The sequence below is a fragment of the Haliotis asinina genome, chromosome 7 (genome assembly GCF_037392515.1).
Source record: "Haliotis asinina isolate JCU_RB_2024 chromosome 7, JCU_Hal_asi_v2, whole genome shotgun sequence".
Lineage (NCBI taxonomy): Eukaryota > Metazoa > Mollusca > Gastropoda > Lepetellida > Haliotidae > Haliotis > Haliotis asinina.
The window spans coordinates 38,253,429-38,531,916 of NC_090286.1; the positions used below are offsets into that span (position 1 = coordinate 38,253,429).

General features: G+C 39.0%; 12 protein-coding genes and 1 pseudogene across 14 annotated transcripts; 4 read left to right on the forward strand and 9 right to left on the reverse strand.

The window, feature by feature from the left end:
- Positions 1–6,940: 6,940 nt before the first annotated feature.
- Positions 6,941–13,038, reverse strand: LOC137291977 (scavenger receptor class F member 2-like). Its single transcript, XM_067823528.1, has 6 exons — positions 12,996–13,038; positions 11,432–11,653; positions 10,886–11,153; positions 9,018–9,084; positions 8,466–8,586; positions 6,941–6,972 (listed from the first exon to the last, which is right to left on the reverse strand). Exons 1-6 carry the CDS (start codon positions 13,036–13,038, stop codon positions 6,941–6,943), a joined length of 753 nt encoding a protein of 250 aa, XP_067679629.1.
- Positions 13,039–16,386: 3,348 nt separating this feature from the next.
- LOC137291978 (multiple epidermal growth factor-like domains protein 6) lies at positions 16,387–18,615 on the reverse strand. The gene is made up of 3 exons (XM_067823529.1): positions 17,688–18,615; positions 17,317–17,428; positions 16,387–16,699 (listed from the first exon to the last, which is right to left on the reverse strand). The coding sequence occupies exons 1-3, from the start codon at positions 18,613–18,615 to the stop codon at positions 16,387–16,389; spliced, it is 1,353 nt and encodes a 450-aa protein (XP_067679630.1).
- Positions 18,616–20,781: 2,166 nt separating this feature from the next.
- Positions 20,782–21,850, forward strand: LOC137291979 (scavenger receptor class F member 1-like; annotated as a pseudogene).
- Positions 21,851–28,460: 6,610 nt separating this feature from the next.
- LOC137291804 (uncharacterized) lies at positions 28,461–31,683 on the forward strand. Its single transcript, XM_067823335.1, has 3 exons — positions 28,461–28,596; positions 30,470–30,569; positions 31,363–31,683. Exons 1-3 carry the CDS (start codon positions 28,509–28,511, stop codon positions 31,562–31,564), a joined length of 390 nt encoding a protein of 129 aa, XP_067679436.1. The 5' UTR covers positions 28,461–28,508; the 3' UTR covers positions 31,565–31,683.
- A 13,886-nt stretch (positions 31,684–45,569) lies between these two features.
- LOC137290915 (uncharacterized) lies at positions 45,570–64,921 on the reverse strand. Of its 2 annotated transcripts, none has more exons than XM_067822118.1 (11): positions 64,823–64,921; positions 64,029–64,143; positions 63,495–63,709; positions 60,011–60,127; positions 58,226–58,355; positions 56,334–56,470; positions 52,355–52,441; positions 51,788–51,842; positions 49,465–49,566; positions 49,200–49,262; positions 45,570–47,826 (listed from the first exon to the last, which is right to left on the reverse strand). In XM_067822118.1, exons 2-11 carry the CDS (start codon positions 64,141–64,143, stop codon positions 47,717–47,719), a joined length of 1,131 nt encoding a protein of 376 aa, XP_067678219.1. In that variant the 5' UTR covers positions 64,823–64,921; the 3' UTR covers positions 45,570–47,716. The 2 variants fall into 2 exon arrangements, with proteins under 2 accessions (XP_067678219.1, XP_067678220.1); XM_067822119.1 differs by having other exon boundaries at positions 49,200–49,259; positions 64,823–64,914.
- A 209-nt stretch (positions 64,922–65,130) lies between these two features.
- On the forward strand, positions 65,131–76,265 carry LOC137290531 (putative RNA polymerase II subunit B1 CTD phosphatase RPAP2). Its single transcript, XM_067821547.1, has 10 exons — positions 65,131–65,499; positions 66,260–66,397; positions 67,490–67,588; positions 68,945–69,010; positions 69,670–69,797; positions 70,506–71,640; positions 72,133–72,236; positions 72,828–72,908; positions 73,606–73,674; positions 74,907–76,265. The coding sequence occupies exons 2-10, from the start codon at positions 66,281–66,283 to the stop codon at positions 75,055–75,057; spliced, it is 1,950 nt and encodes a 649-aa protein (XP_067677648.1). The 5' UTR covers positions 65,131–65,499; positions 66,260–66,280; the 3' UTR covers positions 75,058–76,265.
- Positions 76,266–76,627: 362 nt separating this feature from the next.
- Positions 76,628–169,707, reverse strand: LOC137291372 (pyrethroid hydrolase Ces2e-like). Of its 2 annotated transcripts, none has more exons than XM_067822690.1 (11): positions 169,119–169,707; positions 123,814–123,972; positions 96,505–96,661; positions 94,570–94,755; positions 93,970–94,172; positions 88,035–88,179; positions 87,216–87,323; positions 84,997–85,070; positions 82,706–82,826; positions 80,722–80,857; positions 76,628–80,013 (listed from the first exon to the last, which is right to left on the reverse strand). In XM_067822690.1, exons 1-11 carry the CDS (start codon positions 169,329–169,331, stop codon positions 79,626–79,628), a joined length of 1,890 nt encoding a protein of 629 aa, XP_067678791.1. In that variant the 5' UTR covers positions 169,332–169,707; the 3' UTR covers positions 76,628–79,625. The 2 variants fall into 2 exon arrangements, with proteins under 2 accessions (XP_067678791.1, XP_067678790.1); XM_067822689.1 differs by having other exon boundaries at positions 78,536–80,013; positions 80,722–80,872; positions 169,119–169,574.
- Positions 141,916–153,774, forward strand: LOC137291101 (putative protein FAM47C). The gene is made up of 4 exons (XM_067822382.1): positions 141,916–141,933; positions 151,254–151,703; positions 152,228–152,317; positions 153,766–153,774. The coding sequence occupies exons 1-4, from the start codon at positions 141,916–141,918 to the stop codon at positions 153,772–153,774; spliced, it is 567 nt and encodes a 188-aa protein (XP_067678483.1).
- Positions 169,708–201,551: 31,844 nt separating the features above from the next.
- Positions 201,552–213,566, reverse strand: LOC137291382 (acetylcholinesterase-like). Its single transcript, XM_067822704.1, has 11 exons — positions 213,354–213,566; positions 212,628–212,783; positions 211,148–211,298; positions 207,309–207,491; positions 206,818–207,011; positions 206,236–206,365; positions 204,828–204,911; positions 204,405–204,487; positions 203,926–204,055; positions 203,618–203,753; positions 201,552–202,764 (listed from the first exon to the last, which is right to left on the reverse strand). Exons 1-11 carry the CDS (start codon positions 213,564–213,566, stop codon positions 202,467–202,469), a joined length of 1,758 nt encoding a protein of 585 aa, XP_067678805.1. The 3' UTR covers positions 201,552–202,466.
- Positions 213,567–223,140: 9,574 nt separating this feature from the next.
- LOC137291980 (pyrethroid hydrolase Ces2a-like) lies at positions 223,141–232,398 on the reverse strand. Its single transcript, XM_067823532.1, has 11 exons — positions 232,141–232,398; positions 230,772–231,005; positions 230,029–230,190; positions 228,561–228,711; positions 228,027–228,212; positions 227,720–227,913; positions 227,457–227,586; positions 225,532–225,614; positions 224,613–224,733; positions 224,196–224,331; positions 223,141–223,465 (listed from the first exon to the last, which is right to left on the reverse strand). The coding sequence occupies exons 1-11, from the start codon at positions 232,396–232,398 to the stop codon at positions 223,141–223,143; spliced, it is 1,980 nt and encodes a 659-aa protein (XP_067679633.1).
- Positions 232,399–233,530: 1,132 nt separating this feature from the next.
- On the reverse strand, positions 233,531–246,272 carry LOC137291981 (neuroligin-4, Y-linked-like). Its single transcript, XM_067823533.1, has 12 exons — positions 246,257–246,272; positions 245,688–245,905; positions 245,092–245,253; positions 241,557–241,707; positions 241,219–241,404; positions 240,942–241,128; positions 238,636–238,781; positions 237,450–237,533; positions 237,120–237,202; positions 235,946–236,066; positions 234,922–235,057; positions 233,531–234,160 (listed from the first exon to the last, which is right to left on the reverse strand). The coding sequence occupies exons 1-12, from the start codon at positions 246,270–246,272 to the stop codon at positions 233,836–233,838; spliced, it is 1,815 nt and encodes a 604-aa protein (XP_067679634.1). The 3' UTR covers positions 233,531–233,835.
- A 2,675-nt stretch (positions 246,273–248,947) lies between these two features.
- LOC137291982 (neuroligin-4, X-linked-like) lies at positions 248,948–257,906 on the reverse strand. The gene is made up of 12 exons (XM_067823534.1): positions 257,894–257,906; positions 257,472–257,731; positions 257,016–257,177; positions 254,400–254,550; positions 254,060–254,245; positions 253,776–253,969; positions 253,475–253,604; positions 252,996–253,079; positions 252,637–252,719; positions 251,327–251,447; positions 250,296–250,431; positions 248,948–249,272 (listed from the first exon to the last, which is right to left on the reverse strand). Exons 1-12 carry the CDS (start codon positions 257,904–257,906, stop codon positions 248,948–248,950), a joined length of 1,845 nt encoding a protein of 614 aa, XP_067679635.1.
- A 3,275-nt stretch (positions 257,907–261,181) lies between these two features.
- LOC137291983 (neuroligin-4, Y-linked-like) lies at positions 261,182–271,561 on the reverse strand. The gene is made up of 11 exons (XM_067823535.1): positions 271,358–271,561; positions 269,473–269,634; positions 268,856–269,006; positions 268,176–268,361; positions 267,884–268,083; positions 265,606–265,735; positions 264,563–264,634; positions 263,602–263,684; positions 262,518–262,638; positions 262,027–262,162; positions 261,182–261,503 (listed from the first exon to the last, which is right to left on the reverse strand). The coding sequence occupies exons 1-11, from the start codon at positions 271,559–271,561 to the stop codon at positions 261,182–261,184; spliced, it is 1,767 nt and encodes a 588-aa protein (XP_067679636.1).
- Between the last annotated feature and the right edge of the window lie 6,927 nt (positions 271,562–278,488).

The following is a 278,488-nucleotide window of genomic DNA, read 5'->3' on the forward strand; positions in this document are numbered from 1 at the left end:
CACGTTGATAGGAAGACTACTCGTTTGTGTGATGATTTATAGTGTAGGAATACGAGATCGGTCAGACAAACTATACTCTTTAAGAGCTCAATTACATGTACATTGTTATGAGATTGACCGTAAGAGTCTCCCTTTGGTCGATGGCGACCTGTTTTCAACAAAGCTCTATTTACGGACTTATTCGGTCTCTTAATTCCTATGTAAGACTCACCAAATTGATAGCTATTGGTAACCTATGTTTGTGGCTTACTTTTCAGGTGTGTTTTAACATCCATTAATCTCTAATTGTAACACAGTTATTTTCTGAACTGGTAGTTCATCATTTTCGTGTAGGTCAGTCACGCATTAAGTTGTCTAGTTTATTGTTTAATGTATTACTGTTGAATTTCCTTACACGATAGGATTCCTCAAGTCGTGAACTCAGTAATGATATTAAGAATTACTTATTACGGCTTGTTATTGTTTCATAATAGTAATTTTTATCGTTTTGGACAAAGCACACTTGAAAGGTTGCAAAGCAAAACCACCTTAGTCACAATTTCAAACTTTCCAGGAGAACGAAAAACAACGAGTTTTGAAATCTCTTGCCGTTTCTCTACACATTTCACTATTAAACCTTAGCTATGCTTGAAGCAATGGCAGTTAGGTGTCTGACCACCTGATTCTCCCCTAAATGTAACAGAAAATGAAGAAAATTATTATTATGCATGTGCGTTACAAAGCAGAATCACCTTAATCAGATCAAAATTACACAGCAAAATGACCTTAGTCAGCGAAGTTTCATACCAAAATAGCCCAGGTTAAGCTTGATCTGTAATGCTTAAAATGCAATCTGTTTTGTCAAAATGTGACTTACAATGTACCTAGTAACTGTCACATTCATTATCATTGACATGTTTTGATACTTTTACCACCTCAGATTTCATGACTTATTGTGGTTGAATCACAATGTTCAACTCGCACAAAAAAAACTCTTAAGAACAGCTTTGTTCCCGTCTATTCACAACATTACGCAACGTGAAATTCAAGTGAAACATTTGACTGAAAGAAAAAATGTCCATGTGACGTTGATAAAAAATACAAAGATGTAATGGAAAACATTCAAATAAGAAATTCGCTTGAAGTTCTGCAAACACATAACATTACATCAACGTTTTTGTAAGTGAAACTTCAAGAACACGACTTGGTTACTGGAGTACCATGAAACTCAGTAAAGATTGTCATTAGTGAATTTAAGTCTTTGCACTCCTTTGAAGGTCAACATGGCTGATTAGTTCAACTCTTCACGTAACTGTAACTGTTTTCTTTCTTTGAAAGCAGAAATATCAAATATAACTCTTGAACAGATGAACATTTTAAAAGAGAATACCAAAGCAAAGCAACAGTTAGAAGATATGTGGTACTTGACCACTTTGTACTTTAATCTGTAACATAACATCAAGTCAGTTCATTTCGAAATATATGAAGACAATACCATCACAGGCAATAGCAGACGCCCGGCCATCAGATATCTAATAAGATGTCCTGCTGTACATAAGCTTGACTACACAAACTTCATCTTGTTTTGCTTTGAAAGACATGAACATCTAGTCACTATCGTCACAGTACTGCTCTGCAATATTGAGACTCGTAGAACTCTCGCTTTGCTGCATCAGAAATGTAGGTACTTGTTTTTTTAATGTCCTTCAATTTTGGTTTCTTCATTTTGATCATCTCTGTGTACTTCTTTTTGAGATCCTGTGCACATGCATTACTCCTAAGCAGACTAACGTTCTTCCATGTTTCACTGTAGTCATGTGTATATCTACACCACACGTGGGTTGTGTGAGGGATTCGTTTCACTTCTCCCGTGACCCAGTCCATCTCCTCACTGGATCCGTAGATGAACCATCTGACTTATGAAAATGCCACCTTCTCGCCATTTTGATCCATGAACGCTGTTCTGATACTTGTTTGGCTGAGCTTGCGAAAATCCATAACATCATTTTGGTTCATTTCGGTTGTGACAAATGGGCGAGGGAATCGTCTGGATGATTCAACAACATTGGTCAAGTCAGCTGGAATGATAATGCTTTCAGATTTAACTCGTTGTTGGATCAACCCAAAATCTCGATCGTTTGCAATGCGGGTGTGTCCTCTCAAGAGGATCTTATGGTCAACACTTTCGAAGTAATCATTGTGAATCAAGCCTTGAAAAAAACACACAACATCATGGTTGCGATTCTGTCCTCCACAGCCATCAGAGAAAAATATGATATGTTTGGCACCAGTTCTGCGACCATTTAGGACCTTTTTCAAGCACGATGCTACTTCTGATCCACCCCTTTTTGCAACTGTTTCTGAATACATGCACATGATACCATCACCATTCACGTGGTCATGGATGCCGAACGTTCAGTTGTCTACTATAGTACATTTCTGTGTGACTAAAGTTGGGAATCAGTATGTTTTGTTGGTATTCAAATGAATAGAGATCTACTGTGTTTTTTGAACAAGGTACGGTATCATTGTTTGGTTCTCTTTGTAGATTCTCCCATGAGAGTTTAGCCTTTAGAGCATCAGCTTTCATTTCGCTGTACGACTGGTTAGCCAGTGTTAAATGGGCAGCTTTTTCCTCCTCCAGTTTTGATTTTTCTTGTTCATTTTCTTCCCCTTTCAGTTTTGCTTCTGACAAGTCACATGTACCACAGGTATCAGTTCTTGGGTATCCAAATGAAAGAGAATACTGATTGAAGATTTTGCTGTGTTGTCTTTCTTTAACTTTTCCTTTGTACTGCTCGCCATCTTGCATACGCTTGAATTCTGCTGGTTCATTTTCTTTGACGTACAATCTCCACATTCTGCTAATGTTCAAGTTCATTGGCAGATATCGCTTGTTGGGATTGTCCTTTGGCGAGTAATGCGAATTAAGAGGATGGCAAAGCTGGCAATGTGTTTAAGAATTGTTTCACTAACTTCCTCTGATGTTTTGTTTTGTTTGTTTTTTTGGATTGTGTTGTCCACGCTTATCTGGATTAGGTGACAGAGGATTATCTGTGTCCATTAAGTGTCGTGAGATTCTCTGTGTCCATTTCGAGATCGATCTATTGCATGAACGTGAAGAAAGCAGCCAGAGCAAATCTCAAATCTTTGATCATTTGCCAGTTTTACATGGTATTTGTAAGGGTTAGTTCGCTTTCTGGTTTGTTTCACTTGTGATGTACTGATCCAGAACAATGTCTACTAGAATACCAAATAACAGCTCTATATTTACTGCAGAAGCAAACGCCATATTCACAGCTCTTAAATATATTCAAAGACACTCTAAATATAAACAATATATCATATTTTCAGATTCCCTTTCTTGTCTTCAGGCTATTAAGAATATTTCTTGTAAACATCCACTTTTAATAGAAATTATAGAATTGTATAATGATCTTGCTACTGGCCAATACGACATCGTCTTTTGCTGGTTACCAAGCCACGTAGGCATTTCTGGTAACGCAATGGCTGATCTTGCTGCCAAGGCAGCACTCAACAAGTCTTTGACACCTCTTCTGATTCCATACTCTGATTATAAAGCTACAATCAGATCGTATATCCGTGATCTGAAGCAAAAGAAGTGGGACACCCAAGTGGGTGTAAATAAATTACAAGTAATAAAACCTTATATTGTGTATACCCACTTGGGTTGTCAGTCCAGATTTGAAGAGGTCATTTTGCGGCGATGTCGTATTGGCCATACGAGATATACTCATGAATACCTATTGAAAGGTGAAGATCCTCCGTTCTGCATCCCTTGTGATGAAAGAATCACAGTCAAGCATATTCTGCTTGACTGTGTTGAGTATTCCATCACAGGGGATCAGTATTTTAATTCTCAAACTATGAAGCAACTTTTTAGCAATGTTAGTCCTCGTTTAATTATTGCATTTTTAAAGGAATTAGATTTGTTGAATGAATTATAAATAGATAAATATTTTATGATTGGAAGATTAAAACAGTAACTCAAATCGTTAGTGGCTGTACCCTCAAAGGGGGTTGAAGTACTGTAAAATAATTGTCCTCCTGAGAGGGTACTTAAGTCCAAAATACATTTGACGTAAATTTCAGTTTTCCAGCTTTTTAATCGTAGAATAAGTGTTCTTTTACTGTATGGCTAGATTTGTCTAAATTGCTAACAGCTGAAGGGATGTTGTAAATCCAGCTAGGGTCCATGCAGGAAGCAAATGTACTGTAAGTCCCCATGGTCCTTAGTACGGTGATCTACCGTCAGTTGTTGTCAACCTATAGCCCATTTTTATATTGTTTTGTCCTCTGTGGATACATTGTTTTAGATCTCATCACTAGTTTTACATTATATTCTGTGATATTCTAGTTAGTTTTACTGTCCATCGTTGACAGGTTTTTACAACGTGTGTGTTAATAATTCATTTGTATTTCTGTAATTAATTCTCGTCACGATATGGCTGCAATATTGCCGATGTGACGTTAAATACAAACTCACTCACTCACTCAATGTGATTTACTTCTACTTCTGTGTTGTTTTTTGGAAGATTCATGATCTATCAATCCAAAAAAGGGGTTACACCTACTTGGGTTGTCAGTCCAGATTTGAAGAGGTTATTATACGACGATGTCGTATTGGCCACACCAGGTATAAGCATGAATATCTTTTGAAATGTGAGGATCCTCCGTACTGTGTCCCTTGTGATGAGATAATCACGGTCAAGCATGTCTTGCTTGACTGTGTTGAATATTCCATCACAAGGGACAATTATTTCAAGTCAAGAACTATGAAGGACCTTTTTAGTAACGTAAGTTCTCATTTAATTATTGCATTTTTAAAAGAATTGGATTTATTGACTGACATGTAAATAAATATTTTTTATGATTGGAAGTTGAATTAGTAACTGAGATTGTTAGTGGCTGTATCCTCGAGGGGGAGTTGAAGTACCGTAAAATTATTGTCCTCCTGAGAGGGTACGTAAGTCCAAAAACATTTGAAGTCAAATTTAGTCTTCCATTTGTTTTTAGCCGTAGTATTTCTGTCATTGTGGCTAATCTTGCATACAATCGCCAGCAGCTGATGGGATGGTGTAAATCAGCTAGGGACCATGCAGGTAGCAGAAGTACTGTAAGTCCCCATGGCCCCTAGTATGGTGATCTACCTTCAGCTGTTGGCAATCTATAGCCTGTTTTTATATTGTATTGTCTGAATAGTGATATTAGGTTTAATTTTTGACGCTAGTTTTAATTCTTATTGTGATATTCTAGTTGTTTTACTGTCCATCGTTGTCGGGTTTTTTACCATATACATAAATTCCTTCTTCCAAGAATCTTTTTTTCACGATATGGCTGCAATATTGCCGATGTGACGTCAAATATTAACTCACTCACTCACTCACTCAACAGGTTGTCTGCTCTCTCATGCTGCGATCTAAAACAGGCATATATATGTCGCTGCAGTTTATATTTATTGCTTCTGAAATCATAAGCTAACACACTCGGCCGTATTTAAGGTACAGTTCCTTTGCTTGTAAATTATCTCGATCCTCTCCTCTGGGGTCAAAGGTGTCACAGTCGTCTAAAGTACCGCATGACAGAAAATATTGGTCGAAGGTTAGATCTCAGGTTAGCTATGTGTGACAGTGGGTTTCGCCAACGTTGTAAACATCTAAAAACCTTAATTGCTGCGGACTCTCCTCCCACACTGAGCAGCAGACAGCAGACAGCAGACAGCAGACAGCAGTGGTAAACCCACTGGATGCCACAGATTATGAAAATGTGCGCCTGAGAAAAACCTCGGCATTCAGGGGGTGAACGCATTCATTTTCTGACTTCTTATACGCAAACAAGACTTATACACTTTGTCATCTTGTCTTTCTGTGCACGAAATGATCATATCAAAGTATGGACTAATAAGTTGTAAAATGATATGACAGATGAACTGGTTCAGATGTAATACTGATGAATGCAAATTCAAACTACAGAATTTATTCTCAATTTGTCGTTTTGAACTGCCTTTAATCTAAAAGAGGCCATAAAAATTAAGACTTACTCAATAATATCTTTTAGAAATAAGTAACTGTTGATTCTACTACGATCCGGACCACATCGTTAGTTTCTGTGTATGAATCGCAAGAAAACAGATATTATGCCAGATCTCTTATTCCATAACAGCTGCCCGCAATATCTAATCGTTAGTTCACTTGAAAACACAAAGACAGCAAACTGGAACACATACCTCAAGACAGAATATGGAACTCTATCCCACATTTCTCGCCATGATGTATTAGCCGTAATGAAACAACTAAACTGAGCTCGAGTATGGCTCTTTAAAATGTTGGTGAACATGTTCGAGTGTAGCTCAAACGTTTTGAAATGTCTGAAACATGGCCGATGTGACGTTAAATATTAAGTCACTCACTTCTCACAGGACTTACTTGAAGAAGTTACTTGCCCCTAATCCAGTGAGAATTTGTGTATTTTCGTATTACGTGTACTGGAAATTCTCAGTATAACTGTCGGAGCTATGTACCATCTTTGGCACAGGGAGGGAGGACTTATTCATTATTTTTTGCTGGGTAGGGCAATGTGACCTACATGTTTGCTATCCTGTTGATTAATTTGGTCGAGACAAACACTCTGGCAAACTGTTTGAAGCTAATGAATGCAAGATTTGTGTAGTTTGAGTCGTGTGAACAAGTGTGTTTTGCTGTCATAAACGTGATCTAAGCTTTTTGTTGCCAATATTTCACATATAAACAAAGTTGCAATGGCAATATGTTATATTACTATATGAGGACTTACATAGCGATATAGTTCATCCCATGCACGCGGATGGTCAAAACGCTTTTCTTTTCCCTCCATCATTTGATACCAACCTCAAAGGCACATCGTATTTTTTTCAATCTCAATTCCCTTCAGCCATATGAGCATCAAGTATGTGGCTTTTCCATCATTTCGGGGTACCCTTCACAGCCGGCTGAACTGAAACACACAGTCACAGGACTTTGTACAACTTTTGCTGCACGTTGCTGTAACTGCAACTAGGTTTGCCACTATTTGGTCATCTACCAACGGATTTGTGGGTACTTTGCAGTGCATAATAGTAGTAGGACATAGTCAGGTGGAGACGATAAAGACAGACTTAAGCAATAAGCTTTATTGACTGTTGCTGGACATTTACATATCACGACTACACTGAAATCACAAACTAAGATTGTCTTGGACCGGTTGCCATAACAACATCACTCGCATCCCCTTTGCAGAAGGTAGAGGATTCTCTCACAAGTGTGTATGCTTTGTTATTTTAAGCCAAGCTCTATAACTTTCTGTGACCTAGCCGAGTAATAGAACACAAATATATTCCACATGTGTAGTATCCATGCATATTCGTGCTTGTGAGTATTACAGAAGGAAACCGACAAGCTCATTCTCTATTTTCGGATGGGTATATAGTGTATGGAAATGAATACTGCAACGCTAAACTTTATGTGTCAAACATAAGTTACATGAGTTTGATTGGAATTACAATGATTGCACCAATTGCTTCTAATCACAAACTGGTTTTCAGAGAAATGTAACTGTTAATATGTACTGGAAAATGAAATATGTTATAATAATGGCAAAAGTGACATGTATATCATGTAAATTGTCTGACTCGGTATTCACAACTACACAAAGCATTTAGTACTTTAGCAAGCAAAATATGCATACATTAAAACGCACCGAAACCTAAACATTGGTTTGTATATCGTGGATTAGATCGTTTGTCATGAAAATATCAAATTCTGAATCTGTGTTTCCCACACCAGATAGCAAGATGATTAGACTAGCATAAGTGAAAATGTACAAGTAAGCCTAAGCCTGTATCAGATAGGACTCTTCCCATATTACCAAACTCAACTTTCCTTTCAGAAGATGGTAATGTGTTTCACAATTTTGGAAGTGCTGTTTGTCACTAACATAAGTGACTCATTCCCACAAGCTTTACTAATTATGTTATGATATTCTTGACGTGTTTTGGCCTTTGAGAACATAAAGGCAAGTGATTGAATCTGGTAATAGCTCAAATTTAGTTTGTATGTCGACACAGAATGTGCAAATCCTTACACTCAAAATACGCGACTGCATGGAAAATCTCCCTCGTAAATCGTTTTCTTTCCGTGAACGTGACCAGCCATGTGTCATATTTGATTTAAAGTAACCAACATGACTTCCATGTAAATATTCAGTTACTCACATACCGAAATACCTCCTCGAATAGTATGGATCACAACTGACAAATGATTGCTGTTTTCTTAAAAGTTATATTCATTAGATTTTTCAGACGTGGGTTCTTGCACCACACGTGCAAACCATGCTGGTATGATCAGGGAGTCATTGTCAGCCGAAGTCATGCTACTCATTGAAATGCTGTTTACAGTTAAGTCGCTTTCCATGTCGTACATGTGGACTGTAATATGCTTGTGGTCGCTGACCTGCAGGAGGGTCCGTGTGTTTCTCGTTGATTTCATTGTAAGTGTTCCTACTGTACGGGGGTTGAACTGTGTCTTCCGATCGCTGTGAATTCCCCCTTGCTCTTGCCGACAGTTGCGGAGTCTAAAGAAAATATATGCAGTTGCTTACAATAGATGGCTAATGGATGTAGCTCTAATTAGCATACTTCGTTGAAGCAGTAATTAAACAAATGTACAAACGAATCAAAAAAGTTTATTATATATTAAAATAACACGATATTTATACATATACATGTCATATACCCTCAAAGAAATTTTGAACAATTCTGTATCCTAATAGTAACGTCATTTGACTCAGCTGTCTTACTTGTAGACCCTTTAATGGTAACTTCACTATCGTTCGATAGTGAAACTAAAACTTGCCTTGTTTAGAGGAAATCACACTTGAAACTTTCTTTTCAGTGATAAGACAGATTAATTTTTTACACGAATTTCAAACTTTAAAAGGTATTATCATTTTCAAGTGCAGTGATAAATTCATTCAAGTAAGAATAAGCACTACTGCGCACTCACCTTCGATTGTTGTAAAAGTCCTGACAGTCTCTGTCCTGAAGTTGTTATACCTGAAACGTGGCTCAGTCTACTCATTGACAAGTAAACAAACATAAACATGTTGTATACTAAAAGCTATTTGTGAAGATGCATTTTCCTCTTTGAACAGTCACAGATAATGCCACATGTAATTATATCATTGATACTACTTCATGAAAAGATATAAAAACGTTATTTAACTGACAAACAGTAAGCAATGTCGTATTCTTATGCAAAACTTAGGCACGCGTTAATGGATGCACGCCTTGAGGAACTTAGTGTGTCAAGGTACATGTATGAAGATTATAATTATCCTTGTCATGACTGACCAATGTGTTCAAGAACCATATGGATATGAAGAAGCTACGTTATACGTGACATTGTAAGTACAGTTTGCCATACAGGTTCCTTCTTTGATAGTAGATTCTGTAGCAAACAGCTATTGACCTGCTTGATTGCTATTTTAGAGGATGCTATTTGATGAACATAGAGAGTATTCTGGGTTCATCTTAACTTTTCTACGTAAATTTTAAACTTTAAAAGATTTCATCATTATCAAATATAATGATAGATCATCCGAGTTAGAAAAAGCACCACTGCGTACTTCCCCTCCATTGTCAGTTAAAGTGTGAATGAACATATAACGAAACGCAGAAAATTATTTTCTATTGTCTATCAAGAACAACAAATTATGAACCCATCATTAGTGTCTTCATTAATCTCTTCATTAATTAATTATGTTTTTTGACAACATTACTTCTCTGATGTTTGCTGATGATATTTCAAATGCGAGTGACAGTGTTGGAAGATTACAGAAAACCATTGACACTGGTGTGGAATTTTGTGACCGATACGGAATGAAGATTAACTTAAGTAAAACCAAAATGTTTGTTTTCAGAAGAGGTGGAGTGAAAATGAATGAGAAATGGTATATCAAGTCGCAAGAGATCGAAGTAGTCAGTTCTTATAAGTATCTGGGAATCTGTCTCACATCCAAACTGTCATGGAGTTTAGCTAGAAAGACTCTTGAACAGCATGCGGATAAAGCCATGTATACTTTTTTAATTTTATAAACAAATTAAACTCAAAACCAAAGATGCGCTCTTTCTGTTCGACAGAATGGTTGTACCAGTACTTAACTATGCTTCGGAAATTTTGGGCGTCGAAGAATCTTACTGTGGTGAAAGCATTTATATGAAATTTTGCTAAAGTATTCTGTCAGTTAAATCTAGTACAAACAACTCAGTCATTTATGGAGAACTTGGGAGATCTCCGCTATTCATTGGTCAGATGTGCAGATTGCTGAACTTTGGGTTTAAACTTGTAAGTATGTCCAGTCAACGTTATCCTAAAGCATGTTATTCAATGCTGTGTGCTCTGGACAGCACAGGAAGAAAAACATGGGCCTCTTCAGTAAGATACTTACTCCTTTCCTATGGGTTCGGCATTGTGTGGGAAAATCAAGGAGTTGAAGATAAAATACTCTTCTTAAATCTCTTCAAACAAAGAGTTATTGATTATTGGAAACAGAACTGGCTGGCTAATATAAAAGAAAGCAGAAAGTTATCTCTCTATCACAAATATAAATCTTCACTTGAAATGGAATCCTATTTCAGTGTGGTGCAAACAACAAGATATAGAACTACGCTTATAAGATTTAGGTGTATTAATCATAATCTTGCAATTGAAGCAGGGAGATGGACAGGAATTGCAATAGAAGAGAGAGTTTGTAAATTATGTGAGTCTGTATTCAACAGTATTATCCTTGAGGATGAAATCCATTTTCTTATAACTTGCCCCCAGTATCTTGATCTTCGTCTGCATCCCAGTCTGTGTGACTTTAACCTTACCTATAGCTAAGTATGCACATCAGAAGAACAGTTATAGCTCCGAATACGACCAATCCGAATACAAGCGGGTTCATGGTTGACTGAGGGATGGAAAGTGAGAGATACATACCAAAGGTTGTCATTTGTGGAATGTCAATACAGTGTCCGCCATTCCCTCCACAACGGCCTGACTGGCTGGTCTGTTTGCAGTCTACTCCATGGTACCCGACCTTACATTCAATATAAAGGAAAGTTTTCATCTCGCAAACATCATATCTACAGTGACTGACTGACTGACTGAGTTTAGTTTTACGCCGCACCCAGCAATATTCCAGCTATATGGCGGCGGTCTGTAAATAATCGAGTCTGGACCAGACAATCCAGTGATCAACAACATGAGCATCGATCTGCGCAATTGGGAACCGATGACATGTGTCAACCAAGTCAGCAAGCCTGACCACCCGATCCCGTTAGTCGCCTCTTACGACAAGCTGAGTCGCCTTTTATGGCAAGCATGGGTTGCTGAAGGCCTATTCTACCCCGGGACCTTCACGGGTCCATATCTACAGTTGTAACATCTCTGATGACATGTTTCCTTAAAGTAACCTTTAACGCACTTCATGCAATGGCCTGTAGTTTGATTACATCTTAAGTCCCGGCATCTGGAGCTACAGCCATCTCTACATTTTTTACCACTAAAGCCATCCTTACAACCAATGGAACACCTGTTTGTGTGTCGATCGCATACAAGTGAACGTGTTGCTCTTGATTTAGGCTGACAAAATGGAAAACAAGGAATTTTAGGCAGACATTGTCACTACTCACGTGGTTATCAGGGCGCCTTTTCCTGCAGGCACCATTTCTAAAACGTCCTTCAGGGCGGGTAATCGGACATTGCTTCTCACAAAATTCATCTACATGGCATTCCTTGCATTTTGTACAATCATTTGCTCTTCATTAGCCATATTTGGTGCACATAGAATGTTGCATAGATTGGCCGAAAACCCATCTTACCGCAAAACATCTTACAAAAGGAAGTTATTGCCTGGTGAACACGCATACGCTGAATTCGTCAAAGTCGTTGTATGCCAGTAAGCTGGTTTCCTGCACGTCTCACTCATGTCTAAGTCTAAAACGGGACGAATGGGATAATGAGTATGTTGCACTGTTAAAACAAAAATGTCTAGCGTGCCCATGGCAATATGTCTATAGCATAGCAAGAATTCGAAACTTCAGAAAGAGTTAAACTCACACGTTCATTTACGATGACGTCACCACTAGGACATTAACACGTGCATGTTTGAAGTTGAGTTTCAAAACAGTACGCTCAAAGGAACTTTTTTGTTCCATTTGCAAGCTGTTTCGAAGATACTGATGTCTAAAATATTGATAACTATCTATCCGGTATCTTTATATCGATGTTGGCACTGATGTAGTAGAGAGCTTAGGTGTGCATTTATTCATTTTATGACCAGTATGGACATATTTATTTTTCATGTAGTTTGATCAACGAATAGTATTTAGGCAGAGGCGATTTCACACCTTTATGACATCTTCACACGTTTTCAGCGTGTTAGAAATTTCCTGTGTATCTGGTATCGTTATTATACATTTGTAAAAATAGACCCATAATATAGTTTCACATTCCCACTTACAAGAAGTTTCATATACGTGTTACACATAACTGCGAGGGAAATATATCTCTCGAGGAGCACAAGAAATAGAAGATTTGTCTACATATTATGGCAACTTATGACCACATTGCTCTCATCCCAGTTACATATCTAAAGTAGAGTATTAGTGCCTCTGTACTATATGAACGTTTGAACATTTCCAGTTAGAACTGAAATAAATGCTGAATATAGCACTATTCCCACAGTTTACTGATGAATTCATGAAGAACACATTCAAATGCATCCGCTCATTGTCTTGATACTAAATTCAATTTTCTTACAAATCAAAACAGCGGTAAGCAGATTCATGTGCTTGTTCCTTGAAAATGTAGTTTAAAAATCCTCAAGAGCGACGGCAGTTCCATTTATCTTCAAAAATAGGTATTTATGAGTGTTCATTGAACAAGACGTAGCATATGTCTCTGACGGGTGCCACCGGTGGGGCGGGATGCGCTCACCTCGTGAACACCGAGAATCATCACTACTTCGTAGCTCTGTCATCGTATCGCATGGTTACAATCACCTGATTTTCTGCTTTAGACTCGATTTCTTTACAAATAACATCGTACAGCTGTAATACTTCTGAAACAAATTTAGACTCTTGATTTCGTAACAGTTTTACAATCGACTCTGATTTAGCAGAGATTTCTTATTACTATGGACAGGGTTTTGACTTTTCTATTTACGATTCCTTTCACACGGGTACTTATGAGCTTACACAGGTATGAAAGCCTTGATATATGGCAATTTGCTGATCATGTCAAATGGCAATGCTCACTCAAAGATGTACTGTTCCAAGTATCATCATGCTGACTGACAATAAAATATGAACATGTACATTACATGTCCACAGATGCTGACTTCTTGCAATAATCGTTGGACAACGTAAGTATGAACGTTATGTATTAGAAAATAACTGGTTGGCACTACCCAGAAATATGTCTAGAGAACACACAGATAGCGTGTAGAGGATGAATAAATCCCTTACAAACTTCACTCCTTCTTCCCTCAGATATATCATGTAATTAGTTCAAAATTATGCTGGATGCAAATGTGGGATTATCCAAATTATGTCAAGGATGTGTTTCATAAACATCTTTTTTTCTAAAAAAAAAAACAACAGATTTTCGTTTAAGGCCGAATGACAAAATAAGACGCGCATCATATCTACTACTAAGTTTACTACAGGGCTTTACACGACAACACTTTTTCTTTAATTTCAGATCAAAAGAATTTCACTGTTTTGGGAACATTTTAATCTAATTTGTTGGATATTTCCTTCATGACATGTCATAAAAAGGTAAGCATATACCTCTCTTAAATGGTTAATGGTTACCTATTGCCGGTTTGACATACAAGTGGTAGATGAAATTGTGTGGTGTCGACAGAATATTCCTACAGACGAAGGTTCACGTATAACCGACCAGTTTAAAAACAAATGATACTTCACCTGTTGCATCCAAATTTGGCCATAGAGAATCCACTCTATATTGCAAATGAGCACGATCAGGTTATCATTCATGGCTTCGTATGTCATAGCTGTAAAAGTGAAAATATTGGAGTTCTGTAGATCTGTGTATTCACGCTGTCATTCTCACCTTCATATCGCCTTGGGATCTTCATTGTCGGTGGTTCCGACAACAACTACTGTCTGTCGTTATCGTAGTCGGTGTAGTCATGTCTTATCACCGTGTGTAGTCATGCATTATCACCATGTGTAGTCATGTATTATCACCATGTGTAGTCATGTATTATCACCATGTGTAGTTATGCATTATCACCATGTGTAGTTATGCATTATCATCATGTGTAGTCATGCACTATCAACATGTGTAGTCATGTATTATCACCATGTGTAGGGGGGGGGGGAATTTTGGAAACGGTGCAAGTATTTATAGACATTATCGCGTTTTAGACTAAATGGTCAATGCTGTTTAAAAGACGAACATTCGTTTCATAACTTGGACATTCGCAAAACTACATATTACTTGCAAATGAAATGTGTGTGTGTGTGTGTGTGTGTGTGTGTGTGTGTGTGTGTGTGTGTGTGTGTGTGTGTGTGTGTACGTGTGTTAAAAATAGTGTCCATCCCACCTATAGACCGAACTTAACATCCTCTGACATATTTCACTATTGAATGATCCCCGACCTTTACCCTTTGGAGCATATCTGGGACATGATTGGTTGAAGTGTCCAACGAAGGCATGCTCCTCGGCTGGACCTGGCCCAGTTGGAAGCTACTTCACTTTTTCCTGCAGTTTTCATTCACATTCATTACGACAAGTCAAGCGTGACAAGTCAAGCGTGTACAACTCGTGTACATGACATCTACTCACGTCATATATTGTTATGTGACACTATTTGTATGTTAAACATTCGAGTGTTTTCGGTAACTTAGCCTAGTTCTCCATATTATTCACAATAACACGGAGTGCATAAGCCCGATTAGGTTACATTGACTGAGCATGTGTAAACTCCGCCATGTGCGTGATATAGTCCAACACAACAACGCGGTTGACCCATGCACCCTCAACTTTGTCGGTAACGTTGACCTGATGAATCTTTGTGCCCGATCAGTGATGTGTCTTGTGTCATTTACTTATACAGAACGTACAGAACGTTCTGTGATTTATTAGATATCAAATACGGACATCGTCATATAAAGTTATGTGTAATGTTTGTTAAGATATATGTTACATGTATGGTGAAGAGTCTATGCAAAGTTTGTGTGAGTTGTCGATGTCTGTGAAGTAATCATAGTTGTGACAATTACAAAGTTGATAATACTGTGGCACATTTGAATTTTGAACAATTGAAGGTTAAAGTTTTCTAAAGCTACGAACTGAGCGACTTTATGAACATGGCATCATATTGAAAATGATTGGTTAGTATTGTACCAATTGCTTCTCACCAAAAACTGATTTTAGGAGAATTAGAGATGACGTGTTAATATTGGATAGAAATGTTTATAAACAGACAGAAAATTAAGTCTTTGAATGTCATTTAGAAGTGAAAATACATAAGAAAGAAGATTTTTATGGATATCAACTTCTTTATGAGAGAACACAACGTTTCGGAGTTAATGCTTACTCCTTCACCTGAAACATAAGCATATAGTTCACATATAATGGATTAAAAGACTTAATGACATCGATTTGTCATGAAATTATCAAATTCCGAAATTTTCTGCGTCAGCCCGAGAGTTCATGCAAATGCGCATAACTGAGAACATACAGTGAAACAAGACTGTACCTGTACCAAACAGAACACTTGGCACATAACCGAACACAACGTTCAGTTCCGAAAGTGATAATGTGGCATTTGACAATCAGGGGGCTACTGGTTGTCGCTGAAACAACTGATACCTTGATCACTAATAAGTGACAGCAATCTTATTGTATATGATTAGTATATGATTACTAGTATATGATTACAACATTCCCTGCTAAGTACAACTGACGGATATCTCAAACTTGGCTTAAGGTGTTTAGGTGCCAGGCGCATGGACGTGTGCCACATGTAAATTGAATCAGGCAATAACTCACCGATGAATGTCAGTTTGTACGTCGACATTCACATTACGGATTTTAATACAATGGTGAAGTTTTGTCATTCACGTTTACTGGAACATGGCCAACATCTCTTTTATACAACCTAGATTCAACTATCGCAAAAGTTGTTGTCGAGAAAGTTCCATGGGAATGTTATAGTTAAAAAAATATCCGGATGTTGACACCTATACACGTGAATGAAAACAGAATTAGAACTTGACGTTAAGGTTTCATGTAAAAGTTCAATCAGTCACACAGCCTGTTCCATCAGTATTGCCGACAGATGATTGCCGATTTCTTAAATGTTGTTCTGTTCATGTAATGACTCAGAGGTGGTGGCGTCATCCGCACGTGCAAACCATGCTGGTATGATCAGGGAGTCATTGTCAGACGAAGGCACGCTGCTTAGTGAAAGGTTGTTCACAGTTATGTCGCTTTCCTGTCGTACAAGTGGACTGTAATATGCTTGTGGTCGATGAGATCGCTGACCTGAAGGAGAGTCCATCTGTTCCTCGTAGATTTCATTGTAAGTGTTTCTACTGTACATAGCTTGAACAGTGTCTTCCGATCGCCATGGAATTTCCCTTGTTCTCTCCGACAGTTTGTGCAGCCTAAAGAAAATACACGCAGTTGCGTACAATAGATGGCTAATGGATGGAGCTATTATAAGCATACTTTGATGAAGCAACGTTTAAACAAATGTACAAATTAATCAAGGTTAATAATAACTAAAATAACACGATATTTATACATATACATGTCATGTACCCTCAAAGGATTTTTTTATTAATTCTGTATCCTAACAGTCGTGCCATTTGACTCAGCTGTCATTCTCCTAGACGCTCTTACTCGTAACCTCAGTATCGTTCGATAGTGAAACCAATACTCACCTTGTTTAGAGGAAATCACACTTGAAACAAACTTTCATTTCCGTGATAAGACAGATTATTTTTTACATGAATTCTAAACTTTAAAAGGCATTATCATTTTCATATGTAATGATAGGTCATTCAAGTTAGAATAAGCACCACTGCGTATTTCCCTTCCACTGTCACTTCAAGTGTGAATAAAAAGAAAATCAAACAGAAAAAATACCTATGTTCATCTACTGAGCTATTTGAAAATAGTATGTGAACAAATGTACATGATATTGCCTATTATTGAATATTATCAAGAACAGCAAATCATGAATCTCCAGGAAACCCAATCTGTGTGACTATAACCTTACCTACAGCTAAGTATACAGATCAGAAGAACAGTTATAGCTCCGAAGACGACTAATCCGAATACAAGTGGGTTCATGGTTGACTGAGGGGATGGAACCTTGGAAGTTGTCGCATCTGAAACATTACCGTACTGGTGCTAATAACGATAAACTCCGGCCTGAATAGGTTAAAAAGTAACTTTACATAATGCCTTGTTTTATTTTTGAAAATTTTCTTTACATTTTAAACCGATTCTTTGTCTTAAATGAACAGAAATTCACGTGCAACCTTCTAAAGCCATTTTATGTATTCCTCTGTTACGTTTTGTGCAGGATAACATCACATCATGCAGTTAATATACACAGCCGATCAGTCTGCAGTGAAAGATACATACCAAAGGTTGTCATTTGTGGAATGTCAATACAGTGTCCACCGTTCCGTTCACAAAGGCCTGACTGGCAGTTAGTGCAGGTCTGTTTGCAATCTACTCCAAAGTACCCGTCTTTACATTCAAAACAGAAGCCGGCTTTCATCTCGCAAACATCGTCTTTACAGTTGTAGCATCTCAAATGACACGTTTCCTTATAGTACCCCTTAACACACTTCATGCAATGGCCTGTGGTTTGATTGCATCTCAAGTCTTGGCATCTGGAGCTACATCCGTCTCTACATTGTTGACCACTGAAGCCAACCTTACACCCATTCAAACACCTACCTGTGTGTTGGTTGCACGCAGGTGAACATTTTCCGGTTGCACCCAGTTTAGGTTGGCAAAATGGAAAACAGTTTTCCGAACAAGGAATATTACATTTCTCGCCATGAAACCCAGCAGTGCATCCTTCAAGACAACCTGTATTGGAACACTTTCCCAAACAGTTGGTGCAGTCAGTGTCACAGTTGTCTCCAGTGTAATGGGTGTCACATGCTTGACATATGCCAGACGTGAAGTTACAAAGTTTACATCTAGGCAGGCATTTGTCACCACACACGTGGTTTTCCGGGCACTGTTCCCTGCAGACACCATTCCTGTAACATCCTACAGGGCAGGTAATCGGACATTCATGCTGACAATATTCACCAACATGGCGTTCCTTGCATATTATACAATCATCTGCACTTCGTCGGCTACATTTTAAACAGTTTGGTAAACATGGAATGTTGCATAGTTTTCCTGAAAAGCCATCTTTGCATCCATCTTCACAGACAATGAGTCCTCCAGCAGTCACTCTACAGCTTCCCAAAAGGCAGTTGTTATCTGGTGGACAAGCATGAGATGAACTCGCAGTCGTTGCACAAACTAGTTCCCTACACGTTTTACTCATGCGAATGACTGAAACAGGACAAATGGATTGTTAACGTAAACGGTTTTGGATTGTAATGGTGAAACAGAAAGAATCCGAAACTTCATAAAGAGCTACTCTCATACATTAATTTTAATGACGTCACCACTCAGACGTTGACAGAAAGAATAAATGCTTGCAGTCGAGTTTTAAAAAATACGCTCCAAGGTCCAAAATTACTTTAGACACGCAAGCTATTTCAAAGATTGCTGTAAAAAATTGATGGCTATCTTAACCGGTTTGAGCACTGGTCGAGTAGATAATTTAGGTGTGAATGTTTCACCTGGATGGGTAAATTGTGTATGCTTGATTTTCGTGTATTCTGATAGATTAATATCAGTTGGACGGTTGCTAGTGCGTTGTGGAGATTATCCCCTTACATCTACACTATCACTTACCTTTTAGAATTTGATATACGTTTATTGCATGTTAGATATTATTTCCTGTAAAATATACCCATGTTGCAGTTTCACGCTCTCATTTATATGACGATACATACCAGTGGTGCAAAGAACTGCGAGCGCAATGCATCTCCATATCCCTGAAACGTACCTGAAATAGTAATATTGTCTATAAATTATAACAACTCATGATCATATTGTTCTATATGCACACACAATTGCACACCTGAAGCAAGGTATGAGAGCCACTGTACAATCTTACAACAGTTACACGGCTACTTTCAGGTTAGAATTGATATAAATGCCAAATATAACAGGTACATTATTTCCACAACAGGTGGAGTAACTGGAAACGCTTACATCCCATACATCTAGATCTACTCCTTCGTTTGGACGAATACGATCTGATGTTAAACAGGAAACATTCTCTCAAGGGTTAGTTTCCTTACACGAAAAGAGAATCCGTGTTTTTGTTGGTTGCTTGTTCTTTTCCCCTTCGGCGGTTTTGTACCCGTGAAGGTCCGAGTTAGTATACTTGGCTTCAGTAACCTATGCTTGTCGTAAGAGGCGACTAACGGGATCAGGTGGTCAGTCTCGCTGATGTGGTTGGCACATCATGTCACCATTTGCGCAGATCGATGTTCATGTTGTTGATCACTAAATTTTCGATTACAGACCGCGGCCATATAGCTGGAATATTGCTGAGAGTGACGTGAAACTAAACTCACTCGACGGTTTTGTGCTTGTTTTTAAATTGTATCAAAAATGGTCAAGACTGAAAGCAAATTGTGACAGCGTTATCTAAATGTTCGTTGAACTAGCAATTTATTTCACACGACAACTTGAAGATACAAAAGTATTACAAATTACTGACATTTCAAATAACATCCAGTTCTATTGCTATCTATACGACCTACTGTTCTAAATATCTCCATGGTGGTTGGTTATATGATATGATAAATGCACATTTCTAACCTTACAGATGCTGACATGGCAGTTTGGAATCTACTGAATGCGATAATGGTTGGACAACTATGTAAGTATGTCGGAACGTTTTGTAGCTTTGGGAAAACGGTCTCATTTCCTTTGTAATTCAGACTGATGTGAGATGGACTTTCAGGGTTTTGCTGCAGAGTTGCATTATTGAAGGCTCCAGCATTACAGTTAGGGATGTATGGAAGCGGAAATAATATAGCTCAGGGTCTGTGAGATATTCTAGTTTACACGGTAATACTCGCTCATTGCATGGACAGTTTTCCATTCAAAGAATATTCAATATGTATATATCGTGCGTGTTCAGTAATTGTTCGTTGTTGGATTGAAACGAACGTCCAAGTCATGTCACTACATTGGACATAATTCTCTAAATTTGATAATTACTATAAAAACATAATTTTCCGCTGGATGAGAGTTCAAGCTGCGTGGTAGGTACTCAGTCATATACTTATAAAAAAAAACAGTTACTAAATGAGTGGCGGCCCGTGAAAATCCGGGGTAGAATAGGTCTTCAGCAACCCACAAAAGGCATCAATGCTTGTCGTAAGAGGCGACTAACGGGATCGGGTGGTCAGGCACGAATGACATGTCATCGACTCCCAATTGCGCAGATCGATGCTCATGCTGCTGACCACTGGGTTGTCGGGTCCAGACTCGATTATTTACAGACTGCCGCCATATAGATGGAATTTTGCTGAGTGTGGTGTAACCTCACTCAAATCATATATAACACCACGTGCATTTAAGAACAATGGCGCTTCACATATTAAATGAAAACTTGCTTAATATGCTTAACTACTTGTGTGTAAGAGTGATTCTGGCTATTGCTTTGAATGCCATACTTGCACAAGGAAAATATCAAAGTGTAGTGGAATGGTGTATTCTTGCTGTATCTAATACTTCTTTCATATTCCATGTTTCGGTGCCTTCAGTGTTGGTGGATCTGAGAACAATTGCCAGTCGTTGTCGAAGTCCTTGACGTGTGAGGATTGTCGTACTGGTTGGTATGGTGATGACTGTGACAAGACTGTAGTCTGGCAGGATGTAACAAAGAGACAGGTGTTTGTCTCCAGTGTCAAGCCGGTTATTACTCCACAAACTGTTCATTGACTTGTCCATCGCAGTGCAGAGAGACCTATGGTGACCGTGTCTTCTGTGACCGTGCAACGGGAAACTGCCTGGAAGGCTGTAAACAGACATGGTAGGGGGATAGATGTGAACACAAGTGTGGAAAAGAATGTAGGGATTCAGTTTGCTTCTTCTATGATGGTGCTTGTGCTTTTGGTTGCAAGGACGGTCTTACAGGAACTTACTGTAAAAAATCCTGTCCCATTGCATGTTTGGGCGACAGGTGCGGTAGGTTGAGTGGCGACTGCTCGAGAGAATGTAAGACTGGCTTCTATGGGCGCACTTGTGACAGAAGGTGTACCGATAAATGCCTCGATAAAGAATGCAATACGCGGATTGAAGGAGACAAGCCAACCTGTACTCACGGCTGTATACCTGGCTGGAAGCCTCCTTTCTGTGATATCCCGTGCCCAGCCAACTGTTTATCATGCACTGAAGCAGGGGTGTGTACAGCATGCAAGAGAGGGTTCTCAGGAGCCAGTTGTGAGAAGAGATGCAACTGTCGTTCTGGTTGGTGCGATGACAAAATCTGTGATGTCTGCACTGATGGGTGGCGGGGAGAGACCTGTGACTTGCCTTGCTCTGAAAACTGTCTCAGATGTCAACAGAAAAGTGGAATCTGCACGGCCTGCCTCCAAGGGTTTGAGTATGATGGACAATATCAATGTATCCCTGTGATGCACGGTAAATGAATGTTTATGTTATAGTTCGACTGTTCATGAATGCATAACTCCCTGAACAGTTAATCCTTTTTTCAAATAATGGGCAAGTGTAACAACCGTTGTACATAAAGTGTCTCCTTTACGTTTAGAATTGACTGTTCGTGTTATTTTGGAATATTTTCGAAGTAATGATAGGATATGATGATCGAAACTTTCTTTCTTTTTCTGTTCTGTTCCATTATCAATGGGCTAGGCCTGCTTATAACCGTTTGCATTTAACTGCTTAACCCGAACCACTGAATTTGATTATTGTGGTGGGATGTCTAGTATGTTTTTGTCAGTATATTTGTTTAAGTATTTGCAAAATGAGGCAATCATGAGTACCATGAAAGAATTATTTTGAAATATGTGAAATATCAAGGAAATTCCTATTTCATCTAAAAATGTCCAATACAATTTACCTTTCTCCATAGATAAATGCGTTTTACTTTCGCTGAAACTGCGTCAGGAATACAACACCCACGATGTATATCTGTCCGTGAAAGAAAAGCATGATGCGTTAGGGATTGTATAACTATAAACCTATGTACTAAAATGTACTAGTAGCATAGAGGACGCTTAACCGAGGCATATTTCCTGAAATGTTATCCTTTTTCATATAGACACAGCCAGCGTGGTCCCGATTACTGCCGTGATAATTGTCCTCATCGTAGTTTTAGTAGTCAGTATTGTGATCTATATCAGGTACGTTTATCAATATTTAAAATCTACAGCGTTTTAATATACTGAGCGCTACGTGCCTAGAAATTTCCTTTGAAAGCAACAGGTGAGACAAGAACCGTATACGTCATGTTCTGGCTCTTAGGATGCAATCCACGAATGAATAGTTTGTATGTGAAGGATGCTCAAAATTATTAAGTAATTAATCATCTTGACAGATTTGCTTCTTTCAGTTTTAAACCACATACATACCCGTGAAGATACGGGTTAGAATGTGTCTTCAGCAACCATGCTTGTCATTAAAACGTGGCCAGGTTTGTTTAAACGGTTGACATCTGTCAATGCATTGCGTAGATCGATGCTCCTGATGAACACTGGGCGGTGGGATGGCCTAGCGGTTGAAGTGTTAGCTCGGGACGCTGAAGACGTGGGTTCGATTCTCTACATGGGCACAATGTGTGAAGCCCATTTCTGGTGTCCCCCGTCGTGATATTGCTGGAATATTGCTGAAAGCGGCGTAAAACATAGTCACTCACTCACTCATGATGACCAATGGATTGTCCAGTGAACGAAAAACCTAGACATGAGCCATAATCAATACTCCATTTGTTCAATCGTTGTAGGAGACGAAGACGTCATCAGGCCACCTGCTGGGGAAAGTGGATGGATAAAGGGGTAAAGTGCTCAATACTATCAGAAATATGCCTAGTCGGGCTATACATAGCTTAAGGTTTAGTTTGACCATTTGTGGTCATTCATGCAAACCATAGGTTTAGCAATACATGATCCCAGAAACATTCTAATTTTTATAGCTATGTTTATGTTATAGTTCTAGTCAGTCTCCTCTATTCACTGGTACTAACTATGTTTGTGAGGTTACTCCCTTATTAATCATCGAGACAGTGAATATATTGTTCACTTAGTTTTGGTGACTATCAAATAACATAGCCAAGATTTTAGTCTATGAGTCTTGACGACAGGCTTACCAGTCTTGATTTTTCCATTACCAGGGACAAATATTTCAGTGTTAATACTTTCAGGGTTTTTTTCAATTAATGTGAATTATAATTTTATTATCGATTTTTAAATGAAATCAAATTGATTGATAAACATTGAGTCCAAGGTTTTATTTATTTATTTATTTATTTATTTATTTATTTATTTATTTATTTATTTATTTATTAAAATTGGAATTAAAAGTCAGTTACTGACATTGCTGGTGACTGTATATCCTCAAAGGGGTTTGAAGTAGCGTAAAATTAGTGTACTGCTGGGAGAATACGTAAGTCCCAAAACATTCAAAGTCAAATAACTTCTCCACTCTTTTAATCGTGGAATATGTGTCATGTTCATGTATAGCCTGATTGCTCCGAATTGCTAACAGCTGAATGAATGATCCAAATCCACCTAAGGTCCAAGCAGGAAGCAGATGTATTGTAAGTTTCCATGGTCGTTAGTTCGGTGATCCTCCTTCAGTTGTTCACAATCTATAGCCTGTCTTTATATTGTACTGTTCTCATTGAAATGCTTGAATGATGACATGCTACCTTTACTTTACTAATACCTGTAACGCACATGCAGTCACTGATCTTTGTCAACAGGTTTTTAGTTTCTATTTTTGTTGTTCTGTAACACAAAATGTATTATTGTTCTCGTAACGATGTGGCTGAAATATTGCCGTTGTGAAAATATATATTAACTCACTCACTCTTGGAGACAGGAGTATTGGCGTTATGTTTATTTCAAATATAAACATCCGTGCGTAAAATAAGCACCACCCCGTATTTTTGTCAGTTATTTTGTCTGAAATGAAATTCTAAACCCTTTCCGAAAAATATTTATCATGATAGAGCGAACATTTAACGTTTCAAAAACGAAAACATCACTGAAATTACCATTTGCAATTAGGATAATTGACTATATTTAAAACAATTCTTTTCATGTCCTAAAACAAGTTATCTTATACTGAAAAGTGAAAGTAATAATTGACTGTTTTGTGGCTTACATTCGTTATTTATTGTTTGAATGGATGAAAGTTTGATACCTAAGATTAGGAAAAGTTAAAGTCAAACTTCAAAAAGTAAAATTTCAAAATGCAGTACAAGCTGCTTTTACAAACAAAACAAACTAATAAATTTTAGCTGTAATCAACCGGCAATGAGAATACAATAAACTCAAAATCATAAAAGATTTATACCAAAATATTATTAATTGTTGAATTTTTTCAGTTTTTGTCAATGGTCTGAATTTTTTACATTCGGGTTCTTCTTGATTATGCATAATTAAAGCTTACTTTAGGTGTAAATGTCATTTTGGTATGCAATAGAATAATTGTTACTTAAACCATTACTATAGTATGTAGTTTCACAGAAGAGGAATAGTTTTGGATACAAAAATCAGTCCCATCACATTTTTATTAACTGATTCTATCATAATGAATAGAAAAGGTTATGGTATTTGCAAATATGTCAGTGGATAAAGCTTCTTTCACTATTGGTTCATTGTATTGAGGGCTATACCCTAAATTTTGTAGCATCCTATTTTCAAAATAGGGTGGTTCTAATTAATGCACGGGTAAAATAATTACAAACAACTGTCAGTTGCTTAGTGAATGAAGAACAATGCTAGAAGCCAACTTACAACAATCCTTTTCTCTCTTATTTGTAGGAGAAGCCATGGGGCGACTTGCTGGGATAGGAGGATGCACTGAAGAGTAAACTAAAATAGTTACAGAAATGATATTCTAGTGGTGTTGTATTAAAAATAAGTTGAAGAGGTCCCTGCTGAGTAGGGTAATCCATTTTGTTCAAGGTTTTCCAGTCATCAACACAAAGTGGGTATTCTGTACGTTAACCACGCGCGGCTTACTTACTCGTAACAACTCCTAACTGCACTGCACACAATACGTCCCAGAAACGTTTTTAGTATCCATACACTTATATTTTATTCAGTTAGGCTCTTTATCATTGACACAAACTTCTCTCTTGAGAACTGTGATTGCAGAGCAGGAAATACTTAGAATAATTTAACCATAGGTTCAGTTTAGCATCATCCCAGAAACGTTTTAAATTTATGCATAAATTTATATTTTATTCAGTATCAACTTTGATTCCGATATATCACCCAATTTTGTTCAATCGTGAATTAAGAATGGAGTTCCCCTACGCTTTTGAAGAGTAGGCATAATGTATGCATGCTGTGGAAGGTAGGAAAGCGGGTACCCGGAAGGTATCATGGACACACACTACTCTCGTGAGAACTGTGATTGTAGAGCAGGAAATGTTTAGATAGTGTTACGTTTATAGCCATCATATGTTGTGTTCACTAATATCCCCTCATGTATTCACATAGCGTTAGTCACTAGTTTCCCTTTTAGGCTGATATCGAAATATTTGAGACGGATTTACAACTAGTCTGTTTTCTTGTTGACACCAAAACCTTAATTTCCTCATGCCACATACATACATACATACATACATACATACATACATACATACATACATACATACATACATACATACATACATACATACATACATAGACAGATATATAGATAAATAGATAGATACAAAGATGTATAGATAGATGTATAGATAGATAGATACATGCAAAGATGCACACATAGATACATACATATACACATGATATATGATACATACATACATACATAGGTACATGATACATACATACATACATACATACAATGTACATACATACATACATACATACATACATACATACATACATACATACATACATACATACATACATACATACATACATACATACATACATACATACATACATACATACATACATACGTAGTATTGAGAGCCCTCATCGTCCCTAGTATGAGTGACCTACCTTTAGTTGTTGCAGGGAGACTATATAGAGATTGTTGCAGATAATCCCTGGTTGTTGGTGATCTGAAGCCTCTTGTATATTGTTTTGTTCTGTAAGAAATATTGTCGTACGATTACCCGGTAGTGTTAAGTTTACATTTTTGATAATCAGATATTTCATTGTCCTTGGTTGACCCCAGTTTGCATACTTGGGAACGCCCCACAGAACGATCCACTTGAAACAAGAAGGAGATATGTTGTCTGATAAATATCCAGAAGTTCATTTTCCCCGTGCGTATCACGCATGAATTGTTATAGCACACTCGATTTGGGAACAGGTATAGTCCCAGCGAATTCAAATCAACACAATATACTGAGCAAATATGTTTAGGACCACCGATCCATTTCACGAAGCAAATGACATTTTCCTGGTTTTTTTTTAACAAAATTGTTGAATATCTAAAATGCTTGCCAATGCCCCAATCATCTATTTGTCTTCGTCCTAACTAAAGGTTAGCGTGGAATATCAGTATCTTATGCCTGAAATTGCAGTCTTATCATTCGAAGGGATATGCGGTGTTGATTTCATGTCACGGTTAGCATGTATTGCACGTGCATAATCGTCAAGCTACCTGTATCGGCCAAGTGTACTCGCCCAATTTGTTGTATCGCCTCTCTTGTCACAAATGCGTTTAGTGCGCAGGATCATCTAATATGTGTCTGGCAGTATATTGCCTGAGTTTAATATGAAACACTCATAATCACGATATGGCTAAAATACTCCCGATTGTTTATATGATTTTTTAATAACTGGTAGCAAAATCTTGTAGTCTTATTGTTCGCATTAAGTTGTATTCTGCTTAGTTACAAATCCCTTGTTCTTCATTTATTATACAGGATTATTATAAGTATTATACAGGATTATGTCCGTAATTCATAGCACAGATAGTGCGTTTCTTACTGGAGATTAAATATGTTTTCAAAGTAACGTCTTGAGTTGCTCTGTGTCAAAAGTAACATACAGGTAATTTTGCTGACATTTTATTATTTTAGATCCATCGAATAAAGTCTGACCAATAATAGATGCTTATCTTGGTTGTTTTAACGTATGTGTTCCGAGGCTTAATCCCCGAATCGCTGTGCTCATTATAATCAGTGATATCTACAGCGTGTCCAATGGTCAATGACCTGTCACATTCTGCTGCTATGAATCTCACAGGGACAGCCCCAGTATATGTATATAAATCGTGAATACTGTAGATCACACAGTGTGTGATATGCGATCACTCTAACAGCATTTTCAGAAGACACGCAATGCAGTTTTAATTTGAAAACGTTTCATCTCATGTAAATTGACATGTAAGTCCTGGGCGATCATGGGGGAATATGTACGGTATCAGCTTGTAGCAAGTGTGGAGTCATCCCATAGATGACATTCTTTCTTTGTCAGTTTGCTGGCGGAATTGACCTCTTTTTGGCCATGTGGGTGGCGGTTGTTTCGAACCCCAGAACGAGACTCGGTAATTTTGTGGCCGCTCCAAGCTGAAAGGGAGTCAACTCTTGAATTGTAATTTCAATCTATGTTTTCATTCATTTTATGCATCGTTGGTTACGGTGGTTTCATATGAAAGCCTAGGTATCAAAAACAATAGATGTCTGGTAAACATTTAGGCTGCACATAAGCAAAATACAATGTTATGTTATAAATATATTATTATCAGCCATGTCAAGTTTACACCGCGAATAAGGGGCGGCAAGTGCTTACATTTAAGCATACAGGAGTTACCCCCCTTTCCCGCGTGCAAGTGCCATGATTCACACATAGAGGTTAACGGGTGTTACTTCATAAGATAGAAGTTGCTGTTCATTATAAAGCAGTGTTCACACATAGAGCATTGTTTTACCTCAGTCGAAAACTCGGAGATTCCTGCCATCATGTATAATATCGAAATATATCGATATGTATTGAGTTTACCTGCCAACATAAAGCCACCCATTCAGACGGCCTCATTACATTCATTGATGTGTAAGAATACACGCGGACGTCAGAGGAAACAGCTGCGAACGAAAGTATGGATAAACGATCTCCCTGAAGTACAGGGACCTTCCCGCAGGATTGCATCTACATGTGTATCACGATGAGGTGGCTTGTCTTGGTGGTTTCTCTAGCAACATTAACCGTCCTTGTTTACGGAAATACCTCAACAGACAAAGGTAAGAATCCTACAAAGTACACCATGGATATGAGCCATCGGATAAATCATGTTTAGACGGTCATGCAAAGAAGTCATAACTAAACCTTAAGATGTGCGCGTCCATTACTCACCAAACAAATAGTTGTTCATCAAAATTCCTTTATTTCTTAGTATATGTCTGATGTCTTTTGTATCTTAACAGTATTACCTCGACGTTTTCATTTCGTGAAATATGCCTACAGTGTCTGTTATTGTGAGATTCCGTCTGTTTGAATGTTTGTAGCTGATAATAACAATGCTATTAAAACAACAAATGTTTGATCATTATAATGTTAACGCTTTCTTTCACGTTTGTCTTCAAATCAGGAATTCCGATCCTTAACATATTCGCAATATTATACACAGACCTACTTTTCCTGTATTGATTGGTTATAATCAAATTTCTCTGTTCACTCCATTCCTTTATTGTACTTCTTAACTCAGGACGTCTCTATTCGAAGTGTGTAAACAACAGCTGGAGTGAACGACTGCATGTTAAGATCTCTCGAAAATGAACAAGCCTATAACATTATCTCATTTGCTCATAAATTAACTTCGCATTGTACATGTAATCTGAAATGTGTTTGAATAATTGTTGCAATTGTTTACATGGCATGTTCTCAAACTGTGTGAACAATCCTGTTGGATAATCTTTAGAATTTTTATAACACCTTACTTAATGAGGCATTACGTACGCACGTATGTATGTATGTATGTATGTATGTATGTATGTATGTATGTATGTATGTATGTATGTATGTATGTATGTATGTATGTATGTATGTATGTATGTATGTATGTATTTAAATATCTTCTGTGTTGAAAAATGGGTACTAAAATACTGACTTAAGAAGTTAACTGGCCAATTTGCGCAGTGCCCACTCTGTGACGGCGTTAGTGCTCTGCATTAGAAAGTGGATGAGTGAGTTTTACACCAGTCACAGCAATATTCAAGCTAAATGATGACGGTCTGTAAGTTATAGAGTCTGAACCAGACAGTCCAGGGATCATGAACATCGATTTACGTGAGTGGGATACGATGACATGTATCAACTAAATCAGTGAGCAAGACCACCCGATCCCGTCAGTCGCCTTTTACGACAAGACCACCCGATCCCGTCAGTCGCCTTTTACGACAAGGCACTCGATCCCGTAAGTCGCCTTTTACGACAAGATCACCCGATCCCGTCAGTCGCCTTTTACGACAAGACCACCCGATCCCGTAAGTCGCCTGTTACGACAAGACCACCCGATCCCGTCAGTCGCCTTTTACGACAAGACCACCCGATCCCGTCAGTCGCCTTTTACGACAAGACCACCCGATCCCGTAAGTCGCCTTTTACGACAAGCATGGGTGACTGAAGATAAATACTAACGCGGATCTTCAAGGGATTCTGATGCAGAAAAAAATAGGAGATGTAAAGATGTGTTCAAGCAATAAAATACCGTATTATTCCTGAACCTGTGGTGTCTGTTTACAGTATTTATAACAGCTAAGACTCAAAACGGATCACAGTGAAAATGTATTCTACGATTCAAACCTGATGATAGCACAGTGAAGGATGAGGACTATTTTATGGATATACATCTTTATTTTGTATAAGCGACGTTTGGACATAGGTTCTAATGTCGTTGTCAAGCAAGTGAGTATGACACTAGAATCTATGTCGAAATAAATAGTCGTTATCCTTCATACACCCCACTCCTAGGATGCCAGTCAAAGAACATATCATACCATTGTTAATTGATTTTCTTGAGGAATAGTAACTTTTCATGTGTTAAATATAAATATATAACAGTAAGCGATAACACCATAATGCATTTGATTGTTACATTGATTCTGTTGTCATCAGGTTGTCCTGAAGGTAAAAAAGAAGGTGATATATGGACAAAGCATGGCGAAACGGAATGTGAGACCTGCAGGTGTGAAGAAGCCATCACGGTTTGCAAAGAGTAAGGTCATGCATGTACATCAATTATCATCATTAAGATCCCAGCGATCGCAGTAAGATGATTATCCTATCAAGTCACGCTATCCCGTTTCGTCATCACAATAACAAACGAAATAATAACGACACGATCCCGTTTAATAGTCACCACAGTAACAAATGAAGTGATGACACAATTCCGTTTAGTCTTTGCAGTAACAAACGAACTGATAACGAAAATATTTGCTCTTCCCTGTCTGCATTATAGGACCCATGAAGGTCCGGGGTAGAATAGGCCTTCAGCAACCCATACTTGCATAACAGGCGACTAACGGGGTCGGGTGGTCGGGCGACTTGGTTAACACTTGTCATTGGTTCCCAGCTGCGCAGATCGATGCTCATGCTGTTGATCACTGGATTGTCTGGTCCAGACTTGATTATTTACAGACCGCAGCCATATAGCTGGAATCTTGTTGAGTGCGGCGTAAAACTAAACTCACTCTGGATCTATCAAATGTATGGTTTCATTTGTATATGTTTATGACAGATGCCCCGGTGGAGCAAGATACGATCACCTTTCCGCGAACACCTGGTGTCATCACTTGTTCAGAGTAGTCATAAACACATATCCAGGATGTAGTCGGAAAAGAAAATTGTCTCTGCTTTGGTCAGAGATTTCATGTGGATAATCACACTAGATATGGAAATGGTTTGTACTTATAAATTTATAAATTCCCTTCATGAGGAACTATTGTTACCACCGAAAGGTCTCAAACGACTCAACCCGAAAGTCTTCCAATTCCTGTATTTCTCTGCAGTTGTCTGGAAATGCAAGACCCTTTCATGGTGATACCCGGCTGCTACCCCAAAGAGACCCAAGTCAAAGATGGTGAATACCCTTCCTGCTGTAAGATGGACCGAAACATCTGTCCCAATGACAAGGACTTCAAGACGTCTGAACTGGAGGCGTTTCAGAGTCAGCAGATGGTGGACATTACCCACAGGAGGAGGAAGAAGTAGACTGTGACTTGCTGCGTACAAGGGCAGCGTGACTTATGACTGATGCCTTCCAGAAATTTAACTTGATTGAAGTCATGTATTTTTATAGGGGTGAAATATTAAAAAGCACTTGCAATGTACTCTCTTGGTAGTTTATCTTGATAATGTTACCTATATAAGCTCTAGTATAATATCTGTTCGCCGCTTACTCCCAACTTACTCTAAAAATAAGAATAAATGAATCGGAGAGTCAGATTAGCTGACACGGTGGCTAAATGTCACATCCAAATTGTGTAAACTGATGCCCACGATATCAGTCACTGGAACCTCAAGACTCGATATTTACAGTCTCTGATATGTCACAGATGAAAAACTGTTAAAAAGCATGTATCATAGCTTTTAGGTTCGATATTTCGAAGATCTTTAAATACCTTAATTTGGAATCTACAATGGGTGTCACAGTTACATCTATACGTATGTGTAACATCAACATCAACATTTCCCCCCACATGACCTTAATATTAACAAACCACTGTGGTGCATAGTAACTAGTCCTCTTTTGTTTTCGTGGTACGAATGACATCTTCATCTGCTGGTGGTCTGGAAAGGATCAGACATTTTGAAAAGGATGACACAAAGGCAACAATAATGGCTTCTCTTAGATGCACGTTGTACCGAGAAATGGTCTTTTTCCGTGGACAAACTGAAGTACGGACAGACCTCTACATCAATGTATACGGACGAACAATCTTATGGGAGGTTAGCAGCTAGAGCTAGCATCAAATCTATACTTTGTCGTACTAAGTAAGACGGCAACATTTTCAAATGTCTGCCTCTGTCAACCCACGCCCTGCCCCTGTCTTTCAGGATTTCCTGCAAGAGGGATGATTTAAGTCCCTATGGTTCCCAGTAAAGTTATCTCTATTTCGTTGCTGGCGAACTATAGCCCGGCTTTATGTTGTATTGTTGAACATGAATGTGCATATGGTTATTGTTATGGTTACGCAGACAATTCCTTCAAATCTAAACGATTGTTGCATCTTTTAAAAACCTGTTTTCACCGTTAAGAGGAGAAGAGTTTTCACTGTACACCCGCCGGGAGGTCGCGTTTAAGCAAATGAAGTTTAATTCGAGACTTGACCGTAGACAAAACATGGGAACAATACCCTAGCGATGAGCTTACTGTCGTAAATGTTTTTCTCACTACACGGGGAAGAATGAAACCCCGGAAGGGCCATCACTGCCAAAGTTCCCATACGACATATAGCCTGGACAGAACTGTAACAAGAACATCTACCTTGTCCCCAGTGGGCGAAGTGCATATGGAAAATGTGACTCGTGAGTGAGTGAGCTTTTAGCAATATTAGTAATATCACGGAGGAGGACACCAGAAGTGGGCTTAACATTTTGTATCCATGTAAGGAATCGAATCCGGGTCTTCGGTGTGACGAATGAACACTTTAACCACTAAGCTACTTTCTTATCTTTTTTCTGTCAAAAGATGCTAAATGTTATTCCGTTGCTTTCAGCTAGGAACAAAATAAAAAATGATTTGAGCAGAGATGTACATTCAATGTGGAATGAATTTTGTAGCATTGGTGTGAATTTCTACGGAAACGCTGAAGGGACTTGATGAAATATTATATATTTTGTGCGCACGAGTTAGTATGTTGAGTGCACGAGTTAATATACTGCGCGCTCAAGTTAGTTATCTTGAGCGCGCGAGTTAATATGTTGAGCGCTCAACTTAATATCTTGAGATACACTGATGAATATTAAGCACTTCATGTCGAAGCGAGTCATGCGAGTTTTTCAAGCTTATTTCAGTCTTTGGTTCCAATACAAAGATGTACCACATCTTCTTGTCAAAAATCAGGCTATAGTATTGTTAGTATGACACTTGAAACGTATTCTGAGGTGCATGTCCCTCTTTCGCACCAGATAAATGATTTGCTCTAAGACTGTACTGCGGACCAAATGGTCATTGTTGTATGCATAAAAAATGTATCCAGTGTGGTATAAACGTAAAACAGAATACTGCACGGTCGTTGCTAAAGGTGTTAAACCTGGATAGTGTTGAATGTGGTATCTTAGTAAGACATATAGTCTGCATGCGTGCTATACATGCACATACTAATGGATCAAATAAATCAAGACGGTTTTACATGATACTGTACAGAGTTAAACTGCCATTGTTAGCAAAACTGATACTGCTACCACCAAATCCAGACTACAGACTATAGTTCCCTGAAAGAGGTCGACTTTACTTCCAACACACCAGACATCAGTTTTATAATATGGTATAACACTCAATGTTTACATTTTTCATGTAATACTATATATACATAATAAAGCCCCAGCACAAAACAAGTAATAAAATCTTTTTGCTAGTGTTCATAACACTTCGTACCAATATTAGACATTGCTACTATTCATGACCGCATTAAACTCCTACTCATATTTATGTTTCATTCTTATTATGACACTACAAATAGCTCCACCTGCCTTATCTGAAAAAGCAAAAAAGTGGTAAAATCGGTAACAAAGAATGGTATTGCTAGGCAAAAAGGTCCCTTCAGCGCTTCCGTAAATTTCAAATCTCCTCGATTACGATTCTTGCTATTTCTAAAGTCTTCTGAAGACGCTACAACTCGCTGTGCACACCGGGGATCTAAGATCATTTATTCGAATCAAGATTCGTTATAAATATGGTTCAATGTTTGACAGCACTCACCCATTCACTGGCTCACTCACTCACTAACATACAGCCGATTAACGTTTCTGGCGTGATTCTCGCTGGATCTCGCTTTTGTTTGACCAGGGTTTTAAGGTTAAAGCGTTCGCTGGTCACATCGGAGACGTGGTTTCCATTTTTCAAATGGTTACAATGTGTGAATTCCATTTCTGGTGTCCCCCGCCGTGATATTACTGGAAAAACACTCACTCACCCACTGTGCATAAATCTCACAACTAAATATAAAGTGTGGTAGAAGGAACATCACTCATGCATCACGTCATAGTTCAATTCAGACATCGTGAAGTCATAATGTACAAACATCGTGAAGTCATAATGTACAAACAACGTGAAGTCATAATGTACAAACAACGTGAAGTCATAATGTACAAACAACGTGAAGTCATAATGTACAAACATCGTGAAGTCATAATGTACAAACAACGTGAAGTCATAATGTACAAACAACGTGAAGTCATAATGTACAAACATCGTGAAGGCATAATGTACAAACAACGTGAAGGCATAATGTACAAACAACGTGAAGTCATAATGTACAAACAACGTGAAGGCATAATGTACAAACAACGTGAAGGCATAATGTACAAACAACGTGAAGTCATAATGTACAAACAACGTGAAGGCATAATGTACAAACAACGTGAAGGCATAATGTACAAACATCGTGAAGGCATAATGTACAAACAACGTGAAGTCATAATGTACAAACAACGTGAAGGCATAATGTACAAACAACGTGAAGTCGGTATGGCACACTCCCAAGTATTTATGTGCATTAATGCATGTTAGTCTGCCATCCGATACGCATTCTTTGTCATTTATGAATTATGTGCATGTGGCATTGAAATGGCGATGAACAGCAGTGAAACACCGTGCTGTATACACTGTATAACACACTGTACAAGAAACATGACCTTGTAGCGTACAACTGTGTTTAGTGTTCACAGTATCAAGTTGATGTATCGGACCCCCTATATAGAGGATGAAATAATATTTCCATATGAATATACACTCTCACTTCCACCAGTTACTGTTACAGCCAAACCACCTCACCATGTCGTAAATATTGTACACAAACAAGCCTGAGTACTTGGGTAAAACGGTAGGTCAAAGGTGACGTGTTCTCCACGATTTCACCTGTCATACAAGTGGAAGGAATGCTGAAAGCTGATGTTTGTACCTCTCAGCAGCTGATCATATCATCTGAAGCATCAACATCGTTGCTGTGAGGGATATACTATCGGTAGGTGTTGAAAGTCGTAAGGGGTGAGTATGTATATGTATATCTTATTATATATCTAAATTCGTTGTTACGATTTTCACGACTTTCTAGCATCTTTGTCAGTGTCAGTAGCATGAATTTCAGTGTCAATAGCATGAATGTCAGTTGATCCACGGTTGAACAACGGTTGATCCACGCAACAGTCGGTACACTCTGTGACGTGTCAAAATATTACAACCTGGCTAGCTATTCTCGAAACGTTCGTAGCCCTACGAACTTCTTAAGCCCATTCTTAACACACTGGCTACGATCAAGGTTAAGAATTCTTAGGACTAGGAACGTTTCGAGAATAAGGGCCATGTTTCTGTTCACTGCATTGTAACTGCGTTCATGAGTACGTATGTGTTCAGAGACTCTGTCGGTGGTTTCATCTAGTGCAGAAAGGGATGTCACTAAATATTATTTTCAATATTTTAACACGAACAATACTTGATTTTTGTTTAAATTAATACATTTGTATTGCATGATACGTTTCAGATAATCAAAAACAATAAGGTTTTATATGTCTCGTTATTGTTTGAATACATTGGCCAGAAGACGTCATATATGTATTGAATGCACGAAATGCATGACGGATGACGCGATGACACTGTCACTGATAACGCCTTACAACACACAACACGCTGTAACATGTTACATGTTACACGGGCAACACCCCAGCGACACTGCAACGAATAAAATGCATACATGACACAGCAAAACCATTATATCTTCAGTGCAACTATGACCAAACGTCTGTTTGACTCAAAAGAATGTTAATTACACCGTGACGATTGTCAGTTTCAGGTTAACAAAGGCCAAGATGTATCATTCTGACCTACAAAAACACGGGACAAATGTCGCGATCAGAGCGGGGATAATTCGTTGCCTGTTACCTGTATGTTAAGTCCCCAATCAACTGTGTTCCCCTGTGATCAAGAATGTACAATCAAGGACAGTTGAAGTCAATTTTCATGTGTCAGCATTTATGATCCCCTGAGTCATCACAATCAAGCCTGACTGCATCAAACAATGCAAGTCACTTTCACACGCTTTGTATCAGATATCATTGTATAATCGAGCGAGGAAACACCGTTTATAAGCATGTAATTGATTTCTACTTCCATCATGCGTATACATTCATGTCTTGCATACGTACACCGTTTATTCAAATACTTTTGATAGTCACATGGTCCAATCAGCACTGACGTATCTGTCAAGGTGTATGATACTGACAATCTGTATTGTCTGCGCTCAAAACAATGTAAAAATAATGTCTGCACTTGTACTGCCACCAGTAACTGATCAGCACAGTTCGTTTTCTCTCGTGGGTGTTCTTTATATCATCTGGTAGAATAAACAGAGTAGCATCTCATGCATGCTGTCACTATCTCACGTGTGTGCGCGTTTCACTGAAGGTCCATACAAGCAAGGCCTCATGCCGCTTTTATAAACGAACCATGTTCGCTCGTTCGTTACGGGTCGTGAAGATCATGGTTAGAACTGATCTTCAGTAACCCATGCTTGTACGGGATCGGGTTGTCAGACTCGCTGACTCGGTTGATATATGTTATCGTATCCCAATTGCGTAGATCGATACTCACGCTGTTAGTCACTGGACTTGATTATTTACAGACCACCACCATATAGCTGGACTGTTGCTGAGTGCGGCGTAAAACTAAACTAAAATTATAAGGGAGAAGAAACCTTACAGGCAAGTGAGTGAGTGAGTGATTATGGTTTTACTCCGCTTTTAGCAATGTTCCAGCAACATCACAGCAAGGGAAACCGGAAATGGGCTTCACAAATTACTAGTATATCCATTTGGGGATTTAAACCCAGTTCTAGGGCGTGACCAGCGAACGCTTCAACTGTTAGTCCAAAATACCGCCTAGGGGAAATGTAGATATTGACGTGAAACCATGATGAAACATAGACCTTGGTGACTTTGGATAGAAATCGTGAAACGATTCCATTAAAATAATACTAGTCCAAAAGAGTATAATCTATGTTGCTTTCAGAAATAGTTATATGCATAAGGGCGGGCTTCGTCTGAAGTGGTCTAACCAGTTAAATATATTCATTTTTTTCTTCGTTATAGCTTTATCTATGGAGGTCGTTGTACTCGGCATACTCCTCGGTGTGGTCGCTCTGGCTCTGATTGTATTGTTGAGCAGGAAATCAAGGAGCAAGAACCAGGTAAACGCCCCAGACGGTGTTTTTCCGGTTCACTAAAGGCCAATAATGGCAATACTCTAATCGCCTTAGTAAAGAGTATATGAGGTAACAGGGTTTGGTAACAGGTTTACAGGTAACATTTATTGAAGAGGTTTCAGTATACAATCTAAACCCACAAATATTCTGGCCATGTGTTGTCACTAAATAGCTCACAGCATGTATACAGATTTTGAGATCAACAATACTCTAACAGTATCTGAACCACATTATTTACCCTTCTGTCCTTCAACAGTGCTGAAGATGACCTAGATTTCCCCAGATTCGGGGCTATTCCATCTCACTGGGGCTCCTTTTCAATTTGAAAGGAATTGTGTGTTTTAATCATATTACATATTATGAGACTATGCGTCAGTCTAGATCAGCTGCTGTATGTGTACGAGTTGCTGGCTGTGATGATTTGCGTTGTGATTATTTATTACTTGTCTTGGTTTATTTCAAATTTGATTCGGTTATATTTTTCACAACGACGTGTCCCCTTGAGTTCCTCAAACTGAAAAGATAACCCTTTCGTCTTGTCTCTTAAAACCTTTTCAGTAATTACTCTTTGATCTTCTGGAAATCTTCAGAACATTCCTTGGACCATGTACGGTATGCATAAGGGCCGTGCTAAAAACAACTCTACGTTTTCTCTATATTTATGTGTTACGTCTACGAACAGATGTGACGTGCAACAAGTCCAGGGACGTTGAAGATAAATGACCATCTTGTTAGATGAAAGACTAAATATAAACGCGACTTCCTAGTTTATAGGGTTACTAGTCCATGTCATATGTCACCATTAACTTGTGGTCCTGGTTATAGCACTCTTTCATGTTTCTGAAATAGGCAAATACATTCTTGCGGGAGGATATATTTCTTCCTTCTACTTTCATATGATTTACTTACTCTGTAAGCAGATGTGTTTTAACTTGTGTTCTAGGATGTACAATCACCCAAAAGACAAGGCTCCATCATGGTGAAGAAAGGGTCAGTATCGGAGATGGCCAAAGCGTTTGACCAGGCCTGTGGAGGCAGCTCTCCGATCATCACAGGCCGACAACAGGTCAAGCAGCGGATCAGAGACGAGGTCTTTGAATAAATATCCTGCTTTAGCTCAGTTAGTGTAAGGGTATGAGTTCCAGTTACGTTGTGTATGACTGCCTCAGCTTGAATAAATGTATATTTTGTATTTATACCTTTTTGGTTTATTTCTGAAGTGTTCAGGAATGGGATGTGTAAATAGAGACCGAATGATCGGACACTGCACATGAAATGCAAAAACAAAAGCCCGTGAATCTCCGGGTATTAACGAGTCTTTAAGCAGAGTCAAGTCGGATTTGAGTGAGTGTGTGAGTGAAGTTCAAGACTGCTTTTAGACCTACAGCCGCAATAACACGGCTGGGGACACCAGAAGTTGGTATTACATATTGTAATTATGTTCATGGGGAATCGAACCCTGTCTTCCGCGTGACGAGCGAACAAGGCTACCGACCCGTCCCAAACCGGATCTGTTTGGGGTTCGAAGTCTTTTACCGCTGTCCACCAAGTAGGGTGAATGGGTCAATAGATATTTATTTGTTACGTCTACGAAAAAATGTGACGTGCAACAATATAGAGAAAAAGGTTCGGGTTAAAAAACTCTTTGAAAAGAGGTAGTTAACCGATCTATAAAATCTAGTACACATCCGATGTTTGGGGATTATTTTCCAAAAGACGTCAATATTTTGAAAGGGCTTTTAATTGTTACTTATAATCGCAAACATTGTTTATGAGTTGCTAAAACACCACGGGTATCGTAACCAGATTCAACGCTGGCAGTTTCTTACATTCTTCGACAGTCCTAGACCATTCATCACATGCCCGTAAACAGTCGATAGGTCCTGATGCTCTCATCTGACTGGGTACCTGCTGGTGCGGTCATCTAACGCTAATCTTGATGCTGATGACGTCACTGTGAGCATCCGGTTGCCCAAATGGAAAATGTCCAAATTATGATGATCTTGTATGGTGGTCACTCTCGGTCCTCCAGTTCTGGAACTGTGAGATGTTTGTCCATCCTGTACAGCCGTACGTTCTGGCAATGTGACTGTTCAAAACCTCAGCCTGCGACATTTCAGTGGCTCGTTCTCGCTCCGCTGCCGATAATCTTGGCGATTTTATACCTTTAGCAAGTTTACCATAACTTAGTCGTGTTTAATACTGTTGCCGCATAACATAAACTAGCATTTGAACAAACTCATGATTTTCACGACACCTACGCGAAACACTGAAAAGTATACTGCTCTGGGAACACGAACGCAGTCTTTGTGATTTGTATTTTTAACAAAATACATTCACTCTTCTTAGTTTCATCACTCCAATGCTTACACTGCCACTTAGTTAAGATTCGTCTTTGAATAGCTGATGGTACTTCAGATCAAAAATGTCCACGCTCTAACTGAAAATTTAATAAACGAGTCAAATGTAACAGAATCACAGCCTAGGCGTTCATGCTACATTTGAGTTGAGGTATCTAATAAACGTACGTTGTTTGAGAATGTTCATGTATTGTATTTATAACTTGGCATTTCCCATATTCTGGATATCGATCGCCACTAAGTTATACGTTAAATGGATGGCTAAATTGACCTTAATAAGGTCCACTCAAGAAATCACCCACGAAATGGTCTAAGGGAGGTAACTCTCATTTGCACCATTAAGGTCAAGGTCATTGGACGTTTTGGACGGCCATGTTCTGAGATTTTAAGATGGTAATATCTCAATTGTTATATTTCGGTCTTCGCTTAACGAAAAAAAAACGTTCAAAAGATGATGTATGCCTATATCACAGGCCTCACAATGTCGCAAATGAGTTTCAATCTCTGTATTTAAAGGCTAAACGTGTCGTTTCCATAGTTCCATCATGCATGAATGCGTATACGGTTTATTCGATACCTGCAAATTAACATTCGAAACCAATCGCAAATCTTGAATTTTATTGTATTTTGACAAATCCATGACTATCATTCTTGACTGTCTTGTTAAGCAAGTTATCATACGATGCGTGTCCGAACCATTATCCCATGTACAACAGATCATGCCTCAGCTCATTAAATACTTTATACTACCAGACAGTACTGGTTTGAAAAAGCATCATGAATATTTCAGCTTCACCAATGGAGAAGATTGTTCAGCAGTACGCTGTGCCTGTTGGTGTATTTACACTTGTAATGGCTGTCACTTTACTTGCTGCTATAATCAGGAAGAGACGCACATGGGTAAGAATAGAATCATGTCTGTTCACAGGCATAGGTTGGCTGTTATGTTTGACTGTGAAAATAGGGACTTGCTTCACATCTATTTCAAACTAAGTCTTAACACAAAAAAAGCTGCAAACCCTCGATATGTAATAAATACTAATAGATTAAATGCACTAATTTGCCTCTGTTAACGGGGAGGAGCGGTGTGGTAGCCTTGTGGTTAAAGTGTCCACGATTATGCAAAAGACAAGACGTACCGGGTTCGATTCCCCACATGGGTACAATGTGTGAAGCCCATTTCTGGAGTCAACCACCCTGATATTCCAGGAATATTGCTAAAACGGTGTAAAGCCAAACACACTTGTTCATTCACTCACTCAGTGTTAAAACTACGGGGTTAACCCCAACTGTATACAGGAGAATTACTGTAAACTGGAAATCTGTTGCACCTTGAAAAAGTATCCTATGGCCAAACAGGTAGATCTAGCATATGGTTAAACCCCAGAGACCTGAGTGAGTGAGTTCTGTTTTTACAGGCTTTCAGCAATATTTCAGCAATGTCATGGAATGGATTCAAACAGTGGTGCAGAACCTGGTGACCACAAATGCTTCAACAACTAGCCTATCCCCTGGGAACTGAGAACTGACCAAATTGATCAACTGATCTAGTATATAATAATATGGTACTTGAACATGCCAAATGGTGTGACCCATGTAGAAACTGGTTAGAATTGGTCTTCACTATTCCTATGCTGTTATGCCAGTTAGTTTGATTGATGCTCATGATACTGATCACTAAATTGTCTGGTCTTGACACACCACCTGGATATTGCTGGAATATTGCTGATTGCTGCATTAAACATCAACCAACCAAGCAAAGGCTGTGGATTTCCCATGTTACGCAAATACTCTATTATTTTGATATGTCATTGTAACAGCAGTACTGTTAAAATAAATAGTCCATGAATATATGTTCTCGGTGCCCTTGGTTTGGTACCTCCTGATCTCTTGGCGCAGATGAGGAGAGTGCCCGGGTTCTCCACCGGGAGCACAGCCCTTCTGACAATCTGGGTAATGCAGAAGGCTGCAGTGTTGGGGAGCCTCCATATTCTCCGAAAAGTTCTTGGTGGGTTCGACTAGGCAGTGTTTCCTGGGAGAAGTCCCATTCGCTGTCTGGGCTGCGTGTAGAGGGGGTGAGGGCCCTGAGCTGATGATGAGCTTGACCAGCCTGACTGTGCCAGGATCACCCAAACCCTCTCTGCTGCATTTCTGTCTCAATCTGTAAAAAAATAATAATAATAATACATCTCTTCGGGGGGGCCTTATGATGTACGCCTCTTCGTGGGGGCCTGATGATGTACGCCTCTTCGTGGTGGGCCTAGATAGGGGAATTTTATTCCCTGAACCAAACGTACATCACCCAGTTAGGGCTGACCCCCCGAAGCTGGTATTTTACTGGGTTACAGACAGCCAAGGAAAACTCCATCTTTCATTTCCGCAGCCCAGTCAGCCTTCCTCCGGTAGTAACACAAACCATACTGGAGATGGGACTTACCCCAGGGGAAGGCACAGAACCCGACCAAGAATATCTTGGTCAAACCATCTACTTTAATGAGTTGCTGGTCGACTCAACTTGAGATGTACTCGCAAGGAGAGGTGCAGACTTCGGAATCTACTCCAATCAGAAGGGGAATTTTCCAGGGGGACTCCTTCAGTCCTTTGCTTTTTTGTCTGTCTCTAAATCCTTTGAGTTTTCTGCTCAACAGGGAGGAAGGGTACCATCCCGGACCTCCTCAGCACAGATCCCCAACACCTCTTACTCATCTCCTCTATATGGATGACATCGAGCTCCTTGCCAAAGGAGAGACCAATTTGAAAGAACAGGTTCTCCTTGTCGAGTCCTTCTCTAGTGATATTGGCATGACATTTGGGCTCGACAAATGTAATACTCTTCATTTGAAACGTGGCAAGGTAACTAATGATGGATCGGTCAAGTTACAAGGGGGAGGGGTTATTGAGCATCTTGTGGAAGATCAGGCCTACAAATATCTTGGAATGCAAGTTCGAGACAAGCTCCAGATTCAAGATAAACTTCGGCCGAGTATAAATCTCGTTTAAAGAAAATCTGGAGTTCAGAGCTAAATGCTCGAAACAAGGTCAAAGCCACCAATACTTTTGCTGTGCCAGTCCTCTCCTATTCCTTTGGAGTAGTTGATTGGACAAAACAAGACATCCAGAGTCTTGACCGCCTGACCAGAAGGATCATGTCTGATAACAGAGCACACCACCCTCGTTCCTCTCTCAATCGTTTATATATGCCAATCAATTCAGGAGGTCGGGGTTTGATTAATGTGGAAGCTCTTCATGACAGAATTTTATTGTGTACTTTTGCACATATTTATTTGTCAGATGATCCTCTGGTGATGCACGTTAAAATTCATGATGAAAGCAAGGAATTCCACAGCTACTTTAAGCGTGCCAAGGTTGTTGGACACAATTTGAAATTTGAAGTTGATTTTGTTGATGGTGATCTACTGCTGGACGGTACAGTGATGGGAGTAAACCAGGTGAAGTCTTTCACCAAGTCTGCCCAGAGTCGGTCCTTTGTGGAGAAGCTGTCTGAGAAGCCACTGCATCGTGTGCATATGCAGTGTGTGGAACAGAACAGCAATCCAACCGACTCCTTCGCCTGGATGAAGTCGGCTGGTCTCAAATGTGAAACTGAGGCCTTCCTTTTTGCTGCTCAGGACCAGTCACTTCCCACTCGCAATCGCCAGAATGTGATTCTTAAAGAAAACATCAATATGAAATGTCGTCTTTGCAATCAATTTACAGAGACTGTCCAACACCTTGTGAGTGGATGCCCTTCCTTTGCACAAACAGCATATCTTTAAAGACATGATGGCATGGCTCGCTGCTTTTATTATCGTCTCCGCCATGCCTGTGGCTTTGACTCCGAGGTCCATCCATGGTACGACCCTGAACATGTCCAGGGTGTCCTGGAAAATGATGCTTTCAAACTTCTCTGGAATAGGCCAATATACAGCCTGAGACGAATTCCAGCTAACAAACCTGATCTTGTCCTTTTTGATAAAACCAATGAAATTATTTATATCATAGAATTTTCTGTCCCTTTTGACAGCAATGTGATTGGTAAGATTCAGGAAAAGCATGATAAATATGCGGACCTTGCCTTTGAAATGTCTCACTTGTATCCAAAGTACACTGTCGTTAGGCTCCCCATTGTTCTCGGTGCCCTTGGTTTGGTACCTCCTGATCTCTTGGCGCAGATCAGGAGAGTGCCCGGGTTGTCCACCGGGAGCACAGCCCTTCTGACAATCTGGGTAATGCAGAAGGCTGCAGTGTTGGGGAGCCTCCATATTCTCCGAAAAGTTCTTGGTGGGTTCGACTAGGCAGTGTTTCCTGGGAGAAGTCCCATTCGCTGTCTGGGCTGCATGTAGAGGGAGCGAGGGCCCTGAGCTGATGATGAGCTTGACCAGCCTGACTGTGCCAGGATCACCCAAACCCTCTCTGCTGCATTTCATTTCTAATCTGTAAAACATAATAATAATATTAATTCCCTTATTGCTAAAGATGTCATTTCTTAAGTGTTTCCCATTATTTTGTCTAAAGACATGTAACTAAATATGGTTCTTCTCTTTGCATTTGATTTGGATTAATGTAATTTGTGTATATTATTTGGCTTTTCTGAAAATGCAATGTTTCCGAAATATGTCTTCACATTATGTGACAAAATGTAGTTTTACAGAATGTTGTCATTTTAGATTTTAAAGAAAATGGAGAAGAAACCCCTACAAGTGAAGATAGGACCAGTGTTAGAGATGGCTAAAGCATTTGACCAGGCAAGCAAGGATAAATCACCAGTTATCACAGGAAGAATACAGGGGATGAAACAGCGCATACCGAACAAGAACCTGATGTAAAACCTAATTTTATTTGACTGGATATGTCATGTGTATAGGACACAGACTGCATCGGGAAATAGATTGCATCAGGAAGTCATTGGAAAAGGTCCTAGTTGCCTTTCCAGCCATCATCTCTGCTGTTTAGTTATTTCATGATCATCACTATCCAAATTACATGATTTGAAAATTTCAGAAAATAAGAAATCTCTCCTCACTTTCTAGGAACGTAATCGACATTTGACTGATCTGAGATAACAATCCATACCAATATTGGCTGCAATTTTTAAACAATTTGTAAACTGATAGAGGCATCCTTTGGTAAGGGTCACATGACAATGACATGAAATTTCCTAGAACCATTCTGCAGATGACAAAAACTGATGGGGTTAAAGGACAATCACTGAACAGAGAGGTTATACTAAGTAGGTCAGAAACAACACTTACTCAATTCTCCATTTAGGACTGATTTCAGTTTGGAGAATCAGTTTACAGTCTTAGTATGTGTTCAGGGCACATTTTCAATTTTGAAAAATGTTGCAAGAAAGAATGCCAGTCAAAGCAGAGAAGAGTGTTGGCATAGAAATAGTCACCTCAAAACATTTGAAAGACATCATAATTCAAGACTGAATTCATGGCAGGCATTTACTTATGAATTCAAGACATTAAAATACATATTTGTAAAACATAACAACAATTTTCTCAAAACGATAAGATTTTTTAGCAAATTCAAAATGGACTCTCATGTTGCAGCTTTGTACAAACAATATAATCATATAATAAATACACATGTACATTGCATCCTACTGATTGCCTTAGTGACCATTCATAATTCATGATTAGGCGGAGTGATGATGATTTTAAGGTGGGTAGTAGGCCCATTTTGTTTGGGGGGTTGTCAGCAATTTTATACACAAGTACTAGGGGTAGTCAGCAATTCTGTGCATGAATGATAGTATTGTTTGAGTCCCTGATTGCTCTCACTGATGACTATTGACAAAGAGAGACAGTATAAGTCCCCAAAAATAAATAAATAAATAAATAAATATTAATTGTTTCATCAGCAATCTAGAAGTTGCTGAGTCTGTAACAAGGAACATAACTTTATGGATAACAACTTCTTCTTTATTGCACTGAGAGATGCTTTGGTGTAGACTCTTAAACGCTTATCAAGTTCTTAGCTTTCTTAACTTGACAACAGTGCTAGATTCTACTCTATGTAATTAAACAAGAAGATGTTATTCATAAAGTCATATTCTTTATTAATTATAAATATTTGATAACATTTAGGGAAAAAATAAATGTCCAACAACTGAGTAACAACGAAAACATTTGAGAATTGCACATACATGATGCTTGGAATATCCACCAAAGGCAAGAATATAAGTAATAGTGGAAAAGGTCTTGATATGCCACTGAACATTTAGGAGCTTCATAAGCTTGATACCACTAAAAAGCTTCAGAAATTCTGTCAGCATTGAGACTCATTTGGAATGTTACAAAACATAATAATCAAATCAATATTACCAGTCATGTTTGAACAAATCCTCTGATATGATTCATACGCCCAGAAAGATCCAGGTTAGAACTGGTCTTCATCAACCTATACTTGATATAAGAGGTGACTAGTGACATCAAATACCCAGCTTGAAATGGTTGATGAATGAAGCAATGGATCAATACCCTTAAGGTCAAGCAGGGGATTGTCGGGAGCCATGGATAGAGTAGTGAATGCAGCAACAAAGAATATATCAAACATAATGTACAGTATTTTTAGAAGACAGCAGTATTACAGGGATGAGAAATTTCCGCGGATCCGCGGAAATCCGCGTTTTTTTACATCCCAAGGGTCATTTTTCTGAAACGTCTAAATATATATACAGTGTTAATATTGATTTTAGAAGCCATATTTAGTGTGTAAAATGCCAAAATCCCCCAGACCCCCGACTAGTTTTCAGCTGTAAATGAAAATTTCCATTCTCATCCCTGGTATTAATGTACCTATTAGATTTGCTTAACCGTCAGTCTGTTCCTGAGCCTTACAAAACATTATATTGCCAAGGCAATACATAGGCAACACATCCTCTATGTATGTACAGCATATCATGAGCCTCCATGTATAAATCATCATCATGCCAGACCATCAGGTCTTGACACGGTGGTGGGGTAGCTACGTGGTTAAGGCATCTGCTTATCATGCTAAAGACCTGGGTTTAATTCCCCTCATAGCTGCAACGTATGAAGTCCATTTCTGGTGTTTCCTGCTATGACATTCCAGGGATATTACTAAAGGTGGCATAAAACTTGATTCACTCAGTCACTAGAAAATCTGAGCTTATTCTACATCTTGGTGGCACCAATTACACATGCAATGGCAAGCTAGTTGCTCACATGAAAACACAGCTTTTCAAGTCCAATTCGTAATTTATGTCTTTTGGCATAATGATGATTTTATGGAGAATCATGTACAATGTCAAAAATCCCCCCTAAAACTTGTGTACAAAGTAAGTGCCCCCCTTCATGTCATGTACAAAATCAATGACCTGCCTCCACAGTCCCATAATTTTTAAGAATTTGTTTTTACTATTGTGATGAAGAAACTTGATGACCCTCCCCAATGGTCAATGTGTCAATGACCCCACCACCACCCACCTCCCTAGAATAAGATAAGTGACACCTTCATCATCATCCCCCTAGCCATAAATTATGAACAGTTCCTAACATACATTTTGTCCGTCAGATCTACACATCATTCAGATCTAATCTGCAGAAGGACAGTTAATTACAGTTGATACTTCCATGTACATCACGGACTGTCTGCTCATCCCTGGTGGTCTCAGGTTCACCAGATTTCTTTTTACTTTGATTCAGGGATTGCTCACGTGTGACTGAAACATGAAAATATGTGCAAGGATAGATGTAGATAGTGGCCAGGGACAAACTGTTTTATACATATTACATGTATTACATACAACATAATAACATAAGTTCACAGACATATCTGTGACCTGTGTTATATTATGTACCAAAAATATTCTTTACAAAAACAATGGGTTCGGAAGAGGCAAAAGAATTTTGATGTTGATGAAGTTATAGGTAAATGAGAACCATGATTCATGGAGTGTTTCACTGAGTTATACATTTTTATAACAGAGATTTTCTCTATGTAACTGCAATTTGTTGACCTTCGTCACAAAAGGCAAAAGTGAATTGTAAGTTTAATTTTATTACACTTAAGCAAACAAAATTGGCCAAAATAAAGTGTCAAAATGTCATACCAATCCATTAATATAACCTCCAAGAACTGCACGTGCCTGCTATGATGAATGATCATTGTCAGATCAAAGTGTGTTGGGGTGGGGTTTCAATGGGTTCGAACCTGCTGCGAGTGCACATGCGCACACACACACACACACACACACACACACACACACACACACACACACACACACACACACACACACACACACACACACACACACACACACACACACACACACACACACACACACACACACACACACACACACACACACACACACACACACACACACACACACACACACACACACACACACACACACACACACACACACACACACACACACACACACACACACACACACACACACACACACACACACACACACACACACACACACACACACACACACACACACACACACACACACACACACACACACACACACACACACACACACACACACACACACACACACACACACACACACACACACACACACACACACACACACACACACACACACACACACACACACACACACACACACACACACACACACACACACACACACACACACACACATATTCCTGAATATACCAATGATGATGATTATTATTCCTGCATGAAATGATTTGTGGAATTGCAAGGTTAGGATTTAGGGTAAGATTTGGTTTTCAGCGATCCATGCTTGTCTAAGAGACAATTATTGGGATTGGGTGCCCAGGATCAGTACGTTGGTTGATTCTGGATTGTCTGGTCCAGACTCAATATTTACACACTGCTGCCACATAACTGGAATATTGCAGGGCACGATGTTAAACAACAAAAAAACATTCATCTGAAGACAATGTGAAAATTCAATTCAACACAACACGTTTTCATTCCACTGAATTCTATGATATAATAGTTCATAATTATCTAAAAGCTTTGTTCACTAGCATCTTCTCCTTTGAAAATATATCAGTACATGCATTTGGAAAAATAAATCATATTTACCTTCATCCTCCATGAGATGTACTCTACGCTCTAGCTGTACATGTGAATCTATAGGCGCTTCTGCTACAACAAATTAAATCATATTAGCAATTATATGAGTCAAAATTTACATATGCAAATAATCAAGAGATATGCTTTCCAGTTAAGACATGCTTTCATGATCATAACTTATTCAAACCTTTTACTAACTGCGTTTACTTGGTATCTGGATTAAAAATTACATGTGATCGTGTAATACTTGATATCAGTTGTATCAGCTGCTCACCATTTGGTTGGGATGTTTGTTGGGGTTGCAGCTGCTGTGGCTGCTGTGGTTGCTGCCATTGGTCACGTAGTGGTTGTTGCTGTTGTTCCAGCTGTGAATTTCCTGACAAAGAGAAAACAAATGTTACAAGACCAAATGAATATTGTGTATTTGATTTCTTATTTGAGCCCAAAATGAACATTTACATTGTTGATCTAATTAATGTCACTTTTGTCAAAGTTATCATGTAAATATGCTTTATTTATGTCTTTTCAGACTGACTCGCTGTAACCTGCAATCTCATCACACTGCATGCATGTAAATGTCTAGCAGCAAACATGGGAGGAGACTACATGAACTAATGAAATATAAAGCAAATATGAAGACTCCCCACTAAAACATGCCACACTTCCATGTACTAAACTATGCTGTAACGCAACTGAAAGACTATGAAGGGCACTTTTCAGTTTTGTCGCAACTGAGTTGTCACTTTCACTAGTACTGCTTGAACATTTTTTATCTCCTTAAACATGTATTTCTTCAGCCATGTTTCATGTAACCAGCAATGACCTTGATCTTGGACTGATGCATGCAAGACCCCATCTTACAGGTCTTGCATGTAATTCTAACCAAACTACTGAAGACTGTTTGCATGACATTTGTGTGCCTTGTTCACACTTGTGGACACTGCTTAATTATTGGTTGTCACACTGTTCATGTCAATGACAAAAGTAAATATTAAATTCTTCAGTCAATAAAGGTTATAAACATCTATCAGTGATATTAAATCTACCCAAGTAATATGACAGCCTGTAAATATCAGCAGTCCGCAGCATTCCAGAGGCTACAGCTCTTGGTAAGCCAATACTTGAAACAATAATTCCTTGTTTTTCTTTAACTCAGCATTTTCCCAGCTACTTGGTGTCTTTAAATATTCATGCCTGGACCAGACAATTCAGTGATTGACATCATAAGCATCACTACATTACTTGAATATGATGACAAATTGCATCAATAAAGTCAGCAAGCCTAACTGCATGATGACATTAGTTGACTCTAACCACAGGTAGCATTTGAATCAAAGGCCCTGCACCTGTTGTTTTGTTGAGCCTGCAGTTTCAAATAGTTGCAGGTCCTTCACTTCTGCCCTTCAGTAAATCATCAGTCAATTTCTTTCTTCAACTGGAATCTTTCCCATAATTTTTTTCTTCATTAATGTTCATCAATCATCCATGATCCACTGGGTTGCGATAACTTACTGTTTCACTTTCTGGTATTTCAGCGCTTTGCACATGGGGATGTCAGATGAAACGAGTCATCAGAAGATGACATAGCCCCCCAGCCCCCACATATTTGTAAGGACAAATCATCTGACAGTTACTTATTGTGTTTTTAGACCAAGTCAGAATTGTTTCCAAGCAATTCATGAAAAATATAAATGCCATATATCGGTAATCAGAAAAAGTCACTATTTCAAGATCTGTCTCGTATATCTGCCAAGATCTTTTGAAAGATATGAAATGGTTTTCGAGTTGTGCTCCACAGACAAAGTCAGCAATGTGTTCATGGAAAAGAGAAAATAGTACATCATAAAAACCTGTAAATAGCAAAAGGCACCACTTTGGGGTTTGCCACACATATCTACCAAGCAACACTGACAGATATTAAGAAGTTTTTGAGTTCTGCTCCGGAAATGGAACACACCTATCACTTTTGAGAGTAAGTCTGAAATGTTTCCATGGAAACCGCTAACATAATAAATCTCAAAAACCTGTAAGCAGCAAAAGGCACCACGTAAGGTTCCAATTGATATATGTACCAAGTTTTGCCGAAAAATATTGAACGGTTTTTGAGTTCTGCTCTGGAAACGAAACACACCTCTCACTTTTGAGACAATGTCTGAAATATTTCCATGGAAACCGAGAAAATAATAAATCACAAAAACCTGCACATAGCAAATGCACCACTTTAGGTTCTGATTGATATATCTACCAAGTTTTGCAGAAAAATATTGAACGGTTTTTGAGTTCTGCTCCAGAAACGAAGCCCATCTCTCCACCCCACCATAAGACTAACACCAACATGTTCCATGGAAAAACAAAAAAAATATCAATGCCAAAAATCTGTAAATAGCAAAAGGCACAACCATAGGCTGACATTACTATATCTATAAAGTTTGGTCTAAAAATATTAAACAGTTTCTTAGTTATGCTCCGGAAATAAAATGATTATGAACGGACAGAGGTATGATTTTATGATTTCTCATAAAATATTGCAACCAATGTCTTCAATTTTGTCAACAACCTACATGGGGTCATTATGGGGAGACAAAGACATGACATACCATCTGTGATGCTCAGCCTTTCAGATTGACCAGGTGGACATTCATACTGCTTCATCTGTAAAGTTTACAAGAGTTTCACAAACTTTTGTACCACAGTAAAAAGGAAATGATTGAAGCATAAAGTTTGGAACAATTAGTAGTGACACACGCAGCTCCAAAGATGAGTGCTGTGAAGACACGAACTAGTCAGATTGTGAATAGAATTACCATGAGATGGCTGGAGGCCTCTTAAGATGCAGTTATGTATCGTGAGTGTTTGAACTGTTCCTCCAACAGTTGTACCCCCATCTCATGTTAAATATGTCAACTTGGATGTTTAGCAGCATAACAGATTATTCAACAATTTCTTTTCTGTTTTTTTCAACCAAAACCATACTTGTATGTTTGTTGCCGGACAACAAATTGCAAAAGTTGAAAGTCTGAATTGTTTATGTTGTTAACTTTCCAAACTGACATCTTAAACAAGTAGAGAGGATGTCTACTGAAGTGTATACATACAAAATGAGTTGTTCTATGATTCATCATCTCATTTTATGACAAACAGACTGTAACTTGACAGATACACACCTGATTCATTTCCATGGCAAGACGTTTCCTTATCTCGACATCCCTCCGCATTGCTTCTGTTGCATTTGCATTGAGAGCTTTTAATATCTGAAACAACAACAAAAAAATAAAAGTAAAATTTGGTAAGTCAGAACCCTTGCACAAATCAGAATTTATTAAACTTCAATCAAAACAAATCTTCTACAAAGAACATAAGTACAGAGATCCCTGCCATGGCATGATACACATGTTGTACATGGACCTGCAGAGCAAAGTGTTTGATCAAAAGGATATGATTGTAATTTTGACCAAGAGATAGATAACCTGAAAGGGATGTTAAGGTTGTTTTTCTAATGTCTGAAATTTGGTGGGAAGATACGTTTGTGCTACCTGTCAAAAACTATTTGTCACCCTGTCAAAATTTAGAGATGTACGATATGTTTGGAATAGATTGGATTTTTGGAATAGATATTTTAGTTTAGAATTTTAAGTTTGACACTTACTTTTTCTCCTTGGGATGATTTCTGTTTTTGATTTCACTTTCAGATAATGATATGCTCAAGTTAACTAAATCAGGGAGTGCAGCTTTGGGAACACTGTCAGCATATTCTTTACCAAACACGCAAACATTGGCAGGGATCCATATGATCCATACCTTTTAATGAATGTATCTAGATCCTGAATGCTTTTAATTATTCCATCAAGTAGATTAGGGTGGTTTTGAGTTATTATTGCTTTGAGCCTCTCAGAGTGAGTCTGTTAGAATTAAGATGTTGTGTTTTTTTACAATGGTCAATGAGTGCTGTTACTAATAATGCCCATTAGTTAACCATAACATCTATGTCTTTGACTAAATTGTTTACTATAAAGAAATGGTATGGGGTATGTCTTCTATAAATGAAATCAGCAGAAATAAGTGAGTTCTTCGTCCCTCTAAGTGAACTAATCTTATTGAGACATTTACTGGATGCTTGGAAGAAAATTATGATATTACAATAAACACACAGGCATAAAGCTAAATCTTATTGAAGCAAAATTGAAATATTAGTTTCATGTTAACCTAATATAGGCGATTTTTTTTCATAAAATAGATTTAGGCAAGTTTTTAGAAGGCATTTAGATGTTGGACAAACATGAATACCTGACACATGAAAAACAACTTCTTTTTCCTTCTTTATCACAACATTCCAGAACTAATTCTCTGTAGACATAACTTATGCCTTACTGTAAAGTGTGTCTAGGAGTTGAATCCTTGTCACCTTAGGCCAAGATTTATGTAGAAGCATCAATTAAACTTTGTAACTTACACGTTTGTGAATACTATGTCTGTGAGATGGGGCTATTTATCAACATTGACTTGGGTCTTTCTCTAAACTATTACATATCCTGATCCCACTAATATACTATCCCAAAAAAGAAATGCATAGACGAGAAATCTGTTGTGAAAATGTTGTATTTTCAAACATGTATAACTCGTCCACAAATAGACTTTAGTGCATGAAATTTCATACCAGTTTAGAAGAAGATAATGTCTGTACAATGAAGTGGATACTTTTAGATAACGGAGCCACTGAGTGCAATGGTGACGATGTACGTCGGGTTTCCTTGCTCTCAGACTAGTCTCTTTCAACCTGTTCTGTACAGTTTGACGTGATATCCTCTGAAGTCCATGCACCCTGGCTGCTGGGCTCTCACCCCTGGCAGTTCGATCACGCATCTGTAATACCCAGATGTACCGATCTTGGGCTGCAGTGGTAACTCAAGGTCTGCCTGTATGGGGACGGTCAAATGTTATACCTGTTTGGTTCCAACAAGCTGCAAGCCATGATATCTTGCTCAGACTAACATTCAAACACCTAACAACAGAGGATTGGTTATCTCCAGTATGCATTTAACTCCTTCAAAACGAATGCTCATTTCTCTTTGCTGCACAATTTCAACTGGAAGGTGATTTCCGTTACATTGTGGCAATCCCTTTCTAATCCTTGTAAGAAATCTCATCAAAAGCAACATTTTCAGGTAAAATCGATTTTTTTTACTTGTGCAATTGTGTAAAATCATGTTATCAACACTTTTGTACAATATCGACAATTGTTTGAGCACAGTAGGTAATTAATAGATTTTTAAAAATACAAATTGCTAGTGTGTTTCTTTTTGGGGATAGTATATTTTACATTCATATATTCCTAATTCCTGAGTAGTAAAATATGAATTCTTAATTAAATATAAAATCTGCTATGAATTATTACTCCATGATAGTAGTTTGGGTGAGAGCACTTACAAATACTATTATTTGCTGTCTGAACAAACTGAACTTTTACTGTTTGATGATATTAAATGAAAAGCAACAGATTAAACAGTTAACTGACCTAGACGGTACTTTAATCCCAAAAGGTCACAACCCGAACGCAAATGACACTGTGACCAAGAAGGTTTTCACTCACCATGTAAGTGACCAGTCATCATGTATTAATAAGTCAGTAGATTATCTGACAAGTTTTAAGACATGTTGATTGCACCTTATGCAGAATTTGCTTTGAAGGCGGAACTCATTTGCAATCTTTGACAGTGAATGTCACTTTGACAGTGAATGTCATTGTTTCTGCCATGTTCAGTAAAACTGACACCAGTATATTAGCAATTTCCACACAAAAATGCCTTATTTCATTTTTGAGTACAGTGGACACTCTCATCTTTGTATGTTAAATGTCACTCATATTATTTCCTGATTTGCAGTATGTCATAGCAGATCAGTTACTGCAGAACAAGAGTCATCAGAGGATGACATCTCCCACTACCCGGTACCAACATATTTGAAAGGACAAATCATATGACACTTCCTTGATGTTTTCTTAGATTAAGTTTGAATCATTTCCATGGAAGTCATGAAAAATATAAATGCCATATATCTGTAAACAGCAAAAGGCACCACTTCAAGATCTGTCTCATATATCTGCCAAGATCTGTTGAAAGATGTCAAATGGTTTTCATGTTGTGATCTGGAAATGCAGCCTATCCCTTCATTTTGAGACTAGGTCAGAATTGTTTCCATATACCCAGTCTCCGAGATGGCTAAAGGTGGAACTCTTGATCATGAGTGCCCCCTAACAACTTATTTCTGAATTGGACTTAGAGAATGGCTTTAGTTTTACACCACACTCCACAATATTTCTGAATAGCCTTACATTCATATGGTTTGAAGGCAGGTTTTACGAAAAAACATCAACGTTTTTTCAACCTTATTTTTTGTATGCATGAGCTATATGGCAGCAGTCTGTAAATAGTTGAGTCTGGACCAGACAATCCAGTGCTCAACAGCATGAGCTTCAGTCTGCGCAATTAGGAACCAATGACATGGTATCACCCAAGTCAGCGAACATGACTATCCGATTCCAGTAGTCACTGGATTGGAAAGAACTGTTGGCCATCTATTATGAAAGCTTTTTAAACACTCAAGCCCTCTGGCATATTGTGAAGTTTGTGTGCATGGTAGTTGGAATATGATGCTTCATTACATTACGAATAAACAAGAATGTGAAGGAAAAAAGTGTATAGTTTGTTCTTGTATCATCAGTTTGAAGCCACATTTAATATTGTGATATCCACAGAATGATGCGTCAACAATTTACAATCTTGTTCATCTAAGCAAAGCACCAAATCTACTATTCCTTCCCCAGGCACATTCAGATGGATAGTGAATGGACACCAAGTGGATGTCAGGATGGTAAACAATTACACATTTTATGTTACTTAGTTCAAAACAGCGCAATGGAAACCAGCATGAAACTACATTTTCTACTTTTATGTTGGTTTCCATTTAGTGAGATCTGAGAGTTGCAAATTCCAGGTATGGAAACCAACAAGAAACCCCCGAACTTAGTTTCATTTTGGTTTCCATTTACAGACATACCAAAATCACATTTCCAAAATGGAATCTAGTTGGAAACTCAGTTAGTGAGTTTCAGAGAATGGAAACCAAATGGATTCCGCAATTACCCACATTACAGATGGTTTCCAGCTTTCTGGAAACCAAGTCATTTTTGCAGTGTGTTATTGCTGAATTGTACACTCGTCCATAGATGCAGAGGATGATGTTATATACTGTTGTGCGTATTTCTTGTCTCCACTCAGTTGAATCTGTGAACAGGAGAGATCATAATTTTTCTCTGGAAAAAGAAATGCATGTCGTATATTTACAGGAAGAATAAAAATTATTTTGGGTTTTTTTTCTGCTTTAAAGCACACTTTGCAGATATGCTGAAGTAGCATTCAGCCATGATATAAACCCGAAGGATGCTTCTTACTATATACATGTATCAGACTTGGCTTCTATTCCACATTTGATGTTTTCGTTTGCTCACAGGTTTTACTTTCTGTAAGACCTATTTCCTGGTTTTTCTTTTAGTAAGTAAGACGTATTTCACGGTTTTACTTTTTGTAAGTAAGGCCTCTTCCCAGGTTTCACTTTTTCCTAATTCTATATCATCAACAACATTTACTTTCAGATGATCTGTGAGTGTTCGAAATCAGTTGGAAAATATCGTCAAAGATCAAGTTTAAAGTGCATATGCTTTCCCTAGCAGGAATGAAACCACATCTGTCACCTTAATAAACAGATGCTCTCCCTCATGGCCACTGAGCTAACAAACATGGTAGTGTTAAATTCTCTATTTATAGTTACTGTTATTACATTGATTTTACTAGCGCTTCAGTTACTGTCATGTAGCTGTATTACATGATCATCCAATTATCCATCACTGACGGTTTATATGCATAATAATGCAATCCTCCCAGGTTATGGTTGGGAAAGTCCTCGACCATCAGGTCTCAGGTCTTACATTCCCAACCATAGCCAGAGTCGTGCTTTATCCTACTTTTACATAAAAAAATCCCTGAAGGCTACAAATAAAACATTTCTGTACTAAGATTTATACACACATTCACACATATGGTACACAGACTAATAATACAATGACTAACACACATGCAATGATACACAGACACATATCCACACAGTGACACACATGGTGCACTGACACAAATCCACACAATGACAAACAGTACACTGAAACATCCATATGACACACCTGGCACAGAGACACCTATCCACACGACACACATGGTACACTGACATATCCACAAAATGACACAAAATACATTCGCTGTCACACATATGGTCCTACAAACAATGGTACAGATAGATACACATCTACACAATGACACATACATAAGTACAACAAAACATATGGGTGCAGTAACACACTGGAGTATTGACACATTTAAGTACAATGACACACATAGGCCGAATGACACACATAGGTACAATGACACACAGGAGTACTGAAACACATACATACGTTCATTGACACACGACACACATAGGTTCAATGGTACACATAGGCCCAATGACACACATCTGTACAATGACAAACATAGATACAATGTGTGGCATTGTGTGGCATTGTTTCAAAGTGTCTCACCATTGTTTGGCATTGTTTAAACATGTGTCACCACTGTGTGGCATTGTTTCATGGTGTCTCGCCATTGTGTGGCATTGTTTCAATGTGTGTCACCATTTTGTAGCATTGTTTCATGGTGTCTCACCATTGTGTGGCATTGTTTCAAAGTGTCTCACCATTGTGTGGCATTGTTTCAATGTGTGTCACCACTGTGTGGCATTTTTTCAAAGTGTCTCATCATTGTGTGGCATTGTTTCAGAGTGTGTCACCATTGTGTGGCATTGTTTCATGGTGTATCACTGAAGATCAATGTCACTACTGCACACAATTGGCCATAAAACAGCAATACTGACAGAGCACTGACATTGTCTACAATAATTATTTTAGGGATCCAGATTTCACATGACATTCAACATGAAATAATTTTACTTACCCTGAATTTCCCCATAGAGCACCAAGACAAATCTTTTATTTGTTGCATCATATATGACTGCAAGAACTGTGTTGTGCCCATCAACTGATGCAGCAAAACCTTCATCGTCTGGAGAACTCTCAACAAGTATCTGAAATAAGAAACATTCAATTGTTAATGTCACATTCATCAAGGTTGAAACATTCTGACAACGACAAGTGAGGTGAAATGAATTCACCATCATGTCTATTTTATTTCATATCTGTGTACTTAATACTGTATAATGCATGGATGGCTATTTGCACTATTCCAGGTAAGCAGACTTTGAGTAGCCCATTCCCAGTTTTATCCGCTTAATATTGAGTGCTAACTATTGTAACAACCTAATAGCTTCTTGCAGCTCAGTCTGCCCTATCCACTGAGCCATGGAGGTGTCCAGGATTTTGATGGATAATATTGATAATGGAAACTTGTTCCTGGTGAATGCACAACTTTCTGTGCATTTTTGTGTTGTATGTTTCTAATGTTGCTCAGTATACTTGAATAATGCTTTGCTCTGCATTGAAACAGAGCTTTAATAAGGTAACATAGCCATGCCCAATTTGTGCATAGGTTTCAACCCCAGCCTCTTCGTAGCAAACTTGAAATGATAATTACGACTCATTTTGCATCATCTGATTGACAAAAACACTGTGGTCGTGAGTCTCTGAAAACAAGTAGGAATTATTTCAACAAGAGTTATCAAAAGATGACAAATTTTTCCGGCCCCCATGAATTTGAAAGAACAAATCATCTGACAGTCCAAATTGATCTTTTTTAATTAATTTCAAATTTTTTTGCTACATCCAAATCGTTTCAAGGAAATCATTAAAAATATTGATGCCAAATATCTGCAAACAGCAAAGGTACTACTTCAAGATCTCTTTAAGGTATCTGTCAAGTCTTGTAGAAAGACATTGAACGTTTTTCAAGTTGCAATATGAAAACGAAACCCAACCCTGCCCTTTTGAGACTAAGTCAAAATCGTTTCCACTTAAACCTAAAAAAATGGAATACCAAGTCTTGTTGATAGATACTGAACGGTTTCTGAGGTGTTTTCCAGAAATGAAGGTCACCCCTCACTCTTGAGGCTAAGTCCAAAAGTTTCCCATGGAAACTAAGAAACATAAAAGTGACAAAATCCTGAAAAGAGCATAAGGTATGACTTAAGCTTCTGTTTGAGATATATATATCATATCTTGTAGACAGATATTGAATGGTTTCCGAGTTGTGATCTGGAAACTAAGGCCATTCCTCCCTTTTCAGACTAAGTTAAGATCATTTCCATAGAAACCAAGAAAAATAAAAATGACAAACATCTGTGAATAGCAAAAGGCACCACTTTAGGTTCTGTTTGATATATCTGCCAAAGTTTGTCAAAAATTATTGAACTATTGAACTTGTTTTTAGTTATGCTCGGAAACAAAATGATTATGGACAGATGGGGAGATACCAGCATAACAAGTGTATTATCTTTTCCTGATACAACAACAAAAATATGTTCGAAAACTCACAATAGCAACAAGAATCTAAATATAAAACCTACTCTTTCCGCAAACACTGAGGTGTTCTGAATGTTAAAGAAACAAACTATATCAGCAGTCATATTGAGATCATCCTTTAAATATCACCAATATCACCTAAAACAAGAACATAAACTTGTCATTAATGATTATTCAAAAACATTGTTTTTTAGAAGAACAAGTGGACTGTGCGAGAATGTGCACTCGATGAGCTAAATGTCAGACACCAGGTATCAATACTCACAAACACATATGTCACATTGATGACACGGAAAACAGAGCAAACACTTTTAGGATCAGTAACTATTTTCTGGAAAATCCTGAGAGTTTCTTCCCTAGTAGAGGGTGAATTGTTCACATTCTGAAATTGATACAAACCAAGATATTAATTATGCAAAACAGATACATATCTTTTCACACCTAAATATTTTTTACAACATATTTGAGTTGACAGACACCCATCCCACCTGGTTATTGATAATAACATATTTTATAACTGGGCCCAAAATGTCAAAAAAATATCAAGTCATGAAATATGTCATTGGCTTAAATTTTTGTCATGGTTCCTTAGAGGAGATAAGCTTTTAGTGAGAAGAAAGGAATTTGAGTAAATTTGGGAGCATGGTCAAAATGGCAGTTTCAATCTGCAGCTTTCTTACTGAACACCAATTTGAACGTCTTGTACAATAAGAGTGCATCTTGGGTGAGGTAACTAGTGGTGTTCCTACTAACTGAAATAATCAATGATTGATTTCAGTGACCAAACAACCAAGCAATCAATCATATTTTCTCATAATCGAACCCAAATGATTTTGGGGACTACTGTTTTAGTATTCGAAACACTTGACGATGGAACATATGTTACAGGTTAGTAGAGACCATATAATATATGTTCTCTGTTGTTAGGGATTGTATTAAAGTGTTTAATTTTTAGAAAACTCACTTCTTGAACTACTGTTTTAGTATTTGAGACACTTGACGATGGAACATATGTTACAAGTTGTTAGCAGAGACCATATAATAAAGTATGTTCTCTGTTGTTAGGCATTATATAAAAGTGTTTAATTTTTGGAAAACTCACTTCTTGAACTACTGTTTTAGTGTTTGAAACACTTGACGATGCAGCATATCTTACAGATTGTCAGGGGTTGTATAAAAGTGTTTAATTCTTAGAAAACTCAGATTACTGGCTGAATAGTCATGACTGAATATTTCTTGCAAACACTGGAAACTTTATGTTCTGAACTTCATGATATAACAGTCATCACTTAAAAGTAGCAAGTTGCATCATTTTACACGGGATGTGAAATTCACAAATGGAATTTGCACAGCAGTCTGTCTCACAGTCCTTGAACCACATTACCTTGCTTACTGCCATGCCCTCTCTGCAATGATAAAGCCTTAAATGAAGCAAGTCTTAGATTTCCTCAAGTTCAGAATCTCTGGTCTTCCTTGGGCTCCTTGTCAATTTACATGGGTTAGTTTGTAACTATCAAAATTATATATATTCAGAGACTAAGAAGTGTATTTGCAGATGATACTACACTAACTATAGACAGATCAGAAAAATAGCCTCTACGTAACAATGAATACATTATCTTCTTTCTGGACTAAAGCTTAATGGTGAAAAAACTAAACTGACGTTGACTTAGATAATATGACACAAATGAACTAAAACAAAGACTCTGAGAAAATTGAAAAAGGAATGGCAATGTGGAGGAAAAGAACCCTAACACCAATGGGAAGAAATGTTATATTGAAATCACTTCTACTTCCACAACTTAACCATTTGCTTAGTAGTATTCACAGTCTCTTTAACAAAAAGTGGACGATTTTCAAAAGAAATGCTACCAATTTATTTGGAAAGGTAAAATTGATAAATCCAAAGAAATATTATGCAAATACCACCTAAATGTGGTGGTATCAGTGTTCCTGATCTAAAGACTGTTACTGCAGCATAAAAACTGTGTTGGATTAGGAGATTGATCTATAGCAATGCCATCTGGACAAAGCTGGTCTCAGAATATATCCCAGATTTAAATGTACTTTATTTAGCAGATTACATTTGTATTAAAAGGAACATTATTCCCTACATTTATAATAGGTTCTTGAAGGAGGTACTCTCCTCCTGGTCAACATACTTGCACAACTGTGACAGTGTTGGAAACACAAGTGGTGAAGGTCATAATCCATTTGGTATAACAATGCTATTAGAATTGCTAGTGAAACTATTTATTTACAGCAATGGCATAAAAAGGGTGTAACATATTTTAGAGATAGATTTGATGATGATGGAAATTATGACTATACAAACTTTGTAAGAGGATATAATATCAAAACAGACTTTCTGAGTTATGAGGAAGTCAGGAAATCAGTGTCATCCCTTTTATGCAACACCATTCCTTGTGCTGAACTCAGCTCAAGACCCATTCTGCCTTAGAACATGTCAATAATGTCCAATAAACAAGGCTGCTCGACTTTGTACATGAGTATATCAGTTCCAACATTTACAAAGTTTAAAACACTGTTGAAATGGGAAAATCATTTACAGAAAGGATATACTGATATTGAGTGGAAGAATGTTCATCTTATGGCAAAACGATGTACACAAAGTAGTGAATTAAGATGATTTCAGTTTAAACTCATTCATAATATACTGAGTACCAATAAGTTGTTATTTAAGATGGGATACGTTGAAGCACCAGCATGTTCTTTTATATATAATGTAATGACTCACTTGAAACCATTGTACATGTTTATATACCTGTCAGTATGCTGAAATCATACGGAGTAAACTTTCAGAGTGTCTTGCAAAATATACGGAAGGAAATATCAAATTCAATGAAGAGAAAGTATTTTGGTGGTTTGCGGGGATGCATAATAATCCTTTGAATGCAATTATTCTTATAACAAACTCTGTGCTTTACAGATGTACAATTAGGAAAACCAAACCAAATTTCAATGTTTTACAACAAGAAATATATAGATATTACCAGGCAACAAAATATACAGCATTTTCAAACTGTGTACAAGCAAGCTTTCATGCCTTTTGGTCATCTTTCCATATACTTTTCAGAACTCAGTGCAATGATCAATATGACATTTAATGTGATCACAATCCTGTAAACAACTATGACGTCCTTGGTCGTCTATCTATATATGTCTTTTGCTACAAACACTTCTAGTATCCCTGCGTAAAATCTTTGACATGAATGACAATGCTGTGTACATCTTTGGCATTGTTCTCTACATACTAGTATGCTTTCCTGTAATCTGATTATGTCATATTTACATCAGTCATAACCTTCTGTACATTTATGATGTCCTTGTATATATCTTTTTCAGTATATCTAAATGAGACACAATCCTCTGTAATTGTTTGAAATCTCACAATTGATGAGCCATATGTTTTTCTTTGTACTTATCAGCAATAACAACCTGAAAAGAAAAATCTGGAAAATGATGATGATTTATCCAATTTTGTCATGACTGTTAACTGGGAAGGAACATGTCATCTATTGTGAGATTTCAAACAATTACCAACACTAGGGGGAACATGTGTAGGTTTCCAGCTTTATTGTTTGAGTGGTGTCTGAGGAGAAAATAATATAAAATGTCAATGAACAATGAAAAATATGTCATGTTGCAGGCTCACTAGACCTTTTTCTGCCAAGGTATGACTTCTCTAACAGTTAGTACAACAATCCCTGAATTATTCAAATACTTGCCTGTATTTCTTTAAGAAATTGTTCCATACTAGTAGGTATCCTTTTGCTAGGCTCAATCTCATACCGTTGTCTGTCAGATATGCCTTGTATTTTGATACCAATAGGTTTGAACAGATGTAGGAAACTCTTTGTATCTTGAATGTCCTGTCCACTGACCACATCTTTTTCATGTGCAGGATGTGTTTCACCTTCTTCTTGTACTCCTCTATCAGATCCTAACAAAACACACAATATACCGGTACAAAACAACAAGGCATACTACGCTGCAAAATGTACTGATGAAAAGGCAAATAAATATACATTTGAAACAATCAACTGATTTTAAATGGTGTGAAAGTTAGTCGATCATTTGTCCATGCCAAATTATCACTATAATTTCAGACATGAAGAAAGGGAACAGTTGTTTAACAAACGACTGAAGACAAACACATTTTTCAGACAAACATAATATACGGTACTCTGTGATAAATATGTTTTGGGATTTTTTTTTATTTCAGTCTCAAAGAAAGATAGAGCAGTTCTTTGTATGCATACCTTGTCCATCCTGTCTCTTTGGCTTGGACAGAGGGATGCCATGCTCTTTGGGAAGAGCATACTCTTTGTCTGTTCGTTTTCCTTGTGCTCCATGGTCATCTTCCTCTGTGGGCATCTAAAATTTATAGCAGATAGCAAGGTGATGTGAAGAAATGTGATCAATTATCAACAAATGGTTTTGTTAGTTACATTGCAAAAACTTAAAGTTACATATTCATAAGCAGGGCTGCACAATATAACCAGTTTTCCAGGTTCATGCATGAAAAGGATACACGTCGCGATGTGCTGGTCAAAAACTGGTATTTTGACATGTATTTAGAAAACTTCGAAACACTTGCAAATCTTCGGATATTTCTGTTTTTTCCACCAGAAGTCAAGTTAAGTTTGGTTTTAAGTTTTGCTCTTCACTTTTGTTTAAGTGTTTCACAATGTTTGGATCTGAATGTTTTAGATATTTACTCATAAATGACCAGTGATCTCTGATATGTTCTGATCTCTGATATGTTGCTGTTTAAAATTTCTTGAGGGGAAGTCGGGGGAGGACGCAATGGAAGTGGGGAGAGTGGCCATTTGTCATGATCAAACGTTTCTGTTAAAGCTCAGACAAGCATAGCATCATAATCATCCTGTCTTCTAACTTTTCTCCCTTCCACTGGCAATAATGGGAGTCTATAATATATATATTTTTTAAGTCACATTAGATACAATTTCAATATTAATTCACTGTGGATAATGGTTTTGTTTGGATCTAGAGAAAATGCTGCGTGTGTTGTAGTATTTAATGATACACAAACCTCGAATTCGATGTGATTACACTAGAAATACGACGCAATAATGTTGATTGTTACGTATGATCAACACCTTGTGCAATACTGCTTTCAGAAGTGGGGATTCCCCTAAAGATGCAAACTCGGTGTCGCTGTCCCCGTGTTCGACAGTAAACTAGTTCTCTGACGTTCTTTTAAATTGCTTTAAGGAAATAAGCAGCGTAGCGCAGCGGATGCCAGGACCAAGTTTGACCGCAAACCAATCGTGAGTTTGAGCTGGGTCCCGTCTCGCATATCGCAATATTCCAGTAAGCGCGCAAAGAAAGACGGGAACCAGCTTACCCGATAATCGCTGGAGGGAGCTTGGGTGACGTTGTGGTTCTAGTTTTCGTTTATGATGGTGAAACTCTATGTTGCTTTAGGTTGAGTTGTCGATTATATTTCCCGTTACGGCTCGTTATTTTTTAAGCTCAAGCTTGTAATTTCTCCCTAGGTAGACCTTTTAGAACCTCTTTCCACTGGTGCCGAGGCTGGCTCAGTTCTTCCCTATCTGCTGAATTTGCAGAAACCGTTCCAGGAACGTACTTAGTGTTACCAGAGACCATATAATATGGTCTCTGGTGTTACATTTCGCTCTTATTTCTGAAAATACATTCCCACGTGCGATTTGACAACTTAAACTTTGATCTGCCAGTGGAATACAGGTAAGTTCAATGTGTTTATCCCGCATGTGTGGCGTCCGGCCCCATATACAAATGACAGAGCAGGTTGGCATTCGCATGTTACAAACTTCAGTATCTCACTTCCCAGACGGGGTGCACCTTGAAAATAAAGTTGTAGTTTAATGATGACGTTTGTATCATTAGATTTATGCAAGTAGTTTTTATACTACAAGATATACAGACAAGCAGTTTGTATTTAGCTTTCATACGCTGAACATATCAAAACTACGTAAAATTCGTCTATAGACATGTCTAGCTTAAAGTTACACACTTTACACAGTCACAGTGATCTTATTTCTCTATAATAATATCACCCATATAGAGATGATACTGGCAAATGGTTAGCTTTGTATGTTACAAACTTTGAGTCTGACTTCTCTGACGTGCACAGTGAACATACAGTTGCAGCTGTGGTATACATGGACGAGTCGTTCACGTATCGACACTGAGTTGAACTATTTTTGATGATTAAATTGTTCAAAGTATTTACACACCTCTGATCATGCTAATTATTCAATATGTAATTATAGGCACACACATGGTCCTTGTTAGACCACAAAATGAAATCCTGTTAGTTAACTGAAGCAGCTAGGGTCAGCATTTATGACATATTTAGTGATATACATTTTGCAAAATGACAGTTTGTCTCTAGCAGAAATGTGCCATTTATTTTTTTGTTACAAAAGAATGCTATACACAAGAAGTGGTTGTACCTGCTAATGTCCTTGTTCTCTACTCACAGATTAAGGAGTGAGTCTCTGTAATGGCTGCCCAACAGGAGAAGCAGATACGTCACCGGGTGGCGAGTGAAGAGAAGGCATTCCATGTTGTGTTGCGCCTCCTGGAAAACCCCATTTCAGAGGACTACCTCAAGGATGCTGTACGTAGTTAGTGATGTTTGTAAGAAGAAACATGTTATCATCTCAGTCATCAGACATGAAGATCTCCAAGTTAGAATTGGACTTGTGCAACCCATGCTTGTCATAAGAGGCAACCTGCCTCGTTTCCAAACTAACCATGTTCGTTCATTCATTCTTTCAATTGATCCATCATGTGTTCGTTATAACCTGTGAAGTTCCAGGTTAGAATGACCTTCAGTAACCCATGCTTGTCATGATATTGTGTGGTTAGGCATGCTGACTCGGTTGACACATATCATCATATCGTAGTAAACATTAATGAGTAGAATGTGTTTAGTTTAAGCACTGTTTATCCACACTCACCCTGGAGTCATCCCCTCGCTTAGGGTCTATTAAATTTACTCAGACAAGACAAGATTTAGCAAATGCTCATTGTTGGATAAGACTGTCTTATTTAATTTCCTGAATACAGTGTGTCTTTGAAAATACACTTGATGTTTCCCATAAATATATACTCCGTATACAGTATATTCATATCCAGAAATGTTAATGAACAAACTGACAATGCATGTATGTACCCATAATTCCACAGCACAAAATTCCATTCAACGCCAAAAACAAGTGTCTCTCACTTCAGGCAGCTTGAGATTTGGAATGATTATTTAAGGATAGACAACTTCTTTATTGCAATGGGTGCAACGTTTCATTGTCTGTCCATAAAAAAAGTGTTCATGTTCATCATACCGGCTTCTAAATGCCACTCAAAGAAGCAGGAGAATTATACTTGACTTGAGTCTCCCCAAATTTGGGAACATCTCAACCTATTTGTATAAGAATACATACCTTATTGTCATTAAGTCATTCCCTGTTGTGTCATTAAGTCATACCATGGTGATGTTGTGAGCATGAGCCTTGAATTGCTTGTGATGTTCATATTTATTGTTATACTGTGTATAATCCTTTCCATATAAGTGATAGGTATATTATAACTCCTGTGTTGAATTATGGGAGGCGGGGTAGCCGAGGGGTTGAAACTTTCATTTGTCATGATAAAGACCTGGGTTTGATTTCACTCGCTCACTCACTCACTCACTCTGATTGTGGTGTTTCAGGGCCAGCTGATCTCTCCCAGTCACTATGCCGATGTGGTTGAGGAACGGTCCATTGCCAAGGACTGCGGCTACCCTCTATGTAGCAACAAACTGTCTAGAGTAGGTAAATCTATTGTACACATAGGTTAATTTACTCCTATTGTTTGTATAAAATTTTGATGGAACTGTTTTGTTGAATTTGATGAAATTTTACCTCCATGTTTGTTTTCGAAAATGCAGGTTGGTAAGGCATCTTATGTGGTATAAGATCATATATCATTCTTTATTGTGCTTTGCATTAATCAACTAAACATGAAATCCCAGGGCCCTTTTTAATCAACTTAACATGAAATCCCAGGGCCCTTTTAATCAAGTAAACATGACGTCCTCTTTTAATCAACTAACCATGAAATTTTATGATGAGAAATATACTAATAAATAATTAAGTTTAAACTTAATTGTTGATATGAAGAAGCTGTTTATCTAGCAATGTTCAGTGTCCATGGATAATTCTCTCAACTGTTTTTACTTGGTCTGTGCTGTTCTATTTGAATTTCCATCACTTGGACAGTTATCCATTAACAACCTGTCACTGGTGCCTAATTCTGAAAACTCTAATTTCTGTTCATCATGTAATCCAACACAGACCAGAGTCTCATGCAGAATGAAACTTTTGCCCTTTCCTCAAACCAGTTGTATTTGTGCTATGAAACACTATCTGAGAACATAGCATAAAGGTATGTCTTTTCAGCCTTTATTACTTTCTTCCTGCAGATATGTGGAAACCATTCATGCCAGTCTTAATAAAACAAGGTTCTTTACTCCAGTGGTGTATCTGTCTGTATCAAGATTTAAGGACACCTCCTTAGAAGTTTATGTCAGTAGATTAAAGCATTCACCTGTCATGCCAAATACTCAGATTCAATTCCAAACATGTGTACAATGTGTGAGGCCCATTTCTGATGTCCCCTGCCTTGATATTGCTGGGATATTGCTGAAACTGACATAAAACCATGCTCACTCTTTCATGTCAGGAACGAGAACTAATGATACATCCAAGTTGATGAATCATAAATTCATGTCTTTTGTAATATAGGACTCCACAATCAAAAAGAAGCATGTGTGAACCAATCAGATGCTAGCTTTGAAAAATATTGTTCTTTTCTTTACAACCTCTGGATATTTCAATCTTAGTCTCTGAAAACTGAAACAAATGATTTGATTGTGCACCATTTTGGACGTCAGTACAACAGAAAAGTTAATAATTACCTAATTCTATTCATTTTTGAGCTGCTAGAATTAGATGTTTAAGTGAGTTGTATGCTTGCCATCCAGCTGATTGGCTGGATGGAAAGTTCAGCTTCGGCCAGCAGGTATTGTATCAGACTAGAACATCAGATTTTTGTAGGATTAATTTCTTTAAGTAAATGGATCATTAACTTACTTAAATGGATCATTTTGCTGGTGATTTTTCAGGTTCCTAAACAGCAGTACAAAATATGCACCAAGTCCAACATGGTGTACGATATTACAGAGAGAAAGGTAGGTATTAAGAAGCATTGGTTACCTCCCTTTAGTAGCATGTTGAACAGTCACTTATGTGCAAGATGGTACATGTTTCAAGGAAGGTAAATGTGGTGGCAAACAGGTGATCATTGGTATGATGCTGAATTGCATTTTCTCTACAATGGATTAGCTTTGAACAGTAGAAATTTAAAGTTTCTGAAAATGCACTAGGGAAGAAATGTCAAAAGCAGAATGGTAGTTTTCAGTCCTGCACAACTTAGACTGTAGAGTACAGATTGATATTATTCATAAAAGTTCTTAAAAATCTGAAGTGCTTTCAGTGTTTTCATTGTCTCTGACAAGCCTGGTTCTATTAGCATCATGTGTAGAAACATAGAATGTGTGAACCCATTCCTGGTAACCACTCGTAAATCTGTTGCTGAAATATTTTAAAGTAGTATGGAAACATAAAACAACAACTAATACTGATCGGTCATGTTCTGATCCAGTGATCCAATAATATAGTAATACAGCAACCATTGCTCAGAGTTTGTGTTTGACAAACATCCTAACACAACTCTGTGCCAGTGATATCACATCTGTAATATTCCAGGTATTCCTTCTTTGGCTTGTGCCATTTCTGAGAGAGTATCCAAGGTAGCATTGCATACTAGCAAGTTCCTCATTTTTTTCAGAAATTTTGCAGTAACTTCTGCTTGAAAGCCTCCCAGTTCTTTGAGAAGCAGATATCAACATCTCCTGTGTGGTCAAGGGAACTAGAACCCAAGGTGGACTTTGAGTTCCTGGCAGTAAAAGCCAAGAGGTTTGTAGTCTTCCGTTATATCATGTGCCTCATGCACAAAGAGAATGTGACTCTTTTTACTGGGAGTCCCTATATTGATGAGACATCATTTATAATTTATGGCAAGAAGGGTTGATGGTGATAAGATTGGATCACACATTTTCATCTAGTGGGACAGTGGGTGTCATCAAGTTTGTACATGTGTACTAGGGGAAGTCAATAATTTTGTACATAAATACTGTTACGTATTATGGAAAGGGGAAGGATGGTCATTCATTTGTACATGACATGCAGGAGGGGTAACTGACTGTGTACATAAATTTTAGGGAGGTCATTCACATTGTACATGCTTCACCATGAAAATCATCATCAAGCCCTGAACCATATATTATGAATGGTCCCTAAGGCAAGAAATAGATATTCAAACAATATTTCCCTAGCAATGGTTCCAGGTTTGTGTCAGGTTAATCACACACAGAGTACTGCAATAATATATTGGAGTCATCATAGTGTTGCTGTCTGTTCTTTGCTTTTGTGGAACAAATACATAAGTGTAAATACTGACAGGCAAGCTGCTCAATTCTCTTACAAATGTATGAAGCCTGTGGATATGAGTCATTTCGAGTACAATAGTGCGTCAAAATCCTTTGAAATCACTCTTCCCTTATATTAGCAATTGTTATTCCAGTTTTTAATTACATACTCTAACAATTTGTCCATCTTATCCAGGTGCACTGTTGGGGATGAGGTATTGCTCAGCCTGCCTCGGACAGACTTGAAGAAGGAGGTGATGAAACTAGAAAAACAGGATCAGATCAGCTCTTCTAAACAGCAGCAAGCTGAAAGTCCTAAGTCACACACAGTACCTACTCTGTCCCAAACAGATGATTCAAATATTATCTCCAACATTGTAGAAAACATGGCTGACATGACTGTTGCTGATGTCCATCAGGTCCACGGAATTAATGTGGACTTCTCAGAGCCAAGGTCTGAAGGAGAGGCAGCTCTTGGGAAAAATATTGTAGAAGAAGAAGAGAGGGTTAGTAATGTTGAAGGTGCCAAAGGTTTAAACCCTGTAAGTGAAAAAGGTCAAGGTGAATCAGAAGGTGTAGAAAGGTCAGAGATCAAAGGTCAGCGTAAAGGAGAGTCAAAGGAAGACTATGTGATGAGGTTGTTGAGTAGGAAGAAACACCTGCTAGGTCAGCTGGCTGATATTCAGGATTCAGAAGGAGGTAAGAAAATTGATTCGGTTGAATCCAAATCCATTGTCAAAGAGAGTGGTTGTGATGTGGTTGACTCTGATGAAGAGGATGATGCTTCTATTGACAGTGTTCATAATGGACAGAAAAGCATTACTACAGATCAGTCAGAAAAAATAGCTTTTGAAAAGGAAACAAAAGATGTTCATCATGCCACTGCACTGATCACAGACCTGTCAGCCTCTGCTACCGTATCACCATCACAAGTACAGACTCCAACTAAAAGAACAAGTCCAGCTTCCAAATCGCCAGTTTCCACATTATGGCCTCTCGATGCAGTTTCCAAGGTGATGGAAGAGTGGGTTACAAGAGACTCTCTGAAGTTTCTGGGAACTGGTGGGAAAGAGTCCGCATCTGTAAACCAACCTGAGTTAGACAAGAAATATGGTGAACTGTGCAAAATGGTTGCTGATCAGGAAAAAGATTTTGACCACCTGCTTGGGGAGGTGCAAATGGAGGGTGATAAGCAGGCATCAAGTCCATTGCCAGACTTCAAGCAGATACAAGCTGAGACCAGAGACTATGAGCTGAGAGTGAGGGAGTTCTACAGAGGCTCTTTTGGGGGACAGAAGAAAAGGATGAATGACATAGATGATATCATACAGGTGGGTTTTCTGTCAGCTCTTGGGATAGGGAGCGGTGGTTAAGTTTAGTGGTTAAAGTGTTTGCCCATCACAACTATGTTCAGTTCCTAACATGGGTGCAATATGTGAAGCCCATTTGTAGTGCCCCATGCTAAAAGTGACATAAAACTGAAATCATTTACTGTGGCAGATGGTGTTTGGATTGTTACACCTTCAGCAATATTTCAGCTTTAGGGCAGCAGTCTGTAAGAAATCAAGACTGGACCAGGCAATCCAGTGATCAATCGCATCAATCTATGCAACTGGGATATGATTGCAGGTAGACATGGAGAGTAAATATATATGCTTGCAAGTCTGCCGGAGTGTAATTTAAGGCTTTCCCTGAATCTTAACTTTTGACTACTTGACAAAGGTTTTGGACATTCTTGTTCAAACACTCAGTTTGTTTTTTCTGATTTATTCCTTTGTATGTATTTATGTCCTTGTGTTGAGCTGCTGAACTTCTGTGTACAGCCATCTGCCGAGAGTCCACGTCAGAAGGTGCAGCTTCCCACTGTGGACTCCCATGACCAGATGGTGATACGGAGGAAGATAGTGCTGGACAGACTTGACAAAGTGTATGTGCCCTTTACTAGGGATGCAATAGCGATAATCTGTTGCAACCCACTATTGCAATTGTAGTTGTTTTTTTCTCCTTGAATTGTCTTATATGAAATCATTTCCCAAATAAATGTATAATTAATATGAAATAAAAACAAGTTAAAATGAATAACTGAAAAGAAACTTGAAACACAGATCACATAAACAGTCATGTTTTTTTAAGAGGTAACAGGGGCGGATAACTCTAAATCAAATTAATTGAATCAAGTACTTCCTATTACTTATGCTGCACATTTATCACTGGAAGTCAGTTTCTAGCCTGTTGATAGTCACACATACTATCAATACATCAGTCATTTTCTATTCCTAACATCACTTCAATGTCATCGGAAACTCATCAAATACAATCCATCAATAGTTCAAGGTATCGTTACAGCACTACCTTTTACACCCACCTGCCAAATAAGGCCTGTAGGTTACATATGTAGGACAGACTTGATGTGGCTCTAACCCTAATGCTTCTGATTCACAATGTAGTTGTCTCATGACATATTTATTCCTGGGGGACACAAATGACAAAGAATTTGAAAGCCTCGCATCTGTTTCAGAATTCCTGATCTGCTGCCTCCACTGTGTCTCACCCTGGAAGATGTGGCACAGCACCTACGAGAACTTGTCTACACATTCAGGTAAAACTTGGGGTGACTGTATCTGTTTTATCATTTTACCAAAGTGGCAGTGCCTTGCTCCTTGTACATGTTGGTGATAGGATGTACGGTATACCATAACTATAACAAACTGTAAAGGACCTCTAGCTTGTTATGCTTGTAGTTATACAGCATGTGGTCTTGACCAAACAGCAGTTCACAATCCAATAGTTTGTTCATTATAAACATGGTTCACTGATCCAGATGTTGTTTGGCACTGTCTACATTACGGAGATGTAGATCCATTATGCCACAGTACCTTTCAGGATTTCAAATAATGCTCCTGCTCCAAATTGAACAAATCAATACCATAGTATGAAATGCATTTTGAAAGTAGGTCCACTGTGTGACAGTATTTTTAAAGTCCATGTTCAGTCTGATCTTAGAATTTGTTTGAAGTTGGGGTGACCGCCAGCATGTATCATTTACTAAACATGTGAATATGCCATATTGCATGAACTGTTATGAAACTCATGCAATGTTTTGGCTGTGTAGTACTTGTAGGATCAAGGTCAGATATACTTCATGCATGTACAATGTAGTCGTAATAATGTTGTTGATTATGAACTTTCTTTGAAGGAAGAGGATCAGTCAGTTTAGTGATCAAGAAAAATGAGTTTGATTTAAGCAAGAACACTTGATGGTTGAATGCATCAAATATGGGCTCTTTTAATTGCAGCTTTACAAGTCACAACATTCTCTTCAAGCCTGGACAGTGGAGTCTGGTAGCATTCATCCTGATGAAAATGTAAGTCCAGTGTAGGCAGTAAGCTATGGTTTGAAAAATGTACAACTTTATACATATCTTCTGGTTCATTGCTTGCTGCAATGATTTATGTAGATTCTTTCCTCTCAGTTGTAATGACTGCAAGCAAGTTTACCTGTGAAGATCCATGATGGAATTGGTTGTCAGCAACCCTTGTTTGTCGTAAGAGTCAACTAACAAGGTTGGGGGATCAGGCTCGTTAACTTGGTTGACTCGTCATTACATTCCAGTTGGGTAGATCAGCCCTCATGCTGTTGATCACTGGATTGTCTAGTTTAGACTCGATTATTTGCCGACCTTTGTTATACAGCTATAATATTGCTGAACAAACAAACAAGCAAGTGATGAGAGGTGTATATTCATGATACATGTATTATCATTTGTTGATGTTATGATATGTTGTGACATATGGCACAAAAAACATTGCCACAACATATCTTCTATCGCTAGGTTGTAGTCACTCCAGCTTGAGAACTGAGAAAGAAGCTGCATGGTCACATCACTCTAGGTAATCGATCAGATGTTCTGAAAAGACAAAATGGAAAAATACCCCATAATTTATTGTAAACTGTCATTTTGTACATGGATTGTGTGTATTATTACTTATGACGATATCCTAGAAACTTGTGTTTTTTTTTGTTTGCAGTGGGGTAGCCTAGTGGTAAATGCATTGGCTCATTATGCCGAAGATCAGGTCGAATTCCCCACATGGGCACAATGTGTGAGGCCCATCTCTGGTGTCCCCGTAGTTTGATATTGCTGGGATATTGCTAAAAGCAGCATAAAGCCAAACTCACTCACTCACTCATACTCAATCCAGACCAATTTTATTGCTTGTTTTACAGATTTTTTGTCCTTAGAAAACCTAAATGCAGGAGGAAAAAAATTAAAATAAAGTCACCAATATAAGTAATATTGCTTCCAAATACTCAAAGTATTTAACTTTTGACAATTTTTTAAGTGTATATGAGGTAGGGGAAACAGATTTCTTGTAAGTTTACATTCGTGGCCAAAAAAACATTAGGATTGTATTTTTTGAGCGTGGGAGGGGAGGGCAATTACTTTTATTTTTTTGCATTCTTCAAAAAATATGACAAGCAGATCCGTAAAACAAGCAATAATATTGGTCTGGCTTAACATGACAACAACCCAATCACAGACTGACATGTACTGTTACAATGCAAATATGCTTGTTATCACTATTCTTTCTGTAGGCTGACCTTGAAGTCACAGAAGATCCAGGCATCGTTTAAGGAACAGTCTGCCATGAAGTACTTCAGCATTATTCTTGCTGGCATTGGCCACACACTCTCAGATCTGGATCAAGTTGTGGAATGGCTAGCATGCCTGAACATGGACACTTGACAACTCACTCACAGACCTTAGTCCTCACTTCAGAGATTACACACAAGATCATGGTTGATCATGTACATGTACATGCCTGACCTATAGGGAAGCAACACCATTACAAAGCAGATCAAGAAACTGATAGGGATATGATTTTCAGTCTGATGTGCAATATGGTGTTTCATCTAAATCTTGAGTGAGGTGACATGTGATAACTTTCTTTGCAAGTTGTCAAGACATGAATTAGGTTATCACAGTGCAGGGTTATGTCCCTTTAGAGCCAGGATCTGCCTATCAGTGGTTGGAATCCAGCTTTCGACCAAATTATGATACTGTACTCATATTATCTGCTTTACCAGTGTTGTTTATGACCAACCTTTGTCATTATTAGACTTTCCACCCATTCCATCTGACAATATGGATTTAACTCACAGACTGTTTCGTACAGTTTAAACTCCAGCTGACTTATTCCATATTAGGACTGTGGATGTATTTGCTTTTATGTGTAGGATCAGTAATGTTACTGAGAGAATAAAATGCTGGTTCAGGACATTATAATAAGGACATGACAACATAACAGTATACTTAGCCCAAGGGTTCCATTTCACCTGATCAAAATCCTAATCATACTTGGCTGGTGAAAGCCAAAATTGTCATTTTGCACTGTGGTCAAATTTCATCATAGTGTTGCGTTGGTAAAATCAACGCAAATGTGGACCGATTGGTCACAAACGGTGACATACCATCAGTTCCCATCTCAAGCACTAGTTCCTCTTTTATGGTAGTGACTGCTGTCTCGTTGGTGATCTGGTGACAATCAGTTGTTGATTCCTATTGATCATTGTTCCATATTACATCATATTCCATCACATGATCATATGAAAATACTGTTTACCTGCCTCTGTTTTGCTTGATGAAGTACAACCATAATATTGTGTAAGCAACTATGAACTAAAACATCTGTCTGCACTGTTACTGTGGGTAGGGTGACTTCCTGTTGATTAATATGAGTCCAAGGATTGCCTCCCTTTGAGTGTTGGAATCTGAAGTGTGTTTCCGTTTTACAAAGGCGTGTTGTATAAGAGGTTGAATTGTACGAAAATTACATGGTTTAAGTCTGATTCCTGCTGTGAGAGAAAATATATGTACATACTAGTATGTAGTTATGGAATGATGTCGTAATTGTACAGCATTTTGTGGAATGAATGAAAATTATGAAATATTAATGTTGATTTTTTCATATGGACCTTCGTAGAGAGACACACATATCCTCTGGATACAGGTGGCATATTATCAGTAAATTGTGCGACCAGACTAGGGAACTTTGCTACCTATGAACAAACACCATGCTTCATAGCATCCACATTTGTCATCAGTCTTCTGCACCATGAAAACCAGTCCAGTAATAGCTGACATGGTGTCTCATAACAACTTGAGATTGCAGGGGTTAGAAATTTTGTTTTCCAAACTATCTCTTCAACATCAACTCTTGTACCATGTGCAGTAATAATAATTGTGTCGTTGATAGCCATACATCTTGATGTGGTTTATCAATATTTTGAAGAAAGGCACGAGAAAAACAAGGCTATATTTTTCAACGATTTAATCACAATATATTCAACATCAGACATTATACATACTCAAAAAATTAAATAACAAATCGAATGCAACACAATTCATACCTTTAGCTCACCTGACCAATGTCTTAGACTCAGCTCCAATTGTCTGATAGAGTCTGACATTCTTTGCTTAGTGCTAATCCGTGAACATCTGTGGCAGTTAGACATAATTTCCTTGGCTAACACAGTGTTTTTTATGTTCAAAAACAAACGTTAGCGCGCGTAACAATTTGTAAAAATTTCGTCATCTTTTACAGTCTGCAAAGTGAAGTTAATATTTCAGGTTCATTTGATATAACATATGGCCCTGTTTCACCGTTGTTACACGTTTTGTAATTTTTATGATTTCAGTATATTGACGTCAGGTGAGCTACAGTACTATTTCACTGCCTTCTCTAACACAAAGGTAATATCTCTGGCGCGGATGCTTCACACAAGGATGTCACACAGATAAGTGGAAGTCTAATGATGGTACTGTAACCTGACTCACAGCTTAATCTTCATCTTAAATTCACCGAAAGCTTTCATGTATTAGAGCAATAGACGAAAGTTTGATTCCTGGGGACATTGCTAAGGCTTGTGTATTGTTCTTCATTAATTCGGATAAACCGAACTGGGAGTCGTGTTGTATTTTAGTCTTTCGACACAAGTGTACCGTCCGAATAACTGGCACCTCGAAATAGGCGTCCCTGTTACATTACGGGGTGGGAGGACTGTAACGTAATATGTACTTCGAGACACGTGTACCCGTCACGTATTGAATCCACTTCAAGATAAAGGGAACCCGTCACCTATTGAATCTATTTATTTCAAGATAAGGGCACTCGTCACGTATTGAATGTACTTCAAGATGAAGGTACCCGTCACGTATTGAATCTACTTCGAGATAAGGCTACCCGTCACGTTTTGAATCTACGTCAAAATAAGGGTCCCGTCATATATTTAATCTGCTTTCAGATCAGGGTACCCGTCACGTATTGAATCTACTTCGAGATATAGGTACCCGTCACGTACTTTGAGATAGGGATAGGGATAGGAATGCGCTTCCTGAAACAGTAACATTTATCTCTGCTGAATTATCAGGTCGCGAGCATCCACTAGATTATTTTTTTCAGTTCGGGCACCTAGCCTCGATACCATGAGTCACTAATGCTATATAACGTAAGCAAACAAATGGTCCATACTCACTCTTAGATGATTAGCAGGGTGCTAACAAGTAGAGAAGCATGGTCCGGGCGAACCGGGATTCGAACCCACAGGTTTCTGTGATACATCTTGCGACGATGATCGCATCGCCCCGAATACAGACGTGGAAAGATACAAATATGTCCTTCGCTGTTGCACAGAACCGCTTGAAGTTATTCTATTTCTAAGCCCCGTGCCCTGACTGGTCCAAGAATCGAATGATTACCGTTTTCATTTTCATAATCATGGGCTGAACATGATTTTCACATGAATATTTACTACAGATGTCTCTATTCATTTCCTCTATGGCTTTCACTAAGCTTTACGTAATGCCGTTTTACCAACCCAACGTCCACATTTGAACTGACCGTTATAATTAAGAGCACAAAAATTGATATAACACAAACTGTCACATCTGAACGAAATGGATCCATATGATATGCAGTATATAAAAGTATAAATATTTAACTTACAAAACCTTGGATTACAGCTGTACACATACATCTAGAAGAAATATAGACACTCTGAAATATACAACACCTACCATATACAATAACGTTGTGTCGCCTACATGGGCCTTTTGTTCATTGCTGCTTATTTCCACTATTTCCTTGTTGTTTTCAGTCACAATCATTGTAAGCCACTGCAAAAATATTTACTTTAGCTGATTCTTAATATTTATTGCTCACCTATTTTTGTTTGAATTTTTCTTTTTATTTAACGCAAATGTCATGGAGGCCGTTTGAAATATTGATCTTTACCCAAAAAATATTTAGGAACACATTGTTTCTCTACAGCTGACAGCTTTTAAGTGAAAAAATATACCTTGATCCCACACATTTTTTATTCACTAGGGCCCATATTTATATTCAAATATACAACCCAGTTCTTTCAAGAACGTCTTCCATGCAACCTTTCTTCAATGAAAATAAATACACGTATATTTTACTTCATTATATCGAACCGAATTTCACAAACAATGCACATAAAATGTATCTGAAATATACTTGATATTGACAAGGTAATGATATGTACATTCCTTAACAACAATCAACAAACAATGTGCTATGTACATATGTCCATATCCAATCTGTATCATCTTTCGCACCCACATACCGCTCGTCGATGAACACATCGGAAATATCACCCTGGAATGAACCATGTGCGAACACACGTGTGGATATGTATGTGTATCAAATGGGGAATGGATACAGAGATCCGAAATTAACATCACAGACTCCAGAAGATTGGACTCCGGGGGTAATTAGGTCCGAATAAAAAACTTCATCACGCAGGTCAAACGTCAACTCCTTCTGACAATAGGCGTTGCACTGCATCTCCTGTCAATAGCGTTGTACATTTCATGTCAATATCAAGGCGGTATATATAGATACTTATATCCCTGTTCAGATGTTAACACAGTTTCCTACGACCAAAATACACATGATTACGTCATGCGTTTGGCAGCGTTTTTTGTCACCGAAGTAAAAATATAATTATCTTCATGGGTGACGGTAACCGGAATTATGTATATGTGGACAACTACAGCCTTTCTCGCCAAAAATATTTTCATGGACATTTCTTCTCAGACCTTGTCATTACGTATTGGGATGAGGATAACTGAAGTCTCTGCGACATAATGATGTTGGTCACTGCCCTGAAATGCAGTCCTGCAGCCGTGATGCTGTAGAACATGTTGAACTTAAACTCTGTTCTCGACTAATATTCCTCTTTCCTCTTTGTCCACGTTCCCCCGGAGTCCTTCATCAAAGTATAGTCTCACTACAGCATCCTCTCTCCACTGGAGACACTGTTCTGTCTTATGAGGATGCTGACTTGACGTCTCATCTGACAGTAGCACACGGACAACAGGACGGTGAGAACGGACAGTCCAATACAAGCAGCTATCAGAATCCAGCTATTGGAGGTATGGGTAATGATGTAGTCCCCGGGACGAACGAGGTTCTCGCCGTCCACGTGGTAGTTTCTGTACTGCTGTCTGTACAGTTCTTGCACGCCATTGTTCCAGAAGGACAGCTTCTCTGTCTTGAAGTGATGGTCGACGATGACTGTGGGACCGTCGTCGTATGACACGAAGCGGGTGAAGAGTGGTTGGTCTTCTGTGAAGCGGGCCATGTGGAATTCCTTCAGTGGGACCAGGGATGGTAGACTGTAAACACAGGAACGAAGAAGGGTTAGGAGACTACAAACTGGTTATTTGTAAACCGACAATAAGGCAAAACCTGGATGTCACCTTGTTTATGTCAATGTATTTCTTTCTCATAATATTCAGTCACATTTTCCTGCAGCCATGGAAAGGAGAGTTTTTCCGTCTGTGAGTCTTAATGCGACAGAATCATTGTATAGAACATTCTCTTTCTCATGATGTCAAATATATACTTAGTCAAGTTTTCTTACCGCCTTTGAAAAGAAAGTTGTGTTTATAGGACTGTAATTTTTATTCAGCTACAAGGGTAAAGGAGATTGTTGTTTACAACGGACTACAAACGGGCGGGCTGCTGTTGTAATTTCCTCAACATTTCCGTTCGCATGATTCCCACATACAGTAGCCTACTTTAAAATAAGCGCATATATTTCATCTGCTCGGTGTAATGTCTGCATGGAATTTTCTCCGAAGAAAGGCACCAAATAAACTAAAGAAATACCATGAGGACGACTCATGCTAGAAAGTGATAAGAACCAAAACACATGTCGGTGAGTCGAGCAGTTATAGTATGTTCGTAGTAAGCCGGGATTAGAGCAGACGATCATCTATTCTTGGCAAAGAAGGCAAAGATGTGTGGCAAAAGGTCTTCTAAGACAGGGTAATCGTACAAATATACCGATAACGTGTTGCCACTAAGAGCTTAGGTCTTACCCATTTTTGACAAAGTTGGCCCAGAACATCAGAAGCATTCTCGCCATTGTCTTGTCGGACTCGTCATAACGGAAGTTCGGGTGCTTTACGAGGGGGTACCCTGACAGGTAGAACAGCTCAGCGCCATGGATCACACCTGTTGAATAAGGAGCTATGACAATATTGGAGATTAAGAAAACGTGAAACTCAAAGGTCATAAAATGGCAACGAAACAAAGCACAATTACAAAAACAAAAGATTACAAAATAAATATGCATATTGAAAGAACCATATTAATAAGGAAAAACATAACAAAAGATGTTAACAAATGTTAATATCATAAACAGATTATATGTTACAAGGTAAAATTAGTAATCACTACGCAATAAGATATTACCATAATGAAAATAATAAAAATAAAAATAATAGCATATACAACGAGTTGATATGCGATAAATGCGTTATCAGAAGATATCATTATACATTTATAACCAGGAACACGTGGATCTACGCTACATTCTCTGCTTATACCAGGTGTACACTTACACCACATGCAAGAAGGTCTATGCTATGGGCTTATACCAGATGTGCATCTACGCTTACACCACATACGAGAAGGTCTGCGCCATGGGCTTATACCAGATGTGCATCTATGCTTACACCACATATGAGAAGGTCTACGCCATGGGCTTATACCAGATGTGCATCTATGCTTACACCACATACGAGAAGGTCTGCGCCATGGGCTTATACCAGATGTGCATCTATGCTTACACCACATATGAGAAGGTCTACGCTATGGGCTTATACCAGATGTGCATCTACGCTTACACCACATATGAGAAGGTCTGCGCTATGGGCTTATACCAGATGTGCATCTACGTTTACACCTGTCCACATACGAGAAGGTCTATGCCATGGGCTTATACCAGGTATGCATCTACACTTACACTACTTACATGTAGGTCTGTGCCACGGAGATACACCTGGTGTTAATCTACGCCAACATATATCACCAGCAAGTGAATCCGTTATTAATCGGACTGGAAGGTGTTGATCTGCGCTTACATCTGTATACCTAACCTAATACCACAAGCTGTGGACCTATCCGTAAATTAGAGGATGTCGAACTACGGTATCAGATGGTACGAACCTACCCCTATACGGCACGGTGTCAATCGACCCTTATACCACCCGGGGCAAATGTCATCTAATACCAAAGGATGTAAATCTATATCAAATAGTGTACCCTTTACGATTAAACTACACACTCTTCTCCTAGGAGATGTAAATCTTCGCTTATGCCACAAGTTGTAAATTTTATATATCTACGCTTATGACATATGGTGTAAATTTACGCTCATACCAGACGGTGAAAATCTACGACTATACTACAAGGTTTATAACTACGCCTATATCACATGGTGTAAATCTACGCTTATACTACAAATCTTGGCTTGTTCAAGAAAGTGTTGATTTACGATAATAACACAAATGTTTATCTCTCTTCTACCAGAAAGCGAGTAGATACTGACTGTTTCACAATGCTCCTTATACAGAACATGGAATCATGGACAATGTCTGGTGCCCTGCTCTTTTTCCTGCCTAGATGCTGAAAACAGCACACGACCCGCATGAACCCCTCCGTGTAACTGTTTCAACATCACTTCAAATGAGACTATGCCTACAAGAAAGTCATGGCTTACCCTCCAGGCAATCCAACAAAAGACGGGTCTGAACCCTCCGGCTTATTTGTGTTACGATTCTCAAAGCAGTTTCCATATGTTCCTGGATTTGCATTGGTGTAAACATACTCAGAGTGGTTTTAAAATATCCGTATGCAGTTTTACACAGGCAAATGACCGACCGATATACTTGCTGAATATAGAATGGATAAGTCCCCTTATGTACACAGATCGTGTAACCACATGGCAGCAGATAGAAATACATATCAAACATGCAAGATAGACAGGAACAACTGCTGTTGTTCTGTATCGGTTTGTACCTTGCCACTTGTCGAAGACGGATTTGTACTCGTAGTTGTAGACGAAGACGGTGAGGTTGTGTCGAGAGAGGACGCTAGCTGCTTTGTGTATCGGCGCCACGATGAAATAGTCGCCAACAATCTGAAGGGAAAATACAACGAAATTTGATGCTTAAAAATATTAAAACTTTAAGTTTTGTTTCAAAATTGCTGTCTTGAAGCATGTTTCCTCGAAAACGACTGGAATATCGATTATGATTAACACCTACACAATTTATATACAGTGGAACCTGTCTAATCCGGCACTCACTGGGACTGAAGAAATCATCCGTTTTAGACAATGTGCTGGATTGTAAAGCTGACGAAAAATGTACACACCGCGGAAGGGACTTAGATTTTATGCCGGTGTTGACAACTTGCTGGATTAGACCAATGCCGGTTAAGACAGCTTCCATTGTATCTTGATGGAACCGTAGGCAAGTAATGTGGTTAGCAATCCATGTCATGGTAATATATCCCAGAAGACATCTACACACTTTCTACTCCATTCAGGGAGGATTCCGACCACGTCGGAGTCCACCATGATATTTGTGCAACATTGCCAAAAGCGGCTTAAAACTACATCCATTCACTCACGTAAAAGGGACTTTAACAGGTAGTCTACATCCCATAAAAAAAACCCGGATTCGTTTCCCCATTTGGGTACAATGTGACTCAGACTGACTCTAAACAATGGTTAGAGTGTTCAGGTGTTCAGGTTATCGATCATTACTTTGTAAGGAGCAGCCACGTGTCGAAACATTTGTAGACGTGCTGTAACAACTACCGCCTGAGGTACATTCACGCGCTCGCTTATTGCTTACTTACACTTTAATCGATGCAATAACACGGTGATGTTGGGAGGTAGACTCACCCACCACACACGTGGACTTTATCAATGGAAGTCGTATGTGTTTGATAACACACAGACTGAGTCCAGATGGAGCGACAAGTCAGCTCTTTCCTATGCATTAACTACATCATTAATTAAACATCTCTGGAGGTAGATGTCTGCCAAAGCAAATTTAGATAGAACATCCCGGTAATGCGCAGATACCCTAAACATTTGGTATTTTCGTTCCATGTTTCCCTGCTATTTCCAGACGAAAGGAATAGTGAAAAAAATAGTAAATGATGTTTCGTAAATGGCGAAAGGTCATCTGAGATATTTAGTGTTTCGGTACTACTCCCACACAGATATATTATGGAGCGCTGGGGTAGCCTAATGGTTAATTAAAGCGTTCGCTACTAGCGCTAAAAACATAGGTTCGAGTCTCTGCATGGGAGCAACGTATGAAACCTATGTGTCCCCATTCGTGATATTGCAAAATATTGCTAAGAGCGATGTAAAACCATACTGCTCACTCACATAGAGATATGCCAGTATATACAAATGGAGGACCATGTCTTGGTCCTTCATTAAACACATTCCAGTTTAATGCCGCAATTACGTTCAACGCGGTCATAAACAGGATCCTCCACGATTTAGACCACATTACCCTAACGTGATGGTTTTATTCCAAATTCCTTAGGAATTTATCAAGATTAACATCGCGAAAAAAATCAGAACGAACGAATGGCACGTGAAAGTGATAAAGCCAAAACAGGGAGATCGTGCTCAAGCCTGAGTAGTGAGACTCACACGTGATTCTGACTGGCTTGCAATCAATATTCATGTGCAAGACATATGATAACTGCTTCATCGTTGACGGCAAAGTGCTGGTTCACAAGAGGAGAAGAGGTCGATATCGTCGTTTGTGACAGGTGTTTTGGAAACGGTGAGTGGAATGCATGACAACGTAAGTCATGGTGGTCATAGAGATATTGCACGAATGTTTGCGAGATCCCATTTATCTTACAGGGCTTTTTTAATTTCAAAGCGTAACTAACGACCGAGAAGATAAATTTCAAGGTAAACAGAGATCGTATGACCCCAGTGCAATGGTTTGTTTTTCACACGTCGTAAAAGCGAGTTTTAGCATCTCAAGGACAAATGGTTGAGCTATTCTTAAGGTTACAAACGCACATTAATACATAACGCAGTTGTCATTTGTGTACTGCTTACAACTCATTGCCACCGTGAACCTAGACACAAAAGTTTCCGTCAAACCCGTGGAATATGCAAATGCTAATGAAAACTTAATGTGACTTACGAACATGTATTCACATTCTAAAATCTAAAATTGTCGACATAGACATAACTGCGTTGGACCGAAGCAAGGAATAAGAGTCTGTCAAAAATGTGGCCATGATGTAAGAAATATTAAACATACCTCTGCAAATCGTTGTCTGATGTACTCTTCTCCCCTGTCAAATGGCCACTGAGTGTAATGCTCCATTACGGAATCTAGCAAACAACAATCAAAAATGTACTTTCTAGGTCACACATTGCAGACCGTTGTGTCGAAATTTGGTGTGTCTAACATACGGTTATCTCAGGGTAAAAGTTTGGTGTCTACGTATGTCTTATCTAGTCATTTTACGGTTGTGGAGAACCTCGGATAAATCGAACTATTTACGAAGGTTCCTTTAACTTCAAGATAACAGTAACTGTTGTATTAACTATATTTCAAATACAAGTAATTCAAACTGCAAGATCAGGTACGCAAAGAAAAGGCGTAAAATAATTTCCACAATGAAAAGGATTATTCTGGACATTTAATTGGTAACGTACCACAATAAATACAAATTCAGATTTTAAGATCACGTTTTTATACATAAAAGCGACAATGACAATTCCTACAATGATAAGAAATCTGTGAGCCCATGGCACGAATCAGACTATATCGTGTTTGATTTCTGCTCAACGCCGCACGACAACGCTGTCTTTAGATAACCGAGTCAAATCGAGTGACTTGTATCATATCATAGGCATCGATCAACGTTCTTGGGATACGATGACATGCTTTAACCGAGTCACTCAACCTGACCGCCCGATCCCGTTAATCGTCTTTTACGACAAGCATTGTTTGCTGAAGCCCAGTTACTAACCATTATCAGTGTTGAAGGTCGATGATAGTGATCATTTCTATCCAACATCTTTGACGATATATGTTGTAGCTGTATCGATATTTAATCGTGGGAGAGTACAACGATAGAATCATATTTGCTCTTTGTAGCGTCCATAGTACAGTGGATTTTTGTGAATTAAACTGACGAAGACATCTTTGTGGTCCTGACTCCATTATTGACAGACCTAGGCCACATAGCTGGATTATTGCTGAGTGCAGCGTAAAACTAAACCCACTCACTGAGATCACGACGCGATATCGTAACATGCCCGAAATCGCATCGGTGCTCAACAATTGTAACAGATAGATAAGGTGTACTAAGAGAAAACTGGAATGAAAACTTGAAACAAGGAGATATGAAGATAATTGCCATTGGTGAGAAAAACAATCACGTTAACAATCATGTAGCCTATATTTTAGCAAGTCATTCACATGGGCGTACAAACTTATTTTCTTCCATAATAACACTTCAACCTACACCTGATGAACTATGGTCGCTTAATCATAACATAACCAAAATCAATATCCAATAAAACCAACATTTTTCCATTACTTTGACATTTAACAGATCAGATATAATTATTTCTCGTTGAAAATGGGAAAATAAAGACCCCACGCCAAGACTCTTAAAGAAAACATAATTCAGAATTTATGCTTCAGTGGATTTTCAGTGGAACTTGACTTCACGTATTGGCCCATATCGTAATATAATGCACATTCACACTTTTTGAAAACCCAGGACCCCCCGTGGTCTTCCTCTTTGCGTAATCTTTCTACAATAACTACTGTTGACGTCGTCTTTGTTGACGACATGGACTTCCGGCTTTGTCACTTTCATGACCTTTACCACAGAGAGAATCTTAAGCTTCTAGTAGATCAAGACCCATTTACGACTGAATCTTGCTTGATTTCTAAATAGTAATCGATGCCACTGAAGAGATATCGATCTGTGAGATCAATGGTGCTGAGAGGAAGGGATCTGAAGGTTAGAGGCCTCGGGTGACAGGGCAAAGACAGGGTTATACTCTTACGCCGTATTTATTAGCGTCGGCCGTTTTGAACTTTATACTAATGACTTTAAAGTTTGGATATGTCTCCGCTATAGACGAAATGTATATACTTGTAACGTTTCAATATCTTCCTTTAGGTTAAAACAAATCTATTTAGTCTGGATTAAGTGTGGTTATTTTCGTTTGACGAGGTCATCCGTATTGTGTCAAGGCTTGAAATGTTGAATAGTGGATTGGATTACCTTTGGACATTCAGCTCGTCTATCCCAAAGCTTCCACTGTCTATTACAGAAAGACATACATAAGAAAACCTTGCCCTACATAATTCTATTGTGTGAATTCTCTCGCGTTTACTTCTGTGTAATATATTTAAGGAATACATATACATATACATATACATATACATGATATTTCAAACATGACAGCTTGGGGAAGATGACCTAGAATACATGTTTTCAAAAAGCTACATACCCACAATTCCCTCTACTTCCGGTAGATCACCCCGGAAGCAGTTCATGACTGCCAGTAACTTTTGAGAGCCATGTTTGCCTGTCCCGTGTTCCTCTACGAACGGTATTGCTGTAACAAAGCCAGGTTGTTTCTTATAGATTTTCAAAACGAATAAAGGTAAAAACATTAAAGACGCGATAATCAATACTGATCTTCTGAAAGTAAATACCTGTTTATAACATCGTTTGCTTGTTATTATAAGCACTAAGTATACGTAATTAAGGAGTATATCCTTAAAGTCACAGCAATAAGTACCTTTTCACATTTCTTTCTACGAGATGTCACAGTAGTGTCATTTTATATATTCCTAATATGTCGATTTACAAATGAGTCGTTCATCTTTCATACTTTCATCCTCTTTAGAATGTGACCACAAAGCTATACATAACATCAAAGTTAAAAAGAAATACGCCTGGATGAAATGCAAATATGTACATAAAATGGATGAGGATGTTATTTAAATCAAACCAATTTCATACCATGTTCAAACTTTTCATAATTAATAATGCATAAAAAGCATGAATGTATTTGACATGATTTCCTTCTTACCTGATGATTAGTTTTTTTTCCTGAAATGCCTACAAAATCAGTGTTATGTTTTACAGTTACGACAGATGCTACCTTTCATGAAATTATTTGAATGAACCATGAGACTGTGTGGTGACACTGCGTGTAGGTATGTTCTACCATAACTACCATAAATTAAGGTGTTCGTATTACTTAAATATAATATTTCATATTCACTGTGTGATTTAAAGCTGTATAGTGTTGCAAACCTACCCGCAATGACACCTTCATCTTGTGTCGCGCCCGTCAGGAAGTACTTAGCGTTCACTGGACCTTTGACCGCTAGTCTTTCTGGCGTGTCTGGCAGGAAGTAGCCATCGACCACCGGGCGGAACGGGGGCACAAGAGACAGGGGCATCTGCAACACAAATAAATATACTGATTTGTTTTTACTGTATATCGCATAGTAGTAGGGAAAGGAGGAAATGACAGGTAAATGAACTATCAAACATGGCGGGGTATTTGGAATGTAACTATCGGATATGGTGATGCAAGAGGCACCAGTAATAATTACATGGAGTCCATGGGCCACGCACCTCAACCACAAACAGGGTACAGTCGTATCTATTGTACTGATCAAATAAACCATGTTCCCTTCTATCTGGAGTCCTACTGTATTAGGAAGTCTGTTGTTTAAAGCATCTCTCAGCAATATTCCAGCAATATGAAGGCGTTCTGTCAATACTCAAGTCTGGACCAAGACAATCCAGTGATAAAAGTCATGATGAAACCATAGCAAATAAACTGGCTTTAATCGGTATAATCTATCACGGATATTCATGTATCATAGTCTGGATTTGCGAGGTAAATAAAATTCAAATAAACGAATATTTCCCAAGCACTATTTTGCGTTTCTTGCTTGGTTTGGCATTGTAAAAGTTGAGGAAATGAAGAATGAGTGCAAGGTTTATGGATGGCCTTTTTTCTGTATATGTTTCGACATATATTGTCGTTGTCAAGCAAGTGATACAGTCGACATTGAAATCTATTTCGAAACGTCGCTATACAGAATGAAGAAGCTGTATATCCATAAAAGCTGTCCTTATATTTCACGATTTTGTGGTTCTTAAGAAACATGTCAGCATCTTGTTAGTTTAGGAAAATCCACTTTCAGTTCGTAAACCAACGAGTGGATACTTAGGTAAGCAACTTGGCGTTGCGAAATGACCCACGTTTACAAATCCACATAATGGATATTACCGATTCCATATAATCGCACACTGGTAGTATTATGGTTTTTGTGTTTATTTAATGTTGTGTAATGTCCAACTCACAGCTTGTCTTAAATATTGATCTTATAGTAGTGCAAAAAAGTCATATTGCAATCGACCATCGAGGCGCCAAAGTCAACTGTCACGTGATTCTTGCTAAAGAGGTTGGGCAAGTCATCAATACTATCAAAATATAATATCTTGCTACTTATCGAGTTCACATGAAACAACTGGCTTAATACGCGCCTCATGTCAAAACATTGACTAGAGAACAGTCTCGTTTCCTGTTCACTTGGTTCCGTCCTATTGCGCAACTTAGTGCGATAGCCAGTCCAGAATGTTTAAACTATGTCAGCTAACTGGATGCATAAATATTAATCATTATGATTTGATAGGTCTATCCACGTGAATACTGCAACACTAAACTCCTTCTAATCATAGCAAACACGTCGTACGGCGTGCTCTGTCGTAAAGCGAGCTCTGACAAACGGAAACCTAGAAATCAATGAAATCTCAAAACGAGGCTCTGTCACTAGAAAAGTTTGGCGGTCTCTGACGGAACTGATATTCCGTCAACCTCGTTGTGCGTCACAGGACTACGGTGAATAAGCGCAAAAAATACCTAACAGGTTTAACCAGTGAGCCAGATGCATTGTGACGTATTTTACGACCTCATCAAACAGGGACAGGGAAACCTAGAAATCAATGAAATCTCAAAACGAGGCTCTGTCACTAGAAAAGTTTGGCGGTCTCTGACGGAACTGATATTCCGTCAACCTCGTTGTGCGTCACAGGACTACGGTGAATAAGCGCAAAAAATACCTAACAGGTTTAACCAGTGAGCCAGATGCATTGTGACGTATTTTACGACCTCATCAAACAGGGACAGTATGCAATTCCATAGTTAAGATATGCTGTCTGAACTTCGACATAAAGTATAGAAAGACGGTGTTGTTAAAGTTTATAATTACAATTCATTTATAAATATCATTTTCTTATGAAACAAGGAATTGAAATTCAGTTTAACTAGAATTGTTTGAAGTGTCGATTTACACTTTCACACGAGAAAATTCGGATCGGCTGAAAAGTAGGTCAGTGTTTGAATAGGTTAATGAGACTTATGTTTTGGTATGTTGTTCTAGAAATTTAACTGCCAATGCACAGACTGGCGGAAGGACCTCATTTCCTAATGGCCGCGGGTTCTCACGTATGGACGATAAGTTATAACAATACCCCCTATCAAGACTGCAAGGTAAGCGGCTAGGTATGAATACGGTTGGCTAAGATTATATCACGCAGTGCTTTAAATCGGCACCAACTGTTTTGTTGCCTCGGCCAGGAACGTCGCCGTGTTTCTTTGATATTTGATAAAGAACCACAGTTTAGAACCATCCACGCCTGTCATTGTTCATCAGACGCCCAGGTAATGTACCCGTGCAAATATCAATGCAGCTTTTTTCACATCTCTGTATGCGGTCGTGCCGTCGATGGAAGATCTAGACCCAATCTGATGGGAATGTTCGCTGGATGTAAGTGTAAATCAAGGGAGATAACTCTCACACCGAACCCCTTTCTCACCATTTATCATGGTTGATCTAGCAAATAAATCCCAACTATCTTGTTGGTTGTCTTGACAACGCATCATAACAGCCACAGGCGTGGACGTATATTTCTGCATACATGTGATAAAACTTTGTGCGTATGAAACACAAGTTACCTCCCCTGCAGAGGAGAGTCGCTCGATGAGAGGCCCGCAGTGAATTTGATCATATATCACAATGGCGAAGGAAAACGGTTGGTCGTGAAAAGTCTAAGTAGAGTTATAGAAGCCCTTGATATATCAATGCTGACGTAAACGTAGGAGATAACAAACCGCATCAAACCGTGGCTTAAGTATGGACCCATACAGAGACAATGGCGATAGCTGATATGAAGCATGTGATTTATTACGTTGTGTCAAAACGTAATGTCATTTATGTTGCACAAGTTGCATAAAGTTATATTTTCGCCTCTTGTGTTCTACCTAAACGCAACGTGTCAAAACGTAAATTTGAGACTTCACAGTATCGCCTTGCTTAACTAAAAGAACATAAATCCATAGTCACAATGGAACATAGACTCGGCAATGAAAGAAATAGAAAACTTTTCAGACAGCTTTGATCACAAACTATGCATTTACCACAACAGTCCTCACTACAAAGCCCTTTCCGTCCCGTAAACCGAAAATCGACATTCAAGGTTCAAGAAAAATTAGAACGCTAGTACACCTAATCTAAAATCTATTGAAGCCTATCGTGTTTTATCGTGTCCCCATCTTGAAAATATCCGTCGGTCTACGATGAGCTGTTGATCAGTCTGTGATGCTTTTATTTGGGTCAGTGTGCCAAATACGTTAGGTAAGAGTACGATCATTCAGTCAGTAGGACCTCAGTGATGGTACCCTCAAGCACACAATTCCAGTCTTCATGAAATTATGATATCAAAAATACAGATTTCATACTGCATTGTTGTGGATGGTCCTTCTGAAGTGAGTGAGTAAGGTTTAATTCCAAAAAGCATTGGCATCATACCATTTATTCACTCTGAAAATCTAACAGATACTTCGACGTGTTAAACCAATGTGTGAACAAGTTTGCTAGCCTCCTACCCTGTTTTTCGAAAGATTAGAAGTACATGTACATAGTAAAAGGTAGTTAAGGGTGTTGGACACGACGGGAATCTGTAATCGAACCAAGATCATGACAAGCGCAGTTGGTTGTAAGCGCCGTTGCAAAACCCGTTCTAAACGCAAACTTTGATTGTGTTACGCGATAAAAAGCATTGATCTGAAATTAGCTAAAAGGAATAGGTGATGTTGGACGGAAAATATTGATAAAAGCATTGCATAGTGTTTATGATGCAATTATCGATGATCCAAGTTTGAATAATTTATGAAAATAATGACACACTAAACAAATGAAAATCCAAGAGAGAAAAAATGAATGGAAAGTAACGGATAAACGAATGAGAATATCAATGAATGGTATAAATAACGTCAAACAGCATTAGAGAAGGCCATTTCTGGTGTCCCCCGCCGTGATATTGCAGGAATGTTGCAAAAAGCCGAGTAATACTCAACTCACTCACTCACTCACTCACTCACTCACTCACTCACTCACTCACTCACTCACTCACTCACTCACTCAAATGGAGTACTTTTGTACCGGAGTTCTTTAAATCGTTAAGCTCAGATGAAAACCGCTTCACTTAAACGGTATTAAAGACAAAATCATTATATCAAGCTGTAGAACTTAACAGTAGAACTGGGTCTGTAGTTCTCTATTGACGAACGAGAAATATGTGTCAGTATGCTAGCCGACCCTGGCCCAGGCCGACATTCTATACTAAGTAAAGTTTGGTGCAAATCTCCTGGCATTGATTGTTCCCGACGGCGTGATTCGGAATAAGAGAAATCCTGCCGAGTATTTGACACATTTCAAAGGTGTCTGTCTTCAGTGTGGACTGGGTTTGTTATAAATGCTAAAGCTCATCGATCTATTGCAGTTGTCGGCAAGTGTATCAGTAGCATGTGTGAGTGAGTGCATGGATGTTGTTTTCTCGCCACAGTCATACTTCAGATAGTTGTAGAATTTAAGTGATCGGATTGGGTAAGAAAACCAGTGATTGAAAACATGAGCAACGATCCAGTCCGTTATTACAATCGCAAACCCCGGAGGCCCGACCCGCAGCCCTGGCAGGCGGCTCTTACAACACGCAACGGTCGGCTGGGTATTGCTTGGCACTGACGTAGCGTAACGTATATCATTCAAATACAGTGTACCATTTATTGCACGGACCTGTTAATCCATACTGCTGATACGCTATTATTCCAGGGCTGTGGATTAGCCCAGTGGTTACAGCGTCCACTAATTACACTGAGCAGCTGGGTTCGATTCCCCACATGGATACAATATCTGAAGCACAATTATGGTGTCCCTCGTCGCGATATTGCTGGTATATTGCTAAAAGCGACACAAAACCATACTCACTCACTCACTCACTTACTTACTCGCTATTATTCCTCTCCCAGTTTTGTAAATAGTAAACCCATTATTTCGATTTCTCTTTCTCAGAATGCCTAGGTTTAATTACACTGAGGAGAAATGTTATGGATACCTTTGGCAGCATTGAAGTATACCCGTATGCCCAGAAGAATAGAATCGATATATTTATGTAATATGCCATTTTCAGAGTTTCGCGTGATCAGGCATTGAAAAACATTATACATGTGTCACGTTGTAAAACCCTCTGATCAGGAATCTACAGAGCATGTCTATATGTACTGGCTAGGCTATTAACCCGCATAATAATGTGAGACAGAGTCAAACAGCGTATTCTACATACCCTGCAAACTGTCGGTGATTCTTGTCTTATGTTTCCATTACTTATATTCATTAATCTCGTTGTTGTGGGAGACAGCCCGTAACAATTCAACGTTGGGGGCGGTAGAGTGGATTCGGCGTTGGGGGCGGTAGAGTGGCCTTGTGGTTAAAGCGTTAAGCTCGTCACGCCAAAGGCCAAAGTTCAATCACTCATAAGGGTACAGCCCATTTCTGGTGTCCCACGCCGTGGTATGGATGGAGTATTGCTAAAGCTCCTCTCACTCACTTTTTCATGACATTCATTGCACTGTTTCCCTATAACATTCTACCTGTCCGGAACTGGTGATAACATTCAAGAGGACAATATGAAATATAACGTCGGTGCAAAAGAATACCCAGTTTTGATGACCTCACATATGCAATCTGTTTGATGTAGGCGGCAAAAAAAGGTCATATGAATGGACTGCTGAAAGTCAGTGCTGACACCCGATGTTTGCACAAAAAGATTACAAAGGTATGAGAACAAGGAAAACAACCACGATTTTTAAAAAGGCATGCGAAAAATTCTGTACTTGCCTCAATCTTTTCGTATATCATTCTCTCTATCTCTTCGGACGGTAGGCTTTTGAGGCACTTTTTGATCACTTTCGTGCTATTCGCTGCACACCCTAATGCAGCTGAAAAAAACTTGAAGTAAAAGTCAGGTCCTCTCCTGTGTCTCGTCAAAGCCCAATGGGCAAAGGGGGAACCGCTTTGTTGAATTACTCCTTGAAACAGACCTGCAAGAAGGTAAAGGAAAAATGGTGGAATATTATTATGAGTAAATATGACGCATTTACAGACGTCAGAAAGTATAAGATGGAAACGTTGTGGAGCAGATATACTGAAGAACTACTATAACATGCATCATCCAATTGTTTTACTGAACAACATCAGTAAAATCTTAATGGCATAGACAATACGTTTACAATTTAGATCAATTTCTGGTCAAATGAAATTACTTCAATAATTCATAAGGACAGTGTACAAGCATCCCAATTCAACACCAATTTATGCTCACTCAGATACAGGCTACACTGTATTCCGAAACATATATTTCATAGGAATCATTTAGTTAAAGTGACCTTCAGGTTAGATATGTTGACTACGATGGTTTTCAGAATCACGTCAGTGTACCTCTCGCTAAAGGAGAAAACATCAGTAGACCGACGCTGCAGCCTCCGGCACTGTGACCATCTATAGTAATGCGCTCTGGATCGCCACCAAACGCAGCTATATTTCCCTTTATCCACTTTAAAGCTTGTATTTGATCAAGCATTCCAAAATTCCCTGGTATTTCAGAATCCGCAGCAGACAGGAAACCTTCATAGCAAAATTGGAAGTACAAGTCAAATGTTCATAATATGTTAATATTTCATAAACACAGACACACAGACACACAGACACACACATACGAACACCTAGACACATATATCTTATACTTGGCGTATATTAATTATCAATTAAGGATATATATTATATTTAATAAGGACAGAAATTTTCTCCTTTGGATGTTGCAGATGTATCACTAGTACTGCATTGCATAATTGGAACAAGGTCCTTGGGTGCTCATTCGGCGTCAAGAAATAAACGGTAACGTGCTGTGACGACTAGGGTCGGTAAATGAAGACGTATGCTGATGCTAATAATACTCATATAATTCATATAATTATATTGACGTATGCATGTGTATGTACAAGAATGAATTGTGTCCATTTGTAACTTCTACAAACCAAGGAACATGCGTCTCCTATGAATAGGTGAATACGTGGACTATATAGCTGTTTACTTAGATCATCAGATATATACACGAGTGTGTGTGTGTGTGTATGTCTCTCTCTCTCTCTCTCTCTCTCTCTCTGTGTGTGTGTGTGTGTGTGTGTGTGTGTGTGTGTGTGTGTGTGTGTGTGTGTGTGTGTGTGTGTGTAAGGGATAGAAATAAAGGAATACGGAGAAATTGAAGTTTTCATCACCAGCTTAGAATAGAACTGTGGACGGAACTCTGAGAGTAGATAAAGGAACAGTGCCATGAAGTGGTGTTCCCTTGTTTGTCTCCCTCATTTTTTATTAAAAGTAAAACCAATTTCATAGTATATCTTGACCATACAGTCAAGAAAGAAGGATTAAGTAAGGCACCTTGCCAAGGTCAACCTCTGATAAAATAAATGCTGAACGAAAAACACTTCCCCACATATTTGTCCTAAGGCAAACATTAGAAGGGAGGCCACCTGACCAAACCAGCACATGTGACATTGCTAATTCAACCCTGCAATCTACATCTGGATCCTATAGCGTAGTTTGTACGTATCAACACTTGGTAATTGGGGAATGTGAAACATTCGACGTTGTCTTGACAACACGGTAAACACATTCCGAGACGGTTTGAAGAATAAACAATTGAGGTCATCAGGGTACTAAGACAATCATACCCTTTGTTATCATTTCAATTTGTTTAAATTGAAACAAACGTTCACAGGCGTGTTTTTGAGTAAACGTGTGAATGGCATTTCTCGTCCAGGATTGCGTACCTGCATATTCACCATTCACATATCCATTTGATCGCAAAAATGCTAAATCATGTTTTTGTATACCAAAACTGTGTACAGTGTGTTGTCATGAACAATGACATTTCTGACAAATGTTTTGGGATTCGTTTTACATTCTGCTGTAAAACCAGGGCAATGTTGACAAGAACAGGCTAGATATTCTCGAAACATTCGTAGCCTTCGTAGAGCTACGACATTCGTAAGCCTATGATTAAACTATAGAGTTACGACATGTCGCAATGCTTTATGGATCATGACCCAGGATACTGTCCTGGGGCGTCCACAGAACGTTCGTAGAACTACGCCATTCGTAATCCCATGATAAACTATATTCTTAGGATTGCTCGTAACACTAGGAACGCTTTGTGAGACACCTCGTTCATTCCAAAAACCCATGTCCTACACACAATGACGCTTTGTCAATATATGCGTCTCGTGAACAAATCCAATTTTCTTTGATAATGTGAAAATAAATTACATTGGACAAAGGATCCCGACCTATGACCAATGAAGGTTGAACATTTACCGAGTGGTCCCAGTCTGTAGTTTATCGTGACGACGATGACTTCATGTGTGGCCAACGGTGCACCGTCTAGCATTGACCCCATGCCGGTCTGGTAGGACCCTCCGTGGATGTACACCATGGTAGGGTAGGGCTTCCTGTTCTTCTGGTGGTGGCTGTGCTGTAAGAGAAAGGAATGTCACGTCAGAAATTGACACATCCGTTGTAAATTAAACAGGTGGTTTTTAAAGGTCCTGTTCGCATTCGTTCTTGAGCCACCGCTGCATGAAATGAAATCAAAATATGTTAGACAGGTGTCTCCATACAAATCAGTTTCAGACATGTTTCAAATTCTCAAGGACCTTTCGTTGAACGTATCTGATAAAATGCTTCATACTGAACTATGCAAAAAGTAAACAGGTAGTTTTATAGGTCCTGTTCGCATGGAGCCACCGCTGTGTGAAGTGAAATCAAAATAAGTTAGACAGGTTCCTCCATACAAATCAGTTTCAGATATGTTTCAAATTCTCACGGACCTTTCGTTGAAGGTAGTAAAAATACTTCATATTGAACTAACAGTAAAAGCTACGAAATTCATTTGAATAATCAAAAGAAATTTGTACTTAAAGCAAAATCCATTGTGCGATTACATTTCTATCATAAACATGCATCATTCTAAAACATGCCTGATACCATAAATTCCGGAAAAGATGAATGGAGTGCAACCTGCCTTGCCACGGATCACCCCCAGGTTGCGTACCCTTTCACTTAAGAAGAGTTAATGTTCAAATCATCTCTATTATTCCCTGTTGGCGATGGTGTTGTAGCCTGGTGGTTAAATTGTTCGCACGTCACGCCGAAGACCTGGGTTTGATTCCATACTTGGGAACCTGTGAAGGTCATGTATGGTGTATCCCGAAGTGGTAATGTTGCAATATTGCTTAAAATGGCGAAGAACTAAACCCAGTCTCTTCTGGTTGAATTTAAGCTGTATATTTTAGAATTAAAATGTCTAATGATTCTGAAAAAGTCTCTCAATCAAAAACAATGTATTTGTAAGTAGTCGTGCCGTCCTTTATGTCAAAATGCAGATAACGACAAATAGAACAGTTTGTCAACGAATTATTTGGCGATGACACTTTAAACATAGACAGAGAATATTGACACAAAGTCAGGGCTTTTCATAATATGGGTTCATCAATTTAAGAAGCAAATACAATACTTTAACTGACAAATACCTAGGGCGTACCGGCCAACATGTAGATTCAAACAATACAGTACGGATTTAGAAGTAATCCTAAAATAGGTACTTATACGTCTTGAAGGGCGAGGGGTTGATTTCCAGTTTAGTGACAAAAATAATATCTCGCCTCTGATCCGTGTTAGAGGGATTACCTAACTCGGCTGAGAGTTTAATGTTACAGTGCAGGTCTTGTACGAGTACGTCTAGTTGTCAGGATGCTCGTATATCATCTTACGCGCTTTAATCCATTTGGAGACACAACATCTTATTATAGGCGGATTTGTCAGGTGCCATCGTGATAGGATAATCCAAGCAAATGGTAATGTTTCTCACCATAGTGTGTGATAGAAAATTTGCATAAATATGTCAAAGAACCTACAACCAGAGAAGTTTGGTTCAACAAATGACATTGGCAGATATTGTACTCTACATGTCATTTTGTTTTGTCATGCACGTTTTCACATAATTTGATATGTGTATAGTATTCGTATCATGTGAAGCGAGGGAACGGCTGGTACTTGGGGCCCATTTGAACTAATGTATTTCCTAATCAAAGTAATGATACTAAAACTAGGTTATACGTCTGTGTATGTTGTTAAGGATATGGTGTTGCACAACAAACGAATAGTATTAGTTTCATATGGGGCAAAACGTTTGTTTGTCTGAACATTAGTATTTGAAACAAATCACAAAAAATAAGTATGTTCTTCCTCGTTCTCCTTGCAAACATATTTTGAAAAGTTATGAAATCTTTTTCTAATACTTTTCGTTTGTCATTCCACGGTCACCTAATTTGCTCTACTCAAATATGAAGTCTGGTCGTAGTAAATATTTAGGTCTCAGAAAAAACATACAATACACAATTTTTAGAAATCGTAAATTGTCCTTTTCGGACACTAAAAGCAGACTGAGCGTTTAACTCATTAAATCGATAGCCAAGTTTCTTTATCGTGTCAGTCTGGTTCCTTCAGAGAAGCAGATATTGAGAATATACTAATCTAATTTAAAACATTCAGCTTTAGTGTAGGTTTATTTACTTATCTCGCACATTGTGTACACGTTGCAAAGTCGTATCTCACGGATGAGTCAAATGTTTTTTAATAAATCAAACAGAAGATTCAAATTTTCGGAAATCAGTTGATTACATACATGGAAAGTGTTTTACGCTACTTTGCCTTTTATCGTGTCAGAACCTTTACAGAACTCACTTTGCGATAAGCTACCAACATTCTGACATTCATGATTTTACGATATTGTTATCTTTGAAGGCAAGTCGGTGGCATTATCTAACCATTCTCTACACGACACCGGGTCGGTTCTGCCACCGCCAAGATACGGAATGGCATGGCTTAGATTTATGATTATTCGAATAACCATTATAATTCTTGATTGTGCCGTAATCTTGAAGAAAATGTCAACGGAATAAGACAAAATGTTCCTCATTTCAGTACAAGCAGCGGTATCTGATATGTTCAAGTCAGACACAGTAAAGTATGATTCGAAGTGAAGGAAGCTTTAAACTTTTTTTGCAAACATGCCAACCATCACAGATGCTAATGGTCCAAATTTCATCACATGTAATGCATGTATTGTATTATTTCAATGCGTAAACAACCTAATTCATACCTCAGGTGAGCCCAGGGAGTTGGAGGTGCTTATATCTGTTCTATTTTCCTGCTTATATGCAAATATATATAGTCGGGCTTTACAAGGTGGCGTCACACTCCCGTTCATGCGTCATACTGTCTTCAGATCTTAACTGTTTTATTTATTTTGTTCTTCTCAACTTGATCAAAATTGGCTGTTAAAGTTCGAGTGTTCAATGAGCAGTGTGGACGCCCCATGGATTTTATAGCAGTGTTATTTGATGACGACGGACAACCATCTGAGAAACATGTTAACATTTAACGGTTAAGACATCGCGATTATGTTGTTCTAGTAACTAGCAAGTAGGTGCATTCTTTTGTATTAGAAAACATATTGAATTTGTATTAAACCTCCTGTTTCCGTAAATCTGTCATCAAACAGATGTTAAATGCAATTAATGCGTGTATGATTTTTTGGAAGCCCAGATCAGCAAGATCGTGCCAACAGACACATTCTCCCATCATGTTCGCACCAGGAATATACCCTGCCATGCTGTCTCAATATCCCGCCAAGCTCAAACCCTATACAAATACTTTAATCCTGTTTGAGAGTGATATGCGCCTGGCTACATTTAAAGACCTATTGGAAGTACTAGAAGCACGAATTTAACGTTGCGTGAAATTCATGTCTTTGAAAGGTGTGAAAGGATAAAGAGTACAAATTTAATGTTATCAGATCACTGAATCATTCAATGGACACCAGATACCTTGTTAGTCTAAATGGCTGGGTAAGCAGAGACGATATATATAAATAAATATATATATTTCTCTTTGTCGCAATTACCGTTTCCAATTGGCACCCGTGTTTAAGTTCACAGATATTCCTCCCTAACATCTCAAAAAGTGCATTACTATCTGATTCCACTCCCCTATTATTTGTTTGGATGTAGGGGTGGTGGGGGAGCCAAGTGCTTAAAGCGTTAGTTCCTTACGCCTAAGACCCGGGTTCGATTCCCTACACAGGTATAATGAGTAAAGCCTATTCACGGTGTCCCCTGGCGTGATATTGCTGGAACATTGCTGGAATATTGCAAAAGGCGGCATAAACCATACTCACTGACTGTTTGGATTTAAGCTTTATGCCTTTTGAGTGAATATGATTGAAAGCCGCTTTTGTCCTCTCACTGAGAACTCCAACGCCAGTCTTGTGGTTGAACAAGAAAAGAACACATTCAGATCGAATATGCAATTTGAACCCACCCCAGGCAACTGGCCCAGCAGTTTTATCCTTTTGATTTAAATGTCTTGGAACACATTCACCGTCTACACTGAAACGCGGTAGCATATTTTCGAGATTCAAAATTTGCACATGGTACTATAATTAATACCATCATTAGTTGGTACCAAGATGACAAAATATCTGGGAAATAGAATTATTGTGATAGAAATCATTTGTTTCTATAAAGTAATATATAAATAAGAGAAAACAAGTACTGTTACAGGAAGATATTTGAGACACGTATGTATTCGAGATGACTAAAATCATATAATGATATCAAGTTCGTTGATTGACAAGGACATGGTGTCTATTTATCAAAATTCACTATTAAATGAAAATGCGATTTTTATAGACAACATGTCGAACAACAGAAGAAAAACAGTAACTGACTGTGTGTATGTTGGTTACACAAAACGTTGTCACCTAATCTGTCATATCGGTAGATGTCTGTATAAGCATACTGGCGTGCCGACTAGTTCAAGAGTATTCCATATCCAAATATTTTAGACGCTGTATAACATAGAAATATAGGAATACCCAATCTTGACTATCAAAAGAAACATTTCCGTTCGGTACAAACGGAAAAATAGCTGTGACAAATGTATGGATGGATAACTGAAAATCAGTGATGACACCAGGTGTTCGCGACTGGTATGTGGTGACTACCGGCAGCATCCGCCATTCACAAAACTTGCCTAAAAATGGAAGTATATTTTGACTGGCGCTCTGCAGTTATTCGAATGAACCATGATACGTAACTATTGCATTGAAAAAAATATCACACACATGTCTGTAAAACTTCTTAATTACCTGAATATTGCACATTCCAGACATGCACGTACGACACCAAAGAATTAATTTCTGGGACTACACATGTCGTTTGCACGCTGCAGTGAAATATAATACGGAAGTATACCTTGAAACTCGCAGGAAAACATTGCAAAAACATGTGTAGTTCCAAATCAATTTCAGGAATGGGGCACGTGGACACAGTGATATGTGAAAGCCCATATTGTACAGGCACTTGTGAAAACAGGAGTTTAGATTCAACCGGAGGCTATGTAGAAGCGAGAATGTGGAACATGCATACTCAGTGTGGTTGAGTTACAATCTTCGTGGCTTATGGTTTAACTTCATAATCAAACAATAGCAGCAAACAATAGAAGATATGCTCTCTTAACAAAAATTGATCAAGACAATGGTGTCAAAATATATCGTGGCATGTCCTAAAGCCCATTACAGTATGACGCTCCATTGTGTTCTTTTTATGTATTCGGAACAGGATATTCACATTTACAGACTGAAGACCTTTGTAAGTATCATAACGCCAGTTTGTCTGTCTTAAATAAAGTAAATGCATGTGCAATATATTATACGTATCAAATGAGATTTCATAAGTCTCTAATTCACGCATTGGACTAAATGACTAATCCAGTACACACAAATTATTATAGTGGGCATTTTTTAAAAACCATTAATGTTTATTTCATAAAATCCAATTCTTTTTTTCAGCTTTAATCTCAGAGAAATTATATATAAATCTAATTAAACACAGTCAACAATTATGTCGATTGAAGCGAATGGTAGTTATATATCACAGCAGAAGCGACAAACCTTTTCCGCGTCCATAAGAAATCGATGTTTAAAACAGAGTCGATTGTACAATTGTGACTATATCATGGATTTATATTTGTTTCGACAGTATTGCAGATCTATGATGTTGCCTGAACATTTTGAAATTCATCGAGAGAAGATTATTCCATCGAAGAAGAAGAAGAAGAAGAATGTGTATTCATCTGGACTGATGTGAAACAAAGTTTTGACATGCTGGCAGTTGCACTCCATGAACAACCTAGAAAAGATCAAGACTGTTTCGTTTCATTGACACATTCCCCCACAGATCAGACACCCATGTCGAGTGACTGCACACGTGTTCAGCAGCGCAGTTTCAACTCTGTGCATATTAACAACAAACATAACACGTGTGTTTATATCAACAATGATATACAAAGTGTGACACTTACACATGCTCACGGAAGACCCCGGATGGAAACCGTGCCCTGTTGCATTCGGGTAAATATCATCGGAAATATTACCATAAACACTCGAAAAGTGTGCGTATACATAACACATTAGGAGGGGTAGAAACGTTCTTGTAAAGATGTAGGATAGGACGGGATAAAGGATATTAAAAATCAAATATTCTCTTGTTTCGGAAAACAGCAAGATGGGATGGAGTTAAGTTTAGGAATACACCGGCATTTACATATGTTGAAATGTCTGTCAATAAAGGACGCCATATGATATCAATGTTGAGGAATTCGGTTTAAATGTCATCGGAAATAGCACATAAACACCTGCCAATGATGCTTATCCTGTTTCGGCGATCCAAGATGAGGCAATATTAGATGGTTTGGGGAAAAAAACGTATTACGTCATTTTTCCTTCTTGTGGGAAAACTTCAGCAAAGAGACCTTGTGCGTTTTGCGTTTACTTTAATCATAACATGTTAGTCTACGGCAACGTTTGAATCAAATATGGTATTCTTCCATTGTTGTGTGGCATTGCTTCCATTTCACACGGAAACAATATACCACCGTCCGTTTGTAATGCAGTTCGGTTTTTTTAATGCACATGAAAATTCATGACATGCTTGACATTACTACCTAAATAACTCAAACGTACATCTAATGTATACCAGTATGACACCAGGACTAAATACCATGCTACCTTATTTTGAGTCTTTCTTTAAACTAAGTTTCGCGGTCATAACGATATATCGACTAAACGGCTTTTAGCAATATTCCTGCAAAACCCCGGCAGGAATCGAACCGGGGTCTTCGGCGTGACCCCGTTTTAACGCTTTAACCAATACGCTATTCCACCTCCACTCGAGTTAATGAGGTTTTGTGGTATTTACAAATGGTTTGGTTCCGTATATTCGCAATATGCGTGAAGACTCTTTCCGGTGTTCCCCGGTATTGCTGAAGTATTACAAAAGTCGGCTAGACCGCTAGAAATCCGAGGTTTGGTTCTTTGTATGAACACAAAGTGGCATGTTGTTACGGGGACTTCATGTCGTTCCTAAAACGTCTATTGGCCATATAACACATAACTAAGAACATAAACTAGTCATGATCATCTTACGTGAGTAACATATTTTCTTCACCTGTATAATACAAAAGCGATATAGTATTATACTTGTGTTCACATACCTCCCGTGTGCAAATAATAGTCTTCACATTACCGAGAGTGAGTGAGTGAGTGAGTTTAGTTTTACGCCGCACTCAGCAATATTACAGCTATATGGCGGCGGTCTGTAAATAATCGAGCCTGGACCAGACAATCCAGTGATCAACAACATGAGCATCGATCTGCGCAATTGGGAACCGATGACACGCGTCAACCAAGTCAGCGAGCCTGACCACCCGATCCCGTTAGTCGCCTCTTACGACAAGCTGAGTCGCCTTTTATGGCAAGCATGGGTTGCTGAAGGCCTATTCTACCCCGGGACCTTCACGGGTCACATTACCGAGACTATACTCCACTGCCGTTGATATGGCCTCATAACAAATATTTTCTTTCAAAAGAAATAATATTTCCAGAGGGTATTACTTTATTCGCGGAAATATAAATAGTTATCACAACAACCCTGCATGGTGTGTTAATCTTTGAATGTTATAGCGTTTCCCTCTCGTTACAAAGTATTATGTAAGCACTCACTGCTCTTGAATCAAAATCAAAACCGTCGCATTCGATTGCAAAACGGCAGGAAATATTCAGCGTCTGAAATTGACATCTATTTCCTTGAGATACAAACACACAAGTCAATATATACCAGATTTCTCACACTTTGAAATAAATACAGAATGGCCTTTCATCGGGGAACACCCCCCATGCGGTAGCCAGATTTAGAAAACACCAGGCCCTGTGTAGGATCCGGTGGCACGAGAAATGGTACAGATATATACTGTATGTTTGTAGTATGTGTGAAATGCACATTGTTTTAATTACGCCAATAGCTTTCTGATGACTGCTGATTGCTCACGTGTTGGGAATACTGCCGTCTTTGATAGACTAAAGCTGAAGTCACACTCAAATGGAACATGCGGTCTGCATGCGGGATTCTACTTCCCAGGCTATTCAGCTATTTACTGAAGAATGAAATGCGTATATATGTGTGTTTAATACCAGTGCATGTGAATAAATAATACGTGTGAAGGCCACACTCATTGAACACTTTTTAATACACAAAACCGGTGGCATTCTCAGTCCGGTGTCAGTCCACATGAAGTAATACTAACCTTAAACTTTTCATATCGAATATCAGAATATTTGTATCTTTAAATTTTCATAACGCAGACATTTAACAGTCAGTCAATGCTCTAATGTGTTCTTTGGTAAAGTTGAAGATTTCATGTTAAAAATGGTGTAAAACAAAATTCACATATTTTGTTTCAAGTAATGGCAGATTACTGATTTAAGCTTCGGGGCTTTAAAGAAGTTGTTATCCATAGAACTTTGGTTTCCTACATAAAGGGATGCTTAAATTGTTTCTCGAAATTTAAAAAGTATAAGAAATGCTAATAATTAGTGATGATCGTACGATAATAATGAAAGAACTGGTATATATTTCAACCGGAAGTGCAGTTTGACAGCAGAGGTTTATGACCTCCAGAGACATTGCAGGACAATGTGGGTGTGATGGGAAAATTCGAAGTTTGCATTTTGCGACCAGCAGTGCATACTACATATATTAAAAACATGCATTCACTTGATGAGAATTACTGCTCATTGGTCGCATAGTGGCGATTTCAGGGAGTCAGTCCAATTCCTCTTACAGCCCACAAGTACAGCCAACGTTGCCTGAGGCCTAAGTCGTTGACGCACACTTTCCACCTGTCATGTCACAGACGGGTTCAGTGATGAGGGTGGGGACGTTCTAGGGTAATTACTGGTCAGGCTCGTTACTGGTGACGAGCATTGGCGATGCTCCTGGAACACGTCGACCAACACGCCTCGCCAACGGGACATAGGGGACCAGAGAGTTGTCCAAGAGTTTCACGCCGAACTCGGCAATTGTCCGGTCTGTAACCAATCGTGTCTGGGCCAGACAATCCGGAGATCAAGAGCATGAGCAGCGATCTGCGCAATAGGGAACAGATGATATGTGTCAACCAAGTCAGCAAGCCTGACCACTCGATCCCGTTAGTCGCCTCTTACGATAAGCATATGGGTTACTGAAGATCAATATTCTAAACCGGACCTTCACGTGTGCTTCGCCATATGAAGTTACTTTCGCTCAGTAATGATGACGCAGGTCTCCGCCATAACTACCCCTGAAGATCCGGATTAGAACTGGCCATCAGCTACCCATATTTGTCGTAAGAAGGGACTATCATGATCGAGTGGTCAACCTTGCTGACCTGTTTTGACACGTCATTGTGTTCCATTTGCGTAGAACGATGATCGCGATGTTGATCACTGGATTGTCTGGTGCAGAGCCCATTATTTACAGACCGCTATATAACTGGAATATTGCTGAGTGCGGCGTTTAGAACAAACCAACCAACTCTACCATAAACCATCCATTGCCAAATATGCCATGAGGTTTCAGGCTTAACGTTCATCATAACAAGAAAGTGCAAACTGAATAGGGGGACACGTGACTAGCGACGATTACCCTAGTTTCAACGTTAAGTACGCCACTGACGTCTGTTTGCAATATGAAGATCTGCATGTGGAGGCACAACATGTTTTTGTCACGAATGGCAATGAGTTGCAAGTACACAGTTTCTCCAGTAGACCGATGAACGTTTGCATCAATTTGATTCGCCGTTTGAGCTCGATCGAGCATGTAGAAAGCCTGGTTTCGGGTCGATCGAACATGTACTTTTCTCGTTGACCTGGGATGCCTGCTGGGTCGATCGTCGTGGTTTTGGCCTGTTGGTACATGCTCCATAATATGCTAAGAACAGACTGTAATCCACTGTACGTTATGGGTACTGCCTTGGATGACTTCATCCAGATTTCAACATCCCAATGGCCCTGGGACGTTTCGATTGCTTCAAGCATATGTTTCAAGCATATTCATTCACAATAATGAATGGAATATGGTCAGTTACAGCTATATGTTTAGCAAATTCAATGAAATGGACAGAAATAATTAGCTTAATTGAATATGACAAACGCTGGAATGAAACACGGCCCTGGTATGTTCACGCCAGTACGTGCGACACGTGCAAACTATTGGATGTGTTTTGGTGTTTTACAAACATGAACGTTCTTGCATATGATGTCAGTCAACACTTATATTTGTTCTCATACTTGGCATCAACATCCATGTTTCATGATATATGTCATAGACTTCCATGTGATACGATAACTTGGACATCCTTTTAACGTTTTAACCATTAAGACAAAGAGACACTGAGTTATTCATTTAGAATTCTGTTTTTGCATTCTTGCGTTTTATTATGGATTTGGCTCAAATCACAACCATTTGAATAGGGTGCAGTTGGGGTATACAAAATAACTCCCTTCTGTCGAACTTTCTTCAATAAATGAATTCCATGTATAAAAGTGATTTTCATTCAATCATTAAATAACCAGTGCATAACTAATGTGTTCACGTTTGCCTTACTACAACACAAGGGTGAAACAAGGGACAAAGGCTCCATGGCCTCATGGAATTATACATCAGGAGATTCTACTGTAAGCTGACCGGTATACACCGGTGATAATATTGGTGTGGGTCCATCATGTGTGTGGGTCGGTTGTTTTAACCGAGTCAACAGAAATATACATTGTTAAGAACTTGATTGCGATCTCGTTGTTTATATTCATAATGTTGTTTGTTGAAACAAATGATCACGTACTGCTACAATTTGTCAGTCCTTGTTTGTGCACAGGGTTGGTATGTGTTTGCCTGTAACCTGCCCCTGGTCTCTGTAGGTCCAGTATCGTGTTTCTGCATGCTGAATATCATTTAATGGATACTAGGCTGTCTCACAGTCCCTGAGCCATATTATTTTCCCATAGCTCTCCTAGTCCGTCGTACAAACCTTGAAGCAAATATTTCCAAGAAAGCGCACGCAAGTCTAGAAAATGTGACAAGTCTCCATTTGCCAAGTTTCAGGAAGAAAGTCTCAGTCTCCATTTCATTATATTATTTTTTAATATGAAGTTGTTTTCAGTAGAATATGTTCATTTCAGAGACTAGTTGTTAGTCTATAGTTCTCCCTGCAATGTTAAGCCCTAAATGTCACAAGTCTAGATTTCCCCCGATGCTGAAACCCTGGTCTCCCTCGTGCTCCTTTTCAGTTTAACTTGGTTTATATTTTACAATCAAAATCATATTTATTCAGAGACTATGCGTCAGTTTAAATGGATACATGTACTGACAGTTTGTATCTTACTGTTCAGTGTCAACGTACATATGAGGGTATGGCATCTCTTGCCGTTATCTGTTTTTGTTTCTCATCAACACGAAACTACACATTTTTACAAACATGATTAATGTTTTGCTAACGTTTAATAAAATGTAAAGTATTTGATGGAAAGTAAACAGGTTTTTGGTCAAAATATATTCTACCTTTAGAAATTAAAAATTGCTAGGTTGTTTAGTTGACTGGTTGGTTAGTGAGTTGTTTAACTGGTTGGTGAGTTGGTTGGTGAATTGACTGGCTGATTTGTTGTTTGCTTGGTTAGTTTTCACGCAGCTGCTTGAAATATGAAAGCTATATCATGACGGTTTGAACATAATCGAATCTGAACAAGGACTATACTTAACTAACATGGAGAACGTTCAGTGAGGCCAATGATGACAACATGCCACTGACTCACCTAGACTGTCGTACAGACCCTGAAGCAAATGTATCCAATAAAGCTAATGCAAGTCTAGAAAATGAGGCAAGTCTAGATTCCCTTAGCTTCAGAAAATGAAGAAAGTCTCAGGCCTCCATTTCATCATATTACTGTTTTTGATATGAACTTTTTTCAACACAATACTACTATGTTCATTTCAGAGACTAGTTGTTAGTCTGTGGCTCCCCTAACATACTCACAAGTGAGTGTATAGGGTTGATGAGGTTACAAAGGATGGTTGAAATTTCAGAGGTATGCCAGCAATGACGGTGGCTAAGTGACCCATTGTGCGAATAACTGCATGATTACATGGGCAGAGACACTTTCATAATTCAATAAGACCAAAGCAAACAATATCAAAATAAACACGTGGAAATATTTTAACCCCCTTTTTACCAAATTATTCGTGCGTTCAAATTCACGAGGCTTGCAAAAGTATTAAACACGCCTCCACACAAAATTCAATAAAGCTTGAATCATATTTCGACCCGCCCATGGCTGAGTTATCATTTTAACATAAACCATCTCCCAGAAGCTAAACAAAATGTCCGTATGGTCTCGGTTCAGTCGTACCTTCCGGCGAACAAATATTTTTGTTTTCAGTCTAGCGGAGATTTGGGAGGTAAACCGATCCCTCAGTTGTGAAGATTTTCGCAGACTGGTCGTCTCTCTCCTTCATTCGATACCCCGTCAAGTGTCTGTTTAATTAACGATCGTGGCTTGTGCATCGTGATTTGAAGCTGATGCGCTCTCCCTTTGTTCCCGTGGGTAGACCCATCTAAACCCACAGCCAATTAGTGCCGCTTGGCTGTCAGAGCACGAGCTTATACTGTGACAACGAAAAATAGAATTGTCAGGTGAACACTGATTTTAACATGCCTTTGTACCAAGTCATTCTTATGAATATATTTCAAAAGACAGTCACATGGTAGAGTCATGTCTGACATATGTGTGACTGTAAATCATATAACGTATGTGTGTCTGTGAATCGTGTACAAAGCCTTCTGTGAATATGCTCTTTAAGATGGTTAGAGAACATGTAATTTGCAACATCTCCAAGAATTATTGCATTTTGAAAATTCTCAATGTAGTTCAAGCGAATAAGGCTAATAAACGATATGAAGGTTTTACAATATTAAGAGCATTAACCAGAGCTAAGCAGTGGAAACCGTTACAAAACGAGATACACAGAGATTGCTAGCAAGGAATGAACACAATATAACATTGTCACATCACCGTAATTCACATGGAAGCCACAAATCATATAACGAATGTGAGAATAAAGTACAATACTGTCAAATTCCAAATATACTATAGGTATAATCTAGATTGTTTCCAAAATTTATTAATGATGTCGCTTAAGACATTTCTTCAAAATTCTGCTTTCTGACCTTTGTCTGGTAACTATGACGACAAGACAGAACGTTCGCCTTGTCTTTATAGGGCCAAGACAAAGACCACAGGAGGCACGTACGCTGCCCCGGGGTAGACAGTGAGCATGGCGAGGCTATGAACACTGTATGTGTGAACGTCAGACTAACAAGGAACAACAAAGTCCTTTACTTTCATCTCAGTCTTCGCCTGAAGCAAGCTGTAGAAGTGTGTCTTTGAGTGTTTGCCAATGGGAAGACGCTTGGTAGCTGGAAATAATGCTACCGCAATGATCATAGAGCATAACTTTGTCAATGGTGTCTTGACAATCTCTGAATCAGGAAATGCGTACTATAATACATGAATTCAGTGCGTGACGAATTTAATGCGATTGCGAGGGTCTAGTCTGAAATACGTCACGAAATTAATGCAAACTCAGGAATCTGTGTGAATGATAAAATGTGACTCTATGAATCTTTGATGGTGTTCATTTTCTATTTGAACTAGGTATTTACCAAATAACCGGAATTGAACTTGTTAAGCAATGGAATATTAGGCAAATGATTTTTTTAATCGAACGCTTTCTTGCATGTTTCAAAATTGCAAATTGCGCACGTTTGGCATGTTTGTATGGCGTGCATGCGGATTAGATAGATAATTTACATGGAGATGGGAGGGTGAATCTATGTTCTATTCGTGTAATGTAATTTGTCACCGAGGACAGTCAAAGAAGCTATTCGTGTTCACTGTCTACATAATACATGATGTTCGGCTCTTTTCTTTCTTTTTCTTTTTTTTTTTTTGTCCACCACAGCAGACAAGCCATAAAACTATATTCATTCATTTCTATTCATGATGATACAGTTTTCAAACAAATATCACCGCTATACCCACCACTATAGATATGAAATGATTGCTTTACTCAAGTCCCGCTATCTTCATACGGGATACCCATATCAAGCTATCCATCACAAGATCCTTGTGGTTGTTACAACCGTTGACCGTTGTGGGTGTGTACTCTCTCTCTCTCTCGCCTTCTCTCTCTCTCTCTCTCTCTCTCTCTCGCCTTCTCTCTCTCTCTCTCTCTCTGTTATGTCAGTTTTGATTTATATATTTATATTGCATTCGGAGTATATTTGCTGTTTCACACACTCACTCACTCACTCTGTTAGGTATAGAAATGTGTGTGTAGCGTCTTTCTAGTTTGTTATGGCCTTAGTACTACATCCCTCTCCCTCCTGCTGAATTATTGCTGACATTGCTCATTTTGATAGGAGCAAGGCTTTACGGAATATGAGTACGACTTGTTAATGATGCAGATACGTCGTTTTATGCTTTCAAAAAAGCCTTTAATCTCTGTAAGTGTTTCCTAATCTTTAAGTGGACATAAATTTGTAGATATGCGTTTGTGTGACATTCATGTTCGCTGTGGCGTTGAACTAACGAAGGATTTTGGTCGTATAACCGCTAGATTTCTTATCTGGAATTTATCAAGGCCAAGTGTTCGCTTTATTCAATTAACAGTTAAAGGTCGTTTTGCGTTTAACTGCCACTGTGGCGACAAAATCATAGACATCATTTGACTTTATGTGAATAGAGCGAAAAATATGTTTAGCGGGCATTTTCATAATACTGGTTTCCTGTATACGTTTCGCTCGCGCAGACGATAAACTCAGAGCCAGTCTGCAATGTTCACAGTCTTTGCATGTAGTCTCAGGTCTCGCGGTAGACAACGGGATTTGGGACAGAGACGATTTCCTTTATTATTTGTAACTCCTGTCAACCAAAACACGCCACATGTTTCAGTGGTGCGGTGTGGTCTCTTGGTATATTAAAGTATTGAGACTTCGCGACCCGCCCAGTGACAACGAACAGGGCCCAGTTCCACAAAGCTCTCGTAAGCCTAAGATCTCGAAACGTTTCTCGTAGCATTTGCACCTCCTGTGTTAAAGCATACGAGATCTTAGCCTTACGCGAGTTTTGTGAAACGGGCCCCAGATCCACAGAAACCCGGAGCCTATCTTTAAAGGACCATGAACTTGGAACTTGTTGCTTTCAAAGCAAATCAAAACATTGGCGTGTCTTGGAAGGGTTTTCTTTTCGTGTGCATAATCTAATCATCTTAGTCAGTCTGGCAATAATAATTACCAACCTAACCTGGAAACATTTTTTCAGTTCCACACACATGAAGCTGTTTCCAAAGTCGTGTCTTGGTTTTGCGGGTCATTTATCACAAAGTCGTCGATCGTTTTATCAATATATGACCATTAACCAAAAGCCCACGTGATGTACCTATAGAATGTAGCTCGTGTAAATAATACGAGTTGGTATTACTGAGAATGTTCATATTGCCATATTTTTGCAATATAATGCAAGATGTTTATTTGAACAAAAAACTACTTATAATCTAGTTAATACTTCATTAACAAAACACGACAAAACACTATGTTTGAGTTTTGATAAAAAACTTTTAATCATTACGAAACAAATTACAGCGGTTACTAGTTTGAACTAGTTTTTCCACTCTCTTAAAAAAAACCTGAGATTTTAGAAAGCAACTTCAGTACGTATCAAAGATCACTGGTCATTAATGAGTAAATACTTAAAACATTCTGGTCAAAAGCATTGCGAAACACTTGACCAAAAATTAAAAACTGAACTTAACAATCCAATTACATGTAATTTTCACCACGATCACCCCACACTTTTATCACAATCATCAAGATTTCCTGTGTTACGAAGTTTTCCGAATGCCAAAATATCGGATCAGCGTATCGCAAAATGTATCGTTTTCATATATGAAACGGTAAATACCGGCTTGTACTGCGCAAATAAACATTGACTGCTGCGGGCTTCTAGCTATATATAGTGAGATCTTGCATGATGACGAATGATGAATTTAAATTAACGTGATAACTCAGACAATTCAATTTAGTAACTGTAAATTATATAATTTATAAATTCAGGATGATGATCCCTAAATTCTATCAAATGTTTACGTGCTAGACAAAACATGTTCATTACCCAGCGCCAACTATTACAATATTACAGGTATCATGCTGGTAAAAGCAACACGCCTCACGCCAACCCCCTTTAAAGCAGTGATAATTACACAAACATATTACAATCAACAAGATACACGTTGCGTTTCCAGGTAGTTATCACAGCAATAGAGATACGCGGCACTTTGATGTCTTCAGGTGTTACCTCCGACACTTAAATAAGACTCAGGTGAGACAGGTAAATGAGCGATCTCTCGGGGGTAGGTAATTGTGTTTGACAACGTTATTAACACTCTAAGTACTGAGGGTGGCGGGTGTAAGAAATTCAACTGTCTCTTTGTGTTGATGGAGAGATAAAAAGAATCTATTATATACTACATAGGCAGATAGCATAGACCGACCCTACAGCTAGTACCTAGGGATACAAGGTGGGGTTTCAACTTGAGCTCTGAACTTTTAACCTCAGATAGATCAAACTGAAGAGTTTTGTCTTCAACAACCAGCATTTGACTGTTCTGTAACGTACAACAAATCACTAGATGTTTAAGTCATTATTAATTGTGTCATTGAACTCATAACGATTGCATTAGCTAATAAAACATTTAATTTGGGTTACTAAATGTCTTCTGAAATATTCTGTAAATCTAAATATATTCTACTAATTAACATTGAATATACAATTATAAATGAGAGTATCGTGGGTTCCGGAATCAATTCCACGGCACGCAAGGTGCAAAAGAGCCCGTAGGTGTACTGAAAGAGTTCCTGCTGGGACTGCGGACATTAGAAAGATTAAACCTCCACATATGAATTAATTACCCCAACTCCACCTTTGAGCTGCGGGCATTGTTTCGAAAGCTAAGTTCGTTTTTACACCAGCAAAGCCATCAAAGGTCTCTTCCAACCACACCTATATTTTACGGAGCAAGTTGAAAGCGTTCCAAACAGGAGAGATAGTATGGCAGTCACCGACTTCTCGGAAGACAATTATAGCGTATCCTATTCTACCTGGGACCACATGAGGAGATTTCAGCCACTGTCGGTAAGTGAGGGCTAAAGAAACCAGATCCTTGGCTTCCCCCATTGACGTAAGAGGAGCTCGCGACTGGTGATAAATACCCATACCGTGTACTTAAAGCGAAACCAGTGGTTATTTTGTTGTGGTTAAGCGGTCCCGCATCATCCCTCTTTGTGCTCACATTAAGGGAAAATTACATGAAAACAAATAACGTGGAAATCTTGTGGATTTGCGGTTAGAGTTTCCGTATTGTATATTTACGAATGGGATTCGAAGTCGGTACCAATTTCGTCTGACCCCAGCACGTCTTGTTTTCCTTCTGGCTTGACAAGATAACGATAAATCTCGGGCGAGAATTGATGTCATTTGGATATTTTGAATATTTTTCCAGTGACTAGATTTTTCTCCTTTGTTCAGACACATTCGTCATGCATATAATCAACGTGAACGTCAGCACGACTTGATATGTCTGGCCATGTACATCGCCACCGTTATAATATTAATATGTTTCCAAATATATCGTGACATTTTCCATTATTTCATATTAAAAAGTTTCGCGATTAGATCATATGACTTTAGACGTTATAAACAGAGTGGCAACAAGTATACTGACCCCTCGTAACTGGAAGGGCGGTCAGAGAAAATCGAGATGTGCCAATGAAGTATTGCAGACCACGAGAAAACTGTTTATTGTATTTTTGGCTGGATTTTTGGATGGATGCCATTAATCTCGTGAAGTCCAAAGAGCGTATCACAATTAGCAGAGTAAGAATATTTTAAAAGTAACTGTACAATGTCAGCAATTTATTTTATTTTCAGTACTGTGCCAGAAATAATGTCACGTAGCAGTAGCAGTAGCAGTAGCAGTAGCAGCAGCAGCAGTAGTAGCAGTAGCAGTAGCAGTAGCAGTAGCAGTAGCAGTAGCAGTAGCAGTAGCAGTAGCAGTACCAGTAGCAGTAGCAGTAGTAGCAGTAGCAGTACCAGTAGCAGTACCAGTAGCAGTACCAGTAGCAGTAGTGGCAGCAGCAGCTAAATGCGAGGTAGCGATCCTATGGATTAAGTAACGATCGATATTTTTTTCTCTCAAAACAACCATGTCAAGAAACAATCGATTTTCAATCACTTTAACTTGAAGACAGGAGAACATAATATATATCCAAATTCATCAATCAATGTCTCGGCAAATATGGCTGCCAAGGCCTTCCGGTCGAAGCTCATAACAGTCCCTTGGAACATTGCTGATGCCGCTTACAACAATGATAATCGCCTCGTTCATCCAGCTAATCTCTTTAATCCAGTGCGCCCCAGATGCTACACGAACTTCGCGAAAAGACAGCGAGATTGATCTCAGTTTGACAAATTACATAAATTAATTAAGAGTGATGGGGAGGCTTCATCCCATCTGCTTTAGCGGACATATCGAGTGAATGACTGATGGACGGAGAGGGTTGACTGGGTCCCTAAATCGCTTTGTTTACAGAGAGGGATTGTGGAGGTATTCGCACGTCAGCTGGTCGTCGGACACCTCTGAGAAATGTGGAAAAAATGACCTGGGAATTGACCGTCTTTTCACTTTGGGAAAGAGGGGAGGGGAGGGGCTCGGGCGTTCAATGTTAGATAGTAGGGGGCCGTATATAAAGGGTGTGCATGCGTTGTCTGAGACACTAATTGTTATGTCTGGGGGCTGATTCATTACCGAAGATTCGTGTCACCGATAAGTTTCCTGTTGGCTTATTATGTAATGGAGACTTTCTCCCATCTGTGTGAAGCGACGAAAAACAGACCAGATTCGCCATCTCCCTATTAATAAAATTTTGTGTAAGAAAACAACATATAATTCTTTTTGGGATAAATCACTCAAAACTTAAGCAGGAAATTAAGTAAGAAATTGTTTTCTTCTTGTGTTAACCGGGGGTGGTTTTCACGCCTCGAAAGAAGCTCAACATTTCTCACTTATTAGGAGTGACTGAATATTGTTTAACGCCACTTTGAATGGTGTCGGCTTAATGATGGAGAAAACTCACAAGTGATGCAGTCCTCAGATCTTCTCCAGTTTTTTTAAACGACCTTGAGCATGGTGCTGACAGATCTTAGAAACGCATCTCATAGAGTGAGTTTAGTTTTACACCGCTTTTTAGCAACATTCCAGCAATGTCACGACAGAGGACAGACGAATGGACTTCAGATATAGTGCCCATTCACCGGGCCTTTGGTGTGACGAGCGAACGCTTTAACCACTATGCTACCACACCAGAACTACGCAATCAGGTCGAAAAGGGATAAGAAAAAGAAATCATCATGAATGTCCGGTGCACCCAACGAATGCGCATTGTTGGCCTGTTGTTTGGTTGTTGCTTTATGACACACTCAACAGTATTCCTACAATATGGCGGCGTTCTGTAAATAATATAGTGATCAACAGCATGAGCATCGACCACAGTTGGGGTATGATGACAAGTGTCAACCAAGCCAGCGAGCCTGACCTTCCCGATTCCTATAGTCGTCTATTAAAACAGGCATGGGCTACTGAAGATCAGTTTTAACCTGGGCCTTCATGGGTTTAACTGGCGTATTCGACTTTGTAACACGTGGACATTACACGGGTGTCATCTCGGTTGTCGGCAATGTTATGGAGTTATCAGCAATGCTGTGGAGTTATATGTATGATTAATAAGTGCAATACTAAGCCAACCATGTCAGAGTGAACAAAGGACTGACTTATGTATTTCAACCGCTGTATTCTTTCAAAGCTTGAGTTCCTGTTTATGGAGATGCTAGTATCGTTATCAACCAAGTGATGAAGGTACTGGCGTGCGTACTGCATCTAGTTCCTTTATCAGGTTAATTAATCAAGTTAGTGATAACAATAGGAGGATCGACACCGAAACATCTCTTTGAAAACACACTTTGTAATCCATAAGTCTTCAGAGACACTACAGCTTCAAAATGCCACTGATACTACACTTGCACAATAAGTGAACTCACAAGAAGACAATTCTCTGTGTGGAGGGTAGGATGACGAAGGTGGCTTTGAACACGTGACTAATTCAATTTCCGCAGGAGTGGTTCTAGATGAAAGACAATCCCACAAAAACTAACCACGTTCCACAGTGATATCTCGGGCATGAAATGAGATAGGCACCCCTTTCAAATGATTTAATTACAATTTGACGAGTATTTAAACAACTCGATGGGAGGACCTGCCCGTTACATGTCAAACAATGGACATTGAAATACACGTAAGCAGGTTTTCGTCCAATAACACTGCCATGGGACCAACGCTACAAGAATCACTGGTCACATCTCACGGCTAGTTTCATCCGTTATTTATGCTGATGTGATTTCAAACACAGGTCACAAATGAAATGAAGCGATCCCATTTTTGACTGACAGCTGTCACAATCAAAGAGTGCTAACAAAGATTACAGAAGCGATATAACAAACTATTTTATTTCTGTGGCCACCTGAATAATTTGAGTGAAAAGGGTCATCAGATGGGAACACTGACACTTCTAGGGGCAGTGACGATAGTAATTGTAATAGAATAGTATTCTAAATACAAGTAGATTGCATATTGTTCGTGTTAGCCATGAAATTCACTCATGTACATATCGTGTTCATTTCATGTTCATTTCATTGTCATCACATGCTGCCGTGTTATTGTTCATCAACATTGTAGAAATCACTTTGTGAATATAATTTCGAACATGTCAATTTCCGTGTTTTCCTGCACCCTTGAATACTAATATTTATTCAGTAAACATCGACACAAGAGGCATGAAGAGGCACTTCCATGTCAATTTCCTCCCCGTTGAGAGCAGATAACGATACATTTCATATAAAAGGAGACATATACCATTCTTTACTAGCGCCGGTACAGATTACCTACCGATGTGCCATGCGGAAAATGCCCATATTTAATATAAACCAAGGGGCAACCACGTGCTTTTCGGTTGAATGTTTATGTGTGTCTCATGGGGTGGTTTTGTTGAAATCAACACGAACAGGCGCAGAAATATTATTTTCTTGAATTAAACAAGGAGAAGGAAACTGTTTGCTTTTACCATTATGCCTTAAAACTGGGAACATGATTTTTGAAGAGGTATTTTTGTTTTCAACGTAAAGATGGCTTGGTTACTTTATAAAATATGAATAATTCCCTTGTAAGGTAAAGTACAGTAATGCTTCACATATATATGAAAAGATACGACAGAAAACATTGTTTGCGGTCTTCATCCATGAAATTGTTCAGTCGATTTTGTAAGTTGCTTTTGAAGATATACGCTAAAAAAATAATGCTTGGTAGCTTTACCACCGTCCCACGTTTGGAAAATAACCACACTTACAACCCAGAGGCAAAATATATGTAAACGAACAACAATTTATCTCTTGTGATCTAAGATAAAAATTATTTATGGTGTTCTTCCGCACGTCCCCCTGACTTTGTTTCATCTTGTCCATATCCTCACGCGAAACCAACAAACCAACCAATTCAAACGTCTTTTCACCTTTTCCGTCAAGATATAGGTCCCACCTGAGACCTTAGATTCACACGACAGTATTACAGTTCTATATGTGAAAATAATCGAATCTGGACCAGACAATCCAGTGATTGAAACCTCAAGCATCGATCTTGGCATTTAGGGTACGATGACATGCGTCAACGAGCCTGACCACTCATCCCGTTAGACGTCTGTTGATATAAGCATGGGTTCTAAGTCCAATCCCATTAGCAGAAACAAATCTCACAACATAGGAGTCATATAATTATGCATCAATCGGTCACATCCCGATATGATTAGCCATCAAATGAGTTTATTTAACATTTAAACTATAAATTTATTTAACATTTAAAACTACAAGTTTATTTAACATCAAAACACTTGGTATATTTTTGTTACATAAAGAAAAGCCATAATACCCCATTTGATCATGAATCAACCATTAACATACAACATGCCACCGAAACCATATGCAAAAGTTCCACCTCCAAGCCAAATAACCCTACATATGGCCTGTCAGCGCGACTCCACTAAACACTCTTAATTCTATTCCTTGAACCCTTTCAAACCCTCCTCTCTAAACACGAACCGCGATCGTCTAAGCAACAAATGATAACCTCTCTTCCTTTCTCGATGCCAAGTGCTTACGAGACAAAGTATATCCACGTGTATAGCCGATAGCATGTGGATACAGACACAACTCTCGGCAGCAAGTTTAGGAAACCAGAAGACATTCTCGGAACCCTATTGATTATATCAGAAGCAGGCGATGCAATGATAACCAGGTTTGTCAATACTACAAATAAACTTTAAAATGCCAGATCTAATCACGAACTCACATTAAAGTTCATTCTTTTACACAAGTAAGCCGTGTCATCTCCAGAACAGGAACACCTGGTTTATGATATTTAAAAATAAAAATGAAATATTGATGAGCATTAATGCACCTAAGGTAACATATTGGAGATAACTTAAATTAGACACTTCTCTGTGAACTTTACCGTCACATGGACAAATGGATGTTTAAGTACATGAACAAAACACTAATACCTGTACTTGTAATGAGAGATTAGACATTTCTCAGTGAACCATGCAGCCACATGGACAAATGGATGTTTAAGTACATGAACAAAACACTTGTAATGAAAATACACTCATGTAAAAGGTAATAACATGGTCTGAAATTTAACAATGAAGCAGTTGTTTAATGAATCTCGAGTTCAACACTAATCACTAAGCTAGACGCTAGACGTTTTCAAAAGGGTTGGGTATGTTTCAGGACCACTAACAAAGAAGGCTTTCTACTGGTTGTTTTCATTTTTTAATTTGGAGAAAACAAAGACAATAAACCTGCGTTATTTGGAAACACTGGATAAGAAGATATGGCCGATGGCATGCTTGGTATGTTGTGAGTGGTGAGTCGAGCTGGAAACAATACTACCTGCCGTCACATGACCAAGCAGTCACTCTTTTTGTATCACGTGAGTCCAGACTTCCATACCCCACGTAATCCCAAACAGTGAAATGAAACCAAAGGACATTGTAAAACGCCAGAGACCACAAATTGTTACCTTTACCAGTTCAAGGATAAACCTTGATGATGAAATGCACCCCAAACAGATGTACACCTGTAACGTTTTCAACGATTACAATGAGTCAATGTAGAGTGCCAATAGTTTACAAAGAGTCAAAGTAGAGTGCCAATTGTTTACAAAGAGTCACCGTAGAGTGACAATTGTTTTACGAAGAGTCAAAGGAGAGTGCCAATTGTTTATATAAATTCACTGTAGAGTGACAATTCTTTTACGAAGAGTCAAAGTAGAGTGCCAATTGTTTACAAACAGACGTTGTAGGGTGACAATTGTTTACGAAGAGTGAATGTGATGTTTCCAAAGAACAGTGTCACTGCCAAATGCTGACAAGACAGTATCCTTCTAATGTGTCAATTGTGTACCAAAAGAATAAACCGAATGACTAATAATATGCCCTCAGACAAACATTGTCATTGTATTGTGCCCTAAAATACTCAACATAACTGTAAATAATACATCTGTACTATACACACTAGAATAAACAACGCCATCGTAATACTTCCAAAAATATTCATATATTACTGTATTGTGCCCATAGAATACACTTTACTAAAATGTGCCCCAAAACAGACTTTACTATAATGTGTCCAAAGAGTAAATATTACTGTAATGGGACCAAAGAATAAACGTTGCTAAATAATGTGCCCAAAATAAACGTTACTGCAGTGTGCACATAAAATATACGTTTCTGTAAAGTGCACAAAGAAAAGGCGTTATTGTAATGTACACAACGGATAAACTTTAAACTTTTCTCTGTGTGGATAAAGAATAAACGTTATGCTATATAATGCGCACGAGGAATAAACGTTATGCTATAATACGCACAAAGAATAAACGTTATGCTATAATGTGCACGAGGAATAAACGTTATGCTGTAATGTGCACAAAGAATAAACGTTATGCTATAATGTGCACGAGGAATAAACGTTATCCTGTAATGTGCCCAAAAAATAAACGTTATGCTATGATGGGAACTAAGGATAAACGTTATACTGTGATGTGCACAAAGAATAAACGTTATGCTATGATGAGAACTAAGGATAAAAGTTATGCTGTAATGTGCACGAGGAATAAACGTTATGCTATAATGTGCACGAGGAATAAACGTTATGCTGTAATGTGCACAAAGAATAAACGTTATGCTATGATGGGAACTAAGGATAAACGTTATACTGTGATGTGCACAAAGAATAAACGTTATGCTATAATGTACACGAGGAATAAACGTTATGCTGTAATGTGCACGAGGAATAAACGTTATGCTATAATGTGCACGAGGAATAAACGTTATGCTATGATGGGAACTAAGGATAAACGTTATACTGTAATGTGCACAAAGAATAAACGTTATATTGTAATATACACAAAGAATAAAGTTTAACGTTATACTGTAATGTGCACAAAGAATAAACGTTATATTGTAATATACACAAAGAATAAAGTTTAACGTTATACTGTAATGTGCACAAAGGATAAACTGAAGTTAGTACATTGTGTTCCTTGTATGGTACTCTTCACTCTGCTGAAATCCGTTACATGTATAGAAGAACACAATCTTGTTATAGTGTATGACTATCAACCTGGTATGTACACAATACGAAACCTGAAGATGATGTAAGCCGAGAAACAGATTGGTGATGTTTGCGGCCCCTTACATTACATAACGCCAGTGGTGGTTCCAACATTCCCTCACGATATGGTGGGGACGGGTGCTATCTGGATGATAATAATAATCATCATCTTCTTGAATAAGATCATAATGACTAGGCGATACATGGCTTTGCATAAAAATACAAATTCATACGGTTGCTTTGTTTTGATACACAGGTACTATAGTGTAACAATACAGAGATTACAACGTTGTTTTGTTTTGATACATAGGTACTATAGTATGATAGTAACATACTATAGTATGATACTGAGATTACAACTATTACGGAACCAATAAGCGGGCAACAAGTACTATATATGCATTTTATCACAAATGGGCATGCATGCAGATATACTGCATGTTAAAAATATGCCAGAACTCCGAATGGCGTAAGATCCTCTTTTGTTAGTTATTTTTCAAGATTATTGACACAATATATTTAATCCGACACCCTCCGACATGATCATTTAACAAGACATAACAACTGACCTGCTATCGTCTCTTGCCATATTAGCCGTACACGAGACCAAATGTGTTTAGGTAAGTAAAAAATCGAACCTAGATCAAAGATTAAATAACTTCGTCAGAATGGGATTTTGTTCCAATCCGACGTCAAGCTTATTTCTTTTAATATAAAAACCACAGTCACATTCAGCTTGGGAAACCAATATCACGACTAATTATCATTCCTCAGAGGCGCTTTTGCCGAACAGCGAGACTATGTATACATACAAAGCGTGTTCCTTTCAGCTTCTGGGGAACACTGTTTCATATTAATTTACCGATGTAAGAACTCGTTTCTTTCAAGTCGAAGAGATCAAAACTCACACTCGGGTATAAGTTCCCAAACAATAACACAACTAGCCTTGCAACCGTATCATCTAAGAACTGCGCATGTACGGAAGTACCAGCTAGGATCGCCATAATCACACAAGGCGAAAAAAGGGGAATTAATTTTCTGTTGGGTTGAAATAGTTTTAACAAGGGCGGCTTTGAAATGAAAACTCTTGCTGTGTTCTAAAACATTTCGTTAAGATGTGGATCTGAGTATGTGATATCACACATATGGATTCTATCTTCGGAGAAAAGATAGCGCCGGTTATGCAGAGCAATTAATTGCCCCTAGAGATGTTACACTCACGAGCACTGAGGGAACGCATCTCCCTGCCTTAAAGCTAATATTATCGAGAAAATGGGATAACCCTCCACGAATGTGTTTTAAAACCACAAATCAGTTTGTAATCAAAAGATTACTTTTCAAAGACGCTTTTGCTCTTCTTGAGATTTATATCACAAGTTTGATTACAGTTAAGATATCGAAGAGGCATTTTAAAGTTAGTTTCTTTGAACATATTATGCTATATTTGATATGTTGAATGCACCAGTGAAATATTTCAGTGATCTCCGTTCATGTGTAGGTTGGCTTTGATCTTTTAATGAGCATGAAGATTTGAAAACAGTGCAAAAACATTAAGGTGTAAATTATCATATCCGCATTTTAAAATAGTAAGTCTTCATGAGAAAATTATCCAAGACTTATCGTTTCAAATAGAGCTGAAATATATCTTGATCAATAACAGAAAATAAAATAGCAAAACAGAAATAATAATTGTAATAATTCAAAGACATTCTGTATGCATCCATAATCATTGAAAAACATTTTATATTAAACGTCTTGTAATAGAGCGCAATTGTCTAAATTCTGATGTTATCTCGACATTTACAAGTTTAATGTTTAATGTAATACTGAAGTCATTAGTGCAAGCTTGGAGCATACTGAGGTTATGTGCATGTATTGGGTGTTCAGTGCAAAAAACCTACTGAGATGTACCTCTTTAATCCAAGGAAGTGTATACCTGTATTGGGTGTTTAGTTCAAGGAACATATCGAGATCATGTACCTGTATTTGGTGTTCAGTGAACGGAACATACAGAAATGTACCTCTTTAATCCATGGACGTGTAATGAAACAACCTAAATCTGCAGGGAATTTCCTCCTTCAGTGCATGTTAAAAGATAACTGCATGTTACATGTCCATGCGAAAATGACAAATAACATTAAAATTCATTGGTTTTACACGAAACAGAGGACAATACCCGTCCTTTTACCGTTAACTGTAATCTCCTATTATTCGTATTGTTGCTATATACTACTGTAATTTAAGCAAACCCCATTAGATGTAAACATAGAGTGTGGAGCAGACCTGGACAAAAGTACGCTTACCTTAGGTACATAAATGTTAAGATATAAGCAGTCCTCGCTTGTCCTGTTGAAACCAGGGACGAGGTACTCGATGTAGCTAACTCCGACCTTTGGTTGAGGACAAGCCGGGGGAAACTCCAGTGCGTTGATTTCTCCCCAGTATGGAGGGGGTATCGGAAACTGAAAAAATACAATGCACTTTGACACACACTATAAAACAATTGAGTGAGTGAGTGAGTGAATGAATTTAGTTTTGCCCCGCTTTTAGGATTATTTATGTTCCAGCATTATCACGGCGGGGCACACGAGAAATGGACTTCACACATGGTACCCATGTGCTGAATCGAACCCGGTCTGACGAGCGAACGCCTTAACCATAAAATCTACCCCTCCACCAACCATATCAGAAGATGTTTTCATGAATCACTAACCTATTTGGCTACATTGTATCATGTCCCAACTGCGGCAGTCGATTTGTTTTTATGTAAACAAATACATGGGTAGCTATGGAAACACAGACAGACTGATGTGTTTCCTTTAAATTTTTTCCGAAAGTGTCTTTTTGATAATAAGGACAGACTCGAACAAACTGGTTAGCTGAGTGTATACACGGATGAGACTAAATTAAAATTGGGTAGAAAACATCAGCTTTCAGATTTCATTCCAGTGTCTGTGCTGCTGCTACCACGACTACTACTCCTGCTACAAATACCACTACTACTAATACTACTACTGTTGCTGCTACTACTACCAGAAATACTACTGCTACTACTAGAAATACTACTACTACAAATACTACTACCACTACAAATACTACTACTACTGCTGCTACTACTACTATAAATACTACTACTACTACTGCTGCTGCTGCTGCTACTACTACTACTTCTCCTATATATAATGGAGAAGTGTTTTGGTGTTTCGGCAATGTTCGTGTATTTCCGTCAGATAATTCTCGTCAGACATGGTTGCTTGATAATCAGGTATCAGTATTTATTGGGGGTTTATGTAAGCAATAAAATACGGGTTAAACATTCAAATGTTTTGTTTATTTTAATCACCTGCTTCAGATCTGTATCAATGGTTTTAAGTGTTTACATGCATGTACCTAAATCTATCCCTTGTTATTTTATTTCGCCCCGAGATCCCTGCCTTTTATTCGTCTTAACATTTATCACAGCTGAACAAATCCACCAATGTTAAGAGAGCAATAAAGAGTCGTTTTTCACATTGTAATTGGGATCAAACAGCCAACATAACAAGTTGCATCGCTATCTTCATGTATGGCCCTTACGGTGAACCATACTTTTCACAGCCTTATGCTCAAAGGCCGATAACGTAAGGAAGTGGATAAAATGCTTAATTACAACAAGTTTATGTATGTATTTGCGTCACTCAAAGCCTTGTTATTGCTCTTTTATGCTCTCGTTCGCGTTGTTTTATGGGTCCTGTAACAGATTACAGCAATCAGATAGGCAGAAGTTGAGCTACAATCCCGGGGGAAAGGATTATAAATGCCATTTTTCTTGAAACCTGCGGCCCGGTCTTCTTTACCAGCTTTTGGGGACAAACTTATTGAGAGACAGGCAGACATTTTGACCTAAGCCCCATCAGAACAATGATATTATATGGAATTCCCCTCCATTGTTCTTGCAGTAGTTAATGAGGTGCATGTGCATGTCGGTAAGCGGTAATGAGTTATGGCCCTTCTTATCTGAATATGTCGGGTTTTTACTTGACTGGTATCGCTGTTGGAATGCGCGACCCTCTATAGGAGCATTTAGCTCTAATGTATGAGCGGGAAACCAGTCAATGCTTAAGTTAGTTCAGCAACTGGTTCAGTTAAGCCTTCCTCAAAGTATTTACTTATTCGAGATAAAAAATTACTTCTTTGACTGTTGACAAAAAAGATTCTCACTGAAGTGGACAATTGTTTAACAGTGATAAGAAATATCTGTGTATGCCGTTCCTTAAAAATGAAATATCAGAAATGGGGAGGTATTTTATCATATATCTGCAAACTGAGACAGAATAATATCGCATGATCTGACCCACTGACACGCTTAATGAATATCATGGTAACTAAAGTTGACCAGATCGATGTTCATGGTATTAGTCACTGGACTGTCCAGCTGGTACACTGGTTGGTTGTGCAACTCCGCTCTCAGCAGTATTCCAGTCTGGACCAGATACCCCAATGGTCAACAGCATGAGCACCGATCTATGTAATTAGGATACGATGGCATGTGTCAGCCAAGTTTGCAAGCCTAGCTCCAGATAATTTTTCAACATGACGAGTACGTACTCCTTATAGTTTTAATGTAAGATTACAGGGAAAAGTTAGAGTACCGAATGGAATTTAATGGCGTTTAAGTAATCTCGTGTTTCGTTTCATAAATGCACAACATTGCTACTCTTGTGTAAACAGGTCAATAAACAACAAAGCAATATTTTTTCAGGAAGTACATCCATAAATGATTCTAAGATCGTACACCATTGCTGCAATGCGTATCTGCTACGTTTTCTGATTTTTTTTCCTACCATTAGTGCATATCGTTTATCCGTACATACGCCGATACGGAGTCCTGCCGTTTGTAGTCTTTTATGACAAACATGCTGGAGGCCAATTTTTACCTGGATCCCATCGGAGGGGACTGTCTGGTCCAGTCTCGAATATTCACTGACCAACCTAGGAAGGAATGCGGCGCAGGACAACAAGCAAACATCAGAGCAGGCTCGAAAAGAATATTTCTTAAACAATCACCTTTTCCACGATGACATACAGTATTGTTGTCTAGAAGAGCTACTATATCAAGCGTTAAACATCCGGCTGCGATCCGACAAGACACGATATGCTACAAGATGGTTGGGAAAGAATGTGCAAAACAAATTTGAAATGGCTGTTAGTGTCTGATTTTAATGAACGATAATGTCATTGAAAGAACTGAATTCACTACACAGAGTACTTTTTTCTAGGTGCCAAACAAAGTGGCAAAATTGTAGGAGAAAATATTAACCAGCAAACTTTCGTGTGGATTGCAGCAGTTTCACGCACTGTGCCCATAGACCCAACGGGTGCTGTAAAGTAGATTGCTTCGGAATGAATCATTGTATTTTGGGAACGTGCATGCATCATGTCATTCGGGTACCTCGTTACATGTTTAACGTACACGCGAACTTGGCCTTACATCATACTGTCAGATGAAAGCCAGACTAACAAGACCGTTATGGTTCGACTTAAAAAAATCACTAACCCCTGATGCCCAAAAGAAAAGCATGTGGGCAGGTTTGCTATGTGGGACTTGATACACAGAGGCTATGTTTACATTCATGTGTCTCTTTTCGATAACAATCTTGAAATGTACCTCCTAGGAACAAAGTGAAAATTGTTTGAAGTTTTTTTAAGTCGTGTTTTTAATGTAGATGTTTTAAATGGGTGTTTAAACAGTGAAACTATTTTGGCCAATCTGGAAAACCACATGACAAATTATCTACCATATACGTGTGTGGATCACAAAAGTCATGCACGAATTACTACTCATATATGACAATGTATCTCTCGCAGTGCTGGTGATGATAAGACCACACAAACAGAGTCCTTCCTTCTGGAACCGCCCAACACGAATGCCACTTTTTTTAAAAAAAAATTTGCAACATATTTCATACCCTTGAACAATTCGCAGTAAATTCCCCGTGGGTATAAGATTACAAGACAAAACAGAAACGAAAGAGTACACATAACGGAACGGTTTTATAAATATAAACTGTTATAGAGAGATTAAATGGTTTCACACACTTCAAAACACAACATTACGAAATAACGTTTTGTGTGACACATGATATATTTTTCGGATTTGACGCATCGGTGAGATAAATTATTTGCTGTAAACTTCCATTTGTACCTTACGATCTTGTTTTTCAGTCGAATAATTCACCTGTACTGATACGGTGCAGGATACACTCAACCTTTCGACACTTTCATAAAAACATGGTAAAGTTGGAATGGTTCAATGAACTTTGTCTCGTAAATATTACATGCGTTTAGTATTTCTTTTATGCTTTTATGCTTGCAATGGATATCTGGGCAATTTGAAAGAATATTGCTGTATCGTCGGCGGAAAGAAATATATTTCACAGGTGTCAAATATTGCATAGAGAACAGAACTGTTGTTTCAAAATTCGAATTGATGTTAATAACTTGACGTACGTATATACTTGTAAGAAAATAGTATCATACTTTCTAGACCGTATTAAATTATTTTCCTTGTCAGCGGAATGAACACAGTTCTTCAACTATAACGTTGTCATGGTGATGTGGCAACTTACTCACAGGACAGCTTTAAACATGTCGCTGTCATGTAAACAAGGCCGCTGACTGATACGGGTTTACACCAAAACATGACACACGTCTTAAGGAATCGCTCTTTCTCTGTTACTCGTCGTACCCATGGCTGCCTACGCGCATAACAAAGCGTTGAAGATAATTCCGAAGAAGTCCGTATTTATAACGTGATTCATACTTTTAACAAATTACCTAGTTGGACATATTTACAAACAGCTTCCTCCTTCCATTCCCACGAGAATTTTTTTACAATCCCATTAGAATTGTTTTATAAATAATCGGAAATGTCTATTTCAGTTTTCAGTTTTCAAGGAAGGGTTACAACGTATGGCACAGTGTTCACATGTCTTTATTTTTCAATAAAACACGAAGTATGAAAATTCTGATTTCGCTTTCAGGAAAAAACAGAAACAGAATAGATGGATATATTGTTTTGAAAATTATTCCATATGCTCAAATGACGGACAGGAAATATTTTGTTTTCAAACACTTAAATAATGACGTTTGCATTATAAGACTTATGTGTTTGGGTCAGTGGTAAAAAAGAGAGTGAGTGAGTGAGTTTAGTTTTACGCCGCTTTTAGCAATATTCCAGCAATATCACGGCGAGGGACACCAGAATATGGGCTTCACACGTGGGGACGTAAAAAAGAGAACCAAGAAATGTCTGAAAAATTGCAAATGAATAGAAACAAGAATTTTGTTATATAATCGAAAGAATTTGCTGCTCATTACACGACTTTGATTATGTCATGAATGTTTATGAGTCATTATGAGCTAGAGATGATTCTAGTATATAAATGTCATAAACACATGCAAGTACACATCAGTTGCTAGCTAGATAATGTGTGACGTGTGACATAATAACGTGTGACGTAAGTCAGACTAGGGAACCGACAGTGTACTAAAGTCAGATTCATTTTTCAGAAGATTTTTCCACAACCTTTTGAGACCCCCTTCACAAAATGTGCCCCAGTACCTTAATAATTGTGCCCCAACCGTGTAAAGTGGTGGTCAGGTGGTTTTCAAATGTGGCCTTACTGACAACGTGTCAGGAACACTGAAGGATTCTGTCATTGTAAGGAGCGAAACACGAGTATCATGATGTGATTTAGGAATACCGGATATGAGTTAGAAATGCCATTAACAAATGAAAATATCCAGTAAAAAGTATTAAAAAAACCGTATTAATGAAGAGTGATGAAAATTTAAATACTAAAAATATATAATTATATAATAAAATTAATCATCATCACTATATTCCAGAGCTGAGACTAACTATGAAAGCACACAGAAAATTGCGTTGTATGACGTCTTGGTGACAAGCAGGTTGAAAACATTAAGGCTGAATATATATATAGAACCAAATGGCCATCGACAAATCGACTCTTCTAGGCTTCACATATCATCTTGATCCCTGTATGTGGCCAAACATGTTTGGTACATGGAATATAAAACATAAAACATTTCTATTCCGTCCCGGTCCGTTAATGTAATATGTCAGTTTTCTGTTGATGTTCTTTCGTCTGAATATATGTTCCTTGAAGAACACTTGTATTATCTTTGCCCTGATGACCACAAACCGCCTTGGTAGAAAACCTTTATTACATCTTATGAACCTGGAAAGCTCTTTCTTATCCCTGCTGCAGAATCTAACTCTCTGCTAGAGGTTGTAAAAGGCCAATATTGATTTGTCCCTTAGCGGAAGTGGAACTCTCTAATCCACAAGGCGATAATAGCCTGCTAGTTTTGATTATCCTATCATATCGACTGTCATTTGATCGGCACTTGGGGCGACGGCGGAAGAGACAGGCTCGTGATCATTGTCATTATCAATCGATCTCTGACTGTCTGATTGATTGGACAGCCCCATCGATACTTGTCAGAGTGACTGCGTGTATGTTATTGTTCGACATAGTGTGTATGTCCTACCCACGTGGTTTGTTGTAGCCATGGCTATACTACAACAACCGCTCCTACAACCGCAACAACATAGCAATATTTATAAAACCACCACGACTACTGCTGCAGTAAATACTACGATCGTAGCTCCCTTTCGGTACTACTACTACTGCTGCTGCTGTTACTACTACTACCACTAATACTACTGATGCTGCTACTACTACCACTACTGCTGCTGCTGTTGCTGCTGCTACTACAACTACTGCAGCTGCTGCTACTACTACCACAACTACTGCTACTTTTCAAATATTATATGTACTACTTCGTTGACTAATACCACCGCTAGAAATACTACTAGTATCGCTACTATCGACACCATAATCACTAGTAGTAGTAGTAGCAGTAGTAGTAATAACAACAGTAGCGGTAGTAGTATTAGTAATTGTGGTTGTAGCCGCACTACCAGCTTTCGTAGTAGCAGTAGTAATAATAGTAATATAATAATAACAATAGTATAGTAGTAACAACAGTGTCCTCATCATCAGTAGTAGTAGTAGTAGTAGTAGTAGTAGTAGTAGTAGTAGTAGTAGTAGTAGTAGTAGTAGTAGTAGTAGTAGTAGTAGTAGTAGTAGTAGTAGTAGTAGTAGTAGTAGTAGTAGTAGTAGTAGTCCTTTATGCACACCTTACCGAACGTCGACCTAAAGCAGGTCACATGTCCGCATTAAAACCACTTACTTTACACAATACCACCTTTCCACAACAATATCATATAATCTACTTCTCTAATCCAGGTTACTTACTAATAGGCTGGAAAAGGCAACATTGGGGATCCTGTTCCCCAGATCACCTTACCATTTTCAAAGTAAATTTACATTTAAACATACATGCTTATATTACATATGTTTACATCACGTGACTAGATAGTTCACGGGTATACTTGGCATTTTCTATAGAATCATTTGACCTTTGATGTTACTCTGAGGAAATAAATAACCACTCGGCTCTGACGTAACCTTGGATCTTCATCCTCATCAGACAAAATTATTATCCAACATAATAGAGCTGTCTAGTTTCAAGGTTGTTTGTCACATACTTCTGTCAACAAAGCAAAACATAATAGCTTCTTGCGAAATGACCCAGAAAAACAATGAAACCATTATTGAAATAAACATCTCCAAATCAGCTCTGGACATCGAGAGATCAGCGAGACTGTCATTAAAGGGCCTTAATGCGTGTTTATAAAGCAACAATGTATGTCATCCAGGACAGCAGGTATCCGTATGACATATAAATCATCGATGTCGATTATTTCTTTCCGAAGCAGTCTTAAAATCGATGATCATTAGGAATTTGATCCGAACTTCGGGTCTAGACACTGAACCTTGAAACAAGCGATTATACCGTTATCATATTTTGGGTGTTTACCTGAGAAGGTATGTAATTATTGCCAAATATATAAAACCTAATTAGCACGATGTGGATGACACAGTGAACTTACTCAAAAACTTGATAGTTCAGTGTACAATACATGAGATATTCATAGTAAAAGAACATGTGTAACCCAAGCAGGTTGCGTTTAGCTTGAAGGCATCTTTCTTCGAAGCATTGTATACTAAAGTTATAACGAACTCAAGGGACGACTAATTTCAGTTCCGAAATATTCAGCATGTGTGCGGAACCGAAAGGAAGAGTTCGACATATCCATGGATTCGTTATAAGCGTAGCTCATTCACTAAAGTTTGCTACCGTGATGTCTGAGGGCTAATACGTTCACTTTAAACCGAGATCAAATCAATTGTTCACCTTCGTGATCAAAATAAGAAGCAATTGTTCGGTTGAACAGATTTTATGTTATCTATTTCCTTAGTTGATCTTATCCTGTATTAGTTACTGGTTATTGCTATGAAATCACAGTTTCATATAGAAAGTGTTCAACCCAACAATAGTTCGAGAATCTGTACTTATCTGAGGAAGTGTAATCCCAAAGATAATATAAGCTAGATTTTTATACTTACAATGGTTCTTCCTATATGTATGTACAACAAATTACTGGCTTAGAACCGTCTTGCATTGATATTACACAAGTCATTCTGTACGTTTCATGTCAGTTTCTTTTGCCATAGAAACTACTAAAATGTAGATCAGCAACTATTTTCATCCTGTTAAATTGTTCATTATCCAGAACATTTCTACATGTGCTATTATACGTTCACATTGTGTAAAGTAATTATGTTTAACTTAGCTTTTGTAAATATCACGTGTGCAGAAATGAAAACGTGTCTGTTTTTATTACCATTCTCGGTTATCATCATGTACATTTGGCTCTTGAAAACACAACTTACTATACTGATACTGCAATATGACGTTAACTTGAATCATTCCAGCAACGGAAATCTGATGTGCAGTATTGTTTGGTCTGACTTTGCATATTTGCAAACGAATGACCACTTCAGGTAAGTCCTATAACTCTTGGGCGCTTACAAGTATCAGAAGGTGTATAGGGGTAAAAATGTTTAATCATGCATTTTCTTAGTTTGGATAAGTACAAATGTCTTTATTGAAACAAGCGCATAACAAATATACTTTCTGCTTTCTAAATCTATTGCAAATGACCCGTTTGGAATGAGGGTTCGGGGCATCAGATATTTACAACCCGTTACTTCTGCAGCAAAATGAAAATGACATTTCCACGCTATATTAGATACCCGAGTTTTTAGCCTGAAATCAAATAACCAGTACAAATACAACCTGACACCATGTAGAAGGAACAAAGATCTAATACAGAGCAAGAACTAATCATCCCCGGATAAAGCAACAAGCTGATTTGAAGTGGAATACCTCTTGCAACATGGATTGGCGTTTTAACAGTGTCAATTTCATTATTTGATTGACGAGGCCGCGTGCAGAGCTCGCGCAGAGCAATTTACAACGTAAATAAACTTTGTGCCTGCACATTCTGTGTGATCGCTGAGCGAATCTATGTAGAATCACCTCTTAAACTTTTAACCTTTCAGTTTTTTTGTGTCTACTTTCCTAAACGTTTGGGGCTAAGGTATATGCAACTGTGCTTGCTTCATTGACCTGTATGTCCCTCGCCAAGGTAATGCAGCAATAACGTGTTTGACGGTGCTATGATTCGGTCAAGCTGTTTGTTTGTGTAAGACAAAGAAATAGACGCACATGGACCATACAAGTATAGCAACGTAGTTTTAAAAACCTATAGCCTGTGACAATTAAAAACCATTAAACATATTTTGTGTCATTCGTAATCCATTTAAGAAGCATTATACACGTATTGATCGTGATCAGTAAGTCGTTTCATGAATTAGACATTTCTAAAAAACTAACATCAGATCATTCAGTAAGTTTTCATTTGTAAACGACTGCCACACTACCCAGGTAATGAAGGACAATATCATGGCGTTGATGTGTAACACGGTGCTAAACAAATATCTAGTGTCAGAAAATACCTTAAAGAAAAAAGGACCTGTGAGGCTTTTTTTCATTTTCAAATTATTAATTTTTTTTTATTTATTTTTTAACAACTGTTGCTATCTGGACTTGTCAGCTGTTATAAACTTACTAACGTTTTATCGCAAATATTTGTTTCAGGATCTGCATGACAAAGGGAGTCCTTGCTGGCTGCTATACTCTCCATACTTTGTCATATCAAGTTGTTATTACTGACAGCAATCGTTCTCCGTGGACAAATATATCACCTTTCACGTTGTCTCCAACCACGTAGTAATTAACGTGACTTGCACACGCTCTCATTTATTTAATTTGTTAATGAGTCTCTGCACTCGTGACGTGTTGGGGTGCACACACAAAAATTCAATTAATTTCATATTTCCCAACACAAGGAAACGATTATGAATATGCCCCATATACATCCTTTTCGCGGTGTTACAGCACTGTATTTTTCCCTGCACTGTGGTAACTAATTAGTTTCCGGGATTTTTTCTCTGATGAATCTGTTTTAACGCCCCGCGTGCTGTAATGCCTGTCATATTATCAACAAAAATAACGTGTATTAAAGAGAGGCTAAGCTCCGAAGTGTTCTCTGTCTAGTAAAATATTCTGAAGACTGCGCTCTTTTTTGAAATCGTAACACCTAAACTCGGAAACTGACAGCCATAGACAGTGACATTTCGGGTATAATGCAGTATGACTTAACAAAGACATGTCTTATTTGCCAGCACGAACATTTTGCCTGTAGCCGCGCCTCCCTCAAACGTACATACTACTCGGCTCATGAAACTTTGACACAAGAGGTATGGCTCAATTTCCCCTTGATTAGGCATTTAGGATGAAATGTGACCATCATGTGATGTTTTAAACTGTCTGTCGATGTTGTAGGCAAAGAAGAATAACAATGAGGCCATTTTCTCGTGGACTTTAGGTTAACGATTGAACAACTTGTAAGCTTGTGTTAACGTCATACGTTTAACGTTGAGTTCCCTCTTCATCTACTGTTGCACATGGGCCAAAGTCGTGACCCTTATGAAGTATGTAAAGGTAATGGACACTGATATGATATGGTATCCAGTCCGATGGCATTTTGTCGTAAAATTGTGTCAACTTCCCCGTTGTCTGTTAATATCACAATGATCGTGTTATACTTAGGCAAATTCATTTACCATAACACGATTCCGGCCCAGCTTGTAAATTATACATACTGATTCTCCTAAACCTGACAATGCCTGAATTGCAAAATCAGGACCAATCGGTTTTTCTGTCATTTCTACGGTTTCTCGTTAATTCAGTTCCATATCATATTGCGTTGTCAGAAACATAGTTCTATGCATTTCTCGTCTCGGACCAAAATTAGTGATATACTCGTAAGTAAATGCCCCATATTGCAGCTATCAAAACTGCAAGGTAAGATGGTCCTATCAAATACTTTGAGACTACATTTCATGGTCTGATGCCCATTTCCAATCTTGGTCTAGACGTTGTAATCAACCCGCTCTGTGAAACTAAGACGTTGAGTTGTGTAATTAGGTGCTCATTAAATGCTATATTGATACCTATGATTTGAGCTCGAAACCAAAGTGATGCTTGCCGGTCTTGAATGAGGACTTTAGTCTGTCTTACAGCCCCTGAACCTCATTATTTGAACCTCTGCCTAGCCTCCCTGCAATTCTTATATCCTAAATGAGCAAGTCTAGATATATTCAGGTCCTGAATCTCCCAGCTCAGCGAGACTCCTTTTCAATTTAAATGGGTTTTTTGTTACCGTCAAAATGATATATATTTAGGGACTTGCATATGTGAATATGATAGCTTTTGTCTAAAATAATTAAAGATAGCCATCAGATTCGTTCTGAAGTGAAAAGTATAGAAAGCACCACATTTCTAAACTAACCAAACCGACAAACCTGGAAATTCAGATATTGTCTTGTGGAAAAAGCCACAAATTGTGACAGGAATCATGTTGTCTCTGGATGAAAACAAGTTACTGTGTATTACATCAGCATTAGGATTTGTCTTAACATGCAGCAATAGTGCCGTCACATTTAACGAAGTGAGCCCCAAGACACCAATATCTAATTTTCCATATCGCGTCCCACTTCTCGCTACCTTCAGAGTCTTAACAGGGACTCCGACGTTGGCTCCCATGGGAAGGTTACACAAAATAAATCAATTCACAAGTGTTGCTGATGTATACGTGCAGCGGGAAATTAACGTTAAACGTATGACGTTAACACAGTCATACAAGTGGTTCAATCATTCGCCTTAAGCCCACGAGAAAATGGCCTCTTTGTTAATCTTTTTCTTTGCCTACAACATCGACAGACAGCCTAAAACAGCAGCGTATGGTAATATTTCATCCTTAAATGCCTAATCAGGGGGAAATGGAGGCATAGCCCCGTTATGCCACCGATAAAGCGAAGGTCTTCATAACTGTCTGGCGAAAGAATGAATTGTTTTATCATCTTGTCGCTTTCCTAATCGAATTTTCTTGTACAGCCACTTTGTTTGATAATATTTAACGGGTTTAATAGCATGTAAGTAAACAGCAGATGAACCTGCCGACATTTCTGTTCTAACAATAGAAAAAAGTGTTATTTTAAAAAAATATCAACAAGATTAGATTATATTGGCAAACGAGCTTAATAATATGTTCTTATTCTACTTTTACACAGTATAATGACGCCGTGCAATCCTACAATCCTATCCAGGTTTGGTTTACGTGGAAGTGTTATCTAAATAATTTTGAAAATAACGGTGTATCGTGGGATCACCGTTACGAGTACAATCAATACTCTCTCTTTCTCTCTCTCTCCATTTTACCCGCTCAAAGTACCACTTTTTGAATTCGCGCTTAATCTCCTCACTTCCTCTTTCATTCCTTTGCTGACATCCTCAGTGTTAGATATAACACGGCAACGGCAGTCTATTTAATTTGCAACAACCAGATACTAGGCATATTACCCACAAAAATTGCCCAGTAGGAATCAACACAATCCCCACCTAGCCCGTAGTATTCCGAAAATCATTGCCACCTCTCATAACTTATACATACTTAAACCCTAAACACTTAACGAGAGGAATTCAGACAAGTAACCCATGGTCTAACTACCGCACTACCGGGGAACGATAGATCACCTGCCTCCCCCAACCATCGGGCATGTGGCTTTGGGGGGACGGGGGGAAGTGTGAAATCGTGTTTTCCATACCACTAGTCATGGTTAATTTGTGATGTCGAGGAAAGTTAGTAAATTGAGTTAACGGGCCATGTTGGTAAAGGAAACGTCCTTCGACTGAATTTCCATGACCAGTGAAGCTGTGGTATCAATGTTAGTACTGTGTACTCGGTGACCCTCCGTTTATAAAGTTTTTCGAGAGACTGCAGGATCTTTCGAAATTCTATCTTAAAAGCGTATGATATAATTTCATAGGTCGCGATGAGCTGTGGGTTTTTTCTGAATAGATGTATCTCGCCATTCATGAAAGCTGGAACCAAGGATCAGGAGGACCAATGCCGGTGTCAATTTCAATTTGCGAGGGTATCCACAATTTGACGCACCGATAAACCATTTTAACGTGAAAAATGTTTCAAGAATAAATCAGCTAGAACTCTTTGGAGTCTGTACTAATTTTGTGTGAGTCGTTTTGTATGAGACAGGTGAAATGGGTTCTTTGCCGCTGACCTCATCCTAGGGGACTCGCTTAAAAAACATTTATTTTATAAGCTCGACTCTTACAGATCTTGAAAATATGCGACCTGGTCAGAACACGTTTCATGCACTTACATGAATGAATGTATGTTCCGTCTAAGTGTAAACTGACTGAAAATTTGAAGAAAAGCTGTCCATTCACAGACCGTTAAACACTGAACCTCGCATATGCGCTTTATAATTCTAAAGATAACCGCCGTCATTGTTCGCGTTGCGCTTTATCATATCTGGATGAATGTTGTTATGTGCTTTACCTGAACACCTAATTTCATGACATCCAAGAGCTATCTGATGCAACAGTTCCATTTGATACTTATCGCTAGATATGCTGCTTAAGACAAGATCAATGGCGTGCAACAAGACAATAAACACATTCTTCACATTTCACGGGAGACGAAGGTCCTCTGTATCCTAATTCCATACAAGTACTTGATGATAATAAATACATAATCTCAAAATCGCGAAAATCAAAAATACCTACAACTGAGAATCGTCTACATCGTACAGCAGATCTAGACAACCTTGATCTTCTCTGAACCTATTTCCGGACCCACTAGATATTATCAGATATTTTGAAAGATTGAACCTCCCAGTCATTGGGAAAGGAGATGGGTCTCATTTTAAATCTCAGTCAGAAGAAACAGTGTTCCCAGGATCATACCATCGAGATGCGAAGACTAGCCTCAGACAACTATTCCCATATGACTTGGCTAACGCTCATGTTTTTCTTATCAACTAAGTGAGTTCCTTGACCTTCGACCCACAGCGTGTCGTCTGCTCCCTCCCATGGAGGTCAGACACCGTCTGGACCTAGGTCAATAGTTGGGCATACTTTCAAGATCGCCTTCTATTACATTGTATATATCCCATGTCTGTTTCACTTGTGATGGAAATTCGATAACTCGGTGTTTCTCTACAAGCCAACCAGAATATAACACGAATGTTTCCCATAGCTTATTTCCCATCACAAACGAGTTATCCTTTAATCAATGAGAAAGAGTGAAAGTACATCCTACATAGAGCGTGATGACTACCCGACGAAGTAGACATGTCCACTGCAGTAAATGAAATTTCATGTTCATTTCGGAGCCAGAATGTACACCTCTCAAGCATGTGATCTGACGACAGTCCAGCCATACATAGTCACGAACATTTAATGGGTGTTAATGACCCCTGTAATCAAACAGCAGCCACTTAGAGATGCAATTAATGCCACTGGATAGGAACGCCTTGCTTCAAACGTACTAGGTTTTGGTTAATTATAAGTGTCTATCTGGTCCATGCTGCACCAAAAGCCGTACTTTGACTTCTGACGCTCTAACGGTTCAAAGATGGCGAATGTTATCCGGTATTCTGTAGTTCTTTCCTGCAGCGAAGACACAGGGTGTTCGAGAAAAGGATGATTACCTTTCTGGTATCCCACATCGTTATTAAACATCACGGTCACAAAGGCTATTCCTTCAGAAAACACGATAATCATCAAAGTACCAGAAACATGCCGGCGAGATTATGGTCAATTACTGAAATGATATTCCGTTGACACCACGCCCTGGTCAGTTATGTATAACACTTTGGACAAACCCTTTGTTTCTGTGGGACATTAATCGCATCCGGGGATTAATTTGAGACATCGGAACATTGTTGGTCCTTTATTATGTTTTGAAAATTAATACATTTATCTTAAAATCCTGTTGTACTTCTTTGGTTGTAGAGCTGTAACAACTAATGGATGAAATCAGTAATGATCTACCAACTTAAATCCATGTTTCAGGGGCTTACATGAGTCTTCCGCCCCTTTCAGCAATATTCCAGTAATAGCGCAGCGGGGGACACCAGGAATGGGTTTCCCGCATCGTACTCATATGAGTATTAGAACCCGTATTGACGAGCGAACGCTGTGACCTCGAGGCTACCCCACCAACCATAGGTACAGATGAACACATACATATTGTTCCACAGAGGCTCGTGGACCACTGAGACAAATTAAAGCAAACATAAATGTACAAGCCTTGTGAAGTATTCGGCATTTAGAAATGAAGTTGAATCGAGATGGTGGCGATGTCTCGACATGTCCTTGTCTGCAGCTTTTAACTACATTGACATTTTTTCACGTTTGCCTATCACATTCCTATCAGTAAAAAATCTTAAATTGATCAAAGCATCCATGTGTTATCTGAAACGAGGCAAATAGGTGATAAACTAGCTCGGCAATCGCTTAATAGTACTTTGCTCTCCAGATTCCGGTTTCCAGATGGTCCTGACAGTGGTCAAGGAATTGGAAAAGGGGTTGTAAGTTTATCATCTAAGAAAGACATGTTAGGGTGAAAGAAAAGGTGGTCCATATGTGTTCCCCCATGTGTAAGCGGCTACCAATGCCACAATGAAGATGCTTCTGAACAGAACATGAACAAGTCATAAACATGGTAGTAACTTAACGGTGAAAAGGTATCTCAAACATTTTGTGACGATTTTGCTTTCATCCAGCCACATTTCTGGTGGTGGAGTAGCCAAGAGGATGAGGCTGAATGGCTCTCACTCGACAAAGGTACATCTTTGAGACTTTTTTTTTCACTCACTCACTCGCGAGGGTATTTTAAATGTCTGCCAAAAGCAAAAGGTTTTCGCAAAATATATAGTATTACAAAAAGTGAAAATCATCTGTGATGACACAAAGTGTTCGAGAAAAATGTGAGCGTGCTGAAGCGTTAAGAACAAATTTAGGTAAATTGTCTCCTGAAGTAAAATTAGGAGGATAAGTCTAATTAGACTTTACAAACACACTCCTTCTACTAACAACATGTTTTATATTAAACATAATTTTTCAAAAACGATTTAATGCGGTGTCTACCTAGGATCTAGACCTAGTATAAATAAAACGTATAACGGTCTGTTATTATTACATGAAATATGGTTATATCAATTACGTGTTGAATCAGACCTATAATTCAGGTAATTGGGGAAGGGGGTCTCTTCTTATGATGTGTAACACACAACAGCTGTGGGACACATCTTAACACCTTAAGGTAATCTGTCAACAAAAGAAAGTGTGATTTATAACGTCTTTTCTGGACCCTTAATATATTTTTATCGCTCAGCGTTACATTCTCCCATGTTTTCCATGGCAACGCGTCTAAGTTCATTAAGAGAAACCTCTGAGTTCATTCCGACAGTTTTTTAATGTCCAATTTCGAGCATGTGCTTTATCAGTTGTTCTTAGGATAAACAGAAAATGCGAAAAGAAGTGGCCATTATCGTACAAAATGCCTCCTCACGGTAGGTACAATATACTTTGTAATTCTTCCGTCATTTCAATTTGTAATGTGTAACTGCAACGCGTGAGGCATATGGTTTTACCGGAATTCCTTCGTTTTTTGGACATGATTGTTAACTCGTGGTAAATCTTTATTGTCGTGAGCAAATTATATCTACACATATGAATCAGTGGAGCTGATTCTGTTTTAGAATCACATATGTGAATAAAAAACTACCACTCTGGACACTTTTGCCATCAGACATATTGCATAAGAAAATACCACGGACACAAAGCATAATCATTCTCAGCAAAAGCTTAGTGTATGTTGTTTCAAAGAGCATTGTTCTTACTGTACATATTCATGCACAATACGGCTTGCACGCATGGATTTCTGCTGGCACACATGTGCTTGGATTCTCTCTGAGCGTGTCCTTTTGTTAAAGGTGATTAAAGACAATTGGCGTTTGAAGCCACCCTCCAATTAGAATTCAAACAATGAACAAAAACAAAAACCATTTGTTGTATTGGTGATATCCAACAACTCGTCCCATTGGTGAAGGTTTGATTGCAAGTTAAAACGGACTGAATGTAAAAATATACACTCCAAATTGCGTTTCTTTGCTTTTTCAAATCAAAAGACGTGAGAATAGCCGAATAGATGTTATCACAAACTTGCTAAAGGATTACACAATTAGCCAAATCGGGCTAATTCCCCTTAGATCCTATTCCGCTTCCAAGCTGTTCTGTAATGTAGAAGAACCAACTACTATACGTCATCAAAATGGCCACCCACACGGCAGATGTTATCAACCCATTTTAAGCATCGGATAGGCCGAAAGATTCCCTTCTTCTGCAACGAGAGCAAGCCGATGCCACCTCTTGGACCCGTATTTATTTATCAGTGAGCGTTTTGCCAGATTTATTGGGTGATAATCGGAAAATCGCCCATTTTCACTTCAATGGTGAGCCATATCTCCCACGCTTGGAAATTCCGAATGAAATGTACATTTGAGGCATGAATCTGCAGAAACAAAACGTCAGTATTTTTGTGACAGTGGATTGCTTCTCTTCTTCAAGCACTCGGGTGGTCCGCGACGTAATCAGCTTACGCTGTCACCTGTGCATTATTTGTACACACAAACGTCACAACTGAACGTGCAGAATTCGGTATCATGATATATACTTGCACTACGCCGTTTCAGCTTGTTAGACAACCTACGGAGGTCACTGAAACATCCCACAGAGCGCTGAGATGTGTGGACGATTTGGATGTTTTTAGTGGTGGCATGTGGTCTTGTGTATAGGGCTCTGGTTACAAATCAGTCGAAATGAACAAGCGCTGGGCGCGGAGAGTCTTCTAATGGGTGACCGTGTTCGGCAAACATATGTGATACATGTGGTCTCATTTTAGGCAAGTGAATTTGTTCAAACATGTCTCAAACATGTCCACCCAGCAGAAAGTGGGTACCTGGTGGGATACGTCATGTGACTCTAGCTTTCTCGCGCCTCACGTGCAGCTTTGGTTATCCGGGATAATAATGTGCCGTGCAAGCGCTTGGAGCAGACACTTAGTGCCTGGAGTATTTAGCGCTGTAAACACACTCATTATTATTGTTATTTTAACTCTGGATCCAAATTCAGACATAAAGTGTTTAAGGGCTGAAATGTAAACTCACAACTAGGTTTATATCACCATTACAGCTTCCAGGCATCAGTCACAACCCCGGAAACATTATCCTAATGAAACGCGATTTAGTGCACGTTGCATTAGTGCACATAACAAAGGATCTTCGAATAAATGGAACGTTCCATCTGGAGGCTGTATGGAGTGATACATAACGCCTTCTTACAAACGCTGGCTGTTCTTAATGGCGTATAATTGTCCTGGTATTGTTGGGTAGCAGTTGGGGGCTCATAAATCTCAAGCTATGTCTATCAGGAGATAATTTATTTCAATTATCACCAGAACATTTAGATTAGGCGTTCAACAATCAACACTCTCAAGCATAAATCCTAAGGGTGTGTTATCTTGAAAATAGGTCTGAGTTGGGAACGCCGATCTTCCTCGACGGCGAGGATAATCCCTCTGTGTGTGTGTTCAAAAGCCCCTTGGCCGACTACCGACCCCTGCCTTGTTGTCGAACCTGCGGTCAAGTCAAGATTTTAACGATTGATACAATTCCGAGTCCCTAAATGTGACCAAACGATCAGATCGGGGTTATCAGTTTAGAAACATTTAGATCTAGAAATACAGACAACTTGCATCATTCATGTATTCATTCATTCATTCATTCTGCCGCCTTTATATTCATTCATTCCGCCTCTGTCGTCATTCCCTCATTCCGTCTCTCTATTCATTATTTCAATCTGGCTTCATATTCCTTCATTCCGTCCCTATATTCGTTTTATTTATCTGCCTTTATGTTCATTCATTGCTATTTCATATTCACTCATTCGCACATTCATTCAAAACTTGTCACCCCGCCTTTATATTTTTATTATTTGATAAACCTATCACCAATCCAAGCGATCAATCATGATATAAATCACGTGTTTTTGTCGAAGTACATGTGCTCCGTAGCAGTGCTTCCGTAGACTGAAGCCTAAAAATCCTACCAATATTCCAACTAAAGCTATCGGAAGTGTTGATGTGCCCGTATTCCCAGTTAAAGACATGCCGATTCTAAGAAAACGAGGAAACGTGTTGACTTTCTTCTGATCCAGAAAAACATTAAAATGGCAATGTACTTTGAATTCTGATTTGTTGGATACACCGTTAAAAGACCAATCAGTTTTTAAAGTCATACAGATATACTGTCCAACTGTCAATTACTTCCTCACGTCATAGATACTTTTTTAGAAAAGATGACAACATAACATGAGTATTTAAAACCCTTTCTGGAAATATGTGTTTGGGGACAAGGTATTGACCCAACTGTTAATAATAAGCAAATTGAAGTATCAAGGAGGCCTCACCGAAAACAGAAATAAGAGTGAATGAATAACTCAGGTCTGAAATCACCACTTTGACGTTTTCCCAAATTTTAATTTACCGCGGAGCAATATTTTGTCTGGGGCAAACAACGCGTTGAGGTCGTTCATGCTGCTGTATACCTGTGATGTAAGACAGCAACATTTTACATATTTAGCCTCCAAGGTATTTATCTTCATTTAGATGCGTCCGTTGTTGGAATGCCGTTGCCGCCGAAGTTCATTAGTAACGTGTAAAACGCGCTAACCAACGCGGGCGTTAGATTCTCCACGTACCGCTGTGTTTATTTTGTTTTGAAATATTTCGAGGGCTTGACCGCTAGCTGGTGCTTGATGTTGATGCAACACCTCCTATCTAAATGGATGCATTAGGTCTCCGTTATCGCTTTATTTATTGACCACGGTGACCACAGGTCAAGCTGGATACATACTGAAGTAGCATCTATCTGACAAAACCCTGAGTGATGGGCTGAAACATTCTCACCACGCGAGGGTTCATGGTTATTGTGATGACATTATTAATGACGTTAGTTATCTCATAACTCATCAACACAGGGTGTTATATCTTCAGATATCATGAAGGATATGCTAAACGTGATGAAAATGGCCTCCGATATAGTCTTCTAAACGTCAAGATAGTTTCTCATGGCGGGTGCTAGTTATATATTTATAGCTATTTTATATGTAGGTGTTGAACTGATTAAGTAGGTGTTGCTCACCTACACTCTTCTGTGTTAAGACACAGGTGTGCCTGTCTTTTTCACGTGGTCGGCGACAAGAAAAAGAAATTTGAAACCTATTCTGAATGTATTAACTCTTTACTAATACGTGTGATTTAAAACATGACTACCTCGTCATTTTCTTGTACATATGTTTGATGCTAACTACCCTGTCGCTCCTAGTTGAATCGCTTACTGTTTCCGCGTGCCGTGTGTTCTTCAATATTACTCTGTCGGCTTATTCAGCGGCCAATTATGGAACAGGTACACGAGATAACGTAGGTTCGTAATTACTATTTGTTAGCTAATACAACTTCTGATTGTGGAAAGACATTACGGCAGTGTGTCATACAGACCCTGAAACAAATATATCCCAAACCATGCAAGGCCTAAATATGTGACAAGTCTAGATTGCCGCTGAAAATGAAGAAAGTCTGTGGGATAAGTTTCAGTGGACATCATCAGGAACCGTTCCTTCAGAGACTAGATGTTAGTGAGTATATGGTCTCTCATTTAGCCCTAACCCTTCACCTCGTTTAAGCTACTATTCCTCAAAATGAAACTGACATCTTACAAATTTGTCCTTTGGTCATTTTGATATGTGTTAAGCAAAACTCAAGGCCTAACCAACGCAGATTCTTATATGTGCTCTATATGTTTATAAGTACGTTTGTTCCAATGACGTTTCATAGGCTGGGGTCCTACTGTTATATACTTATTTATCTCCTACCTGTTGTGTAATTCTGTACACTGTTATTATATTGTATGTGATACAAATATTACCAATGCACGTTTTCTCCGAAATAAATATGTATTGCGAATGCAACAAAGCACAATCATGTTAGACTCTCATTCAGAAATTCAGAAAGAAAACCCCAAAACTAAATCTTCAAATCTACAGCGCAATTAGAGTGCACAAACCTCATACTGTTATCATCAAATACCCGACCTTTGCGATTCAACAAAATGCTAAGTGTTACGAATACGAATCCAACCTTAAGGCGTCTAAAAACCACATAAATCAAAATAAATATCCCAACAACATCACACAGCCGTGCCCGCCAGCAACGTGTATCGGACAACGCCGAGACGCGCTTAACGTCAAAATGACGTTACACCAGACCTCGCCGTATAGATGTTACTGAATGATCAGGCGCTCCACGTGGTAGAGATAGTTTACATAAGCTAAGTACATGTCGAGGGGTTTTCGATAGCCACTGCTTAGGTATATAGACAAGGTTTTGACATTTGGAACGAAGCACATGAGAGCTGTATGCGAAATATAAACAGCCCAGCGTTAGGGAATGGCGTAAGCCGTGATATGTGTTGTGAATGCATACTGTATACTTTGTAAGATAAGCATTAAATCATTCTGATTTTGACATTTGCAAGTTTGGTCCTAAGTGGGTGATTACAAAACGAACGAGGGTTGTGTATACGAATGGGGAACGTTTAAACACATGGTCGACTAGGTTCTGGTTGTGGCAATTTCCCCTCGTATGTTTGAGAAGAACGCAGGATGCTTCAGTTCATAGAATTATCCTAACCCCTTATAAATCGCTTTCTGTTTATATACACTATCTATATATAGATGTATTCGCGGCAGTTTAGCTTGGTACGGATGACTACAAAACATGCAAACGTAACAACAAAAACGGATTGTGAGGAAGAAGAGTTTATTTAAGTCGATTGCTTTAAATGCAGTTGCTACCTCTAACTTAAGTGGAAAACAGTTATTCCGGAAAAAGTAATTTTGCGTAATAGACCGTTTTACGCTGAAATGCCTATTAATTGTGTAAAGGTGCATAACAGAACGTTAATGAGAACGTTCTGTGGTTATCTGTCTAAGTTTTCTCATAAATTAAGAAACAAAGTGCCCTATCGGTATTATTTAAAATATTATTCTATTATTAATATCCATGGCAACAAGGGCAAAAGATACTTTGAACTTCACTTTCAAACTCTCTGCCATCTTATATACGTGCAGCTAATGAATACGTTTTCCAAACAAACATTTTCAGTCAAAATACGTTTCGTCGGAAATGCATGTTTGCTTATGGATCTCGAGGTTTTTTCATTAAGAATCAGGATGAGGTGTATAATATGTAATCAATGACGGTACGCTATTTATAAAAATCAAAGGAACTTTCACACGGTTACCTGACAATGGTCAGCAATAGCAATATTTTATATTTAAATAAAGCCCACATATATTGGAAACCAGTCTAAACAGTCTGGAATAAAGCCTACACCGACATAGTTCTTGAATCAAAGCATAAAAGACATCGTTAGAAATACAGAACAAAGTATGAGCGGAAATTGTCAGTGTGGTACGCCAAGGTCAAAGCTGGCACAGAAAATTCGCATCATGTAATCTGCACTAAAAGTTAAATTGACCATGCTATGATTGATTCGAAAAAGCATTTCTGTCTAATGTCACTTCGACATGATTGATCAGCTGTTTCACGGTTGATTCGATTTAAATATGCACTTATTTCATTCCCTAAGAAAAAATCGTAAAGCTCAAGAGGATTGTCGATGTAAGGTGAAGGGGGCTTCAACGTCAAGGTTCAAGGGCATGTAGTGACGAGGTACTTTTAACACCAAAGTAGTAATATAGGGATCGCCGACCGCTATATTACTACTCATTAAGTAACTGAGTGAATGTTGTTTTATAACCCAGTCATTAGTCTGTCTCACAGTCCCCGAACCTCATTATTTTCCTTCTGAATTCCCTACTACAATGATAACGCCCTAAATGAAGCAAGTATAGATTTTCTCAGGAGGTTTTGTCTCCCACCTCACTGCGGCGGGAGCATCCCACAGCCCCGTATCTAACAATGAGGCATCAGACACTGCACAAAAACTTAAATGCTTCTCGGACGCATTTCTTTTCAAAAGTGACGAGGGCGATAGGGAGGAGCACATATTTTTCTCTCAGATATACACCTTGGGCAGTTTAACACGTGTTAATGGGTTCTATAGATTCAGTCACATTCGTTCTTAGAGACACTCATTCTTATAGTGGACAAATGATTGGTCGGGACGCGGCCAAGTCAAAATTATTTTTTTAAATGGCACTGAAAATTTGTTACGCACACAAACAAAAGTGACGCGCAGATGGCCGAGAAAAAATTCAATTTCTTATCTAGCCTATGTTGTTCAGCGCTGGTCTCCACACATTGTTTTACGAAAGTGTCAAATCTTAGTTCGCATGCCTTTGTTATGTGTATTCTAAATAGAATTCATAATGCATTTACCCTACGGTATTGTTATTGTTAAACAAGCGTATTTCACGTTCATTTTCAGGGTTCATCTCAACGACCTTGAGTCAGGCAATCCCTGTACGACCCTCACCTTTGATGAAGAACATGTTCATCACAGTAACAGTCTCCTCAAAATATTAACTCCGGACCACGATTCCAGTCAGTCAGAGAAAATAATGACTTTTATCATGGCGAACTTCCTAAAATAATGCTTTCTGAAAATCTATACTCCCTATGATTTCAACATACGATACAATAGTCTAGACACTTGTCATCCCTCAGAAGGTGGCGTATGTTCTGGGAGAACCCTATTAGTAATAATTGTACATATTATATCGAGACGCCACGTTCAAACTCGCTCACGTTTCTTATAGAATGACAAATTCAACCGGGCTATCGCTGTAACTCACATCGAAGTTGCCAAGAAGGAGTCATTAATCTTTTCATTGTGAACTATATACTGAGAGATCTCGTTAGTCCTCTCTTGCCAAACCGGGTTATCCTGGAAGCCATACATTTAGACTGAACCCAGCTGATTTACTTAGAAAGGTGTCATGCTTTATGGATGAACTTCTTTATATTATTACCATGAAACGTTAATGTATAGATTCCTATACAGCAAGTATCCTTCCGTTGCTACTGCGTTATTGAGATTGTCCTCCGTTGTTTCCACATCACACGGTGGCTGAGTGGGTTAGACGGTCGTATGCCGGCAATTACGTGCCTGCCTCTGAGGAGATGGGTTCAAATCCTGGCTGAAGGTGTAATCCTTATTATAACCATGTGTTATATTATATCGATGTATATAAGTCGGTGTTGAAGTGCTTCACTCAAGGCTTGCATGCCAACGGTGCCTAAATGTCGCCTCATAAGAAAACGCTATCAGACATAATGTATAATACCTTTCTTATTTTAAGCTTCTAAAATGCCAATGAAACAGATGTTTTACTTACTACGTTTTTTGTAACCGGAAACAGTTACTCCGTCGATTTATACAAGACAAAAAGACTCCAGATTAAACTCACATTACACGCTTGAGTTAAAGTTCGAAGAGTTCAGGCAGTGTCTGTATGCATGTAAATATCACAAAAATGAGGAATCGTGAACGGAAGTTCCATTAGGAATGGCCTTCAGTACAACTAAGGCATTAAACATATGTAAGGAAAGTAACGTTATTCCTCTCTGAGGACTATATTTCGGTATGCCGATTGATAGTTTTTAATGGGCAAAAAGATCAAAAGGTTGGAATTTCTGTTTGTAGTATGTTATTTAGATTTTCAGTTGTATAAAGAAGGTGTGTATGTACCGTGTATTCTGAATACTGAAATATTTTACCTTTCGTGCACTGAAAATGGTACTGAACTAAAACCGCTGTCTGATATATCGAGAGGTAGAAGAAAGCCGAAGCCAGGGAAGCATCTGAAGGCTGATAAGAACACACACGTGTTGGTCTCTTTTCATTTTTAGACGTCAGTCTATGGTTCTATCTGATGCCGCCCTCCAACAACAACAATATCGAAAGGCGCACAATAACTGATGCAATTAACGAGTGACTTAACACAAAGTGTTTGCTGAGAGAGACACTTAAAGTGAGTCAGTGTCATCTTATCGACAGAGCACTTCAGCTTTAAATGCCAATCTTGCTGACAAGTACACTACAGGCACACCAGCATCGCATGGCGTCAGATTGTACTTGGAACCAAAGGGGAAAGACACATCTGAAACAGGAGGACGGTTTTCGATGGTTCTCTGCTTGTCCTATCCTAGCGATTGCATCCAATGGTTCACCCTTGTCCTAAGTCCCCGCACATCAAAGAGTACGGCAGCTCATGGGTTCCTTACTAGATAGATTTTTATTTGTTTTATTCCGTAAAATCAATTTCGCTTGAATAACCAGGCGCAAGAAGCTAAATATTGTCGCAGGTCCTTTCCTTTATTGAAAATGGAGACTAGGTAAATACACCTTGGGTGCAAATTAATCAGACAACATGCATTGTAATACCAGGCTCAAACAGGAGAAATCGGTTAGCTTTTGGCAAAAAGAAACACGTGAAAGTAGGTCGCACTGCTCCCTGTTCTTTGGATCTTTTCCATCTTCGCAATGTTTCATGTTTATCCAGACACGCGCTATAATGAAAACGGTTTAACGGTATTTTTAATTTGTCACTATATACACTACTGAACAGGAGCTAGAGGATATTCCATTTCTTGCACATTATTCTTGATATTTCGTCATCATCATGGCTTCTTTATATAGCGGACCCGTGAAGGTCTGGGGTAGAATGGGTCTTCAGCATGCCATATGCTTGCCATAAAAGGCAACTATGCTTTTCGTATGAAGCGACTAACGGGATCGGGTGGTCAGGCTCGCTGACTTGGTTGACACATGCCATGGGTTCCCAACCGCGCAGATCAATGCTCATGCTGTTGATCACTGGGTTGTCTGGTCGAGACTGGATTATTTACAGAACGCCGCCATATAGCTGGAATATTGCTGAATGCGACGTAAAACTATACCCACCCACTCACCCATTTACATAGCGCACATATCCACGCAAACAGTACATGCTCAAGGTGGTCCTTTTTTCTCGTCGACCATGTTGGATGTCAATCTCAACGACACATCGTATTAACAATCCCGACTCCTCACAACTCCTGCAGCCACTAGGCGCACCAAGTTATTACGGTTTGCCCATCCTTACGACGCATTCTGTCACACCATAACTTTTGAATGAATCCAGTTTCATTTAATCTCTCTTGAGTAGCGTGCTATTGCTTAAACATTTCAAATACATATTAAGCAAATGAAATGAATGGAAACTGACCAAAAATGTTGGAACAACTTGCACACAATCTGTTGCTTAATATTCTAGTGAACGTTTAAGTTTAAAATTAGTTGACGCAACCTGCACACAGTCTGTTACTTGAAATATTCTAGTGAATGTTTAAGTTTAAAATTAGTTGAGAGAACTTGCACACAATTCATTGTTTGAAAGATTTTAGTCACCTTTTTAGGTTCCAACTTAGTGAGAACTACTTGCGCACAATTTACTGCTTGAAATGTTTTAGTAACTGCTTATGTTCAAGCTGGCAATGTGTGTTTCTCTCGGTCAGTTTTAAGGTAATATTCTTGTCGAACTGCAAATTATAGAAAAGGTGAAAATCTCTGAAAACCTGAGCTTAGTTTTATTTGAAAAATTGCCAGATTTTATCAACTGTAGATGAAAAGTGTCTTCACCGGTATTTATTAATGATATTTTTTACCGTGTTGGAAATCCTCCGTTATCTGTTTAAGACAAGCGCCAAAATTAGATCAAACTTTTTATGCCACCATTTCCACTACCCGAGAGCAGGAATGTGGTTAGGAAGTTTGAAATAAAAGCAATCACAACTAAAACACGAGGCTCTATAGGTAGAACAGGGGTGGAAGCATAGCCTGTGTTCATTTGCAAACGTTAAGATACAGGTACGAACATATAGTGTTAAATTAGGACAAGGGTTCCATTTCACAAAACGATCTTAGCCGTTACAACGTTCGTTAGACCTTGATGAAGTACAAGTGTTTCTGTCATCTTAGTACTAAGATTGTTTGATACTGGAGGTTGGAAATTCAACAAAATCAAATTGGCTTGATTTCTACACCTTATCGATCACAGACTCTTATTTCTACAGGGAACTGACCACAGACTAATTTCTACACAGCACCGGCCACAGACTGTCATTTTTATAGTGAACTGACCACACACTGTAATTGCTATATTGCACCGTCCAAAGACTCTCATTTCTATATTGCACCGACCACAGACTCTCGTTTCTACATTGCGCCGCCCATGCACTCTCATTTCTACACTGCACCCACCACAGGCTCTCATTTCTACACTGCACCCACCACAGGCTCTCATTTCTTCACTGCACCCACCACAGGCTCTCATTTCTTCACTGCACAGACCACAGGCTCTCATTTCCATACTGCACCGACCACAGACTCTCGTTTCTACACTGCACCCACCACAGGCTCTCATTTCTTCACTGCATCCACCACATGCTCTCATTTCTACACTGCACTCACCGCAGGTTCTCATTTCTTCACTGCACCCACCACAGGCTCTTATTTCTTCACTGCATCCACCACAGGCTCTCATTTCCACATTGCACCTACCACAGACTCTCGTTTCTACACTACAACCACCACAGGCTCTCATTTCTTCACTGCATCCACCACAGGCTCTCATTTCTACACTGCACTCACCGCAGGTTCTCATTTCTTCACTGCACCCAATACAGGCTCTTATTTCTTCATTGCACAGACCACAGGCTCTCATTTCCATATTGCACCTACCACAGACTCTCGTTTCTACACCACAACCACCACAGGCTCTCATTTCTTCACTGCATGGACCACAAAGACCTCAACCTCATGAACAAAGTCGACATTGCGCCGCCCATGCACTCTCATTTCTACACTGCACCCACCACAGGCTCTCATTTCTACACTGCACCCACCACAGGCTCTCATTTCTTCACTGCACCCACCACAGGCTCTCATTTCTTCACTGCACAGACCACAGGCTCTCATTTCCATACTGCACCGACCACAGACTCTCGTTTCTACACTGCACCCACCACAGGCTCTCATTTCTTCACTGCATCCACCACAGGCTCTCATTTCTACACTGCACTCACCGCAGGTTCTCATTTCTTCACTGCACCCACCACAGGCTCTTATTTCTTCACTGCACAGACCACAGGCTCTCATTTCCACATTGCACCTACCACAGACTCTCGTTTCTACACTACAACCACCACAGGCTCTCATTTCTTCACTGCATCCACCACAGGCTCTCATTTCTACACTGCACTCACCGCAGGTTCTCATTTCTTCACTGCACCCAATACAGGCTCTTATTTCTTCATTGCACAGACCACAGGCTCTCATTTCCATATTGCACCTACCACAGACTCTCGTTTCTACACTACAACCACCACAGGCTCTTATTTCTTCACTGCATGGACCACAAAGACCTCAACCTCATGAACAAAGTCGACGGTGAATACGTTGGCTTTCTGACGTGGACACGACAGCTGCCTAAGTGAGCAGCCTTCTTTGCATGTGTTTTTGATATATTTCAACTGTGAAAATTGATGTAGAATCTGGAAAACGGAGAAGGGCGTGTTCTTGTAAAGTACCGAGTAGTCAGTTTCCTATCCATGCCAACTCTCCATACGAATCTCACGAGATAACGGGCTACCAAGATACATCACCCACGGTTATTAATTGGAACAACCTGGCCACGTGTAGTATGAACATCTAGATGATCAGTGAATGAGGTTTCTTACTGAGGTCTGACTAGGATAGTGTGGGTGTGAGATCTCCCTGGCTGCATTGTACGTTTACAGTTGATAGATGAGACTGATAATGTTTAGATTTTACTGAACGACCCTAAATCACTGAAACCTGGTAGACAGGCATGTCTGTTTCAAAGCAGTGATTGATTCATATACCTTTCGTCCGTCGCACTTACGTTTGTCTCGAAGTAAAAGCTTAGTCCCTTTGTATGCTTTCTTTAATAAATATTTTTCGGTTAAATAGAACCTTGATTAACTCGAATCATTTCCGTCGATCTCTTCACCATCGACACAATTATGTTTGTATTTATTAAGTCAGAATGTTTATCATGTTACTTGTGTATTCAAACTAGCGGTCCAGTGTTACAGTGGCCTTTCATACAGACCCTGGAACAAATATATCCAAGACAGCCCATGCAAGTCTAGAAAATGTGGAAAGTCTAGATTTCCACAAGAAAGTTTCAGGGCTCTTTTTCAATATATTCTATTTTCATTGTGAACTGTAAAATATATTCATGTCAAAGACTAGTTGTTAGCCCAATGTCACAGGTATGTGAGTCATTTCGAAACAGGGCATCACTGTGACAAACTGTTTAAATGCAAGTGCTCTTTATGGTTGATAAAACCATTTAGCTCATAATTACACATACCAATAACCGAATTATGAAATGCTGAAAATTAAAAACAAACACATATCTATAAATGTAAAATTTAACGCACTCCATTTAATTTGAAACGACGTATATAAAGTGTTACACACATGTACTCTATTTCAGTTTAAACACATAATAATTCGTTTCATCATATACTTGTGTTAAATGCGCTTTTAGAAAGAAGCCACGTGGGCCGTGTATCGTATCGAAGATTTCTTACCGCGTTAAATGGAGCTCATGCCCTATCATCTCAGCTATTTATTGAAACTAAACTGTGCTATATTTCATCTAATCTATCTTCACTCCTCGTTCCCCAGGTTGTCTAGACCTAAAAAAAACTGACTCAGCTTGTTAAATAAACACATCATGCTCCCACCTGTCCGTATCTCCGTTGCTGCGTAGCCCCCCTATTTGTTATTTACACACCTTCGGTGCAACCGACACGACTTTGCTTCATGTGTGATGGTTGACAGGTAGAAGGAGCTTATATGACTTCACAACACAATGGAAATCGACATGCAATTGACAAACGCTGGATGAAATCGACACAGGAGGAGGGATAGGTCTTATCAACAAGTTAATATCTTTTCGAATTGTGTTTCAAGGTGTAAAAGAGCTTGTTGTGGGATCTTCTCTATGACGATGTGGACATGATCCTTACAATTTCAGAGAGGGTTTAAGCTAATCTCCTTCCTCTTATCAATGGATGTTAACATAGCCAAGAAGTTAATAAACATTTACATTCAAGTTTGAAAAAAATAATCCGGATATTTACATTGGATTGTTCTTTTGCAAGAGCAACATCCTCTCTGTACAAATATTTATGTACAAGAAGACGAAGTGTACATTAAGGAGCATACAAGGAGCAATTTACCCACACGCAGTTGATAATGAAACCATTTAATCATGATTTAAAATTTAAAGTGTCTATATTAATATGAAAGCCTCGTGTAAGAAGCAACCAAAGTCGAGGATAGGAATCTAGAATTTGAAGACATGAAAAAAATAGATGGACCATTTATTTCCTGAAAGGTCAATGATCAAACACGTTTCAATCCAAATACGTCAGTTTCCATGTGTTTTAGGGGATTCTTTATGAATCTGATACCAGTGGACACATGAAAACTCATTTTCCATTTTACGACATACTTAATCCGTATGCACTATCATCCTCTGACTGTGGTACAGAGGATTGGAAAAAAGATGAAAGCGTGATTCATATATTCCCATGGTACTCGTCCACAGTCTTTGATTCGTCTCCCCTCGGTGTGTAATAGCAGTCACGGGTCATTCCATGGAAACCACTCATATTTTCCGGTATGTGCCACCTGAGTAGTATGTCTTTCGCTCGTACAGCTTAACCAACTTAACACGACCTTGTCCTCGTCCAGGGCTCGTATGTCCAAAAGTGTAGTTATAAAGGTGGATATGGTAATAGTGTTCGTGAAAGATCTCCAGATTATTAAAGGTTACAAAAGGCCTAGGAGATGATTTGAGCCCGGAAATACGGCCACTCATGTTTGTAATTACACAATGAACCCTGTTGATATGCACCCGTTGTCTATATGGTGGAACTTTGCATGTGTGAAATTTGCTTATGTGGCACATCGCAAGCTCCGAAAATATCAATGCATATACTACCTACACAGATGTTGCAATGTTTGGGTTATAATAGCAAAATATCATCTGATATCAATATATTCTTAGTTGATATGTTCCTATGCAATAAAATTAAAATAAATTAAACTGTGTAACAATATTTTGCGACAGCGATCGTTTTAATATTCCGTGATGCAGGTATTGCTATAAAATCAAAATGAATCAGGTGTACACACACACACACAAAACTTTAAAGTAGTAGTAGTAGTAGTAGTAGTAGTAGTAGTAGTAGTAGTAGTAGTAGTAGTAGTAGTAGTAGTAGTAGTAGTCCTTAATGCACACCTACAGACATCACAAGCATCGAGCTACGCAATCGAGATACGATGACACGCACCGATTAATTGGGCACAACGTCAAATATCTAGAAAGACGAATTACGTCCTATTGACAGCATATTGCTACTCGGACCAAATCTCTGTGAGCAATTATTCTCCCACGCGTTAAATGTGCATCCTGTTACCCCAAGCTATCAACACTAAAGAGAGATAGATGACACCAAATACAAAACTATACACACCAGACTGAAAGAACAGTCCACGAATATGGCGACCACTGGAGGAAACTTTCGAAGTTTGAAGTCCGCGTAATGAAGTTGTATCCCGATTCACATTAACCGTTATTTCATTATTTCAGGGATAATGATCTAGAATTTCACACATGAAGCCAGGAGCCTAAGAAGAACAAAAAATGATTCTAAGAGCAGTCAAAAACATCTCCTTTGAGTGCACAGGATCATCGTAAACGCTACACCAACAGACCATTAACAAGGCATAAAACAAACACTAAAATACGTGTCAAATCAATTAATTCCAACTAGATGGATCTAATGACCCGGGCTATGAACCGAGGCTTTGGTCCTAACCATAGAAGCCATCACGTCTTTCGTGAAGGAAACGAGAACTCTCTGAGTGGAATAAGTTCATCACTGTGGAAACACTTTATCCCGTGCCATGACCAACCATTATATAATACACGAAGTCCCCTGGGCAAAATTTGTTCGAGCTGAAAATAGCCGTCACGTAGGTATTACTTGTAACATGGTGGCCGGATGACGGGGAACCAATTAAGACGGTACTGACAGGTATGGTGAAGAACTCACTAGCACTAAATGACTGGTGATCGTGTAAGATTATCGGGATGTTTGCGCGTAATAATGATTATCATTTACATGACACCAAGCATACAGCGTTAGGCAGAAAGAAAAATCATTAAGAACAGGTTTGCTGCACGCTTAGTTTCATTTACAACTTTCTGCGTTGTCATGCGAACAATTTGTTCATGGTTTAACGAGATCATATAGGCAAGATAACTTGCACGAAATATCTATCCATTGTTAGAAGGCTCTGAACGTAATTCAAGGTTTTCAAGGATACACATGGATTGTCATTAAATTGATGATATTACACTCACGCACACTAACACACACACACACACACACACACACACATACACACACACAAACACACACACACAAACACACACACTGGCTTCACTTATTTGATGATGTCCGTCACTATATGATCGAGACTTGATCTCTGGAATATTTCTGACTGCTGCGTAAAAATTTAAACCTGCAAATTGTCTAAATATATAGAAATGTATCTCGTATTATATGTACTAAGAATGAATTATGAAAAATTTGCCGAAATCCAAATGACCTGATTATCTTTATTCTTATCAACAGTGGGGTATATATCAGCGCTATTTTATTCCAGTAAGTCGTATATATTTCAAATTGAATGCATGGCATGCCCAAATGACTATTGCTCATCCACGAAGTATATAAAAGGTTTCAGAATATGAATCGAATGGTGAGCGCTTGTTTTGTACATGAAGCCACTGCATGTCCCAGTCCCTTGTCTGGCGCTGAAACAATTAACTACAACCAAAATGATCCGTTTTCCCCATCTAGCCACTTTAAGTCCTCTTGATCCATACGTGTGATTGTCCATTGTGAGGTGAGAATCCAAGACGCCCCCATGCATGTACTTGACGTGTATCTCTGTGCTAGTACCAACAGTGCGTATCACCTGCTTACTGCACAATAGAATACATGAAGTATTAAAGATAGATCGTTCCTAATCGCCTCAGTGACTGAATACATGGTCTTGTTGGACAGACAGTGTGCGCCAGGCACTTTTCCTGTCAAGGTGATGTCATTTCTTATATTCCCCGCAAGCGACAACAGACTATTAAAGGATTACCTGACAACCTTTGACCTTGTGATACAGGTGACACATATTTACTTACAACCTGTTGTCTGGCAAAGATAGATATTTGGTTACGTTGTTTGGGTGATACCCTATATCAGAAAACGTGGGAGAGCCGAAGACCGACACATATTACACTTAAAGCTTTAGTAATGCGAATACAAACAAACTAAGCATAGATCAGTAATTACCAAATTCCGCAAAGAATGTGATATTGCAGTATAACATGTCTCACCCACTCACTTACACTCAGAGGTATAATTCACTGTGACACAGACATGTATCGAATTCGATCGGTAGCTATCGTCGTATAATATTCAAGTGAATATACTAAAAGAAATAAATACTACATACAACAGTACTGGTTTTTTTCATGAATGAGTGAACATAAACTAGCGTCCAAAGGAAACGCCATCAAATATTTTTCTGGCCTAAGACCAAACAAAAAGCAAATATGCTACCATTAACTGTTTTATTGTAAAATGCAATTATTCAGCAGCAGTATTTAATGGATAACAAGAAGAAAGACGCCGCAGTCCGTGACCTAATGACACATGAATGACTTTAGGGTGCACAATTCAGTATTCTGTCACCAGTGCAGAATCGACTGGGAGTTGGTGCAACTTTCTTGGCAGCATATTTTGTTCAATATAAGGTGTGGCACACGCCAGGAGTGAAGCAGGCCTGAACCCGGTGTAGAACTGAGTACGTGAGTCACCTTCCGTCTTAGGAAACCGACGCTAGCTGCCAAAGCGTTCCTCGTCAATGGTTGATTTTGGCGTTTTCGAATACGACGTCCCAGTTCTCATTTAGGGGCAGATCTTGAAGACCTGGAACCTGAATTCGCCACTAAAGAGCACTCTGCAAAAGTGCTGCAAGTGAGGCACGGTCCCGGTCCATCTCAGTCTGGCACCTCAGTGTTGACACGTCAACGTCATGCCCTTGGAAGGTCGATAGGCACCGATGGCATGATGCTGGAGTTGTCTGGCCTCGATGACCTACTTTTGCGCAGCTTTTGGCACTTTTTGGTAATGTCTGAGGACACCAGAAATTGCCCTCACACATGTACCCATTTGGGGAAATTGTACCCTGGTCTTTCTTGAAGCTACGCGTATTCGCTTTTCGTATGTCTGTCACAAATTATGAAGAGTTTTTATCGTTTATTTTCGAAGTCCAAACTCATTCCACCTAAATATACGGTGGCGGTTGGATCCATTAGACAGTCAAGTGATCTATAAATTCAAGATCTATAAATAGTTTAATGGTAGAGATGATGAGGCCATCTTTAAATTTGATGTTTCTGTGGCTAAAATGATAACAGATGTAATTCGCCATATTGTTTGTTCATATGTTATAGGTTTTATAATAGACCTGCCTTTGAATGTGTTGGGCGACGAGTTCCGCTGATGGGGTGGGATGCGCCGACCTCGCCAATACAAGAATCTTCTATGATCATTAACTGATAGTGAGAACTGATCAAGTCTGAATCATACAAAAGCCTAAAAATGGAAATGGTTTTGTTGCTTTTATTTACCCGTGTAACATTGTTATTGCTGATTATTCGCTCTAATTGAGTTTTCTAAAAATACTTTTAACGAGCAAATTACAAAACAATTAGTCATTTATACTCCTTTTTGTTCAAGAAGGTGTATATGCTGTACATTACTCATCAGTTTCCAAGGACGGCAATAAACTGACCTCAGTGCTTCTTTAAACAACAGACACAATGTGAACTATTCACATTCAGCTCATTTCTAGTGGCCGAGTTTTTGTAAGATGCAAACTGTCCGCCTATAAAATTACATCAGGGCCAAGGACCTTAAGCTAATATGTTGGACGTTGGGGATTAACAGAAAACACATATTGATTGAAATCTCTGTCACATCTGTATCGGTATACATTGAACAAAGACACTGATGAGATTCCATCATGAAGTAATCAGCACATCTCGTAAGAGATTTACCCAAATACGCATGGCACCTTTCCCTTAATTCTTAAAAAATGATGACCTCGCATTACAAGACACCTCTAATTTCGCCCAGCTGGGGCCTATTGGTACCCGTTAAAAGACGTTAACATAATATTAGAGGTATAGCAAGAAGAAGGATATTTTTGTGAATATCATTATTAATATACAGATGTTAATTTACTATTTTTGGACAAGATGATACCATATAACAAAAGCCTAAAGATAATATTTCTTTTCTGCATTCGCAAGGTACATGTTTAGCTGATTGAGGTCTTAACCATGCAGGTTATGAGAGGTTAACTCGATAGTGAAGGCATAGAGAGAAGGCATCGGTTGTAAATATCACAATTATTCATATAATTAACTTGTTTTGTACAAGTTGATGCTATATAATTGGAGTACAAACACTTCCTGCCCCACATTGTCATGGTACACGTGTTACTTCTTTCATGTGTATGGCAACCTGTTATGTCTTAATCATGGAACCTGCTGATGCTTCGCGGACTGCCAACCGTAATGTGAAGATGAGAGCTGATGGGCGACAATGTAGAATAACCTATTGCAGACCAGTACAGACAATATGACCCATTCTCATAGTTTTCAGGGAGAAAAGATGGATTAAAGATGGCCTTGATTACATTTATCGATTCTAATTATTGGCGACGTACATTATAAACAGACCCATTTATCGGCTATGATGAACGTCTTCAGGTTTTCGACAACACTGCTTTGTAATATATATTCTTGAACTTTGTTTCATGTCTCCTGTCACATATATGAGGTTAATATGTGAAAACAGATCGCATTCATATGTATTTTCTCACATATTTTGACAAATTAGTTTTTTCTTTATCGTAAGTTAGGTAAACATCATACAAGTTTCCAAATCAGAATGCATATATTTGGAAATCTGTTAAATACGTCAACGATAAATATTTTCAGTAAGGGAATAATGTTCATATACTTAGTTACGTAATAACCTAAGAAACTGACTTAAATTACCCAAATACATTCAAATCTATTTGGTCAACTTTAAATAGAAGTTTTATCATCAAATCAGATTTGTTTGTTTGATAGACATTTAGACGTTGGCAGGGTAATACAAGACACCTGGATGTGCAACTTGTGAGTTAAAATTGGGTTACATAATGTTTGTACAACATGTTTACACAGAGTCACTGACAATAGATGAAGCTGGTGAAGTTTAGTGATCTGAATAAGGAGCAGGGTGTCTTCCTTCCCAATGCCTGGTGCATTAACTGATTTTCTTGGACAATGGCGTTTATGTAAACATGTTGTGCATCACATTCGCCCATTATTGTACATTCTAGTTTCTATCACTGTATACGTTACTGACTTCATCTACCAATAACGTATCCTTTCATCAATGTTATATATTTTGAATTATATTACAAAGGACCACCCAATTATCCATTGTCACGGCATGACACAGAAATGCATTTCGTGAAACATGCAAGTGTTTTTGTAATATCAGGCAGAAGTAATAAACTTGAGATAAAGATTTATGAATGAACACGTAAATGCCTGCAATGGACAAGACATCATTTTGTCACTGAAACTGTTCACGGGGGAGAGACCAGGTGATTAATTTACAACACGATGATACAGAACACTTAAACCGAAGAGCATTTGAGTGCAGAGGACCTTCTGAGATCACCACAGTCACATTTCATAAGATGTGGCGCTGGACTGATTATGCGTAATTATCAGTCCAATAACAAACATTACAATCTTGCTTTTTTCTAGAATGTCACTACAGGATAAAATGAATATCATTCCAGGCCAGTCGGCAAAGTTGTCACATACATTATGCAAGTTATGCAATCTCAAAGAGCAGGTGCTTCACGCCTGAAGGACAATCGTAACATAACATACAACATCATTTGGTACTGTGTGATGGCATGGCCGTTCCTGTCATCGCTTTTATGATACCCACAACATTGTTAAAAGATGATTAAACATAAACTCACACTGGGATTTATCGGAGCCTACGCTTGCCGTTAATTTCAGTGGCTAGCAATGGAAGGAAAGTATTTAAAGACAACATTGTTAGGAAGTTAAATATTTGTCAGGTGTGATTGAATTTCGGTTTTGCATACCGTAACGACGGATGTCCTTGATAAACTTTGCTCTGCGTGTTCCAAACAAATAAACGTGCTTTGTAAGTGACTTGATTCTGAGTGGACGGATCATAGCAAGGTGACACATATATTATCATTATTATAACATTTCATTATAAGGTGAAGCAGTTTGGGATATAAAGCTACTAAGGGACTCGTGATAATCTAATATTCAAATCTGTAATATAGTTTTAACTTGGTGGCAACAAGACCAAGGTAGGCAACTTGAAGCTCGATCCTTAAAACCAGTTCGACAGGGAGTGCATCAGTCATGTTAATGAAAGTCTACTAAAGCGTTTCGCAATTTGAACATTTTCGACATAACCCTGTTAAAGTCCATGACTTCTGATTTTATTGATTATAGAATCTGTTCTAAAATGGAAGTTAGTTACACAGGGATCTTTCCGTGAGCGCATTTATCGAGAAGTTAAAACTACATCCTTAATCCCGGCATATTGTAACAGACCCACGATTATGCTACAGTGTCGGGTTCAGGGTATCCATTTCCAAAGGAAATGAGGCATTAAATTTGTACCATTCCGTTTTTAAACATTCATAATAAAACATCCTTACTTTAATAGAATCTAACCGTTATTGCTTAACATCTTTTAATTTTTCATAAAAAACGCATGTGATTATTTTCCATTGTCGAAGATTATCTGAAATTATGACCAAAATGTTGTCGGAAATGGTTCAGACATCACAAACACTACGCAGCTAACTTGGCTACTATAATCAGCATCTCTTAGGATAATTTCAAGATATCTTCTCAAATCGTTTTTATCTACCAGTAAGTATAGAGTCATTCAAAACACAAAAGAACAAAATATTCTCCTTGTCACATGGAAGCGATTTCGGGAACAGACAAATCTGAGTGCTTGTCTCTGCCTTGTTCATTAAATAATGAGCACTATTTCGTAACACTTAGTCTTGCATCAAAGCCCTCGACTGGAACGCTATATGACGTGTAAATTACATAATTACAGAAATCAGAAGCCAGATGGCTCGAAACCATCCGCAAATTACGCCTGTTAATCAGATGCTTTTTCCCTAAACCTCTTTCCGCTTGCTCCAGCCCAGACTCCGTGATGAAGGAAAGCGTGGGTTGGGGCGTGGGAGGATATTTCATTTAATATCAAAGCCAGCACTGCGCATCTGCCGGGATTGCTGCAGTCTTGAGGTACCCCTCGGGCTTGTGCCAAGCAGGTGGCTCTCACAGGGAAAAGACGTACAATTTTGACAAGTGATTGACAGCAATCTACAGAGATTTTTTGGATGCAGATTTCCCTGCAGTTTCATCCGAAATGATGAGGAAGTAACACTAAATAACGGATAGACACATATATTCAAGTGATAGCTGGACTGCCATGCCCTGAGGGTATTCTTAGGCAATAGAGGGGGCGATTTAGGTGAAGGTGTCATCCATTCCTGTGTATAGCCGGTGGTATGTAGTTCTTTTATTGCCTAATGGCTTCGGACTTAAAAGCTAAAGGTGAAGAATGACAAGAGATGGTGCCAGTTGTGCCAGTTTGGAAGACATCTCGGAATTGTGTTCTTTAAATGAAGGTGATTGCATTTTGTGTGATCCATCGCCTTAATAAGTGGCTCGTCGTTTTAAAGGTTACCGAGGAATAACGCAAATGTGAAAGTTGTCCAGATGACTGTTTGGTCTGTGCTAAATCACTGCAGTAATTACGGCTTAAAGGTTATGTTTTTAAGAGACACATCATGGATGCCTCAGTATTTGACATTCCTGGAGACACGTAGTTTTGTGTTATTTAACACGCCCCCGCAAGCAGGAAATATGGATCATATAGAATTCGAGGCATTTAATTTCTATAATAAGAAAATGCTAAAACGGCAAAAGTTTTGCTTTTTATTGACACTTTAGTGCTTTGATATTTTCACGTTCGTGTTATGTGTCAGGTGAATGTTTTTCAGCAACATGGAGCATGAAAAAAATGTGTCCCTGATGCAACCCGCTGTCAGTGATTCGTGTGCTTAGTCAGAGGACGTCAGAGTACGTCATTGCGATTTCTACTTCTTCAAAAAGAAACACTTTAGTGTGTAGGATCTAAGAGCGCTAACTAACGTAATCCTTTTTAATTAGATTGTTCGTCAGCACCTCTATGCCAATTCTGCATTTGTAAGGTATGTCATGTGTGTATGTTATATGTTCATATGATCCTTGTTGTTATGTCCATTTTTATGTATATATGTGTATCTCTGAAAGTGTAAGAGGGAGATGTATCAGTAGAAAGATATACATGTATATGAATGCTATAGAAGGACAGGTACATACTTCATGTAGGTAGGATTAATAAGAAAACTGATATATTTATGAATTCATTCCTTAAAACTCAGTAGTATGTAAGCGGATGAGAACACACACACACACATATAGATAGATAGATAGATAGACAGACAGACAGACAGACAGACAGACAGACAGACAGACAGACAGATAGATAGATAGATAGATAGATAGATAGATAGATAGATAGATGTAGTTTTTCTGAACTAAAGGTAATGTCGTGTTATAGAAAGATAGGTACATGCTTGATATTAGGATATGTAGGTTTAATAAGAAAACTAAGTTAAAGTAACAGGTAAAATGGAATCGATAAGAAAATAGAAAGATCCATAGTATACTGCACTAAAGGTGTGCAAATGGGAAAAAGTATATGACCAGTCCAGATATGAAATGAAACACTAGGGAAAGCATTCAGTGTAGAACTAACTCAGTAGGAAAATACCCAGGTACAAATTACAGAAGACAGAGGAAGAGGTACAAATCATAGAAGGATAGAGGTACAAGTACAAACTATAGAAGGATTGAGATATAGGTACCTCAGGTAATTCCTCAGGATTAATACGAAAACTGATAAGTTGATAAATGTATTAAGGTAAGGTAAACTGTAAGCTGACAAGTAAATATCTAAATTAATAGTATAATGTGCTGTAGGTGTATACGTGGGTAGAACTGTATTGCCAATCTAGGTATGACGGTAAACACATAGGAAAGCATTCAGTGGATGTACTGGGAGGTAAGCCAACAGGAAAGCACCCAGAAGGGTAGACAGGAATGTGAAGGACGTCTCGATCTGTAATTAATTCTGAGCAAGCTTCAAAAATCGTTATTGAAATAATTCAGGCATTATGCACCTGACCGTGGGTTCACTGATCAGACCTCATAAATCACTACAGATATGCATCGACGTGTCAGGATGTCATCTTGGCGTGTTGAGGACAATCAGTTTCAGAAAGACAAAGTATTAAAGGATCACTCATATAAAGAACAGCTTGTCAATATACGTGACAAAAGCTTTCACGTTTTCCTTTTGATCCCTGCAAGGTTTTTTGACGAAAATAGAACAGATTCTCTATTCATTTCAAAACTGAATTATTATCCTAAGAATAATTCGATTAATTCGTGAAAGGATCGAAGCCAGGTCGGATTTTCACATTCACTAAGGGCTTTAACTAAAACGACATTTCCTAGTAAATACACTCCAATTCTATCCTAGCTAATCATGCACGTAAATATGATAAAACGCACGTCGCTTTGACTAAAGGCTATATCATTCACGACACCCCGGCCTATGGTCAATAAAGGCGTATTCATTTTTGAACAGTTGCCTGGAAATATGGGCCATCTTTACTATCCACTTCGATTTTTTGTCGCAAGTATCTATGAATTACTTCTAACACGCAACTGCCTGTGTTGTGTCTCGCCCCAGGGAAAGAGTAACATTTAACACCATGTTTATCAAACGTGACGACTCAGAACTCTGATGATCTAGTTCTCAATGTCAAATGTCATACGTCAAATATCAAAAATGAAGCTCCGCGTGTAACCGGATTTGACATTATTTTTGAGGAATTATCTGATGAATACCAGAGGCGCCACATTATTTGACTGTCTGGCTACAATACGAGATTGTTTTAATCAAAAATAGTAAATCCTATTTGCAATCATACTTATTTCTAAAAGTGATGCGAACACATCAAACCATTGTAATCTCTGAAAATTAAACCCCTTTTCTGTAACTTGGCACATACATGTATTTACCGTGGGTTGTGCTCCTTTCACATGTTTATATTGAGTGAGTATAATTTTACACCGCTTTTAGCACTATGCTGGCATAGTGAGACACGAGAGCATAACGAGTGACACCGCAAATGGGCGTGACAAGTGACAGCTTTAACCGCCGGGCTAACTCACCATTCCTCCATGTTTAGAACCAAAATTATGCCAATGCAAACGGTTTCAACCATTCTGATGAAGAAGAGTGGGTTTTTTTCCAGTATACCATTAGCTTCATATCTGACAATGGTTTTACAATAGCCAGTAAACAATCACTGAATGCATTTTCAAAATTACACTTGACAGAAGAAACTCTAAAATGACTTTTTGTTCGTGTGTTCAGGAACAAAGGAAGCAGAGTTTGAGCAGATGAATCAGGCATTTGTAGCATGTGTGAGTAACCTTATATAAACTTTAAATTTAGATATTGGGTGTAAACCTTTTGCTTCCACTAAAAATCAAATTCATAAACGAAACAGCCAGACAAAGAAAGCGTGGAAGCGAAGACAGAAGGCACGACAGTGTTTTAAATGAAATGTAATGTACACTTTTAACTTCTACTTCACCTGCTGAAAACATGTGAAGATATGTCAAAAAAATGACAACAAACCTATTAGATTCTGATAGTCACTTACATATCTAATGCATGTGTTTAGACTTCATGCAACTGTGCTTCATTTGGCATGTTTGTTGTATTCACGTTTTGTTTAGATAAAGGAAAAACTCTGGCAAAAGTCGTGCCCCGTGATTAAACGTAATGGGTTTATCATACCAGTTTAAGATAAGACTGAGAAAAAGGTAACTGAAGCTAAGGTAACTGTTGGCAAAGTACCACATCAGTACAGTCACACAAGCTGTTACATACATCAAAGTATTTTCTATAATACTAACAACCTATTATAATCATATTTATTGTAGAGAATTTAATAATCTCTAAGGCGTTTAATGATCTCTAAAATAAAATTTCAAACATGTCATTGTAGTCGCCAAGTTATCTTATTTCAGTGCAGCATCTTTGTGTAGATATCATTTGGTTGTACTGTTTATGAAATTTCCTTTTCGGAAATAGCATTAGGATGACAGCTATGAATAAGCATTAGACTCAGTGTATGACTACTTTGTTATTTAACTTCCTTTATTGAAGTGTGATGCTTCATAATGAAGACTTTCAGTGTTTTTGTGTCCGTGTTTGTATTGAGTGAATCAAAGTGTACAGTCATAAACCGTGTTTGTATGTGTGTCTGTGTGTGTATGTGTTTTGAGGGTGGGTGAGAGAGAATGTGTGTGTGCGTGCGTGTGTGAGATATATCTGTCCCTGCGTGGACGTATCTCTGTGAATTATCCAGTATGTGTCATGATGTATTTGGATGGTTATGTGTAGAAGTAGTTAAAGGTACATATCGGAAATGCATGTTTCGGTTGCATTGTATAATATACTTTGAATATACTAGTATGATTTTAAGCACTGGCAAGCATAAATCAAACAAATATCCAAAGACAGAATATTAAGAGCAGGTGAAAAATCAAAAATTATCCACAATGATATGTGGGTGTGAGCAAATGAACGTCGGCATTGATTCTGGAACTAGAACAAGAGATAATTGCAGATCATAGCAGATTTACTGGGAGATGTCCCACAGCAGATATAAGCCCCTTATAAAACTGATCATGGCGTTCATTAATGATTCGCAATCATACATTGGCCTCAATATATAAATAAGGTAAGATTGCTGTTATATCACAAGGCCCGGACTCGTGTTATGTAGTCTTTTTTCTGAATTTGAAGGAAATGACTGCTGGGCCAGTACTGAACATGATCACATTCGTCACGCCATGATATAAGTGTGTCATATACAATAGCTAATCCATGAAGTTAATCGTAGCTTGATGTAAACAAAACTGATACATCCAAAAGGATATCACTGTGCTCCAATTGGTTTCAAGTCACTACAACACCGCATTACTTCTATACCAACCATAATCTAGTCAGGGCATAGATGACAGTACTTTTATGACAATGACAACTATATGTGGTCATAACTCGCATGACATTACTGTTACACCAACCATATCTAGCCACAACATACATGACTTAATTTTTATGACAACTATGTCTGGTCACAACACATATGACATTACTGTCAAACCAACAATAAACGAGCTACAACACACGTAACTAGACTGTTATGCCTACAAATATCTAGCCACAGCACATATGGCATTACTATCACACCAACCATGATCGAGCTACAGCACATATGACTTTTAGGGTTGCACATATCTAGCCACAGCACATATGGCATTACTATCACACCAACCATGATCGAGCTACAGCACATATGCCTTTTAGTGTTGCAAATATCTAGCCACAACATAACTGATATTATTATTACTGTCACACCATCCGTAATCTACCCACAACATGCATGATATTACTTTTGTGGCAACATGATATCCAACCACGACAAAGGGACATTACTGCTACACCAACCATTATGTAAAAACAACATACATGATATTACCTTCATGGTAACATAATCTAGTCACAATGTTTGACGTCACTGTTACATCAACAATTGTCTAGCCATGATATATATCTAGTCACATCATGCATTACATTACTGTCATACCAACCATTATCTAACCACTATAAATAAGGTGTAAGGTACAACTGATTTATCACACCTGACAAATCTAAGAAAGGCATATTTTACATTTTGTCTATGCTTGGCATAATTACACGTTACTCTCAGAATTATTAGTTTTGTTCCTTGCTACCAGCCTCAACATGGCCTAAATGTGGCTAGTTAGTCTCCAGCCCATTCAGTTACCAACCTTTCATTGGTACCTGCATAATCCGTTCACATGATATTATGAGTGCTAGTTTCATAACATTATAACTGGTAATGGTTAAATGGCTACACAATGTACGTGTAACGTTACCGTTATGTTGTGTCTGTTCGGGGCTATTAATGTAAAATACCACACACTGTTATCACTTTGATAACAGCTTGCAAGAGGTTACAACATGGACTGATAACAATCATTGTAAGACACAACTGTCTGTATAATATCATTAATGTATTGTCCTGCGCTAGGGCTTAAAAGATTAAGTTATACCGACGGAATAACACTGAAGCCATTTAACGTTCAACAACAACACAGTACACAGACCTAATGAAAAATATAGCATATACATGTAGTAAATCATCATCAATGGAACAGTGTAAACACATCTAGATTGAAACGTTGCTCGATGCAATAAACACGAAGTTGTTATCCATAAAGTTGTTAGCTTCGTTAAACTTTTCATTAACGCCTTAGCAAACATGTAGCTGGTTTTGTGAAGAAAAATGAGTTTCACAATTCTACAACATATATTCTTACAACATTTGTATACATGAATAGTTTTATAAACTAACGTCACAAAACCCATCTTCATAGACGTTCATATAAGTTCATATTAAGCATGTTACTTTGTCGGCTGTGCAAAACAAGATAAGTCCTATAATGAGATTCTATACTTTCGTTTCTATATGGATATATCATGGCATGCAAAGTCGACATATCGACTGGGCATTGTGGAAGAGACAAAATAACTTACCTCAAATCTAAGCTTTCCAACCGGAGGAGATGCATAGGGAATCCCGAGATATTTTTCAACTTTGTGGTTTGAGTGTACATGATCAACAAAACCACGAACTGTTCCATATTTTGTCTCCCTGACAACAAATTGTCTACTTTGGCGACCACATTTCACACACGCTAAAACAGTAGCGTAAACCAAAAAGTTTAAAATCCTTGAAAAATCGGACATTTCGGCCTTACGCTTGAGTGCAACTTCACAAAAAGCCAACTTGAAAAGTTTGATGTTCCGGCTCACGAAACAGGAGCTCTGAGCAAAACCCGTGTAATTGATGTGATTAGAGCCAATCTTGACTCATCCGGGGAGCTCTCAGTAACCCTGGAATCGAAAACAAATCCTTTATATACAAGCAGCATAAAGATTAGAGTCGATTCGCTTCATGTCTTCTCTCACTCCCACTATCTCTCTATCTGCCTGACCAGGGGTGCTAGGCTCGCTATGACCCCTGAGCAGGGATTCGCTCTAATTTAGCGAGTGATATCACCTCAAGACGAGGGGTAGCGCACCGACAAGCATATGGGCCGAGGGGTCCTAGGTTGGCAGTATCGCTCTCAGTAACAGATGCCGAGAGTAATGTACTAGACAATGCATCAATCGGGGCGGGACTTGTATTTAATGGGTGGAGCTCTCTGTGACAGAAAAGTGTAAGTTTTGCTGCCGAGCAAGTGACTAAAACTTTGCCTAACTGTCCCCTTTACGTGCCATAGTAATACGCTATTAACGAGACTCCAGCGTAGTGTTAACCGGCCCTACGCGAGCCCGAGTTGTAAAGCAAGCCTCGGCACGTAGTATGATAGTAAGACGAATATCGACATGGGGAGTTCTGTCCTCGACGTATATGATTTCTCATGCTGTATAGATCTGTCTCTTCATCGTCATGTCTTATAGGCCTACTACAGGAAGCTAAATTTTGCCACTCTCACTAGTTTATTATGACTTGGACTGAATCGATAAAGACTATGCAGTCTCTGGACAGAAAGTCGACAACACAACATAGAAGCAGTGGATTATTGCACTACTCACGGCTCCAGTTAATTGGTGTTATCTAAAGGTCATTTTCCAGTATTGACTTCATACTCATAACATTCGATCCGTGGAATTATCTGTATTATAGCTGGTAAAGTTATCCAGTGCTCTACCAACTCAATACATTGATGTTTAGATAGTTTCTCACAACTCGTGTCCATGGCGTCTTTTGAGTGACTGGGCATCCATAAAATGTAACCTTTAATGGATGCCTTGATTTACTCCTCATAAACCATATTGTAAACCACGAAATAGCGTGAGTACATTTTACCTCAGTGTGAACCATCAATTCAGTTCTTTATTGAAAACCATCAAGCAGCGTGTGTAAAGATCAAGAGTGTGACAATGTGTTGAATTGTGTGTCTGTATGTGCAGTGACTGCAAAAGTGTGGCACAACAATTATACTGAAGCATATATGGCCACAGCGCGGAGAATTAATGCGTGTATTCTGTGTCTGTAAATATCTCTCTCTCTCTCTCTCTCTCTCTCACACACACACACACTCTCTCTCTCTCTCTCTCTCTCTCTCTCTCTCTCTGATGCTTTTCCTATGTTCCTATGATAGGTCCTAGAAATAAGGAATTGACGGAACAACGTAAAGTTGATTGATTGATGGATTGGTGGAAGAAGGTAAGATGTACCGATAATTAATAGACTGATATAGCCGTCGATGGTTCACGGATGACAAGAGGGAAGAAGGCAAGGTGGACTGATTCATGTGTAGATTGCAGAAGGTTAGTGTACATGCAGGTGGAATTATAGATACATGTATATCTTACATAGATATGTTATATACCCATGTATGTGTAAGCACAGATGGTCGATGGACGGGTACATAGAGACATAGAACACACAGATTGATGAGTACGTATTTGCGCTGAACCAAACTCACTGACTGACCCATCAGTCGTATCTAACAGTTCATCTCTGTCCAATTCAGATCGCATACGTATCCTTCTGTTCCTCTTTATGTAAAGCGGCTGGGTAGCCTAGGGGTTAAAGCATTCGCTCGTCACGCCGAAGACACGGGTTCGATTCCGCACATTTGTACAATGTGTAAAGTCCGTTTCTGGTCTTCCCCGCCGTGATTTGCAAAAAAGCGGCTTAAGACAGAACTCACCCGCTTGACGGAAATGTTACTTTTACAGTGTAATTGTTCCTGTAGCTACTCGCGTCACTAGTCTCTTCACATGCTGCTACTGCTGCTACTGCTGCTACTGCTGCTGCTACTGCTGCTGCTACTACTGCTGCTACTGCTGCTGCTGCTACTACTGCTACTGCTGCTGCTGCTGCTGCTGCTGCTGATGATGATGATAACATTGGAGATGCTGTTACAAACGTGCAAATAGTAATAAGCAGGAACGATCTTATGAAGGAAATGTAGAATATATGGTGTTATTATGTCCCTCTAGTAATAAATAAGTACATAGACTCTGCATCTCAGAAAGTTTTATCTTTACCAGGGGCTATCAAAAATAATATTGCCACTCATTTTCATGGCATTTATCACATACATGGCCGCTCAAAAATCCACAAGGACAACGATACTGATCATCTAGAATACTCTGATCATGGTAATGATTATCTTCACTGTTCACGTTATTATAACAACCATCTCAATCAGATTAAAGTCTGTTATTCATATTATCATTTGTATGTTACAGGTGAGTGTTGTTTCAGTCCCAATGCTCAGCACTACGTTTATGACAAGTAAGAGAGCAGCCGTTGTACTTTTTGGGCCAGGGAGAGTTTTCTCCTCAGAATAATGCCCAATATGTATTATTTGTGGGTAGCGTTTAAAACAATGAATTCAAGAAAACACCAAAACGTCCAAAACTGTGGATATTTATACTAAAACTGAGTGATGGATTTGTAATGTGTTCGCAGTTTCCTTTTGCCCAGTGGAAGTGACGTTAACTAGCAGCAAACCGGTTGAAGCGCTCATACAATCGAGTTCTAGTCACCGCCTTAAGGTTAGAGTTACCTCCCCATCTCACTTCTTGCGAATATTTTATGATTCACGTCGCTTTTTGGAACACTTATTCAACACGTGACTTCAACACGTTTTCCTGGATTCACAAAATCAAGAGTCTCCTACAAGATATTACACTGTTACAGGTCCAGGACATTCTCGAGTGCAGCGGCTTGCGTAAGGAACATCTTAATTACTGTTCGAGCCTGCCAATGTATTTGAACAACTGCATTGCCTATTGAAATTGTAAACATATAGGTCAGAGTTTTAATATAACTTTTCATTATTTATGGCGTTATGTTGTTCTTTTTACTCCTTTGATATTGGTACAATATTTTGGGATAATCTTATCTTTTCAGCTTAGTGACAAACATTAAATATACATTCATTTCAATGCTGCAAGGGATGCAATTGGACGAGAACACAATCAGGGTATAACATCTCCATTGTGTTATGACTCTTATCACGATTTACCTCATGAAAGCAACATTCTTAATACAAGGTCCTGTAATTACACAAGACTTCAGCATGATGTACAATCGGTCACTGGCTCTGTGTAGATGAAGGTACGATGTGATCTGCAGCAACCTAGGCTCGTCGTAACTTCTGAGGTTCGCTGACCGTGCATGTCATCGTCGCCCACTTGTGTATATCGATGCTCATTGTTTCACCCAGTGGAATGGCGATACTCGATCACTTACAGACCGTCGTGATTTAAGTGGAATATCGCTTGGTGCGATGTTATTATCATTTAAATGACACTGATACATATCGGACAATGCTAATAATGACGGCAATAATACATATCTGACAATGCTACTTGTGAAAGCAATAATACATATCTGACAATGTTAATTGTGAAAGCAATAATACATATCTGACAATGTTAATTGTGACAATGCTACTTGTGGAAACAATAAATACATCTGACAATGTTAATTGTGACAGCAATAATACATCTCTGACAATGCTAATTGTGACAGCAATAATACATCTCTGACAATGCTAATTGTGACAACAATAATACTTGTCTGACAACGCTATTTGGGACAGCAATAATACATGCCTAACAATGCTGTATCAGCAATAATACATGTCTGACAAAGCTAATTGTGACAGCAGTACTTCTAAGGCATATTAAAATTACTGCTTGCACTTTTCATCTGCAATATGGACCCATATATGTCGTGAGAGGACGAACAGGATCAGGTGGTCAGGCTCGCTGACTTGACACATGTCATAGTATACCGAATATCATGATGTTGTTCACTGGATTGACCCCATTATGCGGAGACCGCAATCATAAAACTGGAATACTGTTAAGTACAGAGTAAACAAAATAACACGTGTGCACGGGCTTCTGTACACTTTAGGTACGAATAGAGATGATTGTGCGTTTGAGTGGTTTGCTTGACACGCTGCTTTGAACGTTATTTCACATAACGTGTGCAAGCAAAGCATTGAGGCCAAGGAGTAGAGGTCACAGCGCCTATCTATAAACGTGATGTACCCAAAACACCACTAAAAGCGTCATAAGGTCTGTAATCGCGAAAACATTGCTGAAGCTACTTTTAGTCCAATACCGCGACATAATCGATACATCTCTAAAGCGACATGTACTCCAAAACCACGATATAATTGATTCATCACTAAAGCGACGTGTTCTCCAAACCATGATATATTCGATACATCACTAAAGCGACGTGTTCTCCAAACCACGATATAATCGATACATCACTAAAGCGACGTGTTCTCCAAAACCACGATATAATCGATACATCACTAAAGCGACGTGTTCTCCAAACCACGATATAATCGATACATCACTAAAGCGACGTGTTCTCCAAACCACGATATAATCAATACATCACTAAAGCGACGTGTTGTCCAAAACCGATAATCACTGACGTATAGTCAGGGATACTCCCGAAACCGCATTCCAAACACTGCTCACTAAGGAAACAGCTATTTGTGGCGTTGTGTGTGCACGTGGTAATATGCGCAGCTTGTTTGAAAGTGATAAAGATGATAATGATGATGATAATCATCACAACCATTATGATAATGGCAGGAGAAATGAGAACTTTAAAGTTAATTGGAATCAGTAGCAGAGATACACTCTCGCTTCCCGCCATTTTGATAGTTACTCTTGTTAATATGAGTTCCGGTTATTTCCAAATTCCTTGCCCTGCGTGTGTGGCGCCAGCGCTGATCTACGTCAGTGCTTTACAGGATACAGGCAACAGTCAGGGGATCGCAATTAGTCCAATCACTCAAGGGAGAAAGACTGGACGCCAATTTCTATTGATCTGTGTAATTACCGTAAGACCTCACTTACTAGCCATCATGCAATACCGTCGTCTTGCAGCTCGTTAGTATAAAGCGTGTTCCATTTAACATGTTATATGCTTCGTCCATAAGGCAATGGACATCTTCTATCTAACATCGACTGATTTAACATGGCAGAATATGGATTTTGGCATGGCTATTAGGCGAAGTACGCTGGGTTTACGTCAGTACTAAAGGGACATCACCTATATCGTGACATGTTAGCTTAGCACCGAACGAAATCATAATTGGCGCATGTCAAAGACATTTCAAACTTTTTAAGCCGTGGTGGAGAATCATTATCAGGACACAACCCGTGCCCGTGCTAATGTAGGAACAGAAGATCATGTCAGGTCCAAGGGACACAACTCTGCACATGGCAGCGTTATAGGTTCTTTTACAACTGTCTTAAGTTTAAAGCTATTGCTGTTGCATCCACCAAGAAGGTAACGTGAGAAATAAATCAGAACGTAAAAGGTAGAAATTACTATAATTTGAAAATGACCGAATGTTTCATAATACTTTCCTGGTCTGATAGATACCAAAAGAAGAAATCTTAATACAATCATTATAAGTCTTGATAGTGCGATAAATGATGGTGCTGTCCACATTTAAACTATTTAGCACTACTACTACCAATCATCAACATCATGTGACATTTACAACATGAAGCATCTCTTTAACAGTTAATTCAAGCAAAGACGTTTGAAATTACGCATGTTTCGAAACATGAAGTGATCAATATTATCGAGTGGGTTTACGGAATTTTTGTAACAATTACCAATTACTGTTCACACATTTTTCACATAACGTACGGTACTTTTTCATGCACTGTGTTGAAAAAAATCTACCAGCTCTTGTTTTGAAGCTAATTCAGTGAGACATATCCGGGATCCCAAACAGTAGTTCAAGGGACCATTCTTCCAAGATACAATAATATACTTAAACACAGTTATATGCTAATTTCGTTTGCAACAAGATACCTAAACACGGTTATATCTTAATTTCTCTGTATGCATCACTTACTGTAGCCGGTGTTATGATAAGCAAGCTTGCTGCCCCTTCACTTGAATGTATGACACACAATCTAGGTTACCAATATTATGATAGCTTAGAAAATAGGAAATGATGCAAAATGAAGTCGATTATTGGAAAAATCTGACCTCAGAATTGCGTCTGGATTATCCCAGTGCTGATGACCTTACATCGAGATATTGTTTGACACAACGTCGCATTCGAAGTAACCGTAACTTTTAAGTATTCCGTAATTTTACATAACGTGATAAAAGATGCCAACATACAGTATTCCAAAAAGATATGACATCTCCGAGAATCCGCCTCGTTTGTTTTGCCCAATATCTTCATGGAGCGCAGGCAGATCTTCCCGTATATGACACTCACAAACTTTCCCGTAATACTTCATATTAACTTTGGAGAGAATGTCATCTTTGACATTGCAAATACCACGCCTTGATAATCTTCAACACAATCTACATAAAGAAAGCCTCCTTTTTACTAGAACGCAAGAATACCCTGTTGTGGTCTTTGGCCAAAGACAGTCTAGTAATGGTTTGAATTACAGTTCCTTGTGTGTAATCGTTGTCATGTGATATTCAGCGAATTCTTTTATTAGTTTTAATCAGCCGGGGATTTGTCGGATTCATATTTTGAGTAGAAACGGATAAAAATAATTTTATGCAAACTCTGTTGGTGGCATTTGGTACTGGTAGAGTAGAACATTCCTTCGGTCATCTGGTGTCATCGCCAGTTCATATACTTCCAACGACCATTTCGCCCTTTTACTCCCCTTCAAGTTTTCAAATGTCATTTATTTGATTTTACACAACTTAAATATATTCTTGAATCGTATTTCATATCTATTCTAAATTCAACAAATTGCAGAAATCCATACTTGCCAAGTCGTCACAATCCTCCAATTTCTACTGACCGCGTGTGTTCAAATCCCTACACGAATGCATTCCTTGTTATCAATATATCATACAGATTAAGTTAGGACATTGTATACTGAACAGCAAAATAAATGCATCTAGCTTTTGCCACGTTTACAAACAGAAGACATAAAACGAACGCCTACCTATATGAGATTTTATTTTTTCGAAAACTGCGTTTCTTTCGTTTTTCAGTATGTCAGTGTATTACACAGCAGACACTTCCGAGTAAAGTGGTTCTTGATTTATATAAACTTAACGAAACAGGACTGCCATTTAGACTGATGCCGTCCCTCCTTTAAGATATCATCGGAGGCTAAGGAAACGTTACTCTCTGCAACAGCAACGTGGCTTCTCGAACTATTTCCGTGTGATTGAAACAACACTTCCCCAGATTTTTGCCCTTTCTGATTCCCGTATTTCCCTGATGACCGTCAGAGCGTTCCGAACCACATGAGTTACGTAAACACAAGCCTCTACGGTGGGAGGGACAACACCCTAGTTTTGTTGCATGTTGGTTTAACCTCCAGAATACACATTTACAGCCCAACCAAGCAGACATGGGTAATGTATGTGAAAGGAAAATACTTTGGTCAACTGAGATAGCAAAATAGGATGTTGTAAGCTTCATATTTCAACACGGCCACACTCTTCTGAGCTCTGGTCTGCGTCGAAGACCCTTTGAAAGAGAATTACCGGGATGTTGTTTATCTTGAATAATTGGCTAACACGCTTAATGCGGTCTGGTTAGTAATGGAACTTATGGTATTGGTCGACATCTATACACAGAAGTGAGAAACAGATTTTCACCTACCACCGAGGAAAATTAAGTGCAAAATTGTTTATGTCCTTAATGCTTAAGGATGCAATTTGTTCAGACACGTTTTAAATGAAGGAATGTTTCGTTAACCTTCCGCACAAGCGCAAATGCTTTAGTTTACATAGCTGTTTCTAACATTAGCTTACACGCTGAGAGCTTGCAGCTATCTATACATCGATATTTATGTGGTATTTGAAATAACTTGGCATCCGGTCGGAAGATGTCCACTTGTTACAAGGAACCCAACGATGTTAAGAGTTTGAGCTTCGACCTTCACCTTCAGCTGGGCAAATCAGTAACACTGCTATTTTACTACGCCTGTGAAGTATCGGGCGTAGTAACCTCCAACAACCTAATAATAGGCACGTCTCGGGTAGCAGAGGAAATCGACGATATCAAATTAAGGCTAAATAAAGTCTGAACTCGAGAGAAATGTCGCTAAATTGAAGAGCGTGGTCGAGCAAGTGAGCTTCCTATTATGCTTTGAGCGTTCCTAGAGTGTTTGTTGATTCAGAGTCCTGATGCCATCGGAAGTTACCGGAGAGCGATTTGGACACGATTTATGCGTGTAAAGTATCATTTACTGTTGTTGATCTCAGGTTTTCAGCCTGCCTAAGCAAAGAATGACCAAACTATTAACTGCTCCTGACGGGAAATCCAGAGAGAACATTTCCCGGCCTTGAAGGTCAGAGTTGACAACCTATGCAAGATAATACCAATTCCGACAGGAAAATCACTAGTTTCCAATAGTCCTTGAAACGTTCACTCTGTATATATTATGTCCGGTATAGCCCTTTGACCTATCTAAAGCAAAATCAAAGTTATTAAGTCCCATGAGAATTTCTCTCATTTTACGGAAACGGTAATTACAGTGGAACTTTAACCATTTCAAGGATGTTTTACTTGAATTCATGTGTCAATTCAATATGAATTTGTCTATGTAGCCAGAGTACATATGTGCTACTGGGAACTGAATCACGTTGGGTCAGTTTCCTACTGTGAGTGAGTGGTTTTACACCGCTGTAAATCCAGCAATTTCACGGCGGGGGACTGCAGACACAGGCTTCACACACTGTATCCATGGCTAATTGAATTCGGATCTTCAGTATGTAAATGGTAAATATCGTTATATAAAAGTACTGATTGCATTCTGAGTTACTTGTATAAGGAATGTTGTTGTAATCGATTCTTCTCAACTATTTCACATTTCATTCTTTAAAACTGCGTGTGCCTCTGATCAACAAGAACGACCCGTGAAGATCCGGGTTAGAGTTTATCGTCAGTATCCCATGGTTGTCGTAACAGACAACAAACGGGATCAAGTAGTCAGGCTAGCTGACTAGTACATGGTCGACACGTCCCAGTTGCGTAGCTCGATTATTTACAGAGCATTGCCATATAGCTGTAAAATGGCGGAGTGCGGCCTAAAACTAAGCTTACTCATACATCTACACCATCATTCTTCTGCCCAGTGGGGGAACAGACGCAAGACATTCCTTCCCGTTTAATCTGTACGTACATTGTTTTGTCAATGTGTATATTCAATTAGATTTGTAAAAAGTAAATCATAGTTTTTTATTTATTTTTTTCCATCTCTGGAGAGGCTTAGCATTCTAAACAAAATGAAGATTTCACAAGCAGGTGCTAACGGCACTATGATTAGTTGTGTGAGGATGTCGTGTGAAAAACGCCAAAGAAGAATCACTGTTTACGTATACAATTACTGTCCTTCCATACGAATTTAAAAGCCATTTTATCAAAATATTTTACTTCCTAAATTTAAACTCCCGGCGCCGATATCGCACAGTGAATCTAATAGAAACGGAAGTGAGAGAGAAGTGCTGACAATCCCACTTGAGTTTAATTTCTTATCATTAGTGATAAAATCGAGTTTTTTCACAAGTATAATTAAATCTATCATTAATTAATTACGATATATCTTCAGCATATGCTTTAAGTCTCTCAACCTTGTACTCAGACACAAAACTACATCTGTAATTTTCCCAATAGATAAGCTCAATATTTTCTGTTTGAATAGCATATAACGTTCTACGCAATACGTTCTACACAAGGCTTTAAAAGTATGAAGTGAGCGAGTGTGTAAGGTTTTACCCCGCTTCTAGCAATATCATTTCGGGGTTATCAAAACTGGACTTCACACTGTGCCCTGTGTGGAACAGACGTGACGAGCGAACGCTTTAACCACTAGGCTAAAACGTCGCCCCGAGTATGAATGGTGATTACGGCGTGAAAGAAACATGTTACGTTTTTCATTTTATCCTACGAGTACACTTACACGAATTTAAGAGTTAGTGCATCGTGTACATATAAACGCATATATGAGTGAGTGAATTTAGTTTTACGCCAATATTCCAGCTATATGGCGGCGGCCTGTAAATAATCCAGTAATCTGTAGACAATCCAGTGATCAACAGTATGAACATCGATCTGCGCATTTCGGAGCCGATGACATATGTCAACCACGTCAGCGATCCTGACCACCCGATGCTGTCAGTCGCCTCTTACGACGACTATAGTTGCTTTTTATGGAAGCATGGGTTGCTGAAGGCATATTCTACCCTGGAATTGCACAGCTCAAACGCATATGTACGCATCTAGGTCATACCATCACTATCAAAGTGCCTGTGAAAATCTGGGTTCGAACTGATCTTAACAGCCCATGCTTGTCATTAGAGATGACTAACGGAATCGATCGGAATCCACTGACCCTAATGATCGTATTCCCAATGATGTCAGTCACTGGATTATTCAGTCATATAGCTGGACAATTAAGCATGGCATCAGACAACAAACAAATAAGCTATGATGACAATGAGGGTTTAATATATACACAGACTAACACCGCTGTCTCACTGTCAAATGGAGCTGAGTAAATTCTCCGACTAATGACTAAATACGGAATATGCGAGAAGCAAGCGACCTTGAGCAATAAAACAAAGAAATTGACAAAATGTACGTTTCTACGACTCAGTTATTTGTGCGAAATTTGTAATGATATTTCCGTAATCTGATTTGGGTAGCCTAGTGGTTAAAGCGTTCGTTCATCACGCCGAAGGCCCAGGTTCGACAATTCGGCCTAATGAAATTTAGCGCTGGCTTTCAATCCTAAATTAGACATCAGGAAATCTCCGGCAACTTTGAAACCTTTCCAACAAACCAGGGGAAGTATATTGCCCCAAAGAAAGGTCAGTCAATTGGTTGACCTTTGGCTGACAAGCTCTTGACCTTTCAGTTAAACTTTAGTAATGGTCAAGGCAAGGCTTGGGGTTTTCAAGTCCAGCTGGGACAATCGCCGGTTTAGGAAATAAGCCTAATATACTGTTGGCACACAACAGTGTATGATGTTGTCATAGTTAAACCAAGAAACAGAGACCACAAACGAGTAAGTTTTCACAATGAGATTTTGGATGATGGGGTTTTTTTTGTTTGGTTGGTTGGTTGGTTGGTGTTTTGTTTGTTTGTTTTTCTGTTTGTTTGGTTCGTTTTCATCTTAGTATTAGCTGCAAAATGTATTTTCCAGGTTCAAAAAAAAAGAGACACGGTGTTTATAAAAAATATAACCTCCATTATTTCACCATTGTACATCTCTTTCCACTTGTCTCGAACTGTAATTTATCATTGTCACGAACTATGGGTAATCCAGCATCGCTGTGTATACCAACAGGTCGTTTGTCTCGATCTTTACGTACTCTTAACGTCTATGCTGTACTCTGCTTCAATAGAACTCCATTTACTCAACAGCATAGTCTGGCTTTTATGTCGAATGAAGAAAGCTCGGTATATACTTATTGGGCACATGTACAAGGCTAGTCCAGGGCTCGTGTGTACAAGGCGATCTTAGCGCTAAGCCCTTATTAAGTTACAGTAGAGATCATGAAGATCGCTTTGTGAAGTAAGTCTGTTACCAAATACGCACAGAATAGATGTTCAGTGCATACTATAACACAAAACAACATTCTTTCAGTTCACCATAAAACACGGTGGGGTATTAGAGCTGTTATATATTCTCTCAATTTATATATGCACTAACTTTAACCGTATACACATTTAACACTCCATAAAAATAATAACATACTGTCGGTTATTGACCAATCGTGAGTCCGAGTCTTCAGTAGCCCATGCTTGTTATAAGGAGCAGCTGACGAGACCGGATCTTTCTCATCTCTTTCTTGTTTGATACATGTCTTTGTGTCCCATTTTCTCAGATCGATGCTCATGATGTCAACCACTGGACCGATAAGCATAAACTCGATTACTATCAGACTACCGTAATCTGGTTGGCATAATGCTAAGTTTAAGAACAAACTATAACGATCGGGTTTTGTGGCAAGAACAGACGGCCTCCAAAATGTTTATTCAGGGGTGGCTCTAGAGATCAGGTTCTCACCTACCCCCATCTCCCCCTAATCCCATTGTTAATTAAATTCACTGAGGAGCATTTCCCCCTAAACTTTGGACTTCATGATTCAGGTGCACCCCCTCTTCTCCAAGACCCTGGACCTATCTGCCCTTGTTCATTGTATGCAGTTGTGTGTATCTGTAGTTCATGTTGTATGTGATGTTCAAGACGAATACAAACAATGTGGAAACGAACGACATGACCAGCACTAACAACAATAATTATGCTTAAGCAACCGTTGACTAGAAAATCAGCTATCGACTACAGGTAATTACAAAATACCAACCAGGTAGACTATCTCTGTGGTCAGTCAGTCCGCACGATGGCACGTGAAGCATCATTATTTATCATTAGAAGATAAATATTTTGTGTTTCTAATTTAGACTTTGTTAACTGCAGATTGTTAGCGATGGATTTTACTTGGCACGTTAAGCGTCTCTTGGTGGCATACCTCTTAACAGACCACACGTATATATTGTGAAACTTTAGTTGGAACTGTTTTCATCTATAGCATAATTTGGACTTGTAATTGATTGGAAAGGATTCTTCACTTGGCGTAAAAGTGAGAGATGACTTGATACTGTCTCGACAGTTCCCAACTTAGTGCTGGTTTTCCTTGCATTAAGTGACCCTACTCCCGACCTTCTCTCACAAATGGATCAGCTGTCGAGCTAACAAAGCATGGCATGTTTGAGTGAGAGAGTTTAGTTCTACACCGCTCTTAACAATACTACAGCAGCATCGCGGCGGTGAATACCAGAGTTACATATACAGTACCCATGTGAGAAGTCCAACCAGGGTTTACATTCTGACCAGCGAACGCTTTAACCACCGACCTGGCATGTTTGAGACATGCCTGTAAAGAGTAAAGTTGTTTTGCATCCGATCTTATTTATATTTCTGAGCTGACAGTTTGCCACAAGAGGGTCGTTATCACAGTGCGACCGTCCAATCAACATTTGAAGCATGTTGTTGTGATTACATTTTTGTAAAGAAAAATGTTACTCTTCATTATTTCTTGTAAATTCATATGTGAACCAAATACATGACCTTACCGGGTTATTATTGATAGTTGGTTCACACATACCTAACATAATTCACTTCATTGCAAAACAAATCTAATCCAACGCTGGGTTGTGGTTGACGTTGTTTGAGATATTTTTCAAACAGCGATATGTCACAGTGAAAATAGCAATTATATAAAATGATGTCCCGTGCTTGTTTCTCGTGTGGATTTGTAACAGTCGGTAAACAAAGACGTCAATTACCACGACTAAAACGATAAAGATCAATACCCTTTACTATCACTAATTAGTTCGTGATCGAGAAATAACCGCATTTCCATATTGATTTGTTCTTAAGAGTCCAGTTAAATTGGTGATTAGGAAAGTAAGAGCACAAAGAGCTAATATAGCTACCTACATGCTAATATAATAGATTATGACTTGCAAATATATGTGAAAAACATAAATGCCTCCTGTGTATTAAAGAAAAGCTGGTTTTGTTTTTGTATCTGGAACCAAATTATTCGACCAATAACAATAATTTATCTTCTGTTTAATTGAATGTGCAGGTTCAATACTGAGGTCATTCTTCGATCTATTATAGAGAAAAACAGCATATACAGTGTGTGTGCAATGAAAACGTACCGATAATTAAATGCTTGGCAAGATAAAATTAGCTAGGATTCGCAATCTTACTTTGACTTTATTGGGGTTACATCAAAATGAAATTACGTTTAGGTACGTTTTCACTACAAACGTACTATAATTGGTGATAATACATGAACTTGTATCCTTACGTAGGTATTTACCTAATACCATCAGTAAGAGAACATGGACTGTTCTTTCCTGGTTAAATGATCCCCAATTGTAATTGTGACTCAAGGTTTTGTCAGGTTTTGTCAACAGGAATCAAGCGCTGTCTAGGTTTATTAGATTCACTAAAGCAAAGCACCATAGACCTGTTTACCGTGATTCCCAATGTAAGCCACGAGCAAATTCCACTCATGACTTTTCTTAGACCTCAGACGAAGGATAGGCTGTTTTCGTTTTGTTTATGTGATCCACGAGCGACTTACTCATGTTGGGTAACACCCTCCTTTAACTACTGCCTCGTAACTTTGCCCCTGACATCTGCATCGAAAGGCAGGAATTAAGGATCAGAGGAGATGTAGTTTATTGACGATCCCGTGTTGCTGTGTTGAGAAGTGGTCGTGATAATTTATTAGGAGGATGCTAGTAGCTGCAGCCGTTTTCTTGTTAGAGTGTACAGGATTATAAGATATTGTTGGAATGCAATTATTTTTTCTTTGGTCGAACACGAACGAAATCACACCACCAGAATGTTCTTTCGACATGGACCTGTACAGCACTGTTCATGCACTATGGTAATGGTGACTTTGAGAATTTTCAGCTCAGTACAACACAGTACAACACAGTACAACAGAGCATATCACTGACTCATTCATCACACTTAAAAGCACGGCTCTTGTATACTTCGTAAGGCACTCATGAGCGTGGTAGCGTAGTGGTTAAAGCGTTCGCTCGTCACGCTGAAGACCTGGGTTCCCCACATGGTAGCACTGTGCGAAGCCCATTTCTGATGTCCCCTGCCGTGATATTGCAGGAACATTGTTAAAAGTTTGTTTTGTTTGGGTTTTTTGTTGTTGTTGTTGTTGTTTATTTGTTTGTTTTGTTTTGTTTTGCTTTTTTGCTTTTTTTTGTCTTTTTTGTTTGTTTGGGATTTTTAAAAGAACAATAAATAATCACTGTATGCAACATTCGTTCAAAGATTTGAACATTAGTTCTACACTCACAATGTGCTTATTTGTCTTCATATGTGACTAATTACCTTAGCCGCTTTGATATGGTCGAGACATTCCCTCCGACTGGCGTGTTTAGTCTGATTGGAGATCTTATATAATCCAACATATGTAAGTTAATCGTCACCCAGCCTCTTTGACTGAGTCTGTGCCCAGGTCAGACTGATGTTAACTTGTATAAACAACTAGAATGTATATGCTTTGATGTTGACTGGGTTATCAACAACGTCTGTTGTCGGTACTTGAGGACATGGTCCCAGTATTTGTGGTAATATACAGGATTTAATTTAAATCAACCAGCAATTGTCCTTTGAATGAATGTTCAGCAACCCATGCTTGTCGCAGTAGGCGATCACGGAATCGGGTGGTCAGATTTGTTGACTTGGTTGATGTCATTATATCCCAGTTGCGTAGATCTATGCCCATGATCACTGGATTGTCTGGTCCAGAATATTTACAGACCACCGCCGTGTAGCAGGAAAATTGCTGAGTGCGATGTAAAACAACACCTCAACCTCAGCTCTCTCTCTTTTAGGCGACCAAGTCGTCTATGGCGCAGCCATTTGCTTTGTACACTTACTTTCTGTGCTATAATCCTGTGACCTGTGGTTGGAATCCTAGCTATTGCTCTCCAGTGATGATTCGTGATTGTAACACAATACCCAGGGTTTCAACAAGCGTCCAAACGTCTAAGATCCGTAGTATTTGAGATGCCCTACATTAAACTGACAAGGAACTACAGGTCATGTAATTACAGTACTGTCACAAGCTACGTTATTCAAGGAGACTATATAGAGAGATCGTTGTAGATCCCTGGTTACACCAAACTGTTGCGAGGCAGCATGTATCCCATTTCCGACAATCCATTCTTTCCACAGCGACTGTTGATATATTCATGCAAATCTGATGGTGTTATTGCTTTGTGTCTCTTCTCCTCCTTGAAAGTATTTTAACTTTTCAAACAACATTCCTGTTTTGGATTACTGGTTTAAAGAGTAAGTACACTTGTCATTTTGTTCCTCACGTGTACTTGAAGTATGAATGTCAGCGAACTTTAATCACGGCTTAAATACGACCATGACCAAGAAAACGATCACCTTACCCAGTGCAACAGCTTATAAACATTTCAACAAAATCAACAGAAGCTATGAGGAAAGTGTATCTCCTCAGTCTTCACCCAGTGTCTTCTAACCAAAAGCACACAAGCATTCAAATCCGCATGCCTCCAGATGTCTTAATTCTTCTGCTTTGACTAGATGCTCAGCAAGGCAAGAGATCTCATTACGTATAATTGGCACTCTGTATGAGACTGTTATATGCCTTGTGGACGTTTCATCATGCTCAACACTCGGTTGTAAACAGTGTTAATTGTCTGCAGAACGACCCTGGGAGGGATCACAGACCTGCTTTCTCGAGACTAAGAGGGTCATGAGATCGGTTTTGCACTGTTCATAATAAATATCCTATCCAAGAAGATCTGGCACTCCTGACAGACTTTATCCCTAGTTGTATGTTACACATATGAAACCAGTTGTGACCTTTATTCTGTAACCTTGACCTTACTCGGTAAGATGTACGTCTCCGCTCCCAAACGAGTCCTGTCTACTTAATCGTTCGATTGTGTGATGAGTGGGTATGGTTGTGTGCCTGTTTGGTGTAGTTTAGGCAGTTTTATCAGCGTTCCTGTAATATGACGTCATTTGTCACCAGAAACGAACCCGGGGATTTCGGCGTGACTAACAAACGCTTTAACCTCTACGCTACCCCATCGAATGTGTAATGGCTGTAAGGATGTATGAAAGGAACATTCAGATTGAAATATTATTGTCAATGAAGTTGTCACAATCAGTTGCAGTGTGCAGATTTACTTTTGAGATTATATCCAAAAAGGTAATCATCGATTTTTTTATATTTTGTCTATTTTATCTGCTATTTATTCGTGTTTATATATATTATTTATATAATGTTGTTGTTTTTCTTGTTTCGGGGTTTTGCGTGGTTTCGTTTTTGCTCTGTTTTGTTTTTCGCTGTATCATTTTAAGTTTGTATTTGCTTTTATGTTTGTATTTGTTTTGGTTTGTTTTATTTTAAAATTTTGGAGGGAGGAGGTATCAGCACCACACTTGTGTTTACGCCTAGTTTGTTTGCTGCCCATGAGGGTCTGTTTGTATAAGAAATATTATTCACAGCAATGTTATATCTTACTCACTCACTAAGCTAGCAAACGGTCCCCGTCCTTAGGTTACATCCATTCAAACAGCCAGTGTTCATGTATTCATTCACCTACTAGGAATAACCTTGGAACAGCAGAGGCGATGAGAAAGCGGGTCGGTTTAACTCTTATTTGAGCAATATTCCAACTGTTGAAGCTTGAAGTGGGCGGAACGTCTCAGTTATGCTGGTCTCAGACGCTTAACAGTTCGATGAAAAAGTAGATACAAAAAAAAGGAGGAGAGCAGGGATTCAAACCCAGGTTTGTGGTGGCATGTCCAAGGGAGGCTACCACAGACCCTTTCCATAAACTGCAAGTTGACATGCGTTGTCCTAATGTTAAGTCTGTGAAAACGCAAACCAATCAGAACGCCGATATGTCTCAAAGACTCCCCCGCATAAAACGTTTATACACACAATAGTCAGTTAAGTCATACGCAACCTTTAGCAACATTCCAGCAATATCACGACGGGGAACACCAAGAATTGCACTCCTTGTGGGAATCGAACTTGGGTTCGGCGTATCGAGGGAACGCTTGTACTACTCGGCTACCTCACTATCCAATATGACTGGTGTAGGTGAGCACCAAATTATGTTGGTGAAACAACAGGGTATGGGGTTTGTCACGGAATTAGACAAGTGGTCAAGAAAGTGGTCATTGCCAGGGTGAAAACTAAATGACTACAAGCACATCCTTCACGTTTAAGTGACGCCATTGCAAGGGTCAAATTAAAGGTCTCGTTTAGCAAGCTCACTACAGACGCACGCGTACAGACTCACAAAGACGCACGCGTACAGACTCACACAGAGTCTTAATGGCTACTCGTGGACGAGATGAACATTTTAGAAACTGGACATAAGGTGAAATCCGCACCAAGACTCTGTAGCTTCTATTACGCACATTCATAGTTAACAAACCAGATCGTTTGATTGCTCATAATTATTGTCTAAAATGACTATCTGGCGTCTGAGCGTCTCAGGTCATTTCAACTTAATACTTTCTTAATGGTTGAGTTGTATTTCTTTTATTCAAAAAAGTATAAACTAAAGGTCACCACTGTGGTCAGTGTTTGATTAACCACTCGTTCGCATCACGACATTCTGTCACAAGGATACATTTGTAACTGATCTCCTTCAACCTGATGTTAACTGTTTGGATAAGTAAATCGGAGCCAACAAAGCCAAACATGGAGGGCATTCGGTTCACACAATTGCCTTTAACATGGAAATATTACACCTGCCTTTTCGGCTATTCAAACACTTAATTGCCGTAAACCAATCTTGATTACCGTAAACCGATCTGTTTGGTTGTTGCGAAGAAGCAACGTTTCTTTTAACTGTTTGGGTATGGCGACAGATACAAGAAAGGTCGCTCTTGGGTGATTCCACGACCATGAGCGAAGGAGACGTTTAGACACGGACACAATAACACCTATTTATGATGCGAGTGCCTTAAGGGAACACGTTATAGACACCAATTTTGTGGTTTTCAGGTAGAATATCCTTCTTTTATGATTACGGAAGAAAAACGGAGGTATTGGATGGAAGGTTCGCGGGGCTATTGAGCTGATAGGAAACGCTGATAGGGGAACGTTTACAATTTAGCGTCAGGTACTGAGCTATTTTCAGTGAGGGTTTGTAGCCAGTTTATTCATGGAGCGTAAAACTGCAGTTCGTATCGCCATAATATGAGCCCGTGAATACTGGGTAACTTAGAATTTAATTCAGGTTATTGCTATCGTGTTTCGTTGAACATATTTACCACCCATGTTGTGAAATAGCGCCATAGAACGTGTGGCGGAGAGCAACGAGATGAGATACCGTATTAAAAATATATTAGTGAACCTTCAGGCTGAGTACATACATGAATGCAGATATGATATAAGTGCCCATGTCATACCGAGCGAGAGCCAGGGATTTAGGCAAGAGTGTCGCAAACATAGTATATGTGCACGACTATACCATTCTATTTATTACCTAAGTCGTCAAATTGAAGAAAATAGACCCATATCTACTTTCAAACTAGCTGTCATCGCTGCATGTAGAACGCAAAGGCATAGAAGAAACGTGACGTCGCAGCATTGTTAATGACGTCACGTTACCATGACACAGTGGTATACTTTGCCCTAGGTGATCGCATGGACAATATGGACTCGTTACATTCGCCCTCGTAGGTAATAAATAAAAAACATGACACATGTTTTAAGGGTATCAACCACAAATTTGTCGATGCTGCAGTACATAATGCGTACTACTTGTCGAAGGGCTAGTATCATAATGGTATCTGTTTCTGTCGTTTAGTTGGGCTTAAAGCAGTGTATGAAATAAGGCCCGTCCGACCGCCTGAGACAGGCTTGATTTCTGACGTCTAAATTTACAGCTTGTCAGCTCGACAGTGCACCTTTTTAACGTTCTATACATCTGAGTGAATTCTTGGTGTCTTGTCTAGTTAAATTAATTTACCGGTGTAACATTTTAAAGCTATAAGCCCTGGGCCCACGTGCACAAAGTGATCTTAGTGCTGCAATGATTGTAACGCCCATTCTCCAACACAGGCTTAAGATAGTCGTAACACTAAGATTGCTTTGTGCAAGCGGGCCCTGATGTCTGGCTGGGTATTTGGCATATTTCATACACTGGCATTAGTAACGTTTCTAAATTTGGTTCCATCGTACATATTACTCACTTACGTTAGTTTCAGGCAAATCTGATTAATGGGGCAACTACGGTAGTAACAAGAAGTGTCTGTGGGCGCAGTAATTGTTTTTTATGTTCATTTCATGCAATAGTGCTTGAACAAATATCCGTTTAAATTAATTAGGAGTGTTCTTAACAAGAGGAAATGTCAACTCGAAATTTTACAGTTAGTGTTCTCAATTGAGCATGACATGAAAATGCTCTTACCCAGCAAGTTTTGGTCTTGATAGAATTTAGTAAAATTAACAAACAGATGAACATGTTGATAAACTGTACTAACAACTACAAGGGAATGTATGACACAGATGTAACTGTGATCTTGAGACTTACATTATTTTGTAAAGACGATATTAAATGTGGTTTACATTGAGAACACCGTTTGTGGAGCGGAATATTCTAATATATCTAGCGTTGATGTCAACATTCCACAAAAAGATATATCTAATGCTCTTTCTGTGATTTATAAGGGCTATGCTATTAAGTTTAAGGGTAATTCTTACAAGGTCTGAGAAAGTTTTTAAAAACATGGGAGGAGGGGGTGTAATGTGGATGGCGTTTCCATATTTGACTCTTCGAGGACTACATTATTGTCAGATAAAATTACCGATTTTGACCAATGTTGACTTATGTTCTCGTGTATGTGGGGTTTATTTCAAGTATACACCTGACTTTTACACGGTTTTTTTGGTATCCGTGTCAAGTGTGGTGCAGGATCTGGTGCCTGTGCGTGAGTAACAAATAGTGCAGGGTGACATTCCTACCTACACGTGGATTGCAACGTTTATTTGAGATTCATTACATGGCATAGGTGAAACTAGTGTATCTGAAAGAAATTATCAGGTGTGTTGTTTTGTCACTACGAACGTCGTAAGTTTTGAGAAGAACGGCCTTGTGCGAAAAAGAGTGGCACATAAACATAACAAACACCATCACACTGTAAACAAAGTATAGTATCGGCAGATAAATCGAAAAATGACGTCAAGGAAAATACGCTAACCTTGACACAAACTGGCGATCATTAGAACGTGAAGGAAAATCGATATTCCTGAAGTCGATGTCTTAGAGTTTGCCTTGGTACTGGGTCAATTTCGTTGGGTCCTTGTGAAGTTGTCTCGATGAATATGTTCCACGTATTGTGCATTATTACGTGCATTAATATAACCCATACAGAAATATGACGAGCTGTCAGTATGACTGTTGGGATTTGCAAGGAAGTCTGTAAAGACACATAGTTATTTAATTGCACAAAATTATTCGATCTGCCCTCTAATCTCTTTCAACGGGGATGTCTGTACTGTCTCTGTGTATGAATATCAAGTTTCTTCAACATACGGGGCGGTGGGATAACCGTGTGGTTAAAGCGTTCACTCGTCACGCCGAATACCCGTGTTCGATTTTTCACTTGGGTACAATGTGTGAAGCCCATTTCTCGTGTCCCCAATCCTGACATCGATGGAATACTGTTAAAGACGATATAAACTGTAAACAGTCATCACACAATCGGACACATGACATAGCAGACAGACAAGCGGCGTGAAATTATACTGACTATACACAATGTCATGTCAAAAGGGATAACAAGCAGTCAGTCAAATGATTCGAGTTCTTCGGTGCCTTGTCTCCAGAATCGATCTACACTCACACACAGCTGTAACTTTCATATATATAGTTCAGATAATAGTAGCCCCACATTCGCTTGAAGAACCAGTGTGCAGATCAAGATCTTTAAGCATACATGCGTGAATAGCACTGATTTAGCAGATCGTGAACGCAGGAACCAGTGTCGATGTGTCTCTTTAATATTTTTTGCTAATAGAAATTTACACGGTATATTACTGTCCACGAAGACAAATCGTGTTACATATTCCCAGCTACCGTGCAGACTGTAACGAGATAAGGAAATAGATACGGTTGATATTTATGCTTGACTTGAGCTGCCTCAATTATAGCCATGACTGGCAGTGACGTGGTTGATCAACGCTTAATATCTCTTCAGAAACCCATGACTGCCTCGTTGAAAAAGATGACTATTGTCAGAGTTGACACCACGATCTTTATCGCTGTACTCCAACTCCGTCCCTGTCATAGACGTGACGCTTTGTCGACAAGAGACGCTATTTATGCCGTCTCAAATGTGCCCCATTTTGACGTTTTACGCCGTATTGGTGACCAAAAAAGCCTTAACTGCCAAGATAATCTGGCCGATCTAGCATATAATTTACGTCAGATTACTCAAGGAAACCCATTAAACGCACTACCGAGATTAAAATCTTCGCGAAACTAGAGAAATGAGCTTACTTTGGTGGTAAAACATGGTGTGGCTGATAACGTCTATTGACTGTGTATGATATGAGACGATTACACTTACACACACCAATGAATACATTATTCATATACTCCATACTCTCAGTTTGCAGGCATTAATCAGGATGTATATAAGAAGGGAGCTAATGTATCGCGACAAACGTGAGAACAGCTTTCATTTCGGCGGTCTGCATTATTCAGTACACATTGATACATTGATACACGTGTGCTCGTGTGTGTATGTGTGTATGTGTGTGTGTGTGTGTGTTTCTCTGTCTGTGCGTGTGTTTATACTTGCGTGCGCTCGTTCGTGTGAATGTGTGTGTCCTATAGTTTTAGGTTGCTAAGTGAGTGCGCGTAATCGTGTGAGCATGCGTTTGATTTAGGGCATGCAGCGTGTTTCTGTGTATGTGTGCCTGTGCGTTTGTGTCTGTCTCTCTGCCTGGAGTTCTGCAATCACAGAAACGAAAGATGCCACTTTTCGGGTAATTAATTTGATTGTTCTGGATGTAATCGGAGTGTTCGAAAGGTTCATCATGAATGTCATAAATACAGGCTACAGTGACAGGTTGTAAAACACTGGGTGTGTGTAGTTTGAAGCCCAAGCCGAGTCATAAAGAATGAGGTAACACTGTAACACTTGTTGTTACCCTGCCTGCTATCCGGCTTTGCCCGGTTGGGGTTCAAACTGATGCCACGTGCACGCGCACGCGCGCACGCGATTGGCGCCAGGGTTCCGTCGTATAAAGTGGTTAGTTCTGGACTTTCAACGCGCTTTACCAAGTCTTTACCACAACCTTACCAATTTCACCTCATCTTACTCCCAAATACTATATTTATGAAACGAAATTCTCACCTTACCTCACCTCAATTCAACTCAATTCAACACCCCTCTCCAATCGAAACAAGCACACTATATATTACATTTGGATTGTTCTATTTTCTCATAAGGTATATTTAATCGTATTCAGCAATATGTGTAGATATTTATTTGAACCCAAACGTTAAACTAACATTGCACGAAAGGGGTTTATCAGGTACAAGGAGTTTCAGATATGTTTACAGTCCAGCATCTGCGTCTATTGCCACACGTAGACCGTGTTTGCCATGTGCTGTTACTGTCACTGTCACACATCATGACCTTTATAACTAAATCCCCAGAATGTTCAGTCCGGTGACACAGACCTGGAGACAAGGTGGACTTCGTGATTCCTCTCCTATCATTAGTCCAGATCACTGGTCCGAATTTTATTGTAGCTCACGTTGAAGCAATCAGCTGAAAACAGGACACCTACGCACCAGGCCAAACCAGCTCTACTTAGGTAATTACGTCGCTAGCTTCTGCTAGACTGTAACCGCCTACGTACGGCCGAAGGTTAAGAGCAATTCAGTTGTTTCGAAATGAATGTCTAAGGAACCGTTGACCTTTTATCCCTGATTTAAATTTGCGAACAGATACATGTGATCCACACTCTGTAAACGAGTGGAACTAATTACATGTAACTCATTTGGTATAAATGACTAGGTATTATGGTGCTTAATGATGCTTTCGAGAGAAGAGTTCGGTTAATGAGCGAGAATCACTCACATTGCAAGCCTGGGGTAAAACAAGACTACTCTCTGGAGTATATGGTCAGTTCCAGCTGACTGTTTGTATTTATGTGTGTACATACACCACGCAGTAACACTTACTTCCGAACTTGCTTGATAGTACAACACTGTACACTGAAATGTCATTAGTCTTCACTTTTAACACTGGAAACCTTTCTATTACGATCGATAAAATGGATACGTAACATTGCGTGTTGGAGACCACGCTGGACAAATCCCGTTTTTGTTCTGTTCCCTTAAGCCATGGGAGATCATGAACACATTTCTTTCTCTTTCTGTTGATAATGTCTTGCAACCATAAATATATATATTGACACTAGGTTTGCTAAGTATCGCCACAGTTGTGAGTGAGCATGCATAGTTTCACGCCGCACTCAGCAGTAGTCTCCAGCCATGTGACGGCGGTGTCTAAATAATCGAGTCTGGACCAGGCAATCCAGTGATCAACGGCATGATGCGTGCAATTGGGAACCGATGACATGTGAACCAAGTCAGCGAACCTGACCACCCGATCCCGATAATCGCCTCTTACGACAAGCACAGTCGCCTTTTATGGCAAGCATTGGTTGCTGAAGGCCTAGTCTACCCCGGACTGTCACCGGCCCATAGTCACATGAACTCACTTGAAGACTTAAACACAGCTACAAATCAGTCTAGTTTACACAACATGAAAACTAGATGTATGGAGTAAAGGCATTGAGAATATCAACATCTAAGGGAAATCAGTATATAAAATAACTGTCAAACAGCAACCGATATAGACCTGAGGTAATGGTCACACATCTAAAATCGTTCAAGTGCACTGAGAACGTAATATTAATAGCGGTGTATAGCCACGCTAAAAACTCCCAGCCAGTCGTTTGATGCCCTTCCTCTTGTTTGAGGACCTGTCTCAGTTAGTATTGTGGGTTGGTTGGAGGATGTGGTTGCTGTCTAAGGCAATGATGTATGACATCCCAGAGGTGTTCCGTCGGAGTCGACGTGCCCGGGAAGGGTGCAGGACACGCTAATACGTTGACGTTGTTGACTGCATGTCCTGCGTTGGGGTCGGGCGTTGTTACCACGTGATCGCTGTTGCGGAAATGGTAGGGCTATTGCACAATTTAAAGAATGGTATCCATGTAATATCATGCACGGAGCTGGTAAATTTCCGTTACCGATGACCAGTGCTGTTCTCCCTTGACCACGAATTCCTCCCGTCACCACATCACCTCCTCTAGCACACAGCACGACATGCGGATCTCAACAGGATGTCGATCGTTCGCATTTTCGGCGGCAAACACGTCCTTGCCTTCCGCTCTGAACAAACAGTACCAGGTTTCATAAATGAAGTCACGTCGCTGCCAACGACGTAGTGTACAGGCCCACTTCAATCACTAACGACGATAGCTTACTCGTTAAGGTCAGTAAGCCCTAATTCTGTCGACTTACCACATTCGCTCACTGATTGAAAATCGTCGCTGATGACGTCACAGTCAGGATTCGATTCCCGAGATGCGTGGTATTTCCTGTTTTATCTTCTATTCATTTTACAGCAGTGGGCATGTCTCACCTGTCCCGTGTGCCATTTATATGACTTGATTGTGAAGTTATGTGCTCTTTTTTATCAGTGTGCAGGTCTCACGTGCTTTCCGATCTATTCATACACCTTGATCACATGTGAAATTACAAATATCCTAGCAGCACGTGTTCACATGTGTTTTGCATTTTCTTCATAAAGACATGCCATGAACTTGTACCACTACGCCCATTGATGTGTTTGGAAAATGTGTTAGGACTGATTTAATCTGAACGTGTGTTTTAAAGTCCTCTAACGTTTTACCCCCATCACCGCGATCAAAACCACATGAGAAGTCCGCCATTTTGATCCTAAGACTTACCAGTCACCAATTGTTGATGACAGTGGGAAGGGGTTCCTAGGCAACTAAATAACCACGTGAGTCAATAATCAGTGATCCCCAGAGTCTGCATGTATTTCATCAAAGTTTGATAATATTAACTCACTAACATAGTAACCGGGTTACATCGTAGAAATCTCAAACGTAATACGACCATATTCCTGGGGTCACCTCCGGGTCATTCTCACGTTTTGGATTCAGAAATTTTCTGAGCCTATGGTGCACCTAAATCCTATGATGGTTCTAAATCCAGTGGTGCCTGTTTATTGCAGCAGCTTCCCTGACAACGTCTGAAAATTACCGTAACGTGATGTAATTCTGGATTCTTAGAAGGGATGTTACAGAGATAATTTATTAAATGGAATTTTGCCGACCTCTAAATATTTACTCCTGTTCAGATTCATGCACAGAGGACGTTTTCATTCATTTCAAAAATTACATAGTAATGCATGTTGTATATTCCCAAGTACGTCTAGAAAGTGTCCACACGGAAGACAAAAAGTAGCGGAAAGTGGACTGAGGATCCAAAATGGACAGAGGATCCAGAGTGGACAGAGGATCATAATGACGCCACAACGTTCAGACACAGACGGGTGAAATGCACACAAGAGAGGGAACAAATGGTCTAATGTGAGTGAGTGAGTGAGTGAGTGAGTTTGGTTTTACGCCGCTTTTAGCAATATTCCAGCTATATCACGGCGGGGGACACCAGAAAATGGGCCTCACACATTGTACCCATCTGGGGAATCGAACCCGGGTCTTCGGCGTGACGAGCGAACGCTTTAACCACTAGGCTACCCCACCGCCCCGGACAAATGTGAACCCGTGAGGACCAATGTGAACATAACTGACACAGGTATGATTGGACAGTCAAGAAGAGTAACTAACCAGCAGATTGTATCCCTGCCATAGTCACACAGATTGAAGCAAAGTCTCTGGATATATGTAATTTAGATAGAAGAGTATAAAGGGAAAACGAATCCCAGTGAGATTCGAGATTCAGAACCCGAGGAAATATAGACATGCTTCATTTGGGGCCATAGCATTAAGGAATGGACTCAGCGGAAGGGAAATAATGAGGTTCAAGCACTGTGAAGCTGACTATTATAGCCATACCGTGTACGTATCTTGCATTGGTGTCAACATAAACTAGAACATGGTCATCTCACTTCCTTGAGTTTGATTAATTGAGATGGCCTTAATTAGATCATGTTCTCCGTCAGCGTCTGTAACCGGCCATTCATACCCCATCACTCGGAAACAGGACGCAATTAGGGCAATTCGAGGCCCCCACCTCATGTTGTGGTCCGAGAGATTGGGCGCGAGATTTACGTCTCTTCAGAACGTGTGAGTGAACGTGTGAGTGAATGTGTGTGTGTGTGTGTGTGAGAGAGAGAGAGAGAGAGAGAGAGAGAGAGAGAGAGATGGGCAGATGATTCCACAACTGGTCAGAAACATCTACAGTTATTCTTCAGTGTACAATATTTCTCCAGTCAAAACATAAAGTTCTCGTACTTTTTACCTTCACCGACACCTTAAATAAAACAAGTAAATTAATCATTTCTTGATCCGTAAATTTGATACGAAAACAGAATCATAAAAAAACCTAAGTTTAAAAGGTATCTGCTGCGCGTCGTTTGAGTCAGAGTGAACAAGAACTATTGAAATATACTTAAGTAGGTTGTCAGTCTCATTGTAGTTCGACTCATGCAATCAGTTGGATCATACTTGGCTTAATGCTATTTCCCCATTTCTGATAAATGCCATTGTGACCAGAAGACGTAATGATCATCGCATCCGACAGATCATACGTCTACCGTCGACCAGGTAGAGCGTTAATATAACGATACCATGACTGAATTATTGGACATGGCAGCCTGGTTCCACGAGACCCTGAGACAATGCCGCTTTGATGTCTCCAGTTAAGACACGTGAACATTAGTAGAGTAGCCTCCCTTTTAACGACTTCACAAAATATTTTATTGCCGCCTCGAAACCAACAGTGTAGTGCATTCGTGAAACCAACGGTTTAGTGGAAGCAAGCAATAAATGGCATCGGTCTCATTTTCCCCTATCCACGCGACTAATGGGTTGCTCCCAGTAACTGTTCGGGGATCTGTTTATCGTTCCATGGAATTTCGTATTGTTCCCAACAAGGACCGTTTTCTGACAACACTAGATCCATCAAGCGGCATGAAAATCACTGAACAAGGACGAGGTTACAGCAGAAACGCGTTTTGGTTCACACAGCAGAAACACATTCTGGTCCACACAATAGAAACACATACTGGTCCCCACAACAGATGCACATTTTGGTTCACACAGCAGATAAACATTTTGGCCCACACAGCAGATGCAAATTTTGATTGACACAGCAGATACACGTTTTGCTTCACACAGCAGATAAACATTTTGGTCCACACAGCAGACACACGTTTTGGTTCACACAGCGGACACACCTTTTGGTTCACACAGCAGACAGACGTTTTGGTCCACACAGCAGATAGACCTTTTGGTCCACACAGCAGATACACGTTTTGGTTCACACAGCAGACACACCTTTTGGTCCACACAGCAGACACACGTTTTGGTTCACACAGCAGACACATTTTGGTTCACACAGGAGATACACGTTTTGGTCCACACAACAGAAACACGTTTTGGTTCACATGAATCACATGGTGATTATCCTTGTGGGTGGCATTAAGACTTAAACTTGACTTCCCCAACATGCTACTACGGGAACAAGAGGAAACCTAGTGGTTAAAGCATTTGTTCCTCACTCCGAAGACCCGGATTGTATTCTTTACATGGATACATTGTGTACAACCTATTTCCGGTGCCCCCCTGCTGTAGTATTGCTCGGTTATTGCTAAAAGCGGTGTAAACCAAACTCACTCACCCCCCTTGATTAATCACGGCCTCTATGACAAGGTGCCGCGTTCTGCTGTGCGGAATTGCGTTCCCTGGACAGAGCAAGAATCTGTCATCGTGGTTTCTGTGTTTGTCAGCGCTATACTGTACAGCACTGTAAACTATCCTTCAGCATAGCGCTTCATAAGGCTGAGAGGATATTATCAGCGTCTTTTCGGGTTATTAAATAGCCATTTTCCTCGAATATGTCATGGCTCGTGCAACTTCAATAATCAAAATTGCTTCGATACGTTTCACACAATTTAACACATTCTTTCTCTTTCCCACTCAGCGAGGTCTCTACTCTGAGAATATTCATTTCCACAGATACCAGGACTTGCAGAAATTATCAATTGTCATATCCGAGGACATATACAATATACAATCAACTGTCAGATACGAGGATATGTACGTCATGTCCATCATTGGTCAGATACAACGACTTGTATAAAGCATGCATCATTTGTCAGATACCCCTACATGTACGCCATATGCATATTTTCGCAAAGAGGACAACCTGTACAACATATGAATCAACTGTCAGATACCAGGAGAAGTAAAACACATGTATCTTATGTCAGATACGAAGACATGTACGGCATATGCAGCAGCTGCAAGATACCAGGACTTGTACAAACTATGCATCGTTTGTCAGATACACGGTTGCTTTGTCTGCTGTTTTACGCCCCATTCAGCAATAGTCTCGCCACATGGCGTTCAGATACGTGGACTAGTACAATATATACATAACGTGTAAGACACGAGAACTTGTACAACACATGCATTACTTTTCAGTTGTGCGAGAATGTACAGCATTTTCATCACTTGTCACGTACAATTATGGAAACAGCAAATGCATCATATGTCAACATATATGTGAGCATATATCATAGAAACTCAAAATAGTGATATAATCTTGGTATTATATACGTAATAATACCTGTTGAATTGATCGTAAATCATACAGACAGAATTACATTTTACTGGGTAAGTTCAAATAGCTATAGTAGGCATGCCTCCCATGTCAGAAGGTCGTTCTATCATACCATCAGTATATACAGAAGGTCAAAGTTTCCAAACAAATTCACAACAGAACCTGGTCTAGCAAGTATGCAGGCTTGCAATTGTGTTGATGGATGATGTAACGGGACTGACACAACTGCTAACCATACAACGCGGCAGCGATAATACGTAATGACGATAATTGTCACGACACAATTATGTAACCAGTAAATGTCTTTTGCGTTCATTGTGTGAACTCATTATTTGGCATGTGAAACTCGTTCAGATCGCCGATCTAAAGGGCAATTCTTTCAGTAGGTTATCCATGCTCATTGTTGTGTCCATATGTGATTTGTTTACAATTTCGGTTCACATTTGTGATGTGGAGGAATGTTTCAGCGCCTCACGCTGTCTGCGTATCCCAGTTTTGTAGTTCCAATCGCAAATGCTTTTTCTACGACCTTTGTTTAAAAGTAGCTTGATCAAGGTTACGTCATCCAAGGCCTCCATAAAGTTTCAAAACGTTTACAGCATATGGAGACCAGTTCCTCTACAGGGACACACACCTTTACTAACACCTGGTATACCATGCATATATGCTCATGGTATAGTCAGAATCAACAAGTGAATTGCGCCTTTGTCACAGATTTCTTGTGTTTTCCGAAAAGTGTTTCATCTCTTATATCTTCATAGAAAGCATCATACACAAACAGTGATTGAGTATAGTTTTACGCCACTTTTAGAAATAAATAGTATTTCAGAACTATCACGGCTGAGGACATCAGAAACGGGCTTCACACGTTATACCCATGTGGGGAATCGAACCATCAGACACACAAGTAAAACTGTGAAGAAAGTTATCCAGAAAGAAAATTGAAACAAAATAGGCAATGTGGTGCCATTTTATGAAACAAAATATCATTCCATTGACAGAACGGACATATATTGCATAATCATAACTCGCAAATCGAGTTGCATATGTAGATCGTTCTGTAACACCTTCCTTTGATTGTCGATGAATGATAAAAGTAAATGTCAAACATTATCTTCCAGTAATGTCAACAATATTGTGTCAATAAACTTTATCCTTGAGCCATTGGTCCTTATTTTATAAACATTTTTTGTTGTGAGTGTTAATTTTCCGAAATTATCACTGGAATTTTCACAGTGAATACTGAGACCCATTATAAGAATGTTAATCAATGCAAAGGAGCCTGGCGCTGGGCTACATGATGTTTGATTACCAGGATAATGGTATAAACGCGTGCACAAGGAAATGTTAGTCAGTTATGAGTTTAATGCCAAGACCTATTTCACTGTCGTCAGCATCACTAGTCAGTGGAATCACTGTCCCAATTCTCGATGCTGAATTGAAGCGATTTGACTCTACATGTATAGTGCTGCGCTTCTGAACAAAGTTAAATATGTCGTCTTCACTCATGATCATGTTCATAATGTTCAACATTATCTTAGGAAGCCTGTCTGTCTGTAAATTTTCATCACAGGGTTGATCGTTGCATACGTTTCAATATTTCTTTAAACGTAAATGATCAAGAAATGTGTAGAAGGTCTCGGAAACTTCGACACGAGGTTATATGTCTCTCTTAAACATGGTGTAATTGTGTCTCTGAAACGAATGCTCTTGGGGATATTTTGAAATAACGATGCTTTTGATCACTGATAGCAGCGCCTTCAGTAAGTACTAGTTGCATGGTGGGTGTGTTAATAATAATAAAAATGATAATTTCGCATTGTAATAATAAACGTTGTAGCCGTGTAGGTGTAAATGTGAGGTAACCCTATTAGACTGGGTAGCTTAGGGTTCATGTGGTATGTTTAGTGCTTCAAGCTTTCGCTTGCCACACCGATGGACACGGGTGGGCTCAAATCCGTGGGGTCTGTAAAGATCATTTCCCAATTACAAATGGGAAAGACCATTCCCAAAGACCATTTCTTTGTCTTAATATCCACCAATTTCCAGTTCTAAATTGAAACAATTAGACAAGAAGACACGTTGACAAGTCAGTTTGTCTGCAAAGATAAAACAAAAGTTCCAGTGCCTAATAATCATTGTACTGATAAGCAAACGTGGCGATGACTGATAGATGTCGATTTCACATAATGCATGATACGCGATCAACCAGATACGTCCGAATTCATTAATCAGTTGTCATGAATTTGTAGCACATGTACCGATTCACTGGAGCAGTGGCTAAGGCTCTCGCTTGTCACGTAGAAGGCCGGGTTTGATTACCCACATGGGTACAATGTGCATAACTCATTTCTGGTCTCCCCTCCATGATATTGCCAGAATGTTGCTAAATGCAGCTCAAAACTTAACTCACCATTGATTCACTCGAGAGCAATGTTCGTCAAGACAGTCCGAAAGAAAGTTGACGTAAATAAGAAAAAAGTCAGTTATAGGTAACTTTTATTTTCCAAACATACACAATATTCCAAAACATTACAAATATCGTGTTGTATCGTCACAGATTAATATGCAATTATTAATATCTTGAGGGTACTCATTTAAATGGATGTAGTATTCAAAATTCAGTACAAACAAAACTCACAAATTTACAACATATACGCATCATGAAAGTTTTATCGGAAATACAAAAAGAACAATATCAAGCTCACTCATTTGACAAATAGTTTTTAAAAATTCACATTAAACGTGATCTCAAATAGCACAATGTAAAACAGAATATTAAAACGTTATTTCCATAGTAACGACACATAGGAAAGAAACGACACAATAATGCTTAACATAAGACATTAAAATGTAGAACGTTAGCCAACATACAGATGCCACTATGAATGTAATACACCTTCTAAGAGAAAGCATTAAGTGTGAAGATATTATTCATATATTAACTACAGCGATCGGAAAACGTTACTTTGAAATAGTGTTGTCATACTAAAGCATACTAAAGCTTTAATGTGAACTATGTGTCAAGTTTATAGTTCAATCCGGATCATAAACCAATGATTTTACGTGTATCTACCTTTTCTGAATGAGACTTTGGTTCGAAAATATGAGAGTCCGAGATGAAGAGAGTTCTCGTTATGACAAAGAAGCATTACCCCGTGACCGTAAGTTCAGTCCGGTTTATATAGCAATCCGAGAAAGACAGAGTCCGAGTTGGACAGAGTGCATTGTATTACTGGTATGTACACCTGCAATGATCTTCACACATGTACCCGTGTAAACGTAAATGTGTGAGGAAAGCTTACACTATTTCAACCACAATGAGGTAGCCCTGGTTAGATTGGGTGGCCTGGGATTCATGTGGTATCTATACTGAAATGATGCATAAGTGATGCAACTAGTGCCTTCGTCTGGATATCAGAAATATTATATTTACAACCATACAAATAAACAGCGTGGCGCTTAAGGCTGCCAAACCCCATGTCACAGATCCATACTCAGGACTCACTTCCTGTGCTTGAAAGTCCAACTGGGGGAGTATAGAATTCCAAAAATTGACCTGTCGGGGACGAGGTTTATATGCTACTGTTATTGTACCGTTTCCATCCACGCCACTGATTTTCATATATGTTTGGTTTTGACTTTCGAAGTGGTCGAAGAATATCACATCAGCACCAACAGATGAAGATGGTTTTCTAAATAAGAAGATGTAAATGAAATAAAGATTGTAGCAATCAGATTATTGGCTGACACCACTGTACAATACACATTAAAAGTTGCACTTAAAATAATTATTATGTGGTATGATTTTATACAAATTATTAATTTCAAAGTTGAACCCCAGTTAATCTCAATATTAAGTCAGATAGCTTAATTTATCTAAAACTATTGATTATCTTTTCCTGCAAATACAATCTTGCATTATTCGTTCGTTCCTGCAAACTTATGTTGTCTTATCCAGCTATAACGGGTACATAGTGAGAATCTGCTTGTTGAAATGTGCGTGACCTGGCTATGGTGGACTGCTAATTTTCAAGCATACATTTTACCTGACGAAAACTCGATCATTGACAACCATGATAGAGTTAAAACAACAACCTACGCTGACAAAGAATATCTACCTTACCGAGGTCATAGGATCAGGTCCACTAGTTGCTACTGGGACCATGATCTGATCTGATACTGATACTGATCATGGGTTTGCCTGATTCAGTCTCGATTAATAACACGTCGCCGTTGCAAGGCAGATTAGCTGGATTAGCCAAAAAAGTCTTAAGAATTATTTACGTGGTGGGTACTAGCGGTGGTGATTACCCTTTGGGGAACATCTGGTAGCATCACTGATTTTGACAGATTCAAGTACAACGTTTTTGCTTTTTATACCCACGGGAATGTGATTCAGTAGATGACCGCGATTATTGTCACTTGTCATGTGTCGATAATTTATTTAATTTAAACAAATGGTGCTGTTAGAAATGGTTTCAAAGTATGTATGCAGTTATAGAGGTATTTCATGATAATTTCTATTTGTTCAGATTAGTTTCTTACCCTGTCTTAACAAAGCTGATCCACATGTTCATGAAGACTTTGCTGACCTGACGATCTTCCTCCGTATAGTTGTACAGGGGATGCCCAGAGAAAGGACAACCGAACAGGTAGAATTGGTCTCGTCCATGTGGGACGCCTACAAGAACATAGATGATAACATTGTAAGAGTTCGGGGATAGAACTACCGACCTTCCTCACTCCAGGTCGATATACCATTCACTACCATAAATAGGCGGTCAGCCGTTTGTAATATTTTTTCGTTTGTATTTTGTAATGGCAATGAAGTCATTACTATGTGAAGAGTTTACCCTTCCATGGTGGTCCCGTTGAAGCAGGTGACTGGTACTCGAAGGAATAGAAGTAGAGATTATCCGTCCTAGCAGCCAGGCGCTTGGCGACATCAACGACAGGGGCAACAATTACCGAGTCACCTAAAATCTACAAATACAGTTTCTTGCAAATGTGAAAAATGAAGTTGATGGACATTTTTTACTTGGTACAAAACGAAGATGTAAAACTGTACAACAGACTGATACAATCATGATAAAATATACTCAAATGGCCATCTCGTTATCTTAACGCCAAATCAGCAGTAATCACTTTGCATTCACTATCTGATAATAATCACTTGACATGTTCCCAACAAGACCTGGCAAAGATAACTGACACATTCACTATGTGATAAGAAACACAGACAAACACACCCAGCACATTCACTATATACGAACACTTGCAAACACAGTAGTAAGCACATTGTATAAAGTATATTTAACAAATATATACTCACGTCAGCAAAAGCAGTTATATTAGCTGTCACGTTGTCTTTGTAATCCCACGGCCGGTACTCATGTAAAACGAGATTAGATTTTACTGAAAAGATGAGAGAAGAGCAGATTGAACTCAACCCAATGATAGGGGCTGTGGGTCTCGCTCTTCACACACTGAAGACCCGGGTTCCATACTTCTCATGGATACAATGTGGGAAGCAAATTGCTGTTGTCGTTCTGGTGCTATTGCTGCAGTAACACTAAAAGCGGCGTAAAGTCCCACCCACTAGATGCACTGAATCCACAATGTGGAAAGATTGTTGTGTTTGACGTCCACTTTCACAGATCTTGCGAGTGGTCGGACACGTACTGTTCATGGCAACAAAAAAGTTCTCTAATGAATATATCCGATGCTCGCATGGTCAGCTTTCAGTCATAATTACCTAATTTGTTGTTCTCCCCCATGGATAGTGTCGTCCTGCTAGCTGTAAGCTCGAACTTTTCTGTTTCGTGTACCCACATAGTACCTGCGGGTGGAAAGAAAGTGTTGTCACATACTCAAGTGGGACTGCGTGGGAATTCTACATTACTAGAAACCTCATAAAATATGTAGAATACAAGATTGCTTCAACTTTGTTGTTTGAATGCATACGTCAGTTATTTATATTTACCTATATCTTCATGTTATTGAATTGTTGCCGACGACAAAACGTTTGAAAAAAGAAACGTTAAACAAAAACCGTAACATTACACCCATGTCTGTAGTGAATCGCTAAAACGCACCTTCATGAAATGCACGTACATTACGAAATTGTGTGTCAACCTGAGCTGAAGCCTATCCCTCTAGACCTTTAAATGCCACATCAATGGTACTCCACAACGCATTGCTTTACACCACTCTAGCCGACAAAAAGAAAGAAAAAAACTGTCAGAAGCTCAACGACACAACGCCATCGGCCGTTCAGAAGGACGGGTGTCGCAGCATGAGGTGGCAAGGCACTTCAGCGTGTCCAGACAGACCATCTCAACCCGATACCAGAATAATGGGAGTGTTAATGACAGACCCAGGTGAGGTCGACCTAGATTTACCAACGTCGCCCAGGATCGCTACATCCGGCTGAGATATCTTCGTTCAAACACCACGGTCGCATCGTCTACAACAATCCAAATACTGCACAAAATCCCCTACCAAGCACTGACCAAATAGCTATGGAAGTCAGATTTCTTGCCACAAGAACAGTTCAACGTCACGTCTGTCCCTTCATCAATGTCAACGGTTCATCTTCGGAGCATGACAATGCTCGACCTCACGTTATACCTGTCTGACAGGACTTCCTCTATCAAAGCAATGTTCAGGTGTTACCTTGGCCTTCTCGATCACCCGATGTGCCCCCCACCCTCCACCCCCCACTACCACTGAACATCTATTGGATACTCTTGATCGACGCTTGCGCCAGCGCAATATCCACCACCTTGGACACTACAAGAACTGCACACTGCACCTCAGCAAGTGTACCAAAACATTCCTCAAGACAGCACTCGGCATCTCCTTTCTTCACAGGGTCCCCCCTGCCATGCTGTTATCGATGCTCATTGTGGTCACACCTGATACTGCCATTTTATTCTGATCAAGAAGACTTTCATAACCCTATGTGGTTTTAATAAACACTTTCTGCAGCTGGATGATCATGTTTCGGTAATTTGTAAAGTGATGATTGTACTGTAAGTGAACAATGATGTCATGTATAATTTTGAAACAGTTGTATTCATTCAGTAAATAAACTCCAAAACAGAATGTCAAATTTCTTTCTTTTTAACTTAAATTTATAGTTCCTGATGGGAGAGACCTACCCTCGGTGCTAGTAATCCCTGTCATGAAGGCTTCACCGTTTAACTCAGTCTCTTTCAATAGTTTTGTGGCATTACTTGGTACAAAACGTCCATCAATCACAGGCGAAATGCAGAATTTCCCCGGGGCATTCTAAAATTAAATCAGTGATTGAGTGAGTTTAGTTTTACACCGCAAACCATGGATAACATGCACAGAAGGATCCATATCTTGGAGCCTTTAGTGAAGAGGTATTTGTCTGGGGTTTCACTGATTACGTGTATCCAGTGTTTTGGAAGGATTGTATTTTGTGTGATCACTTCCATAATATGCCACTCTCTATTCGTATCATGGTTCAGACCAACATAGTCCAGTCCTTTAATACATTTAATGTGTTGAGAAAAACACAGCTTATAATGTATTAACAACAGAGTTCCTTTTAAATTCAGATGTAACAGGGAAATCGAACGCAAAACAGGTAAAACATTTCTGCTAACCAATGCTTCTAACGAATTCTGTCTGTGCTATGTATTGGTAGGGTTTTCAAGAAACTAATGCTTTAATTTGCATGTTAGGACATTTCATAGAACAACAGTTTCACCTACCGGGTACCACGTTGAGCTGATGGTTTGCCAGGGTAGAGTCTTGAGACACTGCTTAAGTTTGTACATATCATTGGAAGTGTAACAAAAAACCTTTTCACCAAACTTTATAGCGCTCTCTTTAGCTTTGTCGGAGTCAAGCAGCGCCCAGAAGGCTGTCGGAGAACCGCTCTGCATAATGGCGTAGCGGAAAAAACCTGCAAATGATTTTAATTCAGTTTTGGTAAAAACCTACAAAATAAATTGGATTTATTTTTTTGTACAGCTCACAAAATTATTAAGTGATTTGAATTCACTTTTTGTAAAACCTACAAAATGATTGAATTATTTGATTCGTTGTTGATAAAACTCATAAAGTGATTAAATTATTTGAATACATTTTTATACTTTCAAAATGATTTGAACAATTCATTATTTGCTTTCATTTTGGGGTTAAAAAGTACCAAATGTAAATGAAAGTTGACTAAACGCAGAATCGTTTTACAAGTAGGTACCTTTTGATAATGGCGATAAGATATGAATGCCCGCATCCCCGGCGCCCGCACTGTGACCTTCTATCGTGACCTTTGTAGGATCCCCTCCGAAGAAGTGGATGTTCCTCGACACCCATTTCAGTGCAGCAGCTTGATCCATGAGTCCATAGTTACCGGGAAACTTCGGCCCACCGCTGAGAAAGCCTGGATTAAGGAATACAGACATAGGTAAGAGTTACAAAGTGAATAATGAGGTAAAGTGAGATTACATTTCTTATAAGATTCGGTGTTATGAGTCACTGTGCCCTTGCCCAACAAACGAGATTATAAAAATGCTAGTGAGTGAGGGACGCGTATTGTTTGATTTCACTTTAAGAATACCTTAGTTCTTGTAGGTACAGAGCTAAGAAATGTGTGCAAAGTGATCCCTCGATACTGATTTAAGAAGGTGCTATTTACGATGTTTGCGATGCACTAAAGTTGTATATAAGTGAAAACATTAGCAAGTGTTTTTGCACAGTTTTGTTGCAGCTGTCATGAATTAATTATGCAAAATTTGCATTTTGTGCAATAGTACCCACTGAAGATAAAATTCACATTTTGTGTAAATCGTTGTGTAAACAAAGTTCATTTCCCCTATTGCCAGATGTTCTGATAACCAACAAAATTTTGTTAATAGTGTTAACAATAGAAGCATAACTATGACAGCATCATTCGGTAACTTTTATAAAATGTCTCAGGCCAGTCGTGAGAGTTTGTATTCACTGATTATTTATTCAATGACACATAATTCGTATTTGGGGCCAGTGGTCTTTATTTTGCATAAATCTGTCTGTCTGTCAATTCATTATTGAAACTGGAAAATATTTCAATAAGCCAAGGAATTTCAGACTATGTCATGCGTGTTCGGGTGCTCATTGTGAACGAATATCATTGTCTCTTATTATGTTTTGCCTGTAACCACCAAGGTACATTACAAGCCCCTGTAAAACAATACCATTGAAAGTGTAGGGGTACTAAACTACCTTGCAAAGGAAAGTATGGGTAATTTTTAAATTTAGATGAAAGACAGAATATGGTAACCATTCAATCGAGACTTTTGTGTAATCTTCAGACAAAGCTTATAATCAATGCTTCAAACACATATCAATATCTAAACATTGCTAGAGACTGACGTAAGATGTATGGAAATCATCAAGAGCCAAATACGTCTGAGTGATTGTTTATCATTTTGGTCAATATGTGAAAAAACAACAATGACACCATCAACTTAAGCAGACTTTAATTAAGTGATAATTTAAATGTCAATATCGCGTGTTACCTTCTGCGATATCAATACAAGCCTTCACATGCCGTCTCATGGACGCTGTCAAACGTCGAATGACGTTACCCGTGGCACGACGCCATTCTCTGTCAGTTGACGTTTTAGGGAGGGTGTTGGCGAAGTCGTAGATGTCTGTCGAAATCGTCCCATAAATGTTCAATCGGAACAAGCTGGTAATAACATGCACATTGAGCTGATTATGGAATCTTGAGTGGTTCTTGCAGTGTGGTGTCTTGCGTTGTCATGCTGAAACAACGTCCCTCGTGTTCGATTGTTCAAGAATGGCAGCGTCCTGAGTTCGCCCTATTGTATTGTACTGCTGGAACAACCTTGAAATTGTTAGGGGAGTGCAGACGAACGTTCTTGCTAAATGGGCTTGCGTGGTACCCATATTTGCCATACCTCTCTCCCTCTGCTCCAGGGTTATACGTGGCATTACTTTAATGTGCTTCTGTTAAGTGACATGAGAACGAGTAAAAACGTCTGCTTTGTACCCAAGTTCTGCGCGTGCATTTTCGCATAGCACGAGAAAACGTGTTTTACCACAATATTACAGCGATAGCGTTACCGTTACGTTGGATGCGTTTTGACTATCAACCTCTGTACTTGAGTACATATCACTACTATGCAGATTTTAATTTGTTTTAAGGTTATTTTGAAAATCAAAAAAAAAAACATATACTTTCTTTTGCAAGGGAGTTTAGATTTACAAGATTGATAAAGTGCAAATGATGAAGCAAAGGGGGGAACAGATGATGAAGAGAAATTAAGGAAAATTGTCAATATTTATTCCATTCTTTTCGAAATGCTTCATCTGTATGGATATATGTTACTTTTTCTCATGTGCATAGGTCGTGAGTGGTGGTGTGCTTGCAAAATGGAACATCTGATACTTTTTAATGGTATATTTTGCGTATCCTCCTTTGTATAGATCCAGTACTTTGATGTCTGTATACGATTCTACAGTGCTACAAAATCTAGTTTTGTATCTGTTTACGGGGCGAAGCTAATACAGAATGATTGTTGGCTTATAACAGTAACTGTATTATTAACCGAATGCCTACATACTCCTAAATAAAGAGAATGAGTAAGCCAAGGAAATTGGTCCGTAGATAGCCGTGTCTAACAGAGGAAACACATGTCTGTTGATAGCTGTGTATAACACAAAGGAAACATATGTCCAAAGACAGCCTGTTATACCACAGAGGAAACAGAGTAAGTATGTGTCCAAAGACAGCCGTGTATAACAGGAGAAACATGTGTCCGAAGATAGCCGAGTGTTAGAGAGGAAACACGTGTCCAAAAATAGCCGTGTATAACAGAGGAAACACGTGTTCAAAGATAGCCGTGTATAACAGAGGAAACACGTGTCCAAAGACAGCCGTGTTATAACAAAGGAAGCATGTCCAAAGACAGCCGTGTTATAACAAAGGAAGCATGTCCAAAGGTAGCCGTGTATAACAGAGGAAAAATGTGTCCAATGATAGCTGTGTATAACACAGAGGAAACATGTGTCCAAAGATAGCCGTATATAACAGAGGAAACTTGTGTCCAAAGATAGCCGTGTTATAACAAAGGAAGCATGTCCAAAGATAGCCGTGTATAACAGAGGAAACACGTGTCCAAAGACAGCTGTGTATAGCAGAGGAAACATGTGTCCAAAGACAGCCGTGTATAACAGAGGAAACACGTGTCCAAAGACAGCTGTGTTATAACAAAGGAAGCATGTCCAAAGATAGCCGTGTATAACAGAGGAAACACGTGTCCAAAGATAGTCGTGTATAACAGAGGAAAAATGTGTCCAATGATAGCTGTGTATAACACAGAGGAAACATGTGTCCAAAGATAGCCGTATATAACAGAGGAAAATTGTGTCCAAAGATAGCCGTGTTATAACAAAGGAAGCATTCCAAAGATAGCCGTGTATAACAGAGGAAACACGTGTCCAAAGACAGCTGTGTATAGCAGAGGAAACATGTGTCCAAAGACAGCCGTGTATAACACAATGAACATTTGTCCAAAGATAGCCGTGTATAACAGAGGAAACACGTGTCCAAAGATAGTCGTGTATAACAGAGGAAAAATGTGTCCAATGATAGCTGTGTATAACACAGAGGAAACATGTGTCCAAAGATAGCCGTATATAACAGAGGAAACACGTGTCCAAAGACAGCTGTGTATAGCAGAGGAAACATGTGTCCAATTATAGCCGTGTATAACAGAGAAAACACGTGTCCACAGACAGCCGTGTATAACAGAGGAAACACGTGTCGGTAGTAAATCTTGAACAGAGTAATTTCTTGTGGAATGTTTGCATCAGCTAGTGCAATAATTGCTTTTAGTTTATACCCACTGAAGCAATTGGCGTTTCTCCACACCTGCAGATGTAATACTTGTTCTTAAAATACTTATGATAGTCACATGTAGTCAACCGAACGCTCACTGATGAAATACGTGCTCGACGTTAACCATCCATATTCTGATGCATCTTGTTTTTTACTACCCAATGGAAAAAATGTCCATTCAAATTACTTACCAAGAGCCGAAAGTCTGTAATTGAAAGTCACGACAATGATTTCTCCCTGCGCTGCTAAGATACTACCGTCGAACAAAGCACCCATTCCATATTCGTTTGAACCGCCATGAATGTGTACGAGCACAGCCATCTTGGTATTAGCACCACCCGTCTATAAAAATGAAATCCAATGAGATGAGGGTGTAATGTAATACCAACGTAGAATTAATAAACGAATATAAACTGTGAGTTTTCGTCATACTGGGTGACCCATGATTTTGGCTCGAAGGTGGCTGTTTTCGATGATTCGTGGCGTATAACTTTGAAATAATGATCCGATTGTAACCATTTATAGCTCATTTTGTTGAGAAATCATCTGGTTTTCGATCCGTTGACCTCGACGGGGCCTTAAAATTATTTTACGCGGTGACATGTAACTTTGATCGAGGAGGGGTGGTTTCTTCGCTACATCCCTTTCCTTTTATATGGTACTAGGGTAGGGTCTATATACACCTATATGTCTTTCAAGCGCCTTTTCTAAGCGATACAAGTCCCTGGGGTTTCAGCCATGTCAAAACATTGATTACAGAAGTGTCCCGTTTCCTGTTTACATGGTTCCGTCCTATTGTGCAACTTAGTGCGATAACCACTCCAAATGTTTTAGACTGTGTCATTTAACTGGATGCATAAATGTTAATCTGTATGATCTGATAAGTCTACGCAGTTGTATACTGCAACTCTAAGCCCCCTTTAATCCTAGCAAACATGCCGTACAGCATACTTTGTCGTACAGCGAGCTCTGACAAACGGAAACCTGGAAATTGTGGAAATCTCAAAACGAGGCTCTGCAGCTAATAAAGTTTGGGGGTCTCTGACGGAACTGATATTTCATCAAACTCACTGTGCGGTACAGAACTACGCTAAATAAGCGCAAAAAACACATAACAGGTTTAACCAGTGAGCCAGTTGCATTGTGAATCATTTATGATGTCACCAAACAGGGGCCCTCTGTGATTCCACAGTTAAGGTATGCTTCCTGAACCTCGGCATAAAGTATAGAAAGACGGTGTTATTAAATTTTAATATTACAATTCATTTGTAAATACCAATTTCTCCTGAAACAAGGAATTGGAATTCAGTTTAACCAGAGTAGTTTGTTGGTGTCAATTTACACTTTCACACGAGAAAATTTGGATCGGTTGAAAGGTAGGTCAGGGTCTGAAAAAAGGTGAAGGAGACTTATGTTTCGGTATGCATGTTCCAGTTATATGGCGACGGTCTTAAATAATCGAACCTGAACCAGATAATCCAGTGATGAACAGCACGAACATCTAGGCAATTGGGAACCGACAACATGCATCAACCTAGTCAACGTCCTGACAACCCTACCCCGTTACGCGCCTCTTACGACATTCATGGGCTACTGAAGATCAATTCTAGCTCGGATCTTCATCATTAGTGCTGGATAGAAACTGTGTGACATGATAACACTGAAACGTACCTGCGGAACGTATACATTCAAAAACAGACAGTCCTCATCACTGTGATTGAAAGACGGTACGTGGAGATGAACATACATCCAAGAAATCTGTGGGCACGCAGGAGGAATAAGTAACGCATCTCGAGTTCCCTCCCATCTGGCAGGTTCTTCGGGGTTCTGTAACAAGTAGCAAAGTCCAATAAATGAACACGTTGCCTTGATGGTGTCCACTGGTGCTCAGATGACTTCACATTGCGGTAAATCCTTACTTTTCCATTCTACATGTCTGTCCTTTTGAGGTCCTGTTCATTACTTTAGTCAGTTTGTTGACGGAGGCTTTAGACGAAGGACAAGGTCGACATCAGAAGAAAGAACGATAACTGTGATCTGCACACAGGGTAGCACCTAAACATCAATGCGTTAGCGTTGGGATCTGGTAGGACATAAGTCAGAAGGCAAGCACAATTCCACAGAGGGTCTTTGTTATTTGGATGGTTTCGGGGAAAGGTGCTAGACTGACAATTAGTTTCAGAAATACACTGTCAGTTATTATATTTTAAAATATATATCATTAAAGAAGTAGTGTATATTCCATATTCAGCACGACCTTCCGTAATTAAGTCTACCGAGGTCACGACTACCCAATCAAAATAGATAAAAGTAATCCAACGTACGTATTAAGGTCTCACAAAGGTCTCGTCAGCTTACGCCATGCCTTAAAAACAAATGATGCAATCAAGGTCTCACCTCAAAACGGAGTTCTCCTACAGGAGGTGCTGCATAGGGGATGCTCAAGTATCGTTCAACCTTCTTGGAACCCAGCACAGTTTTAACAGAACCTCTGATCCGACCATAATGGGTATCTCGAAGGACAAATGACTCATGCAGGTTCACATCTTCGTTCTTGCAAAGTATTGCCAAGTAGGCACCCATCAACACTCCTGTCCACAAACGTGACATCTTCAAGGCGATAAACTACAATTTATAACAAGGTTCTTTACTCAAAAATAAATAAAGTACAATGCAGTCATTATGATCTTTTTAACTTGCGTTTCTTCGTTTGTCAGCCCGTTTTGTGTCTTTCAGCTATATGGCGGTAGGAAATCTAGTGACTGATATTCTGAGCATCGATCTAAACATAATTGTGTAGATCAATATCCATTCTGTTGATCACTTCATTTTTTGGTCCAGAATTGATTATATACCACCATATAAATCTGCTGCAATATTGCTAACAGCAACAATGACGACAATTTACACATACATCGTCCAACACCGCTGTTCAATGGAAATACGTAAATACTTTTAGTAATCCAAGATACGACTCATGACTCATGACTCATGCCCAACAACACATGTCATCGGATCCAAATTGCGTCGATGCTCATGAGGTTGATCACTGGATCGTTTTGTCCAGACTCGATTATTTACAGATCGCAGCCGTGTAGCTGGAATATTGCTAATTGCAGCGTTAAACTAACCAAATATGACTAATAATGAATACAACGTACTTCGCGACAATCTTAATTTCGACACAACAAAATTCGACACAACGGTGCAGTAATATATACACGTAATAGGCACCTTTAAGCGTGTTCATGGAGAGAAACTATTCGAAACTAGATGTACATGAAGAATGAAACCATTCCCAGTTGTGATCTACAAATAATAAATGCTACAATCAGCCACAAATATCCATCAAATATTTTGATGATGTATAGAAAACTGTATCGTTGATATGTACTGAGTCAAAAATGAAACTTCACATTCTTTTTTCAGGGCACTATAAATGAACAAGAGATGGTAAGATGCTGAGATCTGTGTGATGTACTCGATACACTGACAGTGCCACAATCAGTTCCATCAGGCTACACAGCCGTTCCAAAAGATGGGTATACAGAATGTCAAGTCACAAGAATAAAAATTCGAAATTTCTCAGGTCAATATTGAGTATGGCCGCCCCGCGCATCCACCACTGCCAAACACCGTCTCCTCGTCGACTGCCTCATGCTTGTGAACACGTGGTTGGGCATTCTGCGCCGTTTTTCTTGCAAGGCAGCGCCAGGTTTTTGCAAATTCTGAGGTAGGTTCTTAAGACCACGAAGCCTTCTCCCAAGTGCATGCCAAACGTGCTCTATTGGATTAATGTCAGGGGACCTCGACGGCCAGTCCATGACGTTGATTCCAGCGTTTTAAAGGAAATTTCATGTCAACATCGCGGTATGTGGCCGAGCATTATCATGCTGGAACTGTAGACCTGGGCCATAAGCCGCCATGAAAGGAACGAGTTCAGGGTGAGCACCTGGTCGCGGTGAGCAGCAACTATGAGGTTTCCACGGATGACCAGAAGTCGGGAACGGTTGTTCCCACAGGAAGCACCCCACACCATGTAACTTCCGCCCCCGAATCTGTCGACTTCCTGTACACAACAACTGGGCATACGACGTCGTCTCCAGACTTCCTGTACACAACAACTGGGCATACGACGTCGTCTCTAGACTCTATGCCTGCCGTCCGCGAATCTGAGAGTAAACCTGGATTCATCGCAAAAGACGACTCGATTCCAGTCTCTGTGGGTCCATCGGAGGTGACGTTGGGCCGACAGCAGACGTTGACGTTGATGAAAGGCGTCAATATTGGCCCACGATATTGGTGATTGGCAGCTCGCATCCGATTTCGACTGGTCTGTGAGGACAGTCGACCTCTGAACATCTCAGCTCTGGTTCGTGAAGCCTGCAGAAATCTGTCACGTAGGTGACGCAGGACGATTTGACGGTCTTCTGTTCATGAGGTCACATGTGGATCTTAGGCGATCAGAAGTGGTGCCAGTCTGTTGTAGACGACCTCGCAAGTCATACACAGTACGACGGCTGCATCCCATTGCTCTTGGGACGTCAATAACTGATCTTTCCGCTTGCAACGTGCCAACGGCACGTTGCACAATCGTGGCATTTAAAATACCGTTAGAACTGTGGTTTAAAAGTGTGTTTTTTATCTTCTTTAGGCCAATGCAAACACGTGCAAATGAAGAAAACTTTGATGCGAAGATCACGTGATCGACTGCACATGCAAAACCTGATTTGGCACTAACGCCATTTGCACGACGAATGGATGGGTTTGAGTGGGTTTTGCTAACGTTTTTCTAGAGTCGACAGATAGGGGTCCCATTTCGGATACACATATGTATCATCAGAGAAAAAATATTCATTATTTTTAAAAATTACATTTTGTGAAGTTTCATTTTTGAGTATATATAAATAACAGTTTTGTTACCATATGTTTAATTTGTGCGAAAATATACATACTATATTTATTTAGAGGGTTAGACTGAAGAATAAATTGTGAAGTGATTATACTTTTGATACACTGATATTGTTCTTGTGCTTAAATCTTTACTCTAGCCTCAAGTATGTGTACTTGGATGTGTACTGTAAAGTGAGAATGATGTTGTGAAGGATCCATATGGATCCGAATGTCCACATACGGTGATCAATCATCGCCACCGTCTTTATTACAACAGCATGTACCTGTTTCAAACGTGTTCAGAAGTTCGTGTTTCCGTTCCCATGGTGACGGAAATATGAGCCTTCACGTTGCCATGGTGCTACGGGGGTTAATCGGCTATACATTAATAATGAAGTGATTATGAGGTTATGTAGACTTACGTGTTATACATACGCGTGTCCAATTCCTATTACATAACGAGTAGTAACAAGGACGATAACAGTTAATTATATAACTCCCGGTTCTTTAGAACTTGATACCACAAGTCATCATCATGCTTATGAATGTGTGACCAAACAAAACTTCGCAAAAAGCTGCAAATTAATGTTTCCCCCATAATGCGAATTTCTTTTAAATATATACTGGACAAAAACAGTAATGGATATTTGTAACTTATGAATATTAATGAATTATAATAATGCATTATCTATTGATGTAATGATAAAATGTCAGTCATGAAAATACAAATATCCCTAACTTATTTTGTTCAGTATGACCTCAAATAACGTACCACTTATCTCTAGAGCTTACCAAGAGACCCGTTTATTAGTGGGTGGGGGTGGGCGTGCGCAGTGAGTAGGGTGATGGTAGGGGTTGCCGATGTAGTTTATTCATGGTCTAATGATTATGTCGTATTTTGCTGACCAGCCTGGTACTTTATGTTACTTTATGTTGTTCTTCTGATGACCAGACCCAACCCTTACAATATATTTCGGAGGTACATTTTGACATTCCTACTTTTTCTATGTGGCATTTTAATGAGACACCCGCTTCGTTTCAATGGAGTGAGTGAGATTTTATTCCGTTTAGCTTTTAGCTGCATTTTAGCAATATCTCTGGCGGTAGCCTCGAGAAATGGACTTCACACAAATTGCTGTTATGGGAATCGAACCCGGTTCTTGGGCGTGACGAGCGAATGTTCTAACCACTAGGCTACCCCACCGCCCTCGTTATAAAGGAGAAGGGGGCGACCGTGCAGGAAACAAGCTTGCATATGCAGGTACCCCGATACAAGACGTTATCTTTTGTAATGGCTTTCTGAGAGCTGGAATGTTGAAATGAGCCGTAGATACATATCATGTAATTACCCATTGTTAAGATTTGAGATCATTTTCTTCACAACTGTTAAATCACAAAATCGCTAGGTCTTCTCCTTCATAGGTTTCATACATTTTCCCGAAATGCGCTTTTAAATATTTTGTCAGAATGAATGAATGAAAGTATGTACATTTACGCCATAATGCCGTTAAAAAGTAGGGGGCATTCCATTTTGCGAGCATACCAATAGCCCCTGTGAACGCATATGAGAAAACGTAAATTGCATATATAATCAAGGTCTCACCTCAAATAGCATACTTTTTCTGCCTCTTGCGAGACTAGGGCAACAATGTGTAAATGGGGCAATTATATCAAATTATTATAAATGGTGACGTCTCGAGTGATTCACATCATACACAAACAGAGGTGAAATGATTAATTTGAATATGCTGGCTGATTCTGATTCAGGCCTGTTCCACTTTTAGAGGGGAACACACTCAGAACAAATTGGCAGTCCTAGCCATTTTGATTCTAGTCCTTCAAGCCCTATTTGATTAGTGGTTTACTTATTTGTATTAGAGTATCAAGAGGTGTTAAGCACCCTTAAATATGTTCACAAACAATGCTAGTACCATGTTACGAGAGTGTGTTTTTCTGCAATTTGTATTGTTACTGATTAAGTGATAGTTATTATTGGGGCACAATGTTTAGAGTTTTCAGTGATAGTTACTATGGGTCACATTTCGGATCAGGGTAATAGTATTTTAGCGGCACGCCCTTCAAGGTAGCGCTTTAGATATGTCTCCCCTTAGGCGTTCTTTTCCATATGAGTATGTGTTTTTGACTGTTAGTAAACAAGAAGCCAATCGCGAATTTTCGATACTTCGCTGGAATGCCCCAGAATCAGTGACTGTGTGTGTAGAAGGCTGGTTGTTGTGTTGGCGACATATACACGGACTTACACTGGCATTGTGCCACCATTCGCCCTTTCTACATCTGTCTTGCCTCTTTGTCTGATTATCAACATCGACCTACATCCATGAGTGACCACTCTCAAACCGAGACTTTTGTGAGTTGAGGTTATATTTGTGACCATTACTTTAGATTTGACTCTATTGCATTGAACTAGAAACCTCTATTGTAAATTGTTGTTTCGTGCTATTTGTCTGCTCGATACATTTTATTGAATATTTTAGACTTGTCAGTATCATATTTTGCTGGTTCTGATGGGATTTCTTATACCTTTTGTCACCACAAAATATTAACCGTAACAATCATGATGTAACACTGATTGTTACATGTAATAATAACGTTTATTTACGTTCATTGCAAATGTACTTCGTGGAATGTTTCCCAAACACATCCATAATCCAAAAGCAAATCTACGAATTTTCACGCTTTCGGTTTGTGCTATCGGAATTTAATCCGCATGGGTTACAATGGCAACGCTTGAATCTGAGGACTTGGCGGAGAATACATAATTCAGATGAATCCTTCTACCTGTAAATCATCCGCGCTTGAGAGTTTGGAGGCAATGAAGTAGAGCATTTGCAGAAAATAATAGCTAACTATTGCCTTCATGGTGTGAAAATGTGTCTCTTATGACTGAAAACTTGGAAACAATACGCGAGAATTTGACAGGTGATCAGCATATCAGGTATGTTCGGGATCCAGTTGTCGTTTCCCATTTAGATAATCATCCTGTTGCTACCAGACCTGTAAGTTTTAATAACAATGCTAGACAACACTGTTCTTTTCAGCTTTCATTCAGAATAATGCATCTTCCAAAGCCCGCTATAAATCAAGACCTCGATCCCCTGGTGGACACTGGAGATTTATCGGACGGCGGTACAAGCACGTGTAACACCTGTTCAAAAACTTGGGTCATTTGGAAACATCTGTGCAGCAATGTAGCGACAGTTTCTTCTGGAAAGGATACGACGGCGGGGTATGCAACGTAGGGTACAGCAGTTATCCAAGTGTGTGCAGGGTACACTAGATACCAAATGTATGACATTCCCAACTCACAAATAAACGTTTTTGTCTCATAACAAAAAACACAGTGCTTTCCGATCTTTTCCCCATACCTGTAACAGGTATCATAAACTAAGGCAGATGATTCCTGTATTGCGTCCATTGTATCTATTTGTATCCATTATTAAAACGTTGAAGGAAACTGTCATGTATGTGCTTTCTTGTCGTGTAGACAGAATATTAATCTAGCATCTTGAAAAGGTGAAAGGTGAAAAGCATGCACCTTTACCAACGTACTGAGCATGCATACCAGTGATGTTAACCTGTACATACAGCTTTGTAAATATTAGTGATTGCTTAATGTTTTTCATATGTATAGATAGTAACTTGGTTTAAAAAGTCTCTGTTTAAAAATCAACATTGGAAACGCTCTCCAGCTGCCCACTCACTTCTATCTCATGATGCGCTCCTGAGCTTAGATTTTCGAAGCTCTAAGACGGTCAAAAAGTGCCATACATTAACATAACTTACGACTATCTTAGTGTTAAGAGGCTTTCGAAAATCTGGGTCCTGCATGCGCTGTGGTAGTTGTAGTGGTGCTGGGAAATAGGTTGTGCTAATATTCTATGAGCTGAGAGAGCATAATCTTGAAATACGCAAGATGATCTCAACTATGGCAGTGTGTGACCACTGTATCAGGATGAAATCGAGAACCGTCACACACATTTCTGGTCATCACCTACTCGACATATCACTAAATCGATCTAGACGGGAATGATAACAGGAAGTTACAGCATTACAACGAATGAGAAAAAGACGAATCAATAACTCACGTCTCGCTGGTATTACATCACCTTTCTTGCATCGTCCAACCAGCTAGGACCGGATATAGATATCAACAGAATGTAATGCATCCGCATACCTCCCATAATTCCGTGTTTAGGAACCACGTTCGACAAGCGAAATGTCAGGCTGTTCAATTATGAGGACTGTTACATAAAAACGGCTCTGTAATACACATTATCGAAATGTGACCACCTTATTATCAGACTGATCGTTAGTGACCGTTACAAGAGTGTTGTATTTCTCTCGGGAGCATTCTGCTGTTCGACTTTCTGTAATATTATTTCTCTCAAAGGCATTGCTCAATGCCTTTCTGTATGTCACTATATTCCATCACTATATATGGATACAATTCCTACTTTCGGGTTACATAAATTTAAATATAAAAGACAATTTAGTAGACTGGGTTCAACATAACTCGCCCAATATTCATAACAGTAATTCAGTGAAAGCAAAGGTATCCAGAGGGAGCTCTCAGTGTTCATCGTGTAAGTATCAAAACTAATATATTAACAAAGACAACGATATGTTCACATCAGCGATGCAGTGCGGCCATGTCCTCAAAACATTTGGTGTTCCTTCCTTCAATGCTGTGTGTTATGCTGCGTTTCTCTGTCCACTCTTCTCCTCAAATACACATCGGTGTTCCTTCCTACACGAGAAGGCTAGATGTTATGTTTTCTTTCTGAGTACACCCATCTCCTGAAATACATATCGGTGTTCCTTCCTACACGATAAAGTTAGGTGTTGTGTTTCCTTTCTCACTACACCCATGTCCTCAAATACTCTGTAGTTCTGATGCTAGGTGTTATGTTTCCTTTTCGGTACATCCATGTCATCAAAATCAGCACATAGGATAGTAGGGCCCCTGCTTTCTTATACGTGAACGAACATACTATTCACTCTGTAGCTAAGATAGTAGCTGTTTTGTCTCAGTAGACACATGTTAACTAACAACAGATTATGTATGTTGTTATGTTTTGGAAAGGAGGGGGGTGCGGGGGGCATACAAACAAAATGTTTTAAACTTTATGCCATAATGCATAGCAGTTGTAGTCCTAGCTTCCAGCATACAGCGGATGTCGGCTAAAATACGCCAGGTCTTCCACGGATGCCCCCAATGCCCTAACAACCTATCGTTAAACCATTTTCACCTGTTTACCCATCTGTCCTGTGTGTAACAGTTTCAAACAGCCTGTCACTGCCCTTCACATATGATAGATTTGAGGTATGTCAGTCAGCATTTATAATGCATTAACCATACTAATCTATACCTCGCTATATACTGCCAGTTCTCCCACTTACCTCAGAGTTTCCGTCCCTCATTTTTACTGGAGGATCAATAGACGCTACACCGTGCTCCCAGTGCGCCTGTTTGTGTGCATCTTTAGCCAGATACATTTGCTATGAATTACTGGTGAGGTTTAACACCGTGATTGCAAGCGTGTCGTTGATTCGGGGAGAGCATTGTTTACAATTTATTGAACAAACACACGTAAATGCGGCCACTCTTATCTTCTTTATACAGAGCATCAAGAGAGACATGCTTAGGGACAATGTCAGTGTGTTCTGTGTAAATGATGCTAAGGCCATGGAGCCTACGAGAAGTTACGAGAGGCTACGAGAGTCCAATGCACAAGGGCGAGAACCGTCCTAGCGATTGCTCTGTCGACTTTCAGGCAAGCGTTAAGTATACTGTTGTTTTCCCATATCTATGATAGTGGTTGTTTTGCAGAAAAAACACAACACGAAGACTGCTGAAAAAATGAATCAATCAATTTCCCTACAATGCCAATAGTGTTCCATATTTGTACCGAAAAATCTCATTTTCCAAGATAAAATGTTGAAAACGCCCATCAGCAATTATTTGCATACTATAAAAAGGCCTTTTTGTATTTTAACAGTTTCATATCCACTTTTATTTGGGAAAACCAAAAATAAAGTGAAAGTGTATGTATTAGTTGCTAACTGTGCGGCCAGTGTAGTTCACTTTTCATATATCATGTAGTATGGGTAACTTAAGATACTTTGGATTAAAAACCAACATCGAGTTATCACTAAAATGGCTTCAAAGATCAATCGACGTTTATCTTTATAATGTCACGTATCGAGAAGGGAAGGATGGGGGTCCCCTAAATTCGAAAAAGCACATAATTACGATATTAAAGCTATATAATTGATCATAACTCGATGATATGTGACAGTAGCCAAACTATTGGCAATCCATACCGGAGACATGTATGGCATTGGTCTTCCCTGTAACTGTAACGACAGCGTCAGCGCTGAACCGGGATCGTGAATGAGTGGAGTTTACCAATTTACCAAAATTGCAGCAATATTACGGCAGGGCACACCAGAAAGGTAGTTCACGCGTTGTATCCATGTTGGGAATCGAACCCGGGTCTTCGGCGTGACGAGTGAATGCTTTAACAGCTGGTCTATACTCACTCCTTCTGTTGACGGTAAAGATGGCCTCTTTAGTGTGATGTGATCTTATGGCATTAGTATTACATCTTTGGGACATTTCATTATTGAGTATATGCTTATTGTAGCATATGATTTCATCTGAAATAGTGTACACTGTATTCACGTAGGTCTCGCTATAATATGAGAGGAAAATATATATCAGATCATGGACAACTAGGTTGTAGCATTATTTTTGACAGGCTTTTATTGAACTGGATCTGTGGATATATTAACAAACTGATGTAAATCTATTTAATCGTCTTTAAAATGAATAGAATAAGACACGACAGCAAACAATCATGATTAGTGTGAATCAGTGTCAGAACATACCCGTGGGATCCCGGTTAGAAATGGTCTTCAGTAAACCAAGATTGCCGTGAGAGGCGACTAATGGGATCAGGTAGTTAACCCCGCTGACTTGGTTTACACATGTCACCATATTCAATTGTGCAGCTCGATGCTCATTCTGTTTATCACTGGATTGTCTGGTCGGGACTCGATTATATACAGACCATATTGCTGTGTTGCAACGTTACACAACAAACACTTATCATCTTCTCAAGTCATGGCGGTATTTACCTTTCAGGAATCATTTGACATTATGCCCTCGATTACTTCACTGAATAGACACCTAACGAGTATTCTGCAGCTTCGAGCAACATTTTGTTGTATGCTTGCAAACAGGGAGAGATTATTACACCAACAAATCTTACTTTGCTTGTGAATGATGACGATGCTTTCGCATAAGAAACACGACACTTGCACAGACACACAGAAACAATATTCCACTCACAATGGCCAAACTCCAGGTTAATATACCGTACTTTTCTTTTTCAGTTTGTGTCGTGTTTGATTGCAGAGTAATAACCTGTGGCAGCACATTATTCCAGAAAGCCATCTGACGAGCCCGAGGCTTGTATGCTGTCTTTATCGCTCCCTTTCCACCAACCACATCGATTTTCATGTATGGTTGAATCTCGCTGTCAAACCGTTGAAAGTATACTGGATCTTTTTCCACAGTTGACGAAGGCTTCCTACAAAAATTAAAATGTGTCTATATATAAAGAGGAGTCACGTAATGCTTAGTTTTGGCAATGAACCATCAGTTGATTTATAACACTGACGTCTCTTATCGAGCTGAATGCAACTAGAGTCATATTCATCACCTTCATGCATTCATTAACGTCTATTATCAACTTTAATGTAAAATTATTAGTGTAATTCACATATTCATCATGCTCATTCCCTCAACTGTCACACCAGGGACCCTCTTCATGCATGTTCCACCTCACACTACATGTATATCAGCATCAGACAATATCCAACGACGGGAAAAGCAGAAAAATACGGTAAGAGAAATGACTCGTGAAGCCACCTGACACACGACAGTGTGCTATAAATACTAATAAGATATCTGGCTGCGATATAATGATAGTTATTCAACTAACCGTCACAAACAAACATAAACACATAAGCTGGGTTTTTCCCCAAGTTCATAAGTACAAAAATGAGAAAGCATAAAAATGAATATGTGTACATCGCAACTAGTCGGCTCAATACCGATAGAGTACGATGGTTGCATCACTTATCAATATCAGTAACATGTTTTGGTTAAATAGTCATTCGGGGTTAAATTCTGGGATGAGAGGAAAAAAATATAAGCTATTTGTAAGTAAGTAGAGGTGAAGATACAATTTGAAACCTTTGGTTTATGTAGATGCCGGAAGGCCCCACGCAGTATTTACTAGGAGGTCATTTCCTCACCCTGTCTTGACGAAGCTGGTCCACATGTTCATGAAAACTTTGCTGACCTGACGATCTTCCTCCGTATAGTTGTACAGGGGATGCCCAGAGAAAGGACAACCGAACAGGTAGAACAGGTCTCGTCCATGTGGGACAGCTGTAGTACAGTTGAATGAAATATTGTATGAAGAGATTATATGGGCTTTGTCCACGACACATACCTTCATTTGGACCATCAGGACGCATGATTTGAAAATATGACAACGACAACAACTTAGCTATCTATCATACTGTCCAACAGATATATACACTCTTCCCAGCATGCTATAGAAGGATGTTATTGTGAAAATATTCGGCCTTCTTCCACTTCTACTGTTTTTGTTTGTTCAATGTTGTATGTTTTAAAATGGGTTATATACAGATCAATCACGTGCATACCTTGCACCTTGGCAGAAGGTGATGCATAATCAAAGGAATAAAAGTAGACGTTGTCCGTCCTGGCAGCGAGACGTGTCGCGACATCCAAGGTAGGAACGACCAACTCATGATCTCCCCAAAACTGAAACAGAACGTGGACAGTTACATAGATACATGAGATAGATGTGTGTGTGTGTGTGTGTGTGTGCGTCCATGCATTCTTGTGTGTGTGTGTGTGTTTGCGTATGTATGTATGTATGTATGTATGTATGTATGTATGTATGTATGTATGTGCACGTGCGTCCATTCATGCTCGTGTACACATACAACTATGTATGTATGTATGTATGTATGTATGTATGTATGTATGTATGTATGTATGTATGTACGTACGTACGTACGTACGTATGTATGTATGTATGTATGTATGTATGTGTGTATGTATGTATGTATGTATGTGCACGTGCGTGCGTGCATGCATGTGTACACATGCATACTGTGTGTACATGTATATGTATGAGTATATGTGTGTGTTTGTGATGTCATCAAATTATTGACGATCCAGGTATCACCTCAACATAAACTTTCCTTGAAAGCCTTGAATTACGTTTAGAGCCTTCAGACAGTGGACCTCCAGCAAGTTATCCTGCTTGTATGAACTCGTTAAACCACGTGCAAATGGTTCGCATAACAACGCGGAAGATGGTAAACGAATCTAGGAGTACAACAAACCTGTTCTTAATGATTCCTGTTTTGCCTAACACCGTATGCTTGGCGTCATGTAAATGATTGTCATCATTACGTAAACAAATCCCCTTCTTACACGTTGAGTCATTTTGTGCTTGTGAGTTCTTCACAATACCTATCAGTACATGTATGCATGTAGGTAGGTTGGTAGGTAGGTAGGTATTTCTAAAGAAGCATTTCCTTGTATACTTACCTCATCGAATGCCAAAGCAAGAGCCGTCCTGTTCAAAGGATCATCCCAAGGGAAGTACTCGTGTACAATGACACTGATGGAAACTAGGAGGTGAAACTCAATTGAATGTCTGGTGTTAGGGATACTAGACACAAAAGGCACAAATATACAGCTGAGATTGCGTGGGATTACGCAATGGCTGACTTGGAAGATTGTATAAAATCTGTGTTAGAGTCACTGAACAAACCGTGGAGTTGGTTTAGCATTTCACAATTCTATAGTAATCTATTTTCTAAAAACTATCAATAAGAACAACACTGACCCTACTTTCTGTGTTGGATAAAACAAATTGACTGTATGAAGCATTTATTGTTAATTCAGTGGATGCCAGTTTTCAGTTTTAAAGATTCCAGGTAAGATACTTACCCAAATCGTAGAATCTGTTCAGATATTTTTTCATTATATATGGGACTAGCAACTCTGCAGATTCAACGGACGCACCTGACCACCCTAGAGGATGACAGAATCAAAGCATACATACACTAAAACAATAATAAATGATTAAATATTTTGATGAAAGTTATGAAAACGCCAAGAGGATTGAAATCTACTATCTTTGTGTTTTATGATCATGGCGGATAGAGGCGGATATTTTAAAACAGATTACTGGATTTACAAAAGTATCGACTAGTTACAGTAAAACCCACGAGATATGAGTGATTACGGGAAATATACCCGAACATTATTTTAAGGAGGGCATATTCCTGTAATCACTCTTAGAGGGTTATCCATAGTGTAATTTAAAAAGAAGAAACACGAAATACAGGCTATCCATTCTGCTGCGGTAATAACATAAATACTCTATGGAAAATAGTTCCTCGTTAAATTACAACAGAACATTTGTTACGTTGATCTATTACATGCAATATCACTGTATTAATAAGTTATTTGCTCAAATCAGTTCGCCGGATCCTCGTTCATTGACGACTCACGTGTGTCTTGTGACAGGTGATCGTATAGTGTTGAAACACACGTTGGCATAAACCTGTTAACTTGGGAGAAAGTCAACAGTTTGAAATCGCTGTGAAATCTAAAAGACAACCGGAATACATCTAGAAAACGCGTCAAGAAGCTCAACAAGATTGAAGATTAAAGATTTTGTTCTGGGGAAGGCGTGTTACAGTCACATCATTGGTCCCAATAAAGTACAGCAGTTCCAAGACGAATAACTCTAGTCGGAATCGGATACCGGGACAAACCTCTCGTATTCATTAGGAATGCATGCATAAAAAGGTCAGCTTGAAAAAGATCACTCAGAACTAATTCCAGTAAGAAAGAAGCTGTTTTCTGTTTCGATGTCATGGACGCCGTGGCATATTCCCTTGTCACACTTGCAGGTAACATCTTTAGTCGATATCTTCCTCTTCTATTTCCCAGAATTCAGGTTAAAGAACAATCGGGTTGTAGGAATACAAGGGCTGTAAACTTCTTATCGCTCTTCCTCTTAGGTCACTGTCAACTTTACCTAAGTCATTGACCTTAATCGGGTTAATTTAATAGCTGTCGTCTTTGTTTTGTTTAGTTTATTTAGTTTATTTAGTTTATTTATTGTTACCAGACTACGATGTATAGCGCAATGTTATAGCAAAATAATAATGTCAAATGAAAAGAGTATTCATAGTTATAACCTTAATGGTTTCTTTTCTAAATCTCGTGTGTGAGTACAGCACGTTCTAAATATCAATGAAACGGTAAAAGTTGTCCACGAACTGGGATAGTGAAAAGTAGTTCCTTCAACCAATCATATTTCTTCTCTCTTTAGCTGACCAATCAACGTTGAGAATCACTGAAAGCACATGTGGGATTATCACAAAAATAATCATCTTTGTAACCTAGTTCGTATGGGTAATAATATTTGATAACCATCTAGTCATGGAGCACCGTACCTTCATCCCTTGTTATTCCAGCCATAAAGGCTTCCCCATTCAGCTCTGCCTCTTTAAACAGAATGTCCGCGTGCTTTTCCACAAAGAATCCGTCAATTACTGGGGACAAACAAACGTCCGAAGGAACACACTGGAAATCCATAAACCACTCAAGTTAACACAAGCATGTTCTCTAAAATCCGACCAAAAACATCAATCGGAAGTAGTTCGTGAGAGAATATTAACATTGAATAACATCACGCTTATAAACATAGAAAACCCACCTTAGATATGAAAAGTCTGTCCGTTATGTCCCTCCATGGCACCGACTTAAGGCACTGCTTAAGCTTCTGCAGTTCCATGGAACTGTTGCAACCGACCACTTCACTGTATCTGGTAAGAACCTTCTGATGTTGAGATTGTAATGCCCAAAGGGCTGTTGGTGACCCACTCTGTATGATGGCGAAACGGAATAATCCTGAAATTGATCATTCGATTTTTGTTATGCAATATGTACTCAAACAGACATGAAAACCTTGCAATAAGCAATAATCCTTACAATGCGCTAATATCTTAGTGTTTGATATGTACCTTTTGACAGTGGTGACACAATATGGTAGCCAACATCTGCGGCCGCAGCGCTGTGTCCTTCGACGGTAACCTTGTTTGGATCACCCCCAAAGAAATGAATATTTTGAGAAACCCATTGCAGTGCTGCAGTTTGGTCCAGCAGACCATAATTTCCTGGAAACTCCGGTTGTCCACCACTTAGAAAACCTGTAACATATATACAACTGACAGTTCTGAAATGTTAAACATTCCCGGAATACGTAAACATGAGGACAGTATGAGCTCCACAATACGTTCATGCTTAAGGTTTACAGTATCATTGCCAGTGCTTTAGGAAGGTAAACATTCAAGATTTGTACATACCGAGAGCACCTAGTCTCCTGTAAACCTGTAATATATATTGAGAATGCTGGAAAATTCAATTATTCTCTAAATAACCCCTTAACTGAATTACTCTAATATAACATTTAACGTGGTTAGTTCCACAATAACCCCATGCTTATTTGTATTTTCATTAGTGCTTTTGAAAAGTTAACAGTCCGGATTTTTACATACCGAGAGCACCTAGTCTGTAGTTAAAATTGATAACGATGATCTCGCCATGTGCTGCCAAGATGTCCATATCTAACATGGCTCCCATGCCAGCCAAGTTGCTGCCACCATGGACGTGAACAAGGACCGCCATCTTAACGTCATTTTCTGCAACCTTCACGAAAGATTAATTATGATTTTATAACTACTGTAGAGAAGAAATATACACTTTTTTGTATATATAAGTATGCATTAAACATCATAACATTTCCTATGTTTATGTATTGGCTGTTTTCACTTTCTCCTGTCTTAACGATAACCACATTGAAAATCAAATGAGAGGTCATTGTGTGATTCTGAAATCATCCTTATGTTCTTGTAACACTGTCAGATTTTTCTCCTGGCAGATGGTCCATACAGAAGCTACAGGCAGTGACATCACGGACGACATCACACCTGAGGCTTAAGTTAAACGTCTTGACTGAAGTATCTTGTTTGGATTGTGCCAATCCCAACGGAAATATTGATTGATGTGCATTAAAAACAAGCGGTTAAAACTAGGAGTCCACGCGGTGTTCATGGAGACGCTTGCAGTGAAGTGCTGTGTGGTGCCAACTGTGTTTTCAGTAAACATTCTTGGCTAGCAGGTACAGATGGCTGTTGAAGACAGAAATGTAATTCTATATGTTGCTTTTGGTCAAAATGTTCACGATCGCATAGCTCAATGTGCAACCCGCTACAAAACGGAAATAAAGACGACAATTTATTGATGTCAATTTCTCTAATTTTGAGGCCCAGTTACTTCTAAACGTCGTTCAAGGAGGGCTGTATACATCTCCACGTATTTTGAGGTTCTTATGTTCAAGTCTTGTTATGTTCTTATGTTCAAGTCTTGTTATGTTTTTATGTTCAAGTCTTGTTATGTTCTTATGTTCCAGTCTTGTTATGTTCTTATGTTCAAGTCGTGTTATGTTCAAGTCTTGTTATGTTCTTATGTTCAAGTGAAGAGCTGGTACCATTGATGTGTGGTACATTTTTCACATTTTACATGCCGTCCTTATGTATGGCATAATTTCATTAATTTAGTATATCAGGTGGTATATTGAGCAGTATGTGCAACTATGTTGGCAGATTATGGGTACGATCTTTGAGACAATATGTGAGTGTAAACAATTTAACATGTTCTTGTTATTTCAGACCTGTGATGACGGCTGCTTCGGACAGGCCTTCACTGTCCCTCATAATGGGCAGTATGGTAGAGATATCTTCATTAAGTGACATAGAACATTTAGAAACTCAGGGCAAAGACTCCTTCAGAACTAAACTGTCATTTCCATTCCACAGTGAAATATGGGTTTATTCTTGAGCATTGATAAGATATGGATTACCTTTTCCTTGCGTGTTATCGCAAACAAAGGACTGACAAAGGATCATGCCAATGATGACCGAACGCAATTTGAAAAAGAAATGAAAATTGATTTGACGAACGTACCTGCGGAACATACAAGTTCATGTACAAACAGTCTTCGTCGCTGTCATTGAATCCAGGACGGTGTGAATACACGTAACTCCATTTTAAGGCCATCTGGGGACAGGCAGGGGGGAGCACTGTCGTATTTCGTATACCTCTCCATGTGGTTGGTTTCTCAGGGTTCTGTAGAATAAATATTGATGTGAAGCTATTTTCTTGCTATGGTGTCAGCAAAGTCATTTCAACGATACACATTTTGACAGATTTCTTTTTCTGAATTGTTGTTAAACAATATATAAGGCACATATATGATGATGCTTTGATTAAGAACGACGTAGATACTGTTAGGTTCCCTGAAAATGTATCTTCCTCACAATAGTATCGAAAACATCATAAAAAACCCCATACAAATACATACGACTTGGGTGAAAGAAAGTGTAAATCCAAAAGCCTGTGAAATATGGAGAGAGCAAATAAAGCCATTTCGCTCTTCATGTTAATCATATAGCAATGACATGCACAAGGAACTCCCAGTATAGCATTTATTGCACGGTGGGGTTGCCTAATGGTTAAAGCGAACGCTCTCCACGACCAAGATCCAGGTTGATTTACACTACATGGGATCAATGTGTGAAGTCCATTTCTGGCATCCTCCCACCGTGATACTGCTGGGGGATTGTAGCGGCGTAAAACCATACTCAGGTACTAGTATTCATACAACATTTTACAATGTTTGAAGAATAGAAACCTGTTTTACATCTCACCTCAAATCGGAGTTCTCCTACAGGAGATGTCGCATAGGGAACGCTCAGGTATCGTTCAACCTTCTTGGAACCCAGCACAGTTTTAACAGTGCCCCTGATCCGACCATAAAGGGTTTCCCGTACCACGAATTCCTCAGCTTCAAACGTAATTACTGTTGTTGCCAGACAGGAAACACCGATAAACACTGTCCAAAAAGAACACATCTTTAAGCTGTATACTAGAACCTTCAATTTCTTCACGATTGTCTACTCTGACTCAACTCACATTAAGACTGCTAATAGCGATATACTCTCGTTGCTGAAATGCCAGTATACGTAACACGTAGGTCTGTGCCCTACTAATGTGACAATTGCATCTGTCATATTCAAATAACTATTATATAGTAAGAACCAAATTATTTATTCCGAATGTCTGTAAACTATCCTTTAGGTATATCGTAGTACATTGCTTGGACAGACAGAACATTACACAAACATGACTCAAGTTTTATGTATCGTTAAATGGACGTGTCATTTATTGCTGAAAAGTGTTGTAACTATATTGCATTGTTTCTGTTAAGATCCAGTAGCAGTTCATAACATTGCGGTGTAAGAATAACTATACTTCAGAAATGTATTGCTGTCTAATGTAAGCAGTAATGGGGGTATAATGAGCTGCGTGTCAGTCAAATGCAAATTGGAATCTTTCCAGAAGTGTTTAGAATGTAGTAGACAAAGAGACCAAGCCCGTGAATTTATTATCGAAAATTACATTAAAACCAGCGATAGCATGAAGGTCAGGTTTTTGACATTCAGTCTTGGCACATTTTTTAGCTTGTAAATTGTTACTGCTTGTCAAATGTTTTAACACCACTGACGTCATTGTTATAACAACTGCTATGCAATTTCGTTCAGGGGATGTTGGGTAGCTGAGTAGTTAAAGCGTCACGCCTCAGAACTGAGTTCGAACCTCAACATGTGTACAATGTGTGAAGCAAATTTCGGTGGAAGCGTAAAATCATACTCAGTCATTCGATCTTTCTATTGATACTTGAGGAAATATTCACCATTGCCTTATAATTGAATTTCATATAGCTGATATAGGCTGATTTATCATATTTTTCGTGTACTCGCCAGTTATTTTTATGGTTACAATGTGTGGATTGATGCCTACCAATGTATGTAACTTGTTATAAATTGATTCATGTATTTCTGTCTGGAGATTTACATGCATTATTGTGCAGTATATGAATGTTCACATATATTCAACATGAGGAAGGAATCTGTGATTTCTTCTTATAAAGGAAGGGAACAGAGGATTACCTTTTGCGTTACATGATTGTAAGATTTTTCATTCACATGTCATGATGAGTAATGAAAAGAGTTCAACAGTGTGGTCACTGATGACAAGTCCTGATCCTATTTGTGCATATTGTAAGAAGCCATATGATTTTTGTATGTCACCAAAGGCAGCTTCTCCAAATGCTTTTATGTTTATCGCATCTAAGCCTTCCTTTCCAGGTGGCCCTGAGGAGAGTTTTCCTTGTGAGAGTAAATTCCCAGATTTTGTAGTTCGGAAGGAGTCTTTGCCCTGAGTTTCTAAAAGTTCTGTGTCACTTATAGAAGATAGCTCTACCACACTGGCCATTGTTATAGTGAGGGATAGTGGCGTTCTTCAATCTTCAATGTTGAAGAATATTTGGAAACGGGTCATTTTGTTTCATCCCACCAGCATTTTTTTTATCAACTATAAATTTTCTTCAGTATTTCATTCATCTATGTAAAGTGTCGAAACCGAATATTTAAAAAAATATATCAGTGGTCTGTTCATATAGCAAGTAGTTCCATTGGACAGGAATGAATTTGTGGGGAGTCCCTTGTTTTTGTACTGTGTCCGACGGTGAAGAAGTTTCTCGTGGATCACAGACACAGTAGCATGTATCTGATAGTTGTAAAAGCATTTCCTAATTAGGATTAACACATCTAAGTATTAATACCATTCACCATACTCAATTAGTTGGGTGTGAAACAACTCCTGATTAGGGGTGGAACGACCCCTAATATTGAATAAATTCAGCTAGTTTAGAAAGCGGATGAAACAACCCGAACGAGTGAAACGACTTGGGGTGAAACAACCCAGAAGTCCGATTTTTGCTTCAGGGTATAGATACCATATTTATGTTCCCCTCCATTTTAAGAATTGGGCTTCAGATTTCTAGTGAGGTGAAAGTTGATGTTCTTGACTCTCTCCCAGCTCCCGATACCGATTTCTTGGTCGGCACTGATCTTACAGGGCCCAAAGGTGGTGCTGATCATATTGTCATTGTTCCTCCAAACAGTTTAATTTGTACCGTACAGAAGAGTAGAAGGATGGTTTTCCTGGCTATTTTACTTCTTGTGCAGTGACTCATTCGATGTCAAAGGCATTTCTTCCAAGACGTATTTGCCAAATGATGCCATGTATGATTTGTCAGGGTTTTTTTGGATCGTTCTTTTTATGAGATTGAGGCAGATGACGTATCTTCAAAGGAAAATAACTCTTCACGTTTTCTTTATAAATCTGATAGTTTGTCAGGTGGTAATCACATTTTTCCTTTTTAACGTGCAGGGTGAGGATATGAATTTGCAGAAAGTGTGAGTATGAGTAGTAAAATGAGAGAAACTTTTGCAACTTTTCTTTTGGCCAAGTTTAAGACATAATGTGGCAGAAATTTGCATGACTAGGCATGCATGTCACATCGCTGGAAAACCAAATCAGAATTGAACATTGTTGAGGGGTATATGTCGTATTTTTTATTCTTCACTTAACACATAAACCTTTGGTGACATTTCACAGTCCAGAAACCATGGATGCTATATTGTGGTGGTGTCCGCTTGTGTACATAGAGATCTGGTCACTTAACTGTGTGGAAATTATTTATGAGAAAATACTAAGGCAAAAGCTACGAGAACAGACATAGAGATAACACACAAATGATTCAACGATGCCTTTCAGTGACAAAAAAACCATCAGCGCAAGAAATCAAAGTAATATTTTTATATCCGTTGAGAGAATGCAGTGTACATTATAGTACACTATTAACTTTCAGTTTGGCTGTGAATAATGGCGGTGCTTTCGTATCAGAAACACTGTACTTGCAATGACACACAGAAACAATATTCCACTCACAATGGCCAAACTCCAGGTTAATATACCGTACTTTTCTTTTCCAGTTTGTGTCCTGTTTGACTGGAGAGCAATAATCTGTGGCAGCACATTATTCCAGAAAGCCATCTGACGAGCCCGAGGCTTGTATGCTGTCTTTATTGTTCCCCTTCCACCAACAACACTGATTTTCATGTATGCTTGAACCTCGCTATCAAACTGTTGGAAGTATACTCGGTTGGTTTTGACAGTTGACGAAGGCTTCCTACAAAAATAAACGCGTTTATAGGAAAGGAGGAGTCACATAATCTTCACGTTACAATGAACCATTAGTTTATAAAAGTTGTTACGAGTGAGTAGTTTCTGTATATTTTGATATTAATTACGTAATAATTATTATTGGGTCACAATGTTTAGTGTTTTGAATAATAATTATGATGGATCACATTTCGTTTTAATAGATGGTCAGCATTTTTAAGATTCTGGCAGCAGACATTATCTGCCCTTGTTTTTCTATCTATTACTTCCGGGAAAGGAGGAGTCATGTAATCTTCACATGTTACAATGAACCATTAGTTCATGCAGGCATCCATAATACTATCAAATTTAATGCAACTTTATGAATGCTAGTAACTTATGTATTATGTTAATTATCCTACACTGTCACAAGAGAGACCCTCTCCATACATGTACGTGTATCAGCATCGGAAATTTGCCGACGAAGGAAAAGCGGAAGCCACTTTCTCCACGACTTAACACAACGGCACTGTTATGTTGACAGAAATAAAACATGTGGCACAATACTAGTGATTTAAATAACAATCCTTAACGGATGGTGACGGTCTGTAAATAATCGAGTGTGGACGAGACAATCCAGTGATCAACATCATGAACATCGATGTACGCAATCGGTACACGACGCCATGTGTCAACCAAGTCAGCGAAATATGAGTCATATGAGATATTTGTAAATGAAGCAAAGAGGAGAATCCGCATTTTGAAACCTTCGGTAGGTCTTTTCCTCACCCCGTCTTGACGAAGTTGGTCCACATGTTCATGAAGACTTGACTGACCTGACGATCTTCCTCCGTATAGTTGTATAGGGGATGCCCAGAGAAAGGACAACCGAACAGGTAGAACAGATCTCGTCCATGAACGACTGCTACAGGTATATAAAAAATAGCGTTCGGTCGGAATGAGATTCGTCCAAGATATCTTAATTTTGCTGATCAGAAAGCACGATTTAGGGCATCACCATGATTCAGAAACTCATCTCAAACATAACCGTGAACTATTAGCAAACAGGTAAATGGATGTCTTTCAAATGTAATAATGTTATTGTAGAGAAGTTATTCACAGTTAAGAGAGGATAACACAATGTGCAATAAAACTATTTGAAATAATCCTTACTTCTACCAGTTGTGTTGTCAATTTGTTCACAAAATGGATGGCGTATAGTGCCAATCATGTGGGATATCATATCATACATCATACTCCGATGTTACAGCCTGATCACTATTTCATTCACACATGCTCTCTCTCTCTCTCTCTCTCTCTCTCTCTCTCTCTCTCTCTCTCTCTCTCTCTCTCTCTCTCTCTCTCTCTCTCTCTCGGTGCCACTGAAAAACTAATGTACACCTCTCAACAACCAACCAAACTTAACTACAAAAATACCTTGCATCTTGGCACCCCAAATATATGTTTTGTGTCCAAATTTGTCAACAGCCTTGCATCTTGGCTTATGACGCCAAAGACCTAGGTTTGATACCCACCATAAAAATGGGTAACATGTCTAAAAGTCCACTTACAGTGTTACTTGTCGAAATATTGCTAAAACCGACATAAAACTAAACTCACTCACTTACTCGTGGGTTGTACGTGTATAGGTGTATTTGAATGCGGTTTTAAAGCCTAATCACTTACAAAACTTACTCTGACATTCACACTCGTACTATCCATAATCATTCACATGTTACTGTCACAATCACATGATGCTGAAAAGCAAATATACATCTCGACCAAACAACATGGATGTCAATAACATACGTACTTTCCACTTCGGCAGATGGTGATGCATAATCAAAAGAATAAAAGTAGACGTTGTCCGTCCTGGCAGCGAGACGTGTAGCTATATGGAAGGTAGGGGCAGCTATGTCATTATCGCCCCAAATCTGGAGGAGAGAAACAGCAGGCAATATAACCCGATAATCTACCCTGAATTCGAGTAGAACCCTGAAATATCAATGGGTGTATTTAAAAATATGTTGTATACAATCCAGATATTTGTAACAGGTTTGACCAATTTTGACTACTTCGCTTTAGTCGCAAGCCTATACGTGGAAGACATTATACGTTGTTCACTGGTCACGTGGGGGTGCCTTCGGGCTCAGGGAACATAAGGAAACATTGAGAGTACGCCAAACCATGGGTCCCGAGGGACCAGAGAACATACTTTTTTATCTTACCGAAAACATCTATGTTAACTTTCAGCTGTTTGAAGCATAGATATCGGAACGTACACTTCAGCCAATTTGTGCGATTCAACCGATTCGAATCTTACATTTTTCTGTTTTTTTTCCGCAAAGCTATTTTCTTTGTAAAATCGCCTCTGTGTAACTCCACTTCTTATTATTCACAAGGACTACATTTGAACCTTTTCGTCAAAACTTATTAATTGGAATGCGAGGCAAATTCTTTCGTAGCCATCGCAAGATTTGTCAGACGACAGAAAAAAAATTAGAGTGATTTGCCTCCCATCGATTCGGCAATTTCCGTGCATCATGCGTGCTTCAATGTTATTCGAGATAAGGAAGTACTACCACGAAGTATCGAATTGCCATTGCAATTGTATCTCGTTTGTAAGTGGGGTACACTGATACTAATAGAAGTGCGCTTAGTCAGAAAACAACATTTATGTGTTAGGTAAGATAAACAATAACGTAAGAGCTGTCTTGTTATGGTTTGTTTGGCTGTTTGTTGTTTAAAGCCGCACTCAGGTATATTCCAGCGACGGCCTGTAAATAATCGAGACGGGATCAAACAGGTGATCAAAAGTGTGAGCATCGACACGCAATTGGAATACGATGAATGTGTCATTTTATTTGGGTAACGTTGATTGGAACGAACGAATAAGAACAACGATAAAGCCACAGTAGACAAATGGTTGGGTTCTTGTGCTAAAGGGATATGTGCGATCCTTTCTTAAAGATTAAGCGCACACTTACATCACCGAATGCAAAAAGAGTAGCCTTTCTGTCCAGAGGATCATTCCAAGGGTAGTACTCGTGTGCAATGACACTGCTTGTAACTGAAAATGGAGTAACTCAGTTTTAAGTGTAAAGATTACGATTACTACACAAACAAATACAAATATGGTTACATATATTTTGAAACGTGAACAACATCATGACTCTGCGTTCGGTACAGAACATTATCAACCCGTTTTCGGTCAAGACGGTTGTATATCATTTTAAGAGATATGGGCAAAATATCAGGAACGTTTTATTCAGCACATAAATGTTAAAACATATTTGAATTTTATGTGTGATACGTACCCAAATCGACATTATTGTTAATAAACCGTTTCACACTTTTTGGCGTTACCAAGGTAGTGGGACCAACCATACCAGGAAACCTCCCTAAAGGATGATAGAATCAACACATATGTAAATCATTAGTGCCTCTAGATTGAATCACATCATGCAGGTATTGGTGAAAAAGTGAGTTTTTCCTGCTCAGCCAATGACTGATCGCTTTTTTTTAAATATTACATAAGCGTTTTAAATTTTGTTTTAATACCATCGGGTAAAAAACAAAGTGACTAATCAAGTAAATTATATAAACAGTTTCTTGGTTCTTGTATTTTGCTGAAATATCTGAAAGCCTTTGCGGGTTTAAAATGGATTCAGCGTCTGCTGATCCACGATATTTAGCAGAAATACTCTAATGTTATCTAAATTACAGGACTTAGCATGGCAATCAACTGCAAACTGACCGACAAAAGAAAGTATACAAGGTTTTCAAGAGGTGATTGTCATTGACCACTACAGAACGTCCGTTCATGTTGTTCCTCTCGTCGCTGCTAACGACGAACAACACGGGGCCAACGCACTCTGTGACGTCTGTGTTCAGGGGTCAACATCTGTCCTTTGAAGGGCCTGCAGGCTCTAGACCTAATGCCTGCTACCCGAAGACGACAGTGTATCGACTGACATGGCGACCAAGGGTATTCGCCGCTGATGACGTTACCGTCAGGGACGGTTTCTCAGGTATAAATTTCTCAAATGCCTTCCACTTCTTGGTCTGTCCTGTGTCTGGCCTGTCTGCGTGTAACGTTGCATCTATCTAGACATGGCTATACGGGTGCAGTCGAAGGTTCTTGCAACGTTGACGTGTTGACCCCATCAGCCCTCTTACATTCAACTGCTGATAGTCTTGGCATATCTGTGGTGATTTTCTTTTCCATACTGCACTCTAACTTTTATACCCTTAATGCATGAAAAACCCTGACAGAGGCCCCAAATCATGGTTTATACAATTTACCGCTCAGACGCTTAATTAACGACGTGCACGTGAATTTTACTGCAGGTATAAACTTGCGACGCTGCTACAGCATGTTTCAGCGTGTAAATTGCCTACAAAAATGTTCCGTTAGAATTTGAGAAATTGTAATTTTTGGAATACTTTCTTTTCCCGGTCAGTCGATATATCTGACAACCATCTAACCATGTAGCACCGTACCTTCATCCCGTGTTATTCCAGCCATAAAGGCTTCCCCATTCAGTTCACTCTCTTTAAACAGATGGTCCGCGTAATTTTCCACAAAGAATCCGTCAATTGTCGGGGACAAACACGTGCCCAACGGAGCACACTGGAAATTCATAAAACTTTTAAAAGATTTTTATAAACTTGACAAACATCAGACGAAAATGTATAGTTCATGACAAAACTCTCTGTATGGAACATATGCAACGAAAGGACATTAACATTGTATAACACTACATTTGTGAACAGGCGCATACCAAGGTCATCGCAAAACTCAATTTAGACCTATAAGATCCATCCCTTAAAGAACGAATAAACTCATTTGGGGGAAACTCTTTTTACCACTGCATATGAAAATTTTCTGGCTAGTCATAAACGGAACACCATTTTTCAAAAACAAAAACAAAAAACTTGTGGTTAATGAAAACCATCAAAAGTTGCTAAAAGGCCGTCTGCTTCTCTCTCGCCCGCAAACGAAACCACAGACAGGTTACGTAACTCGCCAGGGCCTTGCAGTGACGTCATAGGAGGAACGATTTTCAGTTAAATGTATAGAAAATGTGTAGGAAGCTCATCATTTTGCTGATTTCTCGACGTCACCAAAGACATGCCGAATTGTTGTGTTGCCGTCAATTGCTCCTTGGGGTGATGGTGTCACTATCCACAGGTTTCCACCGGACCCCGTAGTTTGTGCTTAAATTGGTTGTTTGTGTGTGCGAAACGAGCGTTGTGGAAGCCTGTGGTATATACCAAATCGGATGGTTCGCCACCTACCACGGTTCCAGAATAGAGAATGGAGTTCAAGTTTCATCGAGTTCATAAATTAAATAAAGACTGATTACTTCACATTGCTGACCAAAAGGATTTTGCATGAATATAACGCTTTCTTCCTCGGAAGCGAGACTGGTCAAATCGAGAATATGATCCGAAGTAATGTTATATCGACCCCCCGCCTCGCTTCCAAGATTAAAATTGTTATGTTATAAGCAATGTCATGCAAAATCCTAATGTCCATCAATAAAGTACATATTTTACTACCAGTGAAAAGTAATTTTGATTTTGTAAGTCGGTGAAAACAAACTTAAATAGCATGTATCCTCAGACAGGGCGCCGCCATTTTTGAAAATCGTGAAGTCACGGACTAAAGTCCATTTGAATTAATGAGATTATGGTTTTTTTTATTAAGTTAGAAAATAAAAACTACTTTTTACTAGTAGTTAAATACGTATTTGAATCATGACCAAAATGGAGTTTGCATGACACAACCTCTAACATAACGTAAGCGAGGTCGGGGTCAAAGTGAAAATACTGCGCGATAAATTTCTTCACTTGCTAAATTCACTTGGTTTGTAAAAGTTCACTCACCAGTATGTAGACACTTGTCAATATACTTCTTTATATTTGGTCTCATAATCCTAATTACTTTATAATCATACTTGTATGCATTTTGAAACTTAATAAAAAGAAGCGATCTGCGAATGTATAACAGGAATGTAATATCAAGACATTTTATAGTTTGCCTATATGAATCATAACCTTAATTGGCACGCACGCCCTAGTGTATGTCATCTGTATCATTACACTTCACGACGAAAACAATGATTCTGTTGAAAGCTACGACAACTTAATAAAAACAGAATACCAATGTTAAAATTAAAACAAATTAAAATTATAGGAGCAATGTCAGGCTATTACCTTGTTCGAAGAATGTATCCATCAAATATCCACAAAAACGAGTGATATATATATTATAATTCATCTGCAGATTTCCCAAGTGATGGGAACAGTCTAATATACGAACAGTCTAATATACGAAAACATAATGTATCGTTTCATGTTTTTCACATTGCTGTATAGCCTCAACTGGGCAAAGCAGGAGACAAAACTAAATGATAGTAGATTGTGAGAACATATAGCTTTCATTTCTCATTTGTTGCGATTTCAGGTTTGTACAAACCTGTAAACAAAATAGTTTACCCACTGAAATGTAGATGAATTCTGCATAGACCCTCACATTTATATCTACTTTTACGTCACGAAGATTGGTTGAAATTTCGTTTGCGGCTGAGAATTGTGCACTGTTGTAAAAAAGGTCGATTTCAGGTAATTAAAGATCGAAATGAGCAGTTTTAATGACGGGGTTTCATTTATAACGATGTCAATGAGTGATTTATGCATTTGCACCCCCTAGAGTATTATTATGTGATCTTTAAGTCTCTCCCAGAAAGAATATTAACATTACATAACATTACCTTTATAAACATAGAAAACCCACCTTAGGCATGTGAACTCTTTCCGTTATGTCCCTCCATGTCACAGTCTTTAGGCACTGCTTAAGCGTCTGCAGTTCCATGGAACTGTTGCAACCGAGATGTTCGCTGAACCAGGTAAGAAGCTTCCGATGTTGAGATTGGAATGCCCAAGGGGATGTTGGTGATCCACTTTGTATGATGGCGAAACGAAATAATCCTGAAATTGATCATCCGAATTTTCAGTTCAGTACGTAAAAAGATATTAAGACCCTTACAATGCGCTAATATCTTAGTGTCTGATATGTACCTTTAGACAATGGTGACACAATATGGTAGCCAACATCTGCGGCCCCTGCGCTGTGCCCTTCAATGGAAACCTTGTTTGGATCACCCCCAAAGAAATGAATATTTTGAGAAACCCATCGTAGTGCTGCAGTCTGGTCCAGCAGACCATAATTTCCTGGAAACTCCGGTTGTCCACCACTTAGAAAACCTGTAACATACAACTGACAGTTCTGAAATGTTAAACATTCCCGGAATACGTAAACATGAGGACAGTATGAGCTCCACAATACGTTCATCCTTAAGGTTTACAGTATCATTGCCAGTGCTTTAGGAAGGTAAACATTCAAGATTTGTACATACCGAGAGCACCTAGTCTGTAATTAAAATTAATGACGATGATCCCCCCTTGTGCTGCCAAGATGTCCATATCTAACATGGCTCCCATGCCAACCACGTTGCTTCCCCCGTGGACGTGTACAAGGACCGCCATCTTACCGTCACTTTCTTCAATCTTGAGAACAGATATAATAGTATAATACTCTTCAAAAAACATGACAAATTGGATTAATTTGAGTTTTAGGAAAATATCTGACACAAACCAATCCATGCCGAATCCCAAAGTAAGGGGTAATGGTTACCAACGACAAACGTTTCAAAACGGAACCACTGCACAAAAACGTAACGATACAATCATGTCTGTAGTGAATGGCTAAAACGCACTTTTCATGAAATGTGTATCATATAATTTTGTATCACCCTGTGCTGAAGCCTTGACAGTAGCTCTTAAATAGCCACTTGAATAGTACTCCACATGCATTGCTTTAAACAAATATTATATAATAATTAATAATGATAATTTTTGCGCCTAGTATACTGCTGTGTGGCGTTATATTACTATGTATTACCCTGACTGAAATTGTACGTTCAAAGTTGCTACTGAGTGCTAAGCGCGACCGTACAGGTATACATCCGCTTCTCGTGTACCCATTTGTAACAGCTGTATGGACTGAGTGCAATGTAGAGAAGTGTCTTGCACAGGGACACAGCATATGAGACACAGGTCACAACTTTTGGGTGTCTCCGCCGAAATTAGAACCTTGGTCTTTGGCGTGAGTAGCCAGCATGCTAGCCACCACGCCGATGTGTTCCACTAAACTACTTTAGACGAGAAGAGAATTAAGTCAGGCTATCGGTCGTTTACAAGGACGGTCGTCGCAGCATGACATGGCAAAGCACTTCAACGTGTCCAGGCAGACCATCTCAAACCTCTGAACCCGATACAACAACAATGGGAGTGTTAATGACAGACCAAGGTCATGTCCACCTAGAGTTACCACCTCCGCCCAGGATCGCTACATCTGGCACTTTTGACAACACATCCTCCAGCAAAACAATGTTCAATTGTTACCTTGGCCTAGTCATCCAATTTATGCCCCTTTGAACATCTAAGGGATAAACCGCCACCCCAGACACTACAAGAAATGCACACGGTGCTTCACAAAGAGTCAAAACAATCCTCAAGACAGCGTTCAACATCTCCTTTCTTGTATGGGTCATCGATGCTCATGATGATGAGACCCGATACTCACATTTTACTCTGACCACGTGGTTTTGATAGTCTTGGATAACCATGAGTTGGAAATTTGTAAAATGATGAATTTACCGTAAATGAACAATGACGTCATGTTTTAAACAGTTATATACATTCCAAAAGGGCAGGTCAAGTTTCATTTTTAGAAGATTATATCTAACTACTGTCATGAAAAACAAATATTAAACATCAGGTCCATTTACACTGCTTTTATGTTTGACTCTGTTAGATTATTTATCCATAACAGTGGATGAAACACTTTGCTGAATCGTGTTTGGCGGTTTACAAATACATTTCATTAACTGAAACGTACTACTTAATTCAATCACGGGTAAAATATATTCCAATCTGAAGAGAAAGGCATATGCATCAGGAAAGCAAGAGTTGGTGGGTATACGGGTGGAGTGGATGAGGGTGGGGATAGACAACGGTTATCTCCCACCTGACAGATACCTATATGACAGACACTCGATGAACACCCACTGCACTAGAAGGTTAATTAGGTTAACACCTACGGGTATAATGGAGCAGTCCACTGTCTTGCAAGTAAAGTAGGGTGAGTCTGGAGCTGGTTTGTTACTGAGAAGTGTGATTGCTTGTAAAATCAAAACTGATTATATTATTAGTTACTATTGAATGTGGAAATACATTTGGCACTGAAAGGTTTGATTGAGTTTGATAATTGAAACTCATTTTATTCATTAAAGAAAAGTATTGGACACAAGTTATCTATTTTAGATAACCCCTTGCACAATTCATCAGCAATTTACATAAGTGATAGACAAGGCTATGTACAACAGAAGTCACTGAGAAAAAAACTTTTTATTAGAGATATAGATGTGTACACATTTGAAACCATTCTAATTTTCAGTAACTGAGAGGAATGAATTGCCATGTTTTATTCATAAAAGAAAAGTATTCGACACAAGTTATCTATTTTAGAAAACCCCTTGCACAATTCATCAGCAATTTACATAAGTGATAGACAAGGCTATGTACAACAGAAGTCACTGAGAAAAAAACTTTATATTTGAGATATAGATGTGTACACATTTGAAACCATTCTAATTTTCAATAACTGAGAGGAATGAATTGCCATGTGAGGTAAGATTAATACCAGTCAGTCATATTTTCTAAAGATTTTAAAAATTTATTTCTGTGAATAGTATACAGTGGACATTCATGGAAGTAATGAAAAACATTCTCACACCCATGGCCACAATGACATGATACCTACACAGCTGAAGCTATTTGAGTTACCTGCTTTTTTCGGAATGAGCGAGTGAGTGAGTTTGGTTTTACGCTGCACTCAGCAATATTTCAGCTACATGGCGGTGGTCTGTAAATAACCGAGTCTGGACCAGACAATTCAGTGACCAAGAACATGAGCATCGATCTGCGCAATTGGGAACCAATGACATGTGTCAACCAAGTCACCGAACCTGAGCACGCAATCCCGTTAGTCGCCTCTTATGACAACCAGAGTCGCCTTTTATGGCAAGCATGGGTTGCTGAAGGGCTATTCTACTCCGGGACTTTCGGGATGTCATAGAAAAGAGATTGTGTGGATGAGTAGCACTATTCTGTTTTACTGAACACACGTCCTTACCTGCAGCATGTTTTCATGTCAAGTTGGATGTAGCAGCATATGCACTGATGCTTGCACAGAATGTGTGTGTTATTTCGGATATCGTCAGGGGATACAACCAAATATTTCATGTCAATATTGTTTCTTTTTATTGTTTCAAAGCTTGCTGATATTTAGTGATACTTCAGAAAATTCAAACAAGCCCTGGAAGAAATATTAATGCAATTATGTGTCATTTTAGATTCAAAAACAAACAAAACATTCAAGGTGGCTTTGTGGTCTGAAACTTCGTCAGAGTATTTTTAAGAAAGTGTATTAAGAATGTTCATGAGTAGTTATATCATGCTGACTATTTTTCATATTGCGTAGGCAATCACCAAATCATCACACTGTATGTCAGTATTTCAAACAAGCCCAAAACAAAGTTAAGGTTGCCGCGATATGTCTAGAATATTGCATAGTGCTGTTTTAAACATCAACCAACTGCCATCTTCTCAAGTCATGATGGTATCTACCTCTAAGGAATCTATTATTTGATATTGTCATTACTTCACAGACTAGTCTTTTTGTTACGACGTTCAAATTTCAAGAAATCTATTACGTTTGTGCTCAGACGTGAGGTAAATATTTTCCCGTACTTTCTGTTTTCATTCTAAAGGAAACCTTGACCCAAGATCAGCTTTATAACTGTGACGATTGTGATCATGTGAACATACCTGCGGAACATATAAGTTCATGTATAAACAGTCTTCGTCACTGTCATTGAATCCAGGACGGTGTAAATACACGTAATCCCATAGCGAGTATACCTGGGGACAGGCAGGAGGAAGCACAGTCGTGTTTCGTGTACCTTTCCATGTAGAGGGTTTCTCAGGGTTCTGTAGAATAAAATCGATATGTTCCCTGAACATGCCTACCCTGTATTCATAATGTCATTTTCACATTTGTAATTTTGACAGATTTGTTTTCTTGAAAGTTATGAAAGTATGCAAGACATCTTTAAGGGAGATGTAGACGGATACACACTGAATCCGTCGTCACTATTCAAAACATTATTCAAAACATCATAACAAAAGGATTTTGCTTCAGATGTGATTAGTAGCCGATAGTGGTTAAACTGTTATCAACTCACATAACGAGGACCATAAATGAAACTTACACACATACGATTTCGGAGGAAGGTGAAAAAAGAAATATTCCAAACCTGAAGAAGTATGGGAAGATTAATTAAAACCACTTTACTATTAATGTTTATGAAATAGTGATGGTATTACATAGATCATCTTATACATATACCTGTTTTACATCTCACCTCAAACCGGAGTTCTCCTACAGGAGGTGCTGCATAGGGAATGCTCAGGTATCGTTCAACCTTCTTGGAACCCAGCACAGTTTTAACAGTGCCTCTGACCCGACCATAACGGGTATTCCGTACCACGAATTCCTCATTTTCAAACGTAATCACTATTGCTGCCAAACAGGAAACACACATAAACACTCTCCAAAAGGAATGCATCTGGATACTGGAACCTTTAATACGTTCACGATAGACCTCTCTGACTCAGTTCACATTAAGACTGCTGAGAGTGATATACTCTCGCTGATGCAATGCCACAAACATAACAAATAGGTCAGTGCACAAGTAATGTGGCAATTACACCTAATGTTATATTCAAATAACTAAGAACGGGTTTTTATTGTGATATTCTAGCGCATTGCATATTACTTATTCCAAATGCTTGTAAACTCTCCTTTAGATATATTGCTGTATATTGCTTGAACAGGCAGAAGATTAAACAAAACATGGCTGATTGTGCTTTCTGCATCCTTAAATGACATTTGTTGGTAAAATGTGTTTGGCTAAACACAGGACTCTCAAACCTGAAGACACGTCCATTCCTCTTTTGTACAGGATTCCAAACTACAAATTACTGGTTCTAGCAAATGTCCAACCAGATCATTGTCGCGGAGATTTGTAACCCGGTTCTTCGTTTGGGCTTCGTGTTCAAGTGGTTTCGAAACACGAACAAAGAGCCAAGTCTCTTGTAGATCGTCTAGTGGTTTATCGAAGTTTTCATCAACGGTTATATAGAAGACTATTCAGGTACTTTACAAACCTACTGTAAGCAATCCTGAATCTTTGGGAGTGCAGCGACCTCTGACCGTCTAACTTAGGCCCGCAAACCGTCTCCCCGAATCTAACTTTTCCCTCTAGTTTTATCCCAGTCCTCCTATCACCAAAGTCTATAATCTATCAACCTACAATTGTAAAAACATTACACATCGCTGGACTGTCCTTTTAATTGTCAACCTCTATACCTGCTTCTTAAGTCTTGGTAAACTATCAAGGCTTATAGAAATGACAAAAAACACAATTTGTATCTCATTTCCCATGTCAATTGGTCCTACTAATCCCTCACTACATCACCCCTTGTCCATTTTATCAATTCTCCGTTTATATTCCCCCTTCCAATGATAACGTACTCTGTCTTTACTGATATAGACATAACCCCAAGGCTAGTAAGACTGCCCGATGTCAAGCGAGTTCGGACAATCAGTTAATTACCAAAATCCCTTACTATCTGCGCTCCCAGTCCTCATGTACAATTTCTTTTATATTTATAACACACAATTCATGTACACTTGCTAACTCACATAAATTATAATGTACAAAATTATTTTAATTAACATTTAAATTAACACTAAAACATCATTCTAAACCGAGAGTGTAACTCCCGGTTACAGATTAACCATAATCCTTGATACTATCAAGGACTTTCTCGATATTCCCAGAAAATGTTTGACAGTGGAATTAATACCATGTGGATTCTCAAATACTCAAAAGATTTGCTTACATTTTAGAATCTGAGAAACAGACCGAATACCATTCTGCCAGAACATTCGATTTTCAACATCGTATACCACTATCCCACATTACAAACATGAGGAATCATTTGGTAACTTGATTGATGGGCTGATGTAAAACGAATAGGCGAACAAAGCTATAGATACATATCTATCGTCAGAAGTCCAGACAATTTGTGAACAGTGGAAGCAAATGTCATTTAAAGTGCACCGAGAAAACAAAATATGAAATGCTGGATTTTGTGAAACTAGAGGGTGAAACATTTCGCCAAGAAGTAGCCTTTCACATGAACACCAAATGTGCTCCTCTCTTTACCGAACTTTTTAGTTATTTTTGGATTCATTTAATCATATTTATGTTGATTTTATAGGTTATCTGCTTTTTGGGCATTTTCTTTTTCATATTTTTTATCCTTATGAATCTGAATTTCTGCTTCGGGTGGCAAAATCAGACTTGGTTGACAAGGTTTAAGCTTCAGGCACATCGATGATTTAACATAGTTCAATTACCAGCAATTCAGATTACCACTCCTGTTCAAATAGGCAATTCCCTTTTACTGATTTATCCACCAGAACTACACGAGACCGCTTCAACTATGTCATATTCAGATCTCTGCATAAAGATTCAGAGTGAAAAAAGTCTCCACATTCCACAAGGCTGTATGACAAAAGGGATGATTTCAACTTTCCACTTGTCAGCTTCCCTTTCATGTCGAGCAATATTCCAACAGCTCCAACCCTTGTGTTTACATTTCACAGCTTCTGATGTACAATCGAGTGTGCTATGTTTATCAGGATTTCAATGAGCACTATTCCACTCTTCCTCAGAAGTTGTTTGATCAAGGTTACAGCATTCAAGGCCTCAATAAAGCTTCAAGAAATTTTATGGTAGACGTGCAGGAAATATCCAAATTTGATGCATCAGTGAAAAATATGCCCGATGCAATTTTCTATTTGACATATACAATTTTCTGTTTGACATATACCGCACGTTCCCGAATTTATTTCAGCCATATCGCTCACAGATTTCCTATGAATGTGGAAATTTAAACAGTGGTCTTTCCATCCTCACTCATTATTGAAAAATGCACCATATATATAACCTATAGTTGAAGTCCAAATAGTTAATATAGGCTGAATTATCATATTTTTCTTCTAATTACCGTTTGTTTAATGGTTACAATTTGTGGATCAACTACATAAATTAATGAATCACACTTATTCAACCACGTTTGCAGAGGTACCCCAAGAAAGTAACCGTGATCTCTTCCTTGAATTTCTGGGGAAGGGAAGAGTGAGGATGGTGGGCCATTAATTTGGCATGCTCGTATGATGTTCATTCAAATATCATGAACAGTAAATGCAACAGTTACACATTGAGGTAACGGAAGGCAATATAGTGACATCATATTTTAAAGTCTGTCCGAAGAACTATGGCAGACCAGAGTGTCTACATTGAAAGGGTATGTGTTTTTCATTGAAGTCTTTTCTATCCATATTAACCTTTTGTGACACTATACTGTGTGGAAAACAAATATGAGAAAACGAAGTCAGGAGACGTATCATTACACCGTCAGACAGAGGGATGACAGACACAGATGTCCTCCACAGTCACAAATAAACCATCAGCGCAAGTGATCAAAGTAATAATTTTATATCCGTTGAAAGCATGCAAGCAATCACATCATATTAGCATACTACTGACTTTTAGTTTGCTTGTGTATAAAAACGATGCTTTCGTATTAGAAACGTTGCACTTGCGATGACACACAGAAACAATATTCCACTCACAATGGCCAAACTCCAGGTTAATATACCGTACTTTTCTTTTTCAGTTTGTGTCCTGTTTGATTGCAGAGTAATAATCTGTGGCAGCACATTATTCCAGAAAGCCATCTGACGAGCCCGAGGCTTGTATGCTGTCTTTATCGCTCCCTTTCGGCCAACGGCATCAATTTTCATGTATGCTTGATTCTCGCTATCAAACTGTTGGAAGTATACTGGATCACTTTCCACAGTTGACGAAGGTTTCCTTAAAATAATTAAGTGCACTTAATGTTCACGTAATGTTCATTCATGCATTCATTGACGTCTGTTATCAACTTTAATGCAAAGTTTTTAGTGTTAGTCACATATTCATCATGCTTATTCCCTCAACTGTCACACCAGGGACTTCATGCATGTTCCACCTCACACTACATGTATGTCAACATCAGAGTCACCAACGAAAGGATAAGCAGAAACATATGGATAAGAGAAACTACTTATGAAGCCATTTTCTTAACGGCCTGACACGCGACACTGTGCTGTAAATAGTATTTTGTATTGCATCTGGCTGCGATACAATAATGGTGATTTAATTTACTGTAACTACTGCTAGACATATTAGATGATCCTGCGCACTAAACGCATTTGTGACAAGAGAGGCGGTACAACGAATTGGGCTAGTACACTTGGCTGCTACAGGTAGCTTGACGATTATGCACGTGCAATACATGCTAACCGTGACATGAAATCAACACCGCATACTTCGAATGATAAGACTGCAATTTCAGGCATAAGATACTGATATTCCACGCTAACCTTTAGTTAAGACGAAGACAAATAGATGATTGGGGCATTGACAAGCATTTTAGAAATTCAACAATTTTGTTTTAAAAAGCCCAGGAAAATGTCATTTGCTTCGTGAAATGGATCGGTGGTCCTATACATATTTGCTCAGTATATTGTGTTGATTCTATTCGTTGGGATTGTACCTGTTCCCAAATCGAGTGTGCTATGACAATTCATGAGTGAAACGCACGGGGAAAATGAACTTCTCGATATTTATCAGACAACATGTCTCCCTCTTGTTTCAAGTGGATCGTTTTTGTGGGGCGTTCCCAAGTATGCAAATTGGGGTCATTTGTCAGGTCGTGGATCATCTTTTATGTGTTTACCAGTACAAACATAAAGTTTCTGTGAATGAGACGCAAGTAGAGGAGACGACGCAGTTTTAAAGCCTTGGTGGGAGAAAAGGCTGCAATGCAGTTTCAATTGGAGGTCATTTCCTCACCCTGTCTTGACGAAGTTGACCCACATGTTCATGAAGACTTTGCTGACCTCACGATCTTCTTCAATATAGTTGTACAGGGGGTGCCCAGAGAAAGGACAGCCGAACAGATAGAACAAGTCTCGTCCATGAACAACAGCTGCAGGTAGAAACAAAATAGTATCTGATCCAAGATTTAGCTAATCAAAAGGACATATACGTGTTGTGTTATCTACATTCTGCAAGAAATAGGAAAGGCATAAGTGATTGAGAGGATTTCGGGGACGTAGCTGCGGCGAAAACAATACATATGTGCTGTTGCATCTTTCTTTGATTGTAAACAGCTCCTCGACAAAGCGCAACAGTTTTTAGAAGCGTCTATAGAAATATAATGGCCAAAACGTGACTAAGAAATCATGCAAGGCAAAATGCACGCGCCAGTAAGCGAAAAAGCATGTGGTATTGACCGATCATCAGTAAAAGGCAACCGTTGAGTTGAATATTGTCATTCGTCTTTGCCTGGAAAAGCGGAACATCATCAAGCCACGAATCAGTGCCGCCGGTGGAAACAAAACTAATTGTCAATGGACGTACAAAGTACTGACTTTGAAGTCACCTTGAGGTCTCAAGTAAACAAAAACACAGTAACAGAGGCTGCTGCTGGGTTGGTAAAATATTTTCACTCTTTTTACCAATAAAATTATGTAAAATAATTGCTCTTAACTAAAGCAATATACTTCTGAAAATGGGTTTTGCACCTTTTCTTTCTTTTTGTTTTATTTTTCATTTTTTTCTTTCTTTATTTTTTAATTTAGTTATTTTTTTAAAGATTGTACATACATTCCGTAACTTCTGTAATTTCTTGTTCTAATCTCATGGCTTAAACTGTTCACATTATAATATATTTTTCAGTGAATCACAGAAACACTTACACTGACGCTCACCCGCATGACGAATATTCATCATAATTCATATTTTACAAATACAATCATATGCCACTGAAAAGCCAATAAACACCCCTCACCTACCAACATGAATGTCAACAGTGTACATACTTTGGAATTTGGCAGACGGTGATGCATAATCAAATGAATAAAAGTAGACGTTGTCCGTCCTGGCAGCGAGTCGTGTTGCTATTTCGAAGGTTGGAGCAGCTATGTCATTATCGCCCCAAATCTAGAGGTTAGAAGGAACAAACAATATACATGAACAATTTCCCAAGGCTTTCCGTAGAACCCTGTCAAATCAATGTGTATAGCCCAAAATTTAATCATGTAATTACGGCATTAAACCCCTTTCGACAGATAAATATAAGTGACCATTTTTGACTAATTTGCGTTAGTCGAAAGCCTATACTTGGAAGACATGCAAAAGGGTAGGCGCTGTCTGGGTATGGTTTGATTGTCTATTTGTTGTTTAATGCCGCGCTCAGCTATAAATAATAGAGTCTGGATCAGACAAGTAACCAACAATGTGAGCACTGCTCTACGCAGTTGGGATACTATCATATGTGTCAACCAAGTGAGTGTGCTTGAACACCCGATCCCGTAAGTTTCCACTTAATTTATTTTCTCTGTAATGAAATGGTTACAACTATGCTTATCGTGAGGGGTTTAGACTCACTTGTATAAATGTAGTCACTTACTTAAGCCACCTGTTCTAAACTAGATTTTGCAAACTAATCCATACTGTTTCAAAGGTACTGTTTCCACAACGCTGAAAAGATTATTGTCATGAGTTCAAGAATGGTGAACTGCAGTGAAAACCGTCAACTTCATAGCAAAAAACGTTACACCAAAACGCAGCTGTTTATAAGCACGATGTTTGCATATCCAATTCATCTGCAAAAGGTATGCAGCTGATTCTCCAAGATAGTGTAGAAATTCATCTTCGATGTAACCATATATACATACAGACAGTGAGTGCTTTAGGTGAGTATCAACTTTTGATGGACAGAAAAATAACTTCTGCGTAGAGAATAGAAGAGTCGCTGCATTTCTTCCCTGTATAGATACTATGCATCACACGATTTGAATTATATCAATCTAAGACAGTGTTTTCTTGACAACAGACTATCCAAGTTTTGGACACAGAATATGAATGTGGTGAATCAAGAAAGGAGATTCTGGTACTGAAACACAAACAGCAAACACCTCCTTCTGATATCCCTAAACATTATGCCCTCTCCCCACCCTCCCTCGTTCCTTCACCCATGTTCAGGTTCAGATTCTGACTTTGGTTAACGTTTGTGGATTACAACGAATGAATAAGAACCACGATAAACTCACAGTAGAGAAATAGTTAATGGGCTCTTTTGGTCAAGGGATATGTGGCTACCTTTCTTAAAGTCTTAGCTCACACTTACATCACCGAATGCGAAAAGAGTAGCCTGTATGTCCAGTGGGTCATTCCAAGGGTAGTACTCGTGAGCAACGACACTGCTTGTCACTGGAACGAGCAACCGAACTGAATTGCATCTGTAATAATATATTATTTATACACACTCTACATTCAACAATCATGTGGTTTATCATGTGATAATACTAATAAGAAATAATAAGATAATAAGAAATGCCAATATTAGTATAGAGTAAAACGTTTGTAAGCGAAATAAAAGCATGCGATTGTATATCATCGCTTTAAGACCCATATGTAACATTATTATTATTCACTGTTCAATGCAAATTAGTTTGAAAGATATCAATCGTTATATGAGATACTCACCCAAATCAAAGTCATTGTTAATAAACTGTTTCACATTATTTGGCGTTACCAACATAGTTCGGTGTATCATACCAGGAAACCTTCCTAAAATATGAAACAGCACACGTATATATCATTAATGCCTTTAGATAGAATAGTATCATTCAAGTATTTGTGAAAAAAGGTAACATGTCATGCTCAGCCAGTGGGAGGTCGCTTTTTTAAATATATTACATGATCGTTTTTAATCTTGTTTTCAATACAATCACGTAAAATTGAAATTCACTAATCAAGTAAAACATGTAAACAGTTCCTTCGTCCTTGAATTGTTCTAGAATTTACAATTTTTGTTCAAGTGTCTGAAAACCTTTGCGGGTCCTTTTTGTTTAGTGTCTGCTGATCCACGAAATTTAGGAAAACACACAAATGCTAGGATTCCAGGACATGTATTGACCATCTGTTTATAGACTTGATCACCATCTAGTCATCTAACACCGTACCTTCATCCCTTGTTATTCCAGCCATAAAGGCTTCACCATTAAGTTCAGCCTCTTTAAACAGAATGTCTGCGTGCTTTTCTACAAAGAATCCGTCAATTACCGGGGACAAACACATGCCCGAAGGAGCACACTGGAAATTCAAAAAACCTTTTATAGACTTTTATGATTCGGACAAACATCAGACGAAGAGGTAGTTCATGACAAAACTGTTTGTATTGAACATAATGCAACGACAAAATATTAATATTGCATAACATTACATTTGTGAAAAGCCGCATACAAAGGTCATCGCAAAACTCACTTTATGACGGTAAGGTCTGTCCCTTATGTCTCTCCATTTCTTAGACTTCAGGCACTGCTTAAGTTTCTGCATATCATTGGAACTGTCGCAGCCGAGATCTTCACTGAACTTGGCAAGAATCTTTCGATGATTCGATTGGAATGCCCAAGGGGCTGTTGGTGATCCACTTTGTATGATGGCAAAACGGAATAATCCTGAAATTGATCATTTGAATTTTCAGTGCAATACGTAAAAAGATATTGAAATCCTTACGATGCGCAAGTATCTTTGTGTCTGATATTTACCTTTTGACAAGGGTGACACAATATGGTAACCAACATCAGCGGCCCCTGCGCTGTGCCCTTCGACGGTAACCTTGTTTGGATCACCTCCAAAGAAATGAATATTTTGAGAAACCCATTGCAGTGCTGCAGTCTGGTCCAGCAGACCATAGTTTCCTGGAAACTCCGGCTTTCCACCACTTAGAAAACCTGTAATATACAACTGAGAGTTTTGAAATGTTAGATATTCCCTGAATAGTTAAATAAGGAGGTAAGAATGAGCTCCACAATACGTTCATGCTTAAGGTTTACAGTATCATTACCAGTGCTTTATGATAAGTAAACATTCTATACTTTTACAAACCGAGAGCACCTAGTCTGTAGTTAAAATTGATGACGATGATCTCCCCTTGTGCTGCGAGGATGTCCATATCTAACATGGCTCCCATGCCAACCAAGTTGCTGCCACCATGGATGTGAACAAGGGCCGCCATCTTACCGTCATCTTCTGCAATCTTGACAACAGATAAAACGTATCAAGTCTTTGAATGTCATTTAGAAGTGAAAATACATAAGAATGAAGATTTTTATGGATATCAACTTCTATATGTGAGAACACAACGTTTCGGAGTTAATGCTTACTCCTTCATCTACCAACAACAACAACTGGCGCCAAAGGAAACTGCAAGAGGCCATCGAGATCCGGAGACAGAAACCAGCCATCAACCGCGACCAAAGAGTGTACCTACCAAGTGCCTTATTGACTTAGGGACTTATTGATAAATTAATCTCATCTATCTGTGTACATTCTATCTATGTAATTCATGTATAGCCAATCTACCCGAGTACATCCTTACCTACTTGTGTTTGTACATCATCAACCCTCATGTAAACATGCTCACCCCCTATCGTGTGTTATGTAACATCATCCAGTCATGCCTAATGTATCACCATTGGCTTCCATCCTTATCCCCAATCATGTACATCGTCCTTACCCCGTATCTGTGTTATGTAAACATATCCTATCATCTGTAATGCATTACCATTGGTTTCCATCATTGTTATCATAACTGTCGGCTTCCTATCAGTGCTTCTTTATACTGGCTTCCAGCTTTCGCTAACTCATTCCACTTGTTACTTTGTTATTGTTTTACCTGTACATATAAATACACCTCTATATCCCTTTCTCAATCACCTGATGAACGAGTAAGCATTAACTCCGAAACGTTGTGTTCTCACATAAAGAAGATGATATCCATAAAAATCTTCATTCTTAGATAAAATGTAATTGTATAACTAGTCGCAAACAAAAAAAATGCATTATCCAAGAGAAGACATGATGATTAACAAACTACATTTCACTGGCAAAAAAAGTACTAGTTTTAATTTCACCACTGATAAAAAACAACAGAAATGCATATTGTTACGAGTGATTAATTTCTGTATATTTTGTTATTAATTAAATAAATATTATTATTGGGTCACAACGTTTAGTGTTTTGAATAATAATTATGATGGATTACATTTCGTATAATAGGTGTTCAGCAATTTTAGGATTTCGGCAGGAGGCTTTCCAGAAGTTGGAGTTATCTGCCCTTGACTTCCTATTTGTTTACTACCGGGAGACTATTCCAGGGCATTCCACGTGACTGGCGGTGGTCGTATGTGCTCGAATTTTCAGGAAATGACTGAATGTATAATTTAGAAGCTAGTTGCCGTGCGGAGACGGACACACACATTCACTGGAGTATACATCATCGCCTGAAACTGCTGTCAGACAGCTCGCCATGTTACATTCTGCATAACTGTTTCTCTCTCACAGTAAGACCTTACATTTTGCCTCACTTGTATTGTATTTGAAATCGGTATTGTGAAATTTCCTTGTAACTTTGTATGACTTGCTCTCTTTGCCTTAATACAAAATTTGAATGTTTTAGGCTTGTCTTTGTTCTGTTTTGCTGGTTCACTGGGGGTTTCTTACACCTTTTGTCACTGCCAAATTCTTAACCGTAACAATATGCATTAGGAAAGCAAATGTGTGTGTGTGTGTGTGTGTGTGTCTGTCTGCCCGTGTGTGTGTGTATCTGTGTCTGTGTCTGTGTCTGTGTCTGTTTTTGTGTATCTGTGCGTGTGATGCGAATGGGGTTGAATGTTACATGCATCTTTTTACATCGTTTCTATATCGCGTAACATTTCTGTCTCAGTAAACACACAGTCTTTATTTTCAGCATCATTTGATGTCAAGTTAGCTGAAACAGTATATGCAGTGATGCATGCATATAATGGTTATATTGTGTTATGGTTATTTACATTTTATGTCATTTCAGATGTAAGATATTTAAGGTGACATTTTAACTGTGATCATTTAACTATATATATATATATATATATGTGTCTGTGTATATGAATTACTTATCTATTGTTGATACATAAGACTGACTGAAGAAAGGTCAAGGACGTGATGGTAGGAGACGTATTGTAACTACAACAATACGTAGTAAGGGAGTCTGTGAGCACAGTCTGTTTCGTCGGTTTAATGTCTGTAAGTTTCACCCAGTTACCTTTAGATTTCACAAAACGCCTACTGATATGGGCTAACGTGACTAAAGGATTACTGTCTTAAAATTTGCAAATGTCACTCTTCTTGGCTGTAGTCAGACAGTGGCATTTGCGTTTTGCAGGTTCACAGGACATGCTTTAGTTAGTTAGTTAGTTAGTTAGTTAGTTAGTTAGTTAGTTAGTTCGTTAGTTAGTTAGTTGATATCTTGTCAAGTCATGACCCTATCTACCTTTCAGGAATCTATTATTTGATGTCATGCAGTCATTGCTTCACAGACTGGACATTATGTTACAACACTCAAATGTCAACCGATCCGTTATGTTGGGACTTAAGGTAAATATATAGTTTTCCTTATATTCTGTTTTCATTTGAAAGAGAATCCTTGACCCAAGATCATTGATACTCATTATGTTAACATACCTGCGGAACATACAAGTTCATGTATAGACAGTCTTCGTTGCTGTTACTGAATCCAGGACGGTGTGAATACACGTAATCCCATTGTGATGATGTCTGTGGACAAGCAGGGGGAAGCACCGTTGTGTTTCGTACACCTGTCCATGTAGTGGGTTTCTCAGGGTTCTGTGGAACAAATATCGGTGCGAAGCTTTGTTCTGACAGTAGAACTGGCAAAGTCTTCGTTTTCTTTAATGTTATGAATCAATCCATCAATCATTCTAAACATCACAACAAACAGATTTTGCTTTAAATGCCATTAGTAAGAGATAGTGGTCAGAAATGTTATCATGGCACCCAACGCGAAACATGAATGTAAGCACTCATACCATTCGGGCGAAAAATTGGAAAGTGTAATACTATATAACCTCATGAAGTGCCCTTGGGTCATGTCATACAAACACATGTTGTACATCTCACCTCAAACCGGAGTTCTCCTACAGGAGGTGTTGCATAGGGGATGCTGAAGTATCGTTCAACCTTCTTCGAACCCAGCACAGTCTTAACAGTGCCTCTGATCCGACCATAAAGGGTATCCCGTACCACGAAATCCTCAGCTTCAAATGCAATCACTATTGATGCCAAACAGGAAACACTGACAAACCTTCTCCAAAAGGAAGACATCTTTAAGCTGGATACCGGAATCTTCGATATCTCCCCAGTGGTGCTCCCTGACTCAGCTTACATTAAGACTGCTGATGGAGACGCTTGTTGATGCAGTGCCAGTAAACATTACAACTAGGTCATTTGGACTGGAACGCTACTAATGTGACAATTATATCAAATAGTATGTACCTACTGCCGATCTATCCAGGCAGAATCCATGTAGGTAGCAAGTTCACTGTCAGTTCCCATGGTCCCTAGTATGATGATAGTTGTTGGCGATCCATACCCTATATTTTTATATTCTATTGTCCTCTGTAATAATATCGTTGTGTGATCACATGTTAGTTTCATCTTATTTAAGATACTCTAGTAATTTTATTGCTCATCATCTACAGGTTTGTTTTGGGTTTGTTTGTCGTTTCACACCACTCCAGTACTCAAGTATCTTCACTGGCTGACGGTCAGTGAACGGACGCAGTATCTGTGTAATCTAATAGAAGACTCTGACCCAACAGGAACTTTCCGTTCCAGTGATCAAATGACACTAAAGGTCCCCAATATCAGGCTCAAGAGATCTAGCGGAAGATCATCCGCATACAATGTTGCCGTTAAATGGAACGCTCTACCATTTGAACTGAAGTCAACTCCAACTCGGACTTGTTTCAAGAACCATCTTAAGACCTACCTGTTCATCGGAAATGGCTTGTAAACATGTTATATCTAGCTCTGCTGGCGCTTTGGGAACACTTTGGTGTGGAGTGTAGCGCAATATAAGAAGTTAAGAATATAACAATTATCATTATCATGATTAGGTTTTTAATACAGTGATGTTTACGACGATAATTGCTTGTTCTCGTCACGACTTGGCTGAAATATTAACTCACTCACGTACTACCGGCGTGTACTGTAACGAAAAATGTTTGATTTTCTAGCGGAATGCAAACTTCTTATGCCGAATGTTTGTAAATTTTCATATCGATATAATTTTGCCTGTCCTGTCCAATTAGTGAATAGACAAAAAGTATCTGTCTGGCTTACATAGATGCCTTGCTGTCGTGGCCTGAACAAATTCTTAAATCTCTCGTTTTCTTATCCAAGAACATCCACGATATATATACTGAGGGAAAAAATAAGGGATCACGTGAAAGCACAAGTGGTCCCTTAGTTTTTCCAGGTATCTTCACATACTATACAATAAACAGCTTGTGACGAAACCTGAAAAACATAAATGGACGCATGTGCTTTCATGTGATCCCTCAGTATATGGGCCCTTTGTCGTTTGTCTCTGCTTCGACACAGCTTAACTCAATTGTAATGTTACAATATTTGACATGTCTATGACGGAGAGTGTTCGTAACTTCCAAAAGAACCAATCAGATTTCATAATTACTTCCAAAAGAACCAATCAGATTTCATAATTAATTGTGTTATTTCAAAGAATATCAAACTACCATATACAACACGCTATTCATACATTAACGACTATATTTTCTGATATGAACAACCACGGTAAATGCCTTCTTTAAGTGACGTTTTGAGGCTAGTGTGATGAAGAGGAACACGTTTTATGGTCAACATCTTTATTGCAGTAGATGAGACGTTTTCATGTAGATCCTAACACGTTAATATTTGCTTGCTCCTCTTCAACGACCCGTGACGATCCAGGTTCAAATTTATCTTCAGTTGCCTATGATTGTCTTTAGAGGTGACTAACGGTATACAGTAGTCTGGTTCGCTGACTTGGTTGACACATGTCATCGTATCCCTTATGCCCATGGTGTTGATCTTCCCTTGATTATTTACAGACACCTGTATAGTTGGACTATTGGGTAACTTACTCCTCCTCAACGGGGAAACAACTAATTCCCAGTATTGATTCGCCCTTAGCTAGAAACACAAGTAACAATGTTCCATCAACCCTTGCTTTTTGTCTTCTTTGCCTACTCTTGCTTTGTTCTGGAGGCAGTATTCAAGGTTCTTTAAAGTTATAAATGTTAACGCTGTACATTTTAAATTTAAAGAGATTTAGGGTTTTTTTTAAAAATTTCATAATAACAGGTTGTATTCATTGATTTACCCACAATGCTATGCATCTGTTACATTGCAGTTATAAAGCAGTTATACAACTACATGTTCTTATCTTTCATTATCTTTGTGATTCAAAATATTCTAGTAGCAAATACAGATACCAAATCTAACAGTAAGTGGCGATATGGTTACGCTATTTTAAAGTGTCCGAGAAAAGCGCTACAAAGGTACATACTTATATATAAATAGTCCAGGAAGAGATATTTTCAGATGGGTTTTGGAAATAGGATGCGTAGCATCCCAAGCACTGATTTTCTTTGGCCCTATTTACAGTTGGTATGGTGCCTTGGGCTCGTGAAATGGCCTGTGATGCTCTCAGTTTGTGGTTTCAAGTATTTACAGGCCATTGTATGTGATGGCACTACATGTAGTGTCGTTATGTCATATGTCGATACACCATGATCGATAAGAATGTGCAACATGAACTTAAACAAGGAACAATTACTAGTTCAAGATGGACAATAGAAGCCTTGTCAAGACTTTCTTTGATTCAGATTTACTTCAGCTTGGCTAGGCCTGTTTTCACTCTTCATGAATTAGCGGTATAATATAAATTATAATTTTCTAATGTCTACTTTAATTTGCGTTGTGTGTTCGAGTCATATATTGAAAAATATGCACGCAGCATTGGAGTTGTGTTTCTATGTTTAATATACCAATGCACACACATTATTATCGTTTTCTATTTCATCCAATCAAGAGTAATGAATGAGGATTTACAACAAGTTTTATACAATGAGTGAGTTTAATGATAAAGTCAATGATGACCTTGACATCTATTATCAACTTTAATGCTACGTCATGAAAGAAGTGCTAATTACATATTTATCACCTTCATTATCATAAACTGTCACAACCGGGATTCTCTTCATACATCTGCCAGCTGACACCATGTACCAACGAAAGGAAAAGCAGAATAAAATCCTGACGACTGGAGACAGTCATGACGCCATTTGTTTTCGATGTGACAGGACACCTGTTGTAAATGGCGCTTTTTAGCAATATTCGAGCGATATCATTGCAAGAGACACCAGAAGTGGGCTTCACACATTGTACCCATGTGGGAAACAGAATCTGGGTCTTAATTCTCGAAACGTTCGTAGCCCTAAGAATTCTGAACTTTGGTCGTAGCCAACTTGTTAAGAATGGGCTTAAGAACTTCGTAGGGCTACGAACGTTTCGGGAATAGCTAGCCTAGGTCTGGAAAGTGTACATGTGTTGGATGGAATTGTTCTCTGAACATATCAACCATTTCGAAAACGTTCACTGAGTGGTCATCTTTTATGAGAAAATACAATGGCAAGACCTACGAGAAAGAAATTTGGATGGCAGTTTGCAATGGTGTCATTCTTTGACCAGTACGTGAGAGCAACTGATCAACGAAATTATTTTATGCCCAATTAAAGCATGCAAATGAATTGTCACACCTACGAGGTTTAATTTGCTTGCGTATAATGACAATGTTTTCGTATCAGAAATACGGACACTGCAATGATACACAACAATGATACACTCACAATGAGAAAAGTCCAGGTTAATATACCATATTTTTCTTTTTGAGTTTGTGTCGTGTTTGATTGGAGAGCAATAATCTGTGGCAGTACATTATTCCAGAAAGCCATCTGACGAGGCCGGGGCTTGTATGCTGTGCTTATTGTTCCCTTCCCATCAGCCGCATCGATTTTCATGTACGCCTGAATCTTGCTGTCAAACCGTTGGAAGTATACTGGGTCTGTTTCGACTGTTGACGAGGGCTTCCTGAAAAGTAAATTGTAATTGACGCAATATTCGCTGTATGGAAGGAACCATATTTTGATGAAGTCAATGATGACCTTGACATCTATTATCAAGTTTATTGCTACGTATACGCCATGAATAAGTGCCTAGGACATATTTATCACGTGCATTATCCTAAACTATCACAACCGGGGATGCTCTTCATACATACATGTGCCAGCTCACACCATCTACCAACGAAAATTAAAAGCAGAATAAAATCCTGGCGATTGGAGAAACTCATGATGCCAACTGCTGAAGACCCTACGTGACACCTGTTGTAAATGATTCTTACGTTACAAGGAACTGATTATGTTGTCTGGCCATGATAAAAATATCAGCTTAATTAACATGCCTATAGAAAAGAAATAGAGAAAATCTAAATCAAGATGTTATTCATTTCGACATACAGTAAATGTTGGGCAAAATGAAATCTTTGCTTTACTTTCATGCCCGAACTCTGTGACAGATGAAAAATGTTCACACTGGGAGGTCATTTCCTCACCCTGTCTTGACGAAGTTGATCCACATGTTCATGAAGACTTTGCTGACCTGACGATCTTCCTCCGTATAGTCATACAGGGGATGCCCAGAGAAAGGACAACCGAACAGATAGAACAGGTCTCGTCCATGCGGGACGCCTGCAGGTGGTCAATAATTGCAATATCAGTCATGGAATGAACCTTGGCCATGACAGACACCTTCAGTAATGAGATGTAAACAGTATCATGAGCTTATCTCCGAATGTTTTGTAAATAATTACAGGATTTGCTATAAGTAAGCCTTTAGAAATTCTTTCAGCATATTCAAACGTACCTGTACAAATTGAGTTGTAATTTGTTCACAATATAAAGTTGATGGTTTATTCCTCACGCAAGCACTCACCACCGTCACACTCAATCCCATGTGCTATCACCCGTAATCATTCAAATTGAGTAATCACAACCAATGCTATTGTAAAGTACATACCAACTTCAATGACAACAACGTACGTACCTGATATGTTGGCAGACGGTGATGCATAATCAAAGGAATAAAAGTAGACTTTTTCCGTCCTGGCAGCGAGACGTGTAGCTACATCGAAGGTCGGAACGGCTATATCATGATCGCCCCAAAACTGCAAGAGAGCAGGGACCAAGTCGTCGATTTTCGAAGCTCTCTTAACGCTAAGATAGCTGTACGTGCTATACATTAACATTACTTTACGACTAACTTTAGGCCCTGCTCTAAAGGGTGTTCGTAGCGTTACGAGCTATCGTAGCTAAATTTATATAGTTTATCACACGATTAAGAATGCCGTTGTTCTTTGTGGATTGGGGTTCTGGAGGACGAATGACAAACAAGAGGACGAATATACATAACACAAATGGACTTGGAACTAAAGAATGTAACGCTATTTCTGTCAGTATTGACACTCAGAAGCCCGAGTTAGTTAGCCGGCTTTTGAATGAAACACGTTGCTGGTGTGTTTCAGCACCCCTGTTTTTCACAGTTTTTTACAATGTTTCATTTCACCCAAACTAAAACAATATTGAATCAGTTGTTTCACTGCAAGTTCTAAAATGTTATTTATAGTGCCCATTAAGCACACAAAAAGTTGCATTTATCCTGGAGAATAAACGATCACAGATGTTTATATATGACTATCAAATTTTAGGGTGTTCCCATATTTTCTATTTGTAATTTACATACATGTTCTTCTTGCAAGCATAGTCTCTAAGGGATAAATTGCAGTTAAGGACTATGTCTTGGAAGACGATGCCAATCCATTAACATTTGAAAAACACACTCAGAGCAAAGAAAGGTTTGCTTTGATTGCAAATACTGACAAAATGGCAATGATCCTTATATTTGTAACACTCGCCAATGATTCACTTCAAGTTAAGGTGATAACCTCAGGCTTTGATTAACGTTTGGGGATTAGAGTGAGTGACTGAATTCAGTTTTACGCCGCTTTTAGCCAATGTTCGAACAATATCACGGCGATCATGACTATAATGGAGCTGCAATGGAGAAATGTTAAGACCAATCTTTATTCCTAAAGGAGCATTTGGGGTTCGTTATTCCGTTACATACTTACCTCACCCATTGCCACAGCATGAGCCGTATTGTTCTGAAGATCATTCCATGGGTAGTACTCATGTGCAATGACACTACTGGTAACTACAAAGAGACATTTCCAATGTAAATATGTAACATTATTACGGAGACGTGGTAGGGCCAAGGTGAAATTATTGTCTCAGTATCTCCCACGTAGGAGATACTAAGTCTTGCATAGGAGATGGTAAGACAAAACATTTTGGGGGGCCCATCTACGCCTCCCTACATGCTCTTTATGATTTTCTGAACAATAAATGGTGATGGTTTATCATGTCTCCTTTCAAATACAAACATACTATATCGAACGTAGGAAGTTTTTTCAACTTGTCAGACATCGGCACACTAGCGTGAGTAGTAAACAATCTAATAAGCACAATGTTTACTTTCCAGCAGCTGTCAACTGACGTATCAGTGATTTTTCTTCTTTAAGATAATAGTGAGGAAAACATAATCACAACCAATCACCACTGGACACAGTATGACGTCACCTATGTCATTACCATATGCAAATGGATATCAAATATGCGTATAGATATCAAATATGCGTATAGATATCAAAAGGGATGACGATAGGTCTTCGCGAAAAGGACTCTTGTCACTAACACATGCGATAAACTCATGCGTCAGATATAGAAAGGCAGCTCAGATGCTGACAAGAAAACAATTTTGAAAGAATGGAAACATACAAAGACGCATGGAGATCTGGGCTAGAACTGATCTTCAGTAGCCCATGCTTGTCGCAGGAGGCAACTAACGGGATCATTGTTTCCCGATTGTGCAGATCAAAGCTCATGATGCTGATCATTGGACTGACTCGCCAGAATCTATCTGATTGCGCTAGTTTCTGCGTGACATAACAGCAAAACCCTGTTCACGTACTCTTAGATCCATATATGCACCTGGCTACTTTCAGTCATGGAGACTTAAGTTTGGATACGTACCCAAATCGAAGTCTTCCTTTTGCAAGTTCTCTGGGGTCATCAAAATGGAACTTCTTAAGCCCCATTCCCGTCCTAAAGGATGACAGAATATATACATATACAACTGAAACTGTTACATGAGAAAATTCATATTATCATTACGCCCATGATAAACTTGCTCGCAAAACTCTCATCAGTCTGAGGAGGTTCACATTCTCGAACTCTGATTGATTCGAACGAGACTGAAACTATGATAGCTCAATGCTCTAACTGAATCCAACACATATCCTATAATCCGAAATACACATTCATGCATTCAGCCATGTTATCGTATCCTAATTGCGCAGATCGATGTTCATGCTGTTGATCACGGGATTTCTGTCTCGTTTATTGCAGACCGGACATGTAAAGGTCCGGGTTAGAATATTGATCTTCAGAAACCCATGCTTGCCGTAAGAGGCGACTACAGGGATAGGGCTATCAGGCTAGCTGACTTGGTTAACACATGTCATCGGCTTTCAAATGAATTGTCTGTTCCAGACTCGATTATTTACAGTCCACAGCAATGGAGCTCGAATAAACCTAAAGTAACTCACTCACTCACTCAGACTGGACATAATAGCCTGTTACATTTGCACTGACACCAGATATTCTAGAAAACGTGAGTAAACCTAAAGTAACTCACTCACTCACTCAGACTGGACATAATAGCCTGTTACATTTGCACTGACACCAGATATTCTAGAAAACGTGAGACTATCCTGTCCAACCGATAGAAGCCAATAGTAAGGTGCTTTAGCTCATCTTACGATTCTATTTTGCATTAAATAGTTCCATATTTTGTTTTCAAAATTGATCCAGTTACATTTGATAAGAACGCGAAAATGAGCTCTCTTCAACTTATCCTTTCATACAGTTGCATACAGTTCCTTTCAATGTGTGAACATCCTCAGGGGGCAGTAAAACGGAAACATTTCATACTGGCCTCAATGGCACTTAATTAAACTACCAACCTAAGTATAATTCTTTCTATATGCAGATGTCTAAGTCTTCTAAGAATGTACCTTCATCCCTTGTTATTCCAGCCATAAAGGCTTCCCCATTCAGTTCAGCCTCTTTAAACAGAATGTCCGCGTGCTTTTCCACAAACAAATCGTCTACTTCTATGCGCATACAGAGTCCCGAAGAAGAACACTGGAAAATATTGCACTCAAGGTTACCCTACATTTCATTGCAAACATCTTGTTGCAAATATCTTCTGACATATTTAATACAATACATACTCTTGGAGTGTAACTATTTTTGTGGAATATGAAAAGGAACATATTAAAATTATAAACTATTAACTATGTGGGGATATGCAAATAGCCTTGATTAAACAGCACCCATGAAGATCCGGGTAAGAAAACATCTTCATCAATCCATGATTGCCGTAAGAGGTGACTGATCGGTACTTTGAGAGTAACTATTTTTGTGGAATATGAAAAGGAACGTATCAAAATTATAAACTTTTAACTATGTGGGAACGTGCAAAAAGTCTTGATTAAGCGGCACTCAAGAAGATCTAGGCAAGAAATAATCTTCTTCAATCCATGACTGTCGTAAGAGGCGAATAACGGAATGTGTTTGGCACATGTCATTGTATCCCAGTAGCGAAAATCTATTCTCGTGATGATGATTATTGCATTGCCTGGCCTTGCTGGATTATTAACAGAGAGATACTGTACACTTCAGCTGGATTATCAACAAACAGATACTGTACACTGCAGCTGGATTATTAACAGACAGATACAGTACACTGCAGCTGAATTATTAACAGACAGATACAGTACATTGCAGCTGGATTATTAACCGACAGATACAGTGCCCTGCAGCTGGATTATTAACCGACAGATACAGTGCCCTGCAGCTGAATTATTAACAGACAGATACAGTACACTGCAGCTGAATTATTAACAGACAGATACAGTACATTGCAGCTGGATTACTGTAGACTGCAGCTGGATTACTGTACACTGCAGCTGGATTACTGTACACTTCAGCTGGATTATTAACAGACAGATACAGTTCCCTGCAGCTGGATTATTAACAGACAGATACAGTACACTGCAGCTGAATTATGAACAGGCAGATACAGTACACTGCAGCTGGATTACTGTAGACTGCAGCTGGATTACTGTAGACTGCAGCTGGATTACTGTACACTGCAGCTGGCTTACTGTACACTGCAGCTGGATTATTAACAGACAGATACAGTGCCCTGCAGCTGGATTATTAACAGATACAGTACACTGCAGCTGGATTATTAACAGACAGATACAGTGCCCTGCAGCTGGATTACTGTACACTGCAGCTGGATTACTGTACACTGCAGCTGGCAGCTGGATTACTGTACACTGCAGCTGGATTACTGTACACTGCAGCTGGGATACTGTACACTGCAGCTGGATTACTGTACACTGCAGCTGGATTACTGTACACTGCAGCTGGATTACTGTACACTGCAGCTGGGATACTGTAGGCTGCAGCTGGATTACTGTACACTGCAGCTGGATTACTGTACACTGCAGCTGGATTACTGTAGACTGTAGCTGTATTACTGTAGACTGTAGCTGTATTACTGTAGACTGCAGCTGGATTACTGTACACTGCAGCTGGATTACTGTACACTGCAGCTGGATTACTGTACACTGCAGCTGGATTACTGTAGACTGCAGCTGGATTACTGTACACTGCAGCTGGATTACTGTAGACTGCAGCTGGGATACTGTTGGAATATAACCAACCAACCGACCAACCAATCCAGTAAAAACAAGTGACTCTGACTGGCATGCATCAGCCTATGAAAACTAGCAGTTCAAAATTCAGCTTGCTAGACATGCATCTCTAGTTGGGATATTGCTCAGTACAGCATCAAACAACGAAACAAACATCCAGTGAGCAGCCACACAGCAGCCAGCAGCAGCCACACAACAACCACACAGCAACCAGCAACAGACCGCGCACACAGTGGCCACACAGAGCCATACACCACACTTACAACCATACAGCAGGTCTACAACAGCTACACAGCAATGACACGACGCAGCCGCACAACAGTCATACGGCAGCGATACAGCAGTCACACAACAATCACACGACAGCCATACAGCAGTCACACGACAGCCACACAGCAGCCATTCAGCAGTCACACAGCAGCTATACAGAAACCATAGAGCAGTCACACTGCAGCCACACAATAGTCACACGGCAGCCACACAATAGTCACACGGCAGCCATACAGCAGTCACACAACTGTCACACGACAGCCATACAAGAGTCAGACGGCAGTCGCATACTTACATCAGTCCTGCTCGAGTAAACACTGTCGTGTATTTCATCCAGTGTCTTTGTCTTAAGACACTGTTTTAGTTTTTGCCGATCATGGCCACTGTTGCAACCGATATCTTCGCCAAAACTAGTAAGAGCCTCTGGATGCTGTGACCCTGATGCCCAAGGGCATGTAGGTGACCCACTTTGTATGATGGCAAAACGGAATAATCCTGAAATTGATCATCCGAATTTTCAAATGCAATATACATGTGAAATATTCAAATCCTTACAATGCGCTAGTATCATAGTGTCTAATATGTACCTTTTGACAAGGGTGACACAATATGGTAGCCAACATCTGCGGCCCCTGCACTGTGCCCTTCAACGGTAACCTTGTTTGGATCACCTCCAAAGAAATGAATATTTTGAGAAACCCATTGCAGTGCTGCAGTCTGGTCCAGTAGACCATAGTTTCCTGGAAACTCCGGCTTTCCACCACTTAGAAAACCTGTAATGTATACAGTTGACGACGTTGTACATATATTACACATCAAAAGTTTAGCCTCACTTAAAGCATATAACTTGGGGAAACCAACTGGATACCCTATGCAGATGAATTGCACAAGGATCATGCATCAAATTGCTGAAAAGCATGTGTTCAACGTTACGAATTTGTTGTACATCAGTTCACGTGTAAATAAGTACCTTCAAGCGGAATGGAATATTTTGCAAAATCTAGTTTAGATCTTTTGACACACGTAAAAGGTTACATTTACACTAGCGAGTCTGAACTAGTATATAACCTTTTATAGGACCGTTACCGTCTTGTCTCAAGCCTTGTCTCATTACGGTGATCTCTTCAACATTGAAGACTTCGACTTTGCCACTCCTTCTCAGGGTAACTTTTCACATCATCATTACCTTTCAGTTTCTCATACTTTCAGTTGTATTCGATTCACGAGTGTTTTATGCAACATTGTATGATTCGCCATTTCTACATACCGAAGGCACCTAGTCTGTAGTTGAAATTGACAACAATGATCTCCCCTTCTGCTGCCAAGATGTCCACATCTAGCATGGCTCCCATGCCGGCGTGATTGCTGCCCCCATGAATGTGAACAAGGACTTCCATCTTGATTTCATCTTCTCCAGTCTTGACAACAGATGGTTATTGAATAATGAAGGTACTTTCAGCAACAGTCTTCTTGATAACATTAATAATGTATTAGTATACATTAAACGGGTCCTTTACTTGTTTTCAGTGGGTTGTTACAAAATACTCGTTGTAGTATATACAAGAAGATGATGTTTTGGAACTCATGAATTATTTAAGATACAGCATGAAATTGCAACGACTTTACTTCTCGATAGTATACAGATGATGCCATTTAACATGAGATCACCAGTAAATACTATTGTACTTCAGGAAATACAATCCTTAACAAGTCTAACACTTATCACATGACGTACCCTACAGGAACATACAGGACAACACATTGGTCTTTTCTTTCTAAAGTGGATCAGTTAAAATCATCTAAATTGTTTTTGTAACAATCAAATCTTGCAGAAACAGTCGTCTCCTCTACATTCTTAACAATAACAGATCCAAAAGGACGTACCTGCGGGACATAAATATTCATGTATAAACAGTCCTCGTCACTGTTATTGTATCCAGGACGGTGTGACGTTAGGTAGAACAACAATGCTGGTTTCTGAGGACAGGCGGGGGGAAGCGCGGTCGTGTTTCGTACCCCTTTCCATGTACTGGGTTCCTCAGGGTTCTGTGGAACAAATTTCGGCGTGATGCTAATTTAAAACTATGTAGAATTTAAAACGTCATTTTCACGTTTGTGATTCGTTTTACTACACGTCATGAAAGTATGGACGGAATCTACATGATGATTAAGAGAGATGTCGAAAGGCACCGGTGGGTTCTGAACTGATCATCAAAACATTGGAAAAAACCTCGGGATAAACGATGAATAGAAAGTTTTAAAATTTACCAGATAGTATCGATATTACTGTTTGTTGTTTTGTTGTTAAGCCACACTCAGTAGTATCCCAGCTTTATAGTGGCGGTCTATGAATAATTGAGTCTGGACCAGACGATCCAGTGATCAACAGCATGGATATCGATCTTCGCAAATGGGATGTCATGACTTTCGTAAACCCAATCAGCAAGCGTGACCACCTGATTTCGTTAATCACCTCTTACGACAAATATGGGTATTGAAGGTCATTTCATACTCGGATCTTCACAGATCTGCAGAACTTCCACACATATCGCACACATCGCTCTCGGTGGTTCTGTTACGTATTGTTGAGATGCTACAACAGGTGATGAAAGTGATAATGGCGTCATAACTATTGTTCTCTCGATGGTTCAGACATTTAAGCTATTATTTTGATGATCATCTGAAGAAACATGTCAAGACTTATGAAGAATACAAGGAATTTCACAAGTGGTGTAAGCGCACAATGGTTGCTGAACAGGGCATCCACGTTGAAGTTGATTTTGTTGATGGCGGGTCACTGCTAGCAGGTGCATCTATAGGTGTAGACTATGGGAAGACATTCACTGTCTTCCCAGAACTAAGGAGAAGAAACTACTGTGCCGTATATATACTTACTTTATATAAACAGAATAGCAGTCAAACCGACCCCTCATACAATTCATGCGACGAAACCTATTTCTTTATAATGAACCAAATGAATTTAATTTCTGTACCTTGTGGAAGATGAATGATAAAATATGCGGAAGTTGTTTATTAAATGAAACCCAGGGATCCCCTCGAATATTTTAAATGTACAACATTGGTACTTTTACTGACGAGAAGCGACAATCGTCTGTCTATCGTCTTGCAAAAATACCTGACTCGAAAACGTCAGTGCCTGTCCCTTGGGAGATCGTTTCTTTGATGAAGTGATGAAGATGATTGATAAAGAACCACTTCCCGTTCCGAGGTACTTTGTGATTCCAGTGTTATCAAATTCTCTCTTGTCAATCAGAAGCCAAACACAATCGTTGAAACAATGTACAACATGTAACGTTTGCAAGGGTTCATGAGTTCAAATGGCCTCTCTGTTCAATCGAAATATACAGGAACGGTTAAACGACACGCAAGACATTGTTTTAAAGATATTTCTCCGACGCATGATAATGCGAAGTTTACGTCTTGAAAACATACGGGATGTAATGAACTCAGACTACATACTGACAACACCGTAAATTTCGTAACATTCCAAATGGCAGTATCTGGCGGAAGAATTTTCCGTGATCTTACCTATTGGCATTATCGACATTGCCTTGATGACGCGAACATGTGGCAGAAACCCTTTTCTCGTTGTAAGAGTAATGGTATCTGAAAGACACTCGTTTATTAATCTCCATACAACCAGGGAAAACGATCTTGAAAATGACTGAAATTGTTTCAGAAATCACATTCAGCACATTTTGTTTGTACAGCATTCAAATATTTTCGTATTATTTAAATCACATCTCACCTCAAACCGGAGTTCTCCAACAGGTGGTGCTGCATAAGGAATGCCGAGATATCGTTCAATCTTCTTGGAACCCAGCACAGTATTTACAATGCCTCTGACGCGACCATAATGGGTATCTCGTACCACGAATTCCTCAGCTTGGGATGTAATCACTATTGTTGCCAAGTAGGAAACAACAACATACATTGTCCATGTGATAAACATCTTCGGACTGGACTCCGGAACTTACAGTAAAAATGTTCGACTGTTCTCGCTGCATTAAATTCGCTTTGATAGGCAGATGGGGAATACAGCTTTGTTGATGCAGTGCTAATAAGCATCACAACTGGGTCAGCCTGATAGAAACACCACTTATGTGACAATTACACCAAATGTCAGGTACAAGTTACTGGATTGATATTCATGACAATGCACTTTCACTAGGATTACCCATCGGAATGCCAAATTTTGTAAATACACTTAACAAACACATTCCAATATATTTGTATCAGTCATTCATGTGCGTATGACAATAAACCTGACTTATTGTGATAATGGTATAATATTTTAATAATGGTCACTGTTGTGGTTCCAGGGACAAGAGACCACAGTGTAGTTCGTTAGCAGAACTTGTTAGCAGAACAGTGACCGATGTACCCCAGACTCGTTCCTTCTCGAAAAGTGATCGTGAAGATCCGGGGTAGAATTGGTCTTATGTAACCAATATTTTCGTAAGAGGTGACTCCGATGGTCACGCTCGCCGACTTGGTTGACACATGTCATCGTATCCCAAATGCGTAGATCGATGCTCATATTGTTGATCACTGGATTGTCTGGTCCAGACTGGATCAGTTGTGGTTCCAGGGACAAGAGACCACAGTGTAGTTCGTTAGCAGAACTTGTTAGCAGAACAGTGACCGATGTACCCCAGACTCGTTCCTTCTCGAAAAGTGATCGTGAAGATCCGGGGTAGAATTGGTCTTATGTAACCAATATTTTCGTAAGAGGTGACTCCGATGGTCACGCTCGCCGACTTGGTTGACACATGCCATCGTATCCCAAATGCGTAGATCGATGCTCATATTGTTGATCACTGGATTGTCTGGTCCAGACTGGATCAGTTACAGACCGCCGCCATAGAGGAATATCAACTTCACGAAAATAAATGACCAGATGTGATTTCATTAGGAATGCAGTGTCTGTTGAAATGGTTAAAATTGTTTCCTATTTTGTGTATATTTCGAAGACAACATTTATGTGAAATCTGGGGACAGAACGATTTAGAGAAGAAGGAAAATGTCCAAGAAGTCTTAATAATAATTAATGGTCAAAACAGAGTGAAGGTGCCTCATCTGTTTTACATGTAGATATGATATGAAGACTGAATGTCGGATAGTGTCGGTCATTAAATCCTCAAGTTTCACTTTATGTCGGGAAGCACTCTGGCAGTTCCAGCCTCTGATGTCTACATTTCACAAGTCTTTAGGAAAAGTCCAACATGCCCGTCAAACAACCACTGCTTGTTATAGGACACTTCGGGGCGGTAAGGTAGTCTTTTGGTTAAGCGTTCTCTGGTCACGCCGAAGACAGAGGTTCGACTTACCACAATGTATGAGCCCATTTCCCTGTCTCTCGCCTCGATGTTGATAGAATATTGCTCAAACACACACTTTGTTTAAGTACGCCCCATCCCTCTTTGAATAGTGCGAAAGTCATTTATTGTAGTGTCTCTGTACTGGATATCTTATGTACGTCACTTGGGCATAGAGGAGAGGGTTTGCTTCAGAATGTGTATGTACATGAATGAGCCAGTGAGTGAGTGGGTTTTACGTCGCCTTTAGCAATATTCCAGCAATATCAAATAACACTAGAAACGGACTTCACAAGTTTTACCAATGTGGATAATCAAACCCACGTCCTCGACGTGACGAGCGAACACTTTAACCGCTAAGCTATCAAAGCATCATTTATGACAATGTAGAGAGGGTTGTGGGGGTTATGCATCGATTTATTATGTACAATATAAGCTGGAAGAATGAATGAGTATGGTATAAGGCCATCAATATCAGTACAGAGAACACCAGAAATGGGCTGTACGTACTCACCCATACTCTATAACCGATCAGGGGGCGGTGGGATAGCCTTGCGGTTAAAGCGTTCGCTCGTCACTCCGAAGACCCAGGTTCAATTCCCTCTCTGGGTACGATGTGTGAAGCCCATATCTGGTGTCCTCCGCCGTAGTATTGCTGGAATATTGCTAACATCGGCGTAAAATCCTACTCACACACTCACTCACTCACTACCATCACTCGGCTTCACAAAGGCCGCTCAGAAACATATGCCGGAAAGAGTCTCTATACTACGGACTGAAAAATATGTTAGGTATTCTTGTTCGTGACAGCTGCAATTAAGGCAATCTAACCCTACCAAGAAAATCCATAGCATGCTGTGAAAACAGTTGCTGCTCAAGGTAATTATCGCTTTTAACTGACACCCAACCTATGGATAATTATTTCTTTCATGGCATCATAAAAAGTGTAAGGTAATTATGTATGAGAAGATATTTCCAACAGAAACTGAAAACTATATCCTAAGCTAAGGTAGACATTCCAATGATGTTGGACACTGTACCAATAAACCCCGTCAATTTCACAATCAGTGTCTGAAATGAAGAGGCACAATCAGGAGAGGTGGACTAACTGTTGCATATGTTTGGTCCTTTAACACTGACAGGAGAGACCCAAGAAAGTCCCTTTGGAATAAATAAGAGAGGTTTGTCAGACAATGTTGCCTTCGTGGTATCAGTCAACAGACGCTCCGCGACACTCATGAAGAGGGAGTAAAATGTCCCTTGTTGGCGTAAGTGACCTTACACACTTACTACACATGAGAATACAAGAGCAGTAATAGACAAAATGAAACGTTACGCTTTTACTTCTGCCTTGCGATAATGCTCTCAGGTTCACTCAGATGCAAAGCCGTTGTAAGATAAAGAGGTAGTAAAATGCCTCTTGCCTCGTGTATCTTGAAAAATATACATTTGTACAGTCCATATCTTGATAATATCTTATATTGTACATACATATGGCTTTTTATATTATATATCAAACGAACAAGGATCTCAGAGTCTGCACATATTGCTAGCAATACTCACACTACATTTCTTACTTTTTTATTTTTGAATCTCTGCATAACAACGTATGGCACATTGAGCGCATGCTCTGAAAATGATGGAAACCGTTGATAAAGATTTACTACCATGTTCCCTATTAACAGATGGCGTTATACTGCATAGGTTGGTGGTAAATTATGGCGGCGGATATGTACAGCGCACGAGATACTTACAACCATACATATAAACAAGATGACGCATAGAACGATTAATACTCATGTTACCGTTCCACATACTTCTGTCTTCGTTTTACTCGTTAGAAAATTGATCGTTTAATAACAAAAGTGACAAGATAGATCGGTATTTTGAATAGCCAGAGGTTTACCATAAAAATACACAACACAATAAAAAACGAATAAAAGTTGTGCGTGGTAACAAGTGTAATGACGAAACGCTTTAACCATATAGATATGATAGCATGCAAATATTCGTTTTACTCGTTAGAAAATTGATCGTTTAATAACAAAAGCAACAAGATAGATCGGTATTTTGAATAGCCAAAAGTTTACCATAAAAATACACAACACAATAAAAAACGAATAAAAGTTGTGCGTGGTAACAAGTGTAATGACGCAACGCTTTAACCATATAGATATGATAGCATGCAAATATTACCATACAGCTTTACAATGTGGGCCAACATCAATCCAAAGACCCGATTTGTAACACTGATAGCCCTATGAAGTGGAAATAATATGAAGAGTGAACAAATTACACACGAACTGTCCAGGATTGTATTTGGTATTATTATGGACAACTTTACTTGCCAGTAAAACGGTATATCGTAACGGTTCGAAAACGGTAGTCTCAAATGAGTGCTTGACGTTACGGTTTAGAGAAACAAAGCAACCGTGTTTAATTAGGCGACTGAGTCTGATTTTACGCCGCTTTTGTAATATCGAAATAACTTCACGACGGGCCTCACCTGAAATGACTTCAACACATGTGTACCAATGTGTCGAACCCGGGTATTTGGTGTGACGAGCAAACGCTTTAACCGCTTGCCTAGCCCACCGTCCCTCACCAATGTTTAACGTCGGACTGGCCTTCTGGAAGATGCTTTTAGAAAACCATTATTGAAATCATTAATACAAAATTCAGCACTATAGACGTTCTCTTTTCAAAGGAGATGTAAAAATACATTCTGTAACTGTGAAACATGGAAACGCGAGGCTATCAATGTTTTTTCAGCCGGTATCAACACACACAACACTAGCAGTAAGTAACACATCTTAACATAACATACTTAGTACATTTTACATTCAGAAAATACACATGCAATATCTGTTTAAGCTTCACTTGAATATAATGACACATGTCTGACCATACTTTGACGAAGTAAATACAAATTGCCGGCACGGAAACGACTGTGGATGCGGGTACAACACCAGTATAATGCATCGTCAAGTATGTGTGTGGTTTACACGGTTTACATGGATGCTTTGCTGTCATGGCCTGAACAAATTCTGAAATCTCTCGTTTTCTCATCCAAAAGCATCCATGATATATATACTGAGGGAAAAAATAAGGGATCACATGAAAGCGTTTTTCAAGGTATCTGCACATACATATGCGATACAATGCTTGTGAAGAAACCTGGATAAAAATAAAGGAACACATGTGCTTTCATGTGATCCTTTATTTTGTCCCTCGGTATATGTGTCCTATGTCGTTTGTTTCTGCTTGACATAACTTAACTCAACTGTAATGTTACAATATTTGGCATGTCTATGCTGGAGAGTGTTCGTAACTTCCAAAATCAGATCAGATTTGACACTTACTTCCAAAAGAACCAATCAGATATTTCATGTGGTACTTCAAAGAATATCAAACTACCGCAAAGTTTCAACAAAATACTCTATAATTACTATATACAAGATGCTATTCATACATTAACAACTATATTTTCTGATATGAACAACCACGGTAAATGCCTTCTTTAAGTGAAGCTTTGAGGCTAGTGTGATGAAGAGGAACACGTTTTATGGGCAACATCTTTATTGCAATACATGAGACGTTTTCATGTAGATCCTAACACGTTAATACTAGTAGTACTTGCTTGCTCCTCTCCAACGACCCGTGACGATCCAGGTCTTCTTAACGATTTTCAGTTGCCCATCCTTGTCGTAAGAGGCGACTAACGGGATCCGGTAGTCAGACTCGCTGACTTGGTTGACACATGTCATCATATCCGTTATGCTCATGATGTTGATCTTTCCTTGATTATTTACAGACAGCCGTATAGCTGGACTATTGAATATAACTAATTCCCAGTATTGATTCGCCCTTAACTAGACACACATGTAACAATATTCCATCAACCCTTGCTTTTTGTCTTCTTTTCGGAAACTGAGAGAGAGATAAAGCCTAATCTTGCTTTGTTCAGAGGGCAGCATTCAAGGCTCTGGTGAAGTTATAAATGTTGACCTGTACTTTAATGAAGGACAATTTAAAGCGATTTAGCTGTTTTATTTAAATTTTCATAATAACAGGTTGTATTCATTGATTTACCCACATTGCTATGCATCTGTTCAGTTGCTCCTATTGTGATAAAGCAGTTATACAACTACATGTTCTTATCTTTCATTACCTTTGTGATTCAAAATAACCTAATAGCAAATACAGATACCAAATCTAACAGTAAGTGGCGATATGGTTACGCAATTGTAAAGCGCTCTGGATAAATACGTGTCCTCATAGGTCCAAATGAGGTGCGTTTGTTTTCATACTTATATGTAAATAGTCCAGGAAGAGATATTCTCAGAAGGGTTCTGGAAATAGGATTTCGTAGCATCTCCAAGCACTGATTTTTTTTTTGGCCCTATTTACAGTTAGTATGGTGCCTTGGGCTCATGAAATGGCCTGTAATACTCTCATGGTTTGTGGTTTCAAGTTTTTACAGGCCATTATATGTGGTGGCACTACATGTAATGTCGTTATGTCATATGTGACGATACACCATGATCGATGAGAATGTGCAACATTAACTTTAACATTAACATTAACAAGGAACAATTACTAGTTCAAGATGGACAATAGAAGCCTTGTCAAGACTTTCTTTGATTCAGATTAACTTCAGTTTGCCAAGGCCTTTTTTTCGCTCCTTATGAATTAGCGTTTCTGATTTTCTAGTGTCTACTTTAATTTGCGTTGTGTGTTCGAGTCATATATTGAAAAATATGCACGCAGCATGGGAAATGTGTTATATGTTTAATATACTAATGCACACATATTAATATCGTTTTCTCTTTCATCCAATCAAAAGTGATGAATGAGGATTTATAACAAGTTTTATACACTGAGTGAGTTTAATGATAAAGTCAATGATGATCTTGACATATATTATCAACTTTAATGCTACGTCACGAATGAAGTGCTAATTACATATTTATCACCTTCATTATCCTAAACTGTCACAACCAGGATTCTCTTCATGCATCTGCCAGCTGACACCATGTACCAACGAAAGGAAACGCAGAATAAAATCCTGGCGATTAGAGACACTCATGACGCCATTTGCTTTCGACCTGACACGACACTTGTTGTTAATGGCGCTTTTAAGCAATATTCGAACGATATCATGGCATGGGACACCGGAAGTGGGCTTCACACATTGTACCCATGTGGGAAATCGAATCTGGGTCATGAGAGTGTATATGTCATGGATGGAATTGTTCTCTGAACATATAAACCATTTCGAAAACGTTCACTGAGTGGTCATCTTTTATGAGAAAATACAATGGCAAACAACCCGTCACACCTACGAGGTTTAATTTGCTTGCGTATAATGACAATGTTTCCGTATCAGAAATACGGACACTGCAATGATACACAACAATGATACACTCACAGTGAGAAAAGTCCAGGTTAATATACCATATTTTTCTTTTTCAGTTTGTGTCGTGTTTGATTGGAGAGCAATAATCTGTGGCAGTACATTATTCCAGAAAGCCATCTGACGAGGCCGGGGCTTGTATGCT

Bases quoted from the DNA above. Each gene is read 5' to 3' on its own strand.
- LOC137291977 (XM_067823528.1), bottom strand. From the start codon at position 13,038: ATGACAGAGCTACGAAGTAGTGATGATTCTCGGTGTTCACGAG. The intron at 8,587-9,017 runs GTGAGTGCGCAG...TATTTTCTTTAG, and splicing joins GACTTTTACAACAATCGAAG to ACTCCGCAACTGTCGGCAAG. The intron at 6,973-8,465 runs GTCAGCGACCAC...TGTGTGTTTCAG, and splicing joins ACACACGGACCCTCCTGCAG to TTCAGCCGGCTGTGAAGGGT.
- LOC137291978 (XM_067823529.1), bottom strand. From the start codon at position 18,615: ATGAGTAAAACGTGTAGGGAACTAGTTTGTGCAACGACTGCGAGTTCA. The intron at 17,429-17,687 runs GTATGTATCTTT...GTAATGTTTCAG, and splicing joins TCCACAAATGACAACCTTTG to ATGCGACAACTTCCAAGGTT. The intron at 16,700-17,316 runs GTAAGGTTATAG...TATTTTCTTTAG, and splicing joins ATCTGTATACTTAGCTGTAG to GCTGCACAAACTGTCGGAGA.
- LOC137291804 (XM_067823335.1), top strand. From the start codon at position 28,509: ATGTGTATCACGATGAGGTGGCTTGTCTTGGTGGTTTCTCTAGCAACA. The intron at 28,597-30,469 runs GTAAGAATCCTA...TGTTGTCATCAG, and splicing joins AAATACCTCAACAGACAAAG to GTTGTCCTGAAGGTAAAAAA. The intron at 30,570-31,362 runs GTAAGGTCATGC...ATTTCTCTGCAG, and splicing joins GCCATCACGGTTTGCAAAGA to TTGTCTGGAAATGCAAGACC.
- LOC137290915 (XM_067822118.1), bottom strand. From the start codon at position 64,143: ATGCCCACAGAGGAAGATGACCATGGAGCACAAGGAAAACGAACAGAC. The intron at 58,356-60,010 runs GTGAGTATTGAT...TTCTTATTTCAG, and splicing joins TCAATGTGACATATGTGTTT to ATACTTGTTGAGAGTTCTCC. The intron at 49,567-51,787 runs GTATGTCATGTC...TCTCTTTGTCAG, and splicing joins AAGGCTGAGCATCACAGATG to GAAATTCACAGCTGGAACAA.
- LOC137290531 (XM_067821547.1), top strand. From the start codon at position 66,281: ATGGCTGCCCAACAGGAGAAGCAGATACGTCACCGGGTGGCGAGTGAA. The intron at 72,237-72,827 runs GTATGTGCCCTT...CATCTGTTTCAG, and splicing joins CTGGACAGACTTGACAAAGT to AATTCCTGATCTGCTGCCTC. The intron at 73,675-74,906 runs GTAAGTCCAGTG...TTCTTTCTGTAG, and splicing joins GCATTCATCCTGATGAAAAT to GCTGACCTTGAAGTCACAGA.
- LOC137291101 (XM_067822382.1), top strand. The intron at 151,704-152,227 runs GTTCTCATTTCT...CACCTACCACAG, and splicing joins CTACACTGCACTCACCGCAG to ACTCTCGTTTCTACACTACA.
- LOC137291372 (XM_067822689.1), bottom strand. From the start codon at position 169,331: ATGTCCGATTTTTCAAGGATTTTAAACTTTTTGGTTTACGCTACTGTT. The intron at 94,756-96,504 runs GTAAATGTTCAA...TTTGCTATGAAG, and splicing joins CTACAGACTGGGACCACTCG to GTTTCCTGTCTGCTGCGGAT. The intron at 88,180-93,969 runs GCAAGTACAGAA...TTTGTGTTGCAG, and splicing joins TGATATACGAAAAGATTGAG to ATGCCCCTGTCTCTTGTGCC.
- LOC137291382 (XM_067822704.1), bottom strand. From the start codon at position 213,566: ATGTCACGTTTGTGGACAGGAGTGTTGATGGGTGCCTACTTGGCAATA. The intron at 211,299-212,627 runs GTACGTTTCAGT...TCATTTTTATAG, and splicing joins TGAATGTATACGTTCCGCAG to ACGGGTGGTGCTAATACCAA. The intron at 204,056-204,404 runs GTGAGTATATAT...CTGTATTTGTAG, and splicing joins ATATAACTGCTTTTGCTGAC to ATTTTAGGTGACTCGGTAAT.
- LOC137291980 (XM_067823532.1), bottom strand. From the start codon at position 232,398: ATGGCCAGTGTGGTAGAGCTATCTTCTATAAGTGACACAGAACTTTTA. The intron at 230,191-230,771 runs GTGAGATGTAAA...TTTATTCTACAG, and splicing joins TAGGAGAACTCCGATTTGAG to AACCCTGAGAAACCAACCAC. The intron at 224,332-224,612 runs GTATGCACGTGA...ACTGTACTACAG, and splicing joins ACCTTCTGCCAAGGTGCAAG to CTGTCCCACATGGACGAGAC.
- LOC137291981 (XM_067823533.1), bottom strand. The intron at 245,254-245,687 runs GTGAGATGTAAA...TTTATTCTACAG, and splicing joins TAGGAGAACTCCGGTTTGAG to AACCCTGAGAAACCCTCTAC. The intron at 241,405-241,556 runs GTATGTACAAAT...TGTATGTTACAG, and splicing joins TTACAGACTAGGTGCTCTCG to GTTTTCTAAGTGGTGGACAA.
- LOC137291982 (XM_067823534.1), bottom strand. The intron at 257,178-257,471 runs GTGAGATGTACA...TTTGTTCCACAG, and splicing joins TAGGAGAACTCCGGTTTGAG to AACCCTGAGAAACCCACTAC. The intron at 253,605-253,775 runs GTGAGTTTTGCG...TTGAATTTCCAG, and splicing joins ACAGACCTTACCGTCATAAA to TGTGCTCCTTCGGGCATGTG.
- LOC137291983 (XM_067823535.1), bottom strand. From the start codon at position 271,561: ATGTTTATCACATGGACAATGTATGTTGTTGTTTCCTACTTGGCAACA. The intron at 263,685-264,562 runs GTACGTATCCAA...GTCTCTTTGTAG, and splicing joins AAAGGAAGACTTCGATTTGG to TTACCAGTAGTGTCATTGCA. The intron at 262,163-262,517 runs GTACGTACGTTG...GACCACCTGCAG, and splicing joins ACCGTCTGCCAACATATCAG to GCGTCCCGCATGGACGAGAC.